Consider the following 255,591-nt stretch of genomic DNA (forward strand, 5'->3'; position numbering starts at 1 on the left):
TATTCTAGTTCGCTGGTGACACCACTATTGTTGGTCAAATCAAATTTGGTGACGAATCAACATATAGGAGTGGGTTGAAAATCTGGCTGAGTGGTGCCACAACAACAAACACTCAATGCCAGATAGACCAAGGAGCTGATTATTGACTTCAGGAGGAGGTCCATGAGCCAGTCCTCATCAGAGGATCAGTGGTGGAGGGGGTCAGTAACTTTAACTTCTTCAGTGTTATCATTTTATAAGACCTGTCCTTGGCCCAGCATGTAAGTGTAATTACAAAGAAAGAACGGCAGTGCCTCTACTTCCTCAGGAATTTGTGAAGATTCAGCATGGCATCAAAAACTTTGACCAACTTCTATAGATGTGTCATGGAGAGTATATTGACTGGCTGCATGGCAGCCTGGTATAGAAACACCACTATCTTTGAATGGAAAACCCTACAAAAAGTAGTGGATACAGCCCAGTCCATCATGGGTAAACCCTTCTCCAACATTGAGCACATTTACATGAAATGCTGTCACAGCATCCATCATCGGGGAATCCCACCATTCATTGCTCTCTTCTCACTGCTGCCAACAGGAAGGAGGAATGCCCAGGGCATGCCTTTTTCTCACTGTTACCATCAGGTAGGAGGTACAGAAGCCTGAAGGCACACACTCAGCGATTCAGGAACAGCTTCTTCCCCTCTGCCATCAGATTCCTAAATGGACTTTGAACCTGCGAACATTATCGAACTTTTTAAATATATATTATTTCTGTTATTGCACGATTTTTAATCTACTCAATATACATATACTGTAATTGATTTACTTATTTATTTAGTTTTTTTTCTTCTATATTATTTATTGCATTGAATTGCTGCTGCTAAGTTAACAAATTGAACGACACATATCAGCAACAGTAAACCTGATTCCAATTCTGATTCTCAGGACTCACGTTACAGGGGAATGTAATTAGTGGAAATGTACATAATTCACAGACACCAACTTTGAGTTGAGGTTCACTTTTAAAGGATGGTCTGACATGATGATGTTAATTACAGTAAGTATTTTTTTAACTACACTTTGCGTTCAGGTTTTGGAATACAATAAATGAGCCGCTGTGGTTTGTTTCAAACATAAAACACCTCCTCCATTTCTATTTGTGAACACCTATATTGGTGACCCTAATGCTCTAGGACGATTCCAGAGTAATTGAACATGTCAGCCAATGCAATAGCTTTGAAACAGCTGGAGCTTTGGGAGTAAAATGCCATTGCTTGGTTTGTATAAGCCAAGGCCAAATTCACACTGTGACAAATCACCACCGACAACTCCAATATTGTTATGTGGTAGCATCACTCAGTAACTCCACGGCTGTGAGAGTGGCGTGTCTGCTTCAACACCCGTCTGAACACGATAAATACTGATCACTAAAAACTCACCTTTTACAGTCTTTGCACTGCCGGAGTCTGAGCGTGCCAAACAGTCACTCTCCTTGATGCTAGGCCTTCAGAGCTAATGGGCCACATGCTGTCTCTCCTGGGAAATCACGGTCCTTGTTTTATTTTTAAAGAACTCGTTGTGCAGCAAATGCCTGATACGGTTCATATAGCCCTCACTAATGCACCCGTGAAGGACAATAGGGAGCTTGCTAAGATGGTTGATAGTCTACATTTAGCCAGACAGTGGTGCATCATTTCTCCTCCTTTCCCTGTATGAATAGGCCTGGTAGGCAAGGCCCCCAGCCCATGGTTGTAAAACAGATGATGCCGGGCCTATGTTTTTACCACACTCATTTTATTATGAACACTACAAAGCACCAACCATCTTGCAGCATCGACAGTGCCAGAGAATCGGGACATCAGAGATCTGTGAACACCAGGGGTTCCAGCTGCCAGGGTCATACACTGTTCATTACAGACACCCTTTCAGGGTGATGCTTCCTGTGTGACGCGGGTGCTCAAGTGAGTGTGCTGCGGGCATTGCCTATTGATGAGAAGGCAAAGAGCAATGAAACCTCACTGGGAGCTACCAACAGCAGCAGGAACTGTACTGGCAGGACATGACAAGTGACACTCTGTTTCAGTGGGCGAAGTTACACATGGGACTTCGTCCTGGCTAAAGTGGCTGGACCTCTGCACAGTGCAGATTACCTGTGTTCCCAAGGACCATTAGCTGATTTTGAGAACTGCCAACTTATGCATGTCAAGGACTTTGGGTCATTCCCCTGCTCCCCCAGTAGGTTCCCTACAACAACTCTGTCAAGCACATGCACCACCTCATGTGAGTTTACTCGACTGCAGGGTGAATTCCCAAAGAACACAGAGCCCACGTTCTCCACGACAGTCACAAAACATGGGGTTTAGCAACACATTTCTGCCTCTGGCCCACCAATCCATGCCTGCACACGTAGACTAGACCTAGAAAATCTCTAACCACGGAGGCCGATTTTGCCCACGTGGAAAGACTTGCCATTGCACACCAGTCGAAGAGCCCCTGGGCTTTGACAATAGACAATAGACAATAGACAATAGGTGCAGAAGTAGACCATTCGGCCCTTCGAGCCTGCACCGCCATTTTGAGATCATGGCTGATCATCTACTATCAATACCCGGTTCCTACCTCATCACCATATCCCTTGATTCCCCTATCCATAAGATACCTATCTAGCTCCTTCTTGAAAGCATCCAGAGAATTGGCCTCCACTACCTTCTGAGGCAGTGCATTCCAGACCCCCACAACTCTCTGGGAGAAGAAGGTTTTCCTTAACTCTGACCTAAATGACCTACCCCTTATTCTCAAACCATGCCCTCTGGTACTGGACTCTCCCAGCATCTGGAACATATTTTCTGCCTCTATCTTGTCCAATCCCTTAATAATCTTATATGTTTCAATCAGATCCCCTCTCAATCTCCTTAATTCCAGCGTGTACAAGCCCTGTCTCTCTAATCTCTCTGCGTAAGACAGTCCAGACATCCCAGGAATTAACCTCGTGAATCTACGCTGCACTCCTCTATAGCCAGGATGTCCTTCCTTAACCCTGGAGACCAAAACTGTACACAATACTCCAGGTGTGGTCTCACCAGGGCTCTGTACAAATGCAAGAGGATTTCCTTGCTCTTGTACTCAATTCCCTTTGTAATAAAGGCCAACATTCCATTAGCCTTCTTCACTGCCTGCTGCACTTGCTCATTCACCTTCAGTGACTGATGAATAAGGACTCCTAGATCTCTTTGTATTTCTCCCTTACCTAACTCTACACCGTTCAGATAATAATCTGCCTTCCTGTTCTTACTCCCAAAGTGGATAACCTCACACTTATTCACATTAAACGTCATCTGCCAAGTATCTGCCCACTCACCCAGCCTATCCAAGTCACCCTGAATTCTCCTAACATCCTCATCACATGTCACACTGCCACCCAGCTTAGTATCGTCAGCAAATTTGCTGATGTTATTCTCAATGCCTTCATCTAAATCGTTGACGTAAATCGTAAACAGCTGTGGTCCCAATACCGAACCCTGTGGCACCCCACTAGTCACCACCTGCCATTCCGAGAAACACCCATTCACCATTACCCTTTGCTTTCTATCTGCCAACCAGTTTTCTATCCATGTCAATGTCTTCCCCCCAATGCCATGAGCTCTGATTTTACCCACCAATCTCCTATGTGGGACCTTATCAAATGCCTTCTGAAAATCGAGGTACACTACATCCACTGGATCTCCCCCATCTAACTTCCTGGTTACATCCACGAAAAACTCCAACAGATTAGTCAAGCATGATTTGCCCTTGGTAAATCCATGCTGGCTCGGCCCAATCCTATCACTGCTATCTAGATATGCCACTATTTCATCTTTAATAATGGACTCTAGCATCTTCCCCACCACCGATGTCAGGCTGACAGGTCGATAGTTCTCTGTTTTCTCCCTCCCTCTTTTCTTAAAAAGTGGGATAACATTAGCCATTCTCCAATCCTCAGGAACTGATCCTGAATCTAAGGAACATTGGAAAATGATTACCAATGCATCCGCAATTTCCAGAGCCACCTCCTTTAGTACCCTAGGATGCAGACCATCTGGACCTGGGGATTTGTCAGCCTTCAGTCCCATCAGTCTACTCATCACCGTTTCCTTCCTAATGTCAATCTGTTTCATTTCCTCTGTTACCCTATGTCCTTGGCCCATCCATACATCTGGGAGATTGATTGTGTCTTCCCTAGTGAAGACAGATCTAAAGTACTCATTAAATTCTTCTGCCATTTCTCTGTTTCCCATAACAATTTCACCCAATTCATTCTTCAAGGGCCCAACATTGTTCTTAACTATCTTCTTTCTCTTCACATACCTAAAAAAGCTTTTGCTATCCTCCTTTATATTCCTGGCTAGCTTGCATTCGTACCTCATTTTTTCTCCCCATATTGCCTTTTTAGTTAAGTTCTGTTGTTCCTTAAAAACTTCCCAATCATCTGTCCTCCCACTCACCTTAGCTCTGTCATACTTCCTTTTTTTTGCCCCTCCTTATGGTCCCCAAGTCTAATGGTAGTTGTCATCCATGTGGCATTTACCGATACCTTAAGGAGGCCTCAACCCTCGATCGTTACCTGATCCTACACACCTAAGACTATTCAGCACGTTTAGCTAGAAAGTTCATTTTTTCCAAAGCTGATCTAGATAAGGGCTTCCATCAGGTGCCTGTGTGCTCAAGGGACATTTCCAAAATGACTAAGGTAACCCCGTTTGGCCTCTTGGAGCCTCTACACATGGCATTCGGACTGAAAAATACAGCACAGTCCTTCAAACGGCTGATGGACTCTGTCTTAAAAGACTTAGATTTTCTTTTCGTTTACCTGGAAGACATTCTTATTGCCAGTGCATCCAGATCTGAACATGTACCTCGTCTCTGCACACTTTTTGAGCACTTAAGCCAACATGGGTTGATTATTAACCCTACTAAATGCCAGTTTGGGTCTCTCGGCCTTCGCATCTCCAAAGGTGGTGTGAAACCCCCTCTCGTCGCCACTGCCCCGCACTACGAAAAAACTACAGGATTTTAGGCATGGTGAATTTCTTTCATTCCGTGAGCTGCTGAACTTGTGCTTCCCCTGTTGTTGGTCGTCCATCATTTCCGACAATGACATTAAAGAGCTACACAGAGAGAAACCTGTTCGGGAGAATAATGAAAAGGCTGTGGCACTGGGGCAGTTCCACTCTCCTGGCCTCAAAAATCTTGGTTCAGTGCCACGAAAAATTGTCACGATTGGAGACTTCCTTGGCTGCAGTGGATAGCCATGACACCTTCTGTGCCTTGTCACGCTCTTCACTCTCCATGAAGAATTGCAGCGCCGCCTTCTTGGCCGTGGATCTTGCAGTTGATCTCATTCCCAGTCTGCTGGAACTAACTTCACATGCTGGGGTAGGTATATCCCTGTCTCACTGGGGTTGGAGGTTCCCAGCTACGCTCACCTGGTTTAGCCCGCCTGTTGAAGCAGCGTACCGGGGTGAGGCCACTGTCGCATGCAGTCACTTGGACCCACAGATGAGAGCTGGGTGGCAAGTGGGGCCCAAAGGTGAACAAGCTTCCCCTGGGCAGAGCACAACAAGTCCACCACCAGAGGGGCTACCCCTCCTTGGCCACCCCATACACCCCTGTATAGTGTGCTTAAAAGTAATACCCCTAATCATGGACACGACCAGGGCATTTGATGATAGCAAACAAGCTTTTTCTAACCATGCTTCAGACTGTGCTGTGGGTGTTGTATGTGAGTGGCTGGTCAGAGGCACGTGGCAGCCACTCGCCTTCTTCAGCCGGCAGCTCAGTTCCCCGAAAGGAAATACAACATATTTGACCATGAGTTTCTCAGTCTCTATCTGGCTGTCCACAATTTTTGTTTTCTTCTAAAAGGTCACCATTTCACAACATCTGTTGACCACAAACCCCTCGTGCACAGGGTGGCCAAAACATCAGACCCTTGGTCTGCACGGCAGCAACGCCACCTGGCCGACATATTAGAGTTCGCAACCGATATACAATATAAAGGGAAAACGATAATGCCATGGCTGATTGCCTCTCACAGCCAGACCATTGAGACCATACGCATAGGGGTTGACTGTGCCAGCATGGCAGCCGACCAGGTTACTGACCCAGAGGTCCAGGCTTACTGAACAGCAGTCACGGGCCTGCGTTTGGCTGACGTTAAGTTTGGGGAACTTGGGGTTTCTCTCCAGTGCGATGTCCCAACTGCTCGCCTTTGTCCCGTCATGTCTGCATACTGGAGAAGGACTGTTTTTGACTCTATACATGGCCTCTCACATTCTAGCCGAAAAGCCTCACAGAAACTGGTTGCGCTAAAATTTGTGTGGCATGGCCTTAGAAAGGACATGTGTGATTGGACTGCAACCCGTGTGGAGTGCCAGTGGGCAAAAATTAGCCGTCATATTCAGGCACTATTGGCATCTTTTGAGATCTCTGAGCGACAGTTTGACCATGTCACTGTGGACCGTGTTGATCTTCTTCAACTTCCACTCAATATTTCAAGCACCTCCTTACCTTAGTAGACCATACCACCAGTGGCCAGAGGTTGTCTCTCTAGCATCAGCAATGGCTGCTGATATGGTTCGGGGCGGTCATCAGCACCTGGGCTGTTCGGTTTGGCACTCCATCTGATATTTCCTCTGACCATAGTCCCCAATTCATATCATATTCGGGGCTGCGATGGCCCAGGACTTTGGCATTAAGCTATATCACACTGTGGCGTTCCACCACTCCTTAAGGAGCTTGCCTGACTGATGAGTGTTGACATGATTGTCTCCCATGGATCCTGCTGGGGCTCAGAACAGATCCAGAAGAGGACTTGCAGTCGTCCATGGCTGAGTTGATAGACAGGAACTTGTTGCCTGTTTGTCCCTCACAATTGTGGCCCTAAGTAAAACTGTCTTTCATCTTTAAAACCATCTGCAAACTAGCAGCTATTCTAGGAGTCCCATGGACACTGTGTTCAGCTTATCAAATGTTTTGCCTGAATTCTCCAATCTACAGAATAAGCAATCGTGCTACACCCTACCTGAGATTCACTCTATCTGTGAGTTACCCATGCAACCACATAATCATCAAGTCAGTGCCAGGTTAAAAATGCAAATCTGTCGTTCTCAAAATCCCTCAGCTGTCAGGCCCTTCATCGTGTTTTTGTATGAAGCTGGTGACATTATAATCAACACCTCAGTCCGACCCTCCTCCTCCTCCTCTGATGAATTACCATTCAGCTCAGGGGCATTTCTACTCCTTGCAAGCGCAGTTGTCCACTTGTCCCTCTCAAACTTGCTAAAATTACCTGATATCACCATTTTTCCAGCCAAGGAAGTCTGTTAACTACATATATTGCACTGCAAGCAAGCAACAATCTCGCAAACATATCATCAATGTTGTGTCCAAATATTCTTATCTGTATCATCACACCTGCAACAAGGTACATTCACTCTGACATTTGCTCACGTCCTCACCTGGAGCAGAGTGGCCTTGCAAAAGTCAAAGCCTTCGATTGCCAAGCAAGGCCTTGGTCAGTAGCTGCTGTTAAATAGGATCATTATTTTATCTATATAATAGCATCACTATTATAAGTGCAGTTGTGAATTTAAATCCACCAATACACTTTATTGACCAGTATTTTTAAAATTGGGAAATTAAAAAGATGTCTGTAAAATAACCATATTTGTCAAAGCTCTCCCAGTTACCAATGGAAGAAAACTGAGCTGGATACCTGGCCTATGTATTACTGAAAATTACGTAAATGTATTTTCTCTTTATTACTCTCTAAAGTGCCTGTCTGTTCCCTTGGAGAGACTGTGGAAAAGATTCAGACATCCACTGAGTACACCGAAGATGCATCCATTCTGGAACAGTATTCTGTTCCACTGGTATCACATGGGGACTCGTGCAAAGTGCAAGAGACCTACATCAAAGATGAGTGAACCGAAAGTCACACTCACACTCTCTGCAAGTGTCCCAGAACATCCCTTTTCTGTCAACTCAAATGAACATTGTTGCATTGTAGACTATGCAGCAGTCTGAGAAATCTCACAAAATTAACTTTGCCCTTCAGTTGTACTGCTTCAGACTTCTTGCATCAAGCAGCAAGCCCTTCACACCACTGAGTCTGTACCAACCAGCCACTAAGCTCCCTTTGCACACTCTTTCCCCCATATTTTCCATTAACTCCTCCTATATTCTACTGGTCACCTACATACTGGAGGAAATTTACAGTGGCCAATTAATGTACCATCCTGCAGGAGCTTGGGACATGGGAAGAACCCCATGCAGTCACAGGGAGAATGTGTAAACTCTACACACACAGACAGCATATCGAACTAGCCAATGCCATGTCCACCAATAAACCTCCGGACTGCAGAAATCAATATGTTGTTGTGTTGCCCTTAAGGCATTTGTTTAGCTTTATTACATTTTCGCTTTAGTAATTCGTTTGTAATTATTTTCTAGTTAAAGTTAAGGTTGTTGAAAGTAAATTCATTGTCTGTGTTGTATCGTGGCATGGATGACGTCACACCCGGTTTTGCCGCGTCTTGTGGGAAAATACCGGTTTGGAGAAACAGGAAGGAGGGGGCTTGTGTGTGCAGGATCAGCGCGAAAAAAGTTTCTTTCTACGCACTAAGAAACATCATAGAAGCAACGCCGTAAGTTCATAAGACAATTGATATGTTGAAGAAAAATGTTAACGCTGATTCTGTTAAAAGTAATGATGATTGATAAAGTTTATTTTTTTGTGCTATTGAAAGCGTTGCTGGATAGTTTGTGTTGAAGTGTATTTAAAGTTGTTGATGGCGTAGGTAGATTCTGACTGTATGTTGTACTTTAATGAGACTTTAATGTAATATAGTTTGTTGTAGTTATACTTTTACAGGTATTTATGATATAAATGTGATGCCAAGAAGGAAACAAATACTGGATATATTTTGTATTGTTTTATCAACAGTTTTCACCATACATTAATGTGGAAGAGTGAACAGTAAATGGTTAATCTTACTGTGGTCATGCCTTCATTGTCTACGGTTTAACTCGGTGTTTAGTTCAGACTTTCTACACCTGTATGAGAACACTACAGTTGTTTTAAAACTGTAATAGATGCACAGAGGCCGGTGAATACACAGAGAATATATCCTGGTTGGTCATTTTATTCATCTCTTAGAGGCTGAATAAGGCCACCACTGACTGAGCTCTGAGGGACGTGGTTAGAACACTTGAGAAAAGTTCAAAGATCAAACTACATTTCTTATTAATTTATGTATACTATATAAAACCTTGAGATTTATCTTCTTACAGGCAGCTTCAAAACAAAGAAACCCAGTAGAACCCATTAAAAAAGATCATCAAACACCCAACGTGCAGAAAATAAAACAAACCACGCTAATAATAAAAGTAAGCGAACAACATTGAGAACTGAAGTTCACAGAAGTGAGTCCTCAGCGATGAAGCCAGTCACCACTGTAACCAACCCATTAGCTGCAGGCCACAACCTCAGTTCAACGCAGATACGAGTACATCTCACAGGGCATGACCAAGCTGACCCTGTTCTCACTAACTTTGCTCTCTGTCGCAAGTAAACTTGTCTGATGGTACGGGTAATGAAAGGGCAGTGTCTTTGTGTTTACAATGGATGGATCAGCGCAAATGTTCAGTGATGGTGGTCTATAAGGGTAAGGTTAAAGTGTTTGTAAAAGATCCTCATCAGCCTCCAGCTGAAGTCCCAGCCAATCAGTTCACTCCCTGTGATGCCTCAAAGTGTATGGTGCATGCAGGAAGGGAAACAGAATCCTGACTCTTCTCCTTGAAACTAAGTTTTCAGCATGGATCACAAATCCTGTACCTGCCTGACAGATTGCAGGGCAAGTATCATACTGCCAAAAAAACCTACCCATCATTACATATTTCCTAATCACTGGCATATTAATGAAAGTTATCAATAATATTTCTGGACAGACTTATTCATCAGCAAATCCCAGCATCCTTTATTTGAATATCTCACAACAGCCACATACCTAATATTCATGATGGAGCTAAATTCACAAGCAAGTTGGCATTAAGACAGCACTTCATCAAATCAGTAATTAAGGTTACAAATCCTGCACCCAAACTACTACAGCCAGTCTCCCACGAGGATCCTTTATTGGCATCTTTCTATTTCTAACTACTTGTTACCCCTCAGAAATATAATACAGGTTCCACAGGCACAGCTCTGACTCACAACCACCTGTCCAGGCTTCCCTACCAATTCTAAGTTGGCTATTGGACAAGTGGTCTGGCTTTGTTGGAAGAGCAGAAATTTCTTCATCAGCAAGGCCAATCCCGGATCCTCAGCCAAACTCCTTTCTGAGCCAGTGGCATGATCTTTTTTCCTGGCAACCATTTAAAACAGAACCAGATTAGTCATGATCTAAGTGCAAAGTCTGATACCCAAAATGAGCTAGGGATCTCATAACTGTGCCATCACTAAGATTTCTATTTCTATATATAGTACGATGCTTGGCCATGGCACTTCCCCAGTGCAGTAGCTGCTGACCCCTATCACAAGACCTGTCTATTCTTATTCTCTTCTCTGCAAGCTTGAAGACATCCAGACCTCTGCTGCTCATGAACATTTTCACCAGGTCTGGTTCCCATCATCTCTGTCCCATCTGACCTATGCTGGCTCACAATCTTACTTTTAAAACTTTCATCCTTAATTTCAAATCATTCCGTGATCTAACCCAATTTACACACTGTAGCTACTTCAAGCATATAGTTCTCCAAGACATCTGTGCTCCCCTTATCCTGGCTTCGTGATCGGCTCTGTTTTAATTGCTCAACCATTGGTTCCTCTGCCATCATCTGCAAAAGCCTTAGGCTCTGGAATTTGCTCCCTGAATCTCTCCATCTCTCTGCTTTCTCTTTCATTAATCCTCTTCCCAAACATTCACCACATTGCCCAAGGTTTTTCTGGTCCATTTCCAAGGATTATATTAAGAGGATTTTGCTAAATTAAAAGCACTGAATAAATGGAAGTTGTTGACTGTGTCATTAGAAACTCTGATCAGAACTTGTCAATGATCCAGATTATGTGGTCATAGTAGAGAAGCTACTTGTGTTTGCCATTGACACAAACTTCTAGGGCACACACATCCGCTGTTAGAAGTCTAGAGGCTGCAGTCAGTAATTCTCTACTTTGGGCAGTGATTGCTGTTCGATCTGCCCAAATGTAATCATCACAGAGGACGGCAACAATGCTGCTTACATCATTGTTTGCTGTGTGTAAGTTCCTCAGTGTGATTGGATGTTCAGCTTGCCTGATTAAGCCAAAGATCCACACTAACTGAGCCGTGACAGCAAGTGAAGGTTTTGCTGGGTGTCCGAGTGAAGAGGCAAAGCCAGTCTAATGGAAGTCTTCAGGAAACTTTCCAGTAGGTGAAATCATTCCACGATGGCTGTGTTTGTAAGAAGTTGGAAATATCTGCATGCTTTCTCATTCTCAAGTCAGAGTCTATGCTGAGTCCAACATTCAAGCATTTAACAAATTTTTCATGTCAGAAATAGGGCTTTATGCTGATGATAGCTGCCCTTGCGATCCACATGTAATGAAGCAGCAGAATACAATCAGGAAAATCTCTGAACTTCATCCTATAACTTTCATACCACAAAACATTCATTTTTCCAGTAAGAGGTTGCCTAATTTTCTTTCCACTGTGTTCGATGGCAGTACCATTGCCAAGTTTCCAATCAGTTACATGGATTATCTATAGCTGGATATCCAAGCAGATGAACATGAGCAGGCGAGAGGCTGGCTTCTGTTGTAAGTAGTTCATCTCCTCTCTTGTCAAAATCTCCCATCATCCACAAGCCTGTAGAATAAATTCCAACGTCCTGGATAAGAATAACTTTCAAAAAGATGGACTTTCTTTCTCAAGTCCTTCTTTGAAAGTATTTTAAAAAGTGTTAATGGTAAATGAACATATGAGAATGGATCTGCTATTATCAGAATGATTTCCAGGATTAAATGTGTTAGCACATGAAATCAGATCCTCCATATAAACCGAAGGCAGATTTGAAGATCTACTTGCAAATACCGTGCTGAAATACAGTTTAGTTGCCGAAGAATGACTGTCTACTGCCATCTAGTGATGAACACTTGACTAGATTTTCTGTTGGTGAAGCACTGAAAATGAGAGTTAAATCAAATACAGGTGTTTTTCACAAATTCCAGTTCACAGTTTTGTAATCCAAGTAAAGGCTTAAATCAATAAAAATAAAAGTCTTGTGTCAAATTATAGAGTCATAGAGCATTGCAGCACAGAAACAAGCCCGTCAGCTCATCTAGTCCAGGCCAAAGTCCCATTACCCCACACTTGGACCAAAGCCCTACAGGTCCCTCTCATCCAAGTGCTTTTCCAAAGTCTCTTAAGTGTTGAAATCAACTCTGCTGACAGCTCATTCCACACTCTAACCACCCTCTGAGTGAAGAAATTTTCCCACAGGTGCCCCATAAATATTTCACCTTTCACTCTTAACCTATGACCTCTATCTATCTCTAGTCTTACCAGGCTCAGTGAAAAAACAACACCCTATCGATATTCCTCTGTTTTGTATAATTCTGTGAAATCTCCCCTCAGTCTCCAACATTGCTGGAATTCAAGTCCTAACCTATTCACTGCTTCCCTGTAACTCAGAGCCTCATGTCCTGGCTTCATCCTGGTAATTTTTTTCATCTACCCATCACCCCATCCCCATCTGATTCCACCCATCAGCTTCTAACCCACCCATCTTGTACTGGCAATCTTTCCTCTTCCCTCTTCATCCTGATCTAGGGTCTCAACCCAAAATGTTGGGATGCCGGTGGTACTTTTTTTGAAATCTGTGCAGATGCTGCCTGAGCCACTGACTTCTTCCAGCTTTGTTTTTGTCATTGCAGATTCTAGCGTCTGCAATCTCTTTTGCCTTCAGATGGGAGGGGAGCAGTGAATGAAGAATATCATTATAGAAAGAGTGATTCTGATCAGCAGCAGACATAAGGGGAACTGCCAATAAGCAATAAAAGCAGGAATTGCTGGGAACACTGAGGCAGTATTTGTTAAAAAAAGCAAAGCTTATGATTTGAGGACAAAGGGTCTTTGATCCAAACTGTGCACTGGTTCACTTTCTGCAGATGCTATGTGATCTGCTGCTACCAGAATTTTCTGTTTGTATTCCAGATTTCCAACATCTGCAGTTTTTGGATTCTGATATGGATTTAGCAATATATAGGTCCAAATTTCTACAAGGAAGACAAAAAACTCAGCCGTTAGTGGCAAGCATTTGGACAGGTTAAGGATTATAGAGATACTGGGCAAATTCCCTCCGAGAGGACAACAACTTTGTCGTGGTTTGGAGGCCTGCATGCCTCAGTGACCTGGATAGCTAAGTGGACTGGAATCAGGGCTCTTGGTAGGGTCATCCATGCCAAACAGGTCAAAGGGTAGAGGCCAGACTAAGAGTGGTCCACTGGTCCTCCAGGTTCAGGGGTTCAGGTCAGGGCTAACAACCCTGACTGGAAAAACAAAATTGTTACGAACACAGCAATGCAGAATCCTTCTACGTCTGAGTGCAGTGGTTGGTGTTCCTGAGTCTCCACCCAAGAAATGCATGACTGACAGAAGTAAAAACCAAGCTACTGACACAATGAAGGAAGCCCTGAACAGCACCAGTGATGGAGAACCTTCATTGCCCAATGGTGTAACATGCAGCAAATAAGTAAGGATTAAATTCAGGCAAACGGGACAAGCTCAGTAAGTTGGCGTGGATGAGTTAGGCCAAAGGGCCTCTTTTCACACTGTGAGTCTAAACTAAGTCAAATCAGAATCAGAATCACATGAAACTTGTTCTACAGCAAGGAATAACAAGGTAGAGTTAACAAAAACACAAAATGCTGGCAGAACTCAGCAGGCCAGACAGCATCTATGGGAGGAGGTAGTGATGACGTTTCGGGCTGAAACTCTTCATCAGGAGTGAAGTAACATGGGATGGTCGAGGGGGGATAAGAAGTGGGGGGAGGGATAAAGTAGAGAGCTGGGAAGCGATAGGCTGGAGGGAAATGGGCTAGGGGGAAGGTGAAGAATTATGGGAAATAAAAGAGAAAGAAAGGTAGGGCTGGGGGGAGATTATAGTGAGGGGGGAGAAAAGAGAGAGAAAGAGAACCAGACTAAAATTATAGATAGGGATGGGGATAAGGGGGGGGGGGGGGCAGGGGTATCAATGGAGGTCTGTGAGTTGGATGTTCATGCCGGCAGGTAGGAGGCTACCTAGGCGGGAGATAAGGTATTGCTCCATCGACCTGCCTGTGGCCTCATCTTGACGATAAATGTTCATCATGGACAGACATGTCGGAGTGGAATTGAAGTGAGTTCATGGACTTTTCAGAAAACCAAAGGCAGGTGGAAAGAAGCTGTTACTAAATCACTGAGTGTGGATCTTCAGGCTCTTGCACCTCCTCCCGGATGATGGTAACAAGAGGCCAGGTCTGACACCTGATGACAACACCTGAGCTATCAATGGAAATATGTTAAAGAGCCACACTCTTTAAATTCAAAAGTTGGGAAAAAAATTACCGGGTGAGAGGAGACATTCTTTATATCCCTTTTTAAGTATATACAGGGTAACAGAGAGTCGAGGGTTGATATAGGACCAATAGAAAATAACACTGGAGATATTGTAATGAGAGACACAGAGATGGCAGAGGAACTGAATGCGTATTTTGCATCAGTTTTCACAGTGGAAGATGTCTGCAGTACACCGGACATTCAAAAGTGTCAGGGAAGTGAAGTATGTGCAGTGAAAATTATGACTGAGAAGCTGCTCAGGAAGCTTAATGGTCTGAGGGTGGATAAATCTCCTGGACCTGATGGAATGCACCCTCGGGTTCTGAAGGAAGTAGATGGAGAGATTGCAGAGGCATTAACAATGATCTTTCAAGAATTGATAGATTCTGGCATTGTACCGGATGACTGGAAAATTGCAAACATTACTCCGCTATTTAAGAAGGGTGGGAGTCAGCAGAAAGGAAACTATAGACCTGTCAGCCTGACATGAGTGGCTGGAAAGTTGTTGGAATCGATTGTTAGGGATGAGATTACGGAGTACCTGGAGGCACATGACAAGATAGGCCAAAGCCAGCATGGATTCCTAAAAGGAAAATCGTGCGTGACTAACCTACTGCAATTCTTTGAGGAATTTACAAGCAGGGTAGACAAAGGAGATGCAGAAGATGTGGTGTACTTGGATTTTCAGAAGGCCTTTGACAAGGTGCTGCACATGAGGCTGCTGAGCAAGGTAAGAGCCCATGGAATTTCAGAGAAGATACTAGAATGGGTGGAGAATGGCTGAAAACAGAGAGTAGGAATAAAGGGATCCTATTCTGGTTAGCTGCCGGTTAGCAGCGGAGTTCCACAGAGGTCAGTGTTGGGACCGTTGCTTTTTACGATGTATGTCAATGATTCGGACTACAGTATTAATGGATTTGTGGGTAAATTTGCTGATGATACAAAGATAGGTGGAGGAGCAGGTAGTGTTGAGGAAACAGAGAGCCTGTAGAGAGACTTAGATAGTTTAGTGGAATGGACAAAGAAGTGGCAAATGAAATACAATGTTGGAAAGTGCATGGTCATGCACTTTGGTGGCAGAAATAAATGGAAAGACTATTATTTAGATGGGGAGAGAATTCAAAATGCAGAAATGCAAAGGGACTTGGGAGTCCTTGTGCAGGATACCCTAAAGGTTAACCTCCAGGTTGAGTAGGTTGTGAAGAAGGCAAATGCAATGTTGGCATTCATTTCTAGAGGTATCAAATATAAGCGCAGTGACATGATGTTGAGGCCCTATAAGGCACTCGTGAGACCACACTTAGAGTATTGTGTGCAGTTTTGGGCTCCTTATTTTAGAAAGGATATACTGACATTGGAGAGGGTTCACAGAAGATTCACAAGAATTACTCTAGGAATGAGAGGGTTACCGTATGAAGAACGTCTGACTGCTCTTGCACTGTATTCCCTGGGTTTCAGGAGAATGAGGGAGGATCTCATAGAAACATTCTGAATGTTAAAAGGCCTGAACACATTAGACATGGCAAAGTTATTTCCCATGCTAGGGGAGTCTAGGACAAGAGGCCACGACTTCAGGATTGAAGGACATCCATTTAGAACTGAGATGTGGAGAAATTACTTTAGTCAGAGGGTGGTAAATCTGTGGAATTTGTTGCCACGAGTGGCTGTGGAGGCCAAATCATTGGGTGCATTTAAGGCAGAGATAGATACGTTCTTGATTAGCCAGGACATCAAAGGGTATGGGGAGAAGGCAGGGGAGTGGGGATGACTGGAAGAATTAGATCAGCCCATGATTGAATGGCGGAGCAGACTTGATGGGCCAAATGGCCTACTTCTGCTCCTATATCTTATGGTCCTCGTATTCTTCTGTTACTTTCAGCAGTCTTTATTCATCGTTTCTATCCCAATACCTTTTGCTTTGCTATGATGATTGCTTCCCATTTCCGTTCCATGAGGACAGGAAAGATGTTAAAACACCTTGGCACATCATTGGCAGAAGACTGCTTCTCTATTAACCTGATTCTGTATAATTGTTGTTTATACCTAGTAGCTCTCACCTTTATGGGCTATAGGTAAGGTCTTAGTTCTGAGAATTTTGCATCCTCTCCTAACTTCACAGGTGGGAGTGAGATAAGACATAAGACCATAAGACATAGGAGCAGAATTAGGCCATTCAGCCCATTGAGTCTGCTCTGCCATTTCATCATGGCTGATCCTGGATGCCAACCTGCCCTCTCACCATATCCCTTGGTACCCTGACCTATCAGGAACCTATCAATTTCCACCTTAAATATACCCAAGGACTTGGCCAGCAATGCAGACTGTAGCAGAACATTCCACAGTTTCACTACTCCCTTATCAGCCACAATTACCTAGCTCTACCATTTGAAAACAGCTTCTTCTGTGGGATATATCCATTCTGCGCCTGGTGAACTATTCCCAGAAACTTCAACCACCTCTGTTCTGCTGTCATCCCCACCAGTATTCTCCTTCAAACTCATCTGGGCAAGCTCCTCTGTCATGCCTCTATAATTCCTTTACTTCAGTGTGATACTGATACATCTAACTTGTGCTTCTCCCTCTCAAATTGCAGTCTGAATTCAATCATATTATGATCACTGTCTCCTAAGAGTTCCTTTATGTCAAATTTACTAATTAAATCTGGGTTATTACACAACACCCAATCTAAGATAGCTTTTCCTGTAATAGACATTCAACAAATTCCTTATCTTGAGATCCGAAACCAACCTGATTTTCCCAATCCCCTTGCCTATTGAAGTCCCCGTTACAATTCTGACATTAATAAATGCCCTTTCCAGCTCCCTTTGCAATCTCAACCCCCATGTCTTGGATACTATTTGGAGGCCTATATATAATTCTCATTATGTTTTTTTTTACTATTGCACTTCCTTAACTCCACCCACAGATTCTACATTCTCTGACCCTATGTCACCTCTTTTTAAAGATGTAATTCCATCGTTTACCAATAGAGCCATACCATTGCCTATGCCTTCCTGCCTGTCCTTTCTATACAAAGCATATCCTTTGACATTATAATCCTAACTATGGCCTCTTTCAGCCACGACTCAGTCATGCCCACAATGTCATACAGACCAATCTCTAATTGCGCCATGAGTCCATCCACATTATTCTGAATGCTACGTGCATGTGACAGCACCTTCAGTCCAGCATTCTTCTCCTGTATGAATTTTGCCTCTGTGGTACAATTTAATGCTTGCTCTGTCTGCAGTTGTACCCAATCATTGGCTTGTCCTTCCTTAAGTTTATGTTACATATGACATTATCTGGCTCATCCTCAGCTCTATCATACTGGTTCCCATTCCCCTGCCATATTAGAGATGGAGGAATGTAGACTGTAGTTTTTGTACTGGTTTCCAAGTTACTATATAAGGAAGTGCAAACTGTAGGTTGACTTGCTTCAAGATGAAAAATTGCTAGACAGGATATAAAAAGTGACAGGTCATTGAGAACAAGCCAGGTTACTTGGTCTACTTCACATTAAGATCATAACTAATCTGACTGTAACTTCAATTCTTTTTCTCATCTATGCCAAGTAACCTTTCACTTTGTTATTAAAAAACCTTCTCTGAACTGTTTTTACTGTATTAGCTTCCTTCCTTAACTATGGAGACCAATTCTTTACACAGATGTGGTCTCACCAATGACCCATAGAACTGAAATATAACTTCCTTACGTTTATGTTCACTTCCCCTCACAACAAAAATATTCAGCTACATTTTATTATGTTGTTTCTGCATATGAGCAGATCATGCATTAGGACACCCACTTCCTTCTACCACAGAACTCTGTAAAGTCTCACCATTTAGATTAATCTGTTTCTTGCTATTTTTCCTGTCAAAACAATTTTTAATGTTCTCATATTATATTCCATTGTTTAATGGCAAAAAGATTTAAAGTTAACAGAACCACATTGAATATCAAATTAACTTTACTACACCATAGAATAATTGCTAAATTGTCTCCATAATGATATTAAAATATTTAAATTTTTTTAATGTGACAATTCCTCATGTGAATAAATGTCTAAAAGGTCTGGTAGCCAAAGGGAAATTCCTGCTGGAGAAGCTGGTGACAGTGAACAATGTGACCAAAGGCAATGTCATTCAAAGTGTTCACAAAATTACTTCTTTTACTTCTACTTTTAAATACGATTCAGCTATTGAAGCCTCGATCTACACTTTGATGGTGTGTTTTCAGTCCGATTGAGTGATCTAGCCCTTTGCTGTCTTCGAGGGAGTTCGGTGAGGTTTCGAGAGAAGTATGCAGACTAGAGGCCAAGAAGCCTGGAGACAGGGTGCAAGCCCATGATTGATTCCAATTCTTGCCAAATAAAATGATGAGGAAGATTGATGGAAGGTGAGTGTTCGGTACCATCTGCCTGCGAGTGCCTGCCAGAGGAAGGTGCCTACATATGACTTCCTCTCTCTCTCTCTCTCTCTGTGTACGGTTCAATCGACATGGTTTGTGGACTCAACTCTGTAGTTCATGTCATGTGTTTCTCGTTCTGGTCATTCCTGGACTATTTCATTGACTTTGCGGTTTGATGTTTCAGCACGACATTCTCTGTTTTTCGCTTGTTTTATGCCGCATGATTTTTTTTTTGCACTTTGGGGGTTTGATGTTTTTCTTTGAATGGGTTCCACAGTTTCCTTTGTTTCATGGCTAACATGGGAAGACAAATCTCAGGGTTGTATACTGCACACATACAGACAGACAGACATACTTTATTGATCCCGAGGGAAATTGGGTTTTGTTACAGTCGCACCAAGAACAGTGTAGAAATATAGCAATATAAAACCATAAATAATTAAATAATAATAATAAATAATAATACTTTGATAATAAACGTACTTAGAATCTTTGATTCTTTGAATCATGAATACTGAAAATATATAGAGGAACAATCAGCATTCACATTGAGAATTCTCTGAAAACAAGGGGAAAAATCTCACTATTAAGTACCTAAAAGCTAATGTGATATCCGGCCACTGCTATAGTTACCATTCAGAGTCATAAATGAAGTGTGGAAAGGCACAATGGAACTTTAAAGGGAGAATCTAAAAGTGATTGTGAACTCACTGACAAATGTTATTATGAGATCACAAAGTTTGACTTTACATAAGAAATAATTTTGAATAATGTGAATCATTGCTTACCAAACCTGAAATGGGATTGTGTTTTCATCTGCCAGTAAATTAAAATATACTTTTAGCTAAAGGTGAGATGTCTATAAATAAGCTAATTTCTTTGTGATAAAATTATACTTATGGGGAATTTCACAGTGACATTGCAGTTATGAACTTGCTGTTCATAAATGTGTTCATGCATGTTGTTGTTTTATTCAAAATGTTGTTCTGTGTCTTCTGACTAATTTACCAAAAACTGATAGACTATACTGTATAACTTAGCCTGAACTAGAAGTTGAAAGAAGTCAACCAGAACGATTAATTTATTAGAGCAATTGAAGTGTAGAAAAGATTATTGGTAAAAGCATCACTTGAAGAACTTGTACGCTAATATTGATCTGGAAGTACAAGCTTTGCTCCAGTGATTTCTGCAACATATTTGTGTACTCTCCCCAGGTGGTGGCATATTCCAGTAATCACAGTGGACAAGAAACTTAAAGCCATTTAATCACAGAGATTAAGTTTAAAGAAATTAGCATGGAAGAAGATTCCATTGAGTGCAAACCTCCAGCTTCTCTTCAAACATGCAACAAAGACAAATATTTGGAAATCTCTTCTGATCAAAAAACAATATTAGGTATGCTTGGCAGGGAGTTTTTTTTCTAAAATTTTGGGGAAAGTTGTCCTTCGCATTATTATGCCCCATGAGATAATATTCCTTTCAGCTACCTTGAATCCATTCAATTGTCTCTATTAATACAAGTGCCTTGTACTGCCTATATTTATTCTATTAATAATGGATTATCTGGCATAAAACCATAGCTTGCAATTCTACTGTTCGCCTATCTTACTTTTTTAAATACAAGTACGATTGAGGCTATTATGAATCACTTACTAAGGGTGGAGGATGGTAGTGGGTGATGCGTAATAGGTGCTCTCATTTTCTTTGGGGTCCCATTATGTGACATACTGCTTCCACTAACCAACGGCAGGTGAAAATTTCACATTCCTTTCCATAAACTAATCACAATACTCAATGAAGAAATATACTGTGATATGTGGCATACCAAATAAATGCCAATGAGTAATCTATGAATCATCCTTCTGCACTATATGTTACCATAAATTGAAGAAAGATGTGCTATACAATTAAAGATTACCTTTATTTGCCACACATACATCAAAACACAAAAACATACAGTGAAATACATTAACAAGAGAAAATCTGCAGATGCTGGAAATCTGAGCAACACACACACACAATGGAGGAATTCAGCAGACCAGGCAGCATCTATGGAAATAAAGCACAGTCGACATTTCGGGCATCTTTTTTCCATAGATGCTGCTTGGCCTGCTGAGTTCATCCAACATTTTGTGCATATTGCAGTGAAATACATTGTTTGTGTCAAATCAAATCAAGGTTTGTGCTGGGGGCAGTCCTACAAGCATTGCCACACTTCCAGTGCCAAAATGGCATGCCCAAAGCTTATTAACCCCAACTACATGTCTTTTTGGAAAGTGGAAGGTAACTGGAGCATCCGGGAAGAAACCCACGCGGTCGTGGGGAGAACACAGAAACTCCTTCCAGACAGTGCAGAGATTGAAGCTTGGTAGGTAGTTGCAGGGGCTGCAAGATGATTTCATACAGCACATCTACAGCTCCCTTTATCTAGCAACCTGAATATCAATGACTTTCCAATAAATTCAGGGAGCAGAAATGGGCCAAGAATCGGGGAAAATTTTATTTTTAGTTTGAGTGTATTCAAGATTCTTTTGTTACAGACAATGCAATGTTAACTTCCATTTCTGTTCTTTATTTAGAGCTAGTTTATTTAAAATAAATAAATTACATTTTTGTTTGAAAAGTCTGAATTACATTTGCCCAATAAGAAACTAATATTATCATTTTCGATTACAGATTTGGATGCTATTTTCAGCTTGGAACAATCAAAGCTTCAGTCAAACCAAAGTTTTGAAAAGCCTAGATGCCCAAATAAAAGGCTGCCAACAAAACATCCAATACATCTGCATGAAATGGAAGTAAGCTTCCCATTCACTGAACGGAACAAGTCAATCTTCAAATTGAACAAGAAATCAAGAGAACTTGCCAATATTAGCAGGGATTTTAAGTGATGTAAAGTCATACAACTGCATAAAACTTCTGTCTGCTTTACATCATTGATCCAAGAATCAAATTAATATTAACAATTAACTATTGGCATATGCAAATATTTGGAATTGACAGATTATTTATTAAGCCCAGTTTGTTATCAACTTCAACAGAGGAGTTCCAAGCTCCTAGTACCAGAGTAACCCCTGGTGTTAGCAGAAGCAAAGTTGTTGATCTCCCTATTGGTATAAATGTTGACTTCAGCATCAAGAAAAATGTTAATCTCAATAGCAATTTAGTTTCCAAACTTCCAGACTCATGGAGAGACCTTAATACCCGCATCCCTCCTAATGTTAGCACAGGCACATACATTACTTTGTGACCGGTTCAACTCCTGACATGAGACCAAGCTGACTCCTTACCCTGAGTATTAATACTGCTCCTGATCTTAGCATTAACAGATAGCAATTCTAGCTGCACTGAAACAAAAAATATTGAAGAACTTATCCAATAACTTAAATGGATGAAAACACGTAAAATTTTAATACACTCTGATACAGAATACCAACAATGAAAAGCTATTTTCTGTTAATAACCACGGGAACGTAGTGGTTTGCACTGTTACAGCTCGGGATTTGGATTTCGGAGTTCTTCTGTAAGGATGTCCTCCCCATGATACGTGTGGGTACTCTAGCTTTCTGCCAGTCAGTAGGTTAACTAGTCATTGTAAATTATCCTGTGATTAGGCTAGGGTTGAACAGGTGTGTTGCTGGTTGGTGCATCTCATTTTGCACTGTATCCCTAAACAAACAAAGTAAATTATCCAAATAATTTGTTATTTGCAGGAAATTCATAATCCACAGGAAATTTTGACAGAAGAATCTGTAGATGACAAGATAGAAAACATCAAGCCAGGCTGCAGTGACGTAGGAGAGCTGAAATCTGGTGAATCTGGTATCGATATTTGAAGATTGACGGGATGAGAGTCCTGCCTATTCCTGTCCCTGGACCGATGTGCTGGGCCAGAAAAAATAAATAAACTGAGGATGATAACTGTACAAATCCTGATTTACTTTCAGTGAATTTCAGGGTATGAAACTGTTGACTTAAGTAACATAGTTTCCTTAAGGTTGTTATAGCTGTGGGAGGGTAATGGGGAAAAGCTCCCCCTACTTATTAAATGCTCCCAATAGCATTCATCTCAAATAACCTGTGGCAACCAAGTCCAGCTCCTGGCTTCCACATGTGGCTCAGCTACTAAGCCTGGCAGAACAGTTTCTTCTGACAGGAGCAGGGGCAAAGGCAGGTTACTGGCATCTTAAAACCAGTCACTTCGGGAAGGTGGGGCTCGTCAGCCATGGCTGACGGCTCATTGAGGAAGAGAACTCTGCTACCTTGTAGCTATACCAGCTGAAGGCTTCGGGAGCAAACCCCAAGGAAAAATCCAGAGCTGGAGTCCCTAAGGCAGCCTATATTGAGTTCACTGCTGACGAGCAACTCCTGCAATGCCGCTGGTGACAAACTGTATCGGTCTCTACTGTTCCTTTGCATTCATCAGCTCCATGGAGAGGGGGAGCCTGCTACATGGGCAACAGCTTGCTCTCCATATCGTACTGCCCAGGCTTGTGTATCTCTTAGAGAGGTGGGACATCAGATCTATGGTTGAGCCCGACCTCACGAGAAGCATATCCTACTCTTGTGATGAACAATTCCCTCACAAAGCAGGAGACTGGGACCATGATCAGCACTTGCTGATACCCACTGCTTGGCACCATCGTCTTGGAAGTTTTGGCTGGTGAGTTGCAGGAAGTGCAAGAATAACAGGGAAGCATCTGGAACTAACCGAGAGTATGAAAACTTTAAACTAAATAAATCGAGTTGAGGGATTTAAAAATTCAAAGAGAAATGACAAAGCAACATTGCAGTATGTCAATATGGATGATGACAAGCCTCTGTGGTCAAAAGGAAATGAGAGCATGGGGCAGCACCAAAAAGTAGAGAAAATTATATATTTAAATATATATATTTATGTAGCATTAATAAGATCAAGATTAGATTATGGAAGTATTGTATACTGGTCAGCAGCAAGATCTGTGTTAGCGGAACTAGATGGCGTGCAAGCTCGGGCTCTACGGGTGTGCTTGGGAGCGGTTAGAACTTCCCCAGTGTGTGCACTCCAAGTTGAAGCAAATGAAATGCCATTGGGGCTGTGACATAAACAGCTGGAGGCCAATTACTGGATTAACTTAATGGGGCATGGTGATAGCCATCCTACAAAAAAATTGTTGGAGACATGCTGGGAGTAGGAAAGGATCCAAAGAAAGTTTTGGCTGGACAGGAGAGCAAACAGCAAAAGGTATGGGTGTATATGATAAAGAGTTTTGTCCAAGTGTGGTGTGGCCTGTCAGACCTTTCTAGATATTAGAAAATCCCTCCGTAGATTTGGAATTGCTTAAGATTAAATGCAGTAATAAAACGGCTGATATACTCAGTGAATATTATAGGTATAGGGAATGTAAATATAAAGATGTACAGATTTTTACAGATGGATCAAAGGATCCAGAAACGGGTACAACAGGGTCTGCAATTGCTGTGCCAAGTTATCAAGTGGAAATTAGCAAGAGAACTCAAGATTGCTTGAGTGTTTATGCAGTTGAAATGTTTGCCATATTGTTAGCACTAGAATGGAGTGAGCAGGTTGATTGTAATAATATTGTGATATGTAGCAATTCCGTATCGGCCCTTGCAAGCATTAAGGTGGGTACAGCTAGAGGACACCAGGATCTGCTTTATGAAATCCTGTTTGCAAATTCAAGACTGGCTAGACAAGGCAAAAATATCGCATTCATGTGGGTTCCAGCACATTCAGGTATTATGGGAAATGAGACAGCAGATAAGCAGCAATTGAAAAAGGATCTATAGAGGTCAATATTAAGCTATCAAAATCAGAGGGGAAGAGCATAGTGTGGAGAAGGATAAATCAACAGTGGTAGCAGCATTGGGATAGAGCAATAAAAAGAAGATATTTACATTCAATTCAGAACAGAGTAGATATGGGAAGGATCAAGTAATTATAAGTAGACTGAGAATTGGACACAGCAACCTTAATGGTACTCTGGCCATCATAAATAAACATCCAACAGGTTTTTGCGCTCCATGTCAGGAGACTGAAACAGTAGAGCATATCCTTATTTCATGCAGGAAATTTGCACAGGAAAGACAACAAATGCTACAACAATTACGCAAAATAGGACTGGTAGAGAACAGTGTTAAAGGTTTATTGGAATGTGGGGAGAGTGATCAGGAGGAAATGGTTGTTTAGTTTTTTTAAGGGCGATGGGACTGGAAAGACGACTTTAGGCAGTCAAGAGAATGGACAATGAGGGACAGTAAATCCTGAAGATGGCAGTAATGCAACAGTGTGGATGCCAACTGCCGTAAAAACTCAAGGAAAAAGAAGGTGAGTGGTGTCTCTTTGTTTGAGGAGTATTTTATTATGTTGTTGTAACCCAGTTCTGTTCTGTTTACCTGATTCAAATTTGTACTCTGGAACAGTTCTGTTGAGTTTGTAAACATTTTGGGTAATAAGACCCCTATTTTTTCACCTTTACCTGCTCGCCCGGTTTTATGCTCACCCTGGTCCTTCATAGATGGTGGCAGTGGTGGGATCAGCGGTAGGAGGTACAGGAAAGGTGTTTTGAATTTTTGTTCCAACATGAAGAAGGCAGTAGGAGGAGGGAAAACACCAGCCGATCGGGAGCAGCAGCTGGAGTTGGGGGAGCAGTCTGAAGCTGGAGTGGAAGGTGGGGCCAGGTCCTCAGAAATAGAAGAGCCCCGGGAGCCCACTATTATTGACCTGGCCAATATTCTTCGCACGTAAATGGGGCAGCAGCAGGTATGTGATGCCCAGTTGGCTGAGGACACAACACGCCAAGAGCAGTGATTTAAAGTACTGCAGCCCCAGTTCAATCTGCTTCAGTCAGAGGTGCAGGCCCACACCCCTCCAACATTTGATCAACCTTCTGGTAAGACAGATACTGTGGGTTCAGACGCAGGTCCCCCTCCTGCCCAGGTAAACTTTGGGGTCTCCCATGAGGATGGCTCTACGGCAGTACATTTGAGATCTACTCAGGAACCAAAGCTTCAGCAGCTGACTGCTACTGATGATATTGAATATTTTCTTGTCACTTTTGAGAGAACAGCATCAGCATGCAGATGGCCAGTTGGAGATTCGGCCATTAGGCTCATTCCATTATTGACAAGGCAAAGCTAGGAGTCCCTATGTTCATATGGACATTGATGATGCTCTAGAGACTATGAGGAAGTAAAAAGTGCTATTCTTAAAATATGATATAAATCCAGAAACATACAGACAGAGATTTTGCAGCCTTGAGGTTGAACCAGATGAAGGCCCAAAAGAACTATATGTCAGGTTAAAGGAGCTTTATGGGAAGTGGGTTCACCTGAAGGAGAAGACGGTGAATGAAATTGGAGAAATTATTGTCTTGGAACAATATCTGAGAATGCTTTCCCCTGAGCTACGGGTCTGGATTAAGGAGCACAACCCTGCAACGGCTGGAGAAGCAGCTGGCCTAGCTGATGTGTTTGTTGCTGCCAGACGGAAGAGGCAGCCGTGGAGCTTCATTGCCTGGAAGTTAACTAAAGATCACAAAGGGCCAGCTGTCTCCCAGTCAATACGAAGGGTGGATTCAGCCAGGGGTAAGGCTCCTGTAAAGGAGAAATCTACAGAGATTAACTCATTTTCTAGATCTTCCAAGAGACTTATTTGTTACATGTGTGGTGAAGAGGGGCACACTAAATTTGTTTGCCCCAAGAATTCTGTGAAACTAACCCAGATGTGCTATGTGTCCAGAGGTGACCTGAAGTCAGAGGGAGCCACGACAATTTCAGAGTGAGATCATGGTGGAGGTGAATGGCTGTGAGTTAAAGGCACTTATTGACAGTGACAGTGACCAGACTCTTGTTCATAGACAATTCATTCCTCCTCATAATGTGTGTATGACTGAGACTGTGCCCATCTTTTATGTACATGGAGATGACAAACCTTATCCCACAGCAGATGTTCATATCAAAGTGCAAGGCCAGAATTATCTCCTTAACGTAAGGGTTGCTGATCATCTCCCCTTTCCGGTGGTGGTAGGTCGGGATTTGCCTGTTCCTCTTGATCTTTTGCGTCCAATGTTGTAATGTTGCCCTTACCCGGGCAAAAGCCAAGGACATCAAACACTCTACCCCACCTCTCAGTGAACTTGCTTTTTATAATGCTGAAATTGAAACTAAGCCTGGAAGGGGTCATACAACTCGTAGCCAGAAAAGACAGGAAAAGTTTCAAAATACTGACGTGAATTCATCCGTTGAACCACACCCAACTGAACTATATGTCAGGTTAAAGGAGCTTTATGGGAAGTGGGTTCACCTGAAGGAGAAGACGGTGAATGAAATTGGAGAAATTATTGTCTTGGAACTTTCAAATACCAACTGTCATCCAGGCAATGCAACAGAATGATGTTAGTCTAACTCCTTATTTTAGTCATATTAGACGCTTTAAGGAAGGGGAAAAAGTTGAACTGATGAATGGACATGGGTATTTGATAGAAAGTGGGATACTGTACCACCAGCAGGGGTCAGTGAAGCAGATGATGGTGCCTAACTCTGCTAGAGAAATTGTACTTGAGTTGGGTCACTCTATTCCCTGGCCAGGCCACCTGGGGAAACACAAAAGTTTTGACCGTATTAAGGAACATTTTCACTGGCCGGGTCTACGTGCTGCTGTGGCCCAGTATTGCAGAAGCTGTCCTCAATGTCAACAAACCTCAGCCAGATTTCCTTCTAAAGTTGCCCTTCGGTCTTTGCCTGTCATTGCCACTCCATTCGAATGGTTGGGTATGGATGTTGTGGGCCCAGTAGAAAGAAGCAAGTCAGGAAATCGCTTTATGTTGGTAATTACTGACTATGCTACTAGATACCCAGAAGTTTTTCCACTTAGAACTGTCAAGGCTAAGTCAATTGCTTTTTGTTTGGTGCAATTCTTTGCAAGGGTGGGGTTTCCTAAGGAAATTCTCACTGATCAGGGGACTAACTTCATGTCCATGTTACTGAGCGATGTGTACAAACTGCTGGGGATTAAAGGTATCAGGACTACCCCATATCATCCCCAGACTGATGGGTTGACAGAGAGGTTCAATCAAACCCTTAAACAAATGCTCAGAAAGTTCATAAATGATAGAGGATCTGATTGGGACCAGTAGTTACCCTATTTGCTTTTTGCTTATAGGGAAGTACCTCAGGCATCACCTTTTGAATTATTGTATGGACATGAGTTAAGAGGCCCACTTACTTTACTTAAACCCCACCGGGAAAAGAGTCACAAAATAGCTGAGCCACAGAGTGCTGTAGCCCATGTTTGTCCACGTGAGGGAGAAATTGGAGAAAATGGCTGCATTGGCTCAGCAGAATGTGATGGAGGCCCACCAGAACCAAAAAACCTGGTACGACCAAACTGCCCGGGAGTGGAGTTTTTTCCCTCAACAGAAAGTTTTGGTAATGTTCCCTACACAAGAGAGCAAACTTTCAGCTAAGTGGCAAGGGCCTTATGACATAATACGGAAAGTGGGCCCAACTACGTATGAGATAGCAACTCCTAGCGAGGCAAGCCCACAGAGAATTTTGCATGTTAACTTACTGAAAGAATGGTTTCCCAGGTCTGACCAGAAAGAGGTATTGTTGATTAGACGTGTGGAAGAAGAGGACGATGATAAGGAGCAATACCTTCCAGTACCTGCCCCTGCCTTGCCCAATCTCATCCACCTCATGGTTGATCAGCAGACCCAGGTGAGTGCCCTCTGTGTCCCAGAAGTTTTTAAAGGAATTCCTGGTCAAACAGAACTAATTGAACATAACATTGTGCTTAAAAAAGAATGCTGCTGTGAGAAGAAGTCGCTACAGAATCCCGGAGTGCCTGCCTCCTGGTGCCGCTAAAAAAGGAGATAGAACCGATGCTGTCTCTGGGCATCACTGAGGTATCAAGAAGTGAGTGGTGTAACCCCATTGTCTTGGTTCCAAAGAAAGATGGTACTATAAGATTCTGTATAGATTTTTGTCATCTGAATGCAATCTCTGAATTTGATTCCTATCCAGTTCCTCGCATTGATGAACTTAATTGACTGGTTGGGCAAATCAAAATTTCTAATCACCATTGATCTCTGTAAAGGTTACTGGTGGGTGCCGTTGACTCTACAGTCCCGTGAGCTGACAGCCTTCCATACGCTGTGGGGTCTGTATCAGTTCACTGTAATGCCTTTTGGACTGCATGGTGCCCCAGCTACGTTCCAAAGATTAATGGATCAGGTATTGTTGAGATTATCTGATTTTGCTGCAGCCTACTTGGATGATATTGTTGTTCACAGGGCTACCTGGGAGGAGCATAAAGATCACCTGAAAGCTGTCATCGGATGTCTCCAGGAAGCCGGATTGACTGTCAACCCCTCAAAGTGTCAGTTTGCCAAGACTGAGACTGAATATCTTGGCTATATTATTGGCAACGGGGTTATCAAACCTCAGACCCACAAACTTCAAGCCATTCAGTCCTGTCTGCGCCCACAAAGACCCAGCTGAAGTCATTCTTTGGAATGTCAGGTTGGTGCAGACGATTTGTGCCTAACTATTCCTCTCGTGCTGCTGTTCTCACAGATATGACTCGGCGGGTGAGCCCTACTCCGCTGCAGTGGAGTGAGGAGGTGGAACGTGCTTTCAAGGACCTCAAGGATGCGCTGAGTGAGAACACTGTGTGTGTAGTCCTGACTTCACTAAAGATTTTGTGTTGCAGACGGATGCCTCAGAGCGAGGTTTGGGAGTGGTGCTTTTGCAGGGACAGCCCAATGCTCGTCACCCAGTGGCTTACATCAGCAGGAAGTTGTTCCTGAGGGAGACTTGTTATTCCACTGTGGAGAAAGAATGCTTGGCAGTGAAATGGGCTTTGGACTCCCTCAAGCATTATCTCCTGGGAAGAGAGTTCATCCTGGAAACTGACCATAAAGCCCGAGCTGGATGGAAAGGATGAAGGATGCTAATAGCCATATCGCCTGCTGGTATTTGGCGATGCAGCCGTATCGTTTCACCATCCAGCACATTCCCGAGCACTGTTAGGGCGTGATACCAGGAGGGGAGTGTGTGCCGGCCGCAATTACCAGCCACACCATCAACCGGTCATATTAAAGTGTCCTGAAGCTGACCATCCTCCTGATAATCTGGTAAACAACTGAGCTGCTGCATTACACCAGCCTAAGTAGATGGGGCTGGATAATTGGTTTGTGCCATTCTGCTACAGTAAGAGGGGTGTTCTCTGGAGCTGTTTCATTTATGTCGTATCTTTTTAAGGAGAGGAATGTTTTCTCTCCCCTGCAATTTACTATGGACTGGCCAGCATCGAATATAAACCCGCAGTCAGGAGATGAGTGGTGTCTCTTGGTTTGAGGAGTATTTTATTATGTTGTTGTAACCCAGTTCTGTTCACCTGATTCAAATTTGGACTCTGGAACAGTTCTGTTGAGTTTGTAAACATTTTGGGTAAATAAAACTCCTATTTTTTTCACCTTTACCTGCTCTCCCAGTTTTATGCTTAACCTGGTCTTTCACAAACTCTAACAAATTTGTCAGGCAAGATTTCCCTTTGCAGAAACCATGGTGACTTTGACTTATTTTATCATTAGTCTCCACATACCCTGAAACCTCATCCTTAATAATGAACTCCAACATTTTCCCAACCATTAACTGACCCATAATTTCCTTTCTTTCTTTTGCCTTCCTCCCTTCTTAAAGAGTGGAGTGACATTTGCAATCTTCCAGTCGTCCAGGACCATGCCAGAATCAAGTGATTCTTAAAAGATGCAATGCATTTGTTATCTCTTCAGCAACCTCTCTCAGGACTCTGGGACGTAGTCCATCTGGGCCAGGTGGCTTATCCACCATAAGACCTTTGAGTTTGCTTAGTATTTTTTCCTTTGTATAGCAATGGCACTCAGTCTTGCTCCCTGACACTTACAGACCTCTGGCACACTGCTAGTTTGTTCCACTGTGAAGATGGATGCAAAGTACCCATTAAGTTCATCTGCTGTTGCTTTGTCCCCCATTACTACCTCACCAGCATCATTTTTTAGTGGTCCAATATCAACTCTTAGCTCCCTTTTACTCTTTATATAACTGAAAAAACTTTTATTATCCTGCTTTATATCACTGGCAAGTTTGCCCTCATATTTAATCTTTTCCCTTCTTATAGCTTATTTAGTTGCCTTTTGTTGCATTTTAAAAGCTTCCCAATCACCCAACATCCCACTCACTGATTCTACATTATATACCCTTTCCTTGTCTTTTATGCACAGTCAACGGTGTCCATAGCTGTCGTTATCCACCAAGACAGGGTTGGCTGGTCCATGTTGGAGAGGACACCCGGACAGATGAAGGTGATGGTTGACGAGTGTCCACTGATGCATGGCATCTGATGCCTTCCACTATGCAGTCCACATACGTATAAGCCTCATTTTTCACCCAAACAGCCCACCTGGAGAGGCAACAATGGAGGATTCTGCTGAGGTCTCGGGTGGTGCTTCCCTCATGGTGCCACCCACTCGGTGTATCCCAATGGCTGCACTAGGTTGTGGCATGCGCTGGTGCAGGACAATTCTAGGTCATATGGCCTGTGTTGCCACACTGGTAGCAGAGATTGTTCTGTGGCACATAGCAGGGCTGGCACAGCTCTGGTCAGACCTGTCTCATGGGCTCCTCCTCATAAGGTTCCTCCTCCACCTTGGTGACACATGCAGGGCAATGCTGGAACACCTTAGGGGGCTAAAGTTGCTTCTGCCCACCCATCAGTGATGATGGTGATTGTCAGGCAATCATGCTACCAGCATTAGTACCTTCACAAAGGTGTCTTTCTGGGTCTTGGGAGGGAACTGGGAGAAGTCATGCTGAGCACATTGGAGATCTGCCGCAAACACCCCAGGCTTTCTTCCACATGGCACACACCTGCTGCCCAGTTCTTCCATTATTACTTCCTCTAATGACTTCTGCTCGAAACGTTACTATGAAGACCCTGTAGTAATGCTACACAGCTAGCATTATGTCAAGGAAGGTCTGCAGGGCATCTCCCTCCAGCGCCAGGGCAAAGTGCACTGCTGTCTTGGTGGGGCTCTACCCATTATGCCAAGTGGCAAGTTTGACTTGCATCGGGTAGGGTTCCAGTACCATTGTATCTGGGGAGCATAAGGTGAATCTTGTGACATTAATTGTTGGGGCCCATTGGCCCTCCTTTTTCTCTGGTGGCATTGGTGGTGCCTGCTGCATTGCCCTTCTCTCATGGCTGTGGTGTCTCGGTGTCCCTGGCCAGGGCCGTGAGGGAAGTGGGTGATGCACTCTGCCTTGTATCCTGGGTTGGGGAGCTTGGGTACGCTTGTCCCATCCGGGTTCAATGAGAAGCCACAATACTCTGTTCCCCGGTTCTACCTCCAGCTCAGCGTCCTGTCGTCAGGAGCCCAGCCCGGGGGCGGGGTTGTTGGGGAGGCATACCGCTTGGTTCTTGACTTATTCCCCAAGACATAAGGCGCTCCATTCGAAGTTGCAGCTCTTCTATTTTGCCATCAATTTCTGACACCAATGTGGCAAGCGTCCAGTCCAGTCGGACAAGTAAAGCTCGTTTATCTTGACTGTTTTTAATAGAACAAGCACGATAACAGAGTGCAACAGCTCAGTGAGACCTAACTCAGTCACGTTCAGACAGGGAAGGTGATTATTACACACCTCTGTTACATTCAGGATGCCACACAAACACTGTATGGCCTGAGCTAAAATGTAACAATAACTGAATTTGAACATTTCACCATAATTCTACTGAAAAACACACACACACCACAAATGTATTTCAAAAACAAGAATGATATATAGTGCTGGCCATTAGGAATGTTGTGGTGAGCTGCTGACCATATCCCTGGAGAGCCACAATATAAATCTTAAAGAGTATTATGCTGTTGACAAAGAATGCAGAAAAAAAAATTACCCACCTTTGACTAACTGAAAGCATGGTATGTGATTCAATGACCAAATGGCATCGTCAAATACCAGAGCAATCACATTGTCAAGTTCACCCATGACACAACAGTGGCAGGTCTCATCACCAACAATGACGAGACTGCCCACAGACAGGAGGAAGAGCTCGAGGCCTGGTGCTACACAAGTAACCTCTTCCTCAACGTCAACAAGGAAATGGTCATTGACTTCAGGAGAACTTGCACCACTCTTTACATTGGCAGCACAGCTTTAGAAAATGAACAGTTTCAAATTCCTGGGAATGAACATCTCACAACTTCTTATGAGCCCAGAACACATCCTCCAGAGACAAGAAAGCTCACCAATGCCCCTACTTTCTGCGGAGGCTGAAGAAAGCTGGTTTATGGACACCAATATCCACAACCTTCTATAAATGCATGGTTGAGAGCATCTTAACATCACTGTGTGGTACAGAAACTGCCCTGTGGCGGGTGGGGGGGGGGGGGGGAGAGTGGGGGTGGCAGGGGGTGTCTGCAACAAAACTGCCCAGTGCATCACTGGCACCAGTCTATCCACCATCAAGGACATATATACAGAGGTGACAGGAAGAAGCCAACAATACCATGAAACATCCTACACACTCTGCTCAAGGACTGTTTTTTCCACTCCCATCAGGGAAGAAGCTAGGCAGCATCTACACCAGGACCAACAGACTCAAAATCTGGCTGATGAATACCTCCACCCATTAGCGCACCCAACCACTCTCCACCACTACCACTTCATCATTTCATGTCTGAGTCACCTTATGCACCTAGTGTCACTTTATAGTATGTACATACAGTCTATGAATATAGACTAATCTTATCTATTTATATGTATTGTGTCCTTTATGCATATTGTTATTTTTATGCTCAAACAGATCCAGAGTAGCAATCAATTTGTTTTCCTTTACACTTGCGTCCTGACAAATGACAATAAACAATCTTGAATATAGAATGATAAAGGCTTATGCAGTTGTATAGAATAGGTAGAGACTGGGAGAAATTTAGAAGTCAGGAAATGATAGCAAAACAAAAAAGAAGAACAAGTAATTTAAGATATATAAGAGTGTAGCAAAGATTGGTTCCTCAAAGGTTGGCTCAATACTTCAGGAAAACAAAGAGACCAAAAAATATTGTTTCTTTCTTCACTGCAGAATACATTCAAATGTATCAAAATTAGTAGTAACCACGTGGCTACAGAAAGAGGAACTTGAAACAAAATCTCTACAGAAAAATGTACTCAGCAAATCAACCAGAGTAAGGGCTAATAAATCCTCCAGAAATGTTGCTTGTAACCTAGGGTTCTAAAATACTGGCTGCCAAAATCATTATCCTCAAATTCTGAAAAGGTCCCAACCATTTGTTAAATTTGTTGTTCATTCGTTCAATAAACGATGGAGACAGAAGAGAGGGCAGTAACTAAAGGGCAGATAGTCTTACTTCAGTTGTTGAGGAAGTGCTGGGATTCATTATTAAGGGAACATTTGTTAAATTTGTTGTTCATTCGTTCAATAAACGATGGAGACAGAAGAGAGGGCAGTAACTAAAGGGCAGATAGTCTTGCTTCAGTTGTTGAGGAAGTGCTGGGATTCATTATTAAGGGAACAAAGTACAGGATTAGGCAGAGTTAACATAGGAAAAAGATCTAATGTAATCATATTTATTAGAGCTCTTTGACAAGTGAGCAACAAGGGATAAAAGAATGCAAATTTATGTTGGGTAATTAGATTCTCAAAGGTATTTAATGAGTTTGAGTAGAATAGGTTACAGATAAAATTAGAGAGGAATGAATTTCTTCTGTGAGACAGCGTAGGTCCTATGGGCTAGAATGGCCCCCCTCTCTCCCATTGTAAAGAAATATGAAAAGTTGATCATGTGAATGTAAAAATATGTAAGTGAAATATGAAAAAATATGAGTGTAGAAAAATGAGTACCAATCAACAGGTCATTTTAATGTTGCTGTAACTAATGGGGTACCTTACAGATCAGAACTGAAATTAACAGTCTACATTAATGAGTTAGGTAACAGAACTATTACTGCATCCACATTTGCAGATGGTACAGAAATAGATGGGAAGAGTAATTGTGAGGAAGGCACAAAGTCTGGAAAGGAATAAAGGATAGACAAATGGGCAAAAATTAGTAATATGAGCAAAAATGTGAGATCAACACCTTGGCTGTAAGAATAGAAAGTGGTAAAATGGATCCAACATATTAATGTCAATTTTCAGAATTGTTTTTGTACAATTGCTCAAGAACAGCAAATCTTTATAAAGGCAATCAGAATCCGATCAGGTTAATTATCATTGACATATGTCATGAAATTTGTTGTTTTGTGGCAGCAGTACAGTTCTAAGATTACTAAAGCTTATTAAAGATTAATAAAAATAAAACAAATAGTGCAAGAGGAATGGTGAGGTAGAATCTTGAAAAGTCTTTCTCCTACACACTTCAGTAACATGTCAACAATGGACTGAATTCCATGTTCAGAGCTTGCACAAATGCAAGTGATGTCTGAATACTGCAGCTCAGTGAATTAAGTCTGAGCAGTCTTGATTCTGGAGTGTAGTCATCTCGGTTGAACAGCCTCCATTAATTCTGAAGATGAGCTCCACTCCTTTGGTAAGATTCAACATTGCATTTCAAAATCCTCCAAGTTCACTGGAAATTATTGTCCTCTCCTCTAACATACCCATTTCCAGGTTCTGTCAATAGGCCTACAGAACGAATTTAAAAAAGCCCTAATGAAGAACTGTAACACATCCTCTGATTCATGAGAATCTCTGCCTCATGAGCACTTAGTATGCAGAAGCTACATTCAGGATAGCTTTGAGAGACTTGTGACCATGCTTTGGAAAGCAGAGCCTTCTGTAAACTGCAGAAGGAGCAGGTAGCTTCACAAACTATTCACATGCCTGACCCATCAACTACCATTCTACCCCATCTATGAGGAAGTCTGTGGTTTCACACTCATGAAAACACCTCAGATGCCACAGAATTCAAGTAATTGGATTCCAAGGGACTACCTGAAATGAATTATTTCAAATCTAATTGCAATTATGTAACAACCTCATGAAAATCACAGGAAGTTGAAGGAGAAGCAACCAGGATATTCAAAGCTGTTTCACACAAAACATTTGGCTTGCAGGCATATCTTCAAAAAAATCTGGCTCCATAAAATTATTGAATCAGTAGCCCAGCAAAAACAAAGTGCAATCTTCAACTGAATGCACAAGGCCACATCTCAACAAGATTGAAGGTTCTACCCACCTATTAAACTTATCCAACAATACCTTACAAACTCCTACTATCCAACAATTAGAACAGCAAATAAAATGCTTAAGAACAGCTGTCACCACATTTGTCATACCCTCTCAACCAGAATCTACATCACTCTTTCTTCACAATGATTAGTTCAAATTCCTTTAACTCTTTAGGACTTTAAGTTAGCAGCAATGGCTAATTTAAGATGAATATGTGCTAATCATAGAGCATAGAACAGGGCAGGTGTTTTGCTGACCTATATAAACCGACTACACCATCAAACTCACCCTCCCTTCTACAGTCCATTATTCTTATATCCATGTGCCTAAGAGGCTTTTAAATGACCAAATCACACTGGCCTATGCCACTACCACTGTCAGTGCATTCCAAGCACCTCCTCTGATATCTTCCACCACTCACCTTAAACAGATATCCTCTAGTTTTGGGCACTGCCACCCTTGGATAAAAGTGCCAGCTGTCCACTCTTTCTATGTATCTCATAATTATACAGCTATGAAGTGGCCTTTCATCCTCTATTGCTCCAAAGAGAAAAGCCCCACTTCGTTCAACCTCTCTTATGTTCTCTAATCCAGGCATCCTGGTAAATCATCTGCACCCTCTCTAAAGCTTCCACATCCTTCTTATAATGAGATGACCAGAAATAATCACAATACTAACCGGAGTCTTGTACATCTGGAACTTCACCTCACAGCTCTTGAACTCAAACCCAGACTAATGAAGACCAGCACATCATATGCCTTCTTAACCACCCTATGAACCTACACAGCAATTTTGAGGGATCTAAGGGTCTTGGACCCCAAGATCCCTTTGTTCCTTTACATTACTAAGGACCCTGCCATTAAAGCCAGGGGCTGGAGGGTGACAGCGCAGAAAAACAGGTGATTGGCTGGTAAGGTCTGTTTTTTAAATCCTCTCTGAACTAAGGTTGTGTAAAAATTACATTATGAAAGTGGCAGCATATGCTAAGCTAGCCCAAAAATAGCGGAATCGTGACATTTGACAAATAGAATTTTAAAATATGAATTAAAGGATAAGGTGATTTCAATGAAGGTCACAACATTAGGGCTGTACAGTAGTGCAGTAATTAGCACAATGCATTACAGTACCAGTGACCTGAGTTCAATTCCCATTACTGCCTCTAAGGAGTTTTAAGTTCCTCTCGTGACCATGTGGATTTCCTCCTACAGTCCAAAGACATAGAGCTAAGGTGAGTGGGAGGACAGATGATTGGGAAATTTTTAAGGAACAACGGAACTTAACTAAAAAGGCAATACGGGGAGAAAAAATGAGGTACCAACGCAAGCTAGCCAGGAATATAAAGGAGGATAGCAAAAGCTTTTTTAGGTATGTGAAGAGAAAGAAGATAGTTAAGAACAATGTTGGGCCCTTGAAGAATGAATTGGGTGAAATTGTTATGGGAAACAGAGAAATGGTAGAAGAATTTAATAAGTACTTTAGATCTGTCTTCACTAGGGAAGACACAAGCAATCTCCCAGATGTATGGATGGGCCAAGGACATAGGGTAACAGAGGAAATGAAACAGATTGACATTAGGAAGGAAACGGTGATGAGTAGACTGATGGGACTGAAGGCTGACAAATCCCCAGGTCCAGATGGTCTGCATCCTAGGGTACTAAAGGAGGTGGCCCTGGAAATTGCGGATGCATTGGTAATCATTTTCCAATGTTCCTTAGATTCAGGATCAGTTCCTGAGGATTGGAGAATGGCTAATGTTATCCCACTTTTTAAGAAAGGAGGGAGGGAGAAAACAGAGAACTATCGTCCTGTCAGCCTAACATCAGTAGTGGGGAAGATGCTAGAGTCCATTATTAAAGATGAAATAGTGGCATATCTAGATAGCAGTGATAGGATTGGGCTGAGCCAGCATGGATTTACCAAGGGCAAATCATGCTTGACTAATCTATTGGAGTTTTTCGAAGATGTAACCAGGAAGTTAGACAAGGGAGATCCAGTGGATGTAGTGTACCTCGATTTTCAGAAGGCATTTGATAAGGTCCCACATAGGAGATTGGTGGGTAAAATCAGAGCTCATGGCATTGGGGGGAAGACATTGACATGGATAGAAAACTGGTTGGCAGATAGAAAGCAAAGGGTAATGGTGAATGGGTGTTTCTCGGAATGGCAGGTGGTGACTAGTGGGGTGCCACAGGGCTCGGTATTGGGACCACAGCTGTTTACGATTTACGTCAATGATTTAGATGAAGGCATTGAGAATAACATCAGCAAATTTGCTGATGATACTAAGCTGGGTGGCAGTGTGACATGTGATGAGGATGTTAGGAGAATTCAGGGTGACTTGGATAGGCTGAGTGAGTGGGCAGATACTTGGCAGATGACGTTTAATGTGATTAAGTGTGAGGTTATCCACTTTGGGAGTAAGAACAGAAAAGCAGATTATTATCTGAACGGTGTAGAGTTAGGTAAGGGAGAAATACAAAGAGATCTAGGAGTCCTTGTTCATCAGTCACTGAAGGTGAATGAGCAAGTGCAGCAGGCAGTGAAGAAGACTAATGGAATGTTGGCCTTTATTACAAAGGGAATTGAGTACAAGAGCAAGGAAATCCTCTTGCATTTGTACAGGGCCATGGTGAGACCACACCTGGAGTATTGTGTACAGTTTTGGTCTCCAGGGTTAAGGAAGGACATCCTGGCTATAGAGGAAGTGCAGCGTAGATTCACCAGGTTAATTCCTGGGATGTCCAGACTGTCTTACTCAGAAAGGTTAGAGAGACAGGGCTTGTACATGCTGGAATTAAGAAGATTGAGAGGGGATCTGATTGCAACATATAAGATTATTAAGGGATTGGACAAGATAGAGGCAGGAAATATGTTCCAAATGCTGGGAGAGTCCAGTACCAGAGGGCATGGTTTGAGAATAAGGGGTAGGTCATTTAGGACAGATTTAAGGAAAAACTTCTTCTCCCAGAGAGTTGTGTGGGTCTGGAATGTACTGCCTCGGAAGGCAGTGGAGGCCAATTCTCTGGATGCTTTCAAGAAGAAGCTAGATAGGTATCTTACGGATAGGGGAATCAAGGGATATGGGGACAAGGCAGGAACCGAGTATTGATAGTAGATGATCAGCCATGATCTCAGAATGGCGGTGCAGGCTCGAAGGGCCGAATAGTCTACTTCTGCACCTATTGTCTATTATTAATTGGTCACTGTAAATTGTCCTGTGATTAAGCTAGATTAAATTGAGGGGTTGCTGGGCGGCACAGCTTGAAGGACTGGAAGGGCCTACTCCGTGCTGTATGTCAATAAATAAATCATTTGTGACAGGGGCATTAATGATGCCAGCTTCAATCTTTGTTCTCAATAGAAGAAACAAACCTTTCTTGATTCTGGAGTTTCAATCCAGATCTTCTTTTATTTAGTGGAAGATATCTCCAGCAATACTTGAGTCCTGATCCACTTATTCATTTGAAGAATTAGATTGGTATTAATTGAAATTAAAACCTCACACAAATAGGGAGCACCATGGGTAGAATTTTGAAATTAAACATAGCATTCATTTTAACACAGCACACATAAAATGCTGGAGGAACTCAGCAGGTCAGGAAGCATCTACAGAAATTAATAAACAGTCAACATTTTGGGCCAAGACCCTTCTTCAGGACTTAAAGAATTCACTTTTTTGATTATGAAAACCTAATATGTAATCAAAAATTCCTCTCTAGTTTCTAGAACATTAAATAGTAATGTCAAACGCTGGAAATATTCATCTACATTTCTTCCAAGACTAAATGTCTGCAAGACGTAAACAATGTTCAGGCATGGGACATTAAAGTGGAAAATAATTCAAGACGTGCAGGAGGATGCTGCGGAGCGGTGGTCATGTTCCAGGTCACTTCACAGTCTGGCTTGAAGATCCCCGTGGTTCCTCTTTTCCTGTGACGGCAGTTATCTGGCTCTTCCAGATGAGATACCTGGGAGTCAAGTTCACCAAGCCCTTCACGAATTTATAAAACCATTAGTGCATTTAGACAGTTCAAAAGCGCATTGCTTAAAGGGAAATTACAGGCTGCAGATTGCAGTGATAACAATTCAGAACATGTATATCTAATAGTTTTGTGTGCTGCCTACAAAACATTGCCATATATCATCAGTCCCATCTTTATGTATCTGTGCATGAAGAGGGAAATGTAAATCCCTAGGAACTGAATCCAGATGCATCTTAGTTGCATTCATGAAACAATCTGAAAGATTCAAATCACCATAACTGAACAAATAACTTCAAAATAGCAGAATTTTAGGGAATGTTGCTTTCTTTGAAGAAGTGATTTTGAAGGTTTGGCTTTCATCTTTAACAATGTTTTAATCTCAGCTTTTATTCACAGCCAGAAATTTCATTGTTGATTATTCTCCAATTTAATTGCTCTGCTATTACTAGTAATCTTGTTTTTTGGCGGCAAAGGTGTCATACTCTGAAAAGTCATTTCTACATTTTCTCATCTTTCTTCCCTTAAAATGTTCCTTAAGAAACTACTTATTTGACACCTGTTCTAAAAGCCTGACTTACTCCTCAGCAAACTGCATTCAATACTACCAACGTGAAACTCCTTGGGAGTTGTTAATACATTAAAGATGCAGTAGAAGTAATGTTAAAGCAGATTATTTCTGCAGTAAACATAATAAAGCTAAAGTACATAAAAATTTAGCATTTGTTATCCAGTTTGCAATCACTAATGTGCCTACTTCTAAATCCTAAATTCACCAACATTATGTGCAAATTTAAGAAACTCTTGAGAACTTTTAAAAAGTTGCAAAATATCTCCCTTGAAGATATTTTGGGTGCATTGTATCTGTCAACTTCTAAACATTATTGAATTACACAGAGAAAAAGATAGATTTGATAAATCAAACCTGACATGATAGCAGTAATTGACAAAAATTGTGTATGATCTTCATAAATGGAAGAGTACGTATTTTAAAAATGTGAAGCAATTAAAATGTCTAATCTTAGTTGTAGTTTCCTATTTTGCTAGAACTGAAATTCAAATCCAATCAAATACAGATAGTGTTCTTGGATATGCGTGCGGCTAATTCTGAGAAAAACAAAGACAGTTTCAGTTCACTGTATCAATTACTTTCCATTTCATAAAACACACAAAACAGAATTAAGCTATTATGGGGCTTATGAAGATAAAGTACATCAACATTAAAATGCTACTTTCCTTATGCCCATTTAGAAATTACTTTAAGGATCTACTGCCTTGGTGCAATTACTGTGTGCTCCTTAAACAATTTTAAAGATTTCAATAACAAAAATAAAATATTAACTAGTGTTTCCCTTGGAAACTCTTTACATATTTCCAATTTCAGAAAAAATGCAAAACTAAATAAAGAGCATTTGTTAAGGAATAACTTTAAGGCTGTTGGACAACATTAATTCAATCCAGAATAGTGTTGTGCAATGTGACATTTTAATGACAATATATAAATTGACTTCAAAATAAAACTTTATCTGAAAGCACTGTATTTCTTGAAAATGAAAGTAAATAAATAAAATAGAAAGTTTAATTAAACAATATTTTAGAACAAGATCACAAAAGCAAAATAGCTTTGAATATAGGCCACCAGCGACCCACTTTCTTACTCTGCTGATCTCGTTGCTGTCCTGTTTAAAATTTTTATGCCCTTTTCAAAACTGCAATGTGAGTGCAATGAATTATATTCCATAACTCTTTTGTAATTGATATAATCATATCATTGCATTTTTTCATCAACCGAATTTTTCATGTCCTGATTTGGTATCCAATCTCCCAACCCCCAATGTCAAAAAAAGGAAAAGCAAAAACTCTAGGTTTGTGCATCCTCCAGGAGCTTGCAGCCATTCAAATGAATTGAAAGAGCCATACAATATTGGTTCCTACATAATTCATAAGTCTGTTGAGGTAAGTTTTTTCATAACTCTGCGCTGGGCTAAACTTGAAGCTGCAACTGGTTCCAACACTGGACGAAGGGTCTTCTGGTTGAGGGCAGAATATGTAGCAGCCATGGCTCCCTAGGAATGAGGATACACTTTCATTAGGAAGCATAATTTAAAAAAAACTTTATTTACCTTAGAATGAAGTTAATTTGTTGTCTGTTTTCAAAGAGCACTGCATTCCCCCCCACATTTACAATTATGAAGGCAGGCCAGCTTTATTAGTTCACAGAAGCGCCAGTGAGTATTTCGTTGAGAACATAGTTGCTTATCAGAATTATACCATCCACTGGGCTAAAACCATCATTTATGTTCATTTCTATTATACTTCAAGAAAACTACGGCAATCTAACACATGGAATGAAATGCAGGAAAGAACTTGGTATTATTTTCTTAAATCAGAAACAGGCCCTTTGGCCCATCCAGTCTCTGCTGAACCTTATTCTGCTGTCCCATCATCTTGCACTTCAACCATAGCTCTCTTCCATACCCCACCCATCCATGTACTTATCCAAACTTCTCTTAAATTTTGAAACTGAACCCGCATTAACCACTTTTACAGGCAGCTCATTCCAATTGTCACCACCCTACCCCTCATGTTCCCCTTAAACATTTCACCATTCATCCCTAACCCAAGACCTCTAGTTGTAGTCTTACCCAACCTCAGTGGAAAAAGCCTGCTTGAACTTACCCTAACTGTACCCCTCATAATTTTGCATACCTTTAACTCTTTGCTCATTCTTCTACACTCCAGTATATTAAGTCCTAACCTATTCAACCTTTCCCTATAACACAGGTCTAGACCTGGCAATGTCCTTGAAAGTTTTCTCTGTACAGTCAGCCCTCCTTATCCACGAGGGATTGGTTCCGGGATCCCACATGGATAAGTTTTCAAGTGCCTTATTTAACCTGTTTCAGTGCGGTGGACTTTAGGACCCGGCGGAGCTCTGAATCCGTAGTGTTTCTGTTCACAAAAATAATCATGATCACAACTGAAGATAAAGTGGAAATAATAAAGTGATCGGAAAGAGGTGAAACGCCATTGGTCATTGGAAAAGCGTTAGGCTATAGTCGGTCAATGATGGGAACAATTTTAAAGGATAAAGTGAGAAAGGCCCTGCCCCAATGAAAGCTGCAATTATTACTAAGCAACGCAGTCATTTAATTATTGAAATACATACATTTCTTAAGTGTTTTATATGCACAGAAAGGTAAAATATATACTATTTTCTAAGACAAATGTTGACTAACTGACGCTAAATAATACTAGATGTAGCTGTTCCGACTTAGTAAGAGAACTTCTGATTTTTTTCGATCCCAATCCACGATAACCTACGCACATCCTCCCGTATACTTTAAATCATCTCTACATTACTTGTAATACCTAATACAATGTAAATGCTATGTAAATGCTATGTAAATAGTTGTTATACTGCATTGTTTAAGGAATAATGACAAGAAAAAAAGTCTGTACATGCTTGAAGAACACTTCTGGGTTTTCTTGATTCGCGGTTGGTTGAATTTGTGCATGCAGAACTCGCAGATAAGGAGGGCCGACTGTACTCGGAAAATCTTATTGATATCTTTCCTGGTAGGTTGACCAGAGATTCACACAATATTCCAAATTAAGCCTCACCAACATCTTATACAACTTCAACATCATATCCCAACTCCTGTTCTCATGATTTTGACTTATGAAGGCCTATGTCTCAAAAGCTTTCCTTACAACCCGTGTACCTGTGCCTGTGATGCCACTTTCAAGAAATTATTATTCTATAATCCCAGATCCCTCTGCTGTGCCACACACATCAGTGCCCTACTGTCCACCATATTACTCTGATTACCCTCCCAAAATGTCTGCAATAAATTTCACCTGCCATTTTTCAGCCTCAATTCCCAACTGGTCGAAATCCCTTTGATATCTTTCCTCACTACCCATTACAGCCCCTATCTTGGTGTCATCCACAGATTTGCTAATCCAGTTTATCATATTATCATCCAAATCATTGATATACAGTGCTTATAAAAAGCATTCACCCCCTTGAAAGTTTATATGCCTTATTGTTATACAACATTGAATCCCAGGGGATATAATTCGCTTTTTATTGACACTGATCAACAGAAAGACTCCTTCATGTCAAAGTGAAAACAGATCTCTACAAAATGATTTAAATTAATTACAAATATAAAACACAAAATAATTGATTGCTTAAGTATTCACCCCCCACCCCCTTCAAGTCCGTATTTAGTTGATGCACCCTTGGCAGCAATTACCGCCTTGAGTCTTTGTGGATAGGTCTCTATCAGCTTTGCACATCTGGACACTGCAATTTTTCCCCATTCTCTTTACAAAACTGCTCAAGCCCTGTCAGATTGCATGGGGATCATGCGTTAACAACCCTTTTCAAGTCCAATCACAAATTCTCAATTGGATTGAGGTCTGGACTCTAATTTGGCCATTCCTGGACATTAACTTTTGTTTTTAAGCCATTCCTGTGTAGCTTTGGGTTTATGTTTGAGGTCATTGTCCTGCTGGAAAACAAACCTACTCCCAATTCACAGTTCTCTTACAGCCAGCATCAGTTTTTCCTCTGGGATTTCCCTGTATATTAGAAACATAGAAAACCTACAGCACAATACAGGTCCTTCAGACCACAAGGCTGTGCTGAACATGTCCTTACCGTAGAAATTACCTAGGGTTACCCATAGTCCTCTATTTTTCTGAGCTCCACGTACCTGTCTATGAGTCTCTTAAAAGACCCTATCATTTCCGCCTCCACCACAGTCGCTGGCAGCCCATTCCACGCACTCACCACTCTCTGCATAAAAAACTTACCCCTGACATCTCCTCTGTACCTACTTCCAAGCACCTTAAAACTGTGTCCTCTCGTGCTAGTCTTTTCAGCCCTGGGAAAAAGCCTCGACTATCCACAAGATCAATGCCTCTCATCATCTTACACACACTCTATTAGGTCACCTCTCATCCTCTGTCACTCCAAGGAAAAAAGGCAGAGTTCACTCAATCTATTCTCATAAGGCATGCTCTCCAATCCAAGAAACATCCTTGTAAATCTCCTCTGCACCTTTTCTACGGTTTCCATATCCTTGAGCACAGTACTCCAAGCGAGGTCTGCATTCATTTTTCCCTCTACCTTCACAAGCCCCCATGGCCTGCTGCAGTGAAACAGCCCCACAGTATGATGCAGCCACGACCATGCTTCGTGGTAGGGATATTGTGTTTTTGATGATGTGTGGTGTTTGGTTTACGCCATATATAGCGTTTAGTCTGATGGGCAAAAAGCTCAATTTTGGTTTCATCAGACCACAGAACCTTCTTCCAGCTGACACACACAAAATGCTGGTGGAACGCAGCAGGCCAGGCAGCATCCATAGGGAGAAGCGCTGTTGACGTTTCTGGACGAGACCCTTTGTCAGGACTAACTGAAAGAAAAGATAGTAAGAGATTTGAAAGTAGGAGGGGGAGGGGAAAATGTGAAATGATAGGAGAAGACCGGAGGGGGTAGGGTGAAGCTGAGGGCCAGACAGGTGATTGGCGAAAGTGATACAGAGCTGGAGAAGGGAAAGGATCATGGGACAGGAGGCCTAGGGAGAAAGAAAGGGGGAGGGGAGCACCAGAGGGAGATGGAGAACAGGCAGAGTGATGGGCAGAGAGAGAAAAAAAAATTAAATATATCAGGGATGGGGAAAGAAGGGGAGGGGCATTAACGGAAGTTAGAGAAGTCAATGTTCATGCCATCAGGTTGGAGGCAACCCAGCTGGTATATAAGGTGTTGTTCCTCCAACCTGAATGTGCCTTCATCTTGACAGTAGAGGAGGCCATGGATAGCCATATCAGAATGGGAATGGGATGTGGAATTAAAATGTGTGGCCACTGGGAGATCCTGCTTTCTCTGGCAGACAGAGCGTAGGTGTCAGGCAAAACGGTCTCCCAGTCTGCGCCGGGTCTCACCAATATATAAAAGGCCACACCAGAAACACCGGATGCAGTATACCACACCAGCCGACTCACAGGTGAAGTGTCGCCTGACCTGGAAGGACTGTCTGGGACCCTGAATGGTGGTGAGGGAGGAAGTGTAAGGGCAGGTGTAGCACTTGTTCCGTTTGCAAGGATAAGTGCCAGGAGGGAGATCGGTGGGAATAGATAGGGGCGATGAATGGACAAGGGAGTCACGAAGGGAGCAATCCCTGCGGAAAGCAGAAGGGGGGGAGGGAAAGATGTGCTTGGTAGTGGGATCCGGTGCTCCCAGTGTTGCCTTTTGTTGGTGAGACCTGATGCAGACTGGGAGACCGTTTCACTGAACACCTACGCTCGGTCCGCCAGAGAAAGCAAGATCTCCCAGTGGCCACACATTTTAATTCCATGTCCCATTCCCATTCTGATATGGCTATCTATGGCCTCCTCTAGTGTCAAGATGAAGGCACATTCAGGTTGGAGGAACAACACCTTATATACCGGCTGGGTAGCCTCCAACCTGATGGCATGAACACTTCTCTAACTTCCGTTAATGCCCCTCCCCTTCTTTCCCCATCCCTGATATATTTAATTTTTTTTTCTCTCTCTACCCATCACTCTGCCTGTTCTCCATCTCGCTCTGGTGCTCCCCTCCCCCTTTCTTTCTCCCTAGGCCTCCTGTCCCATGATCCTTTCCCTTCTCCAGCTCTGTATCACTTTCGCCAATCACCTGTCTGGCCCTCAGCTTCACCCCACCCCCTCCGGTCTTCTATCATTTCGCATTTTCCTCTCCCCCTCCTACTTTCAAATCTCTTACTATCTTTCCTTTCGGTTAGTCCTGACGAAGGGTCTCGGCCCGAAACGTCGACAGCGCTTCGCCCTATAGATGCTGCCTGGCCTGCTGCATTCCACCAGCATTTTGTGTGTGTTGCTTGAATTTCCAGCATCTGCAGATTTCCTCGTGTTTGCCTTCTTCCAGCTGACTTCAGTCTTCCACGTGCCTTCAGGGAAACTCTAGCCAAGATTTCATGTGAAGTTTTTTCAGCAGTGGCTTTCTCTTTGCCACTCTCCCATAAAGCTGCGGCTGCTGAAGCACCCGGGCAACAGTTGTATGCATAGTCTTCCTCATCTCAGCCTCTGAAGTTTGTAATTCCTCTAGAGTTGTCATTGGTCTCTTGGTAGCTTCCCTCACTAGTCCCCTTCTTGCAAGGTCACTCAGTTTTTGAGGATGGTCTGTTCTAGGCAGATTTACAGCTGTGCCATATTCTTTCTATTTCTTGATGACTGACTTAACTGTACTCCAAAGGATATTCAGTGATTAGGAAATTTTCTTGTATCCATCTCCTGACTTGCGCTTTTCAATTATCTTTCCTTCATGATCTTTTCTGGTAATCTCCTTGAAAGACTCTAAAAGATTGGTTAGACACAACTTACTTATTGCTGACTATTCCTAATCAGTCCCTGTCTATACAAATTCAGTCCCAAAGAATTCCTTCTAATAACTTGCCCACTACTGACATCAGGCTCACTGGCCTATAATTTCCCAGCACATTGTAATAGTCTTTCTTAAACAATGGAACAACATTAGTTGTCCTCCTATCCTCCGGTACTTCACCTGTGCTTAAGGACACTTTAAATACCTCTGCTAAGGCCTTACAATTTCTGCACTGGGCTCCCACAAAGTCCTAGGGGACACAATGTCAGGGCCTGGGGATTAATCCATCTTAATTTGCCTCAGGACACCTCTTCCTCTATTATCCACATACAGTGCATGATTTCACTATTGTTTTGCCCCAGTTCTATAGACTGTGTCTATCCCCCAAGCAAATAGATACTGCAAAAAATCCATTTGAGATCTCTCCCATCTCTTTCAGCCTCTGCACAGATGACCACGCTGATCTTCGAGGGCCAATTTTCTCCCTTGCTATCCTGTTGCTTTTACTATATCTATAGAGGCCCTTGGGATTCTTCTTCACTTTGTCCGTTAGAGGAACCTCGTGTCTTTGCTTTGCCCTCATGATTTCCCTCTTAAGTGATCTCTTGCACTTCTTAAACTGAAGTACCTTATTTGTTCCTTGCTGCCTATATCTGCAATTATTTCCTCCTTCTTAAATAATCCCTTCAATATCCCTTGAAAACTAAGATTCCCTAAACCTATTAGCTTTGCCTTTTATTCTGAGAGGAACATACAAAACTCACAAATGTACTCTCGAAATTTCATGTTCAAAGGCCTCCCACGTAACAACTATGCACTTGCCAGATACTTTCTGATACCATCAAAGTTGGCCTTTCTCCAATTTAGAATCTCAACCCAAGGACTTTTCCATAATTATCTTGAAACTAATGGAATTCTGGTTATTAGATCCAAGGTTTTCTCCTATACACACTTTCATTTTCTGCCCTGCCTCGTTACCAGAAAGGAGATCCAGTACAGGTTTCCCCCGCTATCCGAAGGTACAGCGTTCCTATGAAACTGTTTGAAAGCCAAAATGTTGTAAAGGAAAGAAGCAATTACCATTAATTTATATGGGAAAAATTTTTGAGCGTTCCCAGACCCAAAAAATAACCTACCAAGTCATACCAAATAACACATAAAACCTAAAATAACATGAACATATAGTAAAAGCAGGAATGACATGATAAATATACAGTCTATATAAAGTAGAAAGCTTGTATGTGCGGTGTAGTTTCACTTATCAAAATTGGGAAGACAGTGAGCCAAAATCGATTTGGAGAGGAAAAAAAAAATCAGCACGTACACGCACGCATATACAACTACCCACACAAGGCTTCACAGTCATAGTAGTCTTTCGCAGGGTAAACACACATATAAAGCAGGCATCTTTTTTTTCATAAAAGCGAAAATCCTCTTTGGTTCGAAAACAGGTACTAATATATGTCTTTCGTACAGCAAGTTGTCGTAACGCAAACATTCGAAAAACGGGGGCCACCTGTATCACACTCTCTGTAGTTAGGACCTCTATATATTGAACACATTTGACAAACTCTATCCTATCCAACCTTCTTACTGTATGGGAGTCCCAGTCAATATGTTAAAAACACCAACTATCACAACTTCATGTTTCTTGCAACTGTCTGTGACCTATCTACAAATTTTGTTACTCGAGATCACGCTGACTATTGGGTGGTCAGAATCAGAATCCGAATCAGGTTTAATATTATTGACATATGAGGGGTGATTGATAAGTCAGTGGCCTAAGGTAGAAGGAGATGAGTTATACAGCTCTCGTTACATACACATGCAGTTCAACTCTTTCAGTGATTAAGCAGAAAGTTTGAAGTTAATATCTCATCTCCTTCTACCTTAGGCCACAAACTTATCAATCACCCGTGATGTTATTAACTGATGAGTTATTAACTTCAAACTTTCTGCATAATCACTCAGAGTTGAACCGCATGTGCATGTAACGAGAGCTGTATAACTCAGCTCATTATCAATCACCCCATCGTATGTCATGAAATTTGGTGTTTTGCAGCAGCAGTATATGGTAATATGTATAAATAAAAACTATAAATTACAATAAGTTTATATAATAAATTTAATAAGTAGATCTAAAAGAGATGGAAAAAATATACTGAGGTAGTTCTCATGGATTCATTGTCCATTCAGAAATATGATGGTGGAGGGGAGGAGGCTGTTCCTAAAACATTGAGTATATGTCTTCAGGCACTTGTATCTCCTTCTTGCTGGTGGCAATGAGAAGAGGGAAGGTCCTAGGTGAGGGGGGGGGGGGGGGGGGGTCCTTAATGACGGATGCCGTCTTTTGAAGGTGTCCTGGATGCAGAGGAGGCTACAGTCCATGATGGAGCTGGATGAGTTTTCACCATTTGCAGCTTTTTCCAATCCCATATGGTGAAGCAACCAGTTAGAATGCTCTCCATGGTACATCTGTAGAAATTTGGGAGTGTCTTTGATGGGATACCAATTCTCCTAAACTCCTAATATAGCAGCTGTCCTGCCTTCTCTGTAATTGCATAAATATGTTGAGCCCAGCATAGATCCTCAGAGATCTTGACATTCAACAACTTGAAACTGCTCACTCTTTCCACTTCTGATCCCGACATCCCCTTACTGAAGTCCATAATCAATTCCTTGGCCTTGCCGATGTTGAGTGAAGTTGTGCTGCAATGCCACTCAACCAGCTTATCTATCTTGCTCCTATACACCTCCTCGCCATCTGAAATTCTGCCAACTATAGTTGTGTCGTCAGCAAATTTATTGATGGCATTTGAGCTGTGCCTAGGCAAACAGTCGTGGGTGTAGAGAGAGTAAAGCAGTGGGCTAGAGCATGCATCCTTGAGGTGCACTAGTGTGGATTGTCAGTGAGGAGATGTTATTTCCAACCTGGACAGTCTGTGGTCACCCAGTGAGGAAGTGAAGGATCCATTTGCAGAGGGAGGTACAGAGGCCCAGGTTTTGGAGCTTTTTGATATGAATTTAGGTCATGATTGCATTGAATGCTGAGCTGTAGTCAATAAAGAGCAGCCTGAGGTAACTATTACGGTCGTCTAGGTGATCCAAGGCCGAGCTGAGAGCCAGTGAGATCGTGTCCACTGTATCCTACTGTGGTAATAGGCAAATTGCAGTGGTTCCAGGTCCTTCCTTAGGCAGGAGTTGATTCTAGTCATAACCAACCTCTCAAAGCTGGAGGAGGAGCTTAGGAGGAGGCAATGGCATCTAACGGCGACTCCTTTGCTTGCATCTTTGGAAACAGCTCTATCTCCATCTTTATTATCTCTATTTTTCCCTTTCAGGGTTCTTTTGAAGACCCTGACTTGGAGTTACACGCTGACTTCGGTTCTTTGCAGGAATGGGATCCGCTCTCGGGGTCTCACAACTGGCCATTATTCGACATGCCAAGAGGGTGGCTAAGAGCTCAGTTTGCTTTCGGAGGGCTGAGATCTCATGGCTCTGGAGACGGGCAGATTAAAGGTTGGTGTCTGGGCAGATTGGTGTGTTGTGGGAGTCGGAAAATCTATGGCTGTATGCCCAGAGACCTGAGATCCTCGGGCACAGAGCTCAGAAAAAACAAGTTACTTGTTATGTGTCCCCTCCCGCTGTGAAAAAGACACACCTCTTTCTCCCATATTAGGGAGAGGGAGCTTGGGGTATGTTGAGTACCGTAGTCTTTGGAGTACTGCAAGTTTGTGTCTTTGCTGTTGCTTGCTGCATGCTTGAGTGCTAAGTGGTGGGTGCTGATGCTTTGTTTTGCTGGTGGGGGGGGGGGTTGATCATTGCTTACTGCCACAGACGTGCGGGAGGGAGGGGAGCTTGGTGGGGGGGACTTTGGGGTTCTTACGTTTATCTGTCATTCATTCTTTGGGGGCACTCCTCTGTTTCCACGGATGGTTGCGAAGAAAAAGCATTTCAGAATGTATATTGTATACATTTCTCTGCCATTAAATGTACCTTTGAAACCACTTCATCACAGTAAATGTGAGTGTCACTGGGTGGATAGTAGTTGAGACAGCTCACCCCGGTCTTAAGACCATAGGGCACAGGAGCTGACACCATTCGACCTCTGGAATCCGCTTCACCATTCCATCATGGCTGATTTATTATCCCTCCCAACCCCATTCTCCTGCCTTTGATGCCCTGATTAACCAAGAGGCTATCAACATCCACTTTAAGGATACCCAATGACTTGGCCTGCACAGCTGTCTGTACACCACCTAGTGGCTAAAGATATTTTTCTGTTCTAAATGGACATTCCTCAATTCCGAGGCTGTGTCATCTGTTCCTACACTCCTCCACTATAGGAAACATCCTCTCCACATCCACTCTATCCAGGCCTTTCAATATTCAATAGGTTTCAATAAGCTCCCCCCTCATTCTTCTAAATTCCAATGAGTACAGACCAAGAGCCATAAAACACTCCTCCCTTTCATTCCTCAGATCATTCTTGTGAACCTCCTCTGGACCGTCTCCAATGCCAGCACATCTTCTCTTAGATAAAGGGCCCAAAACTGCTCAAAGTGCTGTCTGACCAATGCCTCATAAAATCCTTGCTCTTACATTCTAGTCCTCTAAATAATCTTCTATCCATGCTAATACCTTTCCTGTAATACTAGGGGCTCTTGTTAAGCAACCTCATGGGGCACCTTGTCAGAAGCCTTCTGAAAACCCAAGTGAACAACATCCACTGACTCTACTCTGTCCATCTTGTCTGTTATTTCAACAAGGAATTCCAACAGATTTGTCAGGCAAGATTTCCCCTCAAGGAAATCATGCTGACTTTGGCCTAATTTATCTTGTGCCTCTAAGTCCCCTGAAACCTCATTCCTAATAACAGACTTCAATATCTTCCCAACCACTGAAATCAGGTTAACTAGCCTATAATGTCATTTTTTTTCTGCCCCCCCCCCCCCCCACCTTAAAGAGTGGAGTGATATTTGCTATTTTCCGGTCCTCAGGAATCATTCCAAAATCTAATGATTCTTGAAAGATCATTATTAATGACTCCACAATCTCTTCAGCTACCTCTTTCAGAACCCGAGGGTATAATCCCATCTGGTCCAGATGATTTACCTTCCTTCAAACTTTTCGGCTTCCCAAGCACCTTCTCCTTAGTAATAATAATGGCACTCACCTCTGCCCGCTAACATTCTTGCATTTCTGGCATTTGACTAGCATCTTCCATAGTGAAGACTGACAAAAAAGACTAAGATTGTTTGCCATTTCCTTATCCCCCATTTCACCTCTTCAACATAATTTCCCAGGGTTCTGATATCCACTCTCATCACTTTTACTGCCATATAGCTGAAAAAACTTTCTGTATCCTCTTTTATATTATTGACTAACTTGCCTTCATTATTTCGTTGTTTAGTTGTTATGACTTTTGTAGTTGCCGACTGTTGATTTTTAAAAGCTTCCCAATCCTCTACCTTCTTACTAATTTTTGCTATATTATATGCCCTCTTCTTTGCTTTTATGTTGTCTTTCACCCCCCTTATCAGCCATGTTGGCCTCAATCTCCCTTTAGAATACTTCATCTTTGCGATGTATCTTTCCTACGTCTTCCAAATTTCTCTCAGAAACACCAGTCATTTCTTTTCTGCCATCATGTCCCCTTCCAATCATCTTTTGCCAGCTCCTCTCTCATGCTCTGTAATACCTTTACTCCACTGTAATAATGATACATCCAATTTTAGTTTCTCTTTCTCAAACTGCAGGGTGAATTCCGTCATACTATGATCACTCCCTCCTGAGGGTTCTTTCACTTAAGCTCACTAATCAAGTCTGGGTCATTACATCACAACCAATCCAGAATTACCATTTCCCTACTCTAAAAAGCCATCTTGTAGGCAGTCTACAAATTTCTTCTCCTTGAATCCAGCACCAACCTGAATTTCCCAATCTACCAGCATATTGAAATCCCCCATGATTATTACAACATTGCCCTTTTGACATGCCTTTTCTACCTCCCATTGTACACCATCCTCGTCATATGCGGATTCACAGTTGTGCGAGGAGCACTGCTTTCCTGCCAATATGTGCGCACACCTCACAGTCTCACTGTTGGGATGAGAAGCACCGCTTTCCCGCCAATACAAGTCAGGTGAGCGCGCCTCACAGTCTCACTCCCGCCAGTCTCGCATTGGTTTTGGCAAGGTGTGGTTGTGCGATCTTGCACTCTTAAACTTTAGTTGGTTTTACCTACAGTGCAGTGATTTTGTGCTTGAAATATTTAACTATGCCTCCTAAGCATCCAATGACAAGTCCTGGGCCATCAGCCGAGCGGCAGAGAACTGCTTTAACACTTGAAAAAAAGTTGGAAATTATAAACAGTGCGGCATAAGCCCTGGGATGCTACTGCCGAGAACAGAATCTTGCCTTTAAAGTTCTTTTGTTGCTTGACAATGCGCCAGCCCATCCTAAACATTTGGATAACATTCATCCTAACATAACAGTGCGTTTCCTGCCGCCTAACACAACATTGTTGATTCAACCATTCGACCAAGGTGTGATCCACATTCAAGGATTTTTTTTTTTAAACGGCTGACTATCTCTGAGATGCTGCAAGCAGCAGATGATTTTGAAAATCCTGGGAGGTTACCAACGGTGACGGAATGGTGGAAGTCGGAACACTTGGCACAAATGGCGAAGGACATGGACCCAAATTTAGAACGGAGTCAGCATTTCAGTCATTCCCTGCCATCAACCCTTCTTCCCTACAAGCAAATTTATGCTGAAAAACAAAATGCTGTCAAGCAAACAGCCCTTCAACCCGTGTCATCTCCTGCTGCCAGCAGTTTTTCTGTGAGTCTTCCTTCACCCCTTACTGTGCTTGATATGATCCCAACTCCACAACGACCACTCATCTCCTGGAGCAAACACACCTGCCACTGTTATGATTTATTACATTCAATATTACCTTAAATTGATGAAATATAATACGAATGTTGCCTTGTGGTACTGCTTTTGTGTCGTATTGGTATGAAAATGTGAATAAATTACAGATAGAACATATTTAGGAAGCTCTCTGGAACGCATCCCTATTCTCTCCATTTAAATAATTATTCACATTATGTGTTTTCACATTATGTGTCGACTACGAGGAATGTATCTCCCGCACATAATGAGGATAGGGTGTAATTTGTAGCCCACATCCTGGCAACTATTTGGAGGACTATATATTACTTCCATCAGGGTCTTTTTTACCATTGCAGTTTCTTTACACACACACAACAAAGATTCTATGATCTTCTGTCATCTCTTAGGATCTCATTTCAATTTTTTTAACCAACAGAGCCATGTCAGCTCCTCTGCCTACCCTGCCTGTCCTTTCAATACAAGGTGTATCTTTGGATGTTAAGCTCTCAACTTTATCTTTCTGGCACAACTCAAGGATGCCCACGTTCATATCTGCCAATCTCTAAATGCACTGCAAGATGCTTCATTATGTATACTGTGTGCATTCAGATATAACACCTTCAGTCTTGTATTCATCATCCTTTATGATTTTAGTCTGCTCTTACAAGTTAACGCATCCCACTGACTGCAATTTTACCTTATCATCTGCCTGTCTTTCCTCACAGTCTCCCTACACACTGCATCTACCAGTATACCAATGGCCCCATCCTTATCCCTATCACTCTGGTTCCCATCCCCCAGCCAAGTTAGTTTAAACTCTCCCCAGTAGTTCTCAGAAAGCTGCTCACAAGGATATTGGTTCCCCTCAGGTTCAGGAGTAACCTGCACTTTTGTCCAGGTCATCCCATCCCCAGAAGAAATCCCAATGATCCAACAATCTAAAACACTGTCCTCACACCAATTCTTCAGCCACACATTCACCTGCCAAAGCTTCCTATTCTTACTCTCATTGACATGAGGCGTAGTCAGCAATTCAGAGATTATTACCTTGGACGTCGTTCGTTTCAGCTTTCTGCCTATCACCCTATATTTTCTGTTTAGGACCTCCTCCCTCTTCTTACCTATGTCGTTGGTATCAATATGTACCATGACTTCTGGCTGCTCACCCCCTTCCCCCATTAGAATGTCGTGGACCAGATCTGAGACATCTTGACCCTGGTACCTAAGAGACAACATACCATCTGGGTGTCTCTTTTCCACAGAATCTGCTTTCTGCTCCATTAATTATGGAATTCCCTGTCATTACTGTGGTCCTCTTCTTCCCTACTTCCCTGCTGAGCCACAGAGTCAGAGACCCGATCGCTGTGGCTTCCCCGGTAGGTCATCCCTGCCCTGAAAGGAGCCAAAGCGCTACTTACTATTAAGGAGAGTGGGCACAGGGTACTCTGCACTGGTTGTCTATTTCTTTTTCCTTTGCTGACAGTCACCCAGGTATTTGACCCCTGCAACTAAAGGGTGACTACCTCCCTGTAGCTCCTATCACCTCTTCATTTTCCTGCATGAGCCCAAAGTCATCCAATTGCCACTCCTGTTCCTCAACACAGTCTCAAAGGAGCTGCAGCTTGGTGCACCTTCTGCTGATGATCAAGGAGACTGGAAGCCTCTCAGTGTTCCCACACCTCACACAAAGAACATACCACTACCTTTGGACCCATTCTCAGCACACTAACTATGCACTAATAATTTAAAAAATGCTCACTAGAAATTTACTTAAAATCTATGCCTGTGCTTGCTAAGCCTATTGAACCAAAGCTCAACCACTCTTACACTAGCCCACTCACACAACAGCCGCTCTGCTTCCATCTCCCTTCTTTTTGTTGGCCCCGCACTGACTGCAGCCTGTTGAAAAAGCCAAAAGCATACGATCTCCTGGTTAAACTTCTCGCGCTGATTGCAACCTGCCAAAAAGTGAGTATTGGTTGGATTGTGGCCTTTTTGAATCAGATGCAACTACATCAGTGAAAGATTGAAGGTATCTTTGAACACTCTTGCCAGTCGGTTAACACATGTTTTTTGTTACAGCCCTATCAGGTTCACCTTGCAAGACCTGACGCCTTGCCAGGAGTCACCCCTTTGAAAGATGTTTTGATGTCGGCGTCCGAAACAGAGATCACAGGGTCACTAGATGCTGCAGGGATTTGCATAAATGTACTTTTATTCTCCCTATCAAAGCGACAGGTTGCTATCGATGCAATGCTCCTCAGACAGGATGAAGAGGTCAATACTCCCCAATGCCATTAGGCTTTACAATTCAACCGCCAGGAGTAAGATATGTTAAAGTGCCGGGGTTGATTGTATTTAATGTATTTAAGTAAACTACTTAAGAACTTTTTAAAAGCTATTATTAATGCTTTTTGAGAGAGTGATTTAGATGCATATCATATTTTTACTGAGTTAAGTATTGTATGTAATTAGTTTTGCTACAACAAGTGTATGGGACATTGGAAAAAATGTTGAATTTCCCCATGGGGATGAATAAAGTATCTATCTATCTATCTATAAAAGAAATTGAACTCCTCCAGGAGTGAACCACCACTTCATTCATGATTTTAGGTTTCACTTTGTAGGAAGTAATGGCCTGCAAACGAGGCCAGAGCTAACCTGCACCCAATTACCTCTCTAAACTCAAATTGGAATTGTTTTCTTGCTCTTAAGATAGCCTTCCATAGGTCGTAACTGGCCTTCTTACATAGATCTGGAGCACAGGTCTTGAATGCTACAGATCTAGCTAGCCCTCAGCAGACTATGAATCCCCTGGTTCATCCACGGCTTTTGACTTGGGTATGTCCATTTGGTTCTCATCCACACAGGTTTTGATGAAGTCAGTGACAACTGCCGCATATTCATTCAAACTCAAAGATGAACCCCTGGATATTGTCCAGTCATATGTGCTCCTCTGCCTCCCTTGACCATACATTCTTGATCCCCACTACCGGTGCTGCGGACTTTAGTTTCTGCCTGGGAGTGATCAAACTTTCCAAATTGTAGGCGTGGGATGGCAAGGTAGATGTTCTTGATAGTGGTATAACAGTGGTCAAGTGTGTTGGTTCCTCTGGTTCCACTGTTAGTGGTAACTGTTCAGAGACTTCTTCTAGTTCCCACAATGATAGTGCAGGCATCAGGGTGCACTGTTTCATGTCTGTTGATTACATTGCTCAACTCCTCCAGAGCTTGCCTGACATTGGCCTGAGGTGGAATGTATACCATTACCAGGAGATGGCAAAAAAATCCCTTCGCAGATAAAATGGGATGACATTTGACTGCTAGATATTTCAGGTTAGCTGAGCAGGACTGAGACAGAGCCACCACAATAAATTAATCCTAAAGATTACTCCACCTCCTCTACCTTTAAGAGACTGAGCTATCCCATCTTTGCCGAGTATAATGAAGCCATTGAGCTGCTTCCAAATGGTGGATATGAGCCATGTTTCCGTGAAGCAAAGTACACAGCAGTCTCTGATGTCCCTCTGGCACAGCAATCTTCCTCTGAGGTCTACAATATAATCCTAGTAATGTGCTCATCCCTTTCTTATTCCTCAATTCCACCCCTTAGCTTCAGTAGATGAGCTCTCCAGTCTGTCTGAGCACTACTGTGACACTTTCCCTGACTAGTAATGCCCCTTACCACCATTTCAATCACACCTGCTCTATCACATCTAAAGCAACATAAATGCTGGAACATTGAGCTGCCAGTCCTGCTTCTCCTACAAACAAATCTCACTAAATGCTACACTGTCGTATTTCCACATGCTGATCAATGCTCTAAGCTCATCAGCCTTACCTAGAATACTCCTTAGAAACATAGAAAACACAGCACAATACAGACCCCTTGGCCCATAATGCTGTGCCAAACATGTCCCTACCTTAGAACTACCTAGGCTTTACCCACAGCCCTCTATTTTTTAAGCTCCACGTAGCCATCCAGAAGTCTCGTAAAATACCCTATCATTTCCGCCTCCACCACTGCCACCGGCAACCCATTCCACGCACTCACCACTCTTTGCGTAAAAAAGCTACCCCGACATCTCCTCTGTACCTACTTCCAAGTACCTTAAAACTATGCTCTCACGTGTTAGCCATTTCAGTCCTGGGGAAAAGCCTCTGACTATCCACATGATCAATGCCTTTCATCAACTTATACACCTCTATCAGGTCACTTCTCATCCTCCGTCGCTCCAAGGAGAAAAGGCCGAGTTCACTCAACCTATTCTTATAAGGCATGCTCCCCAATCCAGGCAAAATCCTTGTAGATCTCCTCTGCACCCATTCTATGGTTTCCACATCCAAAAATAATTGAGCACAGTACTCCAAGTGGGGTCTGACCAGGGTCCTATATAGCTGCAACATTACCTCTCGGCTCCTAAACTCAATCCCATGGTTCATGAAGGCCAATGCACCGTTTGTTTTCAGAACCACAGAGTCAACCTGCACAGCAGTCTTGAGTGTCCTATGGACTCGGACCGCAAGATCCCTCTGATCCTCCACACTGCCAGGAGTCTTACCATTAATACTATATTCTGTCATCGAATTTGAGCTACCAAAATGAACCAGCTCACACTTATCTGGGTTGAACTGTAGGTTAACCCCACATCCCCACAGCACTAAAAAACCTCATGCAAGCACAATATTCTCCCTCCAGTTCAGGCACAGACTGTACAGGTCCACCTTTTCTGAAAGAGAGCCTTATGTTCCCAAAATCTGAAGCTCCCCCCTGCACCATCTCCTTAGCTATGTGTTAAACTGTATTAACTACCTACTTCTGGCTTCAGTAGCACACGGCACAGGTAGAAACCGGAGATTACATCCCTGAAATGCTGTCCTTTAATATAGCACTTAACTCCCTGAACTCACTTTGTAAGATTCATTGCCTTTTCTACCATTGTCATTGGTATTAATGTGGACCATGACCTCTAGTTGCTCACCCTCGCTACAGACTCAATCCAAGATATCCCTGATCTTGGCACCTGGGAAGCAACTTACTATTTGGGAATCTTGTTCTTATCCACAGAACCTACTGCCTGTTTAACTAACCAATGATTCCCCATCAGTACAGCTCGCCTCTTCCCCACCTTCCATACTGAGCAAGACTTTCCTCTGCTAGGTCATGCACACCCCTCCCCGCCCCCAACAGTACAAAAAGCTGCACACTTGTTATTGAGGAAAACGGCCATATGGGTACTCTGCCCTGGTTACCTATTCACCTTTCCCCCTCCTGGCAATCACTCCTGCCCCTAAGGTGTAACTACCTCCCTGTATCACCTATCAATCAACCCCTAGCTTCCCATATGATCCATAGTTCATCCAAATCTATCGCCAGTTCCTTAACATGCTCTGTAAGAAGCTGCAGCTGAATGCACTTCCTGCAGCTGTAGTTTTCAGGGACACTGGAGGTCTCCCAACCTTCCCACATCCCAGGAACATTGCACTTCATTGTCCAGCATTGTCTGTGGGATCACAAAGGAGGAAAGAAAGTAAGTTACACTGTGAATTTGAGGCTTTGGCTCAAAGAGCCTCCACCCCTTCACGCCGAAGCCTCAAATTCACAGTCTAACACTGTCCCACTCCAACAATGGTCATTAAGTGAATGGCTACTTCACTCAAACCTAACTTCTTTTTATTGGCCCTTACCAAGTGCCTAACTACCCCACAATCTCTGGCATGCATATTGTCATGACTGGTCCCGCTGGCTTTTTAGAAACTCACTTCCATATTGCACAATCCAACAGCTCCTCACGATTTCTTTCATGCAAAATGTCCCAAATGGTCCTTATCCTTTAACTTTTATCTGCTAGTCAGTAGATGGCAACTCTGTTGTGGTGCAATACCATGAAAGCTAGCTCCCTCCATCAATACATTGAAATTTCACCAGTTCTACCTGAAACAGTCCACCATAATAAGAAAACTTCAATAAAGCTCAGAATGAACATTTACTATAGGTTTCAAATAGCTTTATAAACATTTCCTTTAAACACAAGATTGGACAGAAAGATTTTGAGCACATGTAATTTGAAATACTCAGTGGTACAGCTGCTTGTAATTAATTGAAAAAAAAATCACCCTTTCAATCATAGACAGTTATCCCATTCAAATGAGTGGTCTAATGTTACTAAACTAGCTGTCGGGGTTGCAAAAATGAACAGCTGTTTGAGAAGTCTAAACCATCTGCTCAGTATGATTATACTTCATCGTTGGTCAGGGGTGCAGCAGGTGGGCTGACACCTAACTTCCAGCTTTTCACATTTCAAAAGGAAAACATTACTAACCAGAGTAAGCATATTTCAGCTGTGTTAGAAGCAAGATTTTCTATGAAGTGAAAATTGCTAGTTGAGGATTTCAGATTTTGGAATGGACCAGTTTTAGAAGATGGGCATGTTCAATTTTAAATTTTCATACAAAGTGCAAGCTACCATGGCTAGTTTCATTACATCTGGCTGTGTTCCCATTCTTTGAAAATACTTACTTTTACTAGATGAGGAGCATCCTGACGATTTAATTGGAAATGTGGTAGTTGATCCCGGCAAGCAATCCAAGGATGCTTGAGCACCTGCTCAGCAGTGAATCTTTGATGAGGATCAACATGAAGCATATTGGACAGTACATCCTGGATATGCAAAATGAATATACACATTTAGATAAAGAATTACTTAATACAAAAAGAAAATATTTGGACATGGTTATAAAACAGAATAGTTGCTCATGATGTATACAAATTAAAATAAAATTATGAACTAATTTATTAAGTCAGAAATGAAGTGGGATAAACTTACTTTTACTCTGGGAATATTTATTTAAGTTAGATCTAAGCTGAAAATCTGTGATCTGAATATACTACAAGGGTGTACAGAATGAGGTGAAGGAATTTAATGTATTTGAAATAAAAGTAATTGCTTATTATTAAGTTATTGAACTCTTCCTCATTTCAGTCTATCCAAACTAATAATCCTTCTATATATGGGAGCCTGACTCCAAGTTGAATAATGGAAGAAACTGCATGGGCAGCCATCATTAATTGGAAGTCCTGAAGAAGGGTCCTGGCCCAAAATGTTGACTGTTTATTCATTTCCATAGACGTTGCCTGCCCTGATGAGTTCCTCCAAGTTTGTGTGTGTTTCTTAATCTTATCCACTTTAGTAATCCCTATTATCATTCATGACAACCTACCCTTTCAAATATTCATCTGATTCCCTTCTAAAAGTTATCCTTTATTCGTTTCTACAACCCTTTGAGTTTGTGCATTCAGATTACAATGGTAGGAGTGTTTTTCATGTTGTCCCTGGTTCCTTCACTAAACAAACTATGTAGGGATTGCTACCAGCAGAGAGCTGTACGTGTTTCTGGTGAATTAAATTATGAGAGTATATTTGCATTTTGCAGATCCATCCAGGTAAACTTATTGTTGAAGCATTGTACCAATTTTAATTGACAAGGCCTTGGACAACCCAAAAATATAAGAGATGCTTCAGGTAGAACAAGAAATGATAGTTGGTCAAGACATGCCTACAGTTTACCTGGCTGCCAATGACCATGAATGCCCCTGAATTTTTTACAAAAGTAAAAAAGTAAATATAATTAAAACCTTTGCCACACAGCCACTGCTTCCATTGAAAATGAAAGGACTTACTAACACAGTTATGGAGTCAGAGAGGGATGTAGCACAGGTCCTTCAATTTTTATTTCCCCACATTCTCCTCAGTTTCTGTTGAATTTTACTATTCACATTATCTAGGGACAATTTACAGACACCAATTAACCTACCATGTGTGTATGATGTGGGAGGAAACAAGAAAACCAATTAAAAATAATTGCGTAAACATATAAAATAATTTAAATAACCTTTAATACTAAGCTTCAAAATAGGATGTCATGAATGAAAAATAGATGGGAATGTTTACAACATACTAACTTTATGGTTGATAATTTTATAACAAATTAATATTTATATAGTTTCAGTGGCTGTGTTCACATTAAAATGTTACCAATAATTTCACATGAATTATTTTACTTAAAACAAATGTAAGAATAATTTGACAGTCTTGAAATATTGCAGTTTATTATTCAATTGGCAAGAGCCAATAAAAAGCAGTTAGGTTAAATAGAGCAGCTATTGGAGTGAACAGAGCTAGAGTTGAGGTTTTGGCGAGGAGATGCAAAAGCTATCGTAAGTTTCTGGAAGGTTTATTTCTTTTTTTTGTGTATTAGTGCCTGGCTAGACTAGTGAGAATGGATCCAAGGTACGTAGTGTGTTCTTCTTGCCAGATGTGGGAGATCTGAGAAGATCTCAGTGCAAAGTATATCCAGCTGCAGCCCCTTTCAGACTGATTTAGACACCGGGAGCTGCATCTGACTGACATTTAGCTCGTATAGGAAAATGAGGTGGTGAGAGGCGCAAAAGAGAGGGAGTTACCCCTAAGTTGCATGAGACAGCTAGCTGGGTGACAATCAGAGGAGAGGGAAGGAGAATAGACAGACACTACAGAAGACCCCTGTAGCCATTCCCCTGAAGAATAAGTATTCCACTTTGGATACTGTTAGGGGTGGGGGGGGGGAGAGAGAGAAGGGACGACCTGCCAAAGGAAATGCGCAGTGACCAGGTCTTGGGACCTGAGTCTGGCTCTGTGGCTCTGAAGGGAATGGAACGAAGAGGATTGCAGCAGTGATCGGGGATTCAATAGTTAAGGGAGCAAAGAGGAGGCTCTGTAGACATGAATGACCCTCCTGGATGATATGTTACCTCCCGGGTGCCAGGGTCAAGGAAGTCTGATTGGGTCCACAGAATTCTATAGGAGGAAGGAGCAGTCAAGAATTCATGGCACATATCAGTACCAATGATATAGATAGGAAAAAGGAGGAGTGTCGGAGGAGAGAATACAGGGAACTACTGTAGGTTGGAAGCTGAAAAGCAGGTCCTCAAGGAGAGTAGTCTTTGTGCCAGTGCCAGCAAGAGTAAGAATAGGCTGATTTGGCAAATGAATGTGCAGATGAGCGATTGGTGCAGGGGGCAGGGTTCTGAGTTTGTGGATTATTTGCATCTCTTCTAAGGAAGCCATGATCTGTACAAAAAGGACAGGTTGCACCTGAACAAAAAGGGGATTAATATCCTTGCGGGCAGTTTTGCTAAAGCTGTTGGGGAGGGTTTATACCAGGTGACAAAGTAGAATGGACTTCAGAGAGCATGAGAAGGTCTTAGCCAATAGGATTAAGGAAAACCCCCAAATTTTCTACACATACATGAAGAACAGGAGGATGACTGGAATGAGGGTAGGACCAATCAGGCATAGAAGAGGAAACGTGTATCTGGAGTCAGAGGAAGTAGCGGAGATCCTTAATGAATACTTTACTTCAGTATTCCGATGACAGTTACCTTAACTTTAATGACGGCAGTGTATAACAGTGTGATATGTTAGAAAAAGTCAATGTTAAGGAAGAGGATATACAGGATCTTTTGAAAAACATTAGAACAGTTCTGGGGTCTGATGGGATATATCCCTGATTGCTATGGGAAGCGAAGGAAGAGGTTCCTGTGCCTCTGGCGATGATATTTGTGCCAACACTGGCCACAGGAGTAGTATCATATGATAGGAGGGTGGCAAATGCTATTCCTTTGTTCAAGAAAAGGAGTAGGGATAACCCTGGAATTATAGACTAGTAAGCCTAGATTCACTGGTGGGCAAATTATTGGAGAAGATACTTAAGACAGGAGTTACGAGCATTCGGAGAAACTAAGTTTAATTAGACATAGGTCCATGTAGCTTTGTGAGAATTAGGTCATGTCTCATGAGCTTGACTGAATTCTTTAAGGTTGTGACAAAGCACATTGATGAAAGTAGAGCAGTGGATGTGGTGCATATGGATTTTGGTAAGGTGTTTGATATGCTTCCTCATGGTAGGCTTATTCAGAAAGTCTGGAAGCATGGGATCCACGAAAACATGATTCCGTAGATTCAGAATTAACTTGCTCACAGAAGGCAGAGGGTGGCAGTAGATGGAGTGCATTCTGCCTGGAGGTCCGTGACCAGTGGTGTTCTGCAGGGATCTGTTCTGGGGCTCTTGCTTTTTGTGATTTTTATAAATGACTTAGATGAGGAAGTGGAGGGCTGGATTAGTAAGTTTGCAAATGAAGGCTGGTTGTGTTGTGGATAGTGTAAAAGGTTATCAAGGGGTTACGACGGGATAGTGATAGGATGCAGAACTCGGCTGAGAAAATTAAAATGGGAAGTAATTCACTTAGAAAATTGAATTTGAAAGCAGAATACAGGATTATTTGCAGTATGGAGGAACAGAGGGATCTTGGGATCTATGCTCCCAATTGGAGCATATGCTATCTATTGGGAATATGAAGTTGCCACAAAAGTTGATAAGAGTTGTAAAGAAGGCTTATTGTGTGTTGGCCTCCGTTAGTCAAGGGATTGAGTTCAAGAGCTGCGAGGTAATATTGCAGCTCTATAAAGCCCTAACACACCTGGAATATTGTGTTCAGATCTTGTCACCTCATAACAGGAAGGATATGGAAGCTTTAGGGAGGCTCCAGAGTATACTTATCAGAATGCTGCCTGGATTGGAGAGCATGTCTTATGATGATAGTTTGAGCAAACTATGGTTTTTCTCTTTGAAGCAAAGGAAGATGAGAAGTGACTTGAAAGATGAGTACAAGATGATGAGGCATTGTCTGAGTGGATAGGCAGAGACTTCATCCCAGGGTGAATATGGCTAATACAAGGGGACATAATTTTAAGGTGACTGGAGGAAAGTAAGGGGACCAATATCCTTGTGGGCAGGTTTCCTAGAGCTGTTAGGGAGGGTTTACTTTAAATTATTTTGGCCAGGGGTTTGGGAACCGGTGTAGTAAGGCTAAGGATGGGACAGTATGTAGTAGGACTACAAGGAAAGGCAAGCATATGATAGGGCAAATATGGGATAAGTTGAAGTGGATTATGGGGGCAAAATCATAAAGGGTAATAAGTACAGCATTAAAAGTGTTATAATTGAATGCATTAAGTATTCAGAATAAGGTCCTGTAGATGATTTCGTAGCATAGTTAAGAGCCTGGCAGGTGTTACATAGAGGACACCATTGAATCATGGCTGAAAGAAGATCAGATTTGGGAATTTAACATCCAAGGATATACCTTGTATTGAAAGGACAGGCAGGTAGGCAGAAGGGGTTGGGGTGGCTCTGTTCTTTTCAAAAAAAAAAATCAAATCCTTAGAAAGAGGTGACAAAGGATCAAAAGAAGTAGAATCCTTGTGGGTAGAGTTACGAAACTGCAAGGGTAACGACACTGAAGGGAGTTACACACAGGCCTCTGAACAGTAGTCAGAATGTTGGATATAAATTTCAACAGGAAATAGATAAGGCATGAAATAAGGGCAATGCTTTAATAGTCGTGAAAGATTTTAATATGCAGGAACTCAGGAAAATCAGGATGGTGCTGGATCCCAAGAGAGGGAATTAGTAGAATACCTGTGAGATGGCTTTTTAGAGCAGATCATGGTCGAGCCCAGTAGGGGAAAGGCAATTCTGGTTTGGGTGCTGCGTAATGAACCGGATTTGATTAGGAAGCTTAAGGTAAAGGAACTTTTAGGAGACAGTGATCATAATATGATAGAAATCACTCTGCAGATTGAGTGGGAGAAGATAGAGTTAGATGTATCAGTATTGAGTAAGGACATTACAGAGGCACGAGAGAAGAGCTGGCCGAAGTTCACTGGAATGAGACACTAGCAGGGATGACAGCAGAATGGCAACGGCTGGATTTTCTGGCGAACAATTCAGCAGATGCTGGCTAGATACATCCCAAAGATGAAGTATTATTCTGCAGGGATGAAGAGGCAACTGTGGCTGACAAGGGAAGTCAAAGACACCATAAAAACAAAAGAGAGTGTATATAATATAGATAGAATTAGTGGGATGATAGAGGATTGGGAAGCTTTTAAAAACCAATAGACGGCAACTAAAAAACTACAAGGAGAGAAAAGATGAAATATGAAGGTAAACTAGTTAATAATATTTTCAAATATATCAGGAGCAAATGAGAGGCAAGAGTGCATATTGGATTGCTGAAAAATGACACTGGAGAGGTAGTTATGGGGGACAAAGAAGTGGCAGACAAACCTAATAAGTATTTTGTGTCAGTCTTCACTGTGGAATACACTAGCAGAATGACAGAAATGCAAGTGTTGGGGGCAGAATCGAGTGTAGTTGTTAAAGAGAAGCCACTTGGGAAATTGAAAGTCCTGAAGGTAGATAAGTCACCTGGACCAGTTGGACTACATCATAAGGTTCTGAAAAATGTAGCTGAAGTGATTGTGGAGGCATTGGTAATGATCTTTCAAGAATCATTAGATTTTGCATTGGGCCCAGAGGACAAGAAATTTGCAAAAGTCTCTCCACTCTGTAAGGGTGAGAGGCAGAAGAAAATAAAAATTAGCCTGTCTTCAGTGATTGGAAAGATGTTGGAATCCATTATTAAGAATAATATTTTGGAATACTTGGAGGCACATGATAAAGTAGGAACAGTCAGCATGGTTTCCTTAAAAGGAAATCTTAACTGACAAATCTGTTGGAATTCTTTGAGGAAATTACAGACAGGATGGACAAAGGAGAATCTGTGGATATTGTTGACTTGGATTTTCAGGAGGCCTTTGACAAGGTGTCACACAAGAGGCTGGTTCACAAGAGCGCATGGTATTATAGGAAAGATACTGGCATGGATAGAAGATTGGCTGACTGGCAGGAGGCAAAGAGTCAGAATAAAAAGGGCCTATTCTGGTTGGCTGCCAGTGACTAGTGGTGTTCCAGAGGGGTCACAATTGGGACTGCATCTTTTCATGTTACATAAGACATTTTGATGATGGAATTGATGGCTTTGTTGCCAGGTTTGAAGACAATACAAAGATAAGAGGTGGGTGGTGGAGCTGAATATTTAATTTAAATTGTCATTTTCTTTCCAGTTTAACAATGAATTACCTGCTTATGTTTCAAGTAGCCTTTATATAAATAACAGTATAATATGTCTCTAATGGCTATACAAAGTATAATTTTAAAAGCACCTCAGTACTTCATTAAGTGAGTAAGTATTTCCTCATTGGTTATGTAATACCCTAGTTTAAGACCATGCTTTATTTTACTAATAAAGTTATGCTGTTGAGTATTTTATTTTCTGCAGATTTTCTCAAAATGCAATGTGTTCCTTTAATTACATTATACAATCAAGTATTTCACTTTTGCTGTTTAAAATAAAATGTAGTTGATTAAGTTAGGCTTGTTGAATTTAGCAATAGGATTTGTCTTGTTAACATTTTTTTGGGAGACAGCATGAAAGAACAGGAGAGCCATTTTCTAGATGGAGCATGGGATTGAGGGAGGAGGATGAAGGAGAATGGAAACAGACAAAGGACATAAAAGAGCATGATGAAACGCTCAGAGAACCCATTGAAAAGGACAGTTACCACTGTTGGAAAATCCTCATGCAGACAATGGGCTCTCAGAGAACGTGAAGATAACCTTTATTTAGCTGTCTCCAGACAACATTGGAAAAAGTTTGCCTCTTTCCTTGGACACGGTGTGGAAGTTTATGTTTTGCTGAAACAGGTTCTTTAGTGCAAAATCATTTCATAATTCAGAATAAACAAAATGAAGCAAACTGGATTGATTACACAACAATGAGCTCCAACGATTATGTGCACTATTATAGACTAATATTTATAGATACGATGGGCCTTTATTTTACATTAGATAGTATTATTTTGTTTGTTATAGTTTAGAATGTTTTGTCAATACAATTTCATTCCAAGTTTATACTGGTGTGAGTTAAATTACAGTTTCCTGGCAAAGGTAAATTTGCATGGCTGTGTCAGTGATCCTCCCAAGTACTTGCCTTTGTTTTCCTTTAGAAGGTTCACTCAAACTTTTATGGTTGTGTGTACTCGAATCATATTTACCCTACCTGTGTTCATTTAATCGAAATGATCTTTTCATCGTTATTCGTTGCTGTTAGCTTGTATTCACAGTAATAGATACCTCATTACGAACACGTGGTGAAAGGGTTACAGTTAATTTTACTGCAGTATTGAATAAGTATTTTAACTGGTTATCCTTATCTATAGATTTTAATGGAATTTTCCTTCTCTTTGGGTATAACAGTAGCTAGGCACCATTTTTAGTTTCTCTCTTCTTCAAGTAGTAAGACCTCCTGTCAATGTTCTATACCTCTTCCCTTTGTTCTTTCAACTCTTAATAAAGCAATCATGAAGCAACAAGTTTTGTCTTGTTTTTTGACTTCTAAAACACCAGAATCCAACAGTTCACTGTAGTCAGTGAAAATATAAGCAAATTTTGAATTTCTTACACTCAAAGACAAAACATGCGCAGCAAAATGGTCAAGAACTTCCTCTTATGTTCCCCTATCGTTTGAGAGAACAATGGGTTCTGACTTTGAACATCAGATGGGAACCAGAATTGAGGACTACTGCATTACTAGCTTAAAACAGATATGTAAAAAAAATGCAAGCCAGTAGAATGCTAATTAAATATGCAAGCTGGTGGAGCATAAAAAATTAAGGTTGCACAAGCAGTGGGACACAAATAAAAACAACTAAAAGCATGCAAACCAGTGGAGTGCATAAGAAAACTTAAATACGTGCAAGTTAATGGAGCATGGGGGAAAAAAGAGTTAAATTCGAGTTGCAGGACACGTTTTAAAATTTCAGCAGCAAACTTAAAATTCAAGATCGAAGTCAAAGTAATAAAAAGTATATATAAATTAAGACCATAAGACATAGGAGCAGAATTAGGTCATTTGGCCCATTGAGTCTGCTCCATTCAATCATGGTTGATCCTTTGTTCCCCTCCTCAGTCCCACTCCCTGGCCTTCTCCCTGTAGCCTCTAATGCCGTGCCCAATCAAGAACCTATCAATCTCTGTTTTAAATACACCCAATGACCAAGCTGCTTGTGCTAACAAATTCCATAAATTCACCACTCTCTGTATAAAGAAATTACTCTGCATCTCTGTTTTAAATGGATGTCCCTTTATCCTGAGGCTGTGCCCTCTTGTCCTAGACTCCCCCACCATGGGAAACATAATTTCCACATCTACTCTCTCTAGACCATTCAACATTTGAAAGGTTTCAATGAGATCCCCCCTCATCCTTCTCAATTCCAGTGAGTACAGGACTAGAGCCATCAAACATTCCTCATATGATAACCCTTTCATTCTTGGAATCATCCTTGTGAACCTCCTCTGAATCCTCTCCAATGCCAGCACATCTTTTCTTAGATAATTTGCCTACAATTGTTAACAATATCCAAGGTGAGGCCTCACAAGTGCCTTATAAAGTTTCAGTATCACATTCCTGCTCTTGTAATCTAAACCTCTTGAAATTAATGCTAACCTTGCATTTACTTTCCGCACCACCAACTCTACCTGCAAGTTAACTTTTAGGGTGTTCTGCACAAGGACTCACAAGTCCCTTTGAATCTCAGATTTTTGGATTTTGGCCATATTTAGAAAATTGTCTGCACATTTATTTCTGCTACCAAAGTGCATGACCATGCATTTTCCAACATTGTATTTCATTTGCCAGTTTCTTGCCCATTCTCCTAATCTGTCTAAGTCCTTCTGCATCCTACCTGTTTCCTCAACATGACCTGCCCCTCCAACAATCTTCATATCATCTACAAACCTGGCAACAAAGCCATCTATTCCATCATCTAAATCACTGATATACAGCACAAAAAGCAGCCCCAACACCAACCCCTGCAGAACACCACTAGTCACTGGCAGCCAACCTGAAAAGGAAATTAAGATCAAAACAAAACAATATCCGAAGTTGTGAAACTTACTAGGAACTCTTCCCTAAATAAAGCATTCAAGTTTGATAAAGTTATTGAAAGAGTCCAGACAAAATATACCATCAATGTTCAATCTAATGAAATGTGGCTCCTAGATGATATTGTGAAAGTATGGGGTAAGACTAAATGACTGCTACTATTTTAGAGATAAGACCATGTAGTCAGTTTGATCAAACTTGTGAGAAAATGAAAGAGTTAACAGGACAAAAAATTTTACTAAGCAAAAGAAACACAAAACTTATGATAAAAAACCAAATCAGCATGATAGAGACAGTGAAAACATAAGGAGCAAATTTTTGCATTAACCAAATGAGCTAAAGAACACTATGGTAATTCAATCGATGTATATTGCATGGCGTTTCAAACTGAACTGAAACAATGTAAGAAAGCGCAGCCATGACTTCAAGAAGGTATTCAGAATGAGGTTTATTATCACTGGCATGTGATGTGAAATTTGTTAACTTAGCAGCAGCAGTTCAATGCAATACAAAATCTAGCAGAGAGAGAGAAAAATAATAAATAAACAAGTAAATCAATTACGTATATTGAATAGATTATTTTTAAAATGTGCAAAAACGGAAATACCGTATATTTAAAAAGTGAGGTAGTGTCCAAAGCTTCAAAGTCAATTTCAGAGGGGAAGAAGCTGTTCCTGAATTGCTGAGTGTGTGCCTTCAGGCTTCTGCGGATACGATAGGGTCTTTTAAGAGACTTTTGGATAGATACACGGAGCTTAGAAAAATAGAGGGCTATGGGTAACCCTAGTAATTTCTAAGGTAGGGACATATTCAGCACAACTTTGTGGGCTGAAGGGCCTGTATTGTGTTGTAGGCTTTCTATGTTTCTATGAATGGAACTATCAAACAACGACTAAGTATCATGACACAGGAGTTCCATGGCCTACAGCTCTTCCTATGGTCTTATGTAGGTCATCAAAGCAATTCCAAACAAGAAAACTAAACTAAGTCCATTTGAGGTGGGAACAGGACATCTAATGTCACTACCAGGAGCCCTCAACCTCAAAGAGGTTGATGTACACATTAGGGCAGATTACATAAGCTATTGTGTGAAATTAACCCAAGCTGCACTGTCTGCTTCTCAACTGGTTTCTGCCACTTGGGAAGATCCAACAGGAGGAGGATACACCCTGATTCCTGGCGAGTGGTCTGGGATTGAGAAACCACATAAGGATCTACCGGGAGCAGGATGGGAAGTGCTGTTAATTACCAACTCAGCGGCAAAGGTAGGTAATAGTAGGTGGATGCACACCAGCTAAAGAGATAACCTACTGGTCACCATGAGTACGCCGCCGATCTATAGTGAGCAAATCACTAATCAGCCATTAAACAAGTCGACAACTATTGGACATTATGAAGTTTTTTCTAATATTATTTGTTATATTTTTGCCAATTTTCCCTAGTCATAATGTGCCAGTTGAGTTGAGTTATAAATTATACTTGTATCATTTACAAACAGAAATATTACAATTCAACAAAGCTCCTGTCAAGTAATAAGAAATGGTCTCAGTACATGGAACAATATGTACTTTACTGTATGTGCAGAAATGAAGCCTACACATACTTTTCCATGTAATTGGTTAAGAACTTCGTATTTAGGATATGTTTTCCTACTACAGGACAAATACACACCTAATCTTTACCTCCAGTATAGAAGTAAACAAGACATTTCAGAAGGAGATCATTTTGCAACAGTTTTATTTCCATTTTATAAAATTGCAAAGAGTATAAGAGAGATTAGAAATGTTGCAGTAGCCTTAGAAAGAGTAAGCAATTACACTGCAGATGTCTTGGAAAAAGTAACAAGTGAAATGGTTGCCATACGCAAGATAATCCTTCAAAATTGTATGGTATTAGATCTTCTCTTAGCAGTTAAGGGGGGAGCATGTGCAGTTATAGACAAGGAGTGTTGTACTTACATACATACTTGATGAGTCTGAAGATATAACTAATTTGGCTGACCATATTCGTAAAGATGCAGCTAAAATATATCAATCCAATGGATGGAACTTCTCTGACTGGATTAATTTAAATCTCAGAAGCTGGGGTTACTCAATATTATGAGTCATGTTACTCATACCAATATGGCTTATCATAACTTTGTTTTACTTATTTAAAGGTAATTATTAACAGAATAGTTCAAATTCACTTAAGTGTGCCTACTAATCTGCCTAACCATGACATAATCTTATGAATACTTTGAAGACTATATACCCTTTGATATTTTATTACCCAAGTAGTATTTTTGATTATTTTATATGAAACGTACTGTAGATACCACAACAGCTTGTCTACCTCTAAATTTTTAGACGTAATGATTCTAAATGTGTAATTTAGAGTCAAAGGGGTGATTGCTCGATCCAACTGCTTAATTTTAACTGTCATTTTCTTTGCAGTTTAAAAATTAAATGATTGTATTTTAATTAGCCTTTATATGCATAATAGTTTAATATGCCTCTAATGGCTATACAAAGTGTAATTCTGAAAGCATCTCTGTACTTCATTAAGTGATTAACTGTTTTCTCATTGGTTAACTTTACTACAGTATGGAATAAATATGTTCTAATTGGTTTATCCTTATCTATAGATTTGAATGGAACGTTCCTTATTTTTGTGTATAAAAGTAGCTGTTTTATGCTAGGCGGTATCTTTAGTTCTCTCTTTTTCAAGTAGTAAGACCCTTTGTCAATGTTCTGTTCCCATTTTCTTTGTTCTATCAACTCTTAATAAAATGATCGTGAAGCAACAAGCTTTATGCCTCATTCTTAATTTCTAAAAGAACCTTGGATTTAAAACACCAGAATCCAACAAGCAGATACTGTTGAGGAAGCAGGGAGTCTGCAGAAGGACTTGGACAGATTGTAAGAATGGTCTATGAAGTGATAGGTGGAACACAGTGTAGGGAAGTGTATGGTCGTGCACTTTGGTAGAAGGAATAAAGGCATAAACTATTTTCTAAATTGGGAGAAAATTCAAAAATCAGAGGTGCAAATGGACGTGGCAGTCCTTGTACAGAATTCCCTAAAGGTTAACTTGCAGGTTGAGTCTGTGGTAAGGAAGGTAAATGCAATGTTGGCGTTCATTCTGAGAGAACTAAAATATAAGAACAAGGATGCTGTAGATTTGCAAGGTATTGGTCTGACTGCAATTGGAGTATTATAAGCAGTTATGGACACCTTATCTGAGAAAAGATATGCTGGTATTGAAGCGGGTCCTAAGGTTCACAAGAATGATTCTGGGAATGTAAGGGTTAACATATGAGGGGCGTTTAATGGTTCTGGGACTGTATTCACGAGTTTTGAAGAATGCGGATGAATTCAATGAAACCTATTGAATACTGAAAGGCTCAGATAGAGTGGATGTAGAGAGGATGTTTCCTGCAGTGGGTGAGTCTATGATCATTGGGCACAGCCTCAGACTAGAGGAAAATCCATTTAAAACAGAGATAGAAGGAATTTCTTATGCCAGAGGGGGCTAAATCTGTGGAATTAATTGCCACGGATGTCTGTGGAGGCCAAGTGACTCAGTATATTTAAAGCAGAGGTTGACAGGTTCTTGGTTAGTCAGGGCATCAAAAGTTAGAGGAGAAGGCAAAAGAATGAATAATAAATCAGCCATGATGGAATGGCAGAGCAAACTCGATGGGCAAGTGCCCTAATTCTGCTCCTATGTCTTATGGCCTTAAACAATGCTTTAAAAATTGAAATATTACTATAATTACATAAATTTATTTTACCTTAGCTGCATCTGAAACTGTATCCCAGTTGCCTCCACTCAGTGAGAATTTACCACTTCCTATCCGTAATAAAATTTCTTCTGCAGTATCATTTGGTCCATTGGCAAAAGGAGTATAACTGGCCCGTAAGGTAAACATGAAAAAGTGAATCAGTGAGTTGAATAATACTTACAATCTTCCAATAGTAACTCCCATCTTCCAATTTTCTTGTTACAACATTCCCTGATACTGCTGTGGTTCAGAATTAAGACTATTATCTTATGGGTAAGCATCAGGCTGAACCTAAAGCTTATGTTATGACACCCACATATTACATTTAATAAGTGGCAGAAAGTGTGACCAATCTACCAATCCTACACAACCTAGTATAAATACTATCATTTACGTGCTGTCAACCAGCAGGTCCGTCATCTTTCTACACACAGACTGGTCAGTAAAACAGTGATGAAAAGTCTTTTATGGCTTTGGAAGTAAGGTTTCTTTCTAACTTCTCTGCTAAAAAAAAAGCAATTGAACTTGTTACAATCTTCTCAGTAATAAATTATTCCAAGTTTAAGAACAGTGGCAGCATTTCAAATAAATAACTCCTCTAAACTATTTTAATAGACACACAGATTCTTAATTATTAAAACATCAGGAGTATCATACCAGCATATTAAACCTTTATTAGTATGGGTAAATAATTTTTTTAACTCATTTGTACATTAAATCCTTTAAGCTGAATACCTGATGAGGTGAACCTTATTTTCATGTATGGGCCAAGAATTAATGTATTCAAATAGAATAACGTCAATTCACTCAAGTAACTTGCATCAATCAAACACTTGACTTCATGATTAAAAGAAGTTAAACCCCGTATTACTGAGCTTATATAAGGGCAGTTTTATAAGAAGTGTGAAAACTTGCAAGAAGTGTACTGTTAAAAATTAGATCCAATATATAATGTTTTTATAATCGTTTTTAGAATTCCAATAGTTGTTTTATAATTTGTCCATATTTTCTAGATTAGAAAATATATGCTAATTTGACACTTAATTTAGAATTGTTCAGCTCCTGTAAGGAATAAAAAGTAATTGTATTTTCTTTGGAAAAATGGGGAAAATGTTGTCCCCGGCCTATCTTTACGCAAACTAATATAGTGTCATTACAACTAATATAATCCATTTGCAGTTTCGGACTAACTAACTTTCTGAACACTTGCCATTTAAGAATGATTTAGACCTGGGCAGACTTGAGAGTGTAAATTTTAAATGTCATTTTGATTACAGCACAAATTGATTGAATAGACCAGAGTAAGTTTCTGCTAGGTAGTTAAGGAAACAAAAGAAAGACATGGAAAACCATTTGATAATGAGGGATCTGTAATAACTATAACATGAAGATAAAGGGGATAGCACATAAATAATGATATAAATACTTTGGTGTCATTTGATGGTGGACTGTTGGAAAAAAAATGAGAAGGCCTTCCAATTAGCTGGACTCCAATCAGTGGGGCTGAAGGAAATGCACAGATGCCATAGATAAATATATTGAGGTGCAGAAGGAAACATTTATTTTAATAATTTATTGTGGGAGGACCTGGCAGTCACTAGGAGTACTCAATTCCAGAATACAATTTAGGTAATTAAAATAATTTACATAAGGCAAAACCAGATATTTTCATGAACTAATTTTTACAACCAAATTCCAGCATTAAGTTCCACATTGCACTTTGAATCTTCATTTTTTGCTCCACTCTCTCACTGTGGACAGTGCTCCAACATTAAAAGTCTTTCTGACTTCATTCTTGACTACATAATCTGAAGGTAGTCAATAGAATTCACCAAATGAAAAGATGATAGAAGGCACAAATGTGAAAATAAGGCAAAGATTTAAACATCATGTTAAACAAATACATCATAACAGCCACATAAACAGGTCCATCAGGCCAAGAAACTCATTTTAACCATCAAGTATCAATCTATGCCAGCATTAGGTTTATAATACTCTATGCCCCTGCAATTCAAGTGAACATCCAGATATTACTTAAATGTTGTGAGAGTATCACGTCTGCCCCCCAAGGATGTGCTTCCAGATTCCAATCAAATTCTGGGTGAAAAAGTATTTTCTCAGAGCCCCTCTAAGCTTTATACCCCCCACTCTGAAATATATGCCTTCAAATTTTAATTTCCTGCTATCAATTTTATCAGTTATCTCCTAATTTTGAATACCTCGAATAAGTCCCTACTCAGCCTCTAAATTCCAACATTAAGTTCCTCATTGCACTGTGAAAAAAACCTCTTCATCCAGAAAATGATTAGAATTTGGAAGCACTGCCTTAGGGGACAATTGATACTCTCCTCCTACTTACCCCTTGAAAAGGACTCGACTCTAGACCATCAGAACATTATCTCCGACACTATCACTGACATCATCTACTCTGGAGAGCTCCCATTTGCTGTCACCAAACATAGCTCCCTTACACCACATTGCTCGCTTCTACCTCCTTTCCAAGATCCACAAACCTGACTGTCCAGGTCTCTGCCTGCTGCTGTCCCACTGAATTCATGTCTGCACACCTTTTCTCCAATCTATCCCCCTTGGTTCAGTCCATCCCCACCTACATCCACAACACTTCACATGCTCTCCATTTCCTCAACAACTTTCAATTCCCTGGCCCTGACCCTGACCGCCTCAGTTTCACCATGGATGGATGTCCAGTCCCCCACCTATCCTCCATCAAGAAAGCCTCTATTCAGGGCCCCAAACAGTCCTTCCAGGTGCGAATCTGTTGGGAGTCCTCCGTTGTATATGGTGCCTGATGCCTCTGCTAAAGGGTCTTCTTTGTCGAGCACCTCCACACCATTTGCAGAAAGCAGAATTTCCCGGCAGCCAACCATTTTAATTCCTATCCCCATTCCCATATGCCAGTCCATGGCTTCCTCTTTTGTTACAATGAGGACACTCTCAGGGTGAAGAAGCAATGCCTTATATTACGTCCAGGTAGCCTCCAACCTAATGACATGAAAATCAATTTGTCTTTCCAGTAAAAAAAAATTCTCTCATCCTTCCGTCTTCTTTTATTCCCCAGTCTGGCTTCTTACCTCTTCTCCTCACCTAACTAACACCTCTCCCTGGTGTCCTTCCTTCCTTCCCTTTCCTCCATGGCCCACTCCCCTCTCCTATCAGTTTCCTTCCTCTATAGCCCTTTATCTTTCCTACCCACCTGACTTTACATACCAGCGTTTGGCAAGACCTCCTTCTACTCCCCCACCTTTTTTATTCTGGTGTCTTCCTCCTTCCTTTCCAGTCCTGAAAATGGATTTCAGCCCAAAGCATCAACTGTTTATTCATTTCCATAGATTATACCTGACCTGCTGAGTTCTTCCAGCATTTTTGTGTGTGTTGCAAAAGAAACTCAGTCTTTTCTCATCAATGAAACTCTCCATCCAGGTAACATCCTGGTAAATGTGAATCCTCTCCACTGCAGTCCCATCCTTCCTACAGTATGGCAAGCAGAACTCTGCACGCATTTCCTATGTCATAGAACACTACAGCACAAAACAGGCCCTTCAGCTGACACCTAACCAATGCCTTCTTTAGTTATACCATTAACTCCCTGCTCTTGCGTTCTATCTCTTGGCTATTAAAAGCCAGCATCCCATAAGCCTTCTTCAGCATCTTAGCTATTTGTGCCGTCACCGCTATAGATCTTTAGACTTATAAACTCTAGCCCCCTATTGCTCAATATTGCCAAGGGTTCTACCCCTGTAAATGTTCTTCTCTAATTAATCCTCCCAAACTAATTCATTTGTTTCACCCATTTATGAATTGATCACAAATAGCCTGTAGCCTATGACAATCCTCCTCACCATCAACAGCACCACTGATAGCTGCCTGAAAATCATATCTCCAATGTGGGAATGAAGACCGGCTTCATAAATACATGCACCACTTTTTCTAATATCGTTCACACTGCTAAACTGTAGTTTGCTCATGAGCAATCATGAAAGTCTAAGTTGAATTTAGGGATTAATTAAACTCCTAAAGATATAAGCTCATAAACCTGAGGAATAATAATGTAAAAAAAACCTAAAACTGATTTTCAAAAGTGATTGCAGAAAGGTGATGCTTTATAAATATCCATACCCAGCTAACATGGTGTATAGAAGGACTCCAAGGCTCCAGATATCACATGCAGCATCATAACCCCCTCGCATAAGAACCTATGAACAAAAACAGCAAGAGGCAAGGCTAATGAATTTCAATCACAAGTAAAAGCAGCTTCATGCAAAATATCTGTAGAATTTGTTTTCTGCTTTATTCAAAAATATTGATCACATGACTTTTACAATTTGCTTTAGGGAAGTGGGGAAGTTTTCAATTTGTCCTGATATTTTTAAATCCCTAATTTTAGCCAAATTGTTTCAGGAAAATATCACATCTCCCATTTGACCATCTTCTATACTTCTTTCAAGGCCTAATCATTCCACTTCACAAGAGACTGCTCGAATCTAGAGTAACTGTGGGTGTAAATGGGTATCAGAGGCTTGTTGGGCTAGAAGGGCCTATTACCATGTTGGATCTAAATAAAAATAAATTAAAAATAAAATCTGCTGGAGAAATTTAGTAGGTCGAGCAGCAAACAGTTTCATAAGTAATGGTTATTACATGGCTCTTTAAATAATTCTGACAATTCATCTGCAAAATTGCATCTGGACTATGGACTTTCTCAGTCTTATGGTTTTTATAATCTGTGTTGTAGCTCATGCTTTTGTTTTTTTGTGCAGGGTGAGGTCAATGTTCTAGTTTTTTGTGAGGGGGTGGGGGATTTGGGGGCCAATGTTCTTGTTGTGGTTTTTGAGTGGAGGGGGTTGGGGGGGTTGATGATCATGCTACCTTTTTTTTGCTTATGTGCGCAAGAATGAGTATACGTCTCTCTTTGAACTGACTTTCAAAGTTTTCTCTGTTTCATGGCTACCTAAAGAAGAAGAATCTCAGAGTTGTATACTGCATACATATTTGCTAATAAATGAACTTTTGATCCTTTCAACATCAGTTTGTCCTTGAATCTAAAACTTTGTCTGTCTTCTGCTGACCAGAGTGTACTTGCGTTTTTGCTTTAACTTCCAAACCTCACTCTTGATAAAATTAAATGATAGTTTTAAGCTCCTGATGAAATAAACATATTCAGCCACTTTAAGTATATGAAAATCATTGCATGCAAAGCAATGCATCCAGGCAACAGTGCTCAAATGGTCTTTTCCAAACTGTAAAACTCTTGAAATTATAACATAAAACAAGAAAATATAGAACAGGAAAAAGAAGTTAGTTGTCTAGAATCTATATTTTAAAAAAAGAGCATGCATTAAATGGTGCATTTCATCACTTTGGGATATTCCCATGGGTTTTAAAACCAATTAATTATTTTAACAGTAAAAAAAAATGTCAAGGACCACATCTTCACAAGCTACTGCATACAAATTGCTCCTCCGAATTATCTTCTCATTGCTCATCGGACTGCATCTTTCCTTCCAATTTCACCTCTTGCTACATTTTTACTATCAGGTCTGAGTTTCATTCCCTTAAATCCTCAACTTATGAGCCCATCTTCCTAAATTGCTCAACCATAGCCTTCACCTCTGTGCCCATTTCTTTAGCCATGTATCTTCACCCTGCAGTTAACTCTTGTGTTACTTTTTGTATATTCACTTTTGGAATCTGGTCAGTATTTATTGCCATTTCTAATTACCCTAGAGCAGGGGTGTCAAACTCATTTTAGGTCACGGGCCGGATTGAGCAAAATGCAGCTTCATGCGGGCCAGATCAGTCGGAAGCGTGCGAACGCAGCTTTCGTTGCCTCCGTTTTTTCAGCCTGCTCTCATGTGTCTCAGTCTCTGCTATAACTACAAAGTGTTTCACTTTACAAATTCCGTTTCTTATGAAGAAGACTGCCGAGCAAGACTGCCGAATAAACACTAAAAACCCTGAAAACCTGGTACCTGAATAAACTCAGCATTAGCCATATCATACACCATAGGCGCTTCGATTTTGACATATATGCCCTAGAGAATGTAATGGTAAGTTGCCTTCTTGAACCAGTCCAGCCCTTCTGGTGAGGTTAATACGTCATTCTCTTTGGGTTGGGAGTTTCAGGGTTTAGAGGCAGCAACAACAAAAAACCAGCAATATATTTCCAAGATGATGCGGAACTTGGAGGAGGACCTGTAGGTAGTAATGCTCCAATGTGCATGCTGCTCGAGTTAACAGGCACAGGAGATGCTGTTGGACTAGTCTGAATGAGCAACTGCTGAACACTTCGTCTATGGTTCACACTGTATGCCAGTAGTAGAGCAAATTAATTTTCAGGGTGGTTGATGGAATGCTGATGCCAGCACTGCTTTGTCTCTGCTCTTCAGTTTCTTGAGCGCTACTGATTTTGCACTCAAACACGCTAGTATTCCACTATACTGTTTGTTTATGCCTTGTCAAGAAGTGAAATACTTGCTTCAGAACATTCATCTTGCAACCACTATACTTATATGGTTAATCCAGATAGTTTTTTGGTTGACAATGATCACTCCCCTTCCGCCTCACCAAGGCGGCGAGGGTGGTGGTAATGAACATCAAGGGTACGGGGTTCTCAAAGCACTTGAAAACGCTCCTTATACCCTCTTAGCCACTCTAAATATTTTTCCACTGCTGGTGTGACTTCACTCTAATTAACCATATCTAAACCTGCAGCATATTACCTACTCCCAAACCATCATTAAACCACTGATAAAGGTGATACTATCGTCTAGCAGATCTTCCACTTGTCCCCTTGCTTTCTCTTCTTTCTTTGAAACTTTAATTTTGTTAATTTCTAAGTTTTCCAATTTCTAAAATTGCTCTAGCTGCATCTGCTGAGTATTCAAAACATTTCCTGTTTTGGTATGTCAATTTCTTGATTGGATGTAGACCATGCTTTGTTTTAGTTTTATTCAGATCTCCAGCTTCACCTTTTTACCCTCAGCACATTGCTGACTGTATCAAGGGCACTTCCTGCCTCATTTTGAAAAGTTCAACCTTCAAGCTAATTTCTACTTTTCTCTCATTTTCATTTGGCCCTTCACTAACTTTCTCCTTTCACAACTTTTCCATCTCCTGTTTAGGAAAATGACAGACTACTAACTGCTATCAACTGCAAGCCTACTCTCCCGCACTGTTTCTCTTCCACTACCCTTCTTCTTGGAGGTACCTTGTTCATTCCTCTTGCCCGTTTCTCCAACAGATCTGCGTTCACAATGCTACACATGTACCAAATACTATGTGGATTTGTCTCCATCCAGGCCATCGATTGCACCCATTTCCATTTCCTTCCCTCACTGCTCCTTTCCCTGCCCAAAATTGGGCCAAGACCATCGTTGCCCTCAAATTATATTCCATCAACTTCCTGTTTCAATAGATTGCCTTCTAGATATTTCATCAACTCCAATATGCTACAATTACTAGAAGCACAGTAAACACCACTCTGAGCTTTTCAAAGAGCTGTTGGGACAAAGCTTCATATCTCTGTCTCCACCAGCATGCATTCCTCTCCCCACAGCACCAATGCAACCCAGGTTTTTTAATCTCTTCATTCCCACAGCAGTTTCCTATATATAGTGGATTCCAGTTAATTAACCCATCTGCTAATCAACAGCCATTTATTTGCGACACTATGCTGCTTAACTGGGGCAGGAGAATATTGCCGAAGTGTTTCTAACTAGCGTTAGTCACGTGCGCTTGCATGGGTGTTAGGCATTACACCGTGCTTCCAGTGATCAGTTTTTAAATATTGGCAGTTGTGTGTGTTTGTGTTCAAAAAGCAACTTTTGTCACTGATAGTTGGCTAGAAATAAGCATTAAGACAATTTGAAACTGCTTTGCTCACCGTGGCTTCAAACATTCAGGATTGGAGATGTCAGAAGCAACTGGGAGTGAAAAGGAATCAATTTCACTACTTCCACAAGTTAGGAATTATGAATGATATTGGAAAGCATCATGAGTGTTACAATGTAAATGAAGGTTTGGAGAATGTAATCATCAAAAGCATTGTATGAAGCCAGTGCATTATCTGGACTAGGTACCGGCACTGATTTTATTTAGTTTCAATCAACAGGAAACAGCAGATGAATTCCTCTGTCGATAACTATTTGGAACTAATACATTTTTATAGTATTGAAGAGCTGTCGGTAGTGTTCTAATTTGTCTAGCATTTTATTTAAATACGTACATTGTTACTCAGTTAAATGGTAGTTTGTCTTTTTTTATACCTTTTAGCTTTTTTCATGAGACTTTGCCTAATTGGGTAGCCGCTTAATTGGGACAAAATGTACTGGTCCTGATATGTTCCAATTAACTGGAATCCACTGTACTTTTTCCAGATAAGGCAGTAATTTATAAGTACTTCTAATATAGTATTCACAGTTTAATATTCTCATCTCGAAAACAGATTCTAAGAAAATTGTAAGCTTCTGGTTGCCTGTCACTAAAATTCTCCATCCCACCTTGAGCATAGCTGCTTACATGGTTACAATGAAACATAATGGAAATAAGAACAACAACACCACACCTTCTGATTAAACACAATACAACCTCAACAGTGAGCTACTCATTCTAGCTGTTTATTTACAGCAGTTTGTTTCCATTGAGAATTCTAGCATCCTTTGGTAAAGTTAGAAAGTGATTCAGCTAAAACCTTGTCCAAATCAATTATTTTTTTTCTTATTCCCACCAAACCCTCTTTCATCTAGTACTTCAGTTCATTAACTTACTTCAACCTTGCCTACTTTAAATCTTAATACATAGTTTTTATTGTTTCCTTACTTTTTTTGTATCTTTTACTTCTAACTTTTCTAAATTTTCTTTTCACAGATCTTGTCTTATAAGCACCAAGTTGCATAGATCCAATTCAGATTTCTAGTACATCCACTTCCGTGTTTACTGGTTTTATATTAAATGATAATCAAGGTTGCAATACCCAGCAGATTAACTTGCACACAGCAAGATTCCACAAACAATATGATAAAAACCAAATCTTCTTGGAGCAATATACAATGTCCCTTAATTCAGTGTTTTGACAGCAGGGTTTCTGAAACCTCAGTGAACAAGATTAACAAGAATGACAAAGAGAAAGCTGAGTTAATTAAAGCAGAAAAATTGAGTGAGGTGAATCAGAAGGTTAGGATAAATGTTTAAATTATTGCAATCGCTAAATGTTTAACAATTCATTACCTAAAAGAAAGTGATGCATCAGATTAAACAACAAATCTCTGAGCCAGAAAATTAAGGGCCATATATTTTCAATTACCTAGTTGTTATCCGGGTGCTCAGGCTCTTAATTATGAAACCTAACTTTTGACAGCAAGTTTAATTGTCCATTAACGTTGGAATCTGGAAAGCTCTCAAAAAGAAAGTGGTGGCTGAGGCAGTGGAGGGCTTATGGTAGAGCTGCATAAGGTAACCAGCACTTTCCAGTATTCACAACTCATGTATCTCTTCATTGTCTAAACTTAACAGTCAACTTACAAACATGCAATTATTTTATAGGAAAATAATTCCCAATATATTTTTATGATGTCAATTGAGGGATGAATTTCAGTCAGTAGGCAGTATAGGGCTCCACAGTAGCATTGTGGTTAGTGTGATGCTATTCCAGTCTAGGGCGTTGCTAAGAACTCAATTCCTTCCCGTGAGCGCATGGGTTTCTTCAGGGCACTCAGGTTTCCTCCCATAGTCCAAAGACATACTAATTAGTAGGTTAACTGGTCACTGTAAACTCTCCGGTGAGTAATATGTGGCTGATTGGGCTGAAAGGGCCTGTTCCGTGCTATACCTCTAAATAAACATTAATTGGGAAGAACACTCCTCCTCTTCCTTACTTGGCATGATGGGAAGTTTCTAATTGAGTGCACAGATTAGACCTCTGGAACCTATAAAACTGAATCTGAAGAACAGCATCTTTTTATTGCAGCATCGTTTTTAATACTGTATAGAATTTGCTCTTGAACTGGTAATTAACCCAGTCTTACACAAGGACAGAACTGACATCAGTACGTGAGGGCTTCAACTGTTTGGAACTTTGATATAATTTAATCTGCTGCATTTTGCTACATAAATTTCCAATTACTGAAACAATCAAGGCAAACTGCAATTCAAAAACAATCAGTGCTCAAGCTACATGATGGCTTTGTTTTGGAAGATCATTTTGTCCTAAACCTAGAACTGATCTACTTCCATTTGCTATTGGAAAATCTTCTGGCAGGTCCGTTCTTCAAAACAGAAAATTAAATCTCATTAGATTTTATAAGTAAAGACATCGACTGCTTTCAACATATCTTGCTCTCCAGCAATATACAGTAGATAAAGTGGAAATTTGGTTTACCTCAGGAGCCACAAAGTTGGCTGTATAACACGGTGTCATAAGCAAGCCATTCTCACCACGCAGTTGTTTAGCAAACCCAAAGTCACATATTCGAATGCATTCAGGGTCACCAGATTCATCCATGTACAGAATGTTACTTGGCTTTAAATCCCTATGCACAACCTAAACAAAAATAAAGCACAAAAATTATTCATAGGATTCATATGTCACATTTTTATCAATATCATAAAATGCCCTTTTACTCAGGAGTCAATGCCAACTCTAAGAGCAATCCCATCTGTCTCATTCTCTCATGTATTTCAGAATGATTCTGCACAGACCTAATTAGCACCTAAAGGCCTAACTAAACTAAAACCGTCTGCCTACATAAAGCCCATATCTGTCCTTTCTTTGCACATTTATGTGCCGAATAAGAGCCTCCTAAACGCCTCTATCATATTTAGTACACGTGAATGAGTAGCTGAGGGAGTGGTGCAGGTGGTAGTGTTTCAGTTTTCTGGATCATTGGAATCTCCACTGGGGAAGGTAGAACATGTACAAAAAAGACAGATTACACCTGAACACGAGGCAGGCAGGGTTGCTAAAGCTGTTGGGAAGCTATTTTGGCAGGAGGATGGGAATCGAAGTGACAGAGTTGAGAATGGGGTATTTGGTATACAAGTCAATACATGAGAGTGGAGTTGGCCAAAGTTGATTGGAAGGGAACACTAGCAGGGATGACAGCAGAATAGCACTGGCTGGAGTTTCTGGGAAAAATTTGGAAGGCGCAGGATAGATACATCCCAAAGATGAAGAATATTCTAAAGGAAGGACGACGCAACTGTGGTTGACAAAGGAAGTCAAATCAACATAAAAGTAAGAGGGCATATAATAGAGCAAAAATTAGTGGGAAGTTAGAGATTGGAACACGTTTAAAACACACCAGAAGGCAACTAAAAAAGCTGTAAGAAAGGAAAAGATAAAATATGAGGGTAAGCTAGCCAATAATATCAGAGAGGATACAAAAAGCTTTTTTCAGATATATAAAGAATAAAGGAGAGGAGAGAGTAGGTTTCAGACTACTGGAAAATGATGCTGGAGAAGTAGTAATGGGGACAAGGCAATGACAGACAAAATAAGTATTATGCATCAGTCTTCATTGTGGGAGACACTAGGAGCATGCTGGAAGTTCAAGAGTGTCAGGGGCAGGAGTGCAGTTGCTAATACTAGGGAGAAGGTGCTGAAAGGTCTGAGGTTAGATACAGTACTGTGCAAAAGTCTTGGGCACCCTAGTTTTTTTAAAGATAAATTTTGTTTTCGATGTTTATTTTTGTATTATGCATTAGAAGATTAAACTATCGATTTCCAAACATTAATTTTCAAAAAGAATTAAATTTTAGAGAAATCTGTCTTTCATTAATGAAAGTAACATTAAGTAAAAGACCACTTTTCAAATAAAAACTTGATTACTCTGTAGGTATATAGCCAAGTGAATGACAAAACAAAGATCACAATGATCAGCGACATTTGAATGAACTAAACCGATTAACTTAACAAAACGGGTGTAGAACAAATCAAACTGGGTGAAGGGCAACCAAATTAAAAGTGAGAGTGTGGCAGATGTGACAGTTTAACCTTCTAATAATTATTTGTTGCACCATGGCAAGAGTGAGCATAGTAATAAGACATAAGGTGGTCATTCTGCATCAGCAATATCGCTCCCAAGCAGAAATTTTGCAGTAGACAGAAGCTTCAAGATGTGCAGTCCAAGTTCTTCTGACAAAGCACAAAAAAAGGGCAAGGTTGAGAACTAGAAATGGCAGTGGTTGCAAATGAGAGACATCAAACTGATGTCCCTTCAAAAACTGGAAGAAGTCCAGCACTGCTATCAGCTCTGAACTCACAGAATCCACTGGAACCCAAGTACATCTTTCTATAGTCTGGAGAAGATTTTTCAGAAGTTGTCTTCATGGAAGAGTTGCTGTCAAAAAGCCATTCCTCTAAAGTGGAAACAAATTCTAGAGACTCAACCTAAGCACAAAAACACAGGGACTGCGATGCTGAACAATGGCAGGCAGAGTTCTTGCTCCCTCTCTGGATACCTCCCTCCACTTTATCAATCTCTCTGTCTCCATCTCTGGAGACAAACTGTCAAAAAACATCTTATCTAAACCTACAGACTCCCACGGTTATCTCGACTATACCTCTCTCCACCCTACCTGCTGTAAATATGCTATTGTGGCGACCCACTTTCTGTGCAGGCGAACCGGCTCACAAATAGCCAGCGCGGGGGGAGACTTTGGTAATGCACCTCTGATGTCATTTCCGCCTGGAGAGGGCAGGCACTAGGGATTAAATGCTAGCGCCACGAAGTTTGAATAAACTAGTCTCAAAACGATTTACCGACTGCGTGTCGTTATTTCAATGCTGTGTGTAGCACATCGCTACATTGGTGACCCCGACGGTCCAAACGGGTTTTGGACCAAAGATGACCGACTCTTCATCTGTTCACGCAGTTTTGCTAACACTGCCGACTTTCTGGACGCTGCGACCACACGTGTGGTTTAGCCAAGCAGAAGCCCAGTTCCAGATTCGGCAGATATCTTCTGATTCCACGCGTTACTATCACATGGTGAGCGCCCTTGACCAGGAGACGGCTGCCCAGGTTGCGGACTTCATACAGTCACCCCCGGAAGAAGGCAAATATGAAGCATTCAAAGCGCTGCTCATTGGGACCTTTGGCCTCTCACAGCGTGAGCGGGGTGCCCACCTGCTTCACCTGGACGGTTTGGGAGACAGACTGCTGTCAGCATTGATGAACGAGATGCTGGCCCTGGCTGACGGACACAAGCCCTGCCTCATGTTCGAGCAAGCGTTCCTAGAGCGACTGCCCGAGGACATACATCTGCTGCTGGCCGACGCAGATTTCAGCGACCCCCAAAAGGTGGCGGCCCAGGCAGACGTGCTGTGGAAAGCCAAGAGGGAGAGTGTGGCATCCGTCGGTCAGATTACCAGGCTACGCGCCCAACAGCGGACCAGACCACGCCCAGCAGGGGGGCGCACACAACACAGTGGCAGGAGTGAGGAGGCCAGTGAACAGTGGTGTTTCTACCACCAGCGGTGGGGCACAAAAGCCCGCCGTTGTCGCCCGCCCTGCAAGGGCCAGGACCCGGGCCAGCTGCCGTTAATGACTATGGCGGCTGGCCACCAGGACAGCCTCTTGTACATGTGGGACAAACAGTTGGGACGCCGCTTCTTGGTCAACACCGGAGTGGAAATCAGCATCTTGCCCCCGACAGGGTGACACCCGCAACAGGAAGCCAGGACTCACCCTGAGGGCCGCAAACAGCAGCACGATACGGACCTACGGCACCCGCACAGTGCAGCTGCAGTTCGGCGCCAGCCGGTTCACGTGGGACTTCACACTGGCCGCCGTGGCCCAACCACTCCTGGGGGCGGACTTCTTGCGAGCTCACAGCCTGCTGGTCGACTTGCAAGGGAAAAGACTAGTACATGCCGAGATTTTCCAGGGTGATGCCAAGTTGCCGGCCCCACACCTGGACTCCATCACGCTGTCGGACAACGAATTCACCAGAATCCTGGCGGATTTTCCATCGATTCTGGCACCGCAGTTCACAGCAGCCATGCCCAGACACGGGGTTCAGCACCACATCCCGACCAAGGGACCACCCCTCCACACCCGCGCATGAAGGCTCCCCCCGGAAAAGCTCCACCTGGCGAAGGAGGAGTTCAAGAGGATGAAGGAATTGGGGATTATATGGAGGTCCGACAGCCCATGGGCCCTCCCCTCTGCACATGGTGCCCAAAGCAGCCGGGGGTTGGAGACCATGCGGCGACTACTGCAGACTGAACGAGGCTACAACTCCAGACCGCTACCCTGTGCCACACATACAGGACTTTGCAGCAAACCTGCACGGGGCAAGAATATTTTCCAAAGTAGACCTCGTCTGAGGATACCATCAAATCCCTGAAGACATCCCCAAAACAGCACTCATCACCCCGTTCGGCCTGTTCGAGTTCCTCCGAATGCCGTTCGGACTGCAGAATGCCGCACAGACGTTCTAGCGGCTAATGGATGCGGTGGGACGCAACCTGGACTTTGCGTTCATCTATTTGGACGACATCTTTATAGCCAGCAGTAGTCGCCAGGAGCATCTGTCCCAGCTCCGCCAGCTCTACTCCCGCCTGAGTGATTTCGGCCTCACAATCAACCCGGCCAAATGCCAGTTCGGTCTCGATACCATCGACTTCCTTGTCCACAGGATTACCAAAGACGGGACACTTCTGCCCGCCAAGGTAGACGTGATCTGCCACTTTGCCCGTCCCAACACGGTCAAAGGCCTACAGGAGTTCGTTGGTATGGTGAACTTCTACCACCGTTTCCTTCCCTCAGCAGCCCGTATCATGCGCCCTTTGTACACCCTAATGTCAGGTAAAGGTAAGGACATTACTTAGGACGAAGAGGCCGCGGCCACTTTCATTAAAGCCAAGGAAGCCTTGGCAGATGCCGCGATGCTGGTGCACCCCAGAACGGACGTTCTGACCGCACTCATGGTGGACGCATCTGACACAGCAGTCGGTGGGGTGCTGGAGCAGCTCATCGAGGGGCGCTGGTAGCCCCTGGCGTTCTTCAGCAAGCACCTACGACCACCCGAACTCAAGTACAGTACTTTTGACCGGGAGCTGTTGGCACTGTATCTGGCAATCCGGCATTTCAGGTACTTCAAACCGTTGACCTTCGCGTTCATGAACGTGTCCGATCCCTGGTCGGCTCGCCAGCAGCGACATCTGTCCTACATCTCCGAGTACACGACGGACATCCAGCATGTCTCGGGAAAGGACAACGTCGTGGCGGACGGAATCTCCAGACCAGCTGTCCAGGCCCTGTCCCTGGGGGTGGACTATGCAGCACTGGCAGAGGCGCAGCAGGCAGACGACGAGATGCCCAGCTACAGGACCGCAGTCTCGGGTTTGCAGCTGCAGGACTTCCTCGTAGGCCCAGGTGAGAGAACCCTCCTGTGCGACGTGGCTACTGGCCAACCTCGCCCCATCATCCCGACAGTTTTCGCACGAGTTTTCGACTCCATACACAGTTTGGCGCACCCATTTATCAGGATAATGTCTGGCTGGTCTCCAGCAAATTTGCGTGGCACGGACTTCGCAAGCAGGTCAGTGAATGGGCCAGATCGTGCGCGCAGTGCCAAACAGCCAAGGTGCAGCAGCACACTAAAGCCCCGCCGCAGCAGTTCGAACCCACCCACCGGAGGTTCGACCACATTCATATGGATATCGTGGGCCCCCTACCAGTGTCCCAAGGAGCGTGGCACCTCCTAACTATGGTAGACCGGTTCACGAGGTGGTCAGAGGCGGTCCCGCTCACCGACACATCTGCCGATTCCTGCGCCCGAGCACTGATTGCAACCTGGGTAGCACGTTTCGGGGTACCGGCCCGCATTACCTCCGACCAGAGGTGTTCAGTTCACCTCCAACCTGTGGTCGGCTGTGGCCAGCCTGTTGGGAACGCAGCTACACCACACTACTGCCTACCACCCACAGTCGAACTGGGTGGACGAGCTTCCCTGGGTCCTGCTTGGAATTCGCACAGCGCCCAAAGAGGATCTGCACGCCTTGTTGGCCGAGTTGGTGTACGGCGCGCCCCTGCCGTCCCGGGAGAGTTCATACCAGCCCCAAGGGGGCAAGAGGAAGAACCCGCAGCAGTCCTGGACATACTACTCGAAAGGCTCGGCAACCTGGCCCCCGTACCGACTTCACAGCACGGACGGACCCAGACCCATGTACCCAAAGACCTGTAGAACTGTAAGTTTGTGTTTGTACGAAGGGGCGGACACTGGGCACCGCTACAGCGGCCGTACGAGGGGCCGTTCAAGGTGATCAACAACGGGTCCACCTACATTCTGGACATTGGGGGGAGAGAGGAGGTTTTCATGGTGGACCGACTCAAACCGGCCCATGTGGACTTGGCGCAGCCGGTCGAGGTTCAGGCACTGTGGCGCAGAGGCAGACCTCCCAAACAGAGGCTGATCCAGACTATGGACATTGGGGGGTGTATCGCCGGTTCGGGGGGGGGGGGGGGTAATGTGGCGACCCACTTTCTGCGCAGGCGAACTTGCTCACAAATAGCCAGCGCGTGGGGGGAGGACTTTGGTAATGCACCTCTGATGTCATCAGGGCGGGCGCGAGGGATTAAATGCTAGCGCCGCGAAGTTTGAATAAACTAGTCTCGAAACGACTTAAGACTGCGTGTCGTTATTTCAGCGCTGTGTGTAGCACATCGCTACACTATTCCCTTTTCTTGGTTTCATCACCTCTGCTGCATCTGTTCTCAGGACGCAGCTTTCTGTTCCAGGTTCTCCTTTAAAGAACAGGAATTCCCTTACTCTACTGTTGATGCTGTCCTCACCCACATCTCCTCAATTTATCATACATCCACATTCACCATATCTTCCCATCACCTTAATAGTAATAGAATCCCTCTTGTCCTTATTTACCAACCCGTGAGCCACCACATCCATCGTCCGCAACATCCGTCATCTCCAAAGGGATCTTCCTATTAAACATATCTTTACCTCCTCCCCTCTGCTTTTCACAGGGAACACTCCCTCTGCGATTCCCTTGTCCATTTGTCCCTTCCTCCAAGGACTTATCCTTGCAAGTGGCCAAAGTGCTATACCTATCCATACACCTCTTGCCTCACCTCCATTCACGGCCCCAAACAATTCACCCTGCAAATCTGCTGAGGTAGCTATTGTCTGGTGCTCCCCGTGTGGCATTGGCATTCTGTACATTGGTGAGACCCGTCATAAATAGGAGGACCACTTCATCAAGCACCTCCGCACCATCAGCCACAAGCGGGACATCCCAGTGGCCAAACATTTTAATACCAATTCCCGTTCTGTCATGTCAATACAGGGCCTCCTCTTGTGCCAAGAGGAGGCCATGCTCAGGATGTCAGAGCAACATCTTATATTCTGTCTACAATATAATCTGATGGCATGAATATCAATTTCGCCTTCCGGTAAACAAATTCCCCCCTCTTCCTCTGTTCCACACTCTTGACTTATTCTCACCTGCCTATTACTTCCCCCTGGGCCCCCTTCCTCTTCCCTTTTCCTACAGTCCATTCTCCTTTCCTTGATAGATAGATAGATAGATAGATAGATAGATACTTTATTCATCCCCATGGGGAAATTCAACATTTTTTCCAATGTCCCATACACTTGTTGTAGCAAAAACTCATTACATACAATACTTAACTCAGTAATAATATGATATGCATCTAAATCACTAACTCAAAAAGCATTAATAATAGCTTTAAAAAAAGTTCTTAAGTCCTGGCAGTTGAATTGTAAAGCCTAATGGCATTGGGGAGTATTGACCTCTTCATCCTGTCTGAGGAGCATTGCATCGACAGTAACCTGTCGCTGAAACTGCTTCTCTGTCTCTGGATGGTGCTATGTAGAGGATGTTCAGGGTTTTCCATAATTGACCGTAGCCTACTCAGCGCCCTTCGCTCAGCTACCGATGTTAAACTCTCCAGTACTTTGCCCACGACAGAGCCCGCCTTCCTTATCAGATTCTTTCGTCTCCTGTCTTAGACCTTTCCCAGCCACCTGGCTTCACCTGCCACCTTCCAGCTAGCTGCTTTCCACTGCCCCACCCCCACCTTTCAGCTAGCTGCTTTCCACTGCCCCACCCCCACCTTTCAGCTAGCTGCTTTCCACTCCCCCACCCCCACCTTCCTTCTTTCTCAGTACGGAAGAAGGGTTGCAGCCCGAAAAGCTGACTGTTTACTCGTTTCCATAGTTGCTGCCTGGCCTGCCGACTCCTCCAGCATTTTGTGTGTATTGCTTTGGATTTCCAGCATCTGCAGACTTTCTCGTGTTAGCAAGTGCTTGAACTGACAAATCCAATTTGAATTTTTTTTGGCTTGAACAGTATCTTTGCTTTACAGATTTTCTTCACATGTTCCTAAGACTTTTGCACAATACTGCAAGTCATCTGGAATAGATGAACTAGGATTCTGAAAGAGGTAGTTGAAGAGATTGTGCAGGCATTAGTAATGATCTTTCTAAAATCACAAGATTTTGGCATGGTTCTGGAGAACTGGAAAATTGTAAATGCCACTCCACTGTTCAAGAAGGGAGGAAGCCTGAAGGAAGGAAGTTTTAGGCCATTTATCCTGACCTGGGAAGATGTTGGAGTCCATTATTAAGGATGAGGTCTCAGGGCACTTGGAGGCACATGATAAAATAGGGCAAAGTCAGCATGGTTTCCTTAAGGAAAAATCTTAGCTGTCAAATTTGTTGGAATTCTTAGAATAAATAATAGGCAAGATAGACAAGAAGAATCGGTGGATGTTGTATACTACAGAAGGCCTTTGACAAGGTGCGATGCATGAGGCTGCTTAACAAGATAAATGCCCATGGCATTACAGGAAAGATACTAGCATGGATTGAAGATTGACAGGAGGCAAAGAGTAGAAATAAAGGGAGATTTTTGTGGTTGGCGGCCAATGATTAGTGGTGTTCTGCAGAGGTCAGTGTTGGTATCGCTTCTTTTTACTTTATACGTTAATTATTTGGATGACAGAATTGATGGCTTTGTGGCCATGTTTGTGGATGATACAAAAATAGATGGAGGGGCAGGTAGTGTCGCCAAGGCAGGGAGGCTGTGGAAGGACTTGGAAAGGTTAGGAGAATGGGTAAAGAATTGGCAGATGGAATACAGCGTCGGGAAGTGTATGGTCATACACTTTGGTAGAAGAAATGCAAGGGTTATCTATTTTCTAAATGGAGAGTAAATACAAATATCTGAGGTGCAAAGGGATTGGGAGTCCTTGTACAGGATTCTTGAAAGGTTAAATTGCAGGTTATGTCTGTGGTGAGGAAGGCAAATACGATGTTAGCATTCATTTCAAGAGAGCTAAAATATAAAAACAAGGATGTAATGTTGAGGCTTACAATAAGGCGGCAGGAAAATGGATCAACACAGATGAAATTGCAGTGCAGGCTTAATGGGCTAAACAGCCATACTCTGCTCTGATGTCTTATGATTTTACAGGAGGTTCAGGCTACTGTGGCTGACAAGGGAAGCCAAAGACAGCATAAAAGCAAAGAGTGCATAACACAATATTTAAAAAAAAAATGGGAAGTTAGAGGATTGGGAGCTGAAAGATCTGAAGGAGGAAGCCACTTTAGGGTTCTGAAAGAAGTAGCTGAAGAGATTGTGGAGGGATTAGTAATGATCTTCAGAATCACTAGATTCTGCAATGGTTCTGGAAGGCTGCAAAATTTCAAATGTCAGTCCACCTTTAAAAAGGGAGGGAGGTGGAAGGAAAGAAATTATAGGCTAGTTAGCCTGACTTCTGTGGTTGGGAAGATGTTGGACTCCATTATTAACGATGAAGTTATGGGGTACTATGAGGTGCACAGCCAAATGCCACATGGAATCCTTGCTTGTCAAATCTACTGGAATTCTTTCTGGAAATAACTGGCAGAATAGACAGTCTGTGAATGTTGTTTATTTGGATTTTTAGAAGACCTTTGACAAGGTTTTTAACAAGACCCATGGTATTACAGGAAAGATTGGGTAGAAGATTGACATTGCCAGGAAGCGAAGAGTGGGAATAAAGGGAGCCAATTCTGTTTGGCTACCGCTGACTTGTGGTGTTCCGCAGGGTTCAGTATTGGGACCACTTCTTTTCACGCTATATGTCAATGATTTGGATAATGTAATTGATGGCTTTATGGCAAAGTTTGCAGGTGATACGAAGATAGGTGGGGGGGTAGGTTGCTCTGAGGAAGCAGGGAGACCACAGAAGGACTCAGACAGATTGTGAGAATGGGGACATAGTGGCAGATCAAATGTGGTGTAGGAAAGTGTACAGTATAGTCATGCACTTTGGGAAAAGGAATAATGGCTTAAAGTATTCTCTAAATGGGGAGAAAATTCAATAATCAAAGGTTCAAAGGGACTTGGGAGTCCTCATGCAGGATTCCTTAAAGATTGTCTTGCAGATTGAGTTTGTGGTAAGGAAGGCAATTCAATGTTAGTATTCATTTCAAGAGGACTAGAATGTAAGAGCAAGGATGTGATGCTGAGGCTTTATAAGGCATTGGTCAGGCTGCACTACAAGTATTATGAGCAATTTGGGCCCCTTATCTAAGAAAAGACATGCTGGCATTGGAGAGGGTCCAGAGGAGGTTCACAATAATGATTCTGAGAATGAAAAGGTTAACATATGATGAGCATTTGATGGCTCTGGGTCTGTACTTGTTGTTGCTTAGAAGAATGAAGGGATCTCATTGAAACCTATTGAATATTGAAAGGCCTAGACAGAGTGGATGTGGAGAGGATGTTTTCTACAGTGGATGACTCTAGGACCAGAGGGCACAGCCTCAGAATAGAGGGGCATCCATTTAAAATGACATAGAGTATATTTAAAACAGAGTTTGATAGGTTCTTGCTTAGTATTGGACATTAGAATACCAGCTGTGTAAATCTCAAATTATGTTATAAACTCTTTCAGGTCTCCCATCAGCCTCCGCTACTCTAGAGTAAAAATGCTAGTTTATCCAACCTTTTGTTTTAGCACATGCCCTCTAATTTAGCAGCACCCTGCTAACCACTTTGGCACCCTCTCCAGAGCCTGTATATCTTTCCTATAACGGATCGTCCAGAATTGAATGCAATACTCCAAATGTGGTCTAATCAGTTTTATAAAGCTGAAATATGATTTCCTGAATCTTGAACTCAATGCCATGACTAACGTTCCAGCCAGCACATCTTTGGGGATCTGGGGGAAACCAGGGGAGAATGGGTTAACTCCACATGATCTTGGTGGAAGTAAGGCTGCTGGAGTTATATGGCAGCAGCCCTGTGTCATCTACCTGGGACATGAAAAGCTTTTTTATAACATAGAAAGATATTCACATTAAATTTTATAGAAGGGGGATACCTTTGAAGAAAATTTGAACAGTTGGATGATAAATATTTTGCCTTTTTTTTCTGGATGCATTCCCAGGAACAACAGCACTAATGAAATCCTCATTGAAAGAGAGAACTGTATGTTACATGGGGAGCAGGGAGGTGCTACTGACACTGTCAATGTGCCTGGAACCAGGTACTCACTTCTGCCCTCCTACCTGCTGCACCATTTTGAATTTGACAGAGAGCCCAGCCTTCTGCCTACTGTCTTACATCAACGATCAAGAGCTCTCATCACCTTACGGTACAGTATGCAGCACGTCACTGACAGAGTGCACAGAAGGCAGACAGGCTGAGGGAAACACTGTAGTTGCTCAGTATTGAGAAGCAGGGTGCAGGCTTGTACGCTGGTCAGCAGAGTGAGTTTGACCATGGCTGGGGAATGGGCTGACAGATCAACTGGATCTTACTAATGCTCTCTCTCCTTCTCTGTTTGATTGCATAACCCTTCCCAGCCCAAAGGCTCCTGCATGGCAGCAATCTCAATAGGCAGCAGCAACCATTGAGCTTGTTGCCACACAGGCTGGGACAGCCATGTAGCCAACAGGAGAGATTCAAGTCACATTCAACAGCAACAGCTGCCAGGCCATATCACCCAGATGCACTCTGGAATCCAGTATCACTATGTTGAGCAACCAAACTACTTATGCCAGTCTGCTAACACTAACTCTCATTGGTAACCTCTGCACGTTGCTTGGATGTAAAGAAAAACTTACAGCCGCAAATACCCGTTTTCACTGCACCTGCACATATGACAATAAGCTCACTTTGACTTTGACTGTTCGGATTCCAAGTGACAGTACCCTGTGTGATTTCTCAACTGGATCTATAACTTGAAAATTTGGAGTTTGAGCTAAGCTCCATAATTTGGTATGGAGCTTATGCTACATGTTTAATTACTGAATGTTGAAGATTCACAAAGGGTCAAGTGTTTGCAGTGTATAAAAGAGGTTTCTCATGGCCTTTTAAAAGAATAAACCAAAATAAAATTAATTTCACAATAAAACCATTTGGTTCAATAATCATCAAAAAGCTGAATCAAAAACTGGAGTATATTACTCAGTTGAAATCAAAGTGCTGTATTTCAAGTGTTCAATTAAAAAGAATCAAGTCATAGCTCTTCATATGTAGGCTTATATTTTTATATCAAAACATAAAGCTAAACAGAATAAGATCACTGACTTGAAAAATGACAATCTGCTTTAGATGACGACTTACCCCTTGGCAGTGAAGGTAGTCCACAGTTTTTGTTATTGTGAAGAGCACAGCACTGGCTTCTCGTTCTGAAAAGAATTTCTGTCGAAGGAGTCTATCAAGTAGTTCACCTCCTTTCAATAGTTCAGTGACAAGGTAAACATACCGGCCATCATCATATACCTGTATGTGCAGCCATGAAAGAATTACATCCAAATTTCTTAACAACAAAATCCTTGGAGTATACATGTCAAATTTAACAGTAATTACAGAGATCTCATTAGAGCATCTGAACAAATAAAATTAAATCCTATCATGGTTAATGTTCAAGCATTAAATACCACACAAAAAGTTGGCATTTGCCTTTATTTCTAAATCTATACAAATACAATTTATTTGCACAAATACAACAGTGCAATTTAAAACTATACATTAAACAATTAGACATTTCCTAAGTCATAGAACTTTTCAACAAACAATTATTTCCACGTATATAGCACCTTAAAGCAGTTAAATAGTTCCAAAGTCAATGCAATGACTGAAAACTTAGTCAAAGAGATAAAGGAGGAAGGAGTTGTTGACATTTTGAGAAAGGGGTTTGTCAGCTGAAGACGCCAACACAAACGATGACATCATAAAATAAACAGTCCAAAATTGAAGGAGATGAAGAACTGAAGATGACTACAGAAATATGGTGTTACATGGTAATGAAGAGTTTTGAAAATGAGAATGAGAATTTTAACATCATTAACTAAGGCCAGTGTAGATCAGCAGGCCTTGTGCTGTTAAGTGAACAGGACTTGGTGTTGTTTAGGAACCTGGCAAGAAACATTTGGAAATTTAAGATACATAGAATTCTTTCTATCCCAAAAATATAGGTTAAGGGGGGCCTGACTACTAATATCAAAATATTGAATGAAACTGACTCAGAAGAAGGGAAGAAACAATTTCTGCGGAGATTGTAGGATCCGAGGCTTACCTTAAAAATTAAATTAAGGTCTTTCAGGAGCTAAATAAAAATCATTTAGAGCATGTAGTGAAGGTAGAAACTTGAAAATGACAGCTGAAGCTTCAACAATATTTTAAATCTGAGAATTAAATATATTAGGAAAAATGGGAAAATACCATCTTCCAAAATGAATGGCAGAACAAACTGCAAGGGCTGCATGTCCCTTTGATATATACATATACAAACAAAGTATCTTTTCTATTTTTCCGCCGCTGTAGAAGGGTACCAACCTGCAGTGACTTTGCCAGATAGAGAATCCAATTTTATATAGCGATTAAATATTTTGAAAATTATGCTAGTCTTGTATTTAAAATATTTTAGGAAAAGTCGGGAATCCCCGGATGTACATGCAAATACAGATGTATGGAGTTCTCTCAAAGGCAAAATATGTGTACTTTTATCTGACAATCTGAGTTTCTTTCATTGCAGTTCTCAATACTTCAGTTAAGTACTATTATATCCATTGATGAGGTGATACTATTATTAAATAGATATTATTTAAAAGGTACTATTGACAGGATGGTGCATCTTCTTCATGAAGTGTGCAGTGCCACAAAGGCACCACCTGGCAGGGGATTTCCAGAGTAGTGAAAGTTATCCAAGTCAAAATAGTATCTGGCTCAGAAAACGATGGGATTCCAATCATAAGCTTGCGGAGTGCCAGATCAAGAAAGGTCAAAAATTAAGATGAATGACACACTTCCTAATTTTCTCCATTTAAGTACAAACACTGTTCCACGAGGCCCATTTGTACAAAATTACTTCAATTAGTAATGTGGTAGATTTATTACATTGGCACTCAACAGCAGAAACAGTATGCTAGCAAGCCCGCAGTTAGACAATCAGAAATCTGATGGCTTCAGGTTGGAAGAATTCTATTTAATGGACAAACTCACGATGGAATAAACCTGCCAAATGTGCTCAAAAATGATGATGAGATATATTGCAGAATAATTCAGCAAGTAGCTTACATCTTTCAAAGTAATGATGTTTGGATGCTGTCCATAGCGCATTAGTATTTCAATCTCCTCAGAAGGGTCTCGTTTGCTCTTATCAATTATCTGCAAATTTAAGAGAGTTTAATTAACAAACACAAAAAATGGAGAGTGCAGTTATTCAGAGGTGGTAGGACGGCAGTAGAGACAAGTTCAGCAAACAGGTGACCAATGTTACATAGTGATTTTACTGGTAAGATATTCAGATCATTGTCCAGGAAAGAAATTTAAGTTGCTTTCAACTGTTTTCCATAGAATGACTCCCTAAAATTAAGTTAAATCCTGCAGTTTCTATTCAATCATGCAATTGTTTCTCTACTGTCCTCGTGTGGTTTTATAGGGAATTGCAACAAAACAAAGCCACAATAAATTGCTAAAACATTCTCAAAACCACAAAGACAAATTTAACGCTGAGTGAAAGGAGCAGACAGCAAAAGGCTTTTAAAGAAGTGAGTTTCGAAGTGAATGGAGAAGGAAATGAGCTATTAATTAAAATGGTGGGCATAACCAATGGAAGAGGAGCAATGAGTAGAAGTACAAGGAGGAGTTGTAAAAATGCTAAAGAGCCTGGAACCATTAGAATTTTGACTTCAATAGTTTACTGAGAAATATTTTTTAAATGCTGCTGATGAATATATACAGTTCACGTTACACAGAAAAAGGAGAAACCTCCAGAACAAGTGTTATCTTCCAACTACTTGTTTGAAACTTTATATAAAACACTCAGAATCAGATTTATTATCACTGGCATGTATCATGGAATTTGTAAGCAACAGTTCAATGCAATACATAATATAGAAGAAAAAAACAAAATAATAATAATAAATAAATCAATTACAGTATACATATATTGAATAGACCAAAAACAGCAAAAAAAACAGAAATATCTATTAAAAAAGTGAGATAGCGTCCAAAGGTTCAATGACCATCCAGGAATCGGATGGCAGAGGGGAAGAAGCTGCTCCTGAATTGCTGGGTGTGTATTTGTCTTGGTCAAGTCATTTAAAAGAATAACTTGGTCAAGTCATTTAAAAGAATAACTTGGTCAAGTCATTAAAAGAATAACTTGGTCGTTAAAAGACAAACAATGCTGCATTTGTATTTCAAAAAAGCAGCATTACAGTGCAGAAGTCTGTTATCTTCACTATAAAGACAAAGAGGTCGAGATGCACCAAACATGTTATTTTGGAACGGTGCAAACATAGGGTTGTTATGTGTGACTTCAACTTCCCCAACATTGATTGGCACCTCCTAAAGATTTACATGGGGCAGAATTTGGTAGGTGTGCCCAGTAAGTATTTCTTACACAATAAATGGAGGCTGACTGAGGAGAGACTATACTGGATCTAGTACTAGGCAATAAACCTGGTCAAGTGACAGATCTCTCAGTGGATAAACATTCTGAAGACAGTAACCATAACTCCCTGACTCTCAACGTAACCATGGACAAGGACTGGAGCACACAGTACGAAAAGTACTTAATTGGAGGAAGGCGAACTATGATGCTATTAGCCAAGAACTTGGGAGCATGAACTGGGAACAGATGTACTTGGAAATATACAGAGGAAATGTGGAGGTTGTCGGAGGGAGCACATGCATGGTGACCTGGATTGATGAGGGAAAGGATGGTAGCATTGACTATGGAGGTAGAATGTTCAGTCAAGAAAGTTGTGGAAAGCTGCAGAAAACTGCAAACTGAGCCAGCTCCATCATGGCATTAACCTTTCTAGCATCAAGGACACCTTCAAAAGGCAATGCCTCAAAAAGGTGGCATCCATCATTAAGGACTCCCATCACCCAGGACACACCTTCTTCTCATTACAACCATCAAGGAGATATAGAAGCTTGAAGACACACACTCAATGTTTTAGAACAGTTCCTTCCCCTCCACCATCAGATTTCTGAATGGACAATGAACCTATGTATACTACCACTATATTTATTTTTCATTTTTTGCTCTCTTTTTGCACTATTTAATTAACTAACATTTTAAAAATATATTTCTTGTTGTAATTTAGTTTTTGTTATTATTATGTTTTGCATTCTACTGCTGCCACAAAATAACATATGCCGGTGATATTAAACCGAATTCTGATTCTAGAGGAAGAAGAAAAATATTTAAGATTTAGAAAGCAAGGATCATTCTTGAGAGTTTAAGGTAGTCAGGAAGGAGCTTAAGGACTTAGGAGAGCTACAAGGGGACATGAGAAGGCCTTGGTGATAGAATTAAGGAATACCTTAAAGGCATTCTATTTGTATGTAAAAGGATGACTAGAATGATGGTAGGATTAATCAGGGATAAAAGAGGAAACATGTGCCTGATGTCAAAGGAGTTAGGTGAGATCCTTAATGAATATCTTGTTTCAATACTCACTAGTGAAAGGGACCTTGACAAAAGTGACAACAGCATAGATCAAGCAAATATGCTGAAATATATCATCATTAAGAGAATGTGCCAGAATTTTGAAAAACATTAGGACATCAACGGGACTGGGCAGATTAATAGTACGGCATTGACTAGATGGGCAGAAAGGCCTGTTTCTGGGCTGCAGTGTTCTATGACTCTATGGTAGTTAAGTCGTTGGAGCCAGACAAGATATACCCGAGGTTACTACTAAAAGTATCAAGGAAACAGATTGCTGGGCCTTTGGCAATCATTTTTGAGACCTCACTAGCCACAGGAGAAGTACCAGAAGATTGGTGGGTGGGAGACTACATGGCTTTAAAAAAGATAATACCGATAATCCTGAGAATTAGAGACCAGTGAGTCTTACATCAATGATGGGCAAAGTATTGGGGAGAGTTCTTAAAGACAGGTTTTATAAGCATTTGCAGAAGCACAGTCTAAATAGGCATAGTCAACATGGCTTTATGAGGAATAGGTCACACCTCATTAGCCTGACTGAATTCTCCGAGGTAGTAACAAATCAATTTGATGAAAGGATATGGTACTTTAAGCATTTTAGGAAGATGTTTAATGAAGTTCCTCATGGTAGGCTCATTTAAAAACTCAGGAGGCGAGGGTTCCAGAGAAGCATGGCTTCAGAACTGGCTTGCCCCTAGAAGGCATAGGGGTGGTAATACATGAAGTGTATTCTGTCTGGTGGTCAGTGACCAGCGGTGTTCTGCAAGGATCCAATATGGGACCCCTACTCTTTGAGATTTTTAATAAATTACTTGGATGAGAAAGTGGAAGGTCATGTTAGTAAGTCTGTAGTTAACACAAAGTGGACAGCACAGAAGATTCTTGTAGATTACAACAGGGCGTTGATCAGATGCAAACCCGGGCTGACAGGCAGCAGACTGAATTGAATCGAGACAAGTGTGCTGTGATACACCTCAGATAGTCACATTTGAAGACAGAGTACAAGGTGAATGGCAGAACTCCAAACAATGTGGAGGAATTGAGTGATATTGGGGTTCGTGTCCATAGGTCTCTAAGTTGCTGTGCAAGTTTATAGGTTGATTAAGAAGGCATATAGTGTGTTGGCTTTCATTCGTCAGGGGATTGAGTTCAAGAGTCACGAGGTAACACTGCAACTCTATAAAACCGTGGCTACACCACACTTGGCAGTATTGTGTTCAGTTCTGGTACCTCATTAAAGAGAGGATCTGGAAGCTTTACAGTGGGTGCAGTGATTTATGGGAATGCTAGCTGGATTAGAAAGTACATCTTACGAGGAAAGGTGGAGTGAGCTATGGGTCTTGTCTTTGGAGTGAAGAAGGATGAGGGCTGACTTGATAGAGGTGTTTGGGGGGATATCTGAGGTTGGTTTTTTTTCCCCACATAGAGATTAGCAAGTGTATGGAATGCTCTGCCAACTGTGGTAGAGAAGCCACTTAAGGTGGTTTAACAAACTCTTACACAGGCACATGGACCAAATAAGAATGGAGGGTGATGTGGAAGGGAAACTTTAGATTGATCTCGGAGTAGGTTAAATGTTTGGCACAACATTGTGGGTCGAAGGGCCTACACTGTTGTAACCAGAGATACCGGCCACGTGACAGATGCACTGCCACCTGGCTGGTCGGAGGACACACCACATGCCAATCAACATTTGGTCCCTCCCAACTAATCAATGCACACCTAAATTATTGGTCACCTTAATTGGATTATCTCGCCCAGCCCCATGCTTTAAAAGGTGAGACTTGGTCTTGGCTAGCTCTCTCTTACAGACCACCACATTGGAGGTAAGTGCATTGATTTATGTTTGGGAAGGTCTATTGTTTGTCCTGGTAAGGGAGCCGCAGCTATCCAAGGTCAAGGGGGATAGCTGTTGTAGTGCTTTTCCCTTGTTCTTTGTTTGTGTAACCGTACCCTGTCCCCACACCGCTTCCTGTGTATTGTAGTTGCTTGTGTTGACCCGACTTCCCCTTGTAAATAAATTCCTTATTATTAAAACTGTGTGTGTCCAGGCCTCTACTGTTGAGACTCAAAGAACCAGTTATTTTCCATCACAACAACTGTCCTCTACTATTCTATGTTCTAATAAAGTACAAACTTCAGACTCAAGGGAAAAGTAGCAGAGACACAAAGATGGTGAAATCTGGAGCAAAAAAAACTGCTGAAGGAACTCAGCACGTCAAGCTACATCTGTAGTTAGTTAACATCGAGTCAAGAATCCACTTCAGGACTGAGAGCCTTCAGAAAAGAAAGCCAGTGTAAAGAGATGAAATGGAAGAGTGAGGCAGGGTCTGTTGAGTGGTCTAAGTAAATTTATTATCAAAGTACATATATGTCACTATATGAAAGAGATTCCTTTTCTTGCGGGCATACACATACAGCAAGTTCAAGAAACAAAAAGAATCAATGAAAGACCTTGCCCAACAAGATGCACAAACAACCAATGTGCAAAGGACAACAAACTGTGCAAATATGAAAGAGAAAAAAAAGCAATAAATAGTTAGAACATGAGATTAAGAGTCCTTGAATGTGAGTCCATAGGCTGTGGAAACAGTTCAGTGATGGGTCATGTGAAGCTGAGTGAAGTTATCTCCTCCGGTTCAGGAGGCTGATGGGTGAGGGGTAATAACTGTTCCAGACCTGGTGGTGTGGGTCCTGAACCTCCAGTACGTTCTTCCTGATTGTATCAGTAAGAAGAGAGCATGCCCTGGGTGGTGTGGGTCCTTGATGATGGATATTACTTTCCTGCCATAGCACACCACGCAGCTGTGCTCAATGGAGGGGAGGACTTTCCCCGTGATGGATTGGGCCATGTCCACCATTTTTTGCAGGAGTTTTCTGTTCAAGGGCATTGGTGTTTTCATACCAGGCTGTGATGCAACCAGTCAATAATCTCTCCACCACATATCTATAAAAGTTTGTCAAAGTTTTTGATGAAATGCTAAATCATTACAAACTTCTAAAGAATTGGAGGTACTGCTGTACTTGTAATTGCACTTATGAGCTGAGTCCAGGACAGATCCTTTGAAATGATAACACCGAGGAATTTAAAGTTGCTGAGTCTCTCCACCTCTTATCTGCTGATGAGGACTGGATCATGGACCTTCAGTTTCCTCCTCAAGTCAGTAATCAGCTCCTTGGTCTTGCTGACAAAGAGTGAGAAGTTGTCATTGTGGCACCACTCAGCCAGATTTTCAGTCTCCCTCTATATGCTGATTCGTCACCACCAATGACACCACTAATTCATCTAACGACATTGGTGTCATCAGCAAACTTAAACATGGTGTCAGAGCTATGCTTAAGTCTAACAGTCATAAGTATAAAGTGAGTAGAGCACGGGGCTAAGTACACTGTCTTATGGTTCACCTGGTTGATGGAGATTGTGGGAGGCACGTTGTTGCCAATCTCAACTGACTGGACTCTGCGGGTAAGAAGATCGAAGATCCAATCGCACATGGAGCTATTAAGGCCAAGGTCTTGAAGCCTATTGATTAGGTTTGAGGAGATGGAAGTGTTGAACGCTGAGCATTAGTCATTGAAGAGCATTCCTATTTATGAATCTTTGTTGTCCAGATGTTCCAGAGTTGAGTGAAGAGCCATTGACCATGACACCATAAGAGCATAAGACATAGGAGCAGGATTAAAACATTTGGCTCATCAGGTCTACTCCGCCATTCAATCATGGCTGAAGCTTTTCTCTTTCCCCTTCTCAACCCCACTCCCTGACCTTCTCCCCTGTAACCTTTGATGCTGTGGCCAGTCAAGAACCTATCAATCTCTGTCTCAAATACACCCAAGGACCTGAACTCAACAGCTTCCTGTGGTAATAAATTCCACAAATCCACCACAACTGGCTGAAAAAAAATTTCCTCGCATCTCTGTTTTAAATGGACACGCCTGAGGCTCTGCTCTTTTGTCCTAGGCTCCCCCACCGTGGGGAACAGCCTTTCCACATCTACTCTGTCTAGGACTTTCTACATTCGAAAGGTTTCAATGAGATTCCCCCTCGTCCTTCTAAATTCCAGCGGGTACAGGCCTAGAGCCATCAAACATTCCTCATATAATAACCCTTTCATTCCTGGAATCATCCTTGTGAACCTCTTCTGAATCCTCTCCAATGCCGGCACAATTTTTCTTAGATAATTAGCCCACAACTGTTAACAATACTCAAGATGTGACCTCACAAGTGCCTTATAAAGCTTCAGCATCCCATCACTGCACTTGTAATCTAAAGCTCTTGAAATTATTGCTAACCTTGCATTTGTCTTCCTCAACATTGAATCTACCTACAAGTTAACCTTTAGGTTGTTCTACACAAGAACTCCCAAGTCACTTTGCATCCCAGATTTTTGGATTTTCTCCCCATTTAGAAACCAGTCTGCACATTTATTTCTTCTACAAAGTGCATGACTATACAGTTTCCAAAACTGCATTTCATTTTCCAGTTTCTTGCCCATTCTCCAAATCTGTCCAAGCCCTTCTGCAGCCTTTCATTTTCCTCTACACTACTTGCCCCTCCACCAATATTCCTATCATAGAAACACAGAAAACCTACAGCACAATACAGGCCCATCAACCCACCCTTACCTGAGAAATTACCTAGGGTTACCCACAGCCCTCTATTTTTCTAAGCTCCATGTACCTATCCAGGAGTCTCTTAAAAAAAACCCTATCGTATCCAACACCACCACCGTCGCCAGTAGCTCATTCTACACACTCACCACTCTCTGTGTATTTAAAAAAAAAAACAAAAAAAAACAAAAAACTTACCCGACATCTCCTCTTTACCTACTTCCAAGCACCTTAAAATTGCGCCCTCTTGTGCTAGCCATTTCAGCCCTGGGAAAAAGCCTCTGACAATCCACATGATCAATGTCTTTCATTACCTTATACACTTCTACCAGGTCACCTCTCATCCTCCATCGCTCCAAGGAGAAAAGGCCGAGTTTACTCAACCTATTCTCATAAGGCATGCTCCCCAATCCAGGCAACATCCTTGTAAATCTCCTCTGCACCCTTTCTATGGTTTTCACACCCTTCCTGTAGTGAGGTGACCAGAACTGAGCACAGTACTCCAAGTGGAGTCTGACCAGGGTCCTATATAGCTGCAACATTACCTCTCGGCTCTTAAACTCAATCCCATGATTGATGAAGGCCAATGCACTGTATACCTACCTTCTTAACCACAGAGTCAACCTGCGCAGCAGCTTTGAGCTTCCTATGGACTCGGACCCCAAGATCCCTCTGATCCTCCACACTGCCAAGAGTCTTTCCATTAATACTATATCCTGCCATCATATTTGACCTACCAAAATGAACCACTTCACATTTATCTGGGTTGAACTCTATTTGCCACTTCTTAGCCCAGTTTTCCATCTTATCAATGTCCCACTGTAACCTCTAACAGCCCTCCACACTATCCACAACAGCCCCAACCTTTGTGTCATCAGCAAACTTACTAACCCATCCCTCCACTTCCTCATCCAGGTCATTTATAAAAATCACAAAGAGTAGGGATCCCAGAACAGATCCCCGAGGCACTCACTGGTCACTGACCTCCATGCAGAATATGACCCATCTACAACCACTCTTTGCCTTCTGTGGGCAAGCCAGTTCTGGATCCACAAAGTAATGTCCCCTTGGATCCCATGCCTCCTTACTTTCTCAATAAGCCTTGCATGGGGTACCTTATCAAATGCCTTGCTGAAATTCATATACACTACATCTACTGCTCTACCTTTATCAATGTGCTTAGTTACATCCTCAGAAAATTCAATCAGGCTCGTAAGGCACAACCTGCCTTTGACAAAGCCATGCTGACTACTCCTAATCATATTATGCCTCTCCAAATGTTCATAAATCCTGCCTCTCAAGATCTTCTCCATCAATTTAACAACCACTGAAGTATGACTCACAGGTCTATAATTTCCTGGGCTATCTCTACTCCCTTTCTTGAATAAGGAAACAACATCTGCAACCCTTCAATCCTCTGGAACCTCTCCCGTCCCCACTGATGATTCAAAGATCATCGCCAGAGGCTCAGCAATACCCTCCTTGCTTCCCACCATAGCCTGGGGTACATCTTGACCGGTCCCGGTGACTTATCCAATTTGATGCTTTCCAAAAGCTCCAGCACATCCTCCTCCTTTAATATCTACATGCTCAAGCTTTTCAGTCTGCTATACCATCTGCAAACTTGGCAACAAAGCCATTTATTCCATCATCTAAATCATTGATATATGGAATAAAAAGCGGTCCCAACACCAACCCCAACCCTTGCGGAACACCACTAGTCACTGGCAGCCAACCAGAAAAGGATGCTTTTATTCCCACTCACTTCCTCCTACCAATCAGGCAATGCTCTAACCATGCTAGTAACTTTCCTGTAATACCATGGGCAGTTAACTTGGTAAGCAGCCTTATGTGTGGCACTTGTCAAGGGCCTTCTGAAAATCCAAATATACAACATCCCCTGCTTCCACTTTATTTATCCTACTTGTAATCTCCTCAAAGATTCTCCAACAGGTTCATCAGGCAAGATTTCCCATAGGAAACCATGCTGACTTTGTCCTGTCCTGTTTCACTAAGTACTCCATAACCTCATCTTTCACAATTGACTCCAACATCTTCCAACCACTGAGGTCAGGCTAACTGGTCTATAATTTCCCTTCTACTGCCTTCCTCCTTTCTTAAAGAATGGAGTGACACTTGCAAGTTTCCAGCCTTCTGGCACCAAGCCAGAGTCCAATGATTCTTAAAAGATCATTACTAATGCCTCCACAATCTCTACTAATACCTCTTTCAGATCCCTAGGGTGCAGTTTATCTGGTTTGGGTGACTGAAGTATCTTTAGGTCTTTCAGCTTTTTGAGCACCTTCTCCCTCGTACTCACTGCTGGAGTCTTCCATAATGAAACAGCGTCTGCCGTGGACCCATTATGCTGAGGCTGTGGGAGTTGTTTTTTGACGGTCAAAGCGAATATAGAAGGGATTGAGCTCTTCTGGGAGAAAAGCCTTGTTGTCACCAACGTTGCTTGGTTTCACTTTGTACGAGGTAATAGCATTCAAGCACTGCCACAGCTGTTAAGCATCCTCCAGTGGCTCAAGTTTGGTCTGGAATTGCGACTTGGCACATGAAATGGCTCTCCAGAAATCATACCTGGACGTCTTGTAACTTGCTTGGTCGCCAGACCTGAATATCACTGATCTACCCCTCAGCAGGTTGTGATTGTCATGGTTTACCCAGGGGAAGACTCTGAATGATTTTGTTGGAACACACTCATCTACAATTGTTAGTTTATGATAATTGTGTTGTACTCATTTAGATTCTCTGATCAGTTCTTGAAACTAGTTCAGTCCATTGACTCAAGGCAATCCCACAGCCGCTCCTCTGCCTCCTGCAATCACCCCTTTGTTGTCCTTATCTGTGGAGCCTTGCTCTTTAGCCTTCACTTGTATACAGGTAGGAGAAGGACAGCCAAGTGATCAGATTTCCCAAAATGCAGTCTAGGCATGGAACAGTAGGCATTCCTGATTGTAGTGTAGCCATGGTTGAGTGTGTTGGGACCAGGGGTGCTGCAGGTTATATGCTAATGATAATTGAGCAGAGGTTTATTCAAACAAGCCTGATTGAAGTCATGATTTGAAACATGTCAGGCTGGGCAGTTTCTTGTTTGCTGATGGCAGCATTCAGTATCTTGACTGTCTGGTTAATGTCGCCCTTAAGGGACAGGTGAAATCAGGTGAGGTGGCCAAGTGCAAGCAAATGGAAGGAAGGAAGGATTACAGGTATGAGGTCTGAAAGCAGAACATGAAAATAGAGGACAGATATTCACAGAAGTTGGGTACTGATGTTCCACAAAGAGCACTGTTCACAATTTACATAATGATTAAGGCTCTGGAATAAACATAATGTTAAAATTGCAAGGCAGATCAAATTAGGAGTAGTGCTGCTTGCGAAATGGAAAAATAATTAACAAATCAAACACAGCATGGATTAATTAAGGTAGTATATTTTGATAGGAAGAACATAGTGGTCACATTACTTGAACACTGCAAACTAGCTGGGGTAGGATAACAGAGAAATCTCAATACAGAAAGTGCAAAACTGTACTATAGGTAAAGAATATACAAAGAAAATGCAGTACTAGGAATTTTTTCTAGACAGAATTGGAAAATTGGGAAGTTATGCTAAACCTTTTCTGAACTTAGATTAAATCACACTTAAGGCTACTGGATTCAACACTGCTAACCTTATTATGGAAAAGGTACTGAAGCATTGCAGAATAAATAAAAGGATGATTTCTGAAATGTACTGGAACATATTACAGGAAAGAATGAACAGACAGGGTCTCTTTTCTCTTGAGGAAAGAAGCCCAAGGAATGGCCTGATACAGGTCTTTAAGAGTATGATGGGTTTCAAAACAATGGATGTAAAAATAATATTTACACATTGTTAAGTACATAATAGATGCTATCCTAAAAATCCAATGCAGAAATTCAAAATAAATACCTTTCATTGAAAGAGTGGTGAAAATGGACAACTCGCTACAACAGGAAGCAGGTAAAATGAACAGCACAGAATGGAGTGAACATTCAAGGGAGGGATAAGCATATGAGAAGGAAAATGAGTGTTAAACCAACAGTTTTAAATGAAGAAAGAGAAGTGAAGGCTCAAATGGAGTGTGCTTTTGTTTCTACCCGCATTCCAAAGACGCACAGATTGTTAAGTTTTACAAAGTTATCGCCATGCTATGTTGGTATCCAGAAGAAACAAGGTAAAATATAGGACTGCCACAGTGTGTTTAAACTGTGTTGGTCATTGCTGCAAACAAAGTGTTTCAGTGTATGCTGCAACGTACATGTAACTTTTAAATGCCAACATGAAGTGATTAAGCAGAATGACCTGTTTTTGTCCTTGTATCCCATTGATTGCTCTACGTCCATCATCATATGATCATTACACCTTGAAAGGAGGTCACTGAGAAGTAATAAAAATCCTTGTTTACAGCATTTGGTCTGCGTTTGTAGCATTTGTTTTTATAATCATACCCTGCAACTTAATTGTCTAATTGTGGGCAATAAAAAAAGGTGAAAAACTATTGATGCTGGCAATCCAAAATACAAAGAGAAAATGCTGGGAATACTCAGGTCATGAAAGAGTCATCGACCTGAAATATTAAAATGCATAAATTATGTAAATTCAGTTAAGCAAAACTTCTAAATAGCTGAATTTGTAGAAATATTACAGAACACACTCAAATAAGCATTGGTTGAAAACCTCTTGCTGGATTTAGACAATCACATATGAATTGGAAATGGAATTTGGCATCATTCAGAAACTGTCCCATGAGACTGAATAATTATGTATATCAATCCATTATTAAAAAGACATGAAAGAGAAAACAAAGTTATCCTTGCATCTGTTGTTAAAAAATCTCAAAGGCTTTAATTAAGGATGAAGTAACTGACTACTGTAAAAATATTCTGATGATCTGACAGCCAGCATGGATTTGTAATAATTAGAAAATGCTTGACAAATCTATGAGGTTTTAAAGTTGAGTTTTAAAGTGTGATTTCAATGGCAGATAAAAGTAGTCAAAAGGATAAGAGTAACTCAATGGACAGGCACTGACTGGCAGGATCTGACTAGCAAGCAACTAGTTAGCATACCAGATGACTGGTCGGCAAATGACAGATTGGACTACCATTTGCTATCATGAACAACATGGATGAAAGTTATAGCACAAACCCAATTCATCCACTGAAAGAGAGCTTTTAATGTAGCAAAATGTCCATTAGCATTTCATAAGAGCACATGGGGGAAAAAAGCAGAGTTTGGAAGGAGGATTGTCTTCAAAGAGGAAAAAAGAACAAGATTGCTGGAGAGGTTTAGGCAGAAAATATTAGGATTGAGCCCTGTATGTTGAAGATTCAGTTGGCAATGATGCACCTATTAAATTTGGGGATGAATATAAATTTGCAGAGAGCAAAATTTGCAAAATATTACAAAACAGATACAGAAGCCTTCCTAACCATATTATTACCTGTGTTTGTCTATTAAGGATCTACGGACATGTACTCTGTGCCTCTGTTCATGGTATATGCCATAGCATCATTAACTTTCCCAAAATGCATATCCTCATATTTATCTGGATTTAACACTATCCGCCATTTTTCACCCATTTTACACATATTCTTTTCTTTCTTTTTAGCCTAAGACAACCTTCCACACAATCAGCAAGGAAAAGTAGGAAGTCAAATATTGCTTATTCTGTGTGTATTTTTTGTCCTCCTAATTACTTGCCTAATACTTTGAATATTCCTATAGGAATTCCCTATCTCTATTCCTGTAATAAGCTACCCTACTTTTCCTTAATCTAATTCTTGATATCTTAACTATTCAGGTTTTCGAGAACTGACATTTTGCTTCCTTGCATTTCACAACACTCACATTCTTCTGTCTACGTTTTTCACTGACCATTCCGTTTGCTCATTCACCAAACAACTTTGATGACAGCCTATCCCCTCCCCCACACTCCCTGCAGTTAATGAGATTATTTCATCACCGTCCCAGTTCTGATGAAAAGTCTTGAAATGAAACTCTGATGTAGCCTGACCTGCTGACTCTTCAGCATTTCCTGCTGTTCTTTTAGATTTTCTACATTTGATACTCCATATTAAGTGTGTGGTGAGACTGAACTCTTTTTGAGGTCTTCATCCAAGAAGGGATATACTTTTCTTAAAGAATGGGAATGAAAAATTACAGGATTCCTGGACTGTGATGTGAGAAGAAGGGCGTAAAATCTGCCATGGTTAGAAGAATGTACAGAAATTAGTGATGTATAGTAAAATATATGGTGATGCTTATGAAATTATGAGGGGCATAGATGAAGTAGATAGTCTAGGGTAGGGCAAAGGCTTGTAGGTATATGGGACCAACCTACCATATGAGACCATAGAGTCAGGTATAATTACAGTATTTAAAAGCACCTGGACAGGTAAACAGGAAAAGAACAGAGAGATATGGACCAAATGCAGGAAAAATGGACAAACATAGATAGGCATCTTGATCAGCATAGGTGATTCAGCCTAAAGGACCTGCTTCCATGCCATATGACTCCCTTTAAAAGTCTCAGTTGCAGATAGCAGTGATAGATAATTCCATCAGTAGATGAGCCTGTCCAGATTATTTTGCATTTGTACCATGAACTTTGATGATATTCTCAGGTTTACTAGCATATTGTAGAATTTGCAACATTTATTACGTTCCAGCTCCATGGAATTACCTCGCAATGTAGTAAACTGACAGAAGCTTCAACTGAAACTGAGTCACCTTCAAACCAATGGTTGCCAAAGCAAGAGCTCAGTAACAGAATACCCAATACTCTAAAGTCTTAAACAAATAGATACCATGTCTAGCTTCATCTGGGATTTCTAAAACACACACGTTTAATCCTTATACATTGTATAAAGTATGTGCAACGTATTACAAATGACGCAAAGTATCACAGCACTGGGCTTTTCTTTAAACTCTTACAATTCATGATCAATGATCTCAACTAGCAAGACCAAATTTGTCTTGAATGCGTTCTTCACCAAACAGGTCTTGTGTTTTTTGGAGGAATAGGGGCAATAGGTTCACACATTGTTCCCTTTACCTACAACTCACCAATAACTTTGGTAAACTATAAATCGGTTAAGCTGGAGAGTTTGCTGCTAAAACCAGTTGAATACAACCGAGTTCCCTTCTCCAAGGAGGATAAATTTTTAAAGCTTTACAGTGGACATGCAGCAATAAATTGAATGTGCACTTATTCATTCATTACCTTAACAGCAAACTCCATGTTCGTAACTCTATGTATACAACGCTTGCAGATTGAGTAGGAGCCAACTCCAATATCTTCTTTGAGCTCATATCCATCATTAAACTGAATGCTGTTGCCATGCAGCTATTTAAACCAGAAAGAAATTAGTTAAATTAGAAAAATTTAGATTTTTTCTTCACTTTGGCATTCCATTACATGAAAGACATTAGCTTTAATGTTAAAACTCAATATTGTCAAACATTGGCAATAACTTATTTATCATTACAATCACATGTGATATTTATTTGTCATGTGCCATACCTGCACTATAGGTTGTACTATCGCGAGAGGGGTGCTTTGCCCTACTTCCATTGAATTGGTTGCCACAAAACTAAACCCTCTGAACAGCTGATGTGCATTAGCACTTGGTGGAATACCAGGTGAATCTAAATCAAGAAAAAACATTCAATTCTTAATTTTTTTCAAGACAAAAAAATTTGCAGTACAATCCTAGATCATTTCCTGTCCCTGCATGTTCTCCCCATGACCACGTGGGTTTCCTCCCACAGTCCAAAGGCGTATTGGTTGGTAGGTTCATTGGTCATTGTAAATTGTCCTGTGATTAGGCTGGGGTTAAATCGGGGATCACTGGGTGGCACAGCTTGAAGGACCAATTCCACACTGTATCTCAATAAGTAAATATCTCTGCAGTGCAGTGAACTACATCGCATGAAATAAATTCAGTCTTGCTGTGATATTAAAATGGAACGACAACTTTATAATACAAATGTTTAATAAATGTTATTTTAAGTTTACTTATAATCACATATTAGTTTAAATATTTCTGTCCACAGATTAAAAATAATTTTGTTCATGGCCTCATACAGCTTCAACCATGACTGCAAATATATACAAGTTATATATTATGGTAATCTCTGATGAATTGTCACTTGGAGCTTTTAGAACAGTTTAACGATCAATGATCTCTAATGATAAACTGCTAACCACCACTGATTCCACTTTGTAGATTCTGCCTTCAAGTTATAATGTGGAAAAATTAACAGATAAATGCCTTTTGCTGTATCTAATCTGATTAAACTTGTCAAGTATTTTCACTGAGGAATTAAATAATTTGTTTTATATTGGTTATAGCTTTGCAAAAGCAATGGGCTGAAGAAGCCCATGAAAATGTAGAAAGAGTTTATACACAAAATAATAATTGTGTTGGATCTTTAACAGATGATCTTTGGCTTTTAAATCCAATAAAATCAATACTATACTAGGAATATGTCTGCTGTACATTGGCCCTGATGGATTTTCATTCACTACAAATAGGCAAGCACAGTGGTCAGTAGAGTTGCCATTACATAGCACCAGTGACCCAGGTTCAATCCTGACTACTGGTTTGCACATCCTCTCTGTGACTACTCAGGCTTCTTCCCTCATCTTAAGTATGAGAGGATTAGTAGGTTAATTGCCCCTACTGAGTGGGAGAAACTGGTGGGAAGAAATTGGGGAGAACAAAAAAAAGGGATTAGTTAAAGGGTTAGATAGTTGGCAAGAACCTGGTAAGCTAACTGGTCTGTTTCAATGCTGTATGACTCCATAATATAGTACACTAAATTGTGTAAAATAGCATCAACTGAAGTAAAATTCACTTTGTTGAACTGTTCTTTGGAGAGACTGGGTTCTTTTGACCCCAGTTGCACTCTTCTCTAAATTTAAACCTATGTCTGAAAACTTTCATCATTATAAATAATTTATAAACAGCATTCCAGAAAGAATCTGAATCTAATTTAAAGGGGTAAATGCTTATAATCACTTGCTTTTCCATTTCTTGTTTGTTATTAATTTATTTATGTTGATACAACCAGATTACAAACAATATCCTCCCTCAGTTGTTTTTCCCCCGACAATGACAGAAGAGCAGAGCAGAGGTGGCTGAAGTTTCTGGGAATAGTTTACAAGTAGCAGGATAGTTACGTCCCACACAACAAGTAGTTCTAAAATTGTAGGGTTAGGCAACCATGATTGACAAGGGAAATTAAGGACTGCATAAAAGCCAAGGAAAGGACATATAAGATATCAAAAGTGAGTGGGTAGTTGGATGATTGGGAAGCTTTTAAAACCCAACAAAAGGCAACTAAAAAAGATATAAGAAGAGAAAAGTAGCCAAACTAGCCAATAGGATACTATGTTTTTTCAATTCTATAAAAGAGTAAAAGGGAGGTGAGAGTTGATATCAGACCACTAGAAATGATGAAGGTGAGGTAGTAATGGGGGACAAAGAAATTGCTAACTTAATGAATACTTTGCATTAGTGTTCACTGTGGAGGACACGAGTAGAGTGCCCGAGGTCTGTGAGTGTCAGGGAGCAGGAGTGAGTGCCATTGCTATTACAAAGGAAAAAGTTCCAGGCAAACTGAAAAGTTTTAAGGTGGATAAGTCACCTGGACCAGATTACACCCCACAGTCTGAAAGAGGTTGCTGAAGGCATACACACAACAGATGCATTGGTCATGATCTTTCAAGAATCACTTGATTCTAACATGGTCCCGGAGGAATGGAAGATTGCAAATATCACTCCACTCTTTAAGAAGGGAGGAAGGCAAAAGAAAGGAAATTATAGACCAGTTAGACAAACCTCAATGTTAGCCAGCATCACAAATAACTGGGATGCTATAATGATGAAGTTGTGGACCCACAGCTCCAGATACCAGAACTCAGTCCTGACCTACTGCCTGTTTGTAGTTTGCACATTTTCTTTGGCTTCTCCGCTTTCCTCACCCATCCCAAAAATGTGAAGGCTTGTAGGTTAATTGACCACTGTAAATTTCCCATCATGCACAGATGAATGGGAAAATCCGGGAGTAGCTTGATGGGAATGTGGGTCAGAAAGAACAACAATCAGTGAACAAGAATGGAGGCGGCCAATTTGTGAGACTGTCCTTGCAGTCATTTTGTGAACTGTTTGAACTGATTTCTTGCTCTGAGATATTTAAGTTAATCAAAGCAATAGAATGTGGACGCAAGGAGTTTTGTGTTAATAACCTGCTAAACCTGAGACCATTCTTAGACAAGTAGCAATTTATTATGTAAAGTGACAGGCTTGCTGAAGGAGCATTCTGTAATCTTGGTAGCTCAGACCGGGTCACCTTGTTTGGCTCAGTCAGAGCTGAAAAGAACAAAAGGCTGAGACTGAGGGCAAAGGACACAGAACAATACTGGTTGTAGCCCTCGACCAGAGCCAATAAGAAAGTGACCCAGGTCAGTTAGGTGTCTATGAGATGACAAGATTGAAGCACGGCATTTGAACTGGTGAGGAAAGAGTATAAAAATGAAAGGCTTTGAATGCAAAGCAGTGATATCACTCCAGAGATGAACCACTGCAGATCGCTTAATTAAACAGCCATGTCAGACACGTGGAGATTAGATCAGGCCAGTGTAGTCTCCTTTCCTGGTATTACCTTTTCTATTCTTCGACTGTTCATGGAGGGTCAGGGAAACTTAGTAGATTTCACACAGAGATATTCGGTTGCATAAATTTTCAGTTGAGACCGTGAAGATATTTGTCAGCAAACACAGATTCTCACTATGCCTAACCGATCATCATTACTAAGGGGTAATCCTTGTAACAGGAATGTGGGGAGAATTTGGATTATGGCACAATTAATGTCATATGAGTGCTTGTTGGTCAGTGTAGACCAGGTAGGCCAAACGGCCTGTTACCATGCAGTATCTCTATGACTCACTATGAGAAATTTATCTTCCAGTTATAAAATAAAGTACTTCCCTCCTTATTGGGTAGTCCCACAGGATCCAGTGCACACTGCACCCATTTTCATTCCATCAGTTCTGAGATAGCTCATGAAGTGGATCTACAGACTCTGCCACAAATTGCCCGACAGGGTGAGTGAGCAGTTTGGGAGGTGGTGGGCTCTTTCCCTACTGATGCTAGGTTTCAGTATGCTTTTAGTAAATGGAATTTGAGTCAATACTGCCCCAAATACTCTGCTTCAAATTCAAGTTTAATTACCATTCATGTATACAGCTAAACACAGTTCCTCTGGGGCCAAGGTGCAAAACACATTACATAGTCACATAAAACACATACAGCTAAAATAGCACATTCAGTCACAAAATAATATTAGTGCAAGTCCCTGAGTGGCATGGCCTAAAGATTGATGGTAAATTGAATAGGATCCATGTTTCTGCAAGAACAACACACAGTTTGAATGGTCATGAAGCAGGTATTTTCACGAGTCTGTGGGGTTATACATATTGTAACTTAAGAATTATATTCTTTTACTCTATCCATATAGTAATCTCTTGCCACAATAATGCTCACAGCAGAATGTCTGTTTGTATTCGCATTCATAAGTGACATGTTGCTTACAGCTGACTGATTGTAATTAAAACCTCAGTGCTGGGATGCTGAGGAGGGAAAAGACCCTGATGTTGATTTGCTTATCCTCCCAAAGCATATGGATGATTTTGCAGTAGCATTAGTCGTATCTCCCAGTGCGTTCTGCAGGCAATCTACAAACGTATATCTCAGAGACATCTATATCTCTGTAACAATCACTAAACTTCCATCAATATGTATTCATGCCATGAACTGTAAACCAAAAAGCTAAAAAACCCTTCAGAACTGGGAAGGTGCAGACTTACATTTTACACAAATGTCATAACAATAATGAAAGCAATCATCTCTACCTTTTGGTGTTTTAGCTGTAAATTCTGGATCAAAGCAGAAAGTGTCTTCTGGCTTACCAGAAGCAGGTTTAAATGGAGGTTGGATTTCTTTTCTGACCAGTTTCTAAGAAATAGAGAATGTTTGTTTTTTATATGCATCAATCATTACAACTTGAATTACCGTGCGTACAGTGTGTATAAATACGTGCTTCAAACTGGTTCTTCAGTGTACATCAAAATAAAATCGTATTTATTAAATACACTTAATCAGACTTATACTATATGTGCAAGAACATACATTTCGGATGGCACAGCAGCGTAGTAGTTAGCACAACGCTTTATAGAACCAGTGATCTGGGGTTCAATTCCTGCCACTGTCTGTAAGGAGTTTGTATGTTCTCTCCGTGACTGCGTGGGTGTCCTCCAGGTGCTCTGGTTTCCTCCCACAGTCCAAAGACAATCTGGTCATTATAAATTGTCCCGAAATTAGGCTAAGGTTAAATCAGGGATTGCTGTGCAGCATGACTTGAAGGGCTGGAATGGCCTATTCTCCATGTATCTCAATAATAAACATACAGAGACTAAGCTTTGTACTCCCAGCACAGAATATGTATTAACATAGGTGGTTTAATAACAGTAGAGGAATTCTTTAAGTAAATTAAATCCATGAAAATTTAGATTTTAACTTTGTTTTGTCAGGAGTAAAAAACATTACATTTAACAGCTTTGTGACCTTGATCTTGCTTGTTGGAATGGGAAACACCTACATTCCAGTCAATGGTGGCAAAGAATGGATGCCTTTTGATCTCTTCAACTCCATCAGGGCCAGCTCCTACAAGAATTAAGATTACGTGATGTTTATTTGTAGTCATTGCTGCAGGAGGGCAGAGGCCAAACTCAACTCAATGTGATGAAAGGCATGCAAAAAAAGTTTTTCACGTACCTAGGTACATGTGACAATAATAAACCAATTTTATCAGTTTTAATGGAAAATACTCCAATAACATCTAAACACTAAAGAAAATACATGTTTTTATTCATAACTAGATTCAAGTCAATTCTTAAAAAGATAAAGGAATTTCAACTGCATTAACACCATGTCAAATATTGCAATAAATTCAAGGTGCCCAATGAAATAAATTAAACCTCTCTGCGTGGTTAGTGTGCCGATCCACACAAGGCTCAATATAACTAGGATATACTCAAGCAACATTAGACTTTATTACTTCATACATTAGTATAAAGAGAACATGTATAGAATAAATTATGTTAATAAATCTGTGTTCAAGATTAACTGTCTTTCAACCAAACATGAATACCCATAAATACAGCCAAACAACAGTGTCACTCCAGGGTCGAGGTGTAAAACACAGTACCAACAGTCGCACACAGCACAAGGCACATATAAGATAGCAAGCACATATAGACTGTAGTAAAATACAGTCACATTAAAAAAAAGTCTAATTCTTTGAGTCCTTGAATGTGCAGCATTCTGCAGTTGAACGAAATGCAGCTTAGCTTCTGCTAAGCTAACACTGGTGGCTGCATGACTCCAGTATGGTGCCATGTCACATCACCTCCAGTACTCCAGAGGAGTGCCCAACTCCAGCACCTTCCTCTGGGTGGCTGCAAACAGGTGACACCACAGCTCGAGGCCTAGTCCACACTATGACTTAAGCCAAGCAGTTTCTTCACCATTCACCAATAAACCAATTAATTGGGCTTGCAGCATTTCACATCACCAATGTCCAACAAAGTCTTGCAATCACAAGAAAAGCAACTAAGGTGATCACTCGCTGTTAAGACTGCACACCTTCTTCGTGCACCAATGCCTCACTGTCACAGGCAGCGTCAAAGTCTGCACCAAGTCCAGCTCATTCAGTCAGTCTCACTCTCTAACACACACACGCATTTTGACACTTTAAATTGTTAAGTAACCCTGAGTTAAAGAAGTGGTGTTCAAGCAGATATATTTGTAAAAGGAACACAATAGGTACCAGAAAATTGAACACTATTTTCATATTCCTGGATCAATAATCTAAAAAATGAAACTATAAAGGTTTTAAAACTGACGAAACTGAAAAAGCTACTTTCAGCATAGAGTAATGACAATTTAAACATGCATGCATGAATTCAAATATAAGACAAATAACAATTATTAAATATCCAACAATAACTAGAAACATGCATTAGTACAGAGAAGGACAATGATAAAAGTGTTGAAGTAGTACCTAATCGATTCCCAGGATTTCGCTTGAATAGTGTTCTGAGAAGACTTTGAGCTTCTGGACTAAGAAATTGAGGCATTCCTAATTTAGCTCTTGGGAAAAGCAGACAGATTCATTATTTTATATAAATAATGTATGAATGTAATTTACTGTAAGTATTTTTGCTTTCACTATAATTCTTAGCTCCTGAAATGAACCGTTACTCGAAAACAGGCTCAAGTATTCTACAGTACTCTCAAGAAAAAGATTTTCAAGCACAGTATTCATGATGCAAAATCACCAAATGTATACATTTCATAATAACTTCAGTTTAAATGTAAAAAACTTAAGACCCACTGTGCAGCATAAATCATAGTGAATTACATTCACTTGACAAAAACTGATTGGGATTATTTCTGAGTAAGTTTGCAAGAATGACTTGATGATAGTTAATTCTCATGTACAAAACCACTATGAATCAATTATGTAGATGTGCATGGAAATCCAACTAAGCAGCTGCTGTCTTACAAAAAAAGACAAAAAAAAACATTTTATAAAGAGCAGGCAGCAGTGACGGATTTTGAAATTTCATTCTCATTTTGTGATTTCAGATAAATATGTAATTTGGTGCCATTTAAATCTGTTTATAGAACAAGCTGTAATTCTGATCTAGAATTACAAATTTTTTGTCATATAAATTAGGTAACTGTGTCTCCTGATAGATTAACGTGTGAAAGACAAAAGGGTACAGCGGAAGTGGGGGATGGTGGGAATGCAGAGAGTTCCAAATAGTGAAGTCACAATCTAAAAACTTCACTGTTCTCGAGACCAGAATAATGTGTTTTTCACAGACCAACTATTTAGAATTGCAATTTGCAAACCAACAATATAACATTCAAATCTGATTAAAAGGGACCAATGTCTCAAGGTCAAGCACAATCTGCAAGGACAGTTCATTGAAACCTACTGCCTAGACTTGCATTTTAATCTCTCTGTTCATGCAAAGTGAATTTGGAATGACTGTATCCTTATTCCAGAAAGTAGCAAGATCCTGTCCAATGTTCCACATTTCCTTTAAACGACCATTTTTTTTATTTAGCTAGGAACTAATGCCAATTATACCAACATAGAACACATAATTTCCAAAAAAGTTAAGAATGAAAGGGAACATTTTCATTTTATAATTGCTTTTCTGTTGTGAAGGACCGAACAAACAATCATCTAGGGTGGCATAGTGGTATATGTAGTAAAGTTTGCTCTCACTGCTCCATTCTAAATGAATGTCCCTCTATTCTGAGGTTGTACCCTCTGGTCCTAGGGTCTCCGACAATAGAAAACATCTTCTCCACATCCATTCTTTCTAGGCCTTTCAACATTTGATATGCTTCAATAAGATCCCCCCTCATTCTTCTAAGTTCCAGCAAGTACAGGCCCAGGGCTATCAAACACACCCCATATGTAAGCCTTTCCATCTCAGAATAAGTTCTGTGAATTTCCTTTGAACTATCTCCAATGTCAGCATATACTTCTCAGATAGGGGCCTAAAACTGCTCACAGTACTCCGTGAGGCCTCACCATGCCTTATGTGCCTTTTCACCATGGAAAAGGATAGAATCAGAGAGGACAGGAAAATCTTTAATTGGGGAAGGGCAAATTATGAGGCTATAAGGCTGGAACTTGTGGGTATGAACTGGGATGATGTTTTCACAGGGAAATCTACTATGGACATGTGGTCGATGTTTAAGAATCTTTTGCAGGATGTTAGGGATAAATTTGTCCCAGTGAGGAAGATAAAGAATGGTAGGATGAAGGAACCATGCGTGACAAGTGAAGTGGAAAATCTAGTCAGGTGGAAGAAGGCAGCCTACATGAGATTTAGGAAGCAAGGATCAGATGCGTCTATTGAGGAATATAAGGTAGCAAGAAAGGAGCTTAAGAAGGGGCTGAGAAGAGCAAGAAGGGGGCATGAGAAGGCCTTGGCGAGTAGGGTAAAGGAAAACCCCAAGGCATTCTTCAATTATGTGAAGAACAAAAGGATGACAGGAGTGAAGGTAGGACCGATTAGAGATAAAAGTGGGAAGATGTGCCTGGAGGCTGAGGAAGTGAGCGAGGTCCTCAATGAATACTTCTCTTCAGTATTCACCAATGAGAGGGAACTTGATGACGGTGAGGACAATATGAGTGAGGTTGATGTTCTGGAGCATGTTGATATTAAGGGAGAGGAGGTGTTGGAGTTGTTAAAATACATTAGGACGGATAAGTCCCCGGGGCCTGATGGAATATTCCCCAGGCTGCTCTACGAGGCGAGGGAAGAGATTGCTGAGCCTCTGGCTAAGATCTTTATGTCCTCATTGTCCACAGGAATGGTACCGGAGGATTGGAGGGAGGCGAATGTTGTCCCCTTGTTCAGAAAAGGTAGTAGGGATAGTCCGGGTAATTATAGACCAGTGAGCCTTACGTCTGTGGTGGGAAAGCTGTAGGAAAAGATTCTTAAAGACAGGATCTATGGGCTTTTAGTGAATCATGGTCTGATCAGGGACAGTCAGCATGGCTATGTGAAGGGCAGATCATGCCTAACAAGCCTGATAGAGTTCTTTGAGGTGACCAGGCATATAGATGAGGGTAGTGCAGTGGACGTGATCTACATGGATTTTAGTAAGGCATTTGACAAGGTTCCACATGGTAGGCTTATTCAGAAAGTCAGAAGGCATGGGGTCCAGGGAAGTTTGGCCAGGTGGATTCAGAATTGGCTTGCATGCAGAAGGCAGATGTTTGTGGTGGAGGGAGTACATTCAGATTGGAGGGTTGTGACTAGTGGTGTCCCACAAGGATCTGTTCTGGGACCTCTACTTTTTGTGATTTTTATTAATGACCTGGATGTGGGGGTAGAAGGGTGGGTTGGCAAGTTTGCAGACAACACAAAGGTTGGTGGTGTTGTGGATAGTGTAGAGGACTGTCGAAGATTGCAGAGAGACATTGATAGGATGCAGAAGTGGGCTGAGGAGTGGCAGATGGAGTTCAACCCGGAGAAGTGTGAGGTGGTACACTTTGGAAGGACAAACTCCAAGGCAGAGTACAAAGTAAATGGCAGGATACTTGGTAGTGTGGAGGAGCAGAGGGATCTGGGGGTACATGTCCACAGATCCCTGAAAGTTGCCTCACAGGTAGATAGAGTAGTTAAGAAAGCTTATGGGGTGTTAGCTTTCATAAGTCGAGGGATAGAGTTTGAGACGTGATGTAATGATGCAGCTCTATAAAACTCTAGTTAGGCCACACTTGGAGTACTGTGTCCAGTTCTGGTCGCCTCACTATAGGAAGGATGTGGAAGCATTGGAAAGGATACAAAGGAGATTTACCAGGATGCTGCCTGGTTTAGCGAGTATGGATTATGATCAGAGATTAAGGGAGCTAGGGCTTTACTCTTTGGAGAAAAGGAGGATGAGAGGAGACATGATAGAGATGTACAAGATATTAAGAGGAATAGACAGAGTGGACAGCCAACACCTCTTCCCCACTGCTCAGTACAAGAGGACATGGCTTTAAGGTAAGGGGAGGGAAGTTCAAGGGGGATATTAGAGGAAGGTTTTTCACTCAGAGTGGTTGGTGCGTGGAATGCACTGCCTGAGTCAGTGGTGGAGGCAGACACACTAGTGAAGTTTAAGAGACTACTAGACGGGTATATGGAGGAATTTAAGGTGGGGGGTTATATGTGAGGCAGGGTTTTGGAGGCCGAAGGGCCTGTAATGTGCTGTACTATTCTATGCTCTATAATGCCTCAGCATTACATCGTTGTTTCTAGACCTCTCGAAATGAATGTTAATATTGCACTGACCTTCCTCACTACCAACTCGACCTGCAAATTAACCTTTAGGGAATCCTGCACAATGACTCCCAAGTCCCTTTACTCCTCAGATTTTTGAATATTCCCCAGTTCAGAAAACAGTCAACACTTTTATTCCTTCTACTAAAATGCATAACCATACACTTCCTGACACTACATTCCATCTACCCACTCTCCTAATTTGTCTAAGTCCTTCTGTACCTCTATGGCTTCTTCAACACGACCTACTCCTCCAACTATCTTTGTTTCGTCTATAAACTTGGCACAAAGCCATCAATTGTTATCCAGCTCACTGACATACAAGGTAAAAAGAAGTGGTTCCAACACAGACCCCTGTGGAACACCACTAGTCACCAACAGCCAGCCAGAAAAGGCTCCCTTTGTTCCCACTCTGCCTCCTGCCAATCAGCCACTGCTTTATCCAAATACACAGCACCCACCAATACTCTTTTGTCTATCCTGGGTGTTAATTCCTTCAAGATATATTAAAAGAGAGATGAGAGTGGATATTGGACAAGATTTTTCTTTGAGCAAACCATGCTGATTTTGGCCTATTTTATCATATGCCTCCAAGTACCTTGAAACTTCATCCTTTACAATTGACTCCACTGAGGTTAAGTTAACTAGCCAATAATTTCCTTTCCTCTGCCTCTCTCCCCTCCTGAAGAGTAGAGTGACATTTGCAATTTTCCAGTCCTCTGGCATCATATCAGAGTCTAGTGATTCTTGACAGATCATTACTAGTACATCCACAATCTCTTTAGATACCTCTTTCAGAACCCTCAGATGTAGTCCATTTGGTCCACCTTCAGACCTTTCAGCTTCCCAACCTTCTCCCTAGGAATAGCAAATGCACTCAATTCTGCCCTCTGACACTCTTGAACTTCCAGCATACTATTCGGAACTTTCACAGTGAAGATTGATGCAAAAATACTTATTTAGTTTGTCACTATTTCACTATCCCACATGATTGCCTTTCCAGTGTCATTTTCCAGCAGTCCAATATCCACTCTCGTCTCTCTAAAATATCTGAAAAAAACTTTTGATACTCTCTTTGATACTATTGGCTAGCTCACCTTCATAGTTCTTTTTTTTTTGTTTCTTATAGCTTGTTTTAATTGCCTTCTGTTGCATTGTAAAGGTTCCCAGTCCTCTAATTTCCCACTAATTCTAGCTCTATTATATGACTACACGGTTTTATTTTAGGTGACTACGGCCTCCTCTTGTGCCATGATGAGGCAACCTCAGGGTGGAGGAGCAACACCTTATATTCCATCCGGGTAGCCTCCAACCTCTTAGCAAGGATATTGACTTCTCCTTCTGGTCAAACCCCACCCTCCCTTATATTCCTCACTCTGCCCTCTTACATCTTTGCACCTGCCTATCAAATTTCCATAGATCTCCTCCTCCTTCCCTTTCTCCTACCATTCTTACCCATGTGGCTTCACCTATCACCTTCTAGCTATCCTACTGCCCCCACCTTTTTATTCTGGCGTCTTCCCCCTTACTTTCTGGTCCTGAAGAAAGGTCTCGGCCTGAAATGTCGTAGGTTTGCTCATTTCCATGGATGCTGCTTGACCTGATAAGTTGCTTTGTTTTACGTGCTCTGCTTTTCTTCCACACCCCAAGGATGTGCAAGTTGGTTAGTTAATTGGTCACAGTAAAACACCCGTAGTCTGTAATGACTGGAAGAATCTGTGGAGGTTTATGGGAATGTGGGCAGAATAAAATGGGATTACTGGGAAAGGATGCTTGATTGTCAGCATGGCTCTAGTGGGCCAAAGTGTCTGTTTCTGTACTATATGACTCTATAACTGTATGTACGTGTTTATAGTGCCCAGGGAGGGGTAGCACCTCTGGCTGTGAGCTTGTCATGCTCCACCCAGGGGGCAGCTCGTCCACCTTTGGTCCTCACCTGCAACCCAGCTCTCTACTGTAGCTCCAAGTAACATGCAACAGTGGCCTCACCCTGGTACACTGCTTCAACAGGCGGGCTAAACCAGGTGAGCGTAGCTGGGAACCTCCAACCCCAGTGAGACAGGGATATACCTACCCCAGCATGTGAAGTTAGTTCCAGCAGACTGGGAATGAGATCAACTGCAAGATTCACGGCCAAGACGGCAGTGCTGCAATTCTTCATGAAGAATGAAGAGTGTGACAAGGCACAGAAGGTGTCATGCTGAGGAAGTCTCCAGTTGTGATGAGTTTTTGTAGCACTGGATCAAGATTTTTGAGGTCGGGAGAGTGGAACTGCCCCAGCACAATAGCCTTTTCACTATAAAACTCCTCCCTCAGAGGTAACGTCATTGTCGGAAACGACAGATAACCAACATGTTTACAACATACTCACTCAAAGTTCTTGCCAATATTAAAACTTCCGTTTCCTCAAAAAATCACAAAATAGTGTTCAGCAAAATCAGCAAACCATTAAATATGAAACACATGAAATTAGAATTAACAAACTTACTTGAGTATCATGTTCATTGTATCATTCCGATCTTTACCTTGGAAAGGTAATGTACCAGTCAGCATCTCAAACTAAAAAGTAAAAGCAAAATAATGACATTGACACTGAAGCTATATCAAGCTTCAATATTTATAGTGAATGTAATTACCTTCCTTAATTACTAACAGTGTAATAATTACTACATAAATAATGACATCAGTACAGCATGTTTAGATATGACATACATAGGACACTAGCAGTTAGCAAGACACTATTACAGCTCGGGGAGTCGGAGTTCGGAGTTCAATTCTGACATTATCTGTAAGGACTCTTTACGTCCTCCCTGTGGAATGTGTGGGTTTTCTCCGGGTGCTCCAGTTTCCTCCCAATGACCAAAGACACACAGGTTAGTAGGTTAACTGGCCATTTGTAAATTAACCCGTGATTAGAAAAAGGTTAAATCAGAGTTTGCAGGGCAGAGTGGCTTAAAGGGCAGAAGGGCCTATTCTGCATTGTATCTCAATGAATAAATACAAATGTGATAAGCTATAAACATACTGATAGCATAAAAAATATGTGCATTTCATTACTAACTTCATGGTTCCATCTTTAATGGGAAATAATTCATAATTGTTTTCCCAGAGAGTTTGCACTTCCAATTAAGCAATGCTCTGAAACAGCTCAGCTTTGCCAGGGTGCTAAAGTTGGTCTAGTCTGTAACCCAAGCACTCAGGAAAATTAGAACCACAGCCAACTAGGGATTCCACACTAGAAGTGCAAACCCTTTGCTCAGCATAAACAATTCAAGTTTCCAACCAAAGTTTCCATAAAGGTTTTGCCTTCTACCCAACGTATACCAATACATCCAAATAGAGTGAGTGACATACAAATGGAACTAAACTGATTTTATTAATACCAGAATAGACAGCCATTTTCATCAATCAAAGCACCAAAGAGAACAATACTAAGTTAAAGCAAAATCTCTCACATACCATTAGCACACCAAATGACCACCAATCTGCACTCTGTGTGTGACCTCTCCTGTTTACTACTTCTGGTGCCATGTACTCCACAGTACCACAAAATGAGTATGCCTTCTTTTCTTGGTCAACTGATTCTTTACTTAGCCCAAAATCTATAAACAAAATAATGTCAAAATGTGAATACTTTGTGCATTAACAGCTTTCAGCTCTTTCAAGCGTCACAACTGATTAAACATGAATTATGACTAGATTAAAGATCCAGATGCTACTTACTGTTGGTATTGATTATGATGTGAGTTAGGGAGGTTATGTCAGTTAGGAAAAGACAAGGTATTTTTATTTGCCCTTTACTAAAATTAGCCTATATAACACTACAAGAGAAACATTATGCGCCAAACTTTACCAAGTGACTCTTGGTGAGCATGAATTTAAAAAAACATGCCGTAACAATACAGCAACTACATGGAAGTTAAGTTCCAATATTTCTTACGTACAAAATAATTTCTAAATTCAACAGCGATTTCCTCACTCGCAGACCTTAGTCAGTTCAGATTAGCAACAACACTTCCTCACATGTCCATCAGCACGGGTGCACCACAAGGCAGTGTGCTTAGCCCCATGTTCTACTCACTTTATACTTATGACTGTATGGCTACGCACAGCTTCAAAGCCATATTTAAGTTTGCTGACATCACTGTCATTGGCCGAATCAAAGGTGGTGACAAATCAGTATATAGGGATTGTTTGAAAATCTAGCTAAGTGGTGCCACAACCTCTTACTCAGTATCAACAAGACAAAAGAACTTCAGGCAGAGGAAGCCAGAGGCCACAAGCCAGTCCTCATTGGAGGATCAGAAGTGGAGAAGCTCAGCAACTTAAAATTCTCAGTGTTAACATTTCAGATTACCTGTCCTCGACCCAACACGCAAGTGCAATTATGAATAAAGCACAGCAGTGCCTCTATTTCCTAAGAAGGTTGCGAAGATTCAGCATTACATCAAAAACTTTGACAAACCTGTGTGTGTGTGTGTGTGTGTGTGTATGTATGTATATATATATATATATATATATATATATGTGTGTGTGTGTGTTGGAGAGTACTCTGATTAGCTGCATCACAGTTTGGAATGGAAACATCAATGCACTTCAATGGAAAATCCAACAAAAAGTAGTGGATATGGCCCAGTCCAGCACGGGTGAAGCCCTCCCCACTATTGAGCACATCTACATAGAGCATTTTTCCAGGAAAGCATCATCCATCATCAGGGACTCCCACCACCCAGGCTACGCTCTCTTCCTGCTGCTCCTGTAAGGAAGGTGATACAGGAGTCTCAGGACCCACGCCACCAGGTTCAGCAACAGTTATCACACCTCAGCCATCAAGCTCTTGAACCAGAGGGGATAACTTCACTTGCCCCATCACTATATTGCTCCCCCAACCTATGGACTGTTTCAAGGACTCTTCATCTCAGGTTGTCAATTTTATTATTTATTTATTTATTTATTTATTATTATTAATGCTATTATTATTTCTTGTATTTGTAGTTTGTTGTCTTTTGCACGCTGGTTGGGTGTGGCCCTTCACAATTCCATTATGTTAACTGGATTTACTGAGCATGCCCACAAGTATATTGCATCTCAGCATTGTATATGGTGACATATGTATATACGTTCTTTGATAATAAATTTACTTTGAACTTTTGAAGGAAGGGTAGATGACTCACCAATAATTGAGTATTGTAGTTAAAGCTAGCATTAATTCTGACAGGAGTTCACAAAGAAACTGTGATACATATTAGCAATTGCTTGCCTGATGATACTGCTTCATCAAGCACTGACTGTTAAGAGTCTGAAATACAGTATCATGGAGAGGTGGAAGCAAATTCATCTGCAGTTTTCAGAAGAGAGCAGTATACGTACAATATGTTAAAAAAAATCTGACAAGCCAGATTCCCCTTACAAAGGGCTGGTATGGATAGAATAAGCAGTATAGCCTCCTCATGCTGTTATCATTCAATGGTAATCTAATGAGTAATTCATGTTTTCCAGATTTGACAGCTGCTGATATATCTTTCGTACTGCCACCATGAAGAAAAAGGCAATGGCTTTCTTTTGATTCCATGGCATGAAATTTATTGGGGCAATCTTGAAAAGCTTGTTGGCATTTACTCACATAACTTTTGGCACTTATGAGCTTTTTAATAAAGTCATAGAGACAACAAAAGATAGCAGTATAGAAACTCAATGAAACTGCACCAACCAACAATCACCTTTTTACACTTATCATAAATAAATCACTTTTTCTGCAATTCTCTCCACTTTCTCATCAACTTTCCAAGATTCTACAACTCACAACCACCTAGGGCCAATGTATAGTAGTAAATTAACCTACCAATCAACATGTCTTGTTCAGCAGCTGATAAGTTATTGGTTTCCATCACCCCCATTATACACTACCTCGAGAGTTGTAATAAAGAGGCTCGTTAGTGTCCTTATAGCCCAGAGAGTGGGAAAGGCAAGTTGACAAGTCTTGGACTTTCCCAGTGCCTGCTGCTATACCAGTTATCTAATCCATGTTACAACAGTACTGTAATTTTTCAATAAGATAAACTGTCCAAGACCTACAGGAGACCTCAATATGTATGGAAGATTCCATTTATAGGGAGACAGCCTGGTAGGTCAGGAGAATAATACTATTACAATGAAGTCGAAATGCTATAGAGTTGGGGCACTATGGCCTGGGGTCAGTGATTCACCACTGGGGATGAAGCTGCCCCCTGGAGCTCCGCTGGACCTCTCTGATCGGTGAGACTGTGCCCAACAGCACACAAAAGGAAATGATAGAATTTCAATGACATGCAGTTGCTGAGCTTCAACTTTGGAAGATCTACCATGTGTCAGTATCAAAAATACTGCCACCTGAAAAACAGCTTACAAACGGAAAGAACATTTCCACCTACCTGTGCTGAATATATTTGATGTGGATACTGGTCAACTGAAAGGCTAACCATTTTAATTACGGTTCGAGCCAACAGTAATGCTGACAGAGTTCATAGAGACCTCATGATACATCTTACTTGCAACTACTTGCCAGGTGTTAATGTTTCATTGACTAAGTATTTGATGACTTTTGCCTCCAAGGCTCATTAACACATTCTGCAAAGTCTGGGAAAATGATCGCTTTGAACAATTGCAGGGAGTTGTGCAAGGGTGTCCATCACACAGGTGCAATGGTTGCAGTAGGTGGTCATTTCAGTAATGTCACATGGTCAACTTTACCCAGCAAAACAAGGAAGTGTTAAGTAGAATAAATAAAATGCACGTGGAATAAAAATACTTGCAATTCATCAGTTCATTATCTTAAAAGAGTCAGATGCAACAGGCAGCTTAGGATCTTTTCCTGCTTTTGTTTAAATCATAAGACAATGATTTAACACAATTTTGATCAATTAACTTATTTATAATGTGATTCCTTCCATTAATTCCTACCATTGGAGCTTGAGTTTTAAAAGTCAGAATGAATAGGGGTTAGTTATATGAATTTGTGACTGTATCCTTCCCTGTTGATAACCTCTATAGACAGGATCTTTTTAAATCACGTACTACCTAAATGGTTTGACAGTGACAGTTTATTTAATATTTATTGAGAAAGAAGTAAAAGAAAGGTATTTACAGCAATGTCATTTATTGGCAGGTTTGCTTATGTTCCCTCCATTTTCATATAAAATACTGCAGCCTGGATTCAAACTACATCAGTAGCAAATTGAATCTGAATACTTCTGCCACATGTCTAAACCAAATCCTAGACAGCATTCCTTTAAAAACATGTTCAAAACAATTGACAAACAAGAGAAAATCTGCAGATGCTGGAAATCCGAGCAATACACACAAAATGCTGGAAGAACTCAGCAGGCCAGACAGCATCTATGGAAAAAAGTACAGTCAACATTTCGGGCCCAAGCACTTTGGCAGGACTGGAGAAAAAAAGCTGAGGAGTAGATTTAAAAGGTGGGGGGAAGACAGAGAGAACCACCAGGTGATAGGTGAAACCTGGAGGGGGAGGGATGAAGTAAAGACCTGGGAGGGACCCTAAACAGTCCTTCCACATGAGGCGACACTTCACCTGTGAGTCTGTTGGGTTCATTTACTGTGCTCAGTGCTCCCGGTGTGGCCTCCTGTACATTGGTGAGACCCAACATAGATTGGGAGACTGCTTCACTGAGCATCTATGCTCCATCCGCCAGAACAAGCGGGTTCTCCCAGTGGCCACCCATTTTAATTCCACTTCCAATTCCAATATGTCCTCCACTTACATTCTGTTTGGGCAGCCTCCAACCTGATGGCATGAACGTCGATTTCTCAAACTTCCGGTAATGCAACCCCCTCCCCCCCATCCGCCATTTCCCATCTCCTTTTCCCTCTCTCACCAATCAACTTCCCAGCTCTTTACTTCATCCCTCCCCCTCCAGGTTTCGCCTATCATCTGGTGGCTCTCTCTTCCCTCCCCCCATCTTTTAAATCTGCTCCTCAGCTTTTTTTTCTATGAAGGGTTTCGGTCCAAAACGTCAACTGTACGTTTTTCCATAGATGCTGCCTGCCCTGCTGCACTCTGCAGCACTTTGTGTGTTGTTCAAAACATTTGGTCACCTTTCAATTAGTTCATTTATGTAAACAATTATCCATATAACTGATGCATTGGTTGATGAATGTACCTACCTGTTAACTTGATATGTCCTCCTTCATCAAGTAAAATGCTGAAATTAAAATTCACAATCTCCAATACATGTACACAAGTTTGAATGAATACTAAAACATATCAGCATATTCATAATTTTATTGGTAAATATTTATGAACAATCAATAATGTATATCAGTCTATATTAATATTACTTCAATATGGAATTAAAATTTCAAACCGCAATCTGTTAATATACACAGTATTTATCAGTAAAATAATTACTAAATGTGCAAATTTACTGTTTTTATATATATATATAGAACATTATTAAAAATATACAATATAAATATTAAAAAATTGATTTACTTTTCTGGCTTTAGATCTCTGTACACTATTCCCAAGCTGTGCAGGTGATCCAAAGCAAGGGCCAATTCTGCGAGGTAGAACTTGACATCTTCCTCAGTAAACATGACCTAAATGAGAATCTATATTGTTTTTATCAGTTTCTAAGACCTTAGAACATTAAACTGTACATCTATAAGCACAAGAGTAAAACAGTTTTAATCAAGAATAGATTTGATCTTCTTTCCCTAGCCAAATGCTCCTGACAGGGGCACAAATGTGATTTAATAGTGATAACAACAGAATGAAATATATACAGCCCCCATAACTGAGGGTGGATGGAAATGAAAAGAGAAGCAGGACAAAAAAATTACATTTTTCCTTGGTGCAAAAATAGCAGGAAATAAATCTGAACTCTCACCTCTTTGGATAAACGTGTAAATACATCCCCTCCTCTGAGGAAATCTAAGATTAGATAAAGTTTCCCTTCAGTCTGAAAGGCTGAAATGGAAAGTACCAATTTGAGCAAAGATGTACCAAATTTATTTTATAACAGCAGCAGATTTAAAACAAAATAGTGTTTTAATTCTCAACATTTAATATTTGCTAGAATATCCACAAATCATCAATTGCCCATAAAGAAACAAAGGGCAAAACCACTTGGAGGAAGTGGGGGTCCCAACCAAAATGCTTTAATTCATTTTGTGTCATCACTTACCATGCAATTCAGCATGCGGCTTTATATTCTGAATAAGGTTGCCAATTCTGAAGCAAGATAAGAACTCATCTGGATGGCGCCTCACGAAGTATCCAACCAGATTACAAAATATTCATTCAATGTCACTCAACCGGTTACTAGTTAGGCACCCTACCAAAGCTTTGCCCTGCTAATTTTAACATTACTGAAAACCAACAAATGTTTACACTTTTAAGTTAAAAGTATATGTATAAAGTTTAAAAAGATCTGAAAATTGGATTTTCATAAAAATTGTAATTTCAGGTAAATGCTGAAAAACATCAGAGTAGACTGTAGTCTTTGGGAAACCTTAGTTGAATATTCAAAAAGTTGTCCTAAAATGACCAGTAAGTGAGATGAAAACTTAACATTTCTAGTCTGTGACCTTTTATCAAAACTAGGAACAGCTAGGAAAGAAGCATGTTTGAAGTGGTGTCCAAATAGTGCCAATGTGGCAACACTTAGTGAAATAGATTAGATTACAAAAAAAATGGGAGAGATGGAAGAAAGGGAATGTGTGGGATATTACGAAAACCTATGAGTACTACCTAACATAGTGTTGGTGCAGTTAGAAAGAGGATGGTGAAGGCTTGTTGCATCAGATCTGTCTCAAGGAGGTGAAGAGAAAAAGAGAAAAATGCTGCAACTATAACATGCAAAACTCAATGTTTGATTGTATGGAAAAATCCAGCAGGTAAGGAAACATCTGCAGTGGGAGAAAACCAGGCAGTTCTGATACAAACTGGGAAGACTGGTCATTTGAAATGGTTGAATTCAATGTTTTGTCCCAAGAGGTGAAATAGGATTAGTTGAAAGACAAGATTGTGTTCATTGAGTTTAAGTTTGAATTCATTGGAATTGTGGAATAAGACAGGCACCTGAATGGGAATATGATAGAGAATCAAGACAAGAGAAATGAAATCTGGTGCTGTCATCATGGACCAGAACCGCACATTGCTTCTTCGTGGGCAGTGTCTTTGGATTGAGCACGACAACGTGCTTCCACTCTAATTCTGTGGTGCACAAGGTGACTGGTGAAGCCAATGTGGAACCTAAAGATGAGGCAGGAGTGTCTGAAAGCCCAGGCAGTATTTGTTAGGTGGTGTTTTACTTCTGTCGTTTACATGGAGTTTCCACGTGTTCACGACACATGCACTCAAGGTCTTCAGTGCCATCCCAGATGTTTCTTCTCCATTTTGAATCAGCTCAGGCCAGGGATTCCCAAGGAATCAATGGGAATAATGCATTTTTTTTGTTTTGAAGAAGGCTTTGAGAATATTCTTGCATCTTTCCTCTGTCCATATAGTAAAGTCTACTATTAATTCTTGTCGGGTGGGGTTGTGGGGAGTGTCTGTTGCAGAGTCGGATGACAGGCACACAGATAACACAGCTAGCCCAATAGTGCAATTTAAATAGAGCGCCACTGCTGGGGATGTTGTCTGGAATCTCTCCTGTCCAGCTGACCAAAATACTGTGCTGGGTTTTGAGGTCTTAAGACCGTAAGATATTCGAGCAGAATTGGGTCAACTCTGTTACCCCATGGTTGATCCATTTTCCCTCTCAGCCCCAATCTCCTGCCTTCCCCCTATCCCTTCATGCCCTGACCAATCAAAAACCAATCAATCTTTGCCTTAAAAGTACATAAACACCTGGCCTCCACAGCTGCCTGTGGCAACAAATTCCACACATACACCACTCTCTGGCTGAAGAAATTCTTCCTTATCTCCTTTCTAAAAGGATACCCCTTTATTCTGAGGATGTGTCCTCTAGTCTTAGACACTCCCACCATAAGAACCATCCTCTCCACATCAACTCTATCAAGGCATTCCACCATTTGCTAGGTTTCAATGAGGTCAGCCCTCATTCTTCTGAATTCCAGCCATCAGAAGCTCTTCAAATGACAAGCCGTTCTATCCTGGAATCATTTTTGTGAACCTCCTTTGAACCCTCTCCAGTTTTAGCACATCCTTTCTAAGATGAGAGGCCTAAAACGGCTCACAATACTCCCAAGTAAAGCCTCACTAATGCTTTATAAAATCTCAACATTACATCCTTGCTTCTATATTCTCTTGAAATAAATGCAAACATCGCATTTGCCTTCTTCACCACAGACTCAACCTGCAAATTAACCTTTAGGGAATCTTGCACAAGGACTCTCGTACCTTTGTGAGTCAGATTTTTGTATTTTCTTTCCATTTAGAAAATAGTCAACCCTTTCACTTCTTCTACCAAAGGGTATGATCATACACATCCTGACACCATATTCCACCTACCACTTCTTTGCTCATTCACCTAATCTGTCTAAATTCTCTGTAGCCTCTCTACTTCCTCAGAACTACCAGCCTCTCCACCTATCTTTGTATCGTCTGCAAACTTTGCAACAAAGCCAGATCAACCAAATCATTGATATATAACATATAAAATCATCTCACAGTTACCAAACCTACAAGGGAACATGTTATCTTAGATCTGGTCCTGTGCAATGACACAGGTACAATTAATGACCTTGTAGTTAGGGATCCTCTTGGAAAAAGTGATCACAGTATGATTGACTTCTCAAAACAAATGGAGAGTGCAAGAGTCCAATCGAAAACCAATGTATTATGCCTAAACAATGGAGACTACAATGGGATGAGGGAGGATTTGGCCAGTGTAGACTGGGAACGCAGGCTATATGGTGGACAGTTGAGGAACAGTGGAAGACTTTCAAAGAGATTTTTCACAGTACTCAATAAAAGTATATTCCAGTTAAAAGCAAGGACAGTAAGGTTGGAGAGGTGGAGAGAGCTAACCTTGGATAACTAAAGAAATAAAAGGAGGCAACAAATTGAAAGCTCATGTATACAAAATCACTAAGAGTAGTGGGAACCTGGAAGATTGGGAAAACTTTGAAAAGCAACAAAGTACCATTAAATGAGCAATACAGAAAGGGAAGCTAGATTATGAAAATACACCAGCACAAAATATAACAATGGATAGTAATTTTTTAAAAAAATTATATAAAGCGGAAAGGGGTGGCTAAAGTGAATGTAGGCCCCTTGGAGGACGAGAAGGGGGAATTGATATTGGGTAATGAGGAAATGGCCAAGTGAATGACTATTTTATATCGATCTTCACAGTGGAGGTCGCATCTAACTTGCCAAAGGGAGATGTTATGGATGCGGTTGGAGGTGAGGACCTCAATACAGAAGTAGTGCTGAGCAAGCTTGTGGGCCTGAAGATAGTTAAGTTCCCTGTTCCTGATGGAATGCGTCCCAGGATACTGAGAGAAATGGCAGAAGTTATAGTAGAGGCTTTAGTGATGATTTACCAAAATTCTCTGGACTCTAGGCAGGTCCCGGTAGATTGGAAGACGGCAAATGTCACGTCACTGTTCAAAAATGGATGTATTTAAAAGTCAGGTAACATAGGCCAAATAGATTAACATCTGTAGTTGGGAAAATGCTTGAAGTTATCATTAAAGAAGAAATAGCGAGGTATCTGGAAAGAAATAGATCCATCAGACAGATGCAGCATGGATTCAACAAAGGCAGGTCCTGTTTGACAAACTTACTGGAGTTCTTTGAGCGCACTGGATAGAGGGGAAGAGATGGATGTTACTTACTTGGATTTCCAGAAGGTGTTCAATAAGTTGCCACATAAAAGACTTACCCATAAGATAAGGATGCATAGAGTTAGGGTGATGTATCAGCATGGATAGAGGACTGGTTAACTAATAGAAAGCAGACAGTTGGGATACATTGGTGTTACTCTGGTTGGTAATCAGTGGTGAGCTGTGTGCCACAGGGGTCGGTGCTGGGCCTGCAACTGTTCACAATATACATTAACGATCTGGAAGAGGGGGCCGAGTATAGTGCAAGTTTGCTGATGATACTAAATTGAGTGGAAAAGCAAATTGTGCAGAAGATATGGAGAGTCTGCAGAGAAATATAGATAGATTAAGTGAGTGGGCAAGGGTCTGGCAGATGGAGTACAATGTTGGTAAATGCACAGCCATCCACTTTCGAAGGAAAAATGAAACAGATTATTCTTTAAATGGTTAAAAAAAAATTGCAGCATACTGCTGTGCAGAGGGACTTAGGAGTGCTTGTGTATGAATCACAAAACATTGGTTTGCAGGTGCAGCCAGAAGGCAAATGGAATATTGGCCTTCATTGCTAGAGGGACTGAAATTAAGAGCAGGGAGGATATGCTGCAACTGTACAGGGTACTGATGAGGCCACACCTGGAGAACTGTGTGCAGTTCTGGTCTCCTTACTTGAAGAAGGATATACCGGCTTTGGAGGTGGTGCAGAGGAGGTTAACCAAGTTGATTTCAGAGATAAGGAGGTTAGTCTATGAGGAGAGATTGAGTCACCTGGGACTGTACTCATTGAAAATCAGAAGAATGAGAGATCTTATAGAAACATATAAAATTATGAAAGGTATAGATAAGATAGAGGCAGAAAAGTTGTTTCCACCGGTAGGTGAGACGAAAACTAGGGCACATTGCATCAAGATTCAGGGGAGTAGATTTAGATGGAGATGAGGACGAACTTCTTTTCTCAAAGTGGTTAATCTGTGGAATTCTCTGCCCATTGAAGCAGTGGAGGCTACCTTAGTTGGATAGATACGGCATAGTAGGGGAATTAAGGGTTATGGGGAAAAAAGGCAGGTAGGTGGAGATGAGTCCATAGTCAGATCAGCCATGATCTTATTGAATAGTGGAGCAAGCTAGACGGGACTGACGGCCTACGCCTGCTCCTATATCTTATGTAGACCCCTGAACCACCACCAAGTCACCAACAGCCAACCAGAAAAGGTCCCATTAGTCCCACTCTTCGCCTCCATGCTAGAATCTTTCCTGTAATTCCACTACAGGAAATTACTCAGACGTTGGAGTTGATTATTAAGGATGAGGTCTCAGGGTACTTGGAGACATGATAAAATAGGCCATAGTCAGCATGGTTTTCTTTAAGGGATGATCTTGCCTGACAAACCTGTAGTAATTTTTTGAAGAAAAAGCAAGCAGGATACACAAAGCTTTTTATTTCATCCTTCTCCCTCATCCATCCACCTTCCCTCTCACCTGATCTCATCTATCAACTGCTAACTTGTACTCTTTCCCCTCTCCCTTCACCTTTTTATTCAACTTCTGCCCCCTTCCTTTCCAGTCCCGATGAAGGGTCTCCGTGCGAATCGTTGATTGTGTTATTCTCTTCTGAAGATGCTGCCTAACTTGCTGAGTTCCTCTAGCATTTTGTCAAGATTTCCAGCATCCGTGGAATCTCGAATATGTGCAAATGACTTTGCTTCCTGTGGAAACTTCAGATTCCCCTAGGTGCTTCACTTTCCTCTGACACACTAAAGACTGGCTGGTAAATTCACTGGATGGTGTAAATTGCTCCAAATGTGCAGATGAGTCATAGCAGCAGAATATGATTGGGGGGTTGGGGGGAAGCAAACTGCAGTGTTGACAGTAATGCAGGAATGTGAGGGGGAATGAAGTTTGGTGTACAAATGGATATTTGAAGAACAGCAGAGACTCAGTGAGCTAAAGGGCATGCTTTCATGATTGGTACTGTAACTCCTTGAATAAATGGGAGGTGATGAGCATGTGGCAGGGAATAAATTGAAGAAACAGGAAAATACAAGAGAATAACAACTGATGGGAACTGGTATAGACCCAATGGCTGAAAAGACTTTCTGCATTGCAGTAAGTGTAATGGCCTGGTTGATATTTTTTACAGTTATGCTGTAGGTATTTCATTTTGTGCTGTTCTGTGTGAGCTGCTTGTTTTCAGCTCAAGTTAGGGTTATTGTTGATGATCAGAGATGAAGAGAAATGTCTGCCATCCAATTAGGATGGTTGAAATGAAGGGGAGGTTTCTCTGGTGAGGGACACTAAGGCTGGGCTTGGGGTTTTGTTTTGGTTCGAGAAGTATGAAGAGAGAAGCGGAGCAGGACCATGATCAACGAAGCCCGGGTTGAGATCGATCGAGGAACGGTGATCTGGAGAAACTGTAAGCTCCAACTTGTTCACATTAGACTGCTTCATTAAAATAGACCCTTTAGTCAAATTAAGAATTATAAAGTTAAATCTTTTAATTGTATGCTGTGAACTCTCTGTTATTTCGTGGCACTCATTTGTAACAGGGCAACAAATTACTCAGCATTCACACAAACAGGGGGCTTGGTGTGGGCTTGCACCTCAATCTCACATGTTTGGCAGGACCTAAGATTGCCTTCCCTACATTTATGTAGCCGAGGAAACCTAGGTGTTTAATAAGCAAATCTTTCAATTTTTCCTTCCTTCAATTCTTTCCATCATTCTTTGCTGCTCTTATATTGACAAACCACTGATGCATACATTTGAAGTACAATACTAGATTTAACTTTTATTTAACCATGTAGTCCTCCTGAACAATTTTTCTTTCTCAATGGAAAGTCTTCACCAGTGTACTTCTCAGTCGCCTCCACCCAGAACTGAGGCAGCCCACTCGTAAGACACTTAACAATTTTGACAATTAAACTCTATGAATAATATTTCAAACTGTTTTATTACACAAATGAATATGCTGATTAAACTGCATAGAGTTCTATCACATGCCATATTTAGCATGAAATTGGACTTAAAATGTTCTGTTAAACTGAAGTGTTATAATTTCAGCTCAAGAGCATCATGTAAAAACTCATTTTAAAATAATTACAATCAAGCCTAAATACTCTGCAGAACATTTGAAACCACTAAATGATTGAATTAAGGTGCAGTAATTCAGACTGGTCTTGTATCTTTGTTACATGTTCCCATTTTGCTCGAGCAAATGACAAGTTGATTTGAGTGACAATTGATTATTCATTGCATCGCATCTGACATAGAAAACCTATAACACAATACAGGCCCTTCAGCCCTTAAAGCTGTGCCGAACATGTCCTTACCTTAGAACTACCTAAGCTTTCCCATTGTCCTCTATTTTTCTAAGCTCCATGTATCCATCCAGGAGTCTCTTAAAAGACCTTATCATTTCCGCCTCCACCACCACTGCCGGCAGCCCATTCCACGCACTCATCACTCTCTGCATAAAAAACTTACCCCTGACATTTCCTCTGCACCTACTTCCAAGCACCTTAAAACTATGCCCTCTTGTGCTAACAATTTCAGCACTAGGAAAAAGCCTGACTATCCACATGATCAATGCCTCTCATTATCTTGTACACCTCTATCACGTCACCTCTCATCCTCCATCGCTCCAAGGAGAAAAGGCCAAGTTCACTCAATCTGTTCTCATAAGGCATGCTCTCCAATCAAAGCAACATCCTCGTGAATCTCCTCTGCATCCTTTCTATGGTTTCCACATCCTTCCTGTACTGAGGCGACCAGAACTGAGCACAGTACTCCAGGTGGGGTCTGACCAGGGTCCTATATAGCTGCAACATTACCTCTTGGCTCTTAAAACTCAATTCCACGATTGATGAATGTACCGTATGCCTTCTTAACCACAGAGTCAACCTGCGTAGCAGCTTTGAGTGTCCTATGGACTCAGACCCCAAGATCCCTCTGATCCTCCAAACAACCAACAGTCTTGCCATTAATGCTACAAACATCTGTATGTTCTGCCATCATATTTGACCTACCAAAATGAACCACCTCACATTGATCTGGGTTGAACTCCATCGGCCACTTCTCAGCCCAGTTTTGCATCCTATCAATGTCCCGCTGTAACCCCTGACAGCCCTCCACACTATCCACAACACCCCCAACCTTTGTGTCATCAGCAAATTTACTAACCCATCTCTCCACTTCCTCATCCAGGTCACTTATAATAATCACAAAGAGTAGGAGTCCCAGAACAGATCCCCGAGGCACACCTCTGGTCACCGGCCTCAATGCAGAATATGACCCGTCTACAACCACTCTTTGCCTTCTGTAAGCAAGCCAGTTCTGGATCCATAAAGCAATGCCCCCTTGGATCCCATGCCTCCTTACTTTCTCAATAAGCCTTGCATGGGGTACCTTATCAAATGCCTTGCTGAAATCCATATACATCTACAGCTCTACCTTCATCAATGTGTTTAGTCATATCCTCAAAAAATTCAATCAGGCTCGTAAGGCACGACCTGCCTTTGACAAAGCCATGCTGACTATTCCTAATCATATTATGCCTCTCCAAATGTTCATAAATCCTACCTCTCACGATCTTCTCCATCAACTTACCAACCATTGAAGTAAGACTCACTGGTCTATAATTTCCTGATCTCTACTCCATTTTTTTGAATAAGGGAACAACATATGCAACTCTCCAATCCTCCGGAACCTCTCTCGTCCTCATTGCTGAAGCAAAGATCATTGCCAGAGGCTCAATAATCTCTTCCCTTGCTTCCCACAGTAGCCTGGGGTACACCCCATCCGGTCCTGGTGACTTATCCAACTTGATGCTTTCCAAAAACTCCAGCACATCCTCTTCCTTAATATCTACATGCTCAAACTTTTCAGTCTGCTGCAAATCATCCCTACAATTGCCAAGATCCTTTTCCGTAGTGAATACTGAAGCAAGTATTTATTAAGTACCTCTGCCATCTCCAGTTCCATACACACTTTTCCACTGTCACACTTGATTGGTCCTATTCTCTCACTACACAGAATACTCAAATATCACACTTTTACCCCACTCCCCTCAACACAAAAGATTTCCCCATTTGGCCTGACCAATGACAGCAGTATTCGACTAATTGACTAATTAGGGCAAATCTTGCAAAATCATGAAATGAAAGAAATGCATTAACTAGCAACAGAATATTTTCAGTTGGTTTTTAATTTTAAATATACAATTCATAAACACTGCACATCAGCAATAAAAGAAAATGCTGGAAATATCTATAAAAGAAGAGTTTCCACCATTGGAAATATTTTAATGAACATTATGAATGTCAAAACATCTGTCATTTATCTCCTTTGCTTTTCACTTTCAGAAAGTGACTTGGCCATGTTTTATTAGAATGTTCTATTCTTTGTCCAGTTATTGTGGTCAACATTTCATTTTCAAATATATTCCAGAATTTAATTATTTAAACATATTTTGCTGGTATGATCTTGAGTTCTACACATACAAATACAAGACCAGGCCAAACTTACAAACAAACCTCTAGGATTTTTTCTTTTATAAACCAAGATTATAAATGTATTTTAATTTATTTTTCTCCAGTTATACATATTAATTATCAAACATTTTACTCCAAAAATACCCATTTTGTTATAGCTTTTCATTGATTTACAAGCCACTTTGGCCCAACACCTTTGCAATTTACACTCGTGTGCATTTCCATGTATCAATTTTATTGGTTGAAAGAGATGCTTAAGTCAGGGGAGATCTGATCAAAAGTATAAAAACACGATGTGACAAAAAGAAAAATACAAAGCTAGAATTTTCACTTTGACTAAAATCGGCAAAATTTCACAAGTAACTGAGGATTTTTTCTCTCATTTCTGCTTAAACTTATTTGCTTATTACTGAAAGCAGTATTTTCCATTAGTGTATTTTAGAAACAAAATTTATAAACCATGATATACTCAAAGGTTTGATTAAAATATTTGAAAATGCATTCAGCAGAGCATTCAAGCAATTTTAATCCAGAGCATCAATACATGACCCTGGTGTTAAATGTCTATTAGGTGTTAAGTAACTGAAAATGACTTTGAACAAATTTACAGAACAATTTATATTTACAAGCTTCTAAAATAAATCTACTTTTGTCCTTGTACATCTTTCAAACTCTGTAACAACCACAACCGGCAAAAACGGCCAACAGTGACTAATTCATTCTCCAATGTGACCAGTTTATTAGATGGAGACCCAATCACTTTATTCAAACTAGCACAGAAGATAGCAGAAACACAGTTTGCATTAACTTTTGCTCATGCTCAAAATTTAGTAAATTTCTGCACTTGATGCTGATTTCAGACCAATGGCAACAAAAAGATGTACAACCAAATGGAAACACAATCAAGTAAATTTTCATAATACTAGAAAGAACAGAACACATCTTGTTTGCAGTGAAGCTGCAAGGTATTTTGAACATGCAATGACAAAATAATTAATAAACTCACAGCTCAGCAATATTTAAGTAATTACCCAAACCATTTCTGTTAAATCAAAATAATTTCAGTGCACTTGATTGCTTGGCAAATATAACTGGTTCAAAACTACTGATTCTTTCTCCGCATTTACCTAGATGACCATCGATTCATGAAAAACACTGGTAATTCCTCCCCACACACCCATCGTTTTGGGGTATTTTAACCAGGCACCTTGAAAAGGTCTCTAAATAATTATCAACAACATATCAGTTGAGGACCAAGAAGGTATGGATGAGGGAGGCACTGGAGGACTTACAGGACTGCTTTGAAATCAGTGGACTGTACGGATTCACGGATTCATCTTCCCAAGTCTGAATGAATACATCACAGTTGTCACTGATGACATTAAAATCTGTGTGGATAAGTGTGCGCTCATACAGAGAACATACTGTACACACCCAAATAAAAAGCCATGGATGAACCAGGAGATTCATAGTCTGCTGAGGACTAGATCTGTGGCATTCAAGTCTGCTGATCCAGCACTATACAAGGTGACCAGGAGCGACTTACTTAAGAGCAAAAGAAAATTTTGATTGAGGTTAGAGGCAGAATCAATGCACATCAATTAGAACAGGGTTTGCAGGCCATTACTTCCTACATCATGAATGGCAGACGAGAAAATCTGCAAATGCTGGAAATCCTAGCAACTCACACAGAATGCTGGAGTTCCTCAGCAGGCCAGGCAGCATCTATGGAAAAGAGTACAGTCGACATTTCGGGCCAAACCCTCCAGCAGTGATGCTTCACTCCCACATGAGTTCAACACTTTTTATGCACACTTTGAAAGGGAGAATAAAACTACAGCTATGAGGAACCTTGCAGCATCTGGTGACCTCAGACTTGGAGGCTGATGCCAGAACTTCTTTAAAGAGGGGGGACCCTCACAAGGTGACAGGCCTCAATGGTGTACCTGGTAGGGTGAGCTGCCTTAGTGGCTATTGTCCAGTAGCACTCACATTTATGGTGACGAAGAGCTTTGAGAGGTTGGTTATGGATAAAATCAACTCCTGCCTAAGAAAGAATCTAGACCCAATGCAATTTGCCTATTACCACAAAAGGTTAACAGCAGATGCAATCTCAATGGTTCTTCACGTGGCTTGGATCACCTGGACAATATTTACATCAGGCTGAATCCAACGCAACGTTTAACACAATCATTCCTACAGGTCTGATCAAAAAGTTCCAAAACCTACCCTCTGTACCTCCCTCTCCAACAGGATCCTTGATTTCCACAGTGGAAGACCACAGTCTGTGTGGATCAGAAATAACATCTCCACCTCGCTGATAATCAACACTGGTGCACCTCATGAATGTGTGCTTAGTCCACTGCTCTACTCTCTCTTCACGCATGACTGTGTGGCTAGGTACAGCTCAAATGCCACCTATAAATTTGCTGATGACAATTATTGTTGGCAGAATTTCAGATGGTGGCGAGAGGATGTACAGGAGCGAGGTAGATCAGCTGGTTGAGTGATGTCACAGCAACAACTTTGCACTCAACACCAGTAAGATCAAAGAACTGATTGTGGATTTCAGAAAGGGTAAGATGAGGGAACACACACCAGTCCTCATAGAGGGATCAGAAATGGAAAGGGTGAGCAATTTTAACTTCCTTGGTGTCAACATCTCTGAGGATATATCCTGAGCCCAGTGTATCGATGCAGTTACAAATAAGGCTATTTTTCATTAGGAGTTTGAGGAGATTTGGTATGTCACCAAAGAAACTCACAAATTTCTACAGATGTGCCATGGAGAGCATTCTGACTGGCTGCATCACCGTTTGGAATGGGGGGGGGGGGGGGGGGAGTGCTACTGCACAGGATTGAAATAAGCTGCAGAAAGCTATAAACTCAGTCAACTCCATCATAGGCACTAGCCACCCCAGCATCCAGGACACCTTCAAGGAGTGACACCTCAAAAAGGTGGCACCATCATTAAGGACCCTCTTCAACCAAGACATAGCCTCTTCTCATTGCTGCCACTGGTGATGAGGTACAGAAGCCTAAAGGCATACACTCAATGATTGATGAGTAGCTTCTTCCCCTCTGCTATCAGACTTCTGAATGGGCATTGAACTCATGAACACCTCACTGCTTTTTTATTCTCTTTTTACACACTTAACATTTTAATTTTAATTTATACTTACAGTAACTTAGTTTTTAAATTATGGATTACTGCTGCATAACAACAAATTTCACAACATAAGCCAGTGATATTAAACCTGATTCAGATATAGCAAAGGAAAATTTACTCCACTATTTTTATTCTATTCTTCATCTTATACCAGTTAGTTTTGTAACGTGCATGAAAATCTTCTAGAAAGTGAAAAAAAAAGAACAGTTACTGATGAATTTTTTTCATTTTCTGCTTCCTTCTTCCTAAATAAATTTCCTCACCATTTAATTTTTAGACCAGATTTCAAGCAAACATCAAAAACCAAAATCAAAGGCAGCCAAAATGGAAAGATTGTGGAAGAATTCTTTTGGACCAGCCATGTTATGTCTGGAGCAGGAGATGAATCACCATTAACCAGGTTATTTACGATACATCAGATAATTCATAAATATCAAGGATTCCTTGGTTTAAGATTCAGCAGACTAGTTATAGGAAGAGCAAGTTTTCTTGTTATTCTTCTCATGACCCTTAATATAATACAGTTTTTCATCAACTGTCGGTATGCCAGCTGTGGCCCTTTACAGATTAATTGCTGAATACACATTCTCTCTCTCTATCCTTCATCCAAGTTCTGACTTTTCCCCAATTAAATAATACACTTGTTGCACAACACTAAGTGTATGAATAATTGTAGGTAATAAGCAAAAAAAGAACACACATGTTAAATAACCGTTTAACTCAAGGACAGCAAAATTTAACCCAGTTGAATGTTTAGTTCGAATAAAATAACTAATGTGAAAGCAGCCTAAAAGATAAAAAATTAATCTGATGAGCATTTGGTTCTTACCATAGTGTAATTTAACTATAAATGGATGATTTACTTCCACTAGAATATCTCGTTCCATTTTTGTGCGAACACGATCCCGAACTGAAAATTAAAAATATACATATGATTTTCAGTGACTACACATGTACGCTAAGCAGCAGAAAGACATCACAATTGGTGAACATTCAATTTGTTTTACCTGCAATGCCTTCACTCTTCAAATAAAGTGCTCTACACTAAACCAAATTCTCAACCCTATCCAGAACTAAAACTTGCTGAAATAAAAATAAGGTAAGTAGTGCTCATTAAATCTTATTATCAAAGATCCTCATCCAATGATTGCTAAAATGCATGTACAGCTGAGAGTGAAGTGTCAACAATATCATGAGTGAATGACCCCATCAATCAGGCAAATGCCATGTCAGAGTTCACTTCACCTTCAAGTCTTTGGAATCGGACATAATATGGACTTGTGAACTTCATAATTTTATGACTAAGTAGCTAAACCTGGGAAGGGATAAAGGCCTTTAGAAACTTAAAAATATTTCCAATAAAGAATGTCAGAAATCACTACATTTTCACTTATTTTTTAAATAGTGAAATAGTTTTAAAATATCCATGTTTATTATTACAAACCATCACAGAATATTGTGAAAATGGTGATCTACTACTCTTTCCATTCCTCATCGATCACAAAAACAGGCAAGCAATTCAGACTTGCCTTTTAGGGTAGCTTTCTTCAGTACTTTCATTGCATACAATTGTCCAGCATCAGGGCCAACCGCCTTTCTAACCAAAAACACCTAATTATAGAAAAGTTCAAAGACAAAACATTAGAATTTTGCTGAAAGATAAATTCAAAATATGGCAGGCAATATTAACACAAGTATATGAATCAGTTAAAAATGGGAATTACAGAAGGCTTCATTATAATGATCAGCTGGTAAACTGGGCAGGACAACAGCAAATAAAACTTAATTGCATTGCGTGCGAGGTAATACATCGTAGGATGGTGGGGGGCTAATAAGGATCGGATATATATCACAATTGATAGAATCCTAGAGTATTACGGATCAATAATTATAATAATTGCAACAATCTGACTAGAGGTGCAAGATCCACATGGACTGGTTAGAAGCCTGATGATTTTGTACTCTTGGACTCAAGAATTATTCTTATGCATGCAAAACTTGCATAGAGCAATATACCCAACCACAAAGACAGTCTCCTACGGAGCATCTTTCCATATACAGTGCCCCAATAACCCTTTATAGCACAAATTCCTGTGAAGGCAGAAAGCTGCATTATACACAATTTAAAAACAAAACCTATAGATGCTGGAAATTAGAAACAAAAACTAAAATGCTGAAAACACTCAGCAGATCAGCCAGATACTCTGGAAAATTAAGGTTTTGATGAAAGGTCCTGGACCCAAAACATTAACTGTTTCTCCACAAATAATGCCTGACCTGATAACTTACAGTAATTTATTATTTTACTGCATTATACAACTGTTTTTGAACAAACATCTAATTGCATACAGGCAAGAGAAAAATTAAGAAAAATTGTGAGTTTAGTCTGCACCAGATAACCCCACTTAGGTTATGATTCATTAAAATTACATACAAGCAACCCCCACATTACAGGGACGGAGGGGTTATGTTTCTAGAAATCGGTCATATCATGAGTTATTCTAATGCAAACCTGCTTCATCTGCACATGAATCAAAAACATGAGTTAAAACTAAGTACGCATTTATTTAAATGTATTTACTTCATGAGAGCAAGTTTTACTCTATACCTCAAATTTTGGATAGTGGTTTAGGAATGCCGTAATGGTGAATTTCCATTTTCCAAATGGGTGTAATGCATGTGGTCAACTGTACTAGCTTCCCCAACGAAAGAAGAAAAATCTAAGTCAGGGAACCTTCCCAAAAGCTGAAGTGTTAGTAATATAATTATATAAGACTGGCCAATTCAATTCTAATGTAACCTAATGACTTATTTGTGACAACAATTACCGTATACATCTTCTTTTAAAGTACAGATTTATTAAATATGTTGAATTCAATATTATGTGAGTGCTTAACAAAGACTAATGTCACAGCCATTTTTTTTTTAATTAAACCTGAGTAATAACAGTGAGGGTTCTCTTTACCTCCCCTCTCTCTCACCCATACTTTTTACTTTATCAATTTGAAGTCCCTGATGACTACCTACTTCTGGAGCTATCTTACTCTGCTTCCTTATAAAAATACATTGCATTTTTATTTAGTACCATTTTGAGCTATTCCTTATCCTTCATTATTCTCTGAAAGACTGAGTTACTCTGGAGGGTAACCTGAATTGTCAAGAATCCTGTCGCAATTGCCATCCTTCAAAAGCATATTCCTAATTGATCTAATGTACTTGTTCTTTCCAAGCCAATCAGCATGCTCCAGCACATTACCATAGTCCCACATACTAAGCTATACAAGTTTTAAACATTAGGGGTTCAAATGTTTCAGGATATTGTTTGCAGTTAGCAATATTTTTTGATTAAATTGAACATCATGCTTTGCTTCTCAACCTACTGTCATTTTAATGTTGTATCTGCTTTAACAATCAGTATCACACTGTTCCACTGCAGCAACAATATTAAGGAAAACATTTAAAACAACTCATTATTTGTTTATGCTCCCTCTTATAAGGTACACAATTGAAAATAAACTGTGTAGTAAACTTTATAGAATTGAATCAGGTGGAGAAGTTTAAGTTCTTATTTAACAAGTGAAGGAAATTTTTCTCTTTAACGTACTGTACCTAAATCTGCAAAAAACACTGACCTTTCCAAAAGATCCCTGACCAAGGACTTTCAACAACTCAAACTGTGTGGGATCAGCCCTCTCACACCCTTCCTTCACGTGGTGTGTGATTGGAATCTCCTTGAATCTTCCTTCATCCTGAAAAACAAAATTTAGAACATGATTAAACATCCTAACAGGTAAGAATCATATTTAAACAAAAATTCCTGCAAAATTAACAGATTGGAATGTGTTTTTGTTAGAGTGAAAAATGCCTAAAAAGAGAAGAATATTTTATTCAGGCACCAAGCAAGTTCACACAAAAAAAGAAATAAGTTTATAAGACTACCTAGCAATGATCAGCTTTCATATTCTTAGAAAGAAACACTGGTCATTGAATATTGCTGCTCTACTTCCAACATTCTCACAGCCACCTACTATCGGACAAATTAAGCTTTGCTCAAGAACATTTGGGTGCCCAGACTCAAATGGGAGGAACAATAAGTTGAGGTAAGATTAATGTCTACCGGTGTCAACAGAAAATGGATAAAGATGCCATTCTTACAGCTTTGTGAAAGTGTCAGCCCTTATTTAATCAAGTAGCTTCTAATATATGGGAACCCAATCTTTCCCTCAAAACCTATTCATCTGGATCATGTCTGAGGAAAAAGCAAATGGCAAAACAGCAATTCCAATAAAGATGGTATAACATTTTTTAAGCATAAGTACACAGCACCGAGTTGTTTTAAATCTGGCAGACAGATTTTAGTCTACAGATAGCAAGAATTTCTGCTGCCCATATGCTTCACAAACATGGAGTACCAAAAGGGGATACCTCTCGAAGAATTGGAGAAATACAACCAATACTATCTCAACCACATTCTCCAAATCCACTGGCAGAATAAGTAACCCAATATCAATGTCCTCTCCCTGACCAATATCCCAGCTTCAAGGCTCAAGTTGGATTCACCTAGCTCCAGTTGTCTCGTTGAAAAACATTGTCTCGTTTTTACTGTGTACTGTACCAGCAGTTATGGTCGAAATGACAATAAAAAGTGACTCGACTTGACTTGACAGTGGACAGACCACATCACATGCATGCTCAATATAAAGACAATAGAAAACAAGTTCCATCACAGCTTAAGATTACTATGATGGAAAGGAAAAGTTTTAAGGACATTCTCAAAGCCTCCTTGAAAAAAATGTAATACTTTTGCTGGCTCATGGGATTCCTGACTTGTGACCAATCAAAATTAAAGAGCAGCCTCCAGAAGGGCACAAGGAACCTTGAACCTCTTCACTGGGAGGTGCAAGGCCAGTAAAATTAGAGGGAACTATCACCTCCTATACTACCTCCCAATCCAGTAATGCATCTCCTGCCCATCGGTGGGAGTTTTCAGATCCTACTAATGAGTACATTACATCTAGAAAATCAGAAGTAACTTTATTAAAGAGCCAGGACCAGGATTCAAAAATAAAATGCAATACACAGATTATTCTTGTTTCTGTAGCTTTACCTTTGGCAATGGGATTCATCTTTGACTGAAATATTGCAAACTATGCTAACCACAAGTACTGTGAAACAAAGCAAAATGAGGGAAACTGTAAAGAGTAATGAAAGGATGGGAAACATTTCACTTACAAATTAGCAATTTGGACCAATATCCCAATGGTAATTAATCTTGCATCAGCCACATTTTAGCTGATAACACTTTCATCTGAGACAGAAAAATCTGGATTCAAATCACACTTTCATACAAACATCTAAAATGACACTGCACTACAATGTCAGAGATGCCAACCTTTAGTTGAGGCCCAGTCTAATCCTTCACTTGCAAGATTGTCACAATTTAAACAAAGCATTGGGGTTATCAATCCTCAGCATCCTCGCCAACATTTATCCCTCAGCTCTTTAAGATGTTATGAAAGGATGCAGAAGCCACTAGATAAAAATAATTTTGTCATTCTAATGACATTGGACAACAAAGATATTGCTTCCTGAATACCTTTAGGTGTATCTTATGAATTTTGGGCTACTGATCATGAAAATCACCATGAAATTTCCCTATCATGCACCATTTTTTAATAAACTTATGTTTATTATTTTAATTCATAATTCAAGTCAATTAAAATGTTGCCTATAATGTAAGCTGGGATGTTTCCAACCTTGTTCAGGCATGCTTAGGCAGCGCGGCTGCTGCATGGCAGGACAGGTTTTAGTAGTAATTATTGGGTTCAGGACTGTAAGGATGGAATTTGCTATCACTAGGCACAAAAGTTTCTATGAAGAATTTTGATATTTGAGACAGATGCTTCTCAGAATAACTGATGCCAAGATTAAGGAAAGCATCCACAAATCAAACAGGTCATCAATGACAGGCAATTTGAAGAATTTCTAGTGGGACTGGAGAAAATCACATGGAAGGCATTCAAGGAAGTCGTTGAAATTTTTCCCGGCATCTACAGAGCACCAATCTACATGCAGCTGATAGAAAGCATGCTTCAAGCATATAAAACCATGAAATGCAACATGTCACTGAGGATTCATTTTCTACATTCTCATTTAGAATTCTTCCCTGCAAATCTTGGTGCTGTTAGTGATGAGCATGGTGAAAGGTTTCACCAGGACATTGCGGTCATGGAGAAAAAATACCAGGCCAACTGTAATCCATCAATGGTGGTGAATTATTGTTGGACACTTAGGCGAGAAGCCTCAGACACTAAATACAAATGAAGATCATTAACAAAATATCTTTAACTTAGTTGAACTATTGCAAGGCATCAGCAGCATTATGCAGTTAAACACATTATATTCAATAGAAGTTAATTTGTTGTTTCTCCAAATTCCTACGTAATACAATTATTCTGAAATTATTTGTGTTCATCTTCAAGCAGTCTATCATAAACAAAAAATTCTGAGGAAGCAACACTTTTGAAAAAATTTTTTATCCAGTGTGATTAACCAATCTCTAGTAAGCTTTCTAGATTATATATTACTCAAAAAAAGATGGCTGGTGGTTTAACAGATGGTGGTTTATTTGTCCCGTGTTACAATAAAGGTGCACTTCCTTTATTGTGCTTTATTCCTGGTGATTTATTGCGCTTTTCAAAGCACAATATCTGTTAACACTGAATGAAAATGCAGAAGCAAACACAGAAAAATCTGAATACCATGTCAAAACAAACAAAATTCCATTACATAATGGTGCACACTATACAGAATCAGGTTCATTATCTGTCATGTGGCATGAAACTTTTAGTTTTGTGACAGCACTACAGTTCAAGACATATAACTCACTATAAGTTGCAGTTGACAGACTAGAGCAAGAGCAAGAGAGACAGAGCAAAAGAGGTACATGGACCATTCAGAAATCTGACGGTGAAGGGGAAGAAGCTTTTCCTAAAACATTGAGTGTGGCTCTTACGTACCTCCTCCCAGATGGTAGGAATGAGAAGAGGGGGTATCCTGGAAGGTGAGGGGCCTTAATGATGGATACTACCTTTTGAAGATGGCCTTATTGGTGTGGAGGCTTGTGTCTATGATTGAGTTGGCTGAGTCTACTACTCTCTGCAGGTTCTTTCAATCATGTGCATTGGAGCCTCTATACCAGGCAGTGGAGCAGTCAGAATGTCTCCACCTACATCTGCAGAAATTTGCTACTCTTTGGTGACAAACCAAATCTCTTCAAACTTGTAATAAAATAGAGCTGCTTACATGCATCTTTGTAACAGTGTCAATATATTGGGTACAGGATAGATTCTCTGATACTCTGATGCCCAGGAACTTGAAGCTGCTATTTCCACCACTGATCTGTCAATGGGGATTGTTGCGTTTTCTCCTGACTTCCCTTCCTGAAGTCCACAGTCAATTTCTTGGCCTTGCAAGTTTTTTTTTGTGACACCACACAAGTAGCTGATCTTGCTCCTATATGTTTCTTTGTTGCCATATGAGATTCTGCCAACAGTAGTATCATCAGCAAAATTACAGATAATGTTTGAACTATGTCTAGCCACGCAGTCACGAGTGTAGAGTAGAGCAGAATAGTAGGCTAAGCACATATCCGTGAGGTGCACGTGTTGATTACCAGCAAAGAGATAATGTTATTCCCAATCCCTACTGACAGTGGTCTTCCAATGAGGAATGTCAAGCATCCAGCTGCAAAGGGAGGTACAAACGTCCAGAATTTGAAGCTTGTTGATTAGTTCTCATGGGATGACGATGTTGAAAACCAAGCTGTAATGAATAAACTGCAAGTTGATGTATGTATTGCTTTTGTCCAAGTGCTTTAGCCTGTGAGATTGTGTCTGATGAAGACCTGTTGTGGCAGCAGGCAAACTGCAATGGGTCCAGGTCTTTGCTCAGGCAGGAGTTAATTCTAGCCACTATGCACTAAATACCTTCTATTTAGAAAAGCAAATGGAACAAACAGACAGCTGTTTCAGGATTGAAGGATTCATGACTCAAATCTGGAAATAAAAGCACAAACACCCACATTACAGCCCACTACAAACTTGAATCATAAATGCAGATTTACTAAAAGACTATTTCTATTGGAAGGGATGTAATATAAAAAAATGTATTTTCAGAATTTTTTTCATGGACATTATACAGGCCAACTATAATTTGAAATGTCTGTTTTCTCCACTACTCCAAAACCATTCAGCTGAATGGATCTATGTTGATGACTGTGCTCCATACAAGCTTTCTCCCACCTTTCCTAACCTCAGTGTGATATACTTCGAAATAAATCTATTTCACTTTCACTTATATACTTTTGACTTGCAGCTGACAACGTAAGATTATTCAGGTCAAATGAACTCAAGAAAGCATCACAAAATGTATGCCAACTCATCATTCTAAATTAGGACCAAATCCTTTGGTTGCATAAAAATAAAACATATGCATTTTTCCAAGTGTAACACCTTCTTAAAGACTAAACACCAAACTTCATCAGTAGTTTCAAGATATTTGAAGGCCTTGGTCCAACATGGCAGGCCTTGTAATGGTCAAGAGAAACAAAAAGGTAGAAAACATTTTAGCAATATTAATCTGAAATCAACTCATTATTCCTGAATACTGAAGTAATTTAATATTAACAATGACATAAAATGCAAAATTCCTTCAAAGATACAATGCAATTTGAGGTTGGTTACACAATTCATACCCTAGACATACCTCCAGAGGAGCCCCAGAGGTGGAAAGGATGATCCGCTCTGACAGGACGGATCTAAGAATGTTAACCTTTGCAAATGAACCAACCGTTAACAAGTGAGATGCATTTGTGGCAAGGGCTGCAAGAACATGCATGGCCTAAAAACACATCAGGCCAAAATAAAATGCCTGGAGTAGGAGAGAGCAACACAGCACTCAGGATTTACTCTTAGTGAAACACAGGAGCAGCCCAGCCTGGAGTCACCCCACAGTGCCCAGAACTTCCAAGTGCAAGAAACTCCCACTAAAGGCAGACTAGCAGAACACCATCGAGTTAGTTTGCTCCAGCAAACCAATGGAGGGAGTGGGTGCAGCTTGAGGGCATAGTCCAAATCATTGAGGCAATAGCCAAAGGAGATGTCAATAGACAACTCCAGAGCATGTAAACTATCATTGCCAGCTTTGCTACTGAGAGAAACGGCCTAGTGGAGAAAGCCAGCAAAGGCCTCTACACAAGGGCAACCAAAATACACCAGCTGCATCCGATCCCTGGCTAAACAGTATGGGGGTATCGAGGGAAGAAGAGAGACCACCACTTGCCAAACTCTCTAGCATCCTGGGGGAGGGGGGAATATTACAAACCCCTATGGATTCACCAAGCAGGTGGGGCTGGGCAGCTGTTCAGGAAACAGAATGGTTGGAATGGTGCAGCAGAGAGCTTGACAAGGTGAGAGGGTGCACTGAAGCAGATGACTCCTAGTCCAACATATGACGGGCAGAACCTCAGTGCATCGTTCATGATCCAGGCCTAGTCCAGCAAACCTTTTTGTTGGGGCAAAAGTGAGGCATCATCATGTCCTCTCTGTCCTGGCAGAAGGACCCTGGAACACATCCTCAGCAGCTGCCCAAAAGCCTTGATAGAAGGACCAGGTGTCAGGTGGCAGAAAGTTATCTCCTTGGCCTTTAACAACAGTATGCACCTCTGTCAGCCCAGAAAGCCCATTATAGCCTTTGTCAAAGCTGGAGCCCAAATACAGCCTCAACCCAGATAGCTAACCAGCAGATTTACATGCCATGGTGACTGACTGGCAACTGAAAGTCAATCTTGGCAGGCAATTAAAGATCCCTGACTTCATCGCATCATTATCAAAGAGGCATATCATGGTAACTCTGTCTGAAACCTCAAAGCAGGTGGTTATGGCAGAACTGACAGTGCCTTGGGAAGACCAGATTGAGGAGACATTAAAGAGTAAGACAACCAAATAACAGGAGCTGGCAGAGCAATGCCAGAGATAGGGTTGGAGGACATGATGTGAGCCTATAGAGGTGGTGTGTAGAGGCTTTGCTGGTTGATCATTATGTAGAACCCACTTTTGGCATTATGGGGACTGCAAAGAAAAAAACCATCAGGACCACCACAGAGGCTGCTGACCCGAGTCTCCAGATAGCTATAAATCAAGAGATGTGACCTGCAGACCAATGCTGCTACCACACAAACCAGGGCCTGATCAACCCTGGTGAGATTGTCTGAAGTTGAAAGACCTGAAATACCCAATGACTTCAGGTTTTATCACTGATAATGATCATCCTACAAAGTATCTCAGCATCATACAGCAAATTTCCAAATACCAGGCTCCCTAAAATAATTATCTCATAGTAATAAGTTGTTGCATGATAAAATAACTCATTTGGGGTTTTGTGTGTAATTGAACCAAATCAACCAATACCGTCTGATTCTGCAAATGACATCTGCTACCGTCCCAGTAAAATCTGATCAATGTCAACCAACTACAAATGCGGAGAAACTGAAAATGGCCCATTCACAAATTAACACTACGTGCCAGGCTTGATGAAAATGCAGAATTTCAAAAACCATTCAGTTTTCAGAAAAAAACATGCAATGATATCGCTATAAAATTTGAACTTTTGCACTTCACATTATTATCAATAATAGCATTTAGCAAAGTACGAATGAAACCTTTGCAGAAAAGAAGAACATGCATTGATATGCTGCTTTCTATGACCTTTGGATGTGAATAAGCTCATTACAGTCACTGCAGTATTTTATTAACTGTTGGTAGTGTTATTATCTAGAGACAACTAATTGAAATGCATCAAAGCCCAACAAACTGCAACGATAATTAAAGCTTTGTGCTGGATTTTTCTGTTACCATCGTCATTTTGACTGACCCCAGCAGATGGGCCATTGGAAATGTGTCAATAATAACGAGTTCTGTTTTTTTAAGTGTTCTGCATGACACCCACACACTAGGAAATTACAACATACAGTCATTACCTTGTGCATAAATTACAAAAAACATCACATTATTATGCCTTATCCTTAAATGCCTTAATTTTAAGTGCCCCTATTTCACAAAAAGTAAGTTGCAACAATTATCAAACAAATAGTTATGACAATTAGTTCTGGGTATTGATCAAAGTCAACAGGAAAACTTTCTTTTCCACAAATAATGCTAACAATTTAATAATTAAGCAGTTATTTCAGTGCAAAAGTAAAAATCTCAGTGAATCCCATTTAGACAACAAAATATGCACCTGCATCATTATTCAATTTTGTATATAGTGGATTCCATTTAATTGGGCCATCAGTTGATCAAGGAAGCTGCTTGTTTAGGACAACTCTTAAAGAACAAAAACTAATCAAGAAAATAGCCGGGATTCCCTTTGTTTATTTAGGACTCTATGCCGCATAACTGGGGCAGGAGACTATTGCCAAACAGGTTCTAATTAGCATCAGTCACACACATTTGCGTGGCCTTTAGATGCTACACCGAGCTTAGAGCGCACGGTTTTTGAATAGCATCAGTTGCATGAGTTTGTGTTCAAAAAATAGTGCTTTCTGTCAATTACATGTTGGTGAGAAATAAGCAGTAAGAGAATTCCAAACTGTTTGGCTCACTGCGGTTTCAAGCATTCAGGCTTGGAGATGCCAGAACAGGCAGGAGTAAAAATGAAATGATCTCACTACTTCAACAACAGAGGAACTATGAGCAATTTAAAGGTATCGACAATCATCTTGAATATTACAATGGAAATGAAGATTTGGAGGAAGTATTTGTTGATAGCACTGTATGAAGGTAGTCCATAATCTACACTAGGTGTCTGCACTGAATTTGTTCATTGCATACATTACATGAATTCCTCCTATTTTAGTACTGCAGTATAACTGGTAGTTTTCCAATGTGTTTTCTATGTAATTTAATTTAAATACATAGTTTGTGACTCAGTTTGTCTTTTTTATATGTTTACAAGTCAAGTCAAGTCACGTTTTATTGTCATTTCAACCATAACTGCTGGTACAGTACACAGTAAAAAACAAGACATTTTTCAGGACCATGGTGCTACATGAAACAGTACAAAAAGCTACACTGAACTATGTGAAAAAAAACTACACTAGACTACAGACCTACCCAGGACTGCATAAAGTGCACAAAACAGTGCAGGCATTACAATAAATAATAAACAAGACAATAAGCACAGTAGAGGGCAGTAAGTTGGTGTCAGTCCAGGCAATAGTTTCCCTGAAACTTTGTCTAATGGGGCAGCTGCTTAATTGGGCCAAAAAATGTACTGGGTCCGATTAAGTGCCAATTAACCGGAATCCACTAGATTAGATAGACTTTCTTGCATGAAACAAGGAAAAAGACATAAATACTGGAAGAACAAATCTTTATCACTACAGACAGACATTTCCTTACAATTATATAAAAATAAAAGTTGAAATGCACCTCCATATTTGATTGATAAGCAATTTATTTTTTAAACGATTTTTATATTCACTCTGCATGAGAAGGCATTCCAAAAAACTAGCAATGTAATAATATCCAGTTATATTTGATGCCATGGCTGCAGTACAAACACTGGACAGAGCATTGCCAGAATTCTCAATTTATGCTTGAATGGTACATGTGATGTTATACATTCCCCAAGTCACAAATGAAAAATTCAGTCAAAAGTAATGTTATATTATTACTTCAGCACTGAATTAAAAAACATAAACTTTGAATTATGTGATCTGTTCCTGACGTGGAACTACCACATTGAGAGGCAAGAATGTTACCAATAAAATACAGCTAACTCAAACTTCTCAGGAAAGTTAACTTAAGTGTTAATGGAATCTAACTGGACTTCCATAAGACCTTTGATAGGTCCCAGATGAGAGGGGAGGAGGAGAATTGCCCTAGGAAGTAAGACCCCATGGGATACTGGTCAATTTGGTAAAATGAATCTGAAATTGGCTTAATGACGCAGTTGTCTGTAAACAGTAATTTATCACAAGGATCAGTATTGGGACCCTTGCTGGTTATATACGTTAATAATCTGGATGTGAGTGGAGGAATTATGCCGTTAATTCTCAGAAGACAAAGACTGGAAAGGTATTGAAAGCGAAGAGAGTAATTATTGGCTGCTCAGCGTTGTTGGTAAGATGGACAGAAAAATGGTAAGATGGAATTTCATCTTGAATAAAAATGAATGGCAAGACTTTGTAGGTCACAGCAAAAGGCAAATAAGATCATTGGAGAGTTGGCCTTATTATCCTAGGTATTGAATGTAAATGCAGGTAGGTTGCAATTTAACCAAATAAAACATTAGTAATACAACAGCTGGTGAACTATGGGCAGTTTTGTTTGTTACACTATAGGAAGGATGTGGTTGTACTGGAGAGGTACAGAAAATATTCACCAGTATGTTGCCTGGTCTCAATTATTAATAGATAATGGATAGGCTGAGTTTGTTACCTTTGGAGTGAATAGGTTGTGATGCAGTGGTGGTCCTACATGCAGGCATGGATTGCAAATTAAATTTGAATTTATACAGTCTTACTTTTAACCCAATAGCAAAAGGAAAGTTACTGATGATACAGATGATGATGACTTGCCGGAAGAACAATTGTATCATGCCCTGGATTTGAGGTGACAGGCCCTTAAAAACTACAAGCAGCTTCCTTTTTGCATTGCTTGATTCTCATAACTGCAACTAACAACTTTACCACAGATCCAATTTTAATGCATCTAGTGTCACACAGGACAATCATTATTCTATCCCTTTTCTCTATCTTTGTTACTGTAGCATGGCACTTCTTATCTCCAAAATGTTATTGGAAAATCGGTGAACATGCATAAACTTGAAGGGTCAAATGGCTTCCTATTGAAGGCAATATGGAAATAAGTTTTTCATCAATGTAAACTGCTCAATGTATGTCACATCACTTCAAAACCAAGGTCACTCCAATCTCAATGACCCTGTAACAGTAAAAATATATTTATGTGCACAGTCAGTGGCCAAACTCTACATTATTGTCAACTTGTCAGTTGAAGTACGAGAGAATAGCACAAAACATCCTCAACAAGGAGTGTCTGCCAATCCCCCCTCATAGAATAGCACAACCTGCTAACAATAAAGGCTCACAAGACACTGGAAATTGCAAATATTTTCTTTCATCTTTGGAAGCACCTACCAACAAAAGCAAACAGCAATGAAATTCACCAGTATAATCTGAGTGTTCAAAGTTTATTACTTCAAACTCAGCATAAAGCTCTTAGTCGACTAGGCAGCAGTAAAAACAGGTTCTAGTCACACACATCCAGTAACAAGGCCACGTTATTCTCCTGCCAGATACCGAATGTCCAAAACAGGCACACTAGTCTAAGAATCAGTGAGAGATTGCTGCAAGGACAAAGGAAGTACTTCAAAGATGGTATCAAAGTCTACAAGAAAAGTTTATCATCTTCACCAAATTGAGGAGGTCCTACACCTATAACCACTCAAAACGGGCAAGCATTCAGGATGGCACTGAGGATGTTGCTGGGTGCAAGTAGAAGTCCAAAAAGGAGAAGGAACTACACCTATATCATACTATATCATCTCCAAAATTAGCAGGTTCCACTGTCATCAGTCATCTTATAATCTGTAAAACTAGAAGTTATCCTTCACCTATCGGGCTGCCCCATCTGTGAGGAGAACTAGAGCAAAGTTATCTTGGGGAACCTGATTGTTCAGAAGGTCATTGGTGGCTGAGTGCTACATCAACAATAACTTTCATTACCATGTTGATGATTAAGAGTAGACATTGGACTGCAGACAGACAGATTTGATTTACATTGCCTTTCAGGCTTTCAGAAGGCATTTGATGTTAACTTGGTACTCTTGTCCAATACAGTGAAAAACCAGTTGTGCATGCTGTTCAAACAGATCAATTCATTACAATAGTGCATTGAGTTAGTACATGGTAAAACAATAAGTATAGTGCTACAATTACAGAGAAAAGCAGTGCAAGAAGTCAGTAAGGCACAAGGTCATAATCAGGTGGATTGTGAGGTCAAGAGGCATTTATCTTTCTAGGAAACCACTAAATGGTTTTCACAGCAGGATAAAAGCTGTTCTTGAGTCTGGTGCAATGTGCTTTCTGGTTATTGTATCTTCTGCCTGATGAGAGGAGGACTAACGTCTAGAATAGGTGGGGTCTGTGATTACACTGGCTGCTTTACCAAGGCAATGAGAATTGCAACTTGAATCCAAGGAGTGGAAGCTGCTTTCAATGAGGTGTAATGCTGTGTCCACAACTCTACAGTTTGTTACAGGCATCTCCCATATCAAGCTGTAATGCATCCGGATATGACAACCACATAAGAGAATATTAAAACAAAATTAGAACACAATCTACTGGCATGGATATTGTGAAAGAAAACACAATGAGAATAAAAAGGCCACTTTTGATTTAGGAGGCTGAGATTATTGGTGTGCTGCAGGGATCAGTGCTGGGACCAAGCTGTACAGAAATAATATTAATGTTTTATAGGAGTTTGCATATCACTTTAAATTCCTCAGTGTTATTATTTCAGAGGACTTGTCCTGGGACCAACACAAAGTACAATTATGAAGAAAGCACCACAGCACCTCTATTTCATTAGGAGTTTGCAAAGGTATGGCATGACAGCTGATAAACTTCTAGAGATGTGCAGTGGAGAGTATATTGACTGGAGTATCACAGAGTGGTATGGAAATACCAATGCCCTTGAACAGAAAATCCTACAAAAAGTAGTAGATACAGCCCAGTCCTCACCACTACATGAAGCATTGTTGCAGGAAAGCAGCATCATCAGGGACCCCACCACCCAGGACATGCTCTCTTCTCAATGCTGCCATCAGGAAGAATGTACAGCATCTTGAACATGAGAAAGTCTGCAGACATTGGAAACCCAAAGCAACTCACACAAAATGCTGGAGGAACTCAACACATCGGACAGAACCTATGGAAGTGAATAAACAGTTGACATTTCAGGTTGAGACCCTTCTTCAAGACTGGAAAGGAAGGGGGAAGACACCAGAATAAAAAGGTGGGTGAGAGGAAGGAGGATAGCTAGGTGAGAGGTGAAGCCAGGCATGTGGGAAAGGTAAAAGGCTAGAGGAGGAGGAATCTGATAGGAGAGGAGAGTGGACTGTAAGAGAAAGCGAAGGGTGAGAGCACCCAGGGGGAGGTGATAGGCAGACTAAGAGGTGAGAGGCCAGAGCAGGAAATAGAAGAGGGGTGTGGGAGGTTTTTTTTAAAACCTGAAGAAGGCATTGATATTCATGCATCATGTCGTTGGCTACCCAGATGGAATACAAGGTGTTGCTCCTCTAGGTGGCCTCATCGTGCCACAAGAGGATGCCATGGACTGAGATGTCGGAACAGGAATGGGATTAGAAATTAAAATGTTTGGTCACTGTAAAGTTCTGCTTTTGGCAGATGGAGCAGAGGTGCTCAATGAAGTGGTCCCCAATTTAAGATGGGTCTCACCAATGTAGAGAAGATCACATGGGAGCAGCGAACACAACAGACAACCCAGCAAGTTCACAGGTGAAATATTGCCTCACCTGGAAGGACTGCTTGAGGCCCAAATTGGAGGTGATGGAGGAGCTAACGGGCAGATGTAGCACTTTGGCCATTAGCAGGATTAAGTGCCAGGAGGGAGGTGTTGTTGCTTCATATGGTATTCACACCTCTAACTGAAGTGGCCAGGGAGTGGCAGATGCAGGTCTATCCATTCAGCAGCAGGGGTTGGATCGATCTTTGTTTGGCATCTCCATCCACAGCCGTTCCAACGTGGGTGGCACTAAGTTGGCATCACCTGATGTGGAGTCCTTGAAGCACCCAAGCCTCCACTCAATGTCAATGTGTTGATCTAGGTCATGGGGGAGGAAGCAGATTAGTGGAGAGAGAAGAATGGACAAGCGAAACACGGAGGGAACAATCCCTGCGGAAAGCGGAAGGGAAGGTAAAGGTATGTTTAGTGGTAGGATCCCTTGGAGATGGTGGAAGTTGTGGAGCATGATGTGTTGGATGTGGAGGTTCATGGAATGGAGTTAAGGACAAGAGGCACTCTACCACTGTTAAGGCAGCGGGAAGATAGGGTGAACACAGATATTTGGGAAATTGAGGAGATGTGGATGAAGGTAGCATGAACCGTAGAGGAAGGGAAAAACCCCTTACTTTGAAGGAGGATGTCATCTCTGATGTCCTGGAAGGGAAAAATGCACTGCAGAGACCAAAGAACCAAGAGAAGGGAATAGCATTTTTACAGGAGACAGGGTGGGAAGAGCTATAGTCAAGATAATCATACGAATCAGTGGGTTAATAGAAGATGTCGGTCAACAATTTGTCTCCAAAGATGGAGTCAGAGAGATCGAGAAAGAGGATGGAGGTGTCAGAAATGGGCCAAGTGACATCGGAACCTTAGGACTCACACCACCAGGTTCACGAACGGTTATTACCCCTCAACCACCAGACTTTTGAACTAAAGGCGATAGCTTCACTCAACATCACTTGCCCCATCATTGAAACATTCCTACAACCTATGGCCTTACATTCAAGGGCTATTCATTTCATGTTCTCAAAATATTGATTATTTATTTATTATTTTCTCTTTCTTTTTGTATTTGCAGTTTGCAGTCTTGTGCACACTGGTTGGATGCCAAAGTGGTGCTGTCTTTCACTGATTATATTACGGTTATTATTCTATTATGGATTTATTGAGTATGCCCACAAGAAAATGAATCTTAAGCTGGTATATAGTAACATATATGTACTTTAATAATAAATTTACTTGGAACGTTAAAAAGCTAAGAGACAATGTGGGCAGCAATGAGGATGCAGAGGGACTTTAAATGGATATTGATGAGAAAATGCAGAGGCATCACAACATAAAGCACAAAAATGGTTACACTGGCTAACCAAATCTGTGTTGACCATAAACAGGTACATCAAACCTACATCCTCCACACATTTTGATCAACTCTCCCCACATTCTATCAATATCAAACAAATTTTGGGAAATTTATAGTGGCAAATTAACCTACCATCTTACATGCAGTTAGGAATGTGGGGAATACTAAAGTGTCTGCTGGAACCCTCATGGTCACAGGGAGAACATGAAAACTCCACATGGATACGACCTGTGGTCAGGATTAAACCTGGGTCCCTGGCAATGTAACAGAACCAGTTTAATCTTGACCAGACAGCCCACCATGCAGGGATCTAGCAAATGGAACCTAAAGTAGAAAAATGAGATGGCTTCTACTTTGGCAGAAAAAGATAACACCATTCAATGATGATACTCAGCATTCAGTACTTCGAGCTTCAGCAATCTGTCAGCGGGCCTCTGAGTTCACATCAGTGAAAAGCAGCATTAAGACTGCACCCAACTGCTCTGAGATGCACTGTTCCTTACTTCAGGGACTAACACACATTTATGCTCTGTCTGCAACGGCTTTCTTGAGCTTCCGGTTGCAAGCTATTTTTACTTCTAGAGCTCAAAGTTCAAAGTACCTTTATTATCAAAGTATGAATACAAAATACAACTCCTGAGATTCATCCTCCCACAGGCAGCCATGAAACAAAGAAAAACCATGGAACCCGTTCAAAAATTACATCAAACACCAAACACGCAAAAAAAGAACAAATTGCACATATAGCAAAAGCCAATGAACAAAACATGGAATATCAAAATCCAAACCAGGAATCCAGTAGTATTCAGTTTAGTCCATTCAGCGCCATGCCACTAACTTGCCACAGGGTCATTCTTCGATGAAGTGCCCCAGTCTGCATAGATCATCCCAATCAAACAGCAAAAAAGAGAGTAACCAGAATTCAGGAACACATACAAAATGAATCAGAAGACTCCTGCACGTTCCTCCGACAGCAGCTAGTGAGAGGGAGAGGAAGACCGGTCAAACGCAGGCAGAAGATGCCGAGCACCTGGCCATCTTCCACTCTTGTCGACTTCAACTTTGCTCGACGCCTCATCGGAGAGGAGCAATGGAGTTGATCATGGGCTCAAGCTCCGTCTCCCAGCTTTCAAGTTTCTAGGCCGCACACTCTACTCTAAACCTCACCGAACTCCTTCAGAACAACAAAGTGCCAGATTGCTGAATCAGCCAAAAAACACACCATCAAAATATAAACCACAGGTTCTGATTGCACACAGCTTAGTAGCAAATCATGTCTGAAAGGAGTAATTTTGTTAACTGCCTGCAGGACATTGCCAATGGTCACGTTGCTCGCTGGTGCCATCTTGAAGAAGCAAAAGCTCCCAGTTCCCATACATAACTGCTTATCCTAGGCATCCTTCATTGTAAGGATGAGGCTAATACAAACCAGAAGGACTAGCACTTCATTTTCTGTCTGGTAGTCTAAAACAAACAGTACGAATTTCAAATTCTTAAACTGAACCCCTTCTGTTCCTTTCCCTCTCCCAATCAACATAGGTTCTCTCACACACCCACTTCTTTCCGAAACATCATGTCCCATGTTAGCCAGTTTCTTTACCCTCTCCAACCTGGCTTCAGGTGCCTATCACCCACACATTCCCCACTGAGATACTTAACCCCTCTCCTGACCATTCCCACCATTCTTCCTTTATCTGATTCCACACATCACTTCTGTTTTACCAGGTTCCATAATCTGCAGCCCTTTGTTTCCACTTATCACCTCCTAGCCTCTATTATTTTCCATTCTTCTCTCCCACCAGGCTCTATCTGTCCATCAATCTCACTACACGCTGATCCACCTATCACCCACCAGCTCCTGCCTTGATCTTTCCGTTCCCTCTTTATACTGGCTATCTCTCCTTTACTCACTCAGCCTTGATGCAATGTCACAATCTAATACATTGACCACCTCTTTGTTTCCACAGATGCTGCCTTACTTGCCTCTAGCAATTTATTTCTTGCTTTATATTGAAGTTGGAAATCCATAGATTTTAAGATTTTGTTGGAATCTTGGGAAGCGGGTATAGTGCAAGCAAAGTGAGTGTGAGGTAAAAGATCAGCCTTGATCTTAATAAGTGCCAGAGCAGGCATGAGGAGCAGGTTGACTCTATTCACATTTCCAATCTTGTGTGCCTGGATTTATCCGCGGGACAGCTTCTATAATTAAGACATCAGTGCCCAGAGGTTTGTGAGAGGACTTTGAAAGATCAAATAGACTGAGTGTAGACTGATTCCAGCTGACCTAGTCATAATTATACTAAGGTGCTTTGATATAGTGGCTATGTATCAAAATGCAGAGAATCCTGGGTCATTACAAAGATTCAAAGTTTCACTTAATATCAAAGTACGTATGCAGTGCACAACTCTGTTTTGTGGCTATCTGGAGAAGACAAATCTCAAAGAAAAACCACAGAAGTCATTCAAAGTGAAACATCAAACCCAATCGACCCCAAATCCCCATCCCCTGCACAAAACAATAAAAAAATGGAAGAACATTGACCCCAATCCCCCACACAAATAAATTAACAAAACAGAAGAGCATTGACCCCAAGATCCCCTTACCCACACAAAAAACTAACAAAACAGAACATCAACCCCCCACACAAAAAAACCTAACAAAACGCAAGAACACTGACCACCAGCACCCCTCCCCCACAAAAAATAATAAAACATAAAAACAATTACCTCAAATTCCCCCTCCACCACACAAAATAAATCTAACAGAAGAACATTGACCCCAAACCCTCCCGCCCCTGCACAAAAAAACAAAATACAAAAGAGCAAACCCCCTCTCCTCACACAGACAAGAAAAAAACAGGTGAAACCACAGAATGTAAAAACCATACATTACATAAGTCCACAGAAGGAAGGCAGATTAGAGTCCAGCACTTTGTTATTTTATACATTACATAAAGGCGTAAGGGTGGTAGATTTTCTTCTATGAAGGCCATTAATGAACTACTAATATGATTCACTACACTTAAAGAAACATCTTTGTTTTTTTTAACCAGAGTCTGATAATTTCATGGTTATATAACCAAGACTACTTTTTCTCCATCTTTTGGAAAAGTTTAGTTGATTTACCTAAACCCCGCAAAAACCAAAGTGGGATTTCAATTGAGACTCTGGATTGTTTAAGCCTTCAGATTGCTGGTCTGGTATTTTAACCACTGAACCACCATACTGCATATATATTAAGAAAGGAAAATAATTCATCACGTTTAGATGAGACTGAAAAAAAATTGTGAACCGTGAATTAGTTTCAAAAGAACTCATTTTACCTAAAATAAAAACATCTATTAAGCAGAAATGGTTAAATGCAGATGGTCAGACGAAGGTGGCAAGAAAACAAGTAAAAGGTGTGTGGGGACTCAAAGAGTCGAAGCCTTCCCTCAATCTTAATTAGATTAATTCAAAAGGACAGTTAAGTTAGCCTAACTATGATAATGATGCAACTTCAGTTTCGAACAGAAGATATATGACTAGATATTCAGATATTACTAGATATTATAGGAATAACCTATTCACCCTCTCAAATCTGTCCCAACACAGCAACTGACTAGTAGTTCAACCTGTTTAACAGAACCAACCAAGTTAACAGAAAACGTAGCTCAAAGATTTGACACAGTTAATTGTTATACCTTTGTTTTAGAGGTCTGGGGACAGGTGGAAAAGACAACAGATTATTTAGAAAAGGAACTTGGAAAGTATTGGTTTTGATACTGTGACCATTTGCATTACACTTTCTTTTGTCCAATGAATTCCTGAAATTAACTGTTATATTACAGACAATACAACATAACTACAAAATGTTTTGCAGAAACTTTACTTACATAATGCGAATAGGTTTCATCTGCCACCATAGGTTCATCCACCATCTGATGACCATTTACCTAAAAAGGAGAAAACAACGGGACACGTCCTTACTGAAAAGACTGCAGTTATACATCTGTAGTTACTGCAATTTTCTAAATGTTATGCATTCCTAAATAATATTCAGAATCAGGTTTAATATCACCAGCATATGCTTTGAAATTTGTTAACTTTGTGACATATACTGCAATACATAAATATAGAAAAAACTGTGATTTACAGTAAGTGTATATGTGTGTGGGTAAATAGTTAAGTTAAAACAAGTAGTGCAAAAACAAAAATAAATTTTAAAAAAGGAATGAGTTAGTGTTCATGGGTACAATGTCCTTTTATAAATCAGATGGCAGTAGAGAGGCTGTTCCTGAATATCGCTGTGTATGCTTTCAGGCTTCCGTATGTACGTCCTTTCTGATGGTATCAATGAGAAGAGGACATGCCCTGGGTGATGGGGATCCTTAATGACGGACACTGCCTTCCTGAGGCACCGCTCCTTGAAGATATCTTGGATATTAAGGAGGCTGGTATCCATGATTGGAGCTGACCAATTTCATAACTTTCTGCAACTTACTTTGATCCTGCGCAGTAGCAACCCCCCCCCCCCCCACCACCACCCCCTCATACCAGACAGTGATGCAGCTAGTCAGAATGGTCTCCACTGTACATCTATAGAAGTTTCAGCATGTTTTAGGTGACAAAGAAAATCTCCTCAAACTTCTAATGAAATATAACCACCGGCTTGTCTTCTTCGTAGTTGTATCAAAATGTTGCGACCAACTTAGATCCTCAGAGATGATGACACCCAGGAATTGGAAATTGCTCACTCTCGCCACTTCTGATCCCTCTATGAGGATTGGTTTGTGTTCCCTCGCTCTACCCTTTCTGAAGTCCACAGTCAGCTCTTTGGTCTTACTAATGTTCAGTGCAAGGTTGTTGCTACACCACCACTCAACCAGCTGGGCTATCTTGCACCAGTACATCCTCTCGTCACCATCTGAGACTCTGCCAACAATGACTGGATCACCAACAAATTTATAGATGGATATTTGTTAAGTTTATGGCTTATTTTAGTTTAGAAGTAAAGCAGAGGTGTTGAAAGTAATTTTATTTGCTGCAAATGATCAGGAATGTATGTCTGTAAAAAATGGTGTTTAAGAACTATAAGAATAGTTTATACATTCCTTATGATAGTTCTACAGCCTGGTAAATTTATATCATTACTCCACATTCCTACTCAATTCCTGTAACCTTTAGTTCCCTTGTAGTTCAAAAATCTACATAAGGCTTCATAATTCAGAGTTCACAGCTCTCCAAGGTAGAATATTCCAAAGGTTCAACAATGAGAATATGATATCTGTGTAGAAAAAAACCAAAATCAATATACTAGCCGTAAGAAATAACAAAAATAATTTGATAGCTTCTTCCAAGATGAATGACGACTTCAATAATTTCCTTGTGTATTGCATGACCCAGGGAGATTGTATTGAGCCATTTGAAGCTCTCCATTGGACAGGGTTGGCCACGGATGTTATATCGTAACTGTGTACATGATACGCAGCAGGGGAGTATGATATGGACAGCAAGCTGTTGCCCGTGTAGCAGGCTCTCCCTCTCCATGAAGCTGATGAATCCAAAGGTATTATAGGGACTGATACAGTTTGGAACCAGCGGCCTTGCAGAAGCTGCCAATCAGTGTTCAACTCAATGTAAGGCTGCCTCAGGATTCCAGCTCCAGAATTTTCCTTGTGGTTTGCTCCCAAAGTCTTCCCCATGAGCAGGTATAACCACAAGGCAATGGAAGTTTAAAATCAAAGTTTTCCCTCTCCTAGATGAGCTGCCACCATGGCTGATGAGCCTCATCTGCTTGAAGCAACAAGTCTTAAGACGCCGTAACTCACCTTTGTCCTTTCTGCTGTCAGTAGAAATGGCTCTGCTGTGCTTAATAGGTAAGTCACACATGAAGGCCAAGAGCTAGACTCAGTTGGGAGCATTTAATAGGTAGTGGAGCTTATCCTCACTTCCACTCCCAGCTAGGACAACCTTAAGGAGCCATTACAATTCAGGATATCATCATTAGGAATGATGGTTGACATCAAGCAGTAATAATCAAGGTAACTGGACTTGCGGTGTTGTCTAAAAGACATAATGAGAGCGTCATTGGTCTTATCTTTGCATGAATGGAGGCGAGAACTGTCGTGGTGAGGCCCGGGTAGGAATGTTAGGATAAGATTGTAAGTTGCTGATAGGTGTTGTCGTACCCCACCCCCTCTGTTCAGGATAGGTTTTGCAGTTTGACAAAGATGGCATCGTTAACCCCTCTTTCAAACCACCTATCCTCCCTGTCCAAAATGAGCACATTGTTATCAAAGGAGCTATCACCTATTAGCTACTTACTTGCATCCAAATCATTTATATAAATAACAGACAGAAAGGGTCCAATACCCACCACTGCAACACCATACCAATCACCTGTTTCCATTTCAAGAAACAACCATCAACATAACTAACTCTCCTGGATTCCATGAGACCTAACCCTCCAGAATGGCTAATCATGTGGGACACTGCTCAAGGCTTTACTGAAGTCCAAATGACAGCATCCATTGCCCTATCTTCAACTACACTTTGGTTATCCCCTCAAAAAACTCTAAAGGGTGCATCAAGCATTACTTCCCATACACAAAGCCATTCTGACACCTCCTAATCAGACCCTAACCCTACAGGCTGGTCAGCCCAACATTAGTAGTGGGCAATTTAGTAGAAGGAATTACATGAATTTGCCGCTCTCCTTAAACAATAAAACAGCATTAGCTATCTTCCAGTCTTCGATATATCATTATTGGCTAATATTGAAGCAAATACTATCACAAGGACCTCGGCAATTTCTTCTTCAGCCTCCCACAAAGTCCAAGGACGCACTCAGTCAGCCCCTGGAAATTTATCCTTAATGTTCTGTAAAGCAGCTGTTATGACCCCAACCCCCTCCTTTGTGAGAATCGCAAGATGTTTGGAATGTGGGCTGGCCTCTCAGCCAGACAAAAGCCATGGACATAGCCATCGTCTTGGGAGACACCTTTGTGGAATAAGGGACTGGACTACTTGCAAACCCTCAGGGCAACGTGGGCTGGGTGATGAGGGAAAGATGGCCTCACCCCCACCCTGATTGACATCTACAACCCTGCCAGTCCAGATAAAAGGTGGGCTGCTGAGGCGGGGCCTCAGACGCACCAAGGAGACACACGAAGAAGACACGATAGCGCTTCCCGTCGGAGCGGGAAGCCACGTGCGTTAGATTCCGGATCAGGAGTCTGTGGCTGAAACCAAAGGAAAACCGTTTTAACTAACAGCCGGGATTTTCTTCGTAAAGACGACGGGCAAGTGTTCCTCCTTTCTCACCACTCTCTCTCTCCAACACGTGAAATGCCAGCGGTTCCCAAACGGAAAAGCCTGCAGATTTATGAGTGACTTTTATATTCCATTGGACTCAGTATTCCCCTAGACAACGATAGAGCTTATTTCTGATTGATTATTACTATACCTGTGCTTTAGATTGAGTTTTGACGATGTATATGATCTGAATGTTTTGTATTAACCATATGTTTGTGCCCCTTTATAAATAAAAACGTTTGAAAATAGTACCATCAGACTTCAGCAGACCTCTCTATCTTTGCTGGTAAGTCACCCAGTTACTGGGAACGTAACACAGCAAATACCTCTTCCCTTCTAATACAAATGTCCTCTAAATCATCTATATTTGCTTCCCTTATCTCCTGAGTCACCATGATTTTCTATTCAGTAAACAGAGAGAGGAAAAATCTGTTAAAAATTCCGGCCATCTCTCGTTACTCTAGACGTGGGTGGCTGTGGTGATCTCCAAGGGGAGATCTCTTTCCCTAGCCACCATTCTACTCTTAACACAGCTATAGAATTGCTTGGCATTTTCCTTAACTTTCCCTGTCAGATCAATCACATATCATTTATTTATCCTTCTGGTTTCCCTCTTAAGAATATTCTTAAATTTTTTTTATAATCAAAAGATTCACTCATCCCTGACCTCCTAAACTCAGTGTATGCTTCCTTCTTTTTCTGGATCAGAGCCTTAATACCTCTTATCAGCCAAGGTTACCTAAACTTGCTAGGTTTACCCTTCACCCTAACAGGAACATGCTGCACCTGGACTCTAGACATCAGTCTTAAAAGCCTCCCAACTTGCAACTTCCTCATTTCCCTTCAAACAAGCTCACCAAGTTGACCTCAAAGTTCAAAAGTTCAATGTAAATTTATTATCAAACTACATATATGTCACCATATATAACCCTGAGATTGATTTTCTTGCGGGCATACTCAAAATCCAATAACAACAATAGAATCAATGAAAGATCAGTATTCAAAAGGCAATAAATTAAGGAAATACAAAAAAAGAAATAAAAAAGCAATAATAATAAAATAATAGTAAACAAAAAGGCAATAAATATTCAGAACATGAAATGAAGAGTCTTTGAAAGTGAGCCCATAGGTTCTGTTAACAGTTCAGTGATAGGCCAAGTGAAGATGAGTGAAGTTATCCCTTCTGGTTCAAGAGCCTGATGGTTTGAGGGGTAATAACTGCTCCTGAACCTGGTGGTGTGGGTCTTGAAGCTTTTGTACCTCCTTCCTCATGGTAGCAGCAAGAAGAGAGTATGACCTGGGTGGTGAGGATCCCTGACTATCCTGCCACAATGCTCTGTATAGATGTGCTCAGTGAACGGGGAGGGCTTTACCACGTTGGATTGGGCCCTATCCACTACCTTTTGTAGGTTTTTCCACAGATGAGCATTGATTGGTGTTTCCATACCAGGTTGTGATGCAACTAATCAATATACCCTCCACCACACATCTATAGAAGTTTGGCGAAGTTTTAGATGTCATGCCAAATCTTCGCAATCTTCTAACAAAGAAGAAGTACTGTTGTGCTTTCTTCATAATGAACATATGTGCTGGATGCAGAACAGATGCTCTGAAATGATAACTCAGAGGAACTTAAAGTTGCTGATCCCCTAATGAGGACAGGCTTAAGGACCTCTGGTTTCCTGCTCCTGAAGTCAATAATCATCTCCTTGTATTTGTGCATTGAAATAAATACATTTTTACTGAGTACAGGTAGTCCCCGAGTTACGAACGTCCGACTTACGGACAACTCGTACTTACGAACCGAGGAAGGAGAATGCCGTCCGCCATTTTAAGACTTTGCCATTGACACTGTGTTGAGTGTTTAACTTTGTACTTGGCTTAAAATTTTCTTAGTAAGGTTCACCCTGACCCCGCCCCCCCCCAGCGTTCCGGTCCGCTGGTGGCGCAGTGAGATCAGCGCCGGGCTCGAGAATGGAGGATCCTGAGTTCGATCTAGTGATAGACCGCTCCTGTGCCAGGTTGATGTTGAGCTTGCAACTCGACCTCGTAAAAAAAACCACTGTCACCTCCAGTTTAAATTCCCACATGGAATATTGTGGAGGATCAAATACCCAAACCCAGCATAGCCCCCACTTGTCCCATTTAGCCTGTCTCAATGCGGTGGTCCTTAGGACCCAGTGGACCTCAGGAGCCAGCAGAGCTCGGGACCCGCCGCCCACAGTATTTCTGTTCCATTGACAGGAAGCGATCGTGATTGAAAATAAAGTGGAAACAATAAAGCGTCTGGAAAGAGGTGAAACGGCATCGGTCACTGGAAAAGCATTAGGCTAAAATCGGTCAACAATCGGAACAATTTTAAAGGATAACGTATAAATTGAGAATAATGGAGCATGTGAAAGGCCCTGCCCAGATGAAAGCTACAATTATTACTAAGCAACGCAGTGGTTCAATTATTGGAATACTTACGTTTCTTGAGTGTTTTATATGTATAGAAGGTAAAATATATACTATATACTAAGACAAACGTTTGGCTAACTGACACTAAATAATACCGGATGTACTTGTTCCGACTTACGTACAAATCTGACTTAAAGACGGACTCAGGAATGGAACTCGTACGCAACCCGGGGACTGCCTGTACTTCTTTCCCTGCCTTCACTATGCCCCTGGCTATCCTGATTACTAAACTTGGTTGTTCACGTATCCATCTAAACATCTCTCAGAGGTTGCTATTCTATCTGCCTCCAGCACCACCCCTGACAGCACTCTATCACTCGTGTTAAACATCTTGCTTGATAACTCTCCTCTAAACTTTCAAAAGGTTCATTTTATTGTCAAAATATGCATGTACAATAAACTGATATCTGTCTACTCCAGATAGCTATTAAATACAGAAAGACACCAACTCCCATTCCCGGCACAAAAAAAAGAAACAAAACTCGCAGACTCGACTCCAAAAATTCCCCCACCCCCACAGCAAAAAAAACAGCGGCAATAACAATCCCAGACACCATCACTCACAGAAAAAAGTGACAATAACAGTCCCCAACCCTGTCACTTACAGGAAAAAAATCAGCAACAATAGCAATCCCCGACCCCGTCGCTCCGCAGAAAAGAAGAGCGACAGTAGCACCAACCCCCCCCCGCCATCACCCACACATACACAAAGAACTCATAGATCACCCACCTGCCAATCAACCACAAGAAAGAAAACACTGAAAAACTAAAGGAAATCAATATGAAGTGCAGTCCAATAATCACATAAACCCCCCCTCATCTTAAAACAATAACATCTGGGTTTTGGGACATCATGGTAGAAATGCATAAGACTTCGGAGAGGCCACATTTGGGATTAACGCAAGCAGTTCCGGTCACCCAGCTATATAAGAAAAATGTCACTTGGCTAGAAAGGGTGCAGAAAAAAATCACGAAGATGTTACAGGGACTAGAAGGTTTGAGTTTATAAGGGCCTTTTCCATGCTGCCTAGCTTAATAACTCATTAACCCACAATGTCAACAATAGAATGGTCAATAAATACTAAGCTTGCACACACTGCAAGAGCGAAATAAAGACATCAGATCACATTGTAATTTCTTGACATGGACATGCAATTTTTTTTGTTCCTCTACAGTTTATAGTCTGATTTTTCATTCTTGAATCTAAAATAAATGACATAATTTTTCCCTAAACTGAAACCATCTGATAGAGCTTTGCCCACACACTTTATCTATGTCCCTTTGCAAATTCCACCTACACACTAGTTTTGAGCCATAGGAAGCTGAGAGTCTGAAAAACATGCACTGCTTAGTATTTGTGACTGCAAATTATCCATGTTTGAAAAAATACAATTTTGGACAGCTCTGGAAATTCAGTAAAATACTTTTATTTGAAATTGTGATTCATATTATGAGGAGTTGGTGGCAAAAAATCCTCAGCATAGTTAAACTAAAATGCTGAAATATCTTCAATACTTAGTTCATTTCTTTAGAAAGAAATGAGGCTGTGGGCATCACTGGTAAGGCTGATATCTACTGCTGATCCAGCTTATTTTATTGGTGGTGGTAAGTTTTCTGTAACTTAGTAGCTTTCTAATCAACTTCAGAGAATAATTAACGGTCAGCCACATGCTTGCAAAGCCATCACAAACATGGCAGATAAGAACCACAGAATTCCTCTCCTAAACTACATGAGGTCATCAATTGAGTGAGAAATGTGAAGCCTTCATGACCACATTTACTGGCAGTACTGTATTCTGGTAGATTCCTAGTTGCCTACAGTTTCCTAATAATATAATGCAAGACCACAACACATAGGAGCAGAATTAGGCCACTTGGCCCATTGAGCTTACTCCACCAATACATTGTGGCTAATTTATTATCTCTCTCGAACCCATTCTCCTGCCTTTTCCTCATAATCTTTGACTCCCTGTCTAACTAAGAACCTACCAACCTCCACTTTAAATATACTCAATGACATGGCCTCCTCCACAGCTATCCGTGGCAATGAGTTCCACAGATTCGTCACCCTTTTGGTAAAAAAATTCCTTCTCATCTCTGTTCTCAATGGATGTCCCTCTATTCTGAGGTTGTCCCTTCTGGTTCTAGACTCACCCACTCTCAATCACTCTGTCTACACCTTTCAACATTCGATAAGTTTCAATAAGATCCCCCTTCACTCTTCTAAACTCCAGCAAGTATAGGCTCAGAGCCAAACACTCCTCATAGGTTAACCCTTTCAGTCCTGGTATTAACCTCCTGTGGACCCTCTTCATGCCAGCACTTCTTTTCTGAGATAAAGTCCAAAACTGCTCACAATATACTAGTACGGTCTGACCAATGCCTTATATAAAGTCTCAACATCACATCCTTGCTCTCATATTCTAGTCCTTTCAAAGTGAATACTAACATTGCACTTGCCTTCTTTACCACCGACTTCAACCTGCAAGTTAACCTTCAGGTGCATGAGGACTACCAAGTCCCTTTGCACCTTTGGTTTTTTAAATTTTCTCCCCATTTTGAAAATAGTCTACTCCTTTATTCCTTCTACAAAAATGCACAACCATATTCTTCCATACATTACATTCCATCTGTCACTTTTCTGCCCATCCTCCCAATCTGTCCAAGTCCTTCTGCAGACCTGTCTCCTTAATACCACTGCCAACCCCACCCCCCCCCCCACCCATCTTTGTATCATCTGCAAATTTGGCCACAAAGCCATCAAACCCTTCATCGAAACTGTTGACATATAACCTGAAAAGAAACGGTCCCAACACCACTGCAAAACACCACTTGTCTCTGGCAGCCAGCCAGAATAGGCCCCCTTTATTCCCATTCTTTGCCTCCTGCCAGTGAATCAATCTTCTAGTATCTTTCCTGTAACACCATCAGCTCTTATTTTGTTAAGCAGCCTCATGTGCGGCACCTTGTCAAAGGTCTTTTAAAAATCCAAATAAACAACACCGACCCTTATGGAGTAAGACTAGTCACTGGCAGCCAACCATAAAAGTAACCATTTACTTCCAATCTTTGCCTCCTGCCAATGTTCTATCCTTGTTTGTACCTTTCCTGTAATACCATGGGTTCTTATCTTGTTTATCACGTGCCTCAAAGGCCTTCTGAAAATCCAAGTAAACAATATTCACTGACTGTCTATACTGCTTGTGATTTCTACAAAGAATTCCAACAGATTTGTCAGACAATATTTCCCTTTGAGGAATACCTCATCCTTAATAATCGACTCCAACATCTTCCAAACTATTGAAGTCAGACTAACAGGCCTATAATTTCCTTTCTTCAGCCTCCCTCCCTACTTAAAAACTAGAGTAACATTTGCAATTTTCCATCCTCCAGAACCATTCCAAAATCCAGTGATTCTTGAAAGATCATTACTAATGCCTCCACAATACTTTCGGCTACCTCTTTCAGAACCCTAGCATGTAATCCATCTGGTCCAAGTGTTTTATCTACCTTCAGACCTTCCAGCTTCCCAAGTACTTTCTCCTCAGAAAAAGAAACTACACTCGCTTCTGGCCCGATGCTCTTGAACTTCTGGCAAACTGTTAGTGTTTTCCACAGTGAAGACTGACGCAAATCACTTACTAAGTTTGTCTCCATTTCTTTGCTCCTCATTACAAACTCACCAGCATAATTTTCCACTGGTCTAATATCCACTCTTGCCTCTTTTTCACTCTTCATAAACTGAAAAAACTTTTGGTATCCTCTTTAATTTTTTTGGCTAGCTTACCTTTGTAGTCGTGCGCAAAGCGCTACGAAAGGAACACACGGAGGCAGAGAGAGCTGAACACGGAATGACTTTACTGATTCAAATTTGCGCGCTTAAATCTCCCCTCCCATAGGTCACGGCGACCAGCAGTCAGACGTGACGTCAGACTGTCCCCAAAAGGCCTGTCCTGAGTGGGCCGCGCGTCTGTCTGCGGCTCCCGATGGCGGTTCGAGTCCCATGTGTGCGGACTGCCACACCACCCCCCCCCCCCAAGAAAAGTCCATCGGGAGAGTGGAGCCCCCAGTCTGTGTGGCTTGCCTGGGTGGCCGGCCTCATCAGCGCGGTGCGGGTATTCTCACTGGTTGCTCAATGTCCAAATGTGTTGGTTTGAGGCGGTCCACTGTAAAATTCTCTTCCCAGCCACCCACCTCCACGACACACAAGGATCCATTGTGCCGGATCACCTTGAAGGGTCCCTCGTACGGCTGCTGTAGAGGTGACGCCTGCATGCCCCTGCGAATAAAAACATACTCACAGTCTCGGAGGTCTTTAGGGGTGAAGTATGGCATGGGACCATGCCTGGAGGTCGGGACCAGAGCTAGGGTCCTTACCTTGTCCCGCAGCCTCATTAGCACCACTGCTGGAGTTTCGTCTGAACCTCAGGCCTCCGGTACAAACTTGCCTGGGATCATCAGGGGGGCGTCGTAGACCAATTCTGCCCAGGAGGTGCCCAGGTCAATAGACAATAGACAGCTATCTATAAGAGCTCTATCTAACTCTCTCTTGAAAGCATCCAGAGACTTGGCCTCCACTGCCTTCTGAGGCAGAGCATTCCACATATCCACCACTCTCTGGGTGAAAAAGTTTTTCCGCATCTCTGTTCTAAATGGCCTACCTCTTATTCTTAAACTGTGGCCTCTATTTCTGGACTCATCCATCAGCGGGAACATGCGTCCTGCCTCCAGCATGTCCAATCCCTTAATAATCTTATATGTTTCAATCAGATCCCCTCTCATCCTTCTAAATTCCAGTGTATACAAGCTCAATCACTCCAATCTTTCAACATATGACAGTCCCGCCATTCCAGGAATTAACCTTGTGAACCTACGCTGCACTCCCTCAACAGCAAGAATGTCCTTCCTCAAATATGGAGACCAAAACTGCACACAATACTCCATGTGGGGTCTCACCAGGGCCCTGTATAGCTGCAGAAGGACCTCTTTATGCCTATACTCAATTCCTCTTGTTATAAAGGCCAGCATGCCATTAGCTTTCTTCACTGCATGCTTGCTTTCATTGACTGATGTACAAGAACACCTAGATCTCGTTGTACTTCCCCTTTTTCTAACTTGACTCCATTTAGATAGTAATCTAAATTCCTGCTCTTGCCACCAAAGTGGATAACGTCACATTTATCCACATTAAACTGCATCTGCCATACATTCGCCCACTCACCTAGCCTGTCCAAGTCACCCTGCATTCTCATAACATCCTCCTGACATTTCACACTGCCACCCAGCTTTGGGTCATCGGCAAATTTGCTAATGTTACTTTTAATCCCTTCACCAAAATCATTAATGAATATTGTAAACAGCTGCGGTCCCAGCACCGAACCCTGCGCTACCCCACTGGTCACGGCCTGCCATTCCAAAAGGGACCCGTTAATCGCTACTCTTTGTTTCCTGTCAGCCAGCCAATTTTCAATCCATGTCAGTACTCTGCCCCCAATACCATGTGCCCTAATTTTGCCCACTAATCTCCTATGTGGGACTTTGTCAAAGGCTTTCTGAAAGTCCAGGTACACTACATCCACTGGCTCTCCCTTGTCCATTTTCATAGTTACATCCTCAAAAAACTCCAGAAGATTAGTCAAGCATGATTTTCCCTTCGTAAATCCATGCTGACTCGGACTGATCCTTCTACTGCTATCCAAATGTGTCGTAATTTCCTCTTTTATAATTGACTCCAGCATCTTTCCCACCACTGACGTCAGGCTAACTGGTCTATAATTCCCTGTTTTCTCTCTCCCTCCTTTCTTGAAAAGTGGGACAACATTAGCCACCCTCCAATCCGCAGGAACTGATCCTGAATCTATAGAACATTGGAAAATGATTACCAATGCTTCCACAATTTCTAGAGCCACCTCCTTAAGTACCCTGGGATGCAGACCATCAGGTCCCGGGACTTATCAGCCTTCAGATCCAACTGTCTATCCAACACCGTTTCTTGCCTAATATAAATTTCCTTCAGTTCATCCATTACCCTAGTTCCTTTGGCCACTATTACATCTGGGAGATTGTTTGTGTCTTCCCTAGTGAAGACAGATCCAAAGTACCTGTTCAACCCATCTGCCATTTCCTTGTTCCCCATAATAAATTCACCCGTTTCTGTCTTCAATGGCCCGATTTTGGTCTTAACTATTTTTTTTCTTTTCACATACCTAAAGAAGCTTTTACTATCCTCCTTTATATTCTTGGCTAGTTTACCTTCGTACCTCATTTTTTCTCTGCGTATTGCCTTTTTTGTTATCTTCTGTTGCTCTTTAAAAGGTTCCCAGTCCTCCTGCTTCCTGCTCATCTTTGCTATGTTATACTTCTCTTTTATTTTTATACTGTCCTTTACTTCCCTTATCAGCCACGGCTGCCCCTTACTCCTCTTAGGATCTTTCTTCCTCTTTGGAATGAACCAATGCTGCACCTTCTGCATTATTCCCAGAAATACCTGCCATTGTTGCTCCACTGTCTTCCCTGCTAGGGTATTGTTCCATTGATGCCCAGCAGGTCCTAGGGAAGCTCGTCTGTCCAGTTGGGGCCCCTAAGGCGTGCCATCAGGGCCAACTTGAGATGCCAGTGGAATCGCTCTACCAAACCATTGGACTGGGGATGGTACATTGTGGTGTGATGCAGCTGGGTGCCCAGGAGCTGTGCCAGTGCTGTCCACAAACCAGACGTGAACTGCGCCTCTCTGCTGGAGATGATGTCCGTTGGGAGGCCGAACCTGGCGATCCAGTTTACAATGGGCACAGGACTCAGGGGACGTATCTGTGAGCGGTACGGCTTCCGGCCATCTGGTGAACCTGTCTACCATGGTAAAGATATACCTGACACCCCGGAAGACTGGCAGGGGGCCGACAACGTCCACGTGGATGTGTTGAAACCTCCTTTGCGTCGGCTGGAACTGCTGGAGGGGAGCCTTCACGTGCCGCTGGACTTTGGCGGTCTGGCAGTGTACGCAGGTCCTGGCCAAGTGTCCGACCTGTTTGCGCAAACCATGCCAGACGAATCTGTCTGCTACCAGCTTGATGGATGCCCGGAGGGACGGTGGGCCAGGTCATGCAGCGCGTCGAACACCCGGCGCCTCCATGCTGCTGGTACCACGGGTCGGGGTTTGCTTGTAGACACGTCGCACAGGAGTCGATCCGCTGCCAGGCCGATGGAGACGTCCTCCAACTGGAGCCCTGAAACGGCAGTGTGGTAAGCCAGGATCTCAGTATCCGATCGTTTTGCTTCCGCCAGTGCTGCGTAGTCTATTCCTGTGGACGACATGCCTACTGAATGGAGGCAGGAGCGTGAAAGTGCGTCGGCGACGACGTTGTTCTTCCCTGCAACGTAGCGTGGGTCCGATACCTTGGCCAGTGCGAAGGTGAGGGGCTTGTGGTCCGTATACACGGTGAACTCCCTTCCCTCGAGGAAGTACCGGAAATGCCGGACAGCCAGGTAGAGCGCTAGTAACTCTCTGTTAAAAGAGTTGTACTTCACCTCTGGTGGCCGTAGGTGCCGGCTGAAGAAAACGAGTGGTTGCCACTGGTCCTCAACGATCTGCTCCAGGACTCCGCCAACTGCCGTGTCGGAAGCTTCAACTGTGAGTGCCGTGGGTACATCGACTCTCGGGTGCATTAGGAGGGCTACCTTCGCCAGCGCCTCCTTGGTCTGCTCGAACGCCTCCGTGGACTCCGCGTCCCATATGTGGAAAGTCCAAGCATCTCATGATGTGGGCTGCCGCCGGCTCGAAGCAATGATAAAAGTTGACCATCCCTACGAACTCCTGCAGGCCCTTGACCATACTGAGCTTGGGGAACTGGTGGATGGCTTGGACCTTGTCCGGTAGGGGAACTGCGCCATATCGGTTGACTCTGTGGCCCAAGAAGTCGATCTCAATCAGCCCAAACTGCCACTTCACTGGATTGATTGCCAGTCCATGGTTGCTCAGGCATTGGCAGAGCTGGCGCAAATGTGCCACGTGTTCTTGGTGCAAACTGCTGGCCACCAGGATATCGTCCAAGTAAATGAAAACGAAATCCAGGCCGCGTCCCACCAAGTCCATAAGTCTTGGAAAGTTTGGGCTGCATTTTTGAGACCGAAAGGCATCCTCAGGAATTCGAACAAGCCCAACAGAGTGATGAGGACTGTCTTGGGAACGTCGTCAGGGTGAACTGGGATCTGATGGTATCCTCTGACCAGGTCGATTTTGGAGAAGATGGTCACTCCATGCAGGTTCGCCATGAAGTCCTGGATGTGGGGAACCGGGTATCTCTTGGCGGTTGTGGCATCATTGAGCCTTCTGCAGTCTCCGCAGGGCCTCCATCCTCCTGTAGACTTGGGCACCATGTGTAGCGGGGATGTCCACGGGCTGTCTGAGCGGCGTACGATTCCCAGCTCTTCCATCTTACGGAATTCCTCCTTGGCAAGGTGGAGCTTGTCGGGAGGGAGCCTGTGAACTCGGGCGTGCAGCAGTGGTCCTTGCGTGGGGATGTGGTGCTGCACGCCGTGCTTGGGGTCGGCCATGGAGAACTGTGGGGTGACTATGGAGGGGAATTCCGCCAACACCCTGGCGAATTCGTTACCCGACAGGGTCACGGAATCCAGGTGGAGGGCCAGTAACTTGGCTTCTCCGAGCTGTAAAGTCTGGAACATCTCGGCATGGACCAAACGCAGGCCTTTCAAGTCGACCAGGAGGCAGTTGGCTCATAGGAAGTCTGCCCCTAGTAGTGGCTGTGACACTGCTGCCAATGTGAAAGTCCAAGTGAAACGGCTGGACCCAAAATGCAGTGACATAGTTCGCAGGCCGTACATCTGAATACTGGTGCCACTTGCAGCGGTGAGCTCGGGGCCCGTGACCGTGTTACGAATGTCCATGTTCGGGGGGGGGGGGGGGGGAGGAGTATGCTGACTTCGGCCCCGGGTGTCTACCAGGAAGCACCACCCAGAGTGTCGGTCCCAGAGGTACAGGAGGCTGTCTCAGTGGCCAGCCGTCGTAGCCATTAGCGACAGCTGGCCCCAGCACTTCCCAGAAAAGCACAGGGTGGACGGCAGCGGCGTGCGCCTGAGCCCCATCTTTCGTGATAGAAACACCATTGTTCCGAACTTTCGTCTTTTCCCCCCCCCCCCCATGAGTCTCGACAGCTTCAGTTGCAGGGCCTGGGCTTTGGGGTGCGCGATCGCGGCTAGGCCAATGGAGGTTGCTCCGCGTTGCTTGCTCTGCCAAAGGACATCTGCTTTAGCCACGACCCTGCATGGGTCGCTGAAATCCTCACTCACGAGGAGGAGGCGAATGCCCTCTGGCATTTGCTTGAGGAACAACTGTTCAAATAAAAGGCACTGCTTATGGCCGTCAATGAGCGCCAGCATATCGTTCATGAGCTCGGATGGCGTGCGGTCGCCCGTTCGCAGCAGGAGAGTCCGAAGGTACGGATCAGGAGCGCCTTAAGCTTAGTGTACCTGTCCTCCATTGATGGCTGGCGTAGGAAGTCGATGATCCGGGCTGGCGTCTCCTGGTCGAGCGCGCTGACCACGTAGTAATACCGCGTAGCGTCGGCTGTAATGTCTCTGATATTGAACTGGGCCTCAGCCTGCTCGAACCAAACGTGGGGCTGAGTGGCCCAGAAAGTTGGAAGCTTCAAGAGACAGTGCTGTGTGAATCGCTCGGATTCATGGCTGGTTGCATAGTTACTGGTTCCAGATGCCGTCTGGAATGTCAGGGTCACCAATGTAGTCGCGCACAAAGCGCTACTAAAGGAACACACAGAGGAAGAGACAGCTGAACTCAGAATGACTTTACTGATTCAAACTCGCGCCTCCCATGGGTCCCTGCGACAAGCGGGGCGGACTTGACGTCAGTCCAACCCAGGCGAGCCGCGCGTCTGCCTGTGGTTCCCGATGGCAGTTCGAGTCCCGTGTGTGTGGACCGCCACACCTTCGTAATTCATGTTCTCTCCTTATGCTCTTTTTTTAGCTGTCCTGTCTGTTTTTAAAACCGTCCCAATCCTCTAATTTGCCACTAATTTTTGCTCTATTATATGCCCCCTCCTTTGCTTTAATGCTGTTTTTAACTTCCTTTGTCACCCACAGTTGACTAATCCTCCCTAAGGAAGAGAGATGAAGAAGTTCTGAAGTTGCACAGATCAAGGAAGTGGATCTGTACAAAACTTACAAGGTAATTAGACATACCTGTCAAACATTATAAGACTAAAAGCAACACGAACAATTTCTTACTCATAATACATTTCTCCAATTGTTTCTAATACTTGGTTTCTCTCATTACAGAACTTTGACTGTTCTATTTATGATAAATTCTTATAAATTGCTTTGATTGCACATTTAAATGGAAATGTAACGTAAGGATTGTTACTCCTCATGTATGTGAAGGATGTAAGAAATAAAAGTCAATTCAATTCAAGTCAGATGACCAAACAAAAGTTAATAACTCATCAGGGTGATTGGTAAGTCCTTGGCCCAAGGTAGAAGGAGATGAGTTATTAACTTCAAACTTTCTGCATAAACACTCAAAGAGTTGTCCTACATGTGCTTGTAATGACAGCTGTATAACTTATCAACCACCCATCTGTGGACACTTTCTGGAGGTCCAAGATCTGTATGCTCCACGACCGCTGGACTAAGTGTGTAAATGTAGGAGGGGACTATGTTGAAAAATAAATGTGCTAGGTTTTCTAAAATTGACTCCTTCTACCTTAGACCATGAACATATCAATCACCCCTCGTACTTTGCTTCAGTGTTTACCAGGGAGAGGGACTTTGGCAAATGTGAGGACTGCCTCAAATTTGTCAGAGAACAGGCCAATGTGCTAGAGCATGTCAAAAGTAAAGAAAGAGGAAATGCTGAAGATTCTGGAAAATATTAGTCAAGTCCCTGTGGCCAGGTGGGATGTACCCCAGGTTACTACAAGTAATGAGGGAAGAGATGGCTGGGGCACTGATGATGATCTATGTGTAACAGCAATACTAGAGGATTGAAGAATGGCAAATGTTATTCAAGAAAGGTGACAGGTAAAATCCTGGGAATTACAAATCAGTGAGTCTTACATTAATGGTGAGCCAACTATTAGGGAGGATTCTTAGGGACAAGATTCACAAGCATTTGGAGAAGCATAATTTGATTTTGTCAGGGGTAGATTATACTTCACAAGCCTGATTGAATTCTTTGAAGATGTGACAAAGCACTTCGATAAAGGTCTAGCAGTGGATGTGATGTATATGGATTTTAGTAAAGCATTCAATAAGATTCCCCATGGTAAGCTTGTACAGAAAGTCAGGAGGCATGGGATGCAAGGATTCAGAATCGGCTTGTCTACTGAAGGCAGATGGTGGTAGTAACTGGAGCATATTCTGCAAAGAGTTTGGTGATTAGTGGTGTTCCACAGGAATATAAGGTTGATGGTACTGTGGTGAGTGTAGAAGATTACAATGGGATTATGGACAGAATGCAGAGCTGGGCATTGAAATGGTATATGGGGTTTAAACTTGAAAAGTGAGAAGTGATATACTTTGGAAGGTTGAATTTGAAGGCAGAGTACAAGGTCAATGGCAGGATTCTTAGCTATGTGTTGGAACAAAGGGATTTGAGGTGCAAGTCACAGTTGGCACGTAAGTTGATAGGGTGGTTAAGAAGGCCTATGGTGTGCTTGCCTTCATTAGTGAATGGATTGATTTCAAGAACCGTGAGGTAATGCTGTAGCTCTTTAAACTCTCGTTAGAAATCACTTGGGAGTATTGTGTTCAGTTCTAGTCACTTCATTATAGGAACAACATGGAATCTCTAGAGCAGATGCAGAGGAGATTTACCAGAATGCTGCCTAGATAAGAGAATATGTCTTATGAGGAATGGTTGACGGAGCTAGGGGTTTTCCTCTTTGGAGTGAAGGAGTATGTGAAGCGATTTGATAAAGGTGTATAAGATTAAGAGAGGCAATGATAAAGGTTTATAAGTTTGTGAGAGCACAGACAGCCAACACCTTTCACCCAGGGTGGCAAAGGTCTAAACCAGATGACACTCTTTTAAGTTGAGTGGAGGGAAGTTCGGGAGAGATGGCAGAAATAGTTTTTTTTAAAACAGAATGGTAGATGCCTAAGATGCACTGCTGCAGGTGCTGGTACAACGCACCTTAGTACAAGAGATACTGAAGAGGTCCTGAAGTGTGAGTTTCGGGAACTTGGCAGAAGGCTGAAGAACAGGACCTCAAGGGTGGCATTCTCAGGATTGCTGCCGGTGCTATGTGATAGTGATGGTAAGAGTTGAGGGAGATGGCAGCTGAATGCGTGGCTGAGGAGTTGGTGCAGGAGGCAGTGTTTTAGATTTTTGGATCATTGGGATCTCTTCTGGGGAAGGTGGGACCTGTACAGATTGGATGGGTTGCACCTGAACTCGAGGGGGAGCAATATCCTTGCAGGTAGGTTTGCTAGCATGGTTCAGGAGGATTTAAGCTAATTTGCAAGGGAGATGGGACCCGGAGCGATAGAGCAGTGAAAGAAGTGCATGGAGTAAAGCCAGATCTAACATATAAAGAGACTTTGAGGAAAGAGAAGCAGAATAAAGGGTGTAAAGGTAGTAAGGTAGAAGGGCTAAAGTGTGTGCACTTCAATGCAAGAAGCATCAGGAACAAAGGTGATGAACTGAGAGCTTGGATACATACATGGAATTATGATGTAATGGCCATTAGGGAGACTTGGTTGGCACCAGGGCAGGAATGGATTCTCAATATTCCTGGATTTCACTGCTTTAGAAGGGATAGAGAGGGGAGAAAAAGGGAAGGAGGGGTGGCATTACTGGTCAGGGATACTACTACAGCTGCAGAAAGGGTGGGTAATGTAGCAGGATCCTCTTTTGAGTCAGTATGGGTGGAAGTCAGGAACAGGAAGAGAGCAGTTACTCTACTGGGGGTATTCTATAGGCCCCCTGGTAGCAGCAGAGATACCGAGGAGCAGATTGGGAGGCAGATATTGGAAAGGTGCAAAAATAACAGGGTTGTTATAACAGGTGACTTTAACTTCCCTAATATTGATTGGCGCCTGATTAGTTCCAAGGGTTTTGATGGGGCAGAGTTTGTTAAGTGTGTCCAGGATGGATTCCTGTCACAGTATGTTGACAGGCCGACTAGGGGGAATGCCATACTAGATCTAGTATTAGGTAACAAACCGGGTCAGGTCACAGATCTGTCAGTGGGTGAGTATCTGGGGGACAGTGATCACAGCTCCCTGACTTTTAGCAGTATCATGGAAAAGGACAGAATCAGATAGGACAGGAAAAATTTTAATTGGGGAAGGGCAAATTATGAGGCTATAAGGCTAGAACTTGCGGGTGTGAATTGGGATGATGTTTTTGCAGGGAAATGTACTATGGGCATGTGGCTGATGTTTAAGGATCGTTTGCAAGATGTTAGGGATAAATTTGTCCCGGTGAGGAAGATAAAGAATGGTAGGGTGAAGGAACCATGGGTGACAAGTGAAGTGGAAAATCTAGTCAGGTGGAAGAAGGCAGCATACATGAGGTTTAGAACAGCACACACAAAATGTTGGTGGAACACAGCAGGCCAGGCAGCATCTATAAGGAGATGCACTGTCGACGTTTCGGGCCGAGACCCTTCGTCAAGACTTCGTCAGGGTCTCAGCCTGAAACGTCGACAGCGCTTCTCCTTATAGATGCTGCCTGGCCTGCTGTGTTCCACCAGCATTTTGTGTGTGTTGTTTGAATTTCCAGCATCTGCAGATTTCCTCGTGTTTGAGGTTTAGAAAGCAAGGGTCTATTGAGGAATATAGGGTAGCAAGAAAGGAGCTTAAGAAGGGGCTGAGAAGAGCAAGAAGGGGGCATGAGAAGGCCTTGGCGAGTAGGGTAAAGGAAAACCCCAAGGCATTCTTCAATTATGTGAAGAACAAAAGGATGACAGGAGTGAAGGTAGGACCAATTAGAGATAAAAGTGGGAAGATGTGCCTGGAGGCTGTGGAAGTGAGCGAGGTCCTCAATGAATACTTCTCTTCGGTATTCACCAATGAGAGGGAAATTGATGACGGTGAGGACAATATGAGTGAGGTTGATGTTCTGAAGCATGTTGATATTAAGGGAGAGGAGGTGTTGGAGTTGTTAAAATACATTAGGATGGATAAGTCCCTGGGGCCTGATGGAATATTCCCCAGGCTGCTGCACGAGGCGAGGGAAGAGATTGCTGAGCCTCTGGCTAAGATCTTTATGTCCTCATTGTCCACAGGAATGGTACCGGAGGATTGGAGGGAGGCGAATGTTGTCCCCTTGTTCAAAAAAGGTAGTAGGGATAGTCCAGGTAATTATAGACCAGTGAGCCTTACATCTGTGGTGGGAAAACTGTTGGAAAAGATTCTGAGAGATAGGATCTATGGGCATTTAGAGAATCATGGTCTGATCAGGGACAGTCAGCATGGCTTTGTGAAGGGCAGATAACAAGCCTGACAGAGTTCTTTGAGGAGGTGACCAGGCATATAAATGAGGGTAGTGCAGTGGACGTGATCTACATGGATTTTAGTAAGGCATTTGATAAGGTTCCACATGGTAGGCTTATTCAGAAAGTCAGAAGGCATGGGATCCAAGGAAGTTTGGCCAGGTGGATTCAGAATTGGCTTGCCTGCAGAAAGCAGAGGGTCGTGGTGGAGGGAGTACATTCAGATTGGAGGGTTGTGACTAGTGGTGTCCCACAAGGATCTGTTCTGGGACCTCTACTTTTTGTGATTTTTATTAATGACCTGGATGTGGGGGTAGAAGGGTGGGTTGGCAAGTTTGCAGACAACACAAAGGTTGGTGGTGTTGTGGATAGTGTAGAGGACTGTCGAAGATTGCAGAGAGACATTGATAGGATGCAGAAGTGGGCTGAGGAGTGGCAGATGGAGTTCAACCCGGAGAAGTGTGAGGTGGTACACTTTGGAAGGACAAACTCCAAGGCAGAGTACAAAGTAAATGGCAGGATACTTGGTAGTGTGGAGGAGCAGAGGGATCTGGGGGTACATGTCCACAGATCCCTGAAAGTTGCCTCACAGGTAGATAGAGTAGTTAAGAAAGCTTATGGGGTGTTAGCTTTCATAAGTCGAGGGATAGAGTTTGAGACGTGATGTAATGATGCAGCTCTATAAAACTCTGGTTAGGCCACACTTGGAGTACTGTGTCCAGTTCTGGTTGCCTCACTATAGGATGTGGAAGCATTGGAAAGGGTACAGAGGAGATTTACCAGGATGCTGCCTGGTTTAGAGAGTATGGATTATGATCAGAGATTAAGGGAGCTAGGGCTTTACTCTTTGGAGAAAAGGAGGATGAGAGGAGACATGATAGAGGTGTACAAGATATTAAGAGGAATAAACAGAGGAGGGAAGTTCAAGGGGGATATTAGAGGAAGGTTTTTCACTCAGAGAGTGGTTGGTGCGTGGAATGCACTGCCTGAGTCAGTGGTGGAGGCAGACACACTAGTGAAATTTAAGAGACTACTAGACGGGTATATGGAGGAATTTAAGGTGGGAGGGTTATATGTGAAGCAGGGTTTGAGGGTCGTCACAAAACTGTGGGCCAAAGGGCCTGTAATGTGCTGTACTATTCTATGTTCTATACATCGAAAAGACTCAGGTAGATAAACTCCAGGTCTAGTGTTTGAAAGTAGGATTAAGCTGGGGCATTCTTCTTTAGCCAGCAGAGCCAAAAACTTGTAATTATTCTATAAACTAAAATACTCCATTGCCATCAGCAGCAACATCAGTATAACGTATTATGCTTCCTGTTAAACAGCTGCAGAGAATTTCATAATAAACCCGAAAATACTTCTTCATTAGTGAATAAATTCTGCAACATGAAAGTTACCAGTCCTAGTTATTCAAAACATCAAATTAAAGCTACATAAAACGTTTGCAGCCCACTCTTAATGCTACTTAATGTGCACTGAATTCATAATTAGATGCTTTGAACAATCCATGGCTTTAAATCAAAAAATGACTACACAATATACAAAACAGGCATTAAGATAAATTTTATGTGCAGTTATTTCCCTACATTCAGATACTAATTCAACATCCAAGAAAGGGATAATTATAAAATATTCAATACACCCAGTGTTTATCAGTTGCATTTTCAAGTTTTCATCAGAGCAACTATTCACTCATCAGAAATTTATTAGACAGATGCTGAAGAGCACTGACAATTTCTAACGGAATTACAACCCAAAAATTTTAAGTGATTTTTAGTCATTGTTGTCAGGATGAGTAACATTGCTATCTATTCATAAATGTATTTTTAATGCTAAGCTTGATTTCTCACAGTATCAAAACTATTTTAAAGCTATATCAGCACAACGGAATCCAGAACCACAATCAGATGTTGAAAAAAATTGCAAATCTAGAAAAGTGGTTAAATCCCAAAGAGTAACAACATAGAATTCTTTAACTTATTCATGGGTTAGTTTTCATTGAGTAATGTGTAGTAAATATCAATCTGGCAAATAGCAATTGCTACAGAAGGAAAAGGATCTTATTCCTTGATCTGATGAAGGAACTGATGGCATTGTGGCCATTCTGAAAGGACTAGAATATAAAAGCAAAGATGCGTTGCTGAGGCTTTACAAAGTACTGATCAGACTGCATTTGGAATATCGTGAGTAATTTTTGAACCATATCTAAGTTAGGATGTGCTGGACCTGAAGAAAGTCCACAGGTGGTTCATTAGAATGATCCCAGGAACAAAAGGCTTAACATGTTTGATGTCTCAACACCAGCATTTGGAGTTCAGAAGGATGAGCAGGTGTGAGCAGGTGATCTCACTGAAACCTACCCAATACTGAAAGGCCTGAATAAACTGGAAATGGAGAGGATGTTTTCATCAGCAGGAGAGTCTAGGATCAGAGGGCACATCATCAGAATAAAAGAACGTCACTTTAGAACTGGGATAAGGAATTTCTTCAGCCAGAGGATGGTGAATTTTGTGAAATTCATTGCTGCAAAGGACTGTGGAGATAGTGATTGGTTCTTGATTGGTAAGCAGGGATAAGGGTTATGGGCATAAGGCTGGAGAATGAGGTTTAAAAAAATCTAATGTACTAAATTGTCCAATTCTGATCCTATATCTTAAGGTCTTATTATATCCTTTACAATGGAGAGCATGCACTATTGGAGGTACCACACTTTGGAACAAGACCTTGCATTAACACCCCCCCCCCCCAACTAACTGTAAAATATCCATGTTGCAGTACTCTTAAATATCATTCATGAAAATAACTTATTATGTGAACTGTATACTATTGTTGATGATAAACAAAACACAGATAACACCTCTAAAGCATGTCATTGGAAGACTTGGAAATATCCAGAGATCACAGAATTGTGATGCATGGAAACAGGACTATCAGTCTTCTGCAACCAGGTTGTGCTTTTTGACCAATTGCACTAACCCTGCTTAGGTCTGTCTCCATTTATGCCTTATCTACTTAAGTGCCTGTAAAAATGTTTGCTAAATGTACTTGAATGTATCAGACTTCATTGTCTCCTCTGGCAGGAAGTTCCAGCTATCAACCACTATGTAAAGATAAACATTCCTTTAAAAATACCTTTAGAACTCTTTCTTCTCACCTTAAAAGTATACTTCTGAAAATCTCATATACCTTTATCAAGTTAGTCTCCTTCACTTCAGAAAAACAAACCCTACTGAAACTCTCCCAATAACTAAAGTCCTCCAATTTAGACAACATCCTAGTAAGTCTCCTCTGCACTTACTCCAGTGCAATAACATCCTTCCTTATAATGTGACAACTAGTACACACAATACTCCAAGCTGAGTCTAACCAGTGTTTTGTTAAGTTGCAACATAACATCTCACCTTATATTCTCTATGTTGTTAGCTCTTAAGGCAAGCATGCCTTCTGCACCACTCTATATACTTGTGTTGATCTGATCCATCAAGGTGCTAGCTATCTCATTCCTTACTTCCTATAGCAACATCCAGCCCTGAAGAAATATCAACACCTCTGAGTCACATAACATTAACATTTAATGTCTCAGGATTTTTCTTCATCTTACTTCATGACCCCATCTGCTGGAAATCCAAGCAATACCCAAAATGCTGGAGGGACTCAGCAGACCGGCCCGAAACATTGACTGTACTCTTTTCCATAGATGCTGCCTGGCCTGCTAAGTTCCTCCAGTATTTTGTGTGCTGCTTGGATTAGATAGATAGATAGATAGATAGATAGATAGATAGATAGATAGATAGATAGATAGATAGATAGATACTTTATTCATCCCCATGGGGAAATTCAACTTTTTTTCCAATGTCCCATACACTTGTAGCAAAACTAATTACATACAATACTTAACTCAGTAAAAAATATGATATGCATCTAAATCACTATCTCAAAAAGCATTAATAATAGCTTTTAAAAAGTTCTTAAGTCCTGGCGGTTGAATTGTAAAGCCTAATGGCATTGGGGAGTATTGACCTCTTCATCCTGTCTGAGGAGCATTGCATCGATAGTAACCTGTCGCTGAAACTGCTCCAGCATCTGCAGCAGATTTTCTCGTTTGTGAAAGGCTCCCTTGATCCCAGTTGCCTACATCTGACTTTTTTGTTCTGATCAAACCATCACTATACTTTGGCATCCAATTCTCTAATCCTGTCTTCTCTGACTTATACCCTTACCAGAACATACTGGTCCTGAACTCACTCTCTCCTTTAAAAGGTTCCACTTATCAACTGTCAATTTATCCACAGGCACCTGCTCCCAATCTGCTTTTGCCAGATCCTGCCTAACGCTCACAAAATGTTGGCCAGGCAGCATCTCTGGAAAAACGTACAGTTGATGTTTTGGACCGAAACCCTTCAGCAGGACCCGAAGGGTTCAGATTTCCAGCATCTGCAGATTTTCTTTTGCCTGTCAAATACTGTTAGATTCAGCTCACACTAATGAAACTATGAAAGAAGTTATATAAATCCAAGACTCTTTCTTATTATCCTATCTATCAAGTTACTGGAAACAATGACAACCTTCAACATCATCGTGAAAATTAAATTAATTAATTGAAAATTAATACCCTAAAATCATATATGCATATCCATTAGCTTATGGCAACTAAATGAAGACAAGAGATTTTGCAGATGCTGGAAATCTTGCGGAACACACACAAAATGCTAGAGGAACACAGTGGGTCAGGCAGCATCAATGGAGGGCAGTGAACTGTTGACAATCTAAGCCAAGACCCTTCATCAGTAGCAACTTACAACCAGACAGCAAGACATACAAGATAAACTATTTCCCACTTTGCTACAATGTAAAATAAACGTAAAATTCATTTAATCAGAAGAGACAACAATACCTGCCACTGATGTGTATGTTTAATACTTCATAAGAAAGGTTTCTCTCAAAAGGGCCAGCAAAATAACAAAACTAGTGTCAATTCTTAATAATTCTGGCTTCCAATACATGTGTGTGAGATCTTCACATTTATCCTGTGACTTACTTGATTTCCTCCATGTACTCCAATTTCCTCCCAAGGTTCAAATATAAGTAGGTTGATTAGTTAACCTGCCTCTATAAATTGCTGCTAGTGCATTCGTGGGTGGTAAAAACTTAAGAGTTTATCAAAATATTTGGAGATAAAATGGGGTTAGTTAGGATCTGTGTAGATGGAGGTTTGATGGTTGGTTGGGGCTCAGGGACCAAAAGGCCTGTTTACTTGCAGCAACTTTCAATGATAGTTTGCCATGTCCACAGGTGTGAAGCAGTTCATGCAAACATTAAAACTGTTATTTATGCATTAAATAATTTATGAAAATGAAGTTGCATCTTTATAAATACACAAATGGCCTTACTTCAAGGAAATAACTTACCTCCAAACAAGTCTCAATATATTAAAAGTAATAATCAATGCTTGCAGTCAACATATTGCATGTGCAAAAATTCTTTCAAAAGATAATCTTCAAACAGAGCCTAATTCTTTCAAGACATTAAATATGCAAAGTTACCAGACCCACAAATGCAAAACAATACTAAAACATATATATAAGAAGTTGTTATTTCTTTTACTGCTAACCTTCTATATTATCTGTATGGCTGTGACAACAATTAGCTGTGAAAATTTAACAATGTTCTGGAGGCACAAAGCCTACACTATTACAATTCCTTTTCCTCTTAATTAACTTCAATAGATTCTTCAGAGGAATTTGCCTTAATAGACTTCATATCCTTTAATTACAGTAAGACTTTAACCCAGTAGTCAAGCGGGCTTATACACAGCTGCACTATGACGTCAGAATAAAATCATGTGTGACAAGAAATTACATTACAGTCTTTGTAGAGTTTTGATCTGAGAAATATTTCAAGATGCAGGTCATGCCACAGTTCTGCAAGAGGGTAATCCAAAAGCTTAGTCAGAGGGATGTACGTCAAGAAACAACTCATAATGAGGCTCCTCAGCCCAGTGCTGCCATATCCTTTTGTGTCACACATTCAATCATGTGCCTGGATGCATATGAAATGTCGTTACGATTCTTGCCTCTTCCACCTCCTCTAGCAGCTCATTCCAATACTAACACCACTGTATGTGAAATATTTACCCCTTGGTTCCCTTTAAAATCCTTCCTCTCGCCATAAAACTATTCCCTTTTATTTTAGACATCCTTACCATGGAAACAGAGTGTAGCTATCTATGCCTCTCATTATTTTATATACTTCTATCATGTCACCTCTCAGCCTTTGTTCCCAATAAAGCAGACACAAACTAACCAATTGCTTTATAATTCAAGTCCTCCCAATCCAGACAGCATTCTTGTGAATCTTTTCTCCACCTTCTCTAGCTTAATCACATCTTTTTCAGGTGATGATAATGTCCTAACCATTATCTTGTACTTAATGTCTCAGCTGATGAAGGCGAACATGCCATTGGCCTTCTTCACCATCATGCCTACCTTTGTTGTCACTTTCAAAGAACTATGTATTTGTACTTACTGTTGTACCTTCTAATGTGTCTCTCTGTTCAACAACACTCCCCAGGGCCCTGACATTCACTGTGTATATCCTGCCTTGTGATCTAACTTCCAGACCAGCCTACTATCCAGGACCATCTAATTGGTTTGTTTTTGTCACAAGTACCAAGATACAATGAAAAGCTTTGTTGGCATCCCATCCATAAAGAATATTCCATACATAAGTATACTGAGATAGTGAAAGTGAAAAACAGTAATTGGATGCAGAATATAGTGCTAACAGTTAAAGATATAGTTCAGTGCAGGTCGTCTAATAGGGTAGATTGAGAAATTTAGAATTATTTATTGAACACAAGGTCAGTTCATCAATGTTACAACACTGAACCTGTCCTTCAGCCTTATGATATGCATTCCCAAGCTTTTGTATCTTCTGCCCAACAGAAGGGCATGATAAGAGAAAATAACCAGGGTGGGAAGAGGGTCTTTGATTACGTTGGCTGCTTTCCTGAGGCAGTGGGAAGTACAGAGTCAACAGAGGAATGGAATTTTTTTTCTGATAGACTGGGCTGTGTTCACAACCTTCTGTAATTTCTTGCTGTTTGGGCAGAGCAGATGCCATACCAAGCTCTGATGCTTGGGTGCTCTCTATGGTGCATCTATAAAAATTAGTGAGGCTCTGAGCCTTTGAGGAAGTAAAGGCACTGATGCACTTTCTTGGCCAAAGTGACTATTTAGCTAGACCACAGCAAACTATTGTTGATATTTATACCGAAGAACTTGAAACTTTCAACCACCTTCTCCACAGCACCATTGACACAAACAGGGGTATGTGCTTAGCCCCAATTTAAGCCAATAATCAGTGTCTTTTGTTTTGATGACACTAAGGAAATAGCTATTGTTTTCACACCAAGACACTAGGCTATCTATCACCTTCGTCTCATTAAAGGTCTTAAAGGTCCATGATTCATGGGATATTATTTTCCACACCGCTTTCAAACTACAAATAAAAATCCCATCTCTTGGAATCTCTTTCAATAACTTTCCTACGATTGACCTTTAGTTCTTTGGTTTATTCCTTCTGAAATAAATGTTTGATATCAGCTATCTTCCAGTCTTCCAGTGCCTCACCTATAACCAATGAAGTTACAAATATCTCTGCCAAAGCACCAGCAATTTCTTCCTTAGCTTCCCTAGGATATACAGTCGGCCCTCCTTATCCGCGAGGGATTGGTTCTGGGACCTCCCGCGGATACCAAAAAACACCGATGCTCAAGTCCCTTATATAGTATTTGCATATAACCTACACACATCCTCCTGTATACTTTAAATCATCTCTAGATTACTTATAATACTTAATACAATATAAATACTATATAAATAGTTGTTATACTGTAATGTTTAGGGAATATTGACAAAAAACTGTACATGTTCCTCTCGCTCATAACACAAGCAGCGAACAAACGAGACGCGAGGTGAACAATGATCAAACAACGAATAAAACTTGAAATACCTGTATAGTAGTTGTTACACTGTCTTGTTTATGGAATAAGGACGCTTTGGAGGAGGCTCAATAATACTAAAGTCAAGAACTGTGGAGGTTGAGAGCTGAGGATCTTCATGCATTGAATGTTGAGACTTCAGAATTGCAGATGCTTCAGTTAGAAACACTGTTATAGGAAGCTGTCTTTTCTTTTTCTTTGCATCATCGAACAAATCTTGCAAAGTAGCCTTTCTCTTCTATGAGCTCCTTGAGCTCCTCTGGGAATGCTGCTGTGGCCTTGGCATTAGCCGATGCCGATTCTCCCGTGATCTTTACGTTCTTGAGGCTGTATCACTTTAAGCCATCCCTTAACTAGCCTTAAAACTCTTTTCTCTTGCTCTCATCTACTTTCTCGGCCAGAGGTAGCACTTTACACTCCCTCTTAGCCTTTGAGGATTTGCTTTGACCACGTAATTGCATTTTAGGAGCCATTTTTTCACAGGAACAAAGCAGTAAACAAACGAGACGCGAGGGTTTTCTCGATTCGTGGTTGGTTGAATTCGCGCATGTGGAACTTGCAGATAAGAAGGGCTGACTACACCTGATCAGGGCCCAATGACTTTTCTTCAATATTTATGCATTTCTGGAACTCCAGAAACTTCTCCTTTATAACATTAATGTGCTCCAGAATATGTCTGTTCTTTCCCCTGAACACAGTGGCTTCCATGTCCCTCTCCAGGGTAAATACAGGTGAGAAGTATTCATTTGAGACCTTGCCTATTTTCCATGGCTCCACCCATAGAATACAATACCAATCCTTAAGGAGACCTGCTCTCACCCTAGCTATCCTTTCACTCTTAACATAATGATATATTGGTTGTTTAACGTTTTTATAGCCATAGAAGGTAGTGAGGATAAGGTCTTGCTGTCTATTAAATGCACTCAGTGGCATGCCTCTCAAATAGCCTCTGACAACCAAGTCCAGCTCCTGGTCTTCACATGTGGCTCAGCTACTAAGACTGACAGGAGGAGTAAAAGGCAGGTTACCGGCACCTTAAAACCAGTCACTTCAGGCAGATAGGGCTTGAAAGCCCTGGTTGGCAACTCATCTAGAAGGAAAACTCTTGATCTCAAACTTATACGCCTTGCCACTATACCCAGTCATGGGAAGTACACCCCGAGGAGAATTCCAGAGCTGGAGTCCCGAAGGCAGTCTTACCGTTGAATGCAACACTGGCTGGCAACTTCTGTGAGGCCCTTCCATTGGATCCATCAGCTGCGTAGAGAGGGGGAGGTTGCTACACAGGCAACAGCTTGCTCTCCATATCGTACAGCTGTGGCCTGTGCATCACATAAACAGCTGGGACACTACCAATGGAGTGAGTGAGTCAGTCTCTCACACACACACATTCTTTGAGCGTTTTCCTTTATTGTAATGGATTGGAGCCTTAACAAAACAGCCAGACAGTTAACATAGACATGCATAGGACAGTTCTAAAATAGACAGAGGGTTTCAACCTAGTCTTGCTTTGTGACGGAGTTGCTCTGACTGCACTGTTGTCAATGTGCAGTAGAAGCCGAAAGGCTGAGGAGTGCAGGATAAACGCACCCTACCAGTTGAAAAGCAAGAGCACTGGAAAGGTGCACAGCAAATGTACATGCAATGATACTGGACAATTAAGCACTTTGGCTTTATGAACTACATTAGAGCATATATTACAGAGTCACAATTTTCATAACTTTTATGAAAAACTGGAATAATTCATCTCCCATGGACAAGAATAAAGTGGTGCTAGAAAGTTTGTGAACCCTGTAGAATTTTTTTTATTACTGCAATAAATAACCTAAAGTGTGATCAGATCTTCATTCAAGTCCTAAAACTAGATAAAAAGAACCCAATTAAATAATTAACACTAAAACATTCTAGTTGTTCATTTATTTTTTGAGAAAAATGATCCAATATCACATGCATTTGTTAGAAAAAGTATGTGAACGTTTGTTTTCAGTAACTGCTATGACCCCCTTGTACAGCAATAACTTCAACCAAACGTTTCCAGTAACTGTTGATCAGTCCTGCAAATTGCCTTGGAGGAGCCATTCCTCCTTGCAAAACTGCTTCAACTCTGGGATGTTGGTGGGCTTCCTTGTATGAACTGCTTGCTTCAGGTCCTTTCACAACATTTCTATAAGATTAAGGTCAGGACTTTGAATCGGACATTCCAAAACACAAATTTTCTTCTTTTTAAACCATTCTGTTGATTTACTCTCATCGTTCAGATCATTGTCTTGTTGCATTATCCAACTTCTATTAAGCTTAATGATGATGGACTGCTACCCTGACATACTCCTGTAAAATGTCTTTAGACCTGCAATGTTCCCACAACGATTGCAAAGTGACCAGGCTCTGAAGCAGCAAAGCAGCCCCAAACCATGATACTCCTTCCACCATGCTTCACAGTTGGGATGCGGTTTTAGTGTTGGTGCGCAGTGCGCTTTTTCCTTCAAGCATAGCAATGTGCATTCCTGCCAGAAAATTCAATTTATGTCTCGTCTGTCCCAGAAGTGTTGCAGAACATCCAGGTGGTCTTTTGCAAACTTGAGTCGTACAGCAATTTTTTTCTGGAGAGCAGAGGTGTCCTTCCATGAACACCAATCTTGTTCAGTGTTTTTCTTATAGTGGACACATGAACAGAGACTTTAGCAAGTTCTAAACACCTCAGCAGGTCTTTTGCTGTTACCCTTGGGTTTTTTCACCTCCTTCAGCATTTCACGTTGTGCCATTGATGTGACCTTTGCAGGATGCCCACTCTGAGGGAAGGTAACAACAGTACTGAGTTTTCTCCATTTGTAGACAATTTCTCTTACTGTGGACTGAAGAACACTCGGGCCTTTTGTAGCCTTCTCCATCTTCATGCATCTCGCAATTCTTCTTCTAAGGTTCTCTTCTAAGATGTTTTGATTGAGGCATGGTGTATATAAACAGATCTTTCTTGAGAAGAGCTGGCTTTGTCAGTAACCTGACTTTGTGTGTCTCTTTTATAGGGCTGGGCACCTCTACAACCCACACATCCAATCTCATCTCATTGACTGGAACACCAGACTCCAAATACCTTTTGTAGAAAGTATTACCCCAGAGGCTCACATACTTCTTCCAACAAATGCATGTAACATTGGATCATTTTTCTCAATAAATAAATGAACAGATATAATGTTTTTTCATGTTTTTTATTTAATTGACTTCTCTTTATCTAGTTTTAGAACTTAGGTGAAGATCTGATCACATTTTAGATCATACTTATGCAGAAATAGAGAAAATTCTACAGCATCCACAAACTTTCTAGCACTACTGTATCAACAGCACTTTTAGATCTGAATGCTCACTTAATTTTAAGGAAAAAACATTTGTCCAGGTAGAATTGATTGCATACATTAAGGCTTTTGGTGGCATTTATTTGGCTATCACTAGCATAAATCCTTCACCTCACACTTACCAGCATGATGAGAAATACACTCAAAAGTGATCAACTGGAACCCTGGAGTATCCAGTAAAATCTACTCATGCAGAATACCTTTATTGACATGACATCAATTTGTACAGCTGCATAATCTTTGTGGATAAACTGGCTTTCATCCTTTGCAAATTAAATTGGCTATTCACCATTTTCAATTTATGTCGACTATACAGATGCTAATTAACAAAACAGACTGACATTCCACTGCCGTCCATGTCTTTAAATGCTTCCTGATTTGTGCTGAAACTGAATGTCTAGACCTGTGCAGAATAAATTCTCAGTCAAAAATGGCTAAGCTTAATACCTGTTGAAACATGAATGCAGAAAAATTATTTCAGACCAGGGATATGGCAAGGAATATAAATTGTTTCAAGCTGTAATTTTTAAATGTACTTCAAGATATTAACAGCCAGTTCAAGCAGTCCTTTGTTACTTCACCCACGCATTTCATCAATCCTGCGTCAGACTTCCTCACTGTACTGATCAAAATCAATTGACGGTTCTTCCAATGCATCAGCTTTCACACCTCCACAAAAACCCAAAACAATAAAACAATTTAGTTATAGCATTATACAAAATTTACCATATTCCTAAAGAATTACAAAACCTACCAGCTGTAACACAGCATTTAAGAACATAAAACATAGAACATTATGCCACTATACAGGCCCTTTAACCTACTCAAGATCAATCTAACCCTTCCCTCCTACATAACTCTCTAATTTCTATTATCCATATGCCTATCTAAGATTTTCTTAAATGTCCTAATGGATCTGTTTCCACCATTACTCCTGACTTGGCATTGCATGCACCCACACTCTTTGTCTAAAGAACCTACTTCTGATATCTTCTCTATATCCAAGCACCTTAAAATTATGCCTCCTGGTATTAGCCATTTCCAAACTGGGGGAAAAAGTCTCTGGCTATCCACTCAACCTATGCCTCTTATCATCTTGTACACCTCTATCAAGTCCCCTCTCATCCTCCTTCACTCCAACGAGAAAAGCCCTAGCTTGCTCAACTGATCATCATAAAAATGCCCTCCAGTACAGGCAGCATCCTGGCAAATCTCCTTTGCACCCTCCCTGAAGCTTCCACGAGCTTCCTACTTGAGCAGAACTGAACACAATATTCCAAGTGTTCCAACCAGGGTTATATAGAGCTGCAATATCACCTCACCACTCTTACACTCAGTTCTCTTACTAACGAAGGCCAACACACCATATGCCTTCTTAGCAACCCCATCAACTCGTGGTGCAACTTTGAGGGATTTATGGATGTGAACCCCAAGACCTCTCTGCTCATCCACACTGCCGAGAATCCTGCCATAATTTCTGCATTCTGCCTTCAAAGCTTCCAAAATGAATCACTTCAAATGTTTCTGGGATGAACACCATCTGCTACTTCTCAACACAGTTCTACATCCAGCCAATACCTGTTGCAACCTATAATAACCCTCCAGAACTCCTTCAATCTTCATGTCATCTGCAAACTTACTAACCAATCCTTTCATTTCCTCCTTGAAGTCATTTATAAAAATCACAAAGAGCAGGGGTCTCAGAACAGATGTCTGTGGAACAACGATGGTCAGGCCTCCAAGCAGAATACTCCATTTACTACCACCATCTGTCTTCTATGGGCAAGCCAATTCTGTATCCACACAGCCACGTTTTCCAAGATCCCATGGCTCCTGACTTTCTGAATGATCCTATCATGGGGAACGTTATCATAAGCCTTAATAAAATCCATAAACACCACAATCACTGTTCTATCTTCATCAATGTGCTTTGTCATATCCTCAAAGAATTTAATCAGGCCCATAAGGCATGATCTGCCCCTCACAACACCATACTGACCATCCTTAATCAGACTATGGTTCTCCAAATTAATGATAAACTCTTGTCATTTAAGAATTCTCTCCACCACTGAAATAAAACTTACTATTCAATAATTCCCATGGTAATTCCTACTTGCTTTCTTGAACAAAGGATTAATAGTTACCACCATCCAATCATCTGGTATCTGGTACTACTCCTACTCCTGAGGCCAGTGAGGGTGCAAAGATCATCACCAAATGGGCACCAACCCTTCCCTCACTTCCTGAGGTAACCTGGGCTATCTCCTAGCAAGCCCTGGGAACTAATGTGTCTTTTCCCCCCAAAAGTTTTAGTATATCTTTTCCTAAACACCGACCTGTTCAATCATATCAGCCTCACGTTATCTTCACAAACACCAGGCTCCCTGTCATTGGGGAATACTGAAGCAAAGTATTCATTAAGGACCACCCCTACCTTCTCTGACTCCAGGAACGTTTCCTCTACTATCCCTAATCGGTTCCACCTTCACTCTGGCCATCCTGTTCTTCACATTTCTGTTGAATGCCATTGGGATTTTCCTTAATCCTACTTGCCAAGGTGGTCCCATTGCCCCTTGTATTTCTCCTAAATCCATTCTTCAACTCCTTCCTGGCTATCTTGTAACTCTTGGGAGTCTGATTCTTGCTTCTTAAACCTTAAGTAAGCTTTTTTCTTCCTCTTGACGAGATGTTCCAAATCTTTTGTCAAGCATGGCTCCTTCACTCCTTCATCCTTCCCCTGCTCAACGGGACAAACGTATCCAGAACCCCCACATTTTTTATGCTTTTCCCTGAGTATATCTATTCATAGTTTCTGCCTAATAGCATAATTCCCCATTCCCCAATTAAATACTTTCCCATACTGTCTGCTTCTATTCCTGTCCAAGGATATAGTAAATGTCAGGGAGTTGTGCTCTGTCTCCAAAATGCTCTTCCACCAAGAGATCTGACACCTGACGAGGTTCATTGCCTGGCACCAAATCCAATATGGCCACTCCTCTAGTCAGCCTGTCTAAATAGTATCAAGAGTCCTTCCTGGATACATCTAACAAATTTATCCCCATGACATTTTTGCACCTTTCCAAAACATGCTACCTGTCTGTTCCTCAGGGTCACTGTTGCTATTTCACTTTACTACAAATGAAATATAAAGCATACTATATATACAATGGAGAAAGACAGAACAACTTACATGTAGATTTGCTTTATTTCAGTGAATTCATAATTAATCAATTATACCACTCCATTGCCTCTCAACCAAGAACAGTGGATTCTAGTTAACTGGAACAAATCAGGACCAGTACATTTTGGCCCAATTAAGTGACCGCCCCAAAACAGCCATTTTCATGGAAATAGTTAATAAGGTATTACGAAGACAAACTACAGTTTAGCAACACACACACACAAAATACTGGAAAAACTCAGCAAGTCAGGCCACATCTATGGAAAAGAGTAAACAGTTGACTTTTCGCACTGAGACTCCTCTTCAGGACTGAGAGAGAAGGGGGAAGTTGCCTGAATTAAATGGTGAGGGGAGGGGAAAGAGGCTAGCTGGCTGGGTGGGAAAAGTCAAGGGCTGGAGAAGAAAGAATCTGATAGTTGAGAGTGGACCGTAGGAGAAAAAGGAGAAAGAAATTGTTGAGGGTGAGAACCAGGTTTGCCACATGGAGATTTAACTGAGTAACAAATGATGTATTTAAATGGAAATACAAAACAAATTGGAACACTAACAATACCATTATAGTGCTATAAAACTGTATTTCCTAATACTGTAGTCATTGACAGAGGAATTCATCCAGTGTACACTGCCATGGTCTCTTGGTTGATTTTAAATGAACCTAATCAGCGCAGTCACCTAATGTAGACAATGAAATACCTTCATACACAAAATGCTGGCGGAACACAGCAGACCAGGCAGCATCTATAGGGAGAAGCGCTGTCGACGTTTCGGGCCGAGACCCTTCGTCAGGACTAACTGAAAGGAAAGATAGTAAGAGATTTGAAAGTAGTGGGGGGAGGGGGAAATGCGAAATGATTGGAGAAGACCGGAGGGATTGGGATGAAGCTAAGAGCTGGAAAGGTGATTGGTGAAAGTGATACAAAGCTGGAGAAGGGAAAGGATCATGGGACGGGAGGCCTCAGGAGAAAGAAAGGAGGAGGGTGAGCACCAGAGGGAGATGGAGAACAGGCAAACAACTAAATATGTCAGGGATGGGGTAAGAAGGGGAGGAGGGGCATTAACGGAAGTTAGAGAAGTCAACGTTCATGCCATCAGGTTGGAGGCTACCTAGCTGGTATATAAGGTGTTGTTCCTCCAACCTGAGTTTGGATTCATTTTGACAATAGAGGAGGCTATGGATAGACATATCAGAGTGGGAAGGGGACGTGGAATTAAAATGTGTGGCCACTGGGAGATCCTGCTTTCTCTGGCGGACCAAGCGTAGGTGTTCAGCGAAACGGTCTCCCAGTCTGCGTCGGCTCTCACCAGTATATAAAAGGCCACACCAGGAGCACCGGACACAGTATACCACACCAGCCGACTCACAGGTGAAGTGTCGCCTCACCTGGAAGGACTGTCTGAGGCCCTGAATGGTGGTGAGGGAGGAAGTGTAAGGGCAGGTGTAGCACTCGTTCCATTTACAAGGATAAGTGCCAGGAGGGAGATCGGTGGGAAGGGATGGGGGGGACGAGTGGACAAGGGAGTCACGTAGGGAGCAATCCCTGCGAAAAGCAGAAGAGGGGGGAGAGGGAAAAATGTGTTTGGTAGTGGGATCCCGTTGAAGCTGGCGGAAGTTACGAAGAATTATACGTTGGACCTGGAGGCTGGTGGGGTGGTAGGTAAGGACAAGGGGAACCCTATCCCGAGTGGGGTGGCGGGAGGACAGGGTGAGGGCAGATGTGCGGGAAATGGGAGAGATGCGTTTGAGAGCAGAGTTGATGGTGGACGAAAGGAAGCCCCTTTGTTTAAAAAAGGAAGACATCTCCTTCGTCCTGGAATGAAAAGCCTCATCCTAAGAGCAGATGCGGCGGAGACAGAGGAATTGTGAGAAGGAGATAGCCTTTTTGCAAGAGCCAGGGTGGGAAGAGGAATAATCCAGGTAGCTGTGAGAGTCTGTAGGCTTATAGTAGATATCAGTAGATAGGCCATCTCCAGAGATGGAGACAGAAAGATCAAGAAAGGGGAGGGAGGTGTCGGAAATGGACCAGGTAAATTTGAGGGCAGGGTGAAAGTTGGAGGCAAAGTTAATGAAGTCGACGAGCTCAGCATGCGTGCAAGAGGCAGCGCCAATGCAGTCGTCGATGTAGCAAAGGAAAAGAGGGGGATGGATACCCGTATAGACTTGGAACATGGACTGTTCACAAAGCCAACAAAAAGGCAGGCATAACTGGGACCCATACGGGTGCCCATGGCTACACCCTTGGTTTGGAGGACGTGGGAGGAGCCAAAGGAGAAATTATTGAGAGTAAGAACTAATTCCACTAGACGGAGGAGAGTGGTGGTAGAGGGGAATTGGTTAGGTCTGGAATCCAAAAAGAAGCGAAGAGCTTTGAGACCGTCCGGGTGGGGGATGGAGGTATATAGGGACTGGACGTCCATGGTGAAAATAAGACGGTGGGGGCCAGGGAACTTAAAATCACTGAAAAAATTCAAAGCATGAGAAGTATCACGAACATAGGTGGGAAGAGATTGAACAAGGGGGGATAAGACAGTGTCAAGGTATGCAGAAATGATTTCAGTGGGGCAGGAGCAAGCTGAGACAATAGGTCTACCTGGACAGGCAGGTTTGTGGATCTTGGGTAGGAGGTAGAAACGGGAAGTGCGGGGTGTGGGAACTATGAGGTTGGTGGCAGTGGATGGGAGATCCCCAGAGCTGATAAGGTTGGTGATGGTATAGGAGACAATGGCCTGGTGCTCCTTAGTGGGGTCATGATCAAGGGGTAAATAAGAGGAGGTATCTGCATCTGCAGATTTCCTCGTGTTTGCTCTTTAAATACCTTCATACAAAGCTTTCAACAACTGCATCCTCCAATCTTCATTTTCATTGCAACATTCAAAATGGCTGTTGATGTAGTGAAATAGTTAAATTTTTACTCCCAGCCATTTCTAGCATATCCAAGCCTGAATGCTTGAAACCGCAGTCAGCAAAAAATGTTCTGAACTGTCTTGCTGCTTATTTCTCACCAACCATCAGTGACAAAATTCACTATTTTTTGAACACAAACACACTTAACTGACACTATTTAAAAACTGTTCACTCTTAGCACGGTGTAGTATCTAACAGCCTCACAAGTGCACACAACTGACACTAGTTTGAAACTTTGGCAAGTCTCCTGTCCCAATTAAGTGGTATAGTGCCCCAAATAAACACAATGAATCCTGGCTATTTTCTCAATTCTTCTTTTGTTCTTTAAGATTTGTCCCAAATAAACGATGAAGGCTGATTAACCAATGGCCCAATAATCAGAATCCACTGCATATACTAGTGGTCGCCAACCCGTCGATCTTAGAGACTTTCCCAGTTGATCCCGAAAAAAAAAGAAAAAGAAATACACAAATACTGTTGAGAGATTGTTTCCCGGTTGCGGGGTTTTAGTTCCGTTCTTTCTGCCCAGTGCGCATGCGTATAGCTCCCCCCCCCCCCCCCCCCACAGTGTACTTCAGTGGTCCCCAACCACCGGGCCGCACGGAAACGATATGAGTCAGCTGCACCTTTCCTCATTCCCTATCATGCCCACTATTGAACTTGAACGCACACGAGGTCATCAGTCACCTAACCGCAGTGATACCCTCGCACCAGGAATCACTGGTTGACCTCGGGTAACCGGCCAGCGGGAAGCGCCATCGCTACTGGCCTGGAGCATGGACAGATGGGCGCCGCCTCTAAACCCATTTACCACACCGAATGTTCGTGGGGAACCCGGTGCTAAAATATTCGCAGACGACCTAATTCAGGCTCAGGGTTCTGTAAGTATCAGAGCAGCTACCTCGCTGCAATCTACAGAAAGTCATCCCTCGAGACAAACTTTTGTCGGCCGATAGATCCTACAAGGGGGGCGGACACATACCCTGTTGCTCTCTCCGGACTGCAACCGCCACGGCCCCAGTACGGGAAGAGCCGCACCTGGGCAGGGCGCCTGGCGGCGAGCGGGAGGCTGGAGTTCGGGCCCAGAGGCTGTCTAATGAGGCAATGAAGCCCTCAAAACTGCTTTGGTACCTTGAGTCCAAGCACCCTGCACTTAAAGACAAACCCGTTGAGTTTTTTCAGCAGAAAAAACGTGAGCAAGCGGGACAGCAGCTAAGTGCTGATAGCCACGTAAACTAAATTGCGGAATAGACTGGACATAAGGAACCTGCTTCGAGTATCACTGTATTCCGGTCGTCTTTAACAACCCACCCACCGGTCCGTGGTGCAAAAAAGGGTGGTGACCCCTGGTGTTCATACATTATTTCTACTTCCGGGTTGCGGGGTTTTACATCCGGTCTTTTCTGCCCCGGTGTGCATGCATGTAACTAATTGATTTGGGATTGATCTTGTCTTTCTCTAAGGCCAAGGTAGGGGATCTTGGGCTTAAAAAGGTTGGTGACCACTAGTATATACTGATTTCATAAAAAGAGTGGAAAAGAGAAACACATACAGATCTAGTTTTTAAACTATTTGTTAATCATACTTTCTTAAACTTGCTACCTAAAAACTTTTATCTTTTAAAATGTTCAGAATGCAAGGCACAGGTGAACTATTTTTGTGTTTATAAAGGCCATAGCAAAGCATAGCACCAATGGGACCTATTTATCTTGATGTCTGATGGACACTTATAGTAATTCAAATTTATAACAAATGCCGGAAGCACTCAGCAGACCAAGAAACATCTGGGAAGGTGAAGCGGGGTCAATGTTTCATGTCAAAGACTTTCAATGGAACTGGAAAGGAGGGAAGATAAGCAAGTGTTACATTTCAGACAGGTTGCTTTAATATGTTTCCCACTTTTCGGTCTCAAACTGAAGTTTCCAAAGGTAATTGTTCAACTCGTCTTCACCTTGTCAGTGGCATCACCCATTCTCTCTCCCTTCATCCTTTTGCAATTTAACATATACTTCCCTTCTCAGAATTCCAGTTCTGATTAGGGGTTTTTGACCTGAAATATTGATTCCTCACAGACGCATCCACCATTCTCTATCTTTGTTTCAGATTTCCAGCATCTGCAGATTTCTACTAAAATCAATTTGAAACTATTCCCAGTCCCCTAACTGTGTATGTTTATTCTAGATGTGTAAAAAGCCTTGGTGATCCTCATCAACTCTCTCCTGTTCCTCCTTCCTAGAATGTAACTAACGTGTGACAGAAATCCAAGAAAACAAATACCTTTTCCTCAAGATGAACGCAGCCTCAATTGTGAAAGCTGACACCATTCCTTCCATGTATTTTATGTTGCAATTTGCTCTTCCGAGACAAGGCCATGGACAAATCTTAATAGTGAGAAGCACAGGATTTGTTCTGGATTCAGAAATAACTTTTTAATTTCATTTTAAACTTTTTAATCTTTTTTTATTTTTTAAACTGCTGCTATCACTAGGAGTAGTTTTCCTGCGTTTGGAAACCATGATGCACTTTACAGTAATATTTCTGAAAGAAAATTAAATAGAGCGATAATGCTACTACACTCAAGCGACGCGCGATACATGAGATTGCTTACATCCGCTATGTCACGTTCTCCGATCAGGATTAATGGACGTATATGTGACTGGATGTTGCCCAAATGGACATTAAGCAGCGCACACCTGTATACATGTTAAACTAGAGCACAACTTAAGCCCTTAAATAAAGTATATAAATACAAGACAAATCCAATTTAATCTAGTAAAACACACGATATTCCCAAAATACTGCAGAAAAATGTCAATCATTGTATTTCCATTTGTTTTTCAATTTCTTCTTTATTATCCTGACCTTTTCTTTGCTCACACTTTTAATAAAACTTTTTTACCTCCTTTACAGAGTTTCCTGGAACTACAAGAACCTCAGCAAAACTAATCTCACTTCAGACATAAACTGGGCAAAGGTTCCACAACTTCTTGGAGAAATTACAGGTTCAAAGTCCTCTTGCCTTATCTAATATCCCTTCTGTAGAAGCAGAAAAGTTTCCAAGGCAGTGACTGAGAACTGGTCTGCTGCTTGTTAAACATGACATATACCAGGTGCCATTCACTGAGCATCCTAACACAGGAGGGGAGGACATTTTTCATAAGTTTCTCCCAAGTACTTGCTGAGTAGGAAATAGTTTGTTTGTTTACCTATACTAAGAAAGACATAGCAAAATTACAACAATATTTGGATAAGAACTAAATACTTTACTTTTAACAGGCCGGATTTTGTCAAATAATCATAGCGCAATTGTCTCATTTCTTGCCATTACTCTCTTAACACAGCAATTCTGAGATTTTCAAACAAGAGTTTTCAACACAAATTCTATGACTTTCTGGCTCTGCACAATGTTGAACTTTGAGAGGTGAAACTTGGGCTGAACAGCATACACCCACCATAGAATGTGCCTGAAGGAGCTATAGGCACTCTACTCTTGATCCGAATGGAAAGAAATAGTTATTGGTGCTTCAGGTAAGAGATACAACGTTCCACAGGTCTGAGCTGGCAATGACTTAAGTTAGTGCAAGATGTTACTAAAGCAATAATTTATATTTAACTATTAAGCCAGCTTTCAAGTTTTTGTTTTTTTTTCAGAATAAAACTTTAAAATTAATTTTAAATATTTCTGAAAGTCAGAATTATCAAACTGAGACTAAGCTTGGGAGCATGACCTAGACGGCTATCAGTTTTTGACAATATCCTTGCAACATGCAGAAGTTCACAGCAAAGAATTTCCCTCACTTCCCAGTGATTAGTCAGAACAGGGGAGATGTCCCATAAATCCCATTTTCCTTCTCTTTATTTTCCTGTTCTCTTGCAATGAAGTCCTTCTCTCACACATGCCCATAAACCCCAATTTTATTCTTTTTACCATAAAAAAAGTAGCCACTGAACTGACTATGTCTCTGAGAAACCAGTGCACCCAGAGAAAGATAGAGCAGGATGTAAAGATTGAGAGAATGAGCACGTAGCACTTGATGTCAGTAGTGAACACAGATGCCTGGAGGCACGAGGCTACAGCACTAGCTGTTGCACCTCTCTGCTAACTTAATTGGTGCCAATTTTAGTATAATATTACCTAATAAATATGGCATTTGTACCATGAAAAAATTAAATAGCCAAACACAAAGTACACGTACAACTAATCCCATAATGTGTTTGTATTATCAGAGTCTGTAACTGCATGAAAAAATTCATTTTTGTTAAGATGTAACAGAGAAGTCAACTTCTAATCCTGTTGCTGTATGTTCTTTCATAATACTGAAAAGCATCAATGAGAAGCTCAGTGTGGCCAAATTACAAAATAGCAGTTTTCTCTTTCACTCCCTCTGACTGCAACTTTCTTTCCTGAGTGTGAGAATACACAAAAGTGAGATCTGTACAGCAGCCTGAGAATTTGAAAACCCCATCAAAAAGTAGATCTGACCATTCTAAAGGAGAGGTTCCTGTTGTCGGGTTTACCAGAATGATGGAAATCTTTCTTCACCACAGATAAACTACTTAATTTAAAAAATTTTCTCCCATTTTGTATCATAAACTACTTTCAACCCAGCAGCAGCATGCAGCTAGAAGCGGCTTTTGTGCAATTCATACCAAAGAGGTTGAAATCTAGTTGGGGAAGGAGCACAATAAGAAGCAACAACCTCAAAAGGGGGCACTTTGACATCAAAAAGATGTCATAGAGGAAACCGCACAAAATACAAAAAGTTCAAAGTTCAAAGTAAATTTATTATCAAAGTCACCATATATTGCCCTGAGATTCGGTCTTTTTGTGGGAATTCACAAGACGCAACAAATCAACCAATGTGTAAAAGACAACAAACCAAACAAATACAACAAGAAAAAAAAGAATAATAATAAATGAATAAGCAATAAACATTGAGAACATGAGATGAAGAGTCCATGAAAGTGAGTCCATAAGTAGTGGAAGCAGTTCAATGTTAGGGTAATTGAAGTTATCCTCTCTGGTTCAAAAGCCTGTTGAGAAGTAATACCTGTTCCTGAACCTGATGGCATGGATCCTGAGGCTCCTGTATCATCTTCTTCGTGACTGCAGTGAGAAACGGGCACAATCTGGATGGTGGGGGCCCTCAATGATGAATGCTGCTTTCCTGTGACAGTATTCCTTGTAGATGTGCTCAGTGGTGTGGAGGGCTGTATCCACAACGTTTTGTAGACTTTTCCATTCAAGGGCATTGGAGTTTCCATACCAGGCTTTGATGTAACCAGTCTGTATACTCTCCACCTTGCATCTATAGAAGTTTGACAATGTTTCAGATAACATGCCGAATCTTTGCCTTCTAAGAAAGTAGTGGTGCTGCTGTGCCTTCTTTGTAATGGCAGTTATGTGCTGGACCCAAGACAGATTCTCTGAAACGTAAATGCAAAAGCGGCTAACCCTTCTCTACCTCTGATCTCCCGATGCGGACTGCCTCATGGGCTTCCGGTTTCTATCTCCTGTAGTTAATAATCAGCTCGTTAGTTTAGCAGACATTGAGTGAGGGATTGTTGCTGTGGCACTATTCTGCCAGATTTTCAATCCCCCTCCTATATGCTGATTTATCACCAGCCTACAACAGTGGTGTCATCAGCAAACTTAAATATGGCATTGAGGTTACACTTAGCCCACGGTCAAGTGTAAAGAGAGAAGAGCAGGGGGCTAAGCACACAGCCTTGTGGTGAACCTGTGCTGAAGGTGATTGTTGCCAATCTGAACTGACTCAGGTCTGCAAGTGAGGAAACTGAGAATCCAATTGAATGAGAAGGTACTGAGACAGAGGTCTTGAAGCTTATTGATTAGTTTTGAGGGGATTTTATGCTGAACTATAGTCAATGAAGAGTATCCTGACGTAGGCACCTTCGCAGTCTGTATGTCCTAGGGTTGAGTGAAGAGTCAATGAAATGGCACCTGCTGTCAACATGTGACAGTGGTGAAATTGGAGCAGATCCAAGTCATTCCTCAGGCAGGAGTTTATGTTTCATCACCAACTTCTTAAAGCACTTCATCCCCGTGGATGTAAGGTGTAAGTGGACGATAGTCATTGAGGCAGGTTACTACCTGTATATGATGTGCCACAGAAACCCAAATAACATAAAGACAAGCACTGAAAGCTCATTTAGGATGGACATGAGAACATAGTTTCACAATGAACCTCCAGCAAATATGATGGTAAAGCGTGGAAACGAACAGTCAATGTTTCGGACTGACCTGCTGACTTGCTCCAGCGTGTTGTGTGGTTGCTTTGACCCCAGCATCTGCAGAGTATTTTGCGAATATAATGGTGAAACTCCTAATGAACAATTAGGAGTACAGTAGGTATTGTAGATTGGGCAGTGAGTAGGAGTGTGATCATGTGCCATTATAAGTGACCACTGCAATCATATAAAATATAAAGGAATGGACAAAATCAGACATTCTATGAATGGACTATCAACATGGAAAGGATTGCGACCAAGATTAGGAATACCTAGGGTGCTGTGAGCAAGGGGGAGGTGTGAAACATAAATCATACTTTTACATTATGCCTTTCATATATCCCTTTTAGATCACCCCAAGTACTTCACAACTAACTAATGTCTAAAATGAGGACGTTGCTATAGGCAATGCAACAGTCAATTTGCACGGAGGAATTCAACAGGATCATGACCAGAAAGCCTACTTTTAGGAGTGTTGCTTAGCCACATCTTCAGATAATTCGCTCTTCTACAAAATAGTACCTTTCATAAACATACAAGAAGGAGACGTATTTTAAAGCCTAATCCAGCAATTACACTTCGAGAAGACGGCATTACCTGAATCCAGTACTGAAGACTTTTTTGTGATCGAGCCTCCAGAATGAAACTAAACCTCATAAACTGGCCCAAGAGTTAGGAAGGAGGCCAACAACTGAGAAACAGATCTGGGACAGGGGAGGGGAACGGCACAGGGCTTGATGGGAACTCGGGAGTGTAATTGGGTAAAAAGAAAGCGCGAGTTCATCCAGGGGATGAACAGATCAGATAGAATAGACATCAGCATACTAAGAATACTAAGCGGCAGCTCAACCATTAACTAAAACATGCCGTTATATTAAAAGTCCAGTGCATTATGAAAGGAATCCCCTGGTTTACAGTGTCGGTAATGAGGAAGCAAGAGCTTCCCAACCTTATTCCATAGCAAGTGCGGGCGGCCGGGCCGGCGACAGGCGCACGATCCCGTCAATGGGTGCCCAGCACCGGGAGAGCAGACCCGGTGATGCCGGTTCCGGAACGGATTCCGAGTCAGGCGCCAACCTTCCTGCCGCAGTAACACGGCCGGGCACAGGCAGCAACGATCGGGGCATGGCCGGACTCGGGTTTTCAGTCAGCTGGCCGCAGCCCCAGGCCCACTCCCCTCCGCCGCCCGCCCCCTCATGCTTCTCACCTCACTCACACTCGACGCATCCATTTTCTGCCACGATTTTCTCCAGCTGCACAAACGGCATCCTAGCCCCGCCGCCAGGCGCATCCGCCGCTCATGGTGCAGCGGCCAGGCAAGAGAGCAGCTCCCTCCCCTCGCAAAGGCACAGCCCGCCCCTCACAACATGGCCGTTCGTTTACTGTCTGTCCTTCAGAACATGGCCGCCGCTAACCCTCCCCGCCCTTTACAACATGGCCCGTCTCTCACAACATGGCGCTGGCAGACCAGCTACTTGTCCCTTCACAACATGGCCACCGCTGGAGCTTCTGCTTTGACCTTCTCAACATGGCTCCCAACGGTACGTCCTTTGACTACGGTGTCAGTACGTCCGCAGACGTTTCAGGCGCGCGTCCCGGATACAGTAGGGATATGCGCGGTGGCACTTTTCTGCTTCCATGTGATGCTGTTCCTCGTCGGCATTTGGAGTCGGACGAACCTGCATCGGCCTGATGGTTCTGCCTCGCCTCACTGTAGATTGTCCACAGACGTGCTGCTTGATATTAGCTGCGTTTGCATCGGCCTGATGGTTCTGCCTCGCCTCACTGTAGATTGTCTACAAACGTGCTGCTTGATATTAGCTGCGTTTGCATCGGCCTGATGGTTCTGCCTCGCCTCACTGTAGATTGTCCACAGACGTGCTGCTTGATATTAGCTGTGTTTGCATCTCAGAATCAGGTTTATTATCACCCGCATGTGTCGTGAAGCAGCAGTTCAATGCAGTACTTAATATAGAAGAGAAAAAATAATATTAAATTAGTAAATCAATTGTAGTATATACAGAAAACCTACAGCAAATACAGGCCATTCGGCCCACAATGCTGTGCCAAACATGTACTTTGAATACATATATTGAATAGATTAAAAATAGTGCAAAAACTATATTTAAAATATGAGATAGTGTTCAAGGGTTCAATGTCCATTTAAGAATCGGATGGCAGAGGGGAAGAAGCTGTTCCTGAATCGCTGTGTGTGTTCCTTCAGGCTTCTCTACCTCCTACCTGATGGTAACAGTGAGAAAAGGACATGCCCTGGGTGCTGGAGGTCCTTAATAATGGACGCTGCCTTTCTGAAACACCGCTCCCCAAAAATGTCCTGGGTGCTTTGTAGGCTAGTGCCCAAGCTGGAGTGTAGGTAGCTGCACTTGGCCAAATGAGGGATTGAAACGTGTGTTTTGCATCAGAGGCTCCTGTGGCGTTGTTTTGGTTATGGGGATAACTGTTTCTCTCTTAGTATTTTTTGGAGTTAATGCTTCTTTCATACAGCAGCAGCTAAATTAATGCATGGAAAAAGAGAGGCAGCAGATGCTGGAATCTGGAGCAATAATCAGTTGGAGAGGTCACCGAGCTGAACAGCATTTGTACAGGGAAAGGAATTGTTGAAATTTCAGGTCGAAACCTGCACCAGGGTCTTGACTCCTCTCTTCCTATAGTTGGACATGCTGAATTCCTCCAGCAGATTGTTTGTTGCTGCAATAAATGAAAAAAGACTGGAAAAATTTAGCAAGTCAGGTAGCATCTGTGGGGACTGAAACAAAGTTTCACCGAAGGCAAACTTTATCTGATGCTCTGCTGCCCAGATACAAACCAGACCAGACGAAGGGTTTCACCCAAAATGTTAACTATCCATTCCACTCCGTGGATGCTGCCTGACTGATTAACTTCTGGAGAAGATCATGTCGAGCTACACATCCATCAATGTTGTGGCTCAATTTTGGTGCTTTTTAGATTGATAGGAATGCTTTTAGGGACAGTGCGAGGAGTTAGGGGTCAGGTTATGGGATGACAGGGAGTTGTAGGTCAGGACCATTAAATGAAGAGACTGGGCAGGAGTTTGAGTCCCAGTCGGGGTGCTCTGCGGTGGAATATCAGTGATTCTGGAGGTCCATTAGGCAGGCACTGAGGAGACCAGCAATCCCCAAGTCAGCATTTCCTGGTCCCGGGTCAAAAGTCTGTATGGTCAGCAAATCTTGGGAGACACAAGGGTTGGTGAATCACCCTCCAGGTCACTGGAGTCAGGTCAATGTGAAAGTCAAACCCATGATCAGCAAGTCCTGAAGTTGTTACCCAGTTGTTGGTGAAGTCCAGAGGTCAAAGTCCCAGAGTGTGGCGAGTCTGGAAGTAGAATGCTGAATGGCAACGAGCAAAGCTAGATGCCCAAAGGGGTTATGGGAGGCCAGGTCACCAGAACTGCGGGCCATGCAAATCAGGAAGTCAAGGCCTGAAGGTCCAACCCAGGATATGCAAGGCCTGTGGATGTCTGAAGTTAGCCTGATATTTGTGAGTCTGAGAGTCCAGGGCCAAAAATTGGAGCCCTGGAGGCTGTTTGTCCTAGGATTAGAGGCCTGTCTGTGTGGGTGGAGGAGAGGGTGGGAAAGGGACTATTTTGTTCTGCTGTTGTTACTTTGTGCAGTTCTTTCCTCCCCATTCCAAAATACAGAATGGGACATTGTAAAGGAGCCCAAGGGGATGTTGGTGTGCATCATGGCAGGTGAAAACAAATGAGGCGGAATGCCGGTCAACAGGAACCCAAGGGTGCTGTACGCCATGATGGGGGTTAGGAACAGGTGAAAAGTAATTGAATTTACTGAGGAGGGTGGAACGCTGTTGCGAGACAACCAAGAATGAAATCACCTGGCACTCATAACGCCTGCCCGTATACCAACTCAGTCGCAGACGACTGCAGGTCCTCTTTTGGAGCTGTTCTGAGCCCCAGCAGGACCCACAGGAGATGATCATACCAACACTCATCGGTTGGGGAAACCCTCAGAGTAGCCTTTAAGGAGCAGTGAAACCTTTCACATAGGCCATTGGACTGCTTTTGATATGCTGTGTGTGATGTAGCCTAACGCCGAGGTTCTGGGCCATCGCAGCCCAGAGGTCTGATATGAATTGGGAACCACAGTCAGAGGAACTATCAGATGGGGTGCCAAACCGAGCAACCCAGGTGCTGATGAACTCCCGAACCAGGTCTGTAGCATCATTGATGCTAGAGGGATGACCTTTGGCCACCTGGTGGTACAGTCCACCGTAGTAAGGAGGTGCATGTAACCATGGGGGGGAGGTGGAAAAGAACCATCAAAGTCCAGATTGACATGGTCAGACTGTCACTCAACGACCTCAAAAGGTGACAGTGGTGTCTGAACATGATGGTTAATTTTTCCCCACTGGCACTTCACACAGGCTGCAGTCTAATCACACACATCCTTTCGGAGGGTATCCCACACAAACTTCAGTGCAGCCAGTTTTTATGATGCGAGAGGCCATGTGTGGAGTTGACAAAAGTTTGCGGACATGATGGGGCAAGGGCGTCTGGTTAGGACGTTGCACAGGAGAGGAACCCCAGCTTAATGCCAGCCAACCGCAGGCCCGTAGCTGCTGTTCAGTAAGCCTGGGCCAGTAATTTGGTCGGCTGCATGCTGGCATAGTCATAGCCCATGTGTATGGGCTCAATGGCTGACCGTGAGAGGCAATCAGCCATGGCAGTATTTTTCCCCTTTAAATGCTGTCTATGTGAGCTCAGGTATGTAGTCCAGGTTGTGTTGCTGCCATGCAGACCAAGAGTCTGATATTCTGGCCATCACAAACGTGGTGAAATGGCAACCTTCTAGAAGAAATCAAAAATGGTGGACAGCCAGAGACGGAGATGCTCATGGTCAGGCGTGTTGTACTTCCTTTCAAGGGGATGGAGCTGCCGGCTGAAGAAGCAAGTGGCTGCCACGTGCCTCTGAAGGTGTCAGTAGCAATGCCTGTGGGTGCATGGGGGAGTAGGTGCACTCATAGGGTCACATTAGAAAGAGCTTGTTTGGTATCATCAAATGCCCTGGTCATGTTCGTTGACCAGTCAAGCACTTAACTTAGGATCTTGACTTTAAGCGCACTATCCGGGGGAGGATGAGTTCAGAAGCTTGTGGAATGAAGCGGTGATAGAAATTTACCATACCTAAAAGTTCCTGTAGTTTTTTTGTAGTGTGGGGCGTTGGGAAATTGCTAATAGTAGCTAGTTTTGATGAGAGAGGTTTTGCACCTTCTGCAGAGATGCGATGGCTTAGAGAATCAATGGTTGTCAACCCAAACTGGCAATTAGCAGGGTTAATAATCAACCCGTGTTGGTGTAGGCACTCTCAAAGTGAGCAGAGATGAGATATGTGCTCAGATTTAGATGCACTGGCGACAAGTATGTCATCCAGGTAAACAAAAAGAAAATCTAAGTCTTTTAATACAGAGTCAGTAAGCCATTGGAAAGTCTGTCTGTATTTTTCAGTCCAAATGGCATGTGCAGAAACTCAAAAGGACCAAACGTTGTTATCACAGCTGCTTTGGGAATGTCCTCCAAACGCACAAGCATCTGATGGTAGCCCCTAACTATATTGACTTTAACTTTACAGCTAAACATGCCAAAAGTTCCTAGATGTGTGGGATCAGGTAACAATCAGGGCTGGTGGCCTTGTTAAGGCACCAGTGATCACCACATGGGTGGCAACCACCATCAGACTGAGGGACCACATGGAGGCGTGAAGCCAAGGAGCTATTTGACTGGCGTACACTGCCGAGTCTTTTCATGTTGGCAAACTCAGCCTCTGTGGGTGCCAGCTTTTCTGGGTCCAGTCTACGTGTGCAGGCATGGACCGGTGGGCCAGTTGTGGGAATGTGGTGCTCAACCCCATGTTTTTTGATTGTAGTGGAGAATGTGGGCTTGGTGAGTTCTGGGAATTCACCCAATAGTTGAGTAAACTCACATGCAGTGGTGAATGCGCTTGACAGCATCCTTGTGGGGGAGCAGGGTAACGACCCAATGTCCTTCACATCCTCAAGCCAGCAGTTCTTAAGATCGACTAATAGTGCTTGGGCACACAGGAATTCTGCACCGAGCAGAGGTCTAGCCACTTTAGCCAGGACGAAGTCCCACATGGAACATCGCCCACTGAAGCAGAGAGTCACCTATCATATCCTGTATGTCTGGATCTAGCTACTGTTGGCTGCCTCCAACAAGCTTTTGTTGCTCATTGCCTTATCATCAATAGACGATGCAGGCAGCACACTCACTTGAGCATCTGTGTCACACAAGAAGCATCGCCCTGAAAGCGTGTCCATAATGAATAGTGGATAATCCTGGCAGCTGGGACCCATGGTGTTCACAGACCTCAGATGTCCCAATGCTCTGGCACTGTCAAAGCTGAAGGGAGTTGGCACTTCCTAGCATTCATACCAAAGCGAGCGTGATAAAAACACAAACCCGCCGTCGTCTGTTTCGCAGCCACGGGTGCCTTGCCAACCGGGCTTATTGAGGCAGGGAAAGGAGGGATGATGCACCACTACCCAGCGGAATGTAGACTACCAGCCGTTTTAGCAAGCTCCCTGTAGTCCTTCGTGGATGCGTTAGTGAGGGCTATGCAAACTTAATCGAGTATGCTGCATGAAGAGTTCTTTAAAAATAAAACAAGGACCGTGATTTCCCAGGAGAGACAGCATGTGGTCCATTAGCTCCAAAAGCCTAGCCTTGCGAAGACTGGGTAAGGAGAGCAACTGTTTGGCACGCTCAGACTGCGGCAGTGCAAAAGTCTGTAAAAGGTGAATTTTCAGTGATCAGTATTTATCGTGTTCAGACGGGTGTTCAAGCAGACTCGCCACTCTCACAGCTGTGGAGATGCTGACTGACGCTGCAGAAATACTTAGTGTCGGTGGTGATTTCTCACAGCGCAAATTGGGCTTCGTCTTGTACAAACCAAGGAATAGAATTTTTCTCCCAAAACTCCCAGCAGTTTCAAAGTGACTGCGTTAGCCGACGTGTTCAATAACTCTGGAATCATTCTAGAGTGTCAAGGTCACCAATGTAGGTTTTTGCAAATGAAAGAAAGTGATGCATTTTATGTTTAATGAAACCACTATCATAATTTATTGAACTCCATAACCTAAACACAAAATCGTGCAAAAAATCTTTATGTAATAACACCATCACATCATCAACTTCTTAAAGTGAAAGCCCAACTCAATATCTGTGGTCATGAATTATGTACATTTCTCCCAATGACATTATCCTACACTACTTCCCTTCAACCATTTGTTCTTGAACCAACAGGCATATCCCTAATCACCACTATAGTTTAGCAACACTATAACCATGCTCATCACTTTGTACTAAAATGGTCTTTTAAAAATTCAAAACAGGAGGAAATCTGCGGATGCTGGAAATTCAAGCAACACACACAAAACGCTGATGGAATGCAGCAGGCCAGGCAGTATCTATAGGAAGAAGTACAGTTGACGTTTTGGGCCGAGACCCTTCGTCGGGACTAACTGATAGTAAGAGATTTGAAAGGGGGTGGGGGAGATCCGAAATGATAGGAGAAGACAGGAGGGGGAGGGATGAAGCTAAGAGCTGGAAAGTTGATTGGCAAAAGGGATACACAGCTGAAGAAGGGAATGGATCATGGGACGGGAATACTAGGGAGAAAGAAAGGGGGAGGGGTGCACCTGAGGGAGATGGAGAGCAGGCAAGGAGTGATTGTGAGAGGGACAGAGAGAAAAAAGAGAAGAAAAAAAGGGTGTGGGAATAAATAAGGGATGGGGTAACAAGGGAAGGAAGGAGGGGCATTAACAGAAGTTAGAGAAATCAATGTTCATTCCATCAGGTTGGAGGCTACCCAGACGGAATATAAGGTGTTGTTCCTCCATCCTGTGTGTGGCTTCATCACGAAATTGGGTATGATTTACGTTTGGGTTTTTTTGGTGAATGCTGATGTGATGTGTCTGTGATGCTGCTACAACTAAGTTTATCATTGCACCTGTGCGTAGATGAACAGTACTTGTGCATATGACAATAAATTCATTTTTCACTTACCCTCATTACCTTAATGTTCGGTGAGGAGGGTTGTGTCTGTGATGAGATTGGCTGAGTCCACAACCCTCGGCAGCTTCTTGCATTGAAATCTCCAGGTTGGGCTGGGATGCAACCATTCAGAATGTTCTCCACTGTACATCCATAGAAATTTGCAAGTCTTTGATGACAAACCAAATCTTCTTAACTTCCTAACAAAGTGGAGCTGCTGATGTACCTTCTTCATGATTGCATCAATTTTTTCAATGCTGGATAGGTCCTCTGAGACGTTGACCCAGGAACTTAAAGCTGCTTTCCACTGCTGTTCCTTTAATGTCACTGCTGCATGCTCTCACAACCTGTCCTGGGAACTGTGCACCATAACAACAAATCATGCTGTGAATGTGCAGATGTTAACACTGTGTCAGTGTGAGTGTGTTAAGGAGCAGATGGCTTAGACTGGTGTCATTGTGTTTATGGGCCTGATCATTATCACCAGATTTCACAGTTCCTCTAGTGGAAAATGAAAAAAAAACACCTGATGCTTGCAGCAAAGTACCTGTTCTGAAAATGGTGTTAACAGATTTCAGACTTCTGTACCTCCTGGTCGATATTATCAGCAAAATTGTGGGGGATGTTTGATGATAGACACTGCCTTCATATTGGTAATTTCACTAGAGGACTAGGATGTGTCTACTACTCTTTGCAGCCTCTTGCATCCTCTATGTTGGAATTAGTGTAGCAGGCCATAATGCAAGCAGTCAGTATACTTTCAAAAGTTGGGACCCAAGTTGTGATACTTAAGGTCACAAAGAAGTTTAGGAGAAGTAGCATAATGTAAAAGAGGCAGGGGTTATGTTAATAAGACAGTACTAGAAGGAGATTAAGTCTATGTTACAGGAGCACCCTGCCTTGAAATAAAAATAGGGAATACTGACATCTGATTGAAGCTGAGCAAAATGATGGACGTCCAACTGATTGATGGATAGTGAAATTCAGTTTTTATAAAAGTGCATCTGAATATTTGCCTAACTCCTATTAGTTACATAGAAACATAGAAAATAGGTGCAGGAGTAGGCCATTCGGCCCTTCAAGCCTGCACCGCCATTCAGTATGATCATGGCTGATCATTCAACTCAGAATCCTGTACCTGCTTTCTCTCCATACCCCCTGATCCCTTTAGCCACAAGGGCCGTATCTAGCTCCCTCTTAAATATAGCCAATGCACTGCCCTCAACTGGTTCTTGTGGCAGAGAATTCCACAGATTCACCACTCTCTGTGTGAAGAAGTTTTTCCTCATCTCGGTCCTAAAAGGCTTCCCCTTTATCCTTAAATTGTGACCCCTCGTTCTGGACTCCCCCAACATCGGAAACAATCTTCCTGCATCTAGCCTGTCCAATCCCTTTAGAATTTTATACGTTTCAATAAGATCCCCCCTCAATCTTCTAAATTCTAGTGAGTATAAGCCTAGTCGATCCAGTCTTTCTTCATATGAAAGTCCTGCCATCCCAGGAATCAATCTGGTGAACCTTCTTTGTACTCCCTCTATGGCAAAAATGTCTTTCCTCAGATTAGGGGACCGAAACTGCACACAATACTCCAGGTGTGGTCTCACCAAGGCCTTGTACAACTGCAGTAGCACCTCCCTGCTCCTGTACTCAAATCCTTTTGCTATGAATGCCAACATACCATTTGCCTTTTTCATCGCCTGCTGTACATGCATGCCCACCTTCAATGACTGGTGTACAATGACACCCAGGTCTCATTGCACCTCCCCTTTTCCTAATCGGCCACCGTTCAGATAATAATCTGTTTTCCTGTTCTTGCCACCAAAGTGGATAACCTCACATTGATCCACATTAAATTGCATCTGCCATGAATTTGCCCACTCACCTAACCTATCCAAGTCACCCTGCATCCTCCTCACAGCTAACACCGCTGCCCAGCTTCATGTCATCCGCAAACTTGGAGATACTGCACTTAATTCCCTCGGCACCCTAACCCTAACCCTAACAACTGAGGTCCCAGCACTGAGCCTTGCGGTACCCCACTAGTCACCGCCTGCCAATGTGAAAATCTGAAAAATATTAGAACTGTTCGTTATGAAATGTTTGCAGTTTGTTTTCTTTTGGCAGTCAATATTATGCTGGGAGTTGGCAGATGTGAACACTTTATAGACTTGACTATTAATCACCAAGCTTCCAAACTTGTGTCACTGTACCTCCCTCTGCAACTGGATCCTCAACTTCCTCATTGGGGAACCACTGACAGTGATAACATCTCCTTCTCACAGACAACACAGGCACACCTCAATAATGTGTGCTTTGTCCACTGCTTCATTCTCTCTGCACTCATGACTGAACAGCTCAAATGTCATCAATATATTCACAGGTCACACCACTTCTGTTGGTAAGAGCTCAGATCGTGAGGAGAAGACATGCAGTTGTGAGATTAATCAGCTGTCTGAATGGTGTCACAACAACCTCGCACTCAATGTTAGGAAGTCCAAGGAATTGATTGCGGACTTCAGGAAGGGGAAGTCACAAGTCCACATTATTGGGGGTGGGGGCGGTTAGCAGTGGTGAGCAGCTTCAAGTTACTGGTGTTAACATCTGTCCTGGACACAGCATATTATTGAATCACAAAGACGACACACCCCTGGCTCTACTTTGTTAGGAATTTGAGGAGATTTGGTACGTTCCCATAGATTCTTGCAAATATCTATAGACGTATAGAAAGAGAATATTCTGACTGGTTGAACCACAGCCTAATATGGAGGCTCCAATGCATAGGATTGCAGGAGGTTACAGAAGGTTATAGATTCAGCCAGCTCCGTCAGGGCTACAATACTCCCCACCACTGACGACATCTTCAAGAGGCAGTGCCTCCCAGATGTGCCTCTTCTCATTACTACCATCAGGGAAGAGGTACAGGAGCCTGAAGATGCATGCTCAGTGCTTCAGAAACAGTTTCTTCCCCTCTGCTATCAGGTTTCTGAACAGCCAATGAACCCATGAATACTACCTTATTGATTTCTGCACTATTTATTTATTTTGTAATTTATAGTAATTTGATGTTTTGGCAGTATACTGTTGCTGCAAACCAACAAATTTCACATCATATAAGACAGCGATATGTTACGAACCCCGTAACTGGGTCACTTACCAGCAAAGATGGAGATGTCCGTTGAAGTCTGATGGTACTATTTTTAACAGTATTTATTAGTCAAAATACACAAAAATAATATCAATGCAAATATACAGATAATATACGTCATCAATACTAAATCTAAAAGTGCAGGTATAATAATAATAAGAAATAAGCTCTATCATTGTCTAGGGGATAATATATTGTCTGATGGAAATATAAAGTTCACTAAGTTCATGCAGGCTGCAGCCTTTGGGGACCGCTGTGTTGCAATGGTTGGAGAGAGAGAGAGAGATTTGGGAGAAAAACTTGCCGGCTTTCCTTTTATGATTTCGATCCGTCAGGAGTCTCGTTGTCGTGGCCTTTCACTTGTGGCCTCTCCTTTAGCTAAGCCGTTCTTCCGTGATGAGCCCGCCACCCTGGCAAGGGAGGACGCACATGAGCCCTCACCGGCTGTTGCTATTAAACGCTGTCACGGGATCTCTAGTGTTTCTCCTGGTGCGTCTGAAGGGGTTGTTCCCCAGACCCTCTTTTATCCTTACTCATGGGGTCTCAGATGTCAATCAGGTTGGGATGATGCAATCCCTCAACTCTGGTTGTCCCCTGAGGGTTTCAATGAATAGTACAGTACTCAATACACAATTCCGTCTCCAAGAGACAATAGCCGTTATCAGTGGTTACGTTTCGCTGAGGCCAGGACACATTCCAAACCCTGTGTATTCTGCGTGTCTCTCTCTCATTTCCTGGGTCCCAGACCCGAATTAATAGCGATCTTGTGATTCTCAAAAAGGAGGGGGTGACTTTGTACCCTTCGGCCCATCAGAGTTGCATCACATTCGTAACAGATAATAAACTTGAGTATGATTGATTGATTGTTCTAGTGTAAACCAAGTCTTACAAGGTATTTTTTTAAAGTTTTAATTACAGATGTTGGTACATTGTCTTTACCCAAACAGAGTTGTTGACTGCTAAAGAGAATTAGAGTTGAGGAAAATCAGTTATGGTAGTTGGTGCTAGATCTATTGAGCTTTTAAAAATTATTTTAATCTTACAGTGAAAAAATTGTTTCAGTCAGTCTAAATAGATGGTTTGTGAAAGTCAACAGCATTATTGAATAACTTACTTATTTCAATATTACACTCCCACCCCATTGCTTGAAATGTTGTCAGAGTAGGTGAGGGCAGTGAAGTTAACCCTTTCTACTCAACATTGTTGTTCTGCATACCAGAGAATGGAGTTTTCAGTTGGGGTAAACAGGGACAAAACATGCCAGTCTAACAAAAGGGTTTGTTTTGGCTTGAAATTAAAAAAAAAACACAAAAATATCACAATGTATTGGGATATAATGGTGTGGAAGATCTAGCAAGGCAATTGTTAAGTTAATGTACAGGCATTGATAATTTACAAATAGTGTGCAGTCAACCCATGCAAGAAAGGACTGAGGAACATAGAATCCCTTTACACAGCACACACAAAATGCTGGTGGAACACACCAGGCCAGGCAGCATCTATAAGGAGAAGCACTGTCGACGTTTCGGGCCAAGACTCTTCATCAGCGTTATCCCTTTACACAGTGTGAGACAGGAGCCATTTAGCATGCCAAGGCAAAAAGAGAATCATACAAAGGATTCTAGGGTGAAATTCACTATTGGTTAGTTATTTCATTAATTCTTATGTATTATTGGCCTTTAACACATAGATTCTATTGGTTATTAATACCTGTATTATTGTAGTGTGATTGGGTAAGGTCGCCAGTTAGACAATATCTGTATCGAACTTGTCAATCCTCTATCTATGTATATAATAGTAAAACTCTCATGCTCTGTGTGTCTGTTTGTCTGTTTGTGACCTCCAATTAGCACAAATGGTGCATTACAGCGGCACTATTTTTGGCTAAATCGACTTAAAAATGCACTAACTTACAGAATGCAGGCAAAATTCAGGGTTATATATTTGTATCAAATTGTTAATTTGCCAAAATCAACTGCCCCGTCTTGACCCGAGAGCCGATCCGCCATCATGGAAATCAGGATGCGACACCACGACGCATGTGCATGGCCAGCCTCAGCAGTGACTCACGATGCTCACAGAGCCAATTCCACCTTGGAGGGATCGGGCAATTTTTGGAGTGAATAGAGAAGACGAAATCACACAGTATTTGACAGGCAGATATATCGGGCTCTATGAAGCTGTCGGATCGATACTTGGATTTCCAGTTCACGAGAGGGAACCAGCCATTGTTCACTTTCAAGTGCACCTTCCCCAACAGCATCAAGCATTCTTTCGAGATAATGCTGCTGTGCAACTGAATGGCAAGAACTACTTTAATGGAATTCATGGATCTTTGCACTCACGATCCATTTGCAAGAACCCTGTACTATGCAGATTCTACACTTGGACTAATAAGAGATGGGAAAGAAGGAGAATGGGGAAAAGAGTAGAGGAGTACTCTGGGATTTTTGAAGCAAATGTTCTGGGTCAAGTGTATACCATTTCTCCACAAAGTGGTGAACTCTACTATTTGAGGCTTCTTCTTCATCACATAAACGGATCGGTATCTTTTGAATCATTGAAAACACATGATGAAGATATCCTTCCATCAGTTAAAGACATCTGCAGAGGGAGAGGATTGTTGCAAGCTGATGATCATTGGCAGCAAACTATGGAAGAAGCAGAGAGAACAAGAATACCAAGAGCAATGAAAGATTTGTTTGCTGTCTTGCTACCAAACACTGAAATCAACAATCCACAGCAATTGTGGAACCGGTTCAAGAATGCAATGTCTGAAGATTTCTTACAAATGGAGAGGAGAACTATCAATGAGCCTAATATCATGATCGATGAGAGGCAGCATGGACAAGCTCTTCTTTATTTCTAAGAGAAACTTAAGAACTTGGGCAAAACACTTGAAGAAGATAACTTGCCAACACCAAAAAACGATACAATTACTCAAAGTGCTGGCAATCTGGAATTATTGTGTGAACTGCAATACAACAGAGACGAACAGCAGGAATTTGTTTCACAGAAGGAGCTCCTATTGAATAATGAGCAAAGAGAAGTTTATGAATATGTGTGCGACTGCTTGGAAAGGAATCTCTCTTCAATGATTTTCATTGATGCACCAAGAGGCAAGACATTTATCATCAACTTGATCCTTGCTACAGTTAGGGGAGATGGAAGTGTTGCTATTGCTGTAGCATCATCAGGTATTGCAGCAACATTGATGCCTGGTGGTAGGACAGCGCATTCAAGATTCAAAATACCCCTCAAAGTCAATGAAGATGCCCTTTGTAACATCTATAAGAACACCAATACTGCAAATTTACTCTAAAATGCAAGGCTTATTGTCTGGGATGAGTGTCATATGATTGGGAGGGAGAGCTTTGAAGCCGTGAACTGGACTCTTCGTGATGTATGCGGCAAGAATGAGGCCTTTGGGTATTTCTAACCATTGGAAATGCTGCAGATGTGGAGAATTCATGCATAAAAAAATCCTACTTATGGAGAAGTTTCCTCAAGTTTCAACTGAAGAGAAACATGCGATTGAGTGAGGGAGGACGATATTCTGAATTCTTATTGGATGTTGGAGAAGACAAGATTGACAAAAATGAAAACGATGAAATCAAATTACCTGAAGATATGATTCTGCCAGCAGAAGCTATGGAAGAATGTATTGACTTCATCTACCCGACATTCAACAATCCTGCAGAACTGTTCTCGAGGAATTTTATCTTGGTTCCTCTTAATGAAATGATGTGAAAAATAATTCACATGCATTGAATGCTTCCCTGGAATCATGAAACTATACTGTTCCTTCAGTGCTGTAAGTGAAGGAGCTAACGCCACTCATTTTCCAACAGAATTCCTTGATTCGGTCGAACTCTCTGGATTGCCGCCACATAAACTGGAATTGAAGAGGGGTTCTCCCATCATTCCAATGCGGAACTTGGATCCACCAAGGCTTTGCAATGGAACACGAATGATCCTGGAAGAAATGCACAAAAATCTCATCACAGCAAAGATAAACATTGGTGTGTTCAATAATGACATTGTCATGATCCCAAGAATTACTCTCAGTTTATCAGAAGGGGAAATGTCCCTCTTCGGTGGAGTCAGTTCCCGATTCAGTCATGATTTGCTATGACTATACATGAGGCGCAAGGCCAAACCATGGAGAATGTGTTGATTTATCTGGAGAACCGGTATTCCAGCATGGTCAGCTGTATGTGGCTTTAAGCCGTGAAAAAAGAAATGAAAACATTAGGAGAATTCTTGAAGGGTGGCAGATCAACCAGAAATGTTGTCATCAAAAGTGTCCTTCGTTAAACGAGGAGGAGCTATATTTGTCTTGCTACGCGTCTTTATTCTTTAATAAACTGAGTTTATCCACAGATCCCTGAAAGTTGCCTCACAGGTAGATAGGGTAGTTAAGAAAGCTTATGGAGTGTTAGTTTTCATAAGTCAAGGGATAGAGTTTAAGAGAAAGCGATGTAATGATGCAGCTCTATAAAACTCTGGTTAGGCCACACTTGGAGTACTGTGTCCAGTTCTGGTCGCCTCACTATAGGAAGGATGTGGAAGCATTGGAAAGGGTACAGAGGAGATTTACCAGGATGCTACCTGGTTTAGAGAGAATGGATTATGATCAGAGATTAAGGGAGCTAAGGCTTTACTCTTTGGAGAAAAGGAGGATGAGAGGAGACATGATAGAGGTATACAAGATATTATGAGGAATAGATAGAGTGGACAGCCAGTGCCTCTTCCCCAGGGCACCACTGCTCAATACAAGAGGACATGGCTTTAAGTTAAGGGGAGGGAAGTTCAAGGGGGATATTAGAGGAAGGTTTTTCACTCAGAGAGTGGTTGGTGCTTGGAATGCACTGCCTGAGTAAGTGGTGGAGGCATATACACTAGTGAAATTTAAGAGACTACTAGACAGGAACTTTAGTTGGAGGGTTATATGGGAGGCAGGGTTTAAGGGTCGGCACAACATTGTGGGCCGAATGGCCTGTACTGTGCTGTATCATTCTTTGTTCTTTCTTTTTTTAATTTCCAAAGCACATCACATCAGACTGCACTACCTTTCTCTCAAAGGGTGCCTGAACGAGTCACCCAGTTGTCTAGTTTCTGTATAAAATTGACACATCTTTGTTCCAGTTTAGAACAGTTTGCTGATAGGGTCATGCTGTTCCTCTTCTGCAAGTGCAATTAAGGAATGAGTTCAAATTTTCAGAGTTGATATAATCATTAAAAAAATGGGGCATTTTTGGGATTAAGTTCACCAATGGATAGTAGTCTAATCTGAACTTTAAACCAGGAGTTCTGTAAAGAATGAAGTAACAATGGGTATGCTTTTGATTGGAGTTCTATACACTTATCAATGAAAGCTAAGTGTTGTCATATACTGGGTGGTGTTTGTGGCTTGGTGCTGGGAAACTGAAATGGGCGTGTGTAGGTGGGATTGGAAGCAACAAATTAAGGAACACATCTCATAAGTACTTCAGAGAGAGCAAGCAAGAAAGATTTGGTTGTGACTTTCTTGTGCAAGATAATTAAGGGACAGAATAAGCAGGAGGAGAAGGGGAGACTGAAGTGGTACAGAGAGGGCATAAAGAACGTGACTGTAATGGTAATTTTTGGACTATTAAATAAACCATGGCAGAAAAATAATAGTGTGTTTCTACCCTAGTAAGTACATCAGACCTGATCTGAGCATCAGAGTATGAAATAAGAGATACCAATTGGCTACCACGAGGAATTTAGTAATGGAGATAGCTGGTTTGCTCCTGATGTCATTGGTACGGTAACCAAACAAAGGGATACTTTAGGTTTGAGGTCCCAAGCCAAAGAGACTGTAATGACCAGATGATCACACAGGGAAGGTGATATTAAAAGCACCTTTTCATCTTGGATTGATTAAGCTGTAACACATTATAGGACTCAATGTGATGAAATTTAGATTTTCCTACTCAATCATAATACACTCAGTGGCCACTTCATTAGGTACAGGAGGCACCTAACATCTGTCGTTACGGTAAGAAGATGAGACCTGTACATAACATCCTAGGTGTTGTCTCAGTAGTGCCTACAGTATTGTAATAAGATAACTTTGCTCTTGCAGTAAGTGCTCTTGCAATAGACACCAGTACAGCACTTAACCTCTGAACTGCTTGCTACATGTCTGTTAACTTTCTGTAATTTATATAAAAGATGACCCAAGGTATCTCTGATTATTAACATTTCTCAGTCAGTTACCTTAAAAGACATATTTAGTTTATCTACCAAAATGTATGACACTAAGTCCCTTATTCAGTTAGAGTGGAGTAAAGGGAACTACAGAGGCGTAACAGAGCAGATGACCAAAGTTGATTGGAAGGGGACACTAGTAGAGAGAATGGTAGAAGAACAATAACTGGAATATCTAGGTGCAATTTGAAAGACGAAGTATAAATACATCCCAAGGAAGTATTTCAAGGGAAAGATGAAACAATTAAGGCTGACAAGGGAAATCAAAGACCTTGAGCATATAATATATAAAAAAGATAATGGGAAGTTAGAGGACTGGGAAGCTTTTAAAAACAGAGAGCAATTAAAAAGCAATAATGGATAAAAGATAGAATTTGAAGGTAAGCTAGCCAATAATATAAAATAGGATACCAAAAGTTTTTTCAGATATATAAAGAGTGAAAGAGAGGCAACAGTGGATGTCAGAGAGGGTGGATCACTGGAAAATGATGCTGTAGAGGTAGTAATATGAGACAAAAAATGGCAGAGGAACTCTAAGTATTTTACTTCACTGTGGAAGATACCAAGAGTATGCCAGAAACTTGAGAGTGACAGGGGACAGAAATAATAGTACCGTAGATTCCGGACTACAGAGCGCACCTGATTTTTAGCCGCTGGCACTAATTTTAGAAATAAAATCATTTTTTTAAATGTAAAGGCCGCACCGGATTTTAGGCCGCAGGTGTCCCACGTTGTAATATGAGATATTTACACAGAAAGATATTACACGTGAGGATTTTTTTAACTTTTAATTAAATCCATATGGTAACAAAAACAAATACATATTGCAAATGCTTTTTTTCGAACCGTGCCCGTACGCGGCTACTTTTAAATATACGTTGCGTATACTTCTTTACTGAACAACATTCCAATATCTCCTAACGACTGGTAAAAAATATATATACTGCAGCCTACCAGGAAAAGTTATTGATACCTTTAACTTAAAAGCAGATTTCGCTCGGATCCAAAGCCGCTCGCGGAATCCGCTCCCCCCTCCTTTCCGTTTCATCGCAAACGGCATTTAAAAGCAGAGTTCGCTCGGATCCAAAGCCGCTCGCGGAATCCGCTCCCCCCTCCTTTCCGTTTCATCGCAAACGGCATTTAAAAGCAGAGTTCGCTCGGATCCAAAGCCGCTCGCGGAATCCGCTCCCCCCTCCTTTCCGTTTCATCGCAAACGGCATTTAAAAGCAGATTTCGCTCAGATCCAAAGCCGCTCGCGTAATGCCGCTCCCCCCCTCCTTTCCGTTTCATCGCAAACGGCATTTAAAAGCAGATTTCGCTCAGATCCAAAGCCGCTCCGCCGCTCGACCCCCTCCGTCCCGTTTCATCGCAAACGGCATTTTCCCACAAGACGCCGCGAAACCGGGTGTGTCGTCATAGCATCCCGCGATGTAGTACAGAAAACAAATATAGTTAAAACTAAGAGGGTAGGTAGCACAATGCTTCGAGTGTTTTCCATGTTGATGAGGGTGAGTACAAATGACTGATTTACAATAATTTAATTGTGAAAGTGCGCTTGATTTATCGTACAATTTCATTGGACCTCTGTGAACTACTCATCAATTTTATTGGTCTACTGTTACGAGGCAAAATGTTTACGAGGCGGCATGAAAAAAACTTTGCATTAGCCGCTCCGGATTATTGGCCGCAAAGTTCAAAGCTGTTCAAAATGTGGGAAAAAAGTAGCGGCTTAAAATCCGGAATCTACGGTAGTTGCTGTTACTAAGGAATAGGTGCTTGAGAAGCTGAAAGGTCTTAAGGTAAGTAACCTAGACCAGAGGACTATACCCCAGGATTCAGAAAGAGGTGGCTGAAGAGATTGTGGAGATATTAGTAATGACCTTTCAAGAATCACTAGATTCTGGAGTGGTTCTAGAGGACTAGAAAATTGCAAATGTCAGTCCACTATTTAAGAAGGGAGGATGGAAAAAGACAAGAAATTATAGGCCAGTTAGCCCGACTTTAGTGGTTGGGAAGACAGAGACCATTATTAAGAATGAGGATTCAGGGTGCTTGGAAACACAGAATAAAATAGGGTAAAGTCAGCGTGGTTTTCTTAATGGGAAATCCTGCCTGGTTGGAATTCTGTGAGTAACTAACAGGGAGGATAAAGAAAGGAGAGTCTCTTGATGTTGTTTACATGGATTTTCACAAAGCCTTTGACAGGGTGATACGCATAAGGCTGCCTACCAAGATAGGAGCCTATAGTATTAGAGGAAAGATACTAGCGTGGATAAAAGATTGGCTGTCTGACAAGAATCAAGAAGTTGGAATAAAGGAGGCCTTTTCTGGTTGGCTGCCAGTGATTAGTGGTGTTCTGCAGGGGTCAGTGTGGGACTGCTTTGTTTTACGTTATATGTCAATCATTTCAATAACAGAAGTGATAGTTTTGTGGTCAAAATGACAGGAGGTACAAAGATAGGTTGAGATACAGTAATGCTGAGGAAACGAGGAGTCTGCAGAAGAAATTAGACATTAGGAGAATGGACAAAAGTGTCAGATGGAATATAATGTAGGGAAATTATGGTCGTGCAGTTTGGGGGAAGGAATGAAGCATAGACTATTTTCTAAATGGAGGAAATTTGAAAATCTATCCAATTCCTTCTGCAGACTTGTCAAGGCACTGGAGCAGGGGTCCAATTGCAGACCCAGTACTGTGCACACAGTGGTAATAATTGAGTAACAAATCCCGAGGTGCAAACAAAGTCGGTGTCAAAGTTCAGGCAGAGATCAAAACATCCAGAGAAATCCAAAAACCAGAATCGGGAAACAGGCAGAATCGATATTCAGACGGACAGAGTACAGATACGAATGCTGGAAAGGCTCAGGAAAACTCACTGGCACAATCTGGCAACAAACAGGTGAAAACACAGGACTGAAATACACTGAGCAATAAACAGAGAGGCAGATGATAGGTGGAGCACAATGAGACACAGGTGGCAGCAATACCGGTAATAATGAGAAACGGATGAGAGACGGAGTACTCAGTGATACAGGGGCCGGAGTAGAGCAGGACCGGGGACAGGAGCACATGGCAATACAAAACCACAGACTGGCAACTAGGGGGAAACACACAAAAAGACAGAGTTCAGCTGGAGGTACTGACAAGACTCCCTGCTTCTTCAACATGACCTGACCCTCCACTTATCTGTCTTATCACCCACAAAGCATCAATTTCTTCATTGAAATGATATACATATAATGTTCAAAGAAATGGTTTTGAGGAAACGATGCTGACTCTGGCCTATTTATCATATGTCGCCAAGTACCTCAAAACTTCATCCTTAATAATGGACTCCAAAATCTTCCCAGCTAATGAAATCAGGCTAACAGGCCTATTTTTTTTCTCTGCCTTCCTCCCTTTTTAATGGGTGGAGTGACACTTGCAATTTCCAATCCTCTGGAACCATTCCAACATCTAATGATCATTGAAAAATCACTGCTTATGCCTCCACAATCTATTCAGCTACCATTTTCAGAACCTTGAGGTGTTCCCCATCTGGTCTAGCTTCCCACCTTCTCCTTATAATAGCAACCACACCTACTTCTACCCCAGATACTCTCAAATTTCTGCATACTGCTAGTGTCTTCCATAGTGAAGATTGATGCCAAATATATTTGTTCATCCCCCATTTCTTTGTCCACCATTACTATCTATCCAGCACCATTTTCCAGCAGTCCAATGTCCACTTGCATCTCCATAACTCATTATATAAACTTACAAAAACTTTTGTATCCTCTACTATTTTTTATTATTTTGCTTTAATAATGTACTTGACTTCCCTTGTCAGCTACGGTTGCATCATCCTTCCTTTAGAATACTTCTTTGGGATGTTTCTATCCTGCGCTTCCTGAATTGCTGCCAGAAACTACAGCCATTGCTGTTCTGCCCTCATCCCTGCTAGGGTCCTCTTCTAATCAAGTTTGGACAGCTCTTCCCTCATGCCTCTGTAATTAATTCCCTTACTCCACTGCAGCACTGTTACATCAGACTTTAGCTCCTTAGAATGCAGGATGAATTCTATCATATTATGATCACTCTCCCATAAAAGTTCCTTTACCTAAGGTCCCTAATCAAATATCTTTCATCACAGAACACCCAGTCCAAGCTACTCTAAAAAGCCATTTTGCAGGCACTCTATAAATTCCCTCTCTTGGGATCCAGCACCAACCTGATTTTCCCAATCTATCTGTGTATTGAAATCCCCCATAACTATCATAACATTGCACTGTTTACATATCTTTTCTATCTCCCAATTTGTACCCATATCCTGGCTACTATTCAGAGGCCTGTATACAAGTCCCATCAGTGTCTTTTTTACCTTTGCAGTTTCTTAATTCTACCCACAAGGATTCTAATCTTCCCATGCAATGTCATCTCTTTCTAAGGATTTGATTTCACTTACCTACAAATCCACCCCAGTCTCTTTGCCTACCTGCCTGTCCATTCAATATAAGGTATATCCTTGGATGTTAAGCTCCCAACTATGACCTTCTTTCAGCCATATACCAGCCAATCTCTAACTACACTACACAATCATCTACTATATGGTGTGTACGATGAAATGTACCATCTTCAATCTTGTATTCATCATCCTTTTTGACTTTGCCCCCATGTTCATTTCAATTCATACCACTGACTATAATTTTTGCTTTATCGTCTGCCTGTCCTTCATCACAGTCTCACCACACACTGCACCTAGTTGTATACCAACTGCCCATCCTCAGCCCTATCATTCTGGTACCCACCCCCTGCCAATTCATTTTAAACTTTCCCCAACAGCTCTAGGAAACCTGTCCACAAGGTTATCGACCCCCTTTGAATGCAGGTGTAACCCATCGTTTTTGTACAGGTCATACTTTCTCCGATAAGATACCAATAATCCAGAAATCTGAAACTCTGCCCTCTGCACCAGTTCCTCAGCCACACGTTCATCTGCCAAATCATCCTATTCTTACCCTCACTGGTGCATGGCACAAGCAACTTTCCAGGGCCTACCCTTAAGGTCATGCTTTGTAGTTTTCTCCTATCTCCCTATAACGTAGATATTCACTCTGCAGTATCTCATCCATTTTCCTACCAATTTGTACCTCAACCTCTGGTTATCCACACTCTCCTTTTAGAACACTGTTGACCCAGTCCAAGATGTCCCTGACCCTGGCACCTGGGAGGCAACCCACCATCCGGGTGTCTCTTGCACATTTACGGAATCTCCTGTCTGCTCCTTTATCTATGGAATCCCCCATCACCGCTGAACTCTTCCCCCACCCCCCCCACCCCCGGCTCCACACCCTTCTGAGCCACAGAGCCAGACTCAGTGCAGAGATCCGGTCCTCCCTTGGTATTTGTCTCTACCCCCCACCAGCATTATCCAAAGCTGTGGATGACTGGATGGATGGATGGCATCCGTTAGTTTCGCAAGACCATGGATCTGTGCCTGGAAAGTCTTGCTTCAGTCTCTCCAGGGCACAGGCCTGGGCAAGTTTGTATGGAAGACCAGCAGTTGCCCAAGCAGCAAGTCTCCCCTCTCCATGCCACCGATGTTGTCCAAGGGAAGGGCAAGGGCCGATACAGCTTGGCACCAGTGATGTCACAGGAGTTGCCACAGCGAGGTTGAAGGCAACGTCAGACTGCCTTAGGGACGCCAGCTCCAGATTTGTCCTCAGGGTTTACTGGGGCTGTATACTTAATTTTATTAAAGCAGTAATCAGCACAATAAAATTTGGTAATCGGGATAGCCAGGGAATGGTAAAGAATACTCAGTTAAATTGCATTTATTTTAATGCATGGGGCTTCACATGTTAAGCAGACAAAGTAAGAGCTTGGGTTGGCTCTGGGGACTCGCACGTCATAGACATAATAGAAACATGGCTGAGAGAAGGACAGAACCGGCTTCTCAGGATTTCAGGATAAGAGAGGATATAACAGCAGTGTTTAGAAATAATATTCTTGAAAGATCGTCCACATCAAAGCCATAAGGGCAAAACTCAGAAACATGAAGGGGATGTTCACTTTGGTGGGGCTGTATTGTAGACCATTCCCCCTACCCCCAAAGTAAGTGGAAACTTGAGGATAAGGTGTGTAGAGAAAACACTCATAGCTTCAGAATAATTGGGTTGCATTTATTCTAGATTTTAATCTCCCTGCGCTTTTTGATTTTAATGGAGAACAGCTGATATGATATCAAGAAGATGCAAATAATAGACCAAGAAGCCATTTGACGTAGAGTTGATTTAGAAACAAGATGTTGAGCCAAAATGAGAAAACTGCATCCTCAGTCAAGGAGTTAGGTAAAGATAATAAATGTAGATGGAAAGTGCTAAAGGTTTGCTTGGATACTCTGAAGAAACTGTGTTTATAAGGAAAGCTTTGGAGTGAATGGTAGGAATTTTATTATGAAGGATAGAATACAAAAGGCAGAATTTGTGCACTGAGCTTGGGGAAATACTATATATAAAAAAGCAGCCGGGCTATCCAGGGTGCATTAATTTCTGATCTGTCAGTCACGTTGTACCATTGAAAATTCAAGAGGCTTGAAACTGAAGATAGACAACATCAAAATCAAAAGGAATGAGTGAGAAATATTTCACTTAACACTATATAATGCCATTTCATAAAACATCACCCAAGGAACTTTTCTGAGTTACAATTAAAAAATGGGCATTAAGCCAAAGAATTGTTGAGGAGGATGACTGAAACCAGACAGGTACTCCCCAGGTTATGGCAAGGTTCCATACTTGTGAGCTGTCAATAACTCAGAAAGGTGGCATTTCCAATACAGCCAACGAATTCATTCCACCAGTTTCCCAAACTCTTATTTATATGTTTGAGCTATACTTAATTCTGACATTTCTAACATTTGCAATACCTAGAGTCAGAGATTATATTAGTGGGCCAAATCTCAAATATTGATGAGCTGTTGAGTCAGAGTACAGGGAGGAGATAGGGAGCCAAGAGGCTGATGTCATGACAACAGCCTTTCCTTCAACATCAGTAAAACAAAGGAGCTGGCCTTTGACTTCAGGAAGGAGGGGAAGAGCACAGGTTCGTATTTAAATCAGTGATGATGAGATCAAGAATGTCAACAGCTTAAAGTTTATGGGGGGTGAAATCACCAGTAGTCCATTTTGCTCCATCCATGTAGATACTAGATACAATAGTCAAAAAGCCTTTTTCCTCAGAAGCTAAAGAAACCTGGCCTGTCCCCTTAGACCCTCACAAGTATTTATTCATGCACCACAGAAAACATCCTATCCAGATGTATCATGGCTTGGTATCACAACAACTCTGCCTGAGACTGTGATGTACTGAGGCATGTTCACAGACCGTCATGGAAACCAGCTTCATCTCTATGAATTCTGCATACAACTTTTGCTGCTATGGCAAAGTAGTTAACATGATCAAAGGCCCCTCCCATTGGGCAGAAGATACAAAAGCCTGAAAGCATATACCACAGTCTCAAAGACACCTTCTACCCCGCTGTTAATAGATTATATTACAGATGTATGGACCTTTTTTACTTAAGATGAACAGTTGACCTTACAATCTACCTGGTAATGGCTTGCACTTTAGGAGCAGATAGGGAGACAGATTCTGGAAAGGTGTAATAACAGGGTTGCTGTGGTAGGACATTTTAATTTCCCAAATATCAATTGGCATGTCCCTAGAGCAAAGGGTTTAGATGGGGTGGAGTTTGTTAGGTGTGTTCAAGAAGGTTTCATGACACAAGTAAGCCTACTGGATCTGGTATTGGGAAATGAACCTGGTCAGGGGTCAGATCTCTCAGTGGGAGAGCATTTTGGAGATAGTGATCACAAATCTATCTCCTATACCAGAGGGTAAAGGAGAGGGATAGGAACAGACAACTTAGAAAAGCATTTAATTGGAGTAAGGAGAAATATGAGGCTATCAGGCAGGAATTTGGAAGCATAAACTGGAAACAGATGTTCTCAGGGAAATGTATGGAAGAAATATGGCAAATATTCAGACAATACACACAAAATGCTGGTGGAACGCAGCAGGCCAGGCAGCATCTATAGAAAGAAGTACAGTCAATGTTTCAGGCAGAGACCCTTCGTCAGGACTGATAGTAAGAGATTTGAAAGGGGGAGGGGGAGATCAAAATGATAGGAGAAGACAGGAGGGGGAAGGATGAAGCTAAGAGCTGGAAAAGTGATTGGAAAAAGGGAACACACAGCTGGAGAAGGGAAAGGATCATGGGACGGGAGTACTAGGGAGAAAGAAAGGGGGAGGGGTGCACCTGAGGGAGATGGAGAGCAGGCAAGGAGTGATTGTGAGAGGGACAGAGAGAGAAAAAAGAGAGAAGAAAAAAATGGGGAAAAAATAACAAATAAACAAAGAAAGAAAGAAAGAAACAAATAAATAAATAAATAAATAAGGGATGGAGTAAGAAGGGGAGGAGGGGCATTAACGGAAGTTAGAGAAGTCATTGTTCATGCCATCAGGTTGGAGGCTACCCAGTCAGAGTATAAGGTGTTGTTCCTCCAACCTGAGTTTGGATTCATTTTGACAATAGAGGAGGCCATGAATAGACATATCAGAATGGGAATGGGACATGGAATTAGAATGTGTGGCCACTGGGAGATCCTGCTTTCTCTGGTGGACCGAGTGTAGGTGTTCAGCGAAACGGTCTCCCAGTCTGCGTCGGGTCTCACCAATATATAAAAGGCCACACCGGGAGCACAGGACGCAGTATACCACACCAGCCGACTCACAGGTGAAGTGTCGCCTCACCTGGAAGGACTGCCTGGGGCCCTGAATGGTGGTGAGGGAGGAAGTGTAAGGGCAGGTGTAGCACTTGTTCCACTGGTGTGATATACTGCGTCTGGTGCTCCCGGTGCGACCTTCTATATATTGATGAGACCTGATGCAGACTGGGAGACCGTTTCACTGAACACCTACGCTTTGTCCGCCAGAGAAAGCAGGATCTCCTAGTGGCCACACATTTTAATTCCACGTCCCATTCCTATTCTGATATGGCTATCCATGGCCTCCTCTACTGCCAAGATGAAGCCACACTCAGGTTGGAGGAACAACATCTTATATACCGGCTGGGTAGCCTCCAACCTGATGGCATGAACATTGATTTTTCTAACTTCTGTTAATTCCTCCTCCTCTTATTACCCCATCCCTTATTTATTTATTTGTTTGTTTTCCCCCTTTTTTTCTTTTCTCTCTTTTTTCTCTCTCTGTCCCTCTCACAATCATTCCTTACCTGCTCTCCATCTTCCTCTGGTGCTCCCCTCCCCCTTTCTTTCTCCCTAGGCCTCCCATCCAATAATCCTCTTTCTCCAGCTGTGTATCCCTTTTGCCATTCAACTTTCCAGCTCTTAGCTTCATCCCTCTCCCTCCAGTCTTCTCCTATAATTTCACATTTCTCCCTCCCCCTCCCACTTTCAAATCTCTTACTATCTCTTCTTTCAGTTAGTCCTGATGAAGGGTCTTGTCCTGAAACGTCGACTGAACTTCTTCCTATAGATGCTGCCTGGCCTGCAGCGTTCCACCAGCATTTTGTGTGTGTTGCTTAGATTTCCAGCATCTGCAGATTTCCTCGTGTTTCAAATGTTCAGAGAATGTTTGCATGGAGTTCTGCTTATGTACGTTCCAATGAGAGAGGGAAAGGATGGTATGATAGAGGAACCGTGATGTACAAAGGCTGTTGTAAATCTAGTCAAGAAGAAAAGAAGAGCTTATGAAAAGTTCAAAAAACTAGGTAATGATAGAGATCTAGAAGATTATAAGGCTTAAGAAAGGAAGGAGCTTAAGAAAGAAATTAGAGGAGCCAGAAATGAGAAGGCCTTGCTGGACAGGATTAAGGAAAACCCCAAGGCATTCTATAAGTATGTGAAGAGCAAGAAAATAAGACGTGAGAGAATAGGACCAATCAAGTTTGACAGTGGAAAAGTGTGTATGGAACCAGAGGAGATAGCAGAGATACTTAATGAAGACGTACAAAAAAGCTAGATGAACTCAGCAGGTCGGGCAGCATCCGCTGAAAGAAGCAGTCAATGTTTCGGATCAAAACCCTTCATCAGAACTAAAGAAGGAGGGGGCAGGGGCCCTATAAAGAAGGTGGGGGGAGGGTGGAAAACCAATCAGAGGAAAGGTCAAGTGGTGGGGGAGGGGAAGCAGAGAGGGGATAGGCAGGTGAAGAAGGCAATCTAAGGGGAAAGCACTATGGGTAGTAGAAGAAGGCAGAGTCATGAGAGGTGATAGGCAGCTGGAAGAGGAGACAGAGTGAAGGTGGGATGGGGGAAGGGAGAGGAAGGGAATTACCGGAAGTTGGAGAATTCAATGTTCATACCAAGGGGCTGGAGACTACCCAGACGGTATATGAGATGTTGTTCCTCCAACCAAAGTTTGGCCTCATCATGGCAGTAGAGGAGGCCATGTATGGACATATCCGAATAGGAATGTGAAGCACAGTTGAAGTGGGTGGCAACTGGGAGATCCCGTCTGTTGTGGCGGACGGAGCGGAGATGCTCGACAAAGCGGTCCCGCAATCTGCGTCGGGTCTCGCCGATGTAGAGGAGGCCGCACCGAGAGCACCGGATGCAATAGATGACCCCAACAGACTCACAAGTGAAGTGTTGCCTCACCTGGAAGGACTGTTTGGGGCTCTGAATGGTGGTAAGAGAGGAGGTGTAGGGACAGGTGTAGCACTTACACTTGCAGGGATAAGTACCAGGTGGGAGATCTGTAGGGAGGGACGTGTGGACCAGGCAGTCGCAGAGGGAACGATCCCTGCGAAAAGCAGAGAGGGGTAGAGAGGGAAAGATGTGCTTGGTGGTGGGTCCTGTTGAAGGTGGCGGAAGTTGTGGAGGATAATATGCTGGATGGGGTGATAGGTCAGAACAAGGGGGATACGGTCCCTGTTGTGGTGACGGGAGGATGGGGTGAGTGCTGAAGTGGGGGAAATGGAGGAGATGCGGGTGAGGGCATCATTGATGACGGCAGAAGGGAAACCACGATTCTTAAAGAAAGAGGACATTTGGGATGTCCTGGAATGGAAAGCCTCATCCTTAGAGCAGATGTGGCGGAGACGGAGGAACTGGGAATAGGGAATAGAATTTTTGCATTTGGCAGGGTGGGAAGAGGTATAATCAAGGTAGTTATGGGAGTCAGTGGGTTTATAGAAGATGTCAGTGGACAGTCTGTCTCCAGAGATGGAGACTGAGAGATCGAGAAAAGGGGAGAGAAGTGTCCGAGATGGACCAAGTGAATTTGAGGGCTGGGTGAAAGTTAGAGGCAAAGTCAATGAAATTGACGAGCTCAGCATGGGTGCAGGAAGCAGCACCAATGTAGTCGTCAATGTAGCGAAGGAAAAGTTGGGGAGCAGTACCAGTATACGTTTGGAGCATAGACTGTTCCACATAACCCACGAAGAAGCAGGCATAGCTGGGGCCCATGCGAGTGCCCATAGCTACACCCTTGATCTGGAGAAAGTGGGAAGAGCCAAAAGAGAAGAAATTAAGTGTGAGTACCAGTTCCGCCAACCTGAGGAGTGTGGTGGTGTTGGGGAACTGGTGAGATCTATTGTCCAGAAAGTAGCGGAGGGCTTTGAGGCCTTCTTGATGGGGAATTGAAGTGTATAAAGAATGGACATCCATGGTGAAAATGAAGCAGTCGGGACCGGGGAACTGGAGATTATTGAAGAGGTGGAGGGCATGGGATGTATCCTGGATGTAGGTAGGGAGAGACTAAACTATGGGTGACAAAATGGAGTCGAGGTAGGCAGATACAAGTTCGGTGGGACAGGAGCAGGCTGAAACTATAGGCCTACCTGGACCGTCAGGCTTATGGATCTTGGGGAGGTGGTAAAACCGAGCAGTGCGGGGTGTGGGAATTATGAGTTTTTTGGCTGAGGATGGAAGGTCTCCGGAGTTGATAAGGGCAGTGATGGTACGGGAGACAATGGTTTGATGTTTTTTGGTTGGGTCCTATTCCAGGGGTAAGTAAGAGGAGGAGTCAGAGAGCTGCCGTTTGGCCTCACTGAGGTAGGGGTCCGTCTGCCAGACCACTACAGCACCACCTTTGTCTGCGGGTTTGATGGTGAGGTTAGGGTGAGAGTGGAGGGCAGTGCGTTCGGAGGGAGTGAGGTTGGAACAGGAGAGAGGAGTGGTGAAGTTGAGACGGTTGATGTCTCGGCGACAGTTGGAGATGAAAAGATCGAGTGCAGGTTGAAGGCCCGGTGCAGGTGTCCAGGAGGAAGAGGAGGATTGAAGACGGGAGAAGGGGTCATCAATAGGGGGAGGGGAATCCTTGTTAAAGTAGTAGGCTCGGAGATATAAGCAACGGAAGAAGAGTTCAGCGTCATGCCAGGCACGGAACTCACTGTGGTGTGGACGGAGGGGGACAAAAGTGAGGCCCCTGCTGAGCACAGAACGCTCTGCCTCAGAGAGGGGAAGGTCAGAGGGGATGGTGAAGACATGACAAGGGTTGGGCTGGGATCAGAGGAGGGTAAAGAGTGGGAGGTCTCAGGAGGGAGGAGGGGTTGGGATGTTCAGGGAGAGCGGGCTGAGGGGAGGATGAGGGATCAGAGGAATGGAGGGGGGATGAGGGGTGGAGGGAAGGTTTGGAGTCGCGGGGAGGATAGGGGGTAATAGAGGAATAAGACGAGCGGTAGGTCCCAGCGGCAGTAAGAGCGGTCCCGGTCTGGATAGGGTCAGGATCTCAGTTCGAGCTGGATGTAGAGCTGTGGGTGTCAGAGCCTGTGGCCTGCAGGGCGCCAGAACTGAGGTCCGAGTCAGAAGCGGGTGAGTCCATGGCGCGCCGGGGGCTGATGCCCATGTCCAGGAGGCCATGGTTCCAGTCGGGGTTAGAGTCAGAGGCGGATGGGTCTTCGGCCTGCTGAAGGCCTGAGAAGTCGAAGTCCGAGCGGTCGGGGTCCGGACTGGGGGGCGGTCGTCGTGGGCTGCAGGCGGGCGAGCTTGTGATCCTTCTTGGACATGAGGAAGGAGAAGAAACGGCGGCTGGAGGCATGAATCCAGCGGAGAATGAAGTGTAGGAGAGGCCCATGGCAGACGGGGAGAGTGAGGCCCGCAGTGGTGGCAGAGAAAGAGAAACCAGGTCCGTTGGTATCTCCGCATGGCGGTGAGCGTGGCTTGGAGAATCCGGCGGGAGCATCAGAGGGAGCAACGGTCAATAAAACAGCGGTACCAGGGATCCTCGCTGGGCCCGACCTGCTGAGTTCATCTAGCTTTTTTGTATGTCTTGATTTGACCACAGCATCTGCAGTGTACTTTGTATTTACTAGAGGTACTTAATGAGTACTTAGCTTCAGTATTCACTATGGAAAAAGATCTTGGCAATTGTAGAGATGACTTAAGCAGACTGAAAAGCTTGAGCATGTAGATATTAAGGAAGAGGATGTGCTGGAGCTTTTGGAAAGCATCAGGTTGGAAAAGTCACTGGGTCCTGACAAATGTACCCCAGGCTATTGTGGGAGGCAAGGGAGGAGATTGCTGAGCCTCTGGTGATGATCTTTGCATCATCATTGGGGACGGGAGAGGTATCAGAGGATTGGAGGGTTGTGGATGTTGTTCCATTATTCAAGAAAGAGAGTAGAGATATCCCAGGAAATTATAGACCAGTGAGTCTTACTTCAGTGTTTGTTAAATTGATGGAGAAGATCTTGAGAGGCAGGATTTATGAACATTTGGAGAGGCATAATATGATTAGAATAGTCGGCATGGCTTTGTGAAACACAGGTCATACCTTACGAGCCTGATTGAATACTTTGAGGATGTGACTAAACACATTGATGAAGGTAGAGCAGTCGATGCAGTGTATATGGATTTCAGCAAGGCATTTGATAAGGTACCCCATGCAAGGCTTATTGAGAAGGTAAGGGGGCATGGGATCCAAGGGGACATTGCTTTGTGTATCCAGAACTGGCTTGCCCACAGAAGGTAAAGAGTGGTTGTAGATGGAGGTCAGTGACCAGTGGTGTGCCTCAGAGATCTGTTCTGGGATCTCTACTCTTTGTGATTTTTATAAATGACCTGGATGAAGAAGTGGAGGGATGGGTTAGTAAATTTGCTGATGACACGAAGGTTGGAGAAGTTGTGGATAGTGTGGAGGGCTGTCAGAGGTTACAGCAGGACATTGATAGGATGCAAAACTGGGCTGAGAAGTGGCAGATGGAGTTCAACCCAGGTAAGTGTGAGGTGGTGCATTTTGGTAGGTCAAATACGATGACCGAATATAGTATTAATGGTAAGACTCATGGCAATGCAGAGGATCAGATGGATCTTGGGGTCTGAGTCCATAAGACACTCAAAGCTGCTGCGCAGGTTGACTCTGTGGTTAAGAAAGCATACAGTCCATTGGCCCTCATCAATTGTGGGATTGAGTTTAGGAGCTGAGAGGTAATGTTGCAGCTATATAGGACGCTGGTCAGACCCCACTTGGAGTACTGTGCTCAGTTCTGGTTGCCTCACTACAGGAAGGATGTGCAAACAATAGAAAGGGTGCAGAAGAAGTTTACAAGGATGTTGCCTGGATAGGGGAGCATGTCTTATGAGAATAGGTTGAGTGAACTCAGCCTTTTCTCCTTGGATGAGAGGATGAGGATGAGAGGTCACCTGTTAGAGGTGTATAAGATGATGAGAGGCATTGATTGTGTGGACAGGTATATGGAGGAATTTAAGGTGGAGGGTTATATGGGAGGCAGGGTTTAAAGTAACCCTTGCAGGGTTTAAAATAACCCTTGCAGGATTTAAGGGTCAGCAAAGCATTGTGAGCTGAAGGGCCTGTACTGTGCTGTATTGTTCTATATTCTATGACAGTCAGAGGCTTTTTCCCAGTGCTGAAATGGCTAGAACAAGAGGTGCTTGGAAGTAGGAACAAAGGAGATGTCAGGGATAAGTTTTTTTAAATGCAGAGAGTGGTGAGTGCACGGAATGGGCTGCCAGCCACGGTGGTAGAGGCAGATGAAATAGGGTCTTTTAACAGACTCCTGGACAGGTACATGGATCTCAGAAAAAATAGAGGGCTATGGGTAATGCTAGGTAATTTCTAAGGTAAGGATATGTTTGGCACAGCTTTCTGGGCCGAAGGGCTTGTATTGTGCTGTAGGTTTTCTGTGTTTCTTTATTGATTGCCTACACTGTAATTGTACACGAAATTCTGCATTCTGTATTTGCTCTTCCCTTGTACCTCGATGTAATGATGTGATGAAATGATTCATATGAATGGCATGCAAAATTACAATTTTCACTGTAGCTTGGCACGTGATACAATAAACCAATTTACAACTTTGTAAGGGAATTGGAAAGGCAGAAAAATTAGATAGACAACTGCAGAACTGGGGGGCTTGCAAAACCATACAGTAGTATATTTGATAGAAGATCATTCAAGGCATTCCATTCATGCCAGTTGAAAAGAGATACCAGGCTAATCACATCTTCCTGCTCGGGTCTGACGAAGGGTCTTGGCCCGAAACGTTGACAACACCTTATATACCGGCTGGGTAGCCTCCAACCTGATGGCATGAACATTGACTTCTCTAATTTCCGTTAATGCCCCTCTTCCCCCATCCCTGACATATTTAGTTGTTTGTTTTTTTCTCTCTCTCTGCCCATCACTCTGCCTGTTCTCCATCTCCCTCTGGTGTTTCCCCCCACCCTTCTTTCTCCTGAGGGCTCCCGTCCTTTCCCTTCTCCAGCTCTATATCACTTTCGCCAATCACCTTTCCGGCTCTTAGCTTCATCCCACCCCCTCCAGTCTTCTCCTATCATTTTGCATTTCCTCCTCCCCCCACTACTTTCAAATCTCTTACTATCTTTCCTTTCAGTTAGTCCTGACGAAGGGTCTCGGCCCGAAACATCGACAGTGCTTCTCCTTACAGATGCTGCCTGGCCTGCTGTGTTCCACCAGCATTTTGTGTGTGTTGTTTGAATTTCCTGCTCTTTTTCTGTGGCTCTTGTTCATCAAATATATATATCCAAGCTTATTTTAAATCTTGCTTTCACATCTACTACTCTTTCAAACAGTGAAACCAGACCCCCAAGATCTCCTGCTCGAGAAGTTATTTTGTCTCCAAGTCCTTTCACTAGTTAATTGCTCCCTGGTTTCTTAACATCTTGGTAACTAGGCGTCGCATTTTTTAAATACATTTCAATTAAGTCACCCTTCTCTGCCTCCTTTGTTCTGAAGAGAATAATTCTAGCCCAACCAAACCTTCCCCAGAGTTTTCCACACAATTACAACTTTCATGCAGTGTGGTTATTATAACTGTACATTGAACTCAGGCTGTGACCTGACAAGTATTTTATAGAACTGCATAATTTACATACAGTGCCTCAGCTAATAATGAAAAACATACAGCTGTATGCAAAAGTTTGGGCACCCCGGTCAAAATTTCTGTTACTGTAAATAACTAAGAGAGTAAAAGATGACCTGATTTCCAAAAGGCATAAAGTTAAAGATGACACATTTCTTTAATATTTTAAGCAAGATTACTTTAGTTTTTTCCATCTTTTACAGTTTCAAAATAACAAAAAAGGAAAAGGGCTCAAAGCAAAAGTTTGGGCACCCTGCATGGTCAGTACTTAGTAACATACCCTTTGGCAAGTATCACAGCTTGGAAACACTTTCTGTAGCCAGCTAAGAGTCTTTCAATTCTTGTTTGGGGCATTTTCACCCATTCTTCCTTGCAAAAGGCTTCTGGTTCTGTAAGATTCTTGGGCCGTCTTGCATACACTGCTCGTTTGAGGTCTATCCACAGATTTTTGATGATGTTTTTGTCGGGGGACTGTGAGGGCCATGGCAAAACCTTCAGCTTGCTCCTCTTGAGGTAGTCCATTGTGGATTTTGAGGTGTGTTTAGGATTATTATCCTGTTGTAGAAGCCTCTTTTCATCTTCAGCTTTTTTACAGATGGTGTGATGTTGGCTACCAGAATTTGCTGGTATTTAATTCTTCTTCCCTCTACCAGTGAGATGTTCCCTGTGCCACTGGATGCAACACCAGCCCAAAGCGTGATCGATCCACTCCCATGCTTAATAGTTGGAGAGGTGTTCTTTTCAAGAAATTCTGCACCCTTTTATCTCCAAACATTGTGGCCGCTCATTGCAGCCAAAAAGTTCTATCTTAACTTCATCAATCCACAGGACTTGTTTTCAAAATTTATCAGTCTTGTTTAGATGTTCCTTTGCAAACCTCTGATGCTGAACTTTGTGGTGAGGATGCAGGAAAGGTGTTCTTCTAATGACTGTTCCACGCACTGTTTATCAGAGATAGTGTCACGGCTGCAGAAAAGATGGAAGTCTCTGTGGGTGGAGGTTAGGAACAGGAAGGGGTCAATAACTTTACTGGGTGTTTTTTATAGGCTGCCCAATAGTAACAGGGATATTGAGGAGCAGGTAGGGAAACAGATCCTGGAAAGGTGTAATAATAAGAGTTGTTGTGATGGGAGATTTCAATTTCCCAAATATTGAGTGGCATCTCCCTAGATCAAGGGGTTTAGATGGTGTGCAGTTTGTTAGGTATGTTCAGGAAGGTTTTTTGACACAATATGTAGATAAGCCTACAAGAGGGGAGGCTGTACTTGATTTGGTGTTGGGAAATGAATCTGGTCAGGTGTCAGATCTCTCAGTCGGAGAGCATTCTGGAGATAATGATCATAATTCTGTCTCCTTTACAATAGCATTGGAGAGAGATAGAAATAGACAAGTTAGAAAAGTGTTTAATTGGAGTAAGGGGAATTATGAGGATATCAGGCAGGAAATTGGAGGCTTAAACTGGAAACAGATGTTCTCAGGGAAAAGTACCGGAAGAAATGTGGCAAATATTCAGCGGAGATTTGTGTGGAGTTCTGTATAGGTACATTCCAATGAGACAGGGAAGTTATGGTAGGGTACAGGAACCGTGGTGTACAAAGGCTGTAATAAATCTAGTCAAGAAGAAAAGAAAAGCTTCCAAAAGGTTCAGAGAGCTAGGTAATGTTAGAGATCTAGAAGATTATAAGGCTAATAAAAAGGAGCTTAAGAAGGAAATTAGGAGAGCCAGAAGGGGCCATGAGAAGGCCTTGGCAGGCAGGATTAAGGAAAGCCTCAAGGCATTCTACAAGTATGTGAAGAGCAAGAGGATAAGATGTGAAAGAATAGGACCAATCAAGTGTGACAGTGGGAAAGTGTGTATGGAACTGGAGGAAATAGCAGAGGTACTTAATGAATACTTTACTTCAGTATTCACTAAGGAAGAGGATCTTGGTGATTGTAGTGATGACTTGCAGCAGACTGAAAAGCTTGAGCATGTACATATTAAGAAAAAGAATGTGCTGGAGCTTTTGGAAAGCATCAAGTTGGATAAGTCACCAGGACTGGATGAAATGTACACCAGGCCACTGTGGGAGGCGAGAGGAGGAGTTTGCTGAGTCTCTGGCGATGATCTTTGCATCATCACTGGGGACAGGAGTGGTTCCGGAGGATTGTGGATTTTGTTCCTTTATTCAAGAAAGGGAGTAGAGATATTCCAGGAAATTATAGACCAGTGAATCTTACCTCAGTGGTTGATAAGTTGATGGAGAAGATCCTGAGAGGCAGGATTTATGAACATTTGAACACGTACAAACACGCTGGAGGAACTCAGCAGGTCGGGCAGCATCCGTGGAAATGAGCAGTCAACATTTCAGACCGAGACCCTTCGTCAGGACTGAAGAAGGAGGGGGCAGGGGCCCCATAAAGAAGGTGGGAAGGAGAAAGCTGGTAGGTGTCAGGTGAGAAACCAATCAGAGGAACAATCAAGTGGTGGGGGAAGGGAAGCAGGGAGGGGATAGGCAGGAAAGTTGAAGAAGGAATATAAGGGGAAAGCACTATGGGTAGTAGAAGAAGGCAGAATCATGAGAGAGGTGATAGGCAGCAGGAAGAGGAGGCAGAGTGAAAGTGGGATGGAGGAAGGGAGGGAGAAGGAATTACCAGAACTTGGAGAATTCGGTGTTCATACCAAGGGGCTGGAGACTACCCAGGCGGTATATGAGGTGTTGCTCCTCCAACCTGAGTTTGGCCTCATCATGGCAGTAGAGAACGCCACGTATGGACATATCCGAATGGGAATGTGAAGCAGAGTTGAAGTGGTTGGCAACCGGGAGATCCTCTCTGTTGTGGTGGATGGAGTGGAGGTGCTCGACGAAGCGGTTCCCCAATCTGCGTCAGGCCTCGCCGATGTAGAGGAGGCTGCACTGGGAGCACCGGATGCAATAGATGACCCCAATAAACTCACAGGAGGATGCCTCACCTTGGAAGGACTGTTTGAGGCCCTGAATGGTGGTAAGAGAGGATGAGGCCAAACTCAGGTTGGAGGAGCAACACCTCATTGAAGGGTCTCGGCCTGAAACGTTGACCGCTCATTTCCACAGATGCTGCCCGACTTGCTGAGTTCCTCCAGCGTGTTTGTAATTGTTGATTTGACCACAGCATCTGCAGTGTACTTTGTGATAATGAACATTTGGAGAAGTATAATATGATTAGGAGTAGTCAGCATGGCTTTGTCAAGGGCAGGTCGTGCCTTATGAGCCTGATTGTATTTTTTTGAGGATGTGACTAAACACATTGATAAAGGTAGAGCAGTAGATGCAGTGTATATGGATTTCAGCAAGGCATTTGATAAGGTACCCCATGCAAGGCTTATTGAGAAAGTAAGGAGGCATGGGATCCAAGTGGACATTGGTTTGTGGATCCAGAACTGGCTTGCCCACAGAAGACAAAGAGTGGTTGTAGACAGGTCATATTCTGCATGAAGGTCGATCACCAGTGGAGTGCCTCAGGAATCTGTTCTGCGACCCTTACTGTTCGTGATTTTTATAAATGACCTGGATAAAGAAGTGAAGGGATGGGTTAGTAAGTTTGCTGATGACACAAAGGTTAGAGGTGTTGTGGATTGTGTGGAGGGCTGTCAGAATTTACAGCGGGACATTGATAGGATGCAAAACTGGGCTGAAAACTGGCAGTTGGAGTTCAACCCAGGTAAATGTGAGGTGGTTCATTTTGGTAGGTCAAATATGATGGCAGAATATAGTATTAATGGTAGGACTTAGCAGAGGGATCTTGGGGTCCGAGTCCATAGGACGCTCAAAGCAGATGCACAGGTTGACTCTGTGGTTATGAAGGAGTATGGTGTATTGGCCTTCATCAATCATGGAATTTAATTTAGGAGCCGAGAGGTAATGTTGCAGCTATATAGGACCCTGGTCAGACCGCACTTGCTGTGCTCAGTTCTGGTTGCCTCACTACAGGAAGGATGTGGAAGCCATAGAAAGGGTGCAGAGGTGATTTACAAGGATGTTGCCTGGATTGGGGAGCATGCCTTATGAGAATAGGTTGAATGAACTCGGCCTTTTCTCCTTGGAGTGAAGGAGGTTGAGAGGTGACCTGATAGAGGTGAACAAGATGATGAAAGGCATTGATCGTGTGGATAGTCGGAGGCTTTTTCCCATGGCTGAAATGGTTGCCACAAGAGGACACAGGTTTAAAGTGCTGGGGAGTAGGTACAGAGGAGATGTCAGGGCTAAGTTTTTTTACTCAGAATGCTGAGTGCGTGGAATGGGCTGCTAGCAACGGTGATGGAGGCGGATACGATAGGGTCTTTTAAGAGACTTTTAGATAGGTACATGGAGCTCAGTAAAATAGAGGGTTATGGGTAACCCTATGTTCGGCACAACTTTGTGGGCCGAAGGGCCTGTATTGTGCTGTAGGTTTTCTATGTTTCTATGTTTAAGGTCATATTTGTGCAGGTGTCACTGTACAGTAGAACAGTGCACCACCACTCCAGAGTCTGCTAATCTTCCTGAAGGTCTTTTGCAGTCAAATGGAGGTTTTGATTTGCCTTTCTAGAAATCCTACGAGCAGTTCTCTCAGAAAGTTTTCTTGGTCTTCCAGACCTCAGCTTGACCTCCATCGTTCCTGTTAACTGCCATTTCTTAATTACATTATGAACTGAGGAAATGACTACCTGAAAACTCTTTGCTATCTTCCTATAGCCTTCTCCTGCTTTGTGGGCATCATTTATTTTAATTTTCAGAATGTGAGGTAGCAGGCAGCTGCTTAGAGGAGCCCATGGCTGCTGATTGTTGGGACAAAGTTTGAGGAGTCAGGGTATTTATAAAGCTTTGAAATTTGCATCAGCTGGCTTTTTCTAATGATGACTGTGAACAAGCCATAGGCATAACAAGCTAATTAAGGTCCGAGACCTTGGTAAAAGTTATCTGAGAGCTGTTACGAATGTAGAGCAACTCTGAGGGGTCGAAGGGTGCACAGTCGCCCCCTCCTTTTTGAGAATCGCAGGATCGCTATTATTTCGGGTCTGAGACCCAGGAAATGAGAGAGATACACAGCATGTCAGAAATGGGAGAGACACAGGATAACAGCAAAGGCAGTTGTTATAGACACCGCAGAATACACAAGGTTTGGAATGTCTCTTAACAAAAGCGGAACGGAACCACTGATTACTGCTATTGTCTCTTGGAGAAGGAATTGTGTATTGAGTACTGTACTATTCATTGAAACCCCTCGGGGACAACCAGAGTGGTCTGGTTGAGGGATTGCATCATCCCAACCTGATTGACATCTGAGACCCCGTGAGTGAGGATAAAAGACGGGTCTGGGGAACACTCCTTTAGACACACCAGGAGAAACGCTAGAAATCCAGTGACAGCGTTTTATAGCGAAGCCGGTGAGAGCTCGTGTGTGTCCTCCCTGGCCTGGGTGGCGGGCTCATCACGGAAGAACAGTTTAGCTAAAGGAGAGGTCACACTTGAACGGCCACAACAACGAGACACCGACGGATCAAAATCATAAAGGAAGGTTGGCAAAACACTTAGCGGTAACTGTTCCCATTCTTCTATCTCTCTCTCTCTCCAACAATTGCAACACAGCGACAAACAAACGACGGCAGCCTGTGTGAACTGCAGCGAGCTTTATATTTCCATTGGACAATTCATTATCCCCTAGACAACAATAGAGCTTATTTCTTATTGATTATTATTATACCCGCACTTTTAGGTTTAGTATTGACGACGTATATTATATGTATACTTGCATTGATATTATTTTTGTGTATTTTTACTAATAAATACTGTTAAAAATAGTATCACCAGATTCCAATGGACGTCTCTATCTTTGCTGGTAAGTAACACAGTTACAAGGTTCGTAACAGAGAACAGAGTTCGTAACACTCTCTTGGAGTGCCTAAACTTTTGCATGGTGCTCCTTTTATTTTCCCACTCTAAAATAGTACAAAACAAAAATAATACACTAACCTTGCTTAAAAGAATGTTTCATCTTTACCTTTATGACTTTTGGAGATCAGTTCATCTTTTACTCGCTTAAGCTATTTAATAACAGAAATTTTGACCGGGGTGCCCAAACTTTTGCATGCCACTGTACCTTTGTAACCACTTTGTCTACTTGCTTCCTTTCTGCATTGTGAATGTGGACTCCAAGATTCTTCTGAATGTCATTTTAATTACTCTGTTGCCATGTTGCACCTTCCAAGTCAATTATCTCACACTTCCCTGGATTAAATTTTATTTGCTGGACCCCAGCTTCCACTTCTCCTAGACCATCTACATCCAACTGAACTTGAAGGCTTTCCCCCTCCCCATCAACCATAATTTATTTTTGTGATCTGCGAACTTCTCTATCATGTTTCCTCTACTTAAATATCAGTTACTCATAAACACTAAAAAAAGAGAAAGTACAGAAGCCTATAGAAACCCACTAGTAAAAACCTTTGAGATACAAAACCAACTAGCAGTCATTAGCTCCTCAACAATCAAATTTTGGATTTAATTTGCCACTCTTCCTTTTATCCTAGATGTCTCTACTTTCTTGTTAACCAGATTGTTAAATGGGACGTTTTCAAGCCTTTGCTAAAATCCATGTAGACTAGATCAGGCTTAAAGACCTCATCAATTCTGCTGATTCTCTCCTGAAAACATTCAATTGTTAGTTCATCATAATCTTTCCTTGACAAACCATGAAGATTAAACTGTCCATCAAAACTGACTCTAATAATCTGTTCATCATCATTGAGCTGAAACTAATAGCCTGTAATTAATCCCTTCTTCTTAAAGCAATCGGCCACCATTTACAGTTGTCCAGACCTATGGCCAAGGACAATTAAAGAACAATGTTCAGAGCACTCCTGACACCTCAGAGGCAAAGGAATGACAGAAGTAGTTGACAACTTAAAGACGTTATATTATCATAGGGATGGGCAAGGCCCTAGTGAAACCTAATTATGTAGATGAGAGCTTTTAAGTAGGATATTTCATTTACCAGATTCACCACCTAAATCTCCCAATATCTCATTTTTCCCACTTTGAAGAACTGCCATCAATGCACTTTCTCTCTCTACTGATGCTGCCTTGCCTGAATATCTCTTGTATTGTTCTTATGTAAATGAAGCAGGCAGGTTACATCATCTTTTTATTCCTGTACAGTTCATTTTGTTAAGCATAATAGTCAGAATTACTTTACCTCTCCATGAATTAAACTTTTGTTAAATATGATTATTTAATGGATTGTGAATTTTCTTTCATCTCAGCAAAAAAAAGGGAATTTGCAAATTTCTAACAAGGGCAGCTTTAAGGAAAAATAAAGAGTACTTTACTTACGTCTTCACTAGGGTAAAGGGTGCTACCAAAGTAATAATGAAAGAGGAAGTTGACACACTGGATACATGACAAATTGAGAGCATGGAGATATTAGAAAAGGAGACTGAACCACCAGAACAAAGTGGGGTGCATTCTTAGGCCTTGAAGGAAGGATAGGAGGAAATTATATGGACAGTTCACCACAATCTCCCAGTGCTCTACACAGTTGTGCCAGAGGACTGGAGAATAACATAAATTACTATCTTATTCAAAAAGAGTGCAAAGGTAATCTTTGCTACCACATGATGGCCCATTTAACTTCAGTGGAGGGAAATCTTTTACAAACATTGGCCAGGGACATCTGGAAGAAAGTGCATACAAGGATGAACTTGTTAAGGGCAAATCTACCAATCTGATAGAATGTTTTTCTTTGATAAAGTATTGGACAGAAGGCTGAGAGGAGATCTGTTGAGGGAAATGAAGTAGATGTGATGCACATGGACTTGCAGAAGCCTTTTGAGATCATATATAAACACAAGGGAGTCTGTGGATGCAGGAAATCTTGAGAAACACACATAAAATGCTGGAGGAACTCTGCATGTCAGGCAACATCTATGGAGGGGAATAAACAGGCTAAGTCCTCCATCAGGACTGGAAAGGAAGTGTGTGGGGGGGGGTAGAAGTCAGAATAAGAAAATGGGGGAGGGGACAGATTACAAGTTGTCAGGTCCACTATCCACTCCTATAAAATTCCTTCTACTTCATCCCTTTATTTCTTCCACCTAATAGATTCTGATGAATCGTGGTTTCTTGGACTGGAGAAAAGTGAATAGTAGTGTTAGGACATAGCTTTTTGAAAACTATATTACTGATCTAAATTTAGAGTGTAAGAGGGTGGAACAAGCCAGCTGTTCTAGTATGGAACCAGTATCGACATGATGGGCCAAATCGCCTCCTGTGCTGTAACCATACCATAATTATCTTTGTAGGAAATCTGTATGTATTCAATATCACAATAAGATTGGATCAGAGGTTTGCTTTGGCTATTTGATCTCTTTGCTTAAATTCAACTTGTAATAAAAAGATAAATTCAGTTTCTACGCTAACGAAAAACATTTATTCAGCAAACTATGTAAGCATATGGGTGAAACTACAGAAAAGTTGCAGAACCTGCAGAACTGACCATAGAAACCTGAAATTTAATAGTTTGAACTTTATAGTTTAAATTAAACTATAGAACAAAAACACTATTGTCTTGCAGGTACCTTCAAGTTACATCTTGTCCTAAGTTGGGATAAATAACAATATTCCTTCATTGCTGTTGGGTTTTTATACTCTTAATCTGTAAACAACAATAGTGAAGTCCCACCAAAACAATAGTTGCAAAAACATCCCACAACAGCCATCTCTGGGTAACACAAAATGGGCTATGCATTGACCCAATAACGGCCCATGTGTCATCCTCATTTTGAGAGCAGGAAAATTATCCAGTTTGACACTCTCTCCCGATCCCATGGCTTTTACACTTTTGATCCAACTGTGTGGCTTGCCTTGTAAGTTACATCAACTACACTGCCCTCAATGACCCAGCTTGTCATTTCTTGGAAAAATGTAATCAAGCTAAACAATTAAGTTGATGTTCATAGTCTGCTTTCTCCTTTGCTTTGTTTTAGAGAACCTGAGATATTTCAATTACTTTCAGAGCATTTGATATTTCCTTTCTCACTATGCAATTTTTAACATTTGTCTTCCTTAACAATATCACTGAAATTGTTTCCTCTTGTGAAGACGATGGCAAACCAAACTGATGTGTTGTCCATCTCCACACATTTTTTACTTATACCCTAACAAACCTTGCTCTTTCTTTAGTCATCCTCCTGATCATTATGTCCATTATAAAAAAATCATTAGAATTACTTGGTTTTAATTGCCTATGCTGTTTTGAAACTTCCATATTCTACTTGACGTCTCAGGATCTCAATGTTTTATTTATAGAGGCATTCTGCCTGGAAAAGGCTCCTTGTCCTATTCTGTCTGTGTTGACAAGGAGCATCCAGTGTTATGAATGTACCACAGCTCTGAGGGGACGAAGGGTGCGGGGGTAGCCCCCTCCTGTGTGAGGAAATGAGAGAAAGACATGCAGAATCCACAAGGCGGTGGAATGTGTCTTGGCCTCCGAGAGGCGGACCCATTGATGCCGGCTATTGTCTCTTGGAGACGGACTTGTGTATTGCATCCTGTATGATGCATCGACGCCCCAGGCAATGAACCAAGGAGGAGGTTGGTGGAGGGATTGCATCATCCCAACCTGATTGACACCTGAGACCCTGTGAGTCAGGATAAAAAGAGGGGCTGTGGGAAAAGCCCCTCAGACGCACCAGAAGAAATGCTAGCGATCCCGTAATAGCGAAAGCTGGTGGAAGGCCACGTGCGTCCGCTTCCATTTGCCCGGAATCGGTGACTACTTTGCCACGGAAAGATGGTTTTTAGCTAACAATGGGGAACTCAACTCCCAACGACTCTCGAAGGATTGACATCATAAAAGGAATGGGCAAGTTTTAACCCGTCTTTCTCTCCAACCAAAAAGCTGCAGCTTGAATGACAGTGACTTTTATATTTCCATCGGACAATACATTATCCCCTAGACAACGATAGAGCTATTTCTTATTGATTATTATTATACCCGCACTTTTAGATTTAGTATTGACGAAGTATATTATCTGTATGTTTTCATTGATATTATTTTGTGTCTTTTTATCAATAAATACTGTTAAAAAAATAGTACCATCAGACTTCAACGGACCTCTCTCTCTTTGCTGGTAAGTGACCCAGTTACGGGGTACATAACACCAGTATGTTAATTTCTACTAGACACCACTTAGTGTCCCTACATTACCATCAGATATCCTCAGATGCAACACTAGGAGCACCTTACAGTGGCCAATTAACCTACCAATCTGTTTTTTTTAAAAAGTTGGTGACAACAGGAGCACATGTGGAATCATGCAGCCATTGGTTGTTTTTAAGCCCTTTTTTATTCTTTCTGTACCCATGTAATTGAAAACCTGCTTCACATGAACAGGAATGGAGTTTATTGCTAAACATAGGGAAACAAGCTACTTCAATAATTTTGTTTAAATGTGTGGACAAGCACCTTCATTTGGTCTTGCTTTCGCAACAAGGATAACTTGTCTCTCTTGTGAGGAAATGGCAGGTAGTTCACTGACTGCTGGACAAGTGAGAATTCAGGTGAGAATGGATCCTGTTCAGTAGAAATGTACAAAGAAGGATTGAAGAATTCTCCTTAGATATCTGATTGAGTGCTGGTAATATAAAGATATTTTCAGGGGAAAAGCACCAGAGGAAGAAATGACAATAATTACAGGAGTGCACATGCACAGCAGAATTAAGAGTAAGGAGAATGGAGTGAAGTAAATGTTGAAAGCA

At 41.9% G+C, this 255,591-nt stretch overlaps 1 protein-coding gene across 2 annotated transcripts; it reads right to left on the reverse strand.

The window, feature by feature from the left end:
* Positions 1-41,683: 41,683 nt before the first annotated feature.
* On the reverse strand, positions 41,684-212,458 carry rps6kal (ribosomal protein S6 kinase a, like). Of its 2 annotated transcripts, XM_073058600.1 has the most exons (23): positions 212,246-212,278; positions 167,000-167,059; positions 161,775-162,082; positions 148,787-148,903; positions 146,684-146,765; positions 145,984-146,064; positions 132,593-132,672; positions 132,196-132,302; positions 131,868-131,905; positions 127,161-127,303; positions 126,190-126,260; positions 119,906-119,994; positions 118,442-118,506; positions 117,696-117,798; positions 113,301-113,425; positions 113,001-113,123; positions 98,746-98,835; positions 96,790-96,948; positions 84,565-84,726; positions 78,306-78,382; positions 74,178-74,295; positions 61,034-61,174; positions 41,684-42,283 (listed from the first exon to the last, which is right to left on the reverse strand). In XM_073058600.1, the coding sequence occupies exons 3-23, from the start codon at positions 161,844-161,846 to the stop codon at positions 42,158-42,160; spliced, it is 2,169 nt and encodes a 722-aa protein (XP_072914701.1). In that variant the 5' UTR covers positions 161,847-162,082; positions 167,000-167,059; positions 212,246-212,278; the 3' UTR covers positions 41,684-42,157. The 2 variants fall into 2 exon arrangements, with proteins under 2 accessions (XP_072914701.1, XP_072914700.1); XM_073058599.1 differs by lacking the exon at positions 161,775-162,082 and having other exon boundaries at positions 212,246-212,458.
* Positions 212,459-255,591: the final 43,133 nt, after the last annotated feature.

The sequence above is a fragment of the Hemitrygon akajei genome, chromosome 10 (genome assembly GCF_048418815.1).
Source record: "Hemitrygon akajei chromosome 10, sHemAka1.3, whole genome shotgun sequence".
NCBI lineage: Eukaryota > Metazoa > Chordata > Chondrichthyes > Myliobatiformes > Dasyatidae > Hemitrygon > Hemitrygon akajei.

Bases quoted from the DNA above. Each gene is read 5' to 3' on its own strand.
- rps6kal (XM_073058599.1), bottom strand. From the start codon at position 212,329: ATGCGCCTGGCGGCGGGGCTAGGATGCCGTTTGTGCAGCTGGAGAAAA. The intron at 118,507-119,905 runs GTACTACTTCAA...TAATTCTTGTAG, and splicing joins AAATCCTGGGAATCGATTAG to GAGCTGGCCCTGATGGAGTT. The intron at 42,284-61,033 runs GTAAGTATTTTC...CCTCATTCCTAG, and splicing joins ATGCTCCTCATCTAGTAAAA to GGAGCCATGGCTGCTACATA.